Consider the following 244,222-nt stretch of genomic DNA (forward strand, 5'->3'; position numbering starts at 1 on the left):
GGATTTAAAGGGCGCTGGGCTCCCCGCGCTTGCCGGCAGCCCAGAGCACTCTGACTGGGGGCCGCGGCTGGGATTTAAAAGGCTCTGGGCTCCCTGCGCTTGCAGGCAGCCCAGAGCCCTCTGATTCCCGGCCGCGGCTGGGATTTAAAAGGGGCGAAACCTAGCTCCAACTATTGGTGGAGCAGAGCCCTTGACTGTAAATATTCCTGGGGCTAAAGCCCCAGGACCCCATAGAAGTCGGAGCCCATGGCCACAAGATTACAAGGGTCAATTAAAAGTGGAAAGTCAGAAGCAGCACTTGCCTACTTCAATATACAGTATTATATTTTGTTGCACCTGTTGTGATGAAGTGGGCATGTCGTTAATATTTTCTCTGAATACTGTATGGGTGCCTCAGTTTCCCCTGCAAGATGCCAACTGAAGGTGTTGGGGACAAAGATCAGGTGGCCTCCTTGTCCGGAAGAGAGACAGAGGCCAGAGGAGGGAGTGTCAGTTTGGAGCTGGCTGGGGAAATGGGGAGAGACCCTGAACTTGGTTCTGGGCGCCCCACCCCCCAAGATGGACCTGACAGAGGGGTTCTGTTTTCTGTACCTACAAGCTCTGTTTAAACTGTGCTCCCGTCATCTAATAAACCTTCTGTTTTACTGTCTGGCTGAGAGTCACATCTGACTGCGGAGTTGGGGTGCAGGGCCCTCTGGTTGCCCCAGGACCAGCCTGGGCAGACTCGCTGTGGAAAGTGCATGATGTGGAAGGGCATGCTGAATGCTCCGAGGTCAGACCCAGGAAGGTGTAAGCTTCTTGCCCTGGAGACAGTCTGCTCCGAGAGGAGGCTCCCCCAGAGTCCTGACTGGCTTTGTATGGAGTTGTTCCAAAGCATCACAGCATCCCCTTCCACACCGTGCACTTCCCAGAAGTCCGCACAGGCACTGACACTCCCTCCGCCGGCCTTTGTCTCTTTTCCAGGCATTAGGAGGCCACCCGATCTCTCTGTTCCCCAACACCTTCAGTTGGCACCTTGCAGGGGAAACTGATTTGGGAGAAATGAAGTAAAAGCTGCCCAAACCGAGCTTGAGCACTCTGAATTTCGAGGTGTTCAAATCTGGAAGGCAGGTGCTGGGGGTGGGAGAGGGCTGTGGGGTCCGTGGGGGAGCATGGCAGCAACTGTCTGGAGCTGCATGGAGCTAGATACGCTGGTCTGAGTGGCACAGTACGTGGTTTGGGGGGTGGGAGAAGGGGTAGGGGGGGATGGATGGGGCGGAGGTTCGGAGGGGCACTCAGGGGACAGGCAGCAATTGGATAGGCCCAGAGCCCTCTGACTCCCGGCGGCGGCTGGGATTTAAAAGGCTCTGGGCTCCCCGCGCTTGCAGGCAGCCCAGAGCCCTCTGATTGCCGGCTGCGGCTGGGATTTAAAAGGCTCTGGGCTCCCCACGCTTGCAGGCAGCCCAGAGCCCTCTGATTCCCTGCCGCGGCTGGGATTTAAAAGGCTCTGGGCTCCCCACGCTTGCAGGCAGCCCAGAGCCCTCTGACTCCCCAGCCGCGGCTGGGATATAAAAGGCTCTGGACTCCTGGCGTTTGCAGGCAGCCCAGGGCCCTCTGATTCCTGGCCGCGGCTGGGATTTAAAAGGCTCTGAGCTCCCCGCCGCGGCTGGGATTTAAACGGTGCTGGGCTCCCTGCGCTTGCAGACAGCCCAGAGCCCTCTGACTCCCGGCCGCGGCTGGGATTTAAAAGGCTCTGGGCTCCCGGGGCTTCAGGCAGCCCAGAGCCTCTGCCTCCCGTCCGCGGCTTGGATTAAAAAGGCTCTGGACTCCCCGCGCTTGCAGGCAGCCCAGAGCTCTGATTCCCGGCCGCAGCTGGGATTTAAAGGGCGCTGGACTCCCCGCGCTTGCTGGCAGCTCTGACCCTCTGACTCCCTGTCGCGTCTGGGATTTAAAGGACGCTGGGCTACCCGCGCTTGCAGGCAGGCCAGAGCCCTCTGACTCCCGGCCGCGGCTGGGAATTAAAAGGGTCTGGGCTCCCCGTGCTTGCAGGCACCCCAGAGCTCTCCGACTCCCGGCCGTGGCTGGGATTTGAATGGCTCTGGACTCCCCGCGCTTGCAGGCAGCCCAGAGCCCTCTGACTCCCGGCCGCGGCTGATGTATAAAGGGCGCTGGGCTCCCCGCGCTTGTAGACAGCCCGGAGCCCTCTGACTCCCGTCCGCGGCTGAGATTTAAAGGGCGCTGGGCTCCCCGAGCTTGCAGGCAGCGCAGAGCCTCTGACTCACGACCGCGGCTGGGATTTAAAGGGCGGTGGGCTCCCCGCGCTTGCTGGCAGCCCAGGGCCCTCTGACTTTCATACAGTAAAGAAACTTCCAACAATGCGCTGGTGAGTGAGAGAATAACTTTCACAAGGCCCTGCTGTTAGTTACAACTGATGTAAGGAAACTTAGTGGGTGTTTCAGACTTTTTTTTCAGCTCAGAGTCTCCTCTTAAGTCTAATGTCCCCTGTAGCATCTGTTCCTTGTTCCTCTCCTTCCCGTGCCTTTGCTCTTTCTGGGGGATGGAGGCAGGCTCAGATCTAAAGACCCCAAGCTGGTTGGAGGAGCACCGGTGTGCTCAGGCTGTGGTGTATGGATGCACTGGTGGATGTTTGTGCTGCACGATCCCAGCTGTCTCACCTACCTTTCCCTCTTGCTGCAGAGGATAGAGCTGGTGACTTTCTCCCAGGAGCTGCTCTAGATCTAGAATGGCAGGGGTATTTTAAACCCACCTCCATTCCCCTCCCCCTATAAAGATTGTCCCTGGGATCAGGAAGGAATGTACCCATTGGGCAGCGGTGACCAAAGGGGTAGGTTGGTGGTAGCCAGGATGACAGAGCTGATGAGCCAACACCCTGCTCTGCTCTAGCCTCTCCTTGGAGATCCACCCAGGCCTTTGTCCATTTGCTCCCATTATCTCGATGATCTGATAAATCCAATCCAGGAATTCGTATTATGCACCGTAGGGCTGCTCCTGCCCTGTGGGCCCTGTCAGCCTTGCCAGAGGCTGAAATGCAGAAGGGGCAGAGCTGAGCTGCCTGCTGCAGGTACATCCCCTTGGCATGCAGATTGCTAAACCCCAGCTGTTACATCGCTTTAGTGCTCATGATTTTCCCCTCCCTCAGTCAGAGGATCTCAAAGCACTTTCCTAGCCATTTTCAACCCACGCACCCCGGCGACACAGCACCAGCTCTTCAACGGCGTTTGAATAAATGGGAGTTAAGCAGCAAAATACCTTTGTGAATTCTGGGCCAAATGCCGTACAGGACCTTCCGCGGGGCTCTTCCTCCCTCCTGTTTGGGCAGCCGTGTTGCAGCAGGGGGAGAACTGAACCATGCTGGGTGGGGCCCCTTCTTCCCCGGGGGAGATGCTGCTAGAAGGTGCTCACGGAGCAGAAGCTGGGGCTTGCAGACAGCTCGCAGAAGGGTCCGGGGCCCCGGGGAGGGTTCTTCCTCTGCCCTGCTTCACTGAGGCCCCGGGGTGCAGTACCACAGCCCGGGAATCAACAGTAATGCAGCCAGAGCCCCTGGATCCCTCCTCGGGTCCCCTCCCCCGCCCCGTAGACCCGCCCCACCCCGGCCCCCGATCACCCCCGGGCCCAGATCCTCCTTCTCCAGCCGGCCCGAGTTCGCCAGCACCCCAGCCACCAGCGAGGGGGACCCAGCGCGCGGTCACAGACCCCCGGCCGCCTCCTCATCAGCGACCCGCCACCGCGCGGCACCACGGGAAAGCGAGTCCGCCCGCCCCTTGCTCCGGCACTCTAATTCCCACGAACGTGACTGAGGAGGCCCGGCCGGGACTACAACTCCCAGAATGCGCGACGGAGGGCGGGCCTACGAACCGCGACGTGGGACAAACCATTTAGAACGTTTTGCTCTTTCCCCGCCATTCTATTGGTCCGCAGCCGCCGAGACAGTGAACGAGCCCCGTCTGATTGGTCCGCTGCCGCGGGCGGGAATATAAACCGGGGCCCCGGGACTGCTGCCTCTCGGCCGGGGCAGTCGGGGCTGGCGCTGGGGCGGGCGCGCAGGCGGTAAGTGGGGCGGTGCCGGGGGAGCCGCGGGCCGCCTGTGGCTGGAGCGGCGCGGGGCTGGGGCCGGGCGGCAGAGGCGGCAGGTTTCTATAATTTTTGGTGGGGCCCAACATGGAGGTGCCCCCGCTCCGCCAGGGGCGGCTCTAGACATTCCGCCGCGCCGCTTGCGCCGCCCTTCCCCGCTCCCGCGGCTCCGGGGGAGCGTCCACAGTCATGGCTGCGGCAGGCCCGCTCCTCCCGGGGCTCCTGTGGGCCTCCCCAAGGCATGACTGCGGCAGCCGCCGGAGCCCAATGCCGCCCCACGCGCCTGCTTGGGCGCTGGGGTCTGGAGCCGGCCCTGGCTCCCGCCCTGTCAGCCGGTATAAAATGAAGCTACAAGGCGTCAGTGCCACAAGATTACAAGGGTCAATTAAAAGTGGAAAGTCAGAAGCAGCACTTGCCTACTTCAATATACAGTATTATATTTTGTTGCACCTGTTGTGATGAAGTGGGCATGTCGTTAATATTTTCTCTGAATACTGTATGGGTGCCTCAGTTTCCCCTGCAAGATGCCAACTGAAGGTGTTGGGGACAAAGATCAGGTGGCCTCCTTGTCCGGAAGAGACACAGAGGCCAGAGGAGGGAGTGTCAGTTTGGAGCTGGCTGGGGAAATGGGGAGAGACCCTGAACTTGGTTCTGGGCGCCCCACCCCCCAAGATGGACCTGACAGAGGGGTTCTGTTTTCTGTACCTACAAGCTCTGTTTAAACTGTGCTCCCGTCATCTAATAAACCTTCTGTTTTACTGTCTGGCTGAGAGTCACATCTGACTGCGGAGTTGGGGTGCAGGGCCCTCTGGTTGCCCCAGGACCAGCCTGGGCAGACTCGCTGTGGAAAGTGCATGATGTGGAAGGGCATGCTGAATGCTCCGAGGTCAGACCCAGGAAGGTGTAAGCTTCTTGCCCTGGAGACAGTCTGCTCCGAGAGAGGAGGCTCCCCCAGAGTCCTGACTGGCTTTGTATGGAGTTGTTCCAAAGCATCACAGCATCCCCTTCCACACCGTGCACTTCCCAGAAGTCCGCACAGGCACTGACACTCCCTCCGCCGGCCTTTGTCTCTTTTCCAGGCATTAGGAGGCCACCCGATCTCTCTGTTCCCCAACACCTTCAGTTGGCACCTTGCAGGGGAAACTGATTTGGGAGAAATGAAGTAAAAGCTGCCCAAACCGAGCTTGAGCACTCTGAATTTTGAGGTGTTCAAATCTGGAAGGCAGGTGCTGGGGGTGGGAGAGGGCTGTGGGGTCCATGGGGGAGCATGGCAGCAACTGTCTGGAGCTGCATGGAGCTAGATACGCTGGTCTGAGTGGCACAGTAAGTGGTTTGGGGGGTTGGAGAACGGGTAGGGGGGGATGGATGGGGCGGAGGTTCGGAGGGGCACTCAGGGGACAGGCAGCAATTGGATAGGCATGGATAGGCCCAGAGCCCTCTGACTCCCGGCGGCGGCTGGGATTTAAAAGGCTCTGGGCTCCCCGCGCTTGCAGGCAGCCCAGAGCCCTCTGATTGCCGGCTGCGGCTGGGATTTAAAAGGCTCTGGGCTCCCCACGCTTGCAGGCAGCCCAGAGCCCTCTGATTGCCGGCTGCGGCTGGGATTTAAAAGGCTCTGGGCTCCCCACGCTTGCAGGCAGCCCAGAGCCCTCTGATTCCCTGCCGCGGCTGGGATTTAAAAGGCTCTGGGCTCCCCACGCTTGCAGGCAGCCCAGAGCCCTCTGACTCCCCAGCCGCGGCTGGGATTTAAAAGGCTCTGGACTCCTGGCGTTTGCAGGCAGCCCAGGGCCCTCTGATTCCCGGCCGCGGCTGGGATTTAAAAGGCTCTGAGCTCCCCGCCGCGGCTGGGATTTAAACGGTGCTGGGCTCCCCGCGCTTGCAGGCAGCCCAGAGGCCTCTGATTCCCGGCCGCGGCTGGGATTTAAAAGGCTCTGAGCTCCCCGCCGCGGCTGGGATTTAAACGGTGCTGGGCTCCCCGCGCTTGCCGGCAGCCCAGAGCCCTCTGACTGGGGGCCGCGGCTGGGATTTAAAAGGCTCTGGGCTCCCCTCGCTTGCAGGCAGCCCAGAGCCCTCTGATTCCCAGCCGCGGCTGGGATTTAAAGGGCGCTGGGCTCCCCGCGCTTGCCGGCAGCCCAGAGCACTCTGACTGGGGGCCGCGGCTGGGATTTAAAAGGCTCTGGGCTCCCTGCGCTTGCAGGCAGCCCAGAGCCCTCTGATTCCCGGCCGCGGCTGGGATTTAAAAGGGGCGAAACCTAGCTCCAACTATTGGTGGAGCAGAGCCCTTGACTGTAAATATTCCTGGGGCTAAAGCCCCAGGACCCCATAGAAGTCGGAGCCCATGGCCACAAGATTACAAGGGTCAATTAAAAGTGGAAAGTCAGAAGCAGCACTTGCCTACTTCAATATACAGTATTATATTTTGTTGCACCTGTTGTGATGAAGTGGGCATGTCGTTAATATTTTCTCTGAATACTGTATGGGTGCCTCAGTTTCCCCTGCAAGATGCCAACTGAAGGTGTTGGGGACAAAGATCAGGTGGCCTCCTTGTCCGGAAGAGAGACAGAGGCCAGAGGAGGGAGTGTCAGTTTGGAGCTGGCTGGGGAAATGGGGAGAGACCCTGAACTTGGTTCTGGGCGCCCCACCCCCCAAGATGGACCTGACAGAGGGGTTCTGTTTTCTGTACCTACAAGCTCTGTTTAAACTGTGCTCCCGTCATCTAATAAACCTGTTTTACTGTCTGGCTGAGAGTCACATCTGACTGCGGAGTTGGGGTGCAGGGCCCTCTGGTTGCCCCAGGACCAGCCTGGGCAGACTCGCTGTGGAAAGTGCATGATGTGGAAGGGCATGCTGAATGCTCCGAGGTCAGACCCAGGAAGGTGTAAGCTTCTTGCCCTGGAGACAGTCTGCTCCGAGAGAGGAGGCTCCCCCAGAGTCCTGACTGGCTTTGTATGGAGTTGTTCCAAAGCATCACAGCATCCCCTTCCACACCGTGCACTTCCCAGAAGTCCGCACAGGCACTGACACTCCCTCCGCCGGCCTTTGTCTCTTTTCCAGGCATTAGGAGGCCACCCGATCTCTCTGTTCCCCAACACCTTCAGTTGGCACCTTGCAGGGGAAACTGATTTGGGAGAAATGAAGTAAAAGCTGCCCAAACCGAGCTTGAGCACTCTGAATTTTGAGGTGTTCAAATCTGGAAGGCAGGTGCTGGGGGTGGGAGAGGGCTGTGGGGTCCATGGGAGAGCATGGCAGCAACTGTCTGGAGCTGCATGGAGCTAGATACGCTGGTCTGAGTGGCACAGTAAGTGGTTTGGAGGTTGCAGAAGGGGTAGGGAGTGCTGGGGGGCAGTCAAGGGACAAGGAGCAGGGGGGGATGGATGGGGCAGAGGTTCGGAGGGGCACTCAGGGGACAAGCAGCAATTGGATAGGCCCAGAGCCCTCTGACTCCCAGCCGCGGCTGGGATTTAAAAGGCTCTGGGCTCCGCGCGGCTTCAGGCAGCCCAGAGCCTCTGACTCCCGGCCGCGGCTGGGATTTGAAAGGCTCTGGGCTCCCCTCGCTTGCAGGCAGCCCAGAGCCCTCTGACTCCGGGCTGCGGCTGGGATTGAAAAGGCTCTGGGCTACCCGCGCTTGCAGGCATCCCAGAGCCTCTGTCTCCCGTCCGCGGCTGAGATTTAAAGGGCGCTTGGCTCCCCGTGCTTGCAGGCAGCCCGTAGCCTCTGACTCCCGGCCGTGGCTGGGATTTAAAAGGCTCTGGGCTCCCCGCGCTTGCAGGCAGCTCAGAGCCCTCTGACTCCCGGCCGCAGCTGGGATTTAAAAGGCTCTGGGCTCCCCGTGCTTGCAGGCATCCCAGAGCCTCTGACTCCCGGCCGCGGCTGGGATTTAAAGGGCTCTGGACTCGCCGCGTTTGCAGGCAGCTCAGAGCCCTCTGACTCCCGGCCGCGGCTGGGATTTAAGTCTCTGGGCTCCCCGCGCTTGCTGGCAGCCCAGAGCCCTCCGACTCCGGGCTGCGGCTGGGATTTAAAAGTCTCTGGGCTACCCGGGCTTGCAGGCAGCCCAGAGCCTCTGACTCCCGGCCGTGGCTGGGATTTAAAAGGCTCTGGGCTTTGCGCGGCTTCAGGCAGCCCAGAGCCTCTGACTCCCGGCCACGGCTGAGATTTAAAGGGCGCTGGGCTCCCCGCGTTTGTAGGCAGCCCGTAGCCTCTGACTCCCGGCCGCGACTGGGATTTAAAAGACTCTGGACTCCCCGCATTTGTAGGCAGCCCGTAGCCTCTGACTCCTGGCCGCGGCAGGGATTTAAAGAGCGCTCGGCTCCCCGCGCTTGCAGGCATCCCAGAGCCTCTGACTCCCGGCCGCGGCAGGGATTTAAAAGGCTCTGGGCTTCGCGCGGCTTCAGGCAGCCCAGAGCCTCTGTCTCCCGGCCACGGCTGAGATTTAAAGGGCGCTGGGCTCCCCGCATTTGTAGGCAGCCCGTAGCCTCTGACTCCCGGCCGTGGCTGGGATTTAAAAAGCTCTGGGCTCCCCGCGTTTGTAGGCAGCCCGTAGCCTCTGACTCCCGGCCGCGGCTTGGATTTAAAAGACTCTGGACTCCCCGCGCTTGCAGGCAGCCCAGAGCCCTCTGACTCCTGGCCGCAGCTGGGATTTAAAAGGCTCTGGGCTCCCCGTGCTTGCAGGCATCCCACAGTCTCTGTCTCCCGTCCGCGGCTGGGATTTAAAAGGCTCTGGGCTCCCCGCGCTTGCAGGCAGCTCAGAGCCCTCTGACTTCCGGCCGCAGCTGGGATTTAAAAGGCTCTGGGCTTCCCGTGCTTGCAGGCAGCTCAGAGCCCTCTGACTCCCGGCCGCGGCTGGGATTTAAAAGTCTCTGGGCTCCCTGCGCTTGCAGGCAGCCCAGAGCCCTCAGACTCCGGGCTGCGGCTGGGATTTAAAAGTCTCTGGGCTACCCGCGCTTGCAGGCAGCCCAGAGCCTCTGTCTCCCGTCCGCGGCTGAGATTTAAAGGGCGCTGGGCTCCCCGCGCTTGCAGGCAGCCCGTAGCCTCTGACTCCCGGCCGTGGCTGGGATTTAAAAGGCTCTGGGCTTTGCGCGGCTTCAGGCAGCCCAGAGCCTCTGACTCCCGGCCACGGCTGAGATTTAAAGGGCGCTGGGCTCCCCGCGTTTGTAGGCAGCCCGTAGCCTCTGACTCCCGGCCGCGACTGGGATTTAAAAGACTCTGGACTCCCCGCATTTGTAGGCAGCCCGTAGCCTCTGACTCCTGGCCGCGGCAGGGATTTAAAGAGCGCTCGGCTCCCCGCGCTTGCAGGCAGCCTGTAGCCTCTGACTCCCAGCCGTGGCTGGGATTTAAAAGGCTCTGGGCTCCCCGCGCTTGCAGGCAGCCCAGAGCTCTCCGACTCCGGGCTGTGGCTGGGATTTGAATGGCTCTGGGCTCCCCGCGTTTGGAGGCAGCCCGTAGCCTCTGACTCCCGGCCGTGGCTGGGATTTAAAAGGCTCTGGGCTCCCCGCGCTTTCAGGCAGCCCAGAGCCTCTGACTCCCGGCCGCGGCTTGGATTTAAAAGGCTCTGGACTCCCCGCGCTTGCAGGCAGCCCGTAGCCTCTGACTCCGGGCCGCGGCTGGGATTTAAAAGGCTCTGGGCTTTGCGCGGCTTCAGGCAGCCCAGAGCCTCTGTCTCCCGGCCACGGCTGAGATTTAAAGGGCGCTGGGCTCCCCGCGTTTGTAGGCAGCCCGTAGCCTCTGACTCCCGGCCGCGACTGGGATTTAAAAGACTCTGGACTCCCCGCATTTGTAGGCAGCCCGTAGCCTCTGACTCCTGGCCGCGGCAGGGATTTAAAGAGCGCTCGGCTCCCCGCGCTTGCAGGCATCCCAGAGCCTCTGACTCCCGGCCGCGGCAGGGATTTAAAAGGCTCTGGGCTCCCCGCGCTTGCAGGCAGCCTGGAGTCTCTGACTCCCGGTAGCGGCTGGGATTTAAAAGGCTCTGGGCTTCGCGCGGCTTCAGGCAGCCCAGAGCCTCTGTCTCCCGGCCACGGCTGAGATTTAAAGGGCGCTGGGCTCCCCGCGTTTGTAGGCAGCCCGTAGCCTCTGACTCCCGGCCGTGGCTGGGATTTAAAAAGCTCTGGGCTCCCCGCGCTTGCAGGCAGCCCAGAGCCTCTGACTCCCGGCCGCGGCTTGGATTTAAAAGACTCTGGACTCCCCGCGCTTGCAGGCAGTCCAGAGCCCTCTGACTCCTGGCCGCGGCCGGGATTTAAAGAGCGCTGGGCTCCCCGCGCTTGCAGGCATCCCACAGTCTCTGTCTCCCATCCGCGGCTGGGATTTAAAAGGCTCTGGGCTCCCCGCGCTTGCAGGCAGCTCAGAGCCCTCTGACTCCCGGCCGCAGCTGGGATTTAAAAGGCTCTGGGCTCCCCGTGCTTGCAGGCATCCCAGAGCCTCTGACACCCGGCCGCGGCTGGGATTTAAAAGTCTCTGGGCTCCCCGCGCTTGCAGGCAGCCTAGAGCCCTCTGACTCCCGGCCGCGGCTGAGATTTAAAGGGCTCTGGACTCCCCGCATTTGTAGGCAGCCCGTAGCCTCTGACTCCCGGCTGCGACTGGGATTTAAAAGACTCTGGACTCCCCGCGCTTGCAGGCAGTCCAGAGCCCTCTGATTCCCAGCCGTGGCTGATATTTAAAGGGCGCTGGGCTCCCCGCGCTTGCAGGCAGCCTAGAGCCCTCTGACTCCTGGCCGCGGCTGGGATTTAAAGAGCGCTCGGCTCCCCGCGCTTGCAGGCATCCCAGAGCCTCTGTCTCCGAGCCGCGGCTGAGATTTAAAGGGCGCTGGGCTCCCCGCATTTGTAGGCAGCCCGTAGCCTCTGACTCCGGGCCGCGGCTGGGATTTAAAAGGCTCTGGGCTCCCCGCATTTGTAGGCAGCCCGTAGCCTCTGACTCCTGGCCGCGGCAGGGATTTAAAGAGCGCTCGGCTCCCCGCGCTTGCAGGCATCCCAGAGCCTCTGACTCCCGGCCGCGGCAGGGATTTAAAAGGCTCTGGGCTTCGCGCGGCTTCAGGCAGCCCAGAGCCTCTGTCTCCCGGCCACGGCTGAGATTTAAAGGGCGCTGGGCTCCCCGCGTTTGTAGGCAGCCCGTAGCCTCTGACTCCCGGCCGTGGCTGGGATTTAAAAAGCTCTGGGCTCCCCGCGCTTGCAGGCAGCCCAGAGCCTCTGACTCCCGGCCGCGGCTTGGATTTAAAAGACTCTGGACTCCCCGCGCTTGCAGGCAGCCCAGAGCCCTCTGACTCCTGGCCGCAGCTGGGATTTAAAAGGCTCTGGGCTCCCCGTGCTTGCAGGCATCCCACAGTCTCTGTCTCCCGTCCGCGGCTGGGATTTAAAAGGCTCTGGGCTCCCCGCGCTTGCAGGCAGCTCAGAGCCCTCTGACTCCCGGCCGCAGCTGGGATTTAAAAGGCTCTGGGCTCCCCGTGCTTGCAGGCATCCCAGAGCCTCTGACTCCCGGCCGCGGCTGGGATTTAAAAGTCTCTGGGCTACCCGCGCTTGCAGGCAGCCTAGAGCCCTCTGACTCCCGGCCGCGGCTGAGATTTAAAGGGCGCTGGGCTCCCCGCGCTTGCAGGCAGCCTAGAGCCCTCTGACTCCTGGCCGCGGCTGGGATTTAAAAGGCTCTGGGCTCCCCGCGCTTGCAGGCAGCCCAGAGCCCTCTGACTCCGGGCTGCCGCTGAGATTTAAAGGGCGCTGGGCTCCCCGCGTTTGTAGGCAGCCCGTAGCCTCTGACTCCCGGCCGTGGCTGGGATTTAAAAGGCTCTGGGCTCCCCGCGCTTTCAGGCAGCCCAGAGCCTCTGACTCCCGGCCGCGGCTTGGATTTAAAAGGCTCTGGACTCCCCGCGCTTGCAGGCAGCCCGTAGCCTCTGACTCCGGGCCGCGGCTGGGATTTAAAAGGCTCTGGGCTTTGCGCGGCTTCAGGCATCCCAGAGCCTCTGTCTCCCCGCCACGGCTGAGATTTAAAGGGCGCTGGGCTCCCCGCGTTTGTAGGCAGCCCGTAGCCTCTGACTCCCGGCCGCGACTGGGATTTAAAGAGCGCTCGGCTCCCCGCGCTTGCAGGCATCCCAGAGCCTCTGACTCCCGGCCGCGGCAGGGATTTAAAAGGCTCTGGGCTCCCCGCGCTTGCAGGCAGCCTGGAGTCTCTGACTCCCGGTAGCGGCTGGGATTTAAAAGGCTCTGGGCTTCGCGCGGCTTCAGGCAGCCCAGAGCCTCTGTCTCCCGGCCACGGCTGAGATTTAAAGGGCGCTGGGCTCCCCGCGTTTGTAGGCAGCCCGTAGCCTCTGACTCCCGGCCGTGGCTGGGATTTAAAAAGCTCTGGGCTCCCCGCGCTTGCAGGCAGCCCAGAGCCTCTGACTCCCGGCCGCGGCTTGGATTTAAAAGACTCTGGACTCCCCGCGCTTGCAGGCAGTCCAGAGCCCTCTGACTCCTGGCCGCGGCAGGGATTTAAAGAGCGCTGGGCTCCCCGCGCTTGCAGGCATCCCACAGTCTCTGTCTCCCGTCCGCGGCTGGGATTTAAAAGGCTCTGGGCTCCCCGCGCTTGCAGGCAGCTCAGAGCCCTCTGACTCCCGGCCGCAGCTGGGATTTAAAAGGCTCTGGGCTCCCCGTGCTTGCAGGCATCCCAGAGCCTCCGATTCCCGGCCGCGGCTGGGATTTAAAAGGCTCTGGGCTCCCCGCGCTTGCAGGCATCCCAGAGCCTCTGACTCCCGGCCGCGGCTGGGATTTAAAAGTCTCTGGGCTCCCCGCGCTTGCAGGCAGCCTAGAGCCCTCTGACTCCCGGCCGCGGCTGAGATTTAAAGGGCTCTGGACTCCCCGCATTTGTAGGCAGCCCGTAGCCTCTGACTCCCGGCCGCGACTGGGATTTAAAAGACTCTGGACTCCCCGCGCTTGCAGGCAGTCCAGAGCCCTCTGATTCCCAGCCGTGGCTGATATTTAAAGGGCGCTGGGCTCCCCGCGCTTGCAGGCATCCCAGAGCCTCTGTCTTCCAGCCGCGGCTGAGATTTAAAGGGCGCTGGGCTCCCCGCATTTGTAGGCAGCCTGTAGCCTCTGACTCCGGGCCGCGGCTGGGATTTAAAAGGCTCTGGGCTCCCCGCGCTTGCAGGCAGCCTGGAGTCTCTGACTCCCGGTAGCGGCTGGGATTTAAAAGGCTCTGGGCTTCGCGCGGCTTCAGGCAGCCCAGAGCCTCTGTCTCCCGGCCACGGCTGAGATTTAAAGGGCGCTGGGCTCCCCGCGTTTGTAGGCAGCCCGTAGCCTCTGACTCCCGGCCGCGACTGGGATTTAAAAGACTCTGGACTCCCCGCATTTGTAGGCAGCCCGTAGCCTCTGACTCCTGGCCGCGGCAGGGATTTAAAGAGCGCTCGGCTCCCCGCGCTTGCAGGCATCCCAGAGCCTCTGACTCCCGGCCGCAGCAGGGATTTAAAAGGCTCTGGGCTTCGCGCGGCTTCAGGCAGCCCAGAGCCTCTGTCTCCCGGCCACGGCTGAGATTTAAAGGGCGCTGGGCTCCCCGCGTTTGTAGGCAGCCCGTAGCCTCTGACTCCCGGCCGTGGCTGGGATTTAAAAAGCTCTGGGCTCCCCGCGCTTGCAGGCAGCCCAGAGCCTCTGACTCCCGGCCGCGGCTTGGATTTAAAAGACTCTGGACTCCCCGCGCTTGCAGGCAGCCCAGAGCCCTCTGACTCCTGGCCGCAGCTGGGATTTAAAAGGCTCTGGGCTCCCCGTGCTTGCAGGCATCCCACAGTCTGTCTCCCGTCCGCGGCTGGGATTTAAAAGGCTCTGGGCTCCCCGCGCTTGCAGGCAGCTCAGAGCCCTCTGACTCCCGGCCGCAGCTGGGATTTAAAAGGCTCTGGGCTCCCCGTGCTTGCAGGCAGCTCAGAGCCCTCTGACTCCCGGCCGCAGCTGGGATTTAAAAGGCTCTGGGCTCCCCGCGCTTGCAGGCAGCCTAGAGCCCTCTGACTCCTGGCCGCGGCTGAGATTTAAAGAGCGCTCGGCTCCCCGCGCTTGCAGGCATCCCAGAGCCTCTGTCTCCCAGCCGCGGCTGAGATTTAAAGGGCGCTGGGCTCCCCTCATTTGTAGGCAGCCTGTAGCCTCTGACTCCCAGCCGTGGCTGGGATTTAAAAGGCTCAGGGCTCCCCGCGCTTGCAGGCAGCCCAGAGCCCTCTGACTCCCGGCCGCAGCTGGGATTTAAAAGGCTCTGGGCTCCCCGCGCTTGCAGGCAGCCCAGAGCCCTCTGACTCCGGGCTGCGGCTGAGATTTAAAGGGCGCTGGGCTCCCCGCGTTTGTAGGCAGCCCGTAGCCTCTGACTCCCGGCCGTGGCTGGGATTTAAAAGGCTCTGGGCTCCCCGCGCTTTCAGGCAGCCCAGAGCCTCTGACTCCCGGCCGCGGCTTGGATTTAAAAGGCTCTGGACTCCCCGCGCTTGCAGGCAGCCCGTAGCCTCTGACTCCGGGCCGCGGCTGGGATTTAAAAGGCTCTGGGCTTTGCGCGGCTTCAGGCAGCCCAGAGCCTCTGTCTCCCCGCCACGGCTGAGATTTAAAGGGCGCTGGGCTCCCCGCGTTTGTAGGCAGCCCGTAGCCTCTGACTCCCGGCCGCGACTGGGATTTAAAAGACTCTGGACTCCCCGCATTTGTAGGCAGCCCGTAGCCTCTGACTCCTGGCCGCGGCAGGGATTTAAAGAGCGCTCGGCTCCCCGCGCTTGCAGGCATCCCAGAGCCTCTGACTCCCGGCCGCGGCAGGGATTTAAAAGGCTCTGGGCTTCGCGCGGCTTCAGGCAGCCCAGAGCCTCTGTCTCCCGGCCACGGCTGAGATTTAAAGGGCGCTGGGCTCCCCACGTTTGTAGGCAGCCCGTAGCCTCTGTCTCCCGTCCGGGGCTGGGATTTAAAAGGCTCTGGGCTCCCCGCGCTTGCAGGCAGCCTAGAGCCCTCTGACTCCCGGCCGCGGCTGAGATTTAAAGGGCGCTGGGCTCCCCGCATTTGTAGGCAGCCCAGAGCCTCTGTCTCCCAGCCGCGGCTGAGATTTAAAGGGCGCTGGGCTCCCCGCATTTGTAGGCAGCCCGTAGCCTCTGACTCCGGGCCGCGGCTGGGATTTAAAAGGCTCTGGGCTCCCCGCGCTTGCAGGCAGCCCAGAGCTCTCCGACTCCCGGCTGTGGCTGGGATTTGAATGGCTCTGGGCTCCCCGCGCTTGCAGGCAGCCCAGAGCCCTCTGACTCCCGGCCGCGGCTGATGTATAAAGGGCGCTGGGCTCCCCGCGCTTGTAGGCAGCCCGGAGCCCTCTGACTTCCGGCCGCGGCTGAGATTTAAAGGGCGCTAGGCAGCCCAGAGCCTCTGACTCATGACCGCGGCTGGGATTTAAAGGGCGCTGGGCTCCCCGCGTTTGCAGGCAGCCCAGAGGCCTCTGACTCCCGGCCGCGGCTGGGATTTAAAGGGCGCTGGGCTCCCCGCGTTTGCAGGCAGCCCAGAGGCCTCTGACTCCCGGCCGCGGCTGGGATTTAAAGGGCGCTGGGCTACCCGCGCTTGCAGGCAGCCCAGAGCTCTGTGACTCCCGGCCGCGGCTGGGATTTAAAAGTGGCGAAACCTAGCTCCAACAATTGGTGGAGCAGAGCCCCTGACTGTAAATATTCCTGGGGCTAATGCCCCTGGAGCGCATATAAGTCGGCGCCCATGCGGGGGGGGGTCTCTCTCTCTCTCTCTCCGGCGGGGCGTGGGGCTGGGGCCTCTCGGGTGGGGCGCAGGGTCTTTCGGGCAGAGGCGCGGGGCTTGTGCGGGGGGGTCTCTTGTGCAGGGGAGGTGGCAACTGCAAACAGGAAGGGCCTTTTGGAGGCTTCTGAAAAGCTGCCTGTTAAAGGGAAGCGCTTTGCACCTGCCCTTACCTGCTCCAGAGGCTGGGCCCAGCCAGGTCTGCTCCTGCTTTGCAGCTGATACACCCACACTCGTTCTCTTTGCAGTGACCTGAATGTTTGCTTCCTTTCCTCTCCCCTGGAGAGGATTAGCTCTCCTGGGGGAGCTGGTAGGGGAATGTATCTGAGTTACTGTGTGACCTTCCAGACCAACTCTACTTTCCTGTCAATTTCTCACTTTAGGTTGAAAAAGCAAAAACAAGGGAATAAATGGTTTTCAAGGGTCTTTGCTTTTCCAATAAAAGCTTCCACTTAATCACAAGTGTTGGATTTTTCTTTTTGGGAGAGGGGTGGGAGAGAATCTTGTAGCAAAACTTCCACCCGTGACAGTGTGGTGGTTCTCCCAACCCAAAACCTCATAAGCAATGTAGGTCTTAGACCTTGATTTAAAATCCCTCCCAGCTGATTGTCCAACCTCCCTGAGCACATGATCCCCCTGGTTCTCCAGCAAGGGTCAGGGAAGCCATGTTCTGAGACATCAAACTCTAGAGCAGATATACTCAGACTGCAGCTTGGAAGCTGCAAGTAGCTCTTTGCAGCACCTATTTAAAACACGGATTTAATTAGTCACTCAGGATGCTTTTCCTATATTAATTTGCACAAAGCCATTGATGTTGCCGTGAACATATAAAAACTAAATATTTCCCATGTCAAACTGTTTAAATATGAATATATATAGTAAATGAAACAATGAATAAGAACATAAGAAAGGCCGTACCGGGTCAGACCAAAGGTCCATCTAGCCCAGTATCTGTCTACCGAGAGTGGCCAATGCCAGGTGCCCCTGAGGGAGTGAATCTAACAGGCAATGTTAAAGAAAGCTATCAGGTTGGTTTTACAGGTGAGACTGCTTGAAATACCGGTACCTGTTTTAGCAAAGTTGGGCCTCTCACTGCTGTGGGTAGCACAGTCCTACAGCGAGCATTTTCTCTCATGTATGAAACTGCAAATGATAGGGATGTACTCACTGCAATGTGATGAAGCTAATTCCTACAGGCAGCAGTTTTGCTCACCTTCGGTATGTGAGACTATCTGTAGGAATCAGTTACAATGGCAACAGGTCTTAATCCCTTGCCAAAGATGAGTGGCCATTACACTGCAGTCTGCCCCAGTGAGCGGGTGCTTGATGACTGGCAGTAGTCACTGAGGCAAGGTGGGTTTAGAGGGTTGGGGGTTCCCCTGGGAGGGGAAACCCAGAGTAAGGGGTTACTGCGGGGGCAGCTCCCTCAAGGTAAAGGGCACGGGAGTCTGGCAGGGACACAGGTGCCAGGGGCAGGTGAGACACTGGCCAGTGGGAAGTGCTCTGTATACTTGAGAGCTAATTCCAGAGCCAACCAGCAGGAGGTGCTGCGCTGGTGACTCCACCTCACTACACTGCCATTGGATTAGAGGAGCTTTTGTGGTAAGAACCACCAGTAGAGCAAGGTATGTGTAATATAACTGTTAAAAACTCCCACTTTAACCTATTACTTCTCAACTCATGAGGACAAAAGAACTAACCCACTGGATACCAGTAATATTTTAACCTTTCTTTGTGGGTCAATTGGGCAAGTCTGTACAAACTAATGGAGAAAAATAACCAAATTATCCAACTGACTGAAAATACACAGGCCCGGGTTCAGACACGCAATTTGGCTATTTTACGTGGGGGATCTGAAATATAAAGAGTATCTGCACAAGCAGAACAAATTATAATGCATCATTGGTATGATATTCTTAAAGGATGGGCCTCAATTACTCTTTTCTTTATTCTGATAAGTTTAATGTTAATTGTAATGTGTGGTATGTTCTGTTGGATGCTGAAACTACCAGCTCAAATTGTTTCAAAAAACTTGTATAGCCTTGAGACAATTACATAAGTGTAACTCATTCAGTACCTCTGGATTGAAGGGTCATTTGTGGGTCAATATAGAGCAGAAGAATTAAATTTTCTTTTCTTAGTATTAATGACTTTATTTTGTATCAGATGAACACTCCAAACTTCACTGTTCTAACATTGTATCTCCTCTTTGCCTTCCAACATTTTAAATTGTTCTTTACACTTGTTTTAATAAGATCCCATATTGTAACTAAAACCCCATTTTAAAATGCTTACTCCATTTTGCAAAACCCTGCTGTAACCTCATTAACTTAGTTCAGTGGCTGGTAAACAATGCATTTTAAGAAGTTTCATCCCATGGCCCTAACCACCCGTCTGACCTGTTTGGTACCCAGCATACACTGCTAAACCAAAGCTTCCCAAAATACAGTGGGTGGACAGTGGGATTTCTATTCATGGTGCGCCTCATTCTGAATCTATACAAGTGCTTTGGGTGAGTACCCTGAGTGCTGAGGCAAGGAGTCCAGGAGGCATGCACACAAGTGACATAGTAACTGTAGTGGCTCTATTGTGACATAACTTGAGTTAACCCACACTTAAACTGTATGTATGGCCTTAGGTATATTAAATGTTTGGGAGCATGAGGGTAGACTAAGGTTCATTCAGGTGTTTAGGCTCAAGGCGTTGGAACTGGCCTTACTGCACCCTACAGGCTCAGGAACAGAGAGGCACACATAAAATATCATTTACTTATTAAAATTCCTTTACTCAAGGGTGTATAACTCATGATTTTAGAATTCTTGTGGTTGTAAAGGTATCTTAGGGTTGTAGATGTGTGTTCATTATATTTTGAGATGTATAGGAAGGGGTTGAACAAAGAACTAGATCAGTCCCTTAGGATCAGCAGATTGGCTATTAGCCAAGATAATCGGGGATGGAGGCCTATACTCTGCATGTCCCTATAATGTTCTTTGACTGCCGGATGCTGGGAGTGGACAATGGAATGGTTCAATGAGTTGTTGCCTGGTCTGATCATTCCCTTAGAAGCAGCTGGCATTGGCCACTGTCACAAGACAGGATACCAGATTAGGCAGACTGTTGGTCTGACCACCAATATTTATCCACTGGTGGATTGACTCAAAACAAAGTTTTGACCATAGACCAGAAATTCAGTCAGAGTGGAAGTCAGATGATCCAACAGAATAAACATCTCTAAAAATGAGAAGAAAAAGTTAGAATTAAGAATTCAGGGAATCCCAGCAGTGGATAAGACAACTTGGGAAACTGCTCGGAGAATCTATGCATTTAGATACAGTGATAAGGGATTTTTTTGTTTCTGAGGGGATATATGTAAAATGTTTCCCTGAATATTGTTGTGTTTAAAAAAAAAATTGAAAAAGTCCCATGAAAAAATAAAGCCATTTTTCACTGAACAAAAGTTGCAATTGAAATAGTTTGAGAAGCTCTGCTTATAATGAATACTTTATCATTAATATTTTCCCAAGCTGATACATTTGGAGGGGGGAGGAAGGACTGTGACAATACATCTGAAAGGCATCTTGTACCTGAAGTAGCATGTGCAAAAGACATATCTGGCTTTAAGACCTAAGCTTGATAAGTTTATGGAGGAGATGGTATGATGGGATAGCCTAATTTTGGCAATTAATTTGGCAATTGATCTTTGATTATCAGCAGGTAAGTATGCCCAGTGGCCTGTGATGGGATGTTAGATGGGGTGGGATCTGAGTTACTACAGAGAATTCTTTCCTGGGTGCTGGCTGGTGAGTCTTGCCCACATGCTCAGGGTTTAACTGATAGCCATATTTGGGGTTGGGAAGGAATTTTCCTCCAGGGCAGATTGGCAGAGTCCTTGGAGGTTTTTGGCCTTCCTCTGCAGCATGGGGCATGGGTCGCTTGCTGGAGGATTATCTGCAGCTTGAGGTCTTCAAATCACAATTTGAGGACTTTAATAACTCAGATATAGGTTAGGGGTTTGTTATAGAAGTGGATGGGTGAGGTTGTGTGGCCTGCATTGTGCAGGAGGTCACACTAGATGATCGTAAGGGTCCCTTCTGACCTTAAAGTCTAGGAGTCTATAAATCTCAGGGCTTGGCTACACTTACAAATTTGCAGCGCTGCAGCAGGGTGTGAAAACACACCCTCTGCAGCGCTGCAAATTGCGGCGCTACAAAGCGCCAGTGTAGTCAAAGCCCCAGCGCTGGGAGCCGCGCTCCCAGCGCTGTCCGTTATTCCCCACAGGGAAGTGGAGTACGGACAGCGCTGGGAGAGTTTTCTCCCAGCGCTGGCGCTTTGACTACACTTAGCGCTTCAAAGCGCTGCCGCGGCGGAGAATTTTCCTCCAGGGCAGATTGGCAGAGTCCTTGGAGGTTTTTGGCCTTCCTCTGCAGCATGGGGCACGGGTCACTTGCTGGAGGATTATCTGCAGCTTGAGGTCTTCAAATCACAATTTGAGGACTTTAATAACTCAGATATAGTTATAGGCAGCGCTTTGAAATGCAAGTGTAGCCAAAGCCTCAGGGATTGACAGGCAAATTAAAGCGCTCTAACTTGCTGAGTGGGGGTTGTGAAAAATATCATACCCACAGTGGGAGTGCAGCAAGTTTAAATGCTTTAAACTTCTAGTGTGGACAGGCTCGGCTCCCGCTGCTTGTAGCTAATTCCGTTGTCAAGTTGGATTACTAGGCGCATAGACACCTGGGCCAGTGCTTTGAACTTTGGAGTGTAGACATTGCCTCAGTAGGTTAGATCAGACAGAGGAGCTGCAGTGACTAGGCATTGGGATGCCCAGGCCTTTAGGAACCCAACCCTGGGAAGCCGATGCTGAGAGGTGCTGTCTGTTAGATGAGAACTAAAAAAGCCCCTCTGCCCCCCCCCCCACCATTTTTGCAAACACAGGTGTCGGGGTAACTGCTACCTCCTGTGCCCCTGCCTGGGCGGGGTTTTGCCCTCTGCCAGGGCGTCACCATGAGTTTGATTCCTGCTCTTCTCCCCCCTGTCCTGATGTTGCCCTTTCCCTCTCTCCTAATCCTGCCTCCAGCTGCTTGACCCCCCAGGCTAGTCAGTTTCCGGCCCTGGGCAGCCCCTGCTCCGCTTCGACTCCGGTGCCACTTTTTAACCCCTGTCCAAAGCAGTCGGCGGAATGGAACAGGTATAAGGGCAGAGGGAAGGGCAGGGGCTTCAGCAGATGAACTGAGCATGCTCAGTACGCCGTAAGCAGCACATGCCTAAGCAGAGCAGTATCCTACAGTACACCTGTCACAGACCCCCGGCCACCTCCTCATCAGCGGCCCGGCACCACGGGAAAGCGAGTCCGCCCGCCCCTTGTTCCGGGACTCCAACTCCCACGAACGTGACTGAGGAGGCCCGGGCGGGACTACAACTCCCACAGTGCACCACGCAGGGCGAGCCTACGAGCCGCGGCGTGGGACAAACCTATTTAGAACGTTTCGCTCTTTCCCCGCCATTCTATTGGTCCGCAGCCGCCGAGCGAGTGAACGAGCCCCCCGTCTGATTGGTCCGCTGCCGCGGGGCGGGGAATATAAACCGGGCCCCCGGAAGTGCTGCCTCTCGGCCGGGGGGAGCCGGGGGCTGGCGCCGGGCCGGGCCGCGCCGCGCCGGCGGTAAGTGGGGCGGACGGGGGAGAGGCGCGGGCCGGCTGTGGCGGGAGCGGCCCGGGGGCTCGGGCGGGGGAGCCGGGCCGGGTCCTGCCGGGGAGGTGGCAGCTGCCAAGGGGAAAGGGCCTTTGGAGGGTTCTGACAAGCTGCCTGTGAAGGGGGGGAAGCGCTTCGCACCTGCCCTCACCCGCTCCAGAGGCTGGGCCCAGCCAGGCCTGCTCCTGCTTTGCCTCCGGGACACCCACACTCCCCTCTGCTCTTTGCAGTGACCTGGATGTTCGCTGCCTTTCCTCTGGCCCGGGGGGGACTGGCTCTCCTGGGGGAGCTGGTGGGGAAATGGATCTGACTTACCGTGTGACCTTCCCGTAGGGTGACCACGTGTCCTGATTTGATAGGGACAGTCCCAATATTTGGGGCTTTTTCTTACATAGGCTCCTATTACCCCCCACCCACCCCCTGTCCTGATTTTTCACACTTGCTGGCTGGTCCCCCACCTTCCTGACAAACTTCACTTTCTGGTCAGTTTCTCACTTGTTTTTGCTTTTTCCAACAAAGGGGAATAAATGGTTTTCAAGGGTCTTTGGCTTTCCAATAAAAGCTTCCCCTTAATCACAAGTGTGTTGATTTTTTCTTTTTGGGAGCTATAGGGTGTGCGGGGGAGGGAGAGAAGCTTGTAGCAAAACTTCCAACCTGCTATAGTGGGGGGGTTCTCCCATTGCTTAGGAGGTTCTGAGTTGGAGGTTTTGGAGCTTGATTTAAAATCCCTCCCAGCTGCTTGGCCAGCCTCCCTGAGCACACTATGCCCCTGGTTCTCCAGCAAGGGTCAGGGAAGCCATGTTCTGAGACATCAAACTCTAGAGCAGATATACTCAGACTGCAGCTTGGAAGCTGCAAGTAGCTCTTTGCAGCACCTATTAAAACACTGATTTAAATAATCACTCGGGATGCTTTTCCTATATTTTGTACAAAGCCATTGATGCTGTGAACATAGAAAAACTAAAGATTTCCCATGTCCTACTGTTTAAAGATGAATCTATAGTAAATGAAACAATTGATTCACACCACTGGGGCATGGTTGGGGTAATTGCTAATTTGGCTCCTGAATCACTGAGGTCTGGGTATTGCTGCTCAAGAGCCAAGCCCTTGATGCTATTGGTGTTCCCTAATAGTGAAGGATGCAGGATTCTCTGCAGGTAACCTGTACATGCTGGTTGATCTCAGCCTCTCACAGGGAGAGCAGAGAACTGAGCTATGGGCTGATGGGACCCCAGAGAAGGGGTGGGGGAGACTTGCTAGAGCAGTGTAGCTTAAGGGACTTGTCAAGTAGTAATAGATTGAGCAAAGAGCATAGGCCTGCTACCCTGCAAGGCCATCAGGAAGGTGGCTGCTTGCTCTAGTAAAGAGACCTTCCCAAAGAGTCAGACTGGACTACACCTAATTAAGTATGATGCTGCAGGAGTGGGAAGCCTCAGGGTTGAACTAACTGTGTGTGGTAGTAGAAATCAGATCTACTGCAACTATCTAAACAGCTGCAGCGTTCTCTACCAAAGTGATCTCCTAGGATAACCACTAGCTGTTCTCCCTCTCCCACCAGCTCTGGTGTGCCTGGTGTAGCTAAATTAAGTACCTGCTCTTCAAAGCAGAAACATTGTGGTTTGTCCCCTACTGTTGTGGCAACAACCAGACACCCTGTTTTGGCTGCAGTATAAATGAATGTGCACCCACCTTCTGGATTTTTCGTGTAAGTGGCTACGCCTGTACTGTGCTCTCTCCTTTCTGCTTGCACAAAGTCACCACCATCTAAGGAAACTACACTGCTAGCCTCTAAACTCAAAGGGCTGTTGCCACGTGCTTAACACAGCTGTGGAGAAAGATGCCTGAGGGTGGCTTGACTAGGACTCAGGGGGGCCAGCTCCAAGAGGCCTGTACCTCAGTAATCCAAAACTATGACTGCTTAGAGCTAAGACCCATGTGAACTGCCAGCACTGGCCTGGTCCTCACTGCAGAAGATACTGAAAGGTGCACCCTTATGGTAAAGGTAGAAATATAGCTAACATTCCCCCTTCTTCTGCCTGACTTCTCTCGGGGAGGTGAAGCAGCATGGCTCTGGAAGAAAAGATTGCATTATAACCTGCTGCTGTCCTCCCCTGCTCACACACACAACAGGAGCTAATCTATTAACCAGTGTGCAATAATGTGAGGACCATTCCCAGTTAGTTTGTGCCGTTTGTCTTCTCCTTCCATAACTACAGTGGAGGTGCTTATAGTAATAATTAGCCCTTTTAAGCCTGGGATTCTATACCTGGATGCAGAAAAGGGCTGATAAACTGTCTTTAACATGAATTTTATCTGCTCCCCCACACTTCTATCAGTAAAGCAATAATACGCAGCTGGTGGGAGTGTATTTTTCAGGGGGAGTGGGAGCCGAATGGATGATTAGCTAAAGAGACACAGCTGACCACTGCCTAGACTCTGCACAGATTGTAGCTGTATCACAGACTGGCAATTCTTTTCCTGTACAATTCAGTACAATCAAACATTAGAAACAGCTCAAAGTAAACCTGGGATCAGTGAGTAGGAATATTTGAGCTAATCACAATAAGGAAGATATGACTGAGATAATTCCCCTAGCAATCTCTCACGTTATGAAATAGCAGCTTTATACATTTGGCCTGAATAGCCAGATTGTTGTTAAACAAGATGAAAAATATAACCTCCTTCCCACTGATAATGTACCGTAAGATCAAGGACCTGCTCAGGCTGGTGGCAGATGGAAGGAGCAATACAGGAAGGAGGGTGGAAATCCTGTTGCTATTAATAGATGGAGGCATCCCTGGGGTGACTGAAGGTGGGATTGTTAATTCTGGTGTCATGTGACCCACACTACACAGTGGGGCTCTGTCACTCTCTGCTACAGCCCTTGAGCTAGCAGAGCTGGTCATTTAGCACAGGCCGTAAGATCTAGAGGTCTCCAGTTGGATCCCTGCGGCTTATGACCTACCCCGGGGCAGCACCTTATACTCACAGGGAAAGTGACATTTCCTCCACATAACAGTCAATGGCTGATCAGCCTCCTGGCTGTGTGGCCCAAGCCCTTGTTCCACGTTTCCCTGGTCCCTTACCCCAGCCTGGAGTAGGGAGCTACAGGGGCCTCTAACCCCACTGCCTCCTCCATAGGAAGGCAGCATCAACTGCCTGTATTGGGGGGAGAGCACAATGGCTCCACCGCAGAGCTCACTGGGGAGGATGTCGATGCACGTTCAGGTTGGCCGGAGAGCAGCAGTGCACCTTTCCCCTTGCGTCTCCCCCCACTCGCACCAGGGACATGTCCGGATGCAAAGCAGCAGCACTCGTCCTTGGGGCAGACAAGTGACTGCACTGGGGTGTCTCCTGTCACTCTGTGTTGGGGAGGAGCTCAGACTCCGATCTGGTTCTGGAACTCGGCACTCGTTTCCTCCTCCGTGATGTTGGGGATGCCCAGCCTGGCCAGGGGTGCCTCACTGGGACCCTCATCCTGCAGGACATCATTCAGCTCGGCTGAGAAGCAGGGATGCACCAGGTGGTCCCAGTACAAGCTCAGGGTGGACTGGTCCAATCTCTGGGGCTGTGGCATCACAGAAGCAACTTGACAGCTGAGCCCAGTGGTTAAAGGGGAGCGAAGCAGGAGGTGGAGGAGCAGTGTGGGGGTGGAAGTGCTGTTTACCTAAGCCAGGGAGAGGAGGGGGAGCTCTGTCTCTGTTCTGAGCGGAGGAGCAGGGAGCTGGACTGCTCCTTACTGACCCCCTGATTCTGACCCCCCCTAAAGTGGGGGCTGAGCAGATTGTGAGCTGTGGTTCAAATTCAGCAGTGACGCCAAGGATGGTGTAAATGACTTTCCCGCACCTCCTGCTGTCTGGGGCTCAGCGTTAGCCTCCGCACCCATCTCCTGAGCTCGCCACAGATCACAGTGTGTCTGGGCCCCATGCGGCTGGGGGGTTCCCCTCTTGCAAGCACAGGCGAGGTGACAACAACCTCTTACGCGCCGGGTGTTCAGCGCAGGGGCACCAGTGCTCCAAACATGCCTCACTTCCTGTTCTCCACTGGTTCCCCCTTTTCCGACCCACACACCCACTGTGTTAATCCCACGGGAAGCCAGCCCTTGGGATGGGGCGTCTCACAAAGTCACCACTGTACAGCAATGGAGTTTGAATCAAGTCCCTGAGATACTAATTGCTTGTTGAATGCAGGAGACTGTGTGGTTCATTGGACAGGGTGTAGGACAGGCAGCAGGTTCCACGCTTGCCTGTACCACAATCGCTCTGTGACACCAAGCTGGGCCTGCCTCTGCAATGGGGATAGTGTTAAATGGTGCTATTTAAAGTGCTTAGGGATCTGTGACTGGGAAGTGCTATGTGAGCAGTAAGTGTCTCGGATTCAGCCTCTAACTCATTTTGCAGCTTTTCTTTCACTCAAACACGCCCTGCTCAGCTTCTGCCTTTAAACCCAGTCCCCAAAGTTCTTTGTTTTTGTGACACTGGAGTGATTCTGAAGCAAAGGGGAAGCTTGCTAGAGCCCTCTGCATAGCACTACCCAGAATGCTTTGCCAGTACCCAGCAGTGCCACCCCCTGAGCCCGGGGAACACATGGAAAGGTCCAGGAGTGGTTTGCAATAGCCCCAAAGGTTTTCTGGGGCACTCTGCAGAGCCAGATTTGGGGATGGGCTCATCCCTCCTTAGTCACTGGGACTTTACTGTGTTTAGCTTCGGCCTTTGCAAAGAGCTGGTCGCAAGGAAACTTGCAGGACGTTTTTAATAAAATGGTTTTAGTATCTTTCAGAATAAACACGGGAAACTTCTCGTTGGAAGTGCAGGTGGAAGGCAGGCCCGGCTGGCTCCTGGCATGTCACGAGCGGTGGAATCTCTCCCTGGGGACTCTGATCTGTAGGCAGCTGGGATACCTCCAGTAAGTGATGCTCCTCTCAGCATAGACCTAGTCGGCCAGTCTCAGGTACAGGTCTTTGATTTGCCATTTTGATGAAGATATTGCAGAAGTAATGTGATCAGAGCACAGGACTGGGAGCCAGGGACCGTAGAGTTACTGATATTTATTTGGGGCCTAGATTCAGCTGAGAATGGGGTCCCATTGTGCTAGTCCCATTTCTCACCCTTTTTCTATTTTGCCACTGGAAAAGGGAGGAAACCCCCAAATCAAACCATTTGGGGGTTGGAATTTTCACTGCAAATTTAAATTTTTCACCTGATATATTGTTTTAAATGAAAAATTGTCCTGTGGGGAAAAAAACAATCTGCATTTTTTGACTCACGCTAGATGTCCTGTAGCTTGGGTTTATTTCCCGAGACTTTCATAGGAGCTTCCCAAGCTCACAGAATCATGGACTGTGGGATTATCTTTCCATCGGCTTCCCTGAAAGTTGGGTTAAGCCCTTATATCATTCCTGTCTATAGAGTCACTCCCAGATATCATGTCACTGTTCTCCTCTCCACTGCTGTTCTGTGGCTGTGCATTTCCCCTGAACATCACCATAGAGATCAGGAGGATGGTTTTCTGGCATAAATGAGAAGCAGGACTCCTGGGTTCTAACTGTACCACCTCTACTCCCTTGTGACCTCTATTCTCTGTGCCTCATTTCCCCCACCTTTCAAACAAGGATCATAACAGTCACCTGTTTCCCAGGTGAGGATGAACTGATTCATGTTTGGAGCGTGTTTTGAGATCCTCACTTGGAAGGTGTCAGCGAAGGACACAGTATTGTTACTTTCTCCTGTTGTACTCACACGCCGTCGACATTGCAAGGCTAGCAAAGGGATGGTAGCATCTGAAAAGATACTTTAGTGATGCAAGCAAACCTATTTCCTGATTTTGGGGTTAGAGTGTAAAGTAAGGGCTGGGGGATGTTCATTTGCAGTATTATTATTTAGCCACTAGATGTCCCTGTGTGCTGTACAGTTCCAGACAGGGCATTGCCCCTGGTAAATGAGAGAGACAAAACTGGAACTCAAGTTGTGCGCGTGGAAGCCTGTTTTTGTGTGTCTGTACTTGGTCCTGGTTAAGCACTGTGATTCCATGAAACGTGGCAGGGTAAAGGTTTAGCCCTCCCAGTGGGTGATGGCTATTATATGTAACCCTTTCATCTCTTGTGAGCAGTGGCCAGAATTAGCATGTATAAACTAGAGTACAATAGTTCTATGCAGAAGGGAGAAAGGAAGTGACCATAAGAACGCTGTCATGTGGGTGAGCTCTCAGATCTCTCTCTCTGTGTTTAGGTGATGACATTTGCTGTTGCTTCTACAGACTCGCCCACCACAAAGGAGTGAACTGACAGATGTCAAGGTGAACGATACGCAAGAGTTGGTTCAGATTGTGCCCAACCAGAAGAGCAGCATTGAAGATGTGTGGCAGGTCAGGTGGGTGACGGAGCTGGGGAGAGCAGGACCGGCATTGGGGGGCTGAACAGAGGGTCCCTTCACTGTTATATTGTCTGAGAAAAAGTCTCCATGTTTCTGGAGGTGACTGCCAGGCTCTGCAGGGCTGGCATTGACTCTGATCAGCAAACATGGATGGAGGGAGAATATCTGAGCTGGCAACCAAATGATGCCAAATGGGAACACAAATAGCACAGCGACTGCATGGGCAGGAGCCACAACTGCTGGGAGGGTCACGCTAAAATAGGACCTAAGCCAGCTTGATGCTTACACAGTGGGGATGTCTGCACTGCACTCAGCACGTGTGGGCATATCCGAGCTAGCTTCGATCTAGTTAGTGCGAGTACCTATAGCAGCAAAGCTTTGGCGGCGCGGACTTCAGCACAGCCTAGCCACCAGAATAATGACCCTGGGTCCCAGACAGTCTGTGTTTCACGGCTAATGGTACCTGAGCTGGGCACTGGGGTATGTCTACACATGCTGCAATCACACCTCTGATTGCAGAGCAGAGATCCCCTCAGTGTCAACAGGGTAGCTGACTTCCCGACCTTCAGGCAGGCCCGCTAGCCCTCTTAGAACAACTCTGCTTTGCTGCCGCAGCAACACAACCAGGGTCATTGCACACGTGAGCTTTCTGCCCTGCACCAGCTCGTGTTTGCAAAGTGCTGGGAAGGAGAAAAGCCTTTGGTGGGTGTGATGATTATTCCTATCAGAATCCACTTTCTGGGCATCCTGGGTGCATCTGGCCAGTCGCCATTCCTAGGGGAGCTGCCATAGAACCCCGTGATGGGCCATTTCTGTGTTTCCTGGCTGCAGAGTTCTGGGAGAGCTTTATTTCAAACCCTGATTTTATTCTTGCGCAGGAGCAGCTGTGCTTCAGGGCGAATTGTGGCTCTGAAGTGCTCCGGTAAGTGCTTACCCCTGTCCTCATATTGCACTGGGGTCTCTTGCATTCTCTGTGCAATTACAGACCCTCTGTTCATTAGCACAAGCCCCAGGTCGGCTAGACGCCGAGCGCCCTGCGCTCAGCATGGTCCTGGTGTTCGTTTGCAAAGCCTGTGTCGTTCTTCACCCATCCAGCAGCCCCAGTGTTGGGTGGTCTGCGAGCACCAGCGTTACTCAGCGAGGCAGCACAGCCCTCTTGAGCGACCCTGCAGTAACAAGGCAGCACAAACCAGCTGGTCTGGGTGGGAGGAAGATTTAGTTTCCCAGCCGGCTGAGTGGCAAGAAAAAAAGGGTGGTTTTTCAAGTTGCCGGAGCAGCCCCTTTGTCCATGTGATTTTATAGCTGGGGTCTGCTTGCAGTGGCAGCAGTGACATGACCGTCAGCTCCCAAATCCCTCCTGTCCATATGGCACAGCTACTGTGTAATTAACAGCACGTGCAATCAGTGCCCCCGTCCCCCCGCAGTATCTACACCCTAACGGTCTCGGCAGCCCCTTCTTGTCCGGGAAGGCAGCTGTGGCCCAGAACTCTCCCCCTGAGCCAGGGCTATGGCCGGGCAAGCGGCAAGCCCAGAGAAGGCCCAGGTGGAGAGGTGGGACTCCTGCATCCCTCGCTTTTCTCTCTTGCTCTCTCTCCACTCTGGTTTAGTGGTGCTGGCTGGGGAAGGAGACTTCGTTTAGGTGACTGGATGGGCAGGCAGAGGTCCTGGAACTAGCTCGGAGCACACAGAGCGGGTTAGAGTGGGTTTCTCTCTCTTATTTCACATGGGGAACAGCACAGGTGGCAAAAGAAAGGGAGAAAGCTGGGGTCACCCTGAATCCCTGATGTCCTGTGGGGGGTGAGCCAGGGACTTGGGCAGAGCAGGGGCTCACAGCCCGGAGACAGAAGCACGCCTGGGGAATGACTCCTGTCAGCTGCTTCCCTCTCTGCTGCCTGCTTTCCCTTTCTTTCCTCCCATTTCCTGCCTGCTGTCTCCCCCAGGCTTGGTGCTCAAAGACCTTCCCTCTCTCCCTTCGTCCCCAAGGCAAAGCTCCGCTCAGCTCCTGGAGGGGACAGGTTTCTCAGACACCCTTTGCTGCCCATCCCTTCCCCACTCTCAGGTGGTGTTTGGGGGCACTACGTTGACATGTCTCTGCTCAGTTACAGGCGGCCTCAGGTCTCTAGCTGGCTGGTCTTTGCCCGGATTATCGCCCACATGTCAGTCCCACAGCAGGCCCGTGCGGTGGTGGAGAAAATCATCCACCACCCCCACTATGACGACAGGAGTCACGACTATGACATTGCACTGATGAAACTCAGAGCGCCCTTGAACTTCTCCGGTGAGAGAGAAACCCGTAGAGAGCAGCGTTTTGCGGGTGTGTCTAGGCACTGTGCATGTCAGTGTTTGCGTATGTCGGGGGTTCCTGCTCAGTCTACAGGGGGCTGAGAATGGGAAGCAGGGCTGTAGCTGCTGTGCAGGGTGCAGCATTCTAGGAATAACCAGAACCTGTTAGGCTCCAGCACGACAATCTGACACCTTTCACCAGCATTGCAAATGTGCTTGTGATCAACTCTGTGTGCGACCCCAATTCCCAACCTCCAAGACCCATTGGAAACATCTTCTAGCATTTCCCTCCATCTATTAATAGCAACAGGATTTCCCCCCTCCACTGAATTAAAAAGGAGCAAATTTATCTGTATTGCCCCTTCCATCTGCCACCAGCCTCTGCACGTCCTTGATCTTATCTTATCAGTGGGAAGGAGGTTATAGTTTTCATCTTGTTTAACAACAATCTGGTTGTTCAGGCCAAATGTATAAAGCCAACAGTGAAGGCCATCAGATGCCCAACTTTGTCTGCAAGAACCTCGCTATTTCTTTGCAGCTAGGCCTGTAGACTGTTCTTCAGCTGGGGGTGATCATGGTGCTAGAATACAGGGATGGGAGATGATCTCCTACAAGTTATTTCATGAAAGTTCAGGGGAGACAATAAAGATACCTGCTGATAAAATCTTACATGACCAAAGCAAGTGGGAAATTGGCTGACTGCAGCATTAAGACTGGTGCCTTACCCATCCAAGCAGTGTGGGAAGGCAAAGCAGCTGGGCTTGCCTGCTACTACTTGTACTGTCTGAGATACTTGGCATCTCTGCACACTCAGTCTGGTAAATGCAGCAAGGTCACAGGCAGCTGTTCAGATTAAGGCTATACCTCTCCTGCACCCATTGCAAAAGCAGAAATGCAGAGGAGGGAAACTGACAGCTGTTCTCATGAGAGTTCTCTGCAGTTGTATAACAGAGCATGGAAAGTGGGTTAATCTGTTTCCTTTGCTGCTATTTTATAAAATGAGAGATTGCCAAGAGTATTATCTCAATCATATGTTCCTTGTTGTGATTAGCTCAAATATTATTCCATCAGCCAAACAGTACCCCCATTACCACTCCCTGATCCTAGGTTTCCTTTGAGTTGTTTCTAGTATTTAATTGTACTGAAGTCTGCAGGAAAAAATTGCCAGTCTGTGATACAGCTACAATCTGTGCAGAGTCTAGGCAGTGGTCAGCTGTGTCTGTTTAGCTAATCCCCCATTCAGCTCCCACTCCACCTGAAAAATACACTCCCACCAGCTGCGTATTATTGCTTTACTGATAGAAGTGTGGGGGAAGCAGATAAAATGCAGGTTAAAGACTTGGTAGGTCTCACTACTTTTGAAAGTCAGTTTATCAGCCTTTTTCTGCATCCAGGTATAGAATCACAGGCTTAGAAAGGCTAAATATTACTACAAGCACCTCCACTGAAGTTATGGTAGAAGATGAAAGGAACAAATTATCTGGAAATGGTCATCACATTATTTCACACTGGTTAATGGATTAGCTCCTGTTGTTTGTGTGTGTGTGAGCAGAGGACTACAGCAGCAGGTTATAATGCAATCTTTTCCTCCACAGCTGTGTTGCTTCACCTCCCAGAGAGGTGTCAGTCTGAAGAAGGGGGAATGTTAGCTATATTTCTCTCTTTACCACAAAGGTGCAGGGCCTATTCTCCCTTTCAGTAAGTTCTGCAGAGAGGATCAGGCCAGTGCTGGCAGTTCACATGGGCCTTGGCTCTAAGATGTCATAGTTTTGGATTACTGAGGTACAGGCCTCTTGCAGCTGGCCCTCCTGAATCCTAGCTGAGCCAACTTCAGGCATGTTTCTCTGCAGCAGTGTTAATAAGCATGTGGCACAGTACAGGCTTTGCCACTTACACGAAAAATCCAGAAGGTGGGTACACATTCATTTATACTGCAGCCAAACATGGTGTTTGGTTGTTGCCACAATGGAAAGGGACACAGCACAGTGTTTCTGCTCTGAAGAGGAGGTACTTAATTTTAGCTACACCAGAGCTGGTGGGAGAGGGAGAACAGCTAGTGGTTATCCTAGGAGATCACTGTGGTAAAGGGCTCTGCAGCTGTTTAGATAGTTGCAGTAGAGCTGATTTCTACTAGCACACTGAGGTAGTTCAACCCTGAGGCTTCCAACTCCTGCAGCCTCATATGTAATTAGGTGTAGTCCAGTCTGAATCTTTGGGAAAGTCCATTTAGTGGAGCCAGCAGCCATTTATTACCGTGATGGCCTTGCAGGGCAGCAGGCCTATGCTCTGTGCTCAACCATCTATTACTACTTGACAAGTCTCTCAAGCTCCAGTGCTCTGGCAAGTCTCCCCCACCCCTTCTCTGGGGTCCTATTAGCCCATGGCTCAGTTCTCTGCCCTCCCTGTGAGAGGCTGAGGTCAACCAGCATGTACAGGTTACCTGCAAAGAATCCTCCATCCTTCACTTTTAGAATATACAAATAGCCTCAAAGGCCTAGTTGTACAGTAGCAATACTCAGGTCCCAGTGATTCAGGAGCCAAATTAGCAATCATTACCCCAAAAAAGCCCCAGTGGTGTGAATTTGTTGTTTCATTTACTATAGCTTCATATTTAAACAGTATGGGATGGGAAAATCTTTAGTTGTTCTATGTTTAGAGCACCATCAATGGCTTTGTGCAAATGAATATAGTAAGAGCATTGAGTGGTCAATTAAATCAGTGTTTTAAGTGGTGCTGCAAAGAGCTACAGGAGGCTAATTAAAGAGCTACTTGCAGCTTCCAAGTTGTGATCAAACTATACCTGCTCTACCAGGTGAGGTCTCAGCACCTGGTTTCCCTGAGCCTTGCTGGAGAACCAGGGGGATAGTGTTCTTAGGGAGGGTTGGCCAAGCAACTGTGAGGGATTTTAAATCCACTGCCAAAACCTCCAACTCAGAACCTCATAAGCAATGGGAGAACCCACCCTACAGCAGGTTCCAAGTTTTCTACAAGTTTCTCTCCCACCCCCCTCCCCAAAAGAAAAATCCAACACAATTGTGATTAAGTGGAAGCTTTTATTGGAAAACCAGAGACCCCAGAAAACCATTTATTCCCCTTGTTTTTGCTTTTTCTAACAAAGTGAGAAATTGACAGGAAAGTAAAGTTTGTCTAGAAGGTCACACAGTAACTCAGATGCATTTCCCAGCAAGATCCCCCAGAGATCTCATCTCCTCCAGGCAAGAGGAAAGGAAGCAAACATTCAGGTCACTGCCCCTTCCTGCAAAGAAGACAGGTGAGTGTGGGAGTCTGATACAAAGCAGTAGACCACCTAGCTGGGCCCAGCCTCTGGAGCAGGTAAGGGCAGGTGCAAAGGGCTTCCCCTTCACAGGCAGGTTTTCAAAAGGCCCTTTGCAGCTGCCAGCTCCCCAGCAAGTGCTAATGTAAGAGGATGTCCCCCGACCCCCCCCCCACCAGTACACCCCAATGCACCCTGGGCCCTGCCTCCAGCCCAGTATCCCCCACCGAGCCCCCGCCGCCAGCCTAGTGCTCCCCGAGCTCCCCCCCACAGCCCAGTGCACCCCTCCCCCGAGCCCCCTACCACCCCAATGCACCCTGGGCCCTGCCTCCAGCCCAGTATCCCCATCCGAGCCCCCACCAGCCTAGTGCTCCTGAGCTCCCCGCCAGCCCAGTATCCCCCGAGCCCCACCACCAGCCCCGAGCTCCCCCGCCAGCCTAGTGCACCCCGCCCCCGCCCCGCAGCCCCCGGGCCGCTCCAGCCGCAGCCGGCCCGCAGCTTCCCCGTCCGCCCCACTTACCACCTGCGCGACCCGGCCCAGCGCCAGCCCCCGGTTCCTCCTGGCCGAGAGGCAGCAATTCCGGGGGCCCGGTTTATATTCCCCGCCCCGCGGCAGCGGACCAATCAGACGGGGGGCTTGTTCCCTTGTTCAGCGGCTGCGGACCAATAGAATGGCAGGGAAAGAGCGAAACGTTCTAAATGGGTTTGTCCCACGTCGCGGCTCGTAGGCCCGCCCAGCGTGATGCACTCTGGGAGTTGTAGTCCCGCCCGGGCCGCCTCAGAAACGTTCCGGGGAATTGGAGTCCCGGAGCGAGGGGTCCCCCACGCTGCCGGCTGCGGTGCTGGCGCGCTTGTGCCGGCTCGAGGAGCTGAAGGTGGGTCCTTTATACTGCACCCAAAGGGGGTGTTTGTGTTGCCACAATGGTAGGGGACAAACCACCGAGTTTCTGCTCCGAGGCGCAGACAGTTTGCGCTACACCGGGCCCAGCAGAGCTGGGGGGAGAGGGAGACCAGCCAGGGGTGATCCTAGGAGATCCCTTGGGTAGAGGGCTCTGCCGCCCTTTAGAGAGCTGACTTCTACGACCAGACAGAGGTAGCTCAACGCTGAGGCTTCCCACTCCTGCAGCCTCATACTTAATTAGATGTGGTCCAGTCTGACTGCCAAGAGCTCCACTTACTGCTAGCAGGCCCAGGCTCCTTGCTCAACTCTTTGACAAGTCTCTCAAGCTCTGGGGTCGCTATAGCCCAGGTCTTTGCTATCACAAAGCTTTCCTGCATCCTTTACTGTTAGGGATACCTATAACCTCAAAAGTTTAGCTTTAGAGTAGTACGACTCAGACCTCCCTGGTTCAAGAGCCCAATTAGCAATCATAACCCCAAAGTGCCACAGGCATGTGACATAATTGTTTCATTTAGTACAGCTCCATATTTAAACTGATGTAGGAAATCTTTAGTTTTTAGGCTGTTCACATCAGCAGCTTTGCACAAATTAATATAGGAAAAGCATTCTGATTGCTTAAAGACCATTTTAATAGGTGCTGCAAAAGACAAATTTAAGAGCTACTTGCAGCTGCCGAGTTGCAGAGTATATCTGCTCTAGAGTTTGGTGGCTCAGAACATGGCTTCCCTGACACTTGCCAGAGAACCAAGGGGCTAGTGTTCTTAGGGAGGCTGGCCAAGCAGCTGGGAAGAATGTTTAATCAAGCTCCAAAACCTCCAGCTCAGAAGCTATGGGAGAAGCCCCACACTGGCACAGGGTGTAAGTTTTGCTACAAGCTTCTGTCCCACCCCCATTTCCCCAAAAGAAAAATCCAACACTTGTGATTAACTAGAAGCTTTTATTGGAAAACCAAAGACCCTTGAAAACCATTTATTCCCCTTGTTTTTGCTTTTTTGAACAAAGTGAGAAATTGACAGGAAAGTAAAGTTGGTCTGGAAGGTCACACGGTAACTCAGATCCATTTCCCCTCCAGGTCAGAGGAAAGGAAGAGAACATCCAGGTCACTGCAAAGAGCACAGGGGAGTGTGGGTGTCCCGGATGCAAAGCAGGAGCAGGCCTGGCTGGGCCCAGCCTCTGGAGCAGGTAAGGGCAGGTGCAAAGCGCTTCCCCCCTTCACAGGCAGCTTTTCAGAAGCCTCCAAAGGGGCCTTTCCCCTTGGCAGCTGCCACCTCCCCAGCAGGCCCCAGTGGAGGAGCAAGCCCCGACCCCCCCCATATGGCACCAGCCCAACACCCTGGTGCAGGAGCTCCCCCAGCACCAGCCCAGCGCCCCTGCCTGAGAGCTGCCCTTTCTCCCCCCCCGCCCCCAGTCCAGCGCCCCTGCCCGAGCGCTGCCCCTTCTCCCCCCCCCCTTCCCCCGCCCCCAGTCCAGCGCCCCTGCCCGAGCGCTGCCCCTTCTCCCCCCGCTCCCCCTCCCCGCAACCCCCGGGCCGCTCCAGCCACAGCCGGCCCGCGGCTCTCTCGGCCCGGGCCTCTCCCCCGTCCGCCCCACTTACCGCCTTCGCTTCGCGGCGCGGCCCAGCGCCAGCCCCCGACTCCCCCCGGCCGAGAGGCAGCAATCCCGGGGCCCCGGTTTATATTCCCCGCCCCGCGGCAGCGGACCAATCAGACGGGGGGCTCGTTCACTCGCTCGGTGGCTGCGGACCAATAGAATGGCGGGGAAAGAGCAAAACGTTCTAAATAGGTTTGTCCCACGTCGCGGCTCGTAGGCCCGCCCTGCGTGATGCACTCTGGGAATCGGAGTCCCGCAGTAGGGGGCGGGCGGACTCACTTTCCCGTGGTGCCGCGCGGTGTCGGCCCGCTGATGAGGAGGCGGCCGGGGGTGTGACCGGGCGCTGGGTCCGCGTGGCTGCCCCTGTAGCGAAGGACGCTGCTCCTCGTAGGACTGTGCTACCGGCAGCACGTTCCGGGGCTTGTCGAGAGTTCGAAGCTGCTATTGTATTAAACTGGGGCCTGATGTAGCAAATGCCTCCAGCGAGCAGTTTCTTGCACTAGAGCGTACGGGAAACGGCTGCGTGTAGAGATGTGCTCGCTGCAGCAGTCAGTGATACCTATAGAGTGTAAGAAACCGCTTCTGGGGAAAGATGCTACTTCCTTTGTACAACTCGAAAGCTGTTATCTGTCAGTCATTAAAGATGTTGAAAAGAAACATCCAGAACTGATCCCTGGAGAACCCCACTTGTTATGCCCATCTAGGTTTCATTTGCATCATTTGTTTATGAGAAGGTCATGGAAGACAGTATCAAAAGCCTTACTAAAGGCAAGATGTACCACATCTACTGCATGGAGGCTTTTTACCCTGTTAAAGAAAGCTATCAGGTTGGTTTTACAAGTGAGACTGCTTGAAATACCTTTTTTTTAAGCAAAGTTTGACCTTCCCCTGCTACAGGTGGCACAGTCCTACAGTGAGCATTTTCACAGACCTGTATGAAACTGCAAAGTATAGGGATGTACTACCTGTAGCACTGCCATATGAGGAAGCCAATTCCTACAGGCAGCAGTTTCTCACAGCACTGGCATGTAAGACTGCTATCTGTACGAATCAGCTATATCAGATGGGCTTTTTTTTTTTTTCTTTCAAGCAAAAGTTGGACCTCTTGCTGCTGTGGGTAGCACCCTCCTACAGCTAGCATTTTCACACACATAAAACTGCAAACTATAGGGATGTGCTGCTACTTGTAGCACTGCAATGAGATGAAGCTAATTCCTCTGTAGAAATCAGCTACATCCCATGGCCTTTTTTAAAGCAAAGTTGCACTTGTTGCTGCAGATAGTGAATTCTTACCATTAGCAGTTTCTGAGAGCTGCTAAGGGCCTTACCTGTGAGCCTTCTGAACAACAATTAGCTATTATTTTAACAGAAAGTGATATGGATTGGGTATGAGCTAAAGATGTGAGTCTTAACTCTGCTGACAAAACATGAAAATAACTTTTTCCTTTCATATGTTTCTGGATGCTACACAGCTGGAGTCAGCTCAGTTAGGGCCCAGTTGACCCTGATAAGGGGGCTGTGGGTCAGGAGCTGGAGAAGTACCTGAAGTTGAGCAGTGCTGGGGAAGGGCAAGGGGAACTCCAGCCTTTTAAACACATGGTGCTACACAGTGGTGGGCCACTGTTGAGAAAGTGGCTAGTGATCCAGTCCTGCGTCCCCACAGGTGCCCCCATCTCCCTCACTGTTGGCTGCAGTGCTGGCACACTTGGGCCAGCTGGAGGAGGACACCTGGATCTCCCAGCTTTCCCACTGGGTGGAGGAGCAAAAGGTGGGGCCAGGAGTGTGTGTTGGGATCATTTATTCTGCACCCAAACAGGGTGTTTGTGCTGCCACAACAGTAGGGAACAAACCACAATGTTTCTGCACTGAAGAGCAGACATTTAATTTCAGGAACACCAGAGCTGGCGGCAGACAGAACAGTTACTCGCTATCGTAGATCACTCTGGGAGAGGGCTCTGCCATCATTTAGATAGTTGCAGTAGATCTGATTTCTACAACCAAACAGACCTAGTTCAAGCCTGAGGCTTCCAACTCCTGCAGCCTTGTACTTAATTAGGTGTAGTCCAGTCTGACTCTTTAGAAAGGTCCATTTACTGGTAGGAGGCCTCCGCTCTTGGCTCAGCATGGCACTACTCCTTGACAAGTCCCTCAAGCTACACTGCTCTGGGGTCCCCTCAGCCCATGGCTCAGTTCATTGCCATCCCTTAGAGAGGCTGAGGTCAACAAGCAAGTAAAAGTTACCTGTGGAGAACTCTGCATTCTTCACTTTTAGGGCATACCAATAGCCTCAAAAGTTTAGCTCTAGAGCAGCAATACTCAGACCTCAGTGGTACAGAAGCCAAATCAGCAACCATTAACCCAAACATGCCTCAGTCATGTGAATTCATTGTTTCTTTTACTATAGTTTCATATTTAAACAGTAGGACATGGGAAATCTTTAGTTTCTATGTTTCCAGCAACATCCCTGAGTTTGTGCAAATGAATATAGGAAACGCATCAGTGTTTTAACAGGCGCTGCAAAGAGCTGCTTGCAAGCTGCAGTCTGAGTATCACTGCGCTAGAGTTTGATCTCAGAACATGGCTTCCCTGGCCCTTGCTGAAGATCCAGGGGGATCATGTGCTCAGGGAGGTTGGCCAAGCAGCTGGGAGAAATTTTAAATCAAGCTCCAAAACCTCAAACGCAGAACCTCATAAGCAACCAGAGAAGCCCTACACTATAGCAAGTTTGAAGTTTTGCTACAAGCTTCTGTCCCACCCCCATTTCCCCAAAAGAAAAATCCAACACTTGTGATTAAGTGGAAGCTTTTATTGGAAAACCAGAGACCCTTGAAAACCATTTATTCCCCTTGTTTTTGCTTTTTCTAAAAAAAAGTGAGAAATTGACAGGAAAGTAAAGTTGGTCTGGAAGGTCACACAGCAAGTCAGATCCATTTCCCAAGGCAGCGAACATCCAGGTCACTGCAAAGAGCACAGGGGAGTGTGGGTGTCCCGGATGCAAAGCAGGAGCAGGCCTGGCTGGGCCCAGCCTCTGGAGCGGGTGAGGGCAGGTGCAAAGCGCTTCCCCCCCTTCACAGGCAGCTTGTCAGAACCCTCCAAAGGGACCTTTCCCCTTGGCAGCTGCCACCTCCCCAGCCCGAGAGACTCCCCCCCGCCCAGCGGCCCTGCCCGAGAGACTCCCTCTCCTCCCCCCGCCCCGCGGCACCAGCCCCGCGCCCCGGACCGAGAGGCTCCCTCTCCCCCCCCCCGCCCCACCAGCCCCCACCAAGAGACTCCCCACCAAGAGACTCCTCTCCTCCCCGCGGCCCCAGCCCCCCCCCCCCCACCCACCCCACCAAGAGACTCCCTCTCCTCCCCCCGCCCCGCGGCCCCAGCCCCGCGCCCCGGACCGAGAGGCTCCCTCTCCCCGCCCCACCAGCCCCCACCAAGAGACTCCCCACCAAGAGACTCCTCTCCTCCCCGCCCCGCGGCCCCAGCCCCGCGCCCCGGACCGAGCCCCTCCAGATCCTTCTCCCGACCCCCCGGGCCAATCCACCCACAGCCGGCTCGCGGCTCCCCCGGACCGAACCCTTCCCCCGTCCGCCCCATTTACCGCCTTCGCGGCGCGTTCCAGTGCCAGCGCCAGCGCCAGCCCCCGGCTCCTCCCCGGCCGAGAGGCAACAGTTCCAGGGGCCCGGTTTATATTCCCCGCCCCGCGGCACCGGACCAATCAGACGGGGAGCTCGTTCACTCGCTCGGCGGCTGCGGACCAATAGAATGGCGGGGAAAGAGCAAAACGTTCTAAATGGGTTTTGTCCCACGCCGCGGCTCGTAGGCCCGCCCTGCGTGGTGCACTCTGGGAGTTGTAGTCCCGCCCGGGCCTCGCTCACGTTCGGGGGAGTGGGAGTCCCGGAGCGAGGCGCGGGCGGACTCGCTTTCCCAGCAGTGTGAGCTGCTCACCGGGGGCCGGATCCCACACGGTGTCTGACACGTGGCTCCCCATGTAAATGCAGGGGGGCGCTCGGCTCTTAGCGGAGCGGGCCCGTGCAGCACAAGGCGTGTGAAGGGCTTGGGGCAGAGCAGGGGCGCGGTGCGGGGGCGCGGTGCCCTGTGCAGAGCTAGTGAGAGGCGGTGGGTGTCGGGGCGGGGGCCTGGCGGGGATGGATCAGACCCTTCCTCAGCCGGGGAGGGGGTGTCAGAGGCGGGGCTGGGGGCACGGCAGGGGTCTGCTTGGAGCTAACGCACAGGCGCCTTCGTCCTGGGGAACAGCAGGCCACTGGAATGTAGAAGGGCAGCCACCCCCATGGGTTAGGTGAATGCTCCTTTCCACAGATATCAGAGGGGTAGCCGTGTTAGTCTGGTTCTGTAGAAGCAGCAAAGAATCCTGTGGCACCTTATAGACTAACAGATGTTTTGCAGCATGAGCTTTCGTGGGTGAATACCCACTTCTTCGGATGCCGAAGAAGTGGGTATTCACCCACGAAAGCTTTCCACAGAGAGGGCAGCCGCCCCGCGGCACCAGCGTACAAGCTGCAGCGAGCTGCTTTTTCTTTCACTCGAAAGTTATAAATCCCACCTCCTTAGCAGCTGCCCTTAGTGACGGACGATGCAGGGTCGCTCCACGCCCTCCATCCTCCACTTACAGTCCTTTGGCTCTAGGACAGATGGGCACAGCCTATCATCCTGTAGTCAGAAGCAAAGGTTGCTAAAGATGGGCTACTGCATTACTGTTGATTACAGGCATTTAGCCCCATCTTCTGCACTGCCACTAGTCCCAGCTGGAGACGGGCACTGAATGGAGCAGACTGTTGGGGTGAAGCTATACAGCAGCTCCTTGGGGGGAGCTAGGCGCAGAGTCACAAACGGAGCGAGGCGCCTAACTCCTGTGGGTTTGGATTGGAGCTGGGAATCTGACTCCATTTGTTCACCTGGCCCGTCGAGAGCAGCATCTTTGGTCCGGTAGTTAGGGATGTATCAGGCCCCATAGCACAAAGTTAGCCTCAGGCTGTTGGGTTTCATTCCTGGGCTGTGGTACTGCACCCCGGGGCATCAGTGAAGCAGTGCAGAGGAAGAACCCTCCACGGGGCCCAGGACCCTTCTGCGAGCTGTCTGCAAGCCCCAGCTTCTGCTCCTTGAGCACCTTCTAGCAGCATTGACCCCGGGGAAGAAGGGGCCCCACCCAGCATGGTTCAGTTCTCTTCCTGCTGCAACACGGCTGCCTAAACAGGAGGGAGGAAGAGCCCCGGGGAAAGTCCTGTACAGCATTTGGCCCAGAATTCACAAAGGTATTTTGCTGATTAACTCCCATTTATTCAAACGCCTTTGAAGAGCTGGTGCTGTGTCGCCGGGGTGCGTGGATTGAAAATGGCCAGGAAAGTGCTTTGAGATCCTCTGACTGAGGGAGAGGAAAATCATGAGCACTGAAGCGATGTAACAGAGCTGGGGTTTAGCAATCTGCATGCCAAGGGGACGTACCGGCAGCAGGCAGCTCAGCTCTGCCCCTTCCCGCATTTCAGCCTCTCGCAAGGCTGACAGGGCCCACAGGGCAGGAGCAGCCCTACGGTGCATAACCCACCTGCTAGCTTCACGGAAGCCCTGCCCCACCGTGACACTCGTCTGTCTTGCAGGGAGACAGCGGGGGGCCGCTGGTTTGCCAAGATGAACTCACCTGGCGCCTAGTGGGTATCGTGAGCTGGGGCACGGGGTGTGCTGAACCCAACTACCCTGGGGTTTACACCAAGGTGGCCGAATTCCTGGACTGGATTTATCAGATCATCAAGGTAATGGGAGCAAATGGACAAAAGCCTGGGTGGACCTCCAAGGAGAGGCTAGAGCAGAGCAGGGTGTTGGCTCATCAGCTCTGTCATCCTGGCTACCACCAACCTATATATTTATATTATATTATTTTAACCTGCCCCTTTGGTCACTGCTGGCCAATGGGTACATTCCTTCCTGATTCCCAGGACAATGTTTATAGGGGGATGGGAACGGAGGTGGGTTTAAAATACCCCTGCCATTCTAGATCTAGTACAGGTCCTGGGAGAAAGTTAACAGCTCTGTTCTCTGCAGCAAGAGCCTTCCAGAGGCAGGAAATCAGAAACGCAAGCCGTCTCCCTCTGCTTTGGACGGCGCAGAGCTGAGAGGCACAGAGGCAGGGCAATCAGCAGCACAACATGCACCTAAATACAGAGGGATGGAAAAATACTCCAAAAGGCCTAGAGGGCCCTGCTCCCTGTGGGAAAGGTAGGTGAGACAGCTGGGATCTTGCAGGCACAAACACTCACCCGTGCATCCATACACCACAGCCAGAGCACACCGGTGCTCCTCCAACCAGCTTGGGGTCTTCAGATCTCGGCCTGCCTCCGTCCCCCAGAAAGACAAAAGCACAGGAAGGAGAGGAACAAGGAACAGAAGCTACAGGGGACATTAGATTAAAGGGGAGACCCTGAGTTTACAAAAAATGCCTAAAACCCCCACTAAGTTTCCGTAGATCAGTTGTAACTAACAGCAGGGCCTTGTGAAAGTTATTCTCTCTCTCACCAGCTCATCGCTGGAAGTGTCTTTACTGTATGGGAGCAGAGGGAACACAAGTCAGTTTCTTTTTTCCATGGTCTGTTTCTAGTCAATATCAGGACTGTGCAGCAACACCCTGAAGTATTTGACTGTAAGACAATGCAGGGGGAGGTTTTTTGTTTTTAAAAGAAAATTGCCAGGAAAACAGCTCATTTCTCCGATTCGAAAGAAAATATTTCTATTGATCTCATACGCTTAGAGGCCCAAAGCGTGTGGAGAGCAAACAGAAAAATCAACTTCTCCCCTGTATCAAAGAGCTCTGTCACAGCCTGCACTGTGAGCTGCTTACAGCTGCTGTCGGAACAAGTGGAGATATTTCGGAATGCTCTGGTTCCACCCCAGGCCTTGCAGTCCCAAGACTTGGTCGGACCCAGTAAATACATGCAGAGTGGGCTGTAAGTTTATTTTGAGCTAGATGCAAAGCAGAGAGAGCCCTGTCTGTAGTGAAAACCCCCAAAAGCAGGTCCTGCTGTTCCATCGGTCGCTTTATCAATATGACTGTTTTAATAGCGGACAGGTGGTTAGCAGGTCAGTAATCAGATACATTTGAAGCTGTCGGAGCAGGCAGTGGCTCCTTGCCGTAGAATTAGCTGTAACAATACCCAAACTTCATATCACTGGAGCGAGAGGAAGTTATGCAGGCGAGAACTGTGCTTGTAAACTAAGCAGAGTTGAAATATTCAGGGGTGTAGGACTGGTTGGGGAGAGCAAGATCCAGAGAACTGCACCGGTTTCATTAAAGGGGTCAGAAGAGCGGTGGTAGAAATAGATATCGGTATTAACGTGTCGTTGTACAGCTCAGGCGAACGATTGCCTTTTCTTCTCTTCCAGGTGGGCGGACGGCAAAGGGCCCCTCGCAGCTGAATTCTCCCCCACTGAGGTAAAGAGTTTAATCCGAGCCTTGTTCCAGAACACAGAGAGGAGAGCAGCAGCCCTTGTGAAAATTAAATAGCCTTGTGTTTACTCCTGTGCAATAGACCTTTTCCTGGGAAAGCAACAGTAAATCAGGTTTCAAACTCTTATTTGGATTTAACCCTTTTTCCTAATGAGTTTAGCTTTATGAAAGCACTTCCTAAAGGCCTGGCCAATGGGAAAAAACTTCACCCAGCTCAGCATCTATACAATAAATGTAGCAATTTATTGCAGCTTGGCCTCCAAAAGCAAAGGAGAGTAACTCCTTGGCACTAGCCGGTGCTACTTCGTCCACTACTCAGAGAAGTGCCATGCTGTAAAACTCTGGCTCCTGACATGTAGTCTACCAGCCCGGACCCATTTCGGGCGATACGGGGTAACTTATCAGCTAGAAAAACTTCATCGCTACCGTGCTAAGCACATTTGTGGAGGTCATAACTGTGGTGTCGGTAGATTCTGGAAGCGGCGCATTTTTTCTATGTCATACAATGTTTAAATGGGACCGGGCACCAAATTTGAAAACATCTGAAAATCACAAGAAGGGCCGTAACTCAGACGCGTAGTTTAATTTTGACCAAAACCGTCAGTCTTCTAAACACAAATCGTACTGTTTTGGAAGGTTTGGGAAACATTTAGCCCCGGGCGATCAGCTTTATGCAAGTTCCTGTACTCTTTTACCTTTGGTTAAAGCAAGTCTGTAGTCACACGACAGTCAGAGCCTGTTTGTACCATGTATTGCATCAAAATATTTGTCATTATTTGTAGAATAGACTGATCTGAGAAGTTTTTTCTGTCTGCTATTTTTATTAAGTTATACAGATGACAAGATCCCCACCCTCTAATTATAAAACATATATTTACGATATCCTCTGCTCAGCCAGAGACATAAGCCTAAAGCACACACGGTACAAATATAATTTCAGTAATAATACATGCGAACTCCTTATAGAACAGTAATGACGCTTAGTGGAATGGCTGTAGAGCATGTTGTATGAAGGTGTCGTGTGAATACCAAAGGATAGCCACGTGCTGTCAATGTAACCCCTTCATCTAACGATGGGCTATTGAATGCCTAACGCAGCACCCCTTCGAACTATATTTACTCACAAACATCGTCGCTGTAATTTGCAGATAGTTGAAACATTTCTGCTCCCACCCAGAGTCTCCGCCCTGTTCGATAGTCTGCTGCTGCACTCATCCCTGTCACAGCTGCACGCACGGGAGCCCAACAAACCTTCCCTGCGGCGGCCGGGGCTCTCACAGCCACAGTGCACAAATGCTCTAAGTGCTGGGCTAGGAGGTATTGCAATGGGCTGGCTCTGTCAGTGTATCCTATTGAAGGGGGGGGGGGGCCATGTCATTAGGTAATTAAACAGTCACTGGGCAGCTCTTGCAGCCTGAGTCTCTCTGTGGTCCAGTGGTTTGGCTCCTTGCCTTTAGAAGGGGGCAGGTGGGGGTGCCAATCCCCTTTATGCTGGCTGAGCCGGGATTTGAAGGGTGATTGCCTACCTCTTAACCCAACGGCCTAAGTGCCTGGCTAGGAGGTAGTGGGCTGCGGGGTCTCCCTCAGTCCTTTCTGTTGAAGGTAGGCCACATTCAGTAAATATGACATGAGAACTGGCCCAGTTGTTCTATGTGATTCCTGCTGTAGTCCTGTGGTTTGGGCACTTACCCCAGCAATGATAAGGTGCCGGTTCAAATCCCTCCCCTGAAATAGGAGGGGAGTCTCAATCTCTTACCGCTCAAGCGTCCCACTTTAACTATAGATTAACCAGAGCCAAGTAAATTCTCAAGTCCCTCTGCGGTACGGGGGTTAGGGTGCATGCTTGTACTGGGGGCTGACTCCAGTTCAGATCACTTCAGAGTAGGTTGAGACGGGGCGGGCGTCTCAATCTCTTACTGCTCAAGCGTTCCACTTTAACTATATATTAACCGGAGCCAGGTAAGCTTTTGTGTTCCTCTGTGGTACGGGGGTTAGGGTGCTCGCTTGCACTGGGGGCTGACCCCGGTTCAGATCCCTTCAGAGTAGATTGGGGCGGGCGTCTCAATCTCTTACTGCTCAAGTGTTCCACTTTAACTATATATTAACCGGAGCCAGGTAAGCTCTTGTGTTCCTCTGTGGTACAGGGGCTAGGGTGCACGCTTGTGTAGGGGCTGACCCCGGTTCAGATCCCTTCAGAGTAGGTTGCGGTGGGTGTCTCAATCTCTTACTGCTCAAGTGTTCCACTTTAACTATATATTAATCGGAGCCAGTTAAGCTGTTGTGTCCCTCTATGGTATGGGGGTTAGGGTGCTCGCTTGGATTGTGAGTCACCTGGGTTCTAAACCTGGCTCAGGAGAGCATTTGATGAGTGAGAGGGAGACCTCTCCTAAGTGAGCAAGAAGCCAGTGGCAGAGCAGGAGGGCCTGGTAGAGAAAGAGGAAGATGAGCAGAGCAATAATAGGCCAGTAGGAGGGCCTGGAGTAAGAGAGAGGAAGATGAGCAGAGCAATAATGTGGCAGGGCAATATTAGGCCAGTAGGAGGGCCTGGAGTAAGAGAGAGGAAGATGAGCAGAGCAATAATAAGGCAGGAGGGCCTAGGGGGTGGGGCTAGAGAGAGGAAGCAGAGCAATAATAGGTAAGTGGCAGAGCAATAATAGGTAAGTGGCAGGGCAATAATAGGGCAGGAGGTGAGAGGCAGGGCAGGAGGGCCTGGGGGGAGTAAGAGGACGGGAGGGAGACCCCCCCAGGCAGAGAAAGAGGTGAGAGGCAGGGCAGCCTGGGGGGGGGGGAGAGCAGCATCCTCTCCCTATAGAGCTGCTCTTATCTCTATAGGGAGAGGATGCTTCTGCTGCAGTCTTCTCTCTCTCCCCCCCAGGCTGCCCTGCCTCTCACCTCTTTCTCTGCCTGGGGGGGTCTCCCTCCCTTCCTCTTACTCCCCCCAGGCCCTCCTGCCCTGCCTCTCACCTCCTGCCCTATTATTGCCCTGCCACTTACCTATTATTGCTCTGCTCATCTTCCTCTCTCTCCCCCCAGGCCCTCCTATGCTGCCACTGGCCTATTATTGCTCTGCTTCCTCTCTCTAGCCCCACCCCCTAGGCCCTCCTGCCTTATTATTGCTCTGCTCATCTTCCTCTCTCTTACTCCAGGCCCTCCTACTGGCCTAATATTGCCCTGCCCCTGACCTATTATTGCTCTGCTCGTCTTCCTCTCTCTCTACCAGGCCCTCCTACTCTGCCACTGGCCTCTTGCTCACTTAGGAGAGGTCTCCCTCTCACTCATCAAAGGCTCTCCTGAGCCGGGTTTAGAACCCAGGTGACTCACAATCCAAGCGAGCACCCTAACCCCCGTACCACAGAGGAACACAAGAGCTTACCTGGCTCCGGTTAATATATAGTTAAAGTGGAACGCTTGAGCAGTAAGAGATTGAGACACGTGCCCCAACCTACTTTGAAGGGATCTGAACCGGGGTCAGCCCCCAGTGCAAGCGAGCACCCTAACCCCTGTACCATAGAGAGACACAAGAGCTTACCTGGCTCCGGTTAATATATAGTTAAAGTGGAACGCTTGAGCAGTAAGAGATTGAGACACCTGCCCCAACCTACTTTGAAGGGATCTGAACCGGGCTCAGCCCCCAGTGCAAGCACGCACCGTAACCCCCGTACCATAGAGGGACTTGAGAGTTTACTTGGCTCCGGTTAATCTATAGGTAAAGTGGGATGCTTGAGCGGTAAGAGATTGAGACTCCCCTCCCATTTCAGAGGAGGGATTTGAACCGGCACCTTGTCACTTTTGGGATAAGTGCCCAAGCCACAGGACTACAGCAGGAATCACGCAGGGCAACTGGGCCAGTTCTCATGTCATATTTACTGAATGTGGCCTACCTTCAACAGAAAGGACTGAGGGAGACCCCGCAGCCCACTACCTCCTAGCCAGGCACTTAGGCCGTTGGGTTAAGAGGTAGGCAATCACCCTTCAAATCCCGGCTCAGCCAGCATAAAGGGGATTGGAACCCCCACCGGCCCCCTTCTAAAGGCAGGGAGCCAAACCACTGGACCACAGAGAGACTCATGCTGCAAGAGCTGCCCAGTGACTGTTTAATTACCTAATGACATGGGCCCCCCCTTCAATAGGATACACTGAGAGAGCCAGCCCATTGCAATACCTCCTAGCCCAGCACTTAGAGCATTGACCTGCCAGGTAAGAGACCAAGGTTTGAATCCCGTCTCGGGCAGCATAAAGGGGATTTGAACCCCAGCATCCCACAGGCCAGCCACAACCCCAACCGCTAGACCACACAGGGCTGCTTGTTTGTGCTTTGGCCCAATGAGTATGTAATGAAAGAGCAGCAGCTTCAACAGACAAGAGCAAGGGAGCCCCAGGGGCAGAATACTGCCTAGCCCAGCACTTAGGCCGTTCACTTGCCAGGTAAGAGACCAAGGTTCAAATCCCGTCTCAGGCAGCATAAAGGAGATTTGAACCCCAGTTTCCCACAGGACAGCCACAACCCCAAACCACTAGACCACACAAGCTTGCTTGCTAGAGTTGCGACCCAATGAATATGTAATGAAGAATAGAACAATTACGGCAGAAAAATTGGACACAGATGCCACCAGCAGGCCTCAATGAGAGCCTCTCTTAGCTCAGCAGCTGCATGTTCACTTTGGAGGCAGGAAACGGCTCTTCAAGTCCCTTCTCAGCCAGCTGAGAAAGGAGTTGAACCTGCATCATCCACATGCCGGGTAAAGCCCCAAGCCACTGGACTACGGAGAGGTTGATAGCAAACACCTTTCCCAGTTGCTCTGTAATGCAAGGGGCACAGCCTCCATCGCTCTAGCTGTAGAACCAGACACAGACCTGGGCTGCCGCAGCAGGTTTCTCTTCCCGCACACCCCTTTCGAGGGGTAGCAGAAAGGGTGATTTGAACCAGCAGCTCTCACAGCCCCCAGGAGAAGCCCAACCGCTGGATTAGAGAGGGAGCCTCGCGTTTCACCTCACCCCACCCCGGTGCTATTTAAATCAAGTAGAACAGCTTCAACAGGCACCGTTGAGCAGCCCGGGACCCAGGATTGGGGCACTCCCCAGGGCGGTAGGTGAGCCCTTTTCAAATCCCTTCCCGGCAGGCCAGGGGGGAATGACGCCCGTAAGAACGGCCAGACTGGGGCCGAGCCAATGAGCCTTCCGGCCCGGTTGCTGCTCTTCCCACGGGGGCGGATGCTTCAACGGCAATGACCAGAAGAGGGCAATGAGCCGGTGAGCTACGCCCACCCTCTGGCAGCCCTGTGGGCTCAAGACGCCCGGAGCACCGGGCTGCGTCCCTGACGCTCTTGGCTAATAGCTTTGGTGGAGCTATTCTCCACAGAGTCACTCATTCGTTTCCACCCTCCGCTTACAGTTTGGCCTTCACCCCGTCAACTGGCGACGAGCTCCACGGGCCGACCGTGCGTTGTGGGAAGCCGTGCGGCCTTTGGTTTGGTTTCATGTTTGGTAGTCGTGTCCTCGGGTCACCCGCCTTGTGTGCTACATGCAGGGGTAACTAACACGTCCTTAGTCACTTCACACCTTTTATAGAGCTCTGGCACCTCCTCGCTTCGGCATGGCTCGTCCACGCTGAAATGAGACCAGGGCCCCCTCCCACAATCACAGGGGAGGACCCTAACACCACTAGGCTGAAAGTTACATGACAGGCCTCAGCCTCCTTCCCCCTCTCTCCTCAGCTGTTTTGTGGGGTATTTGCAGGTACCGAACAAGCTCAAAAGAAACGGTTTAGTCACCTGCGGGGTTCCTGGCCGTGGCTGGCAAGAATCCTTTGGTACCGGGGAGGGGAAGACGCTGGTTCAATTTCCTTCTCCCTGCCCGATGAGGCGGGATTTCAGTAGGGCTCTGCATTGTCGCAAGTGTGAGCCCCAGGAAGGGATAGTAGGAGCTGGGTTGCTCTTTGTGGCAGCCTGAGGCTGGGCCACTTCCATTAAAGAGCAGTTGGGAAAGAGCTCTCCCCATGAATCCCTCGGTAGTCCAGTGGCTTGGGTCCTTACCCAGCATGTGGATGATGTGGGTTCAACTCCTGTCTCAGCTTGCTGAGAAGGGACCTGAACAGCTGTCTGCAAAGTGAACATGCAGCTGCTGGACTAAGAGGGGTTCTTATTGGGGCCTGGTGGTGGCATCTGCGTCCAATTTTTCTGCTGTAATTGTTCCATTTTCATTACATATTCATTGGGTCGCAACACTGGCAAGCAAGCTTGTGTGGTCTAATGGTTGGGGTTGTGGCTGGCCTGTGGGATGCTGGGGTTCAAATCCCCTTTATGCTGCCCGAGACGGGATTCAAACCTTGGTCTCTTACCTGGCAGGTCAATGCTCTAAGTGCTGGGCTAGGAGGTAGTCCAATGGGCTGGCTCCCTCAGTGTTTCCTATTGAAGGTGGGCCAATGTCAATAGGTAGTTAAACAGTCACTGGGCCACTGTTACACCGTGAGTTCCTCTGTGGTCTGGTGGTTTGGATGCCTTTGTTTAAGAAGCGGCAGGTACCAGTTCAAATCCCCTTTATGCTGGCTGAGACGGGATTTGAAGGGTGATTACCTACCTCTCAACCCAATGGTCTAAGTGCCTGGCTAGTGGGCTGTGGGGTCTCCCTCAGTCCTTTCTGTTGAAGGTAGGCCACATTCAGTAAATATGACATGAGAATTGGGCCAATGGCTCTGTGCGATTCCTTCTGTAGTCCTGTGGCTTGGGCACTTATCCCAGATGTGACAAGGTGTTAGTTGAAATCCCTCCCCTGAGATGGGAGGGGTGTCTCAATCTCTTACCGCTCAAGCGTCTCACTTTAACTATATATTAACCGGAGCAAGGGAAGCTCTCAAGTCCCTCTATGGTATGGGGGTTAGGGTGCTCGCTTGGATTGTGGGTGACCCTGGTTCAATGCCCTGCTGTGTGGGACAGGAGGGCCTCTGGTGGGTGAGAGGAGACCCCTCCTAGCTGAGCAAGAGGCCTGTCACAGGGCCTCTTTCTCTTTTAATTAAGGGGGCTTTTGCTGCTGAGCAGTAACCCCCCCCCCCCTCATCCACCGTGATCAGGATACACGCCCAGGTTGTGGCAGACCCCAGGGCACTCCCCTGCTCTTTTGAGGGGTGTGAACTGGGGGCTGCCACCTCCTGGGGGAGAGTCACTGGTGAGCAATCCCTGTCCAAATCCCCTCTCAGTCCCAAGAAGACAATGGCCTCTTGAGAAAGAGAGGGGGTTCAGACAAGGATGGCCCACCGCAAAGGACAGTCGCCTAGGAGGCAGGAAATCCCTGTGCAAATCCCTGCTGAAGAAGCAGCTGGGGGATTTGAACTAGGATTTCCCACAACCCATGCTAGTATCCTAACCACTGGACGAGAGAGAGAGAGAGAGAGAGAGTTGCCGGGAGCCTCGCCCAGAGCACATTTAACTAAAGTGGAAGAGCTTCAACAGGCAAGCACACCCAGCCCTATTCCTGAAAGCGGCTGGCACAGGGACCAGGGCAGATTTAAACCCCTGTCTCCCAAAGACTAAGCCCAGAGCCTACCCACTGGGCTACTGAGGAGACCTGAGGAAGGGGTTGACCTAAACAGCATTTAATTACAGTGGAAAAACTTCCACCAGCAAGAAAGATGAAGCCCCACAGGGGACGTGCAGCAAGATTACAGCTGACATCCATCCAACGTCCGTTTGAACACAGGCCGAGGGGAGTTTTGAACGCCCCTTACGCGCAGCCCAAGCATAGGGCTAATCATTGCACTAGAGCAGGAGGACTGTAGCAGCCTTTGCCCAAACACTAGTTGTTTAATATGGATCAGCTGCAACAGGCAAAAGCAGAGAGGCTGCCCCTCACACTACACCAAAGAACACACCAGGGCTGCTGGAGATGCCTTCTTACAGGCCTTGGCAACAGGCAGATTGGACGGCTCCCTGCATCTTTCCAGTTCATGCCGATCCACTGTAACTACATATTAACTGGGACAGAGCTTCAGAGTGGGGATACATTTGTCCTGGACTCTTCTTTACCTGGCACGTGCACCCTGGGGATGGCTCTGCTCCTTAAGCCTGACCCTTGCTTTGCTCCTAGTGGCTCTGTTTAAAGAACAGAGAAAACGCTGCATCGGTTCCATGCTCTGGGATGGGAGAGTCTCTCAAATCACAAGGGTGAATACTGTTGCTAATTTGGAAGCAAGACTAAAATCCTGTTACGTTGGGGCAGGGGGTTGGGTAAAGAATGTAAATGGAGGTCGATGGTCATCTCTGAAGCTCTGTGTAACATGAGATCAATAGAAATATTTTCATTCAAATCAGACTGTCGGAGAAAAACTTAGTTCTCGCTTTTTGTTTGGGTGCAGCAAAATCAAATACTTTATTATTTCTCCAGTAATTACAATTGAGGGAGAGAGTGCCATAGGACACAGGGTCACCCCAGTCCCGGACAGGTCTCTCAACTGGTAAACAATTACATCAAGCCTTTATACCTTTGTTACAGACAATTTCTAGCAATAATACAGACGGTAAAAAGCAACAAATACATTTTGTTTATACATAAGCTTTTCTGCTATCTTATTTGTCTCACTACTAGAAAAAAGCAAGACTGCATATTGCAAGGTCGTAATAACTTTCACACAGTTCACTCTGTCTTACATTATCTTGCTTCTTCAAATCTCACGTCATTAGGGTCACAGCTAGCCTAACTCATGCTAACTAACTAACATTCATTAAGATCTCTTCAAATCCTTGTTAATTATTAATTGGCTTCCACAAGACAAATGAGCTGTTTTCATCCTAGGAAGATTGTGGAATCTCTATCGGTGGAGTGTTTTTAAGAACAGCTTGGACAAACACCTTTCTGGGATGGTCTAGATAACACTGGGTCCTGCCTCAGTGCAGAGAACTGGATGAGATGACCTACTGAGGTGCCCTTCCAGTCCTACATTTCTATGATTCTATAATCACACACAACTAAGCTTCAACTCTAAGATTACAGAGCGCTTTTTGAAAAACATGACATGAATAGAGATAGAAGAGTCATGATCATTTATTCACGATGGAGACCCAGGAAGAAGTCAGTGGAAAAAAAATACAGAAACACTTAGTGATCTTAAGTCATTTTCCCAGCCTCCTTCCTCACCTCTTGCAGCTGTTTCGGCACACTCAGAACTAACGAGTCTCGCTCCAGCTGCTGCTTCAATTCAGTAAATTCAGCAATAGCCACATTCAGATCTTGCTGGACCTAGAACAGCAGCACAGACAGCAAGGCTACAGCAGTTCATTTACAGTAACCAAAGCCTATGAGAGCCATTTCTATTTCAAAAGTAACACCGACATGACAACACCAGCGTGCTGCCTGAAACGTACGTACCTTCCAAAGTTACAAACAATACCTACGGTTATTATAACTGAAATAAATTAAAAGGAAAAGAGGTTCTATTTCCCCAGTGTATTTACCCAATGCAGTAGACAGAAATTTATATATATTCACTTTCTCTGTATGGTCAGACTCTTTAACCTCACTAGAAAGACCCTGTTAAACAGCAGAGGAGAAGAAAAACTCGTTTAAAAAAAACAAACCATTATTGTACGGTAATTTTTGAAAAAAAGTAGAACAGGGCGATATCAAATTGCAGATCTTTAAAAAAAAATGATTCCAGTAAAAAAATTCCAGAGTCCTTTTAACAGTTTTCTAATTTTAAATTAGATAAATGTCAATTTGAAAAGTACAGTTTAACTATACATTTTAAAAGCTTCCATAGGCATGCAAGATCAAGAGATGCGTTTCTCCTTTTTTTAAAAAAAGATCCCCAAACTGTTAAATAAACAAACGAACAATCTCCTGCATTGTTTGTTCCTTAAATACTGCAGCACTAGGAACCCAAAGCTGAAATTGACTACAGACAAGTGTAACTGATGTCACTGATTGTTATTGTATACACCGAAAAACATGAATACACGGCAACAAATAAACAGAGACAAGTAAAATGGATATTTAAGATTCTTTCACTTTTAACATAGCATAACTGGTATCAGATGTAAAAGTTATTTTCACAGTGTACGATTTTTGAGTTGATCATCCTCCTCTGCGAAGAAAAAATCCAGATGTAATATCTCACCTGCATTAGAGCCTTTCTAACTTACATTTCAAAGCCAGAGTGGCAAGGCAGAGAACAGCTAAAAGAATTAGTCCAGGGGTATAGAAAGGACGATGGGCACAAAAAATATAAGCGGGCCACAGGAAGGACAGTCTTCCAATCAATATACAGAAAATCTGGGCTCGGTTCCCAGCTCTGCACAGAATCTCCGTGTGACCTTGGCCAAGGTCATTCCACTGCTTTGTGCCTCAGTTTCCTCATCAGCAAAATAAGAATGATTCCTCCCTATCTGAATGCAGAGAGGCTTAGAAGATAAATGCATTAATATACACGAGAGGCTCTGAAACTACTGTGATGAGCAGCACAGAAAACCATTCAGCTACAGCCCGCCCTTTATTTATATCCCAGGTCTGCTACATCATACATTGGTATGTTTCAGTCAAGGGCACTCTTTATAAGAGGCGGCTATTCGTCCTGGAATCCTTAGCCAAGATCCTCCTCCCCTGCCTTCCTGTGCAGCATGCTCATGGCTGCACGTCAGTGGGGTTGTACTGCTTTGGGATGATGCAGGATGAAAGCTGCTAGATACAGATAAAGTGAAACCGCTGCCGTGTCACCTCATTTTCGATCCTGGATTTCAGTAGGCCGATGTTGCCGGACAGACTGTCCACTTGTGACTCCAAGTCCTCAGCGCTCTGCATGCTTGGGAGGAACTGGTTATACTTCTTGTTAATCATGTTGCAGACTTTGACCTAGGCAGAAAAACAAACACCCATAAGGTTGCCAACTCTGACTGAAGCTATTCCAGGAAGTTTCTTTCCCCAACATCTCATAATGTCATTTTCTTAAAATATCCTATTAAAATCTCCCAGGTTGCTTTCAATAATCAACAGGAGATTGATGCCGATTCTGGGAGACTCCAGGCCAATCCCTGAGGGTTGGCAACCCTAAAGACCCACAGAGAGAAACCCCAAGGCTGTGGCTACAGGGCCAAAGCCTCCCACCCCCATCGGAGCCCTCTCTGCAACCCCACATCGTTGAGATGGGCAGGACAAAGAAAGTAGCTCAAAGGGAACGCCCCACAGGCTAGGGTGGGAGCAGCACAGCTCCTCATCCACAGATCCCCCATCACTGACAGCCCACCATCCAGACCTCATGCACCTCCCCTCAGATCCCCCATCACTGACAGCCAGCAAACGTTAGCAGGAATCACCGGTCCAAAGCACCCCACCATCCAGCTCCTCATGCACCGCCCCTCAGTGTTACCCAACCCCTAATGCCTGGTGCCCCGACACTCCAGTGTCACCCACCACCACGCTCACATCCTGTCCCTTCCCTGGACCCCACCAAGGGCCTTTCTAACCCTCCTTAATTTACTCCCCAACTGCCCCCTCCCATGATCCCACGATCATCCCCTGCCCCCAGCACTCCCTCTCCCCCAGAGTCCCCCTGTCCAGGGTCCCCATAGGCAGCCCCCGGCCGAGGTCCCCTTCTCTCCTCCCCCCTTCCCAGCACCCCTGCTCTGCCCCTGTCTACACACAAACATACACTGGGGTCCCCTCCATACTCCAGTCCCTGGATCCCCTCTGCCCCCGGGTTCCCCACACCCAGCCCCTGGATTTCCCTTGTCCCCAGATCCTCCCCACACCCAGCCCCGGAACCCCTCTGCCCCCAGGATCCTCCCCAACTCCTGCATCCCGCCCACTGCCCCCGGGCCCTCCCACACCCAGTCCCCGGGATCCCCTCTGCCCCGGATCCTCCCCGACCCCTGCATCCCGCCCACTGCCCCCGGGCCCCTCCCACACCCAGCCCCGGGAACCCCTCTGCCCCAGGATCCTCCCCAACTCCTGCATCCCGCCCACTGCCCCCGGGCCCTCCCACACCCAGTCCCCGGGATCCCCCCTGCCCCCCGGACCCTCCCCCCCCCTACCCCTGCATCCCGCCCACTGCCCCCCGGGCCCCTCCCACACCCAGCCCCGCCGGGCACCCCCCAGGCCCCACCCTCGCTGCCCCACGCGGCGGGAGAGCCGGGCGATCCGGGTGCCCAGATCCTCCTCCTCCAGCCGGCCCGAGTGCGCCAGCACCGCAGCCACCAGCGAGGGGGACCCAGCGCGCGGCACCACGGGAAAGCGAGTCCGCCCGCCCCTCGCTCCGGGACTCCAATTCCCACGAACGTGATTGAGGAGGCCCGGGCGGGACTACAACTCCCAGAGTGCATCACGCAAGGCGGGCATACGAGCCGCGGCGTGGGACAAACCTATTTAGAACGTTTTGCTCTATCCCCGCCATTCTATTGGTCCGCAGCCGCCGAGCGAGTGAACGAGCTCCCCTTCTGATTGGTCCGCTGCCGCGGGGCGGGGAATATAAACCGGGCCCCCGGGATTGCTGCCTTTCGGCCGGGGGGGAGCCGGGGGCTGGCGCTGGCGCTGGGCCGGGCCGCGGAAGCGGTAAGTGGGGCGGACGGGGGAGCCGCGGGGGAGAGGGGGCAGCTCTCGGGCTGGGGGGCTGGGCTGCTGCTGGGGAGAAGGGGCAGCTCTCGGGCAGGGGCGCTGGGCTGGGGCGGGGGCGGGGAGAAGGCAGCCTCGGGCAGGGGCGCGGGGCTGGTGCCGGGGGAAGGGGGGGGGAGAAGGGGCAGCTCTCGGGCAGGGGTGCTGGGCTGGTGCCGGGGGCGGGGGGGAGAAGGGGCAGCTCTCAGACAGGGGCACTGGGCTGGTGCTGGGGGAGCTCCTGCACCAGGGTGTTGGGCTGGTGCCATATGGGGGGGGTTCGGGGCTTGCTCCTGCACCGGGGCCTGCTGGGGAGGTGGCAGCTGCCAAGGGGAAAGGCCCCTTTGGAGGCTTCTGAAAAGCTGCCTGTGAAGGGGGGAAGCGCTTCGCACCTGCCCTTACCCGCTCCAGAGGCTGGGCCCAGCCAGGCCTGCTCCTGCTTTGCCTCCGGGACACCCACACTCCCCTGTGCTCTTTGCAGTGACCTGGATGTTCGCTGCCTTTCCTCTGGCCTGGAGGGGACTGGCTCTCCTGGGGGAGCTGGTGGGGAAATGGATCTGACTTACCATGTGACCTTCCAGACCAACTCTACTTTCCTGTCAATTTCTCACTTTGTTAGAAAAAGCAAAAACAAGGGGAATAAATGGTTTTCAAGGGTCTCTGGTTTTCCAATAAAAGCTTCCACTTAATCACAAGTGTTGGATTTTTCTTTTGGGGAAATGGGGGTGGGACAGAAGCTTGTAGCAAAACTTCAAACTTGCTATCGTGTGGGGCTTCTCTGGTTGCTTATGAGGTTCTGCATTTGAGGTTTTCCAGCTTGATTTAAAATCCCTCCCAGCTGCTTGGCCAACCTCCCTGAGCACATGATCCCCTGGTTCTCCAGCAAGGGCCAGGGAAGCCATGTTCTGAGATGAAACTCTAGCGCAGTGATACTCAGACTGCAGCTTGTAAGCAGCTCTTTGCAGCACCTGTTAAAACACTGATGCTTTTCCTATATTCATTTGCACAAACTCAGGGATGTTTCTGTTTCCAGCACCTAAAGAGTTCCCATGTCCTACTGTTTAAATATGAAGCTATAGTAAATGAAACAATGAATTCACACGACTGAAGCATGTTTGGGTTAATGGTTGCTGATTTGGCTTCTGAACCACTGAGGTCTGAGTATTGTTGCTCTAGAGCTAAACTTTTGAGGCTATTGGTATGCCCTAAAAGTGAAGAATGCAGAGTTCTCCACAAGCAACTTTTACTTGCTTGTTGACCTCAGCCTCTCTATGTGATGGCAATGAACTGAGCCATATAGGTGATGGGACCCCAGAGCAGTGTAGCTTGAGGGACTTGTCAAGGAGTAGTGCCATGCTGAGCTAAGAGCGGAGGCCTGCTACTAGTAAATGGACCTTTCTAAAGAGTCAGACTGGACTACACCTAATTAAGTACAAGGCTGCAGGAGTTGGAAGCCTCAGGCTTGAACTAGGTCTGTTAGTTGCAGTAGATCTGATTTCTACAACCAATCTAAATGATGGCAGAGCCCTCTCCCAAAGTGATCTCCTACGATAGCCAGTAACTGTTCTGTCTCCCACCAGCTCTGGTGTTCCTGAAATTAAATGTCTGCTCTTCAGTGCAGAAACATTGTGGTTTGTTCCCTACCATTGTGGTAGCACAAACACCCTGTTTGGGTGCAGAATAAATGATCCCAACACACACTCCTGGCCCCACCTTTTGCTCCTCCACCCAGTGGGAAAGCTAGGAGATCCAGGTGCCCTCGGTGTCCTCCTCCAGCTGGCCCAAGTGTGCCAGCACTGCAGCCAACAGTGAGGGAGATGGGGGCAGCTGTGGGGACCCAGGGCTGGATCACTGGCCACTTTCTCAACAGTGGCCCCCCACTGTGTGGCATGATGGGTTTAAAAGGCTGGAGCTCCCCTTGCCTTTCCCCAGCACTGCTCAAATTCAGGTACTTCTCCAGCTTCTGATCCACAGCCCCCTTATCAGGGCCAGGTGGGCCCTAACTGAGCTGACTCCAGCTGTGTACCATCCAGAAACATATGAAAGGAAAAGGTTATTTTCATGTTTTGTCAGCAGAGGAGTTAAGACTCACATCTTTAGCTCATACCCAATCCATGTAACTTTCTGTTAAAATAATAGCTAATTGTTGTTCAGAAGGCTAATAGGTAAAGGCCCTTAGCAGCTCTCAGAAACTGCTAATGGTAAGAATTCAGTATCTGCAGCAGCAACAAGTGCAACTTTGCTTAAAAAAAGGCCATGGGATGTAGCTGATTTCTACAGAGGAATTAGCTTCATCACATTGCAGTGCTACAAGTAGCAGCACATCCCTATAGTTTGCAGTTTTATGTGTGTGAAAATGCTAGCTGTAGGAGGGTGCTACCTCCAGCAGCAAGAGGTCCAACTTTTGCTTAAAAAAAAAATCTGACGTAGCTGATTCGTACAGATAGCAGTCTTACATGCCAGTGGTGTGAGAAACTGCTGCCTGTAGGAATTGGCTTCCTCATATGGCAGTGCTACAGGTAGTACATCCCTATGCTAACACGTGGGGTTCTCCAGGGATCAGTTCTGGATGTTTCTTTTCAACATCTTTAATGACTGACAGATAACAGCTTTCGAGTTGTACAAAGGAAGTAGCATCTTTCCCCAGAAGCGGTTTCTTACACTCTATAGGTATCACTGACTGCTGCAGCGAGCACATCTCTACACGCAGCCGTTTCCCGTACGCTCTAGTGCAAGAAACTGCTCGCTGGAGGCATTTGCTACATCAGGCCCCAGTTTAATACAATAGCAGCTTCGAACTCTCGACAAGCCCCGGAACGTGCTGCCGGTAGCACAGTCCTACGAGGAGCAGCGTCCTTCGCTACAGGGGCAGCCACGCGGACCCAGCGCCCGGTCACACCCCCGGCCGCCTCCTCATCAGCGGGCCGACACCGCGCGGCACCACGGGAAAGTGAGTCCGCCCGCCCCCTACTGCGGGACTCCAATTCCCCCGAACGAGACTGAGGAGGCCCGGGCGGGACTACAACTCCCAGGGTGCACCACGCAGGCGGGCCTACGAGCCGCGGCGTGGGACAAACCTATTTAAAACGTTTTGCTCTTTCCCTGCCATTCTATTGGCCCGCAGCCGCCGAGCAGTGAACGAGCCCCCCGTCTGATTGGTCCGCTGCCGCGGGGCGGGGAATATAAACCGGGCCCCCGGAAATGCTGCCTTTCGGCCGGGGAGGAGCCGGGGGCTGGTGCTGAAGCTGGGCCGCGCCGCGCAGGCGGTAAGTGGGGCGGACGGGCGGGGAGGGGCCCGGGAGCTGCGGGGAGAGGGCTTGGAGGAGGTGCACTGGGCTGGAGGCAGGGCCCAGGGTGCACTGGGGTGGTAGGGGGCTGGGGGAGCACTAGGCTGGCAAGGTGGGCTGGCGGGGGGCTCAGGATGCATTGGGGAGCACTAGGCTGGCAAGGTGGGCTGGCGGGGGCTCAGGGTGCACTGGGGTGGTAGGGGCTGGGGAGGGGTGCACTGGGCTGGCGGGGAGCTCAGGAGCACTGGGCTGGGGCTCGGATGGGGACACTGGGCTGGCGGGGGCTCAGGGTGCATTGGCGTGTTAGGAGGCTCGGGGAGGTGCACTGGGCTGGCGGGGGGGCCTGGGAGCACTAGGCTGGCGGCGGGGGCTCGGTGGGGGATACTGGGCTGGAGGCAGGGCTCAGGGTGCATTGGGGTGGTAGGGGTCTCGGGGGAGGGGTGTACTGGTGGGGGGGGTCGGGGGACATTCTCTTACTTTAGCACTTGCTGGGGAGCTGGCAGCTGCAAAGGGCCTTTTGAAAACCTGCCTGTGAAGGGGAATTGCTTTGCACCTGCCCTTACCTGCTCCAGAGGCTGGGCCTAGCCAGGTGGTCTACTGCTTTGTATCAGACTCCCACACTCACCTGTCTTCTTTGCAGGAAGGGGCAGTGACCTGAATGTTTGCTTACTTTCGTCTTGCTTGGAGGAGATGAGATCTCTGGGGGATCTTGCTGGGAAATGCATCTGAGTTACTATGTGACCTTCTAGACAAATTTTCCTGTCAATTTCTCACGGTTAGAAAAAGCAAACAAGGGGAATAAATGGTTTTCAAAGGTCTCAATTTTTTCCAATAAAAGCTTCCACTTAATCGCAAGTGTTGGATTTTTCTTTTGGGAAGGGGGGTGGGAGAGAAGCTTGTAGCAAAACTTGGAATTGTTAGGCCTAAATAGAAATGTAGCACAAAACCAGTTATGCCAACCTGACTGAAGTCAGGCTAACAAGGGCTTCTGGGTAATCACCAAGTAAAAAAATACCAAAAACAGCATGTCTCACAAAGCACTGAAAACATTAAAATAACTGAGGGGCTGCATTCCTGGCAGAGTACCAGCTGTGCTGTGTTAAAAACAGTGTTTAAAAACTAATAAAAAAACCCAGCTTCCCAGTGTTCTTACTCATTCCCTGATTTAGTTTTCAGTTTGTTTTTAACTCCCCTACATTCCTAACTTTTGGTGCTTGTTAAAATATTAATCTAATACTGTAAACATAGGAAACTAGGCATGTGTGTATATTAAAGGTGTCTAGTTTCTAGTTTAAAAAAAGGGAGTGGGTTGCTCAAATGAATATATTATGATGTAATAAAACTATATAAGCTGCTACTAAAATGTAAAGGGGGGGCTAGTTCTCTTTAAAGACAAGCTGCTCTCTGTTGATGCGTACACTTGTCAATAAAGAGCTTTTGATTGGACCTTGCTGGTGGTGCCTGTCTCTTTGCAGTCAAACAACAAACTTTGTTGTGGGGGCTAAAGTCCCTGACAGAACCTGCTGTAGGGTGGGTTCTCCCATTGCTTGTGAGGTTCTGAGTTGGAGGTTTTGGCAGTGGATTTAAAATCCCTTAGTTGCTTGGCCAACCCTCCCTAAGAACACTATCCCCCTGGTTCTCCAGCAAGGCTGAGGGAAACCAGGTGCTGAGACCTCACCTGGTAGAGCAGGTGTAGTTTGATCACAGCTTGGAAGCTGCAAGTAGCTCTTTGCAGCACCAATTAAAACACTGATTTAATTGACCACTCAATGCTCTTACTATATTCATTTGCACAAAGCCATTGATGGGGCTGTAAACATAGAAAAACTAAAGATTTTCCCATCCCATACTGTTTAAATATGAAGCTATAGTAAATGAAACAAGTTCACACCACTGGGGATTTTTTGGGGTAATGATTGCTAATTTGGCTCCTGAACCACTGGGACCTGAGTATTACTACTGTACAGCTAAGCCTTTGAGGCTCTTTCTATACTCTAAAACTGAAGGATGGAGGATTCTTTGCAGGTAACCTGTACATGCCGGTTGACCTCAGCCTCTCACAGGGAGAGCAGAGAACTGAGCCATGGGCCGATAGGACCCCAGAGAAGGGGTGGGGGAGACTTGTCAAGTAGTAATAGATTGAGCAAAGAGCATGGGCCTTCTACCCTGCAAGGCCATCAGGAAGATAGGTGGCTGTTGGCTCCAGTAAATGGACTTTCCCAAAGATTCAGACTGGACTACACCTAATTACATATGAGGCTGCAGGAGTTGGAAGCCTCAGGGTTGAACTACCTCTGTGTGGTAGTAGAAATCAGCTCTACTGCAACTATCTAAACAGCTGCAGAGCCCTTTACCAAAGTGATCTCCTAGGATAACCACTAGCTGTTCTCCCTCTCCCACCAGCTCTGGTGTAGCTAAAATTAAGTACCTGCTCTTCAGAGCAGAAACACTGTGGTGTGTCCCTTTCCATTGTGGCAACAACCAAACACCCTGTTTGGGTGCAGTATAAATGAATGTGCACCCACCTTCTGGATTTTTCGTGTAAGTGGCAAAGCCTGTACTGTGCTCTCTCCTTCCTGCTTCCACAAAGCAACCAGCATCTAAGGAAACTACACTGCTAGCCTCTAAACTCAAAGGGTTGCTGCCCCATGCTTATTAACACAGCTGCAGAGAAACATGCCTGAAGTTGGCTCAGCTAGGATTCAGGAGGGCCAGCTGCAAGAGGCCTGTACCTCAGTAATCCAAAACTATGACATCTTAGAGCCAAGGCCCATGTGAACTGCCAGCACTGGCCTGATCCTCTCTGCAGAACTTACTGAAAGGGAGAATAGGCCCTGCACCCTTATGGTAAAGGTAGAAATATAGCTAACATTCCCCCTTCTTCAGACTGACTTCTCTCTGGGAGATGAAGCAACACAGCTGTGGAGGAAAAGATTGCATTATAGCCTGCTGCTGTCCTCATCTGCTCACACACACACACAACAGGAGCTAATCCATCAACCAGTGTGAAATAATGTGATGACCATTCCCAGTTAATTTGTTCCTTTCATCTTCTACCATAACTTCAGTGGAGGTGCTTGTAGTAATAATTAGCCTTTCTAAGCCTGTGATTCTATACCTGGATGCAGAAAAGGGCTGATAAACTGACTTTCAAAAGTAGTGAGACCTAGCAAGTCTTTAACCTGCATTTTATCTGCTCCCCCACACTTCTATCAGTAAAGCAATAATACGCAGCTGGTGGGAGTGTATTTTTCAGGTGGAGTGGGAGCTGAATGGGGGATTAGCTAAAGAGACACAGCTGACCACTGCCTAGACTCTGCACAGATTGTAGCTGTATCACAGACTGGCAATTCTTTTCCTGCAGACTTCAGTACAATTAAATACTAGAAACAGCTCAAAGGAAACCTGGGATCAGGGAGTGGTAATCGGGGTTCTTTTTGGCTGATCGAATAATATTTGAGCTAATCACAACAAGGAACATATAACCGAGATAATACCCTTGGCATCTCTCATTTTATGAAATAGCAGCAAAGGAAACAGATTAACCCACTTTCTTGAGTACAATTAAATACTAGAAACAGCTCAAAGGAAACCTGGAATCAGGGAGTGGTAATGGGGGTACTGTTTGGCTGATGGAATAATATTTGAGCTAATTACAACAAGGAACATATGATTGAGATAATACTCTTGGCAATCTCTCATTTTATGAAATAGCAGCAAAGGAAACAGATTAACCCACTTTCTATGCTCTGTTATGCAACTGCAGAGAACTCTCATGAGAACAGCTGTCAGTTTTCCTCCTCTGCATTTCTGCTTTTGCAATGGATGCAGGAGAGGTATAGCCTTAATCTGAACAGCTGCCTGTGACCTTGCTGCATTTACCAGACTGAGTGTGCAGAGATGCCAAGTATCTCTGACAGTACAAGCAGTAGCCAGAAAGCCCAGCTGCTTTGCCTTCCCACACTGCTTGGATGGGTAAGGCACCAGTCTTAATGCTGCAGTCAGCCAATTTCTCACTTGCTTTGGTCATGTAAGATTTTATCAGCAGGTATCTTTATTGTCTCCCCTGAACTTTCATGAAATAACTGGTAGAAGATCATCTCCCATCCCTGTATTCTAGCACCATGATCACCCCCAGCTGAAGAACAGTCTACAGGCCTAGCTGCAAAGAAATAGTGGGGTTCTTGCAGACAAAGTTGGGCATCTGATGGCCTTCACTGTTGGCTTTATACATTTGGCCTGAACAACCAGATTGTTGTTAAACAAGATGAAAACTATAACCTCCTTCCCACTGATAAGATAAGATCAAGGACCTGCAGAGGCTGGTGGCAGATAGAAGGGGCAATACAGACTCACTTGTGCACGCAGTGAGCGGCCGTGACGATCCAGTCGTGCGCCACCACGGAGCCTCCGCACACGTGTCTGGAGTTGAGGTACAGGCTGACCTGCCATGGCCAGCGTCCCAATGGGGTGTCGCTTCCCCCCACGATCCGGGCTGCCCTGGAGCGCAGGCCGCACTCTGCAAAGGGGGAGTAACGTGAACCCGGTGCCCCCAAACACTACCTAAGAGTGGGGGAGGGATGGGTAGCAAAGGGTGTCTGAGAAACCTGTCCCCTCCAGGAGCTGAGCGGAGCTTTGCCTTGGGGACGAAGGGAGAGAGGGAAGGTCTTTGAGCACCAAGCCTGGAGGAGACAGCAGGCAGGAAATGGGAGGAAAGAAAGGGAAAGCAGGCAGCAGAGAGGGAAGCAGCTGACAGGAGTCATTCCCCAGGCGTGCTCCTGCCTCTGGGCTGTGAGCCCCTGCTCTGCCCAAGTCCCTGGCTCACCCCCCCACAGGACATCAGGGATTCAGGGTGGCCCCAGCTTTCTCCCTTTCTTTTGCCACCTGTGCTGTTCCCCATGTGAAATGCTAGAAGATGTTTCCAATGGGTCTTGGAGGTTGGGAATTGGGGTCGCACACAGAGTTGATCACAAGCACATTTGCAATGCTGGTGAAAGGTGTCAGATTGTCGTGCTGGAGCCTAACAGGTTCTGGTTATTCCTAGAATGCTGCACCCTGCACAGCAGCTACAGCCCTGCTTCCCATTCTCAGCCCCCTGTAGACTGAGCAGGAACCCCCGACATACGCAAACACTGACATGCACAGTGCCTAGACACACCCGCAAAACGCTGCTCTCTACGGGTTTCTCTCTCACCGGAGAAGTTCAAGGGCGCTCTGAGTTTCATCAGTGCAATGTCATAGTCGTGACTCCTGTCGTCATAGTGGGGGTGGTGGATGATTTTCTCCACCGCCGCCCCGGCCTGCTGTGGGACTGACACGTGGGCGATAATCCCGGCAAAGACCAGCCAGCTGGAGACCTGTGGCCGCCTGTAACTGAGCAGAGACATGAGGCCGCCTGTAACTGAGCAGAGACATGTCAACGTAGTGCCCCAAACACTACCTAAGAGTGGGGGAGGGATGGGTAGCAAAGGGTGTCCGAGAAACCTGTCCCCTCCAGGAGCTGAGCGGAGCTTTGCCTTGGGGACGAAGGGAGAGAGGGAAGGTCTTTGAGCACCAAGCCTGGAGGAGACAGCAGGCAGGAAATGGGAGGAAAGAAAGGGAAAGCAGGCAGCAGAGAGGGAAGCAGCTGACAGGAGTCATTCCCCAGGCGTGCTCCTGCCTCTGGGCTGTGAGCCCCTGCTCTGCCCAAGTCCCTGGCTCACCCCCCCACAGGACATCAGGGATTCAGGGTGGCCCCAGCTTTCTCCCTTTCTTTTGCCACCTGTGCTGTTCCCCATGTGAAATAAGAGAGAGAAACCCACTCTAACCCCTTCTGTGTGCTCCGAGCTAGTTCCAGGACCTCTGCCTGCCCACCCAGTCACCTAAACGAAGTCTCCTTCCCCAGCCAGCACCACTAAACCAGAGTGGAGAGGGAGCAAGAGAGAACAGCGAGGGATGCAGGAGTCCCACCTCTCCACCTGGGCCTTCTCTGGGCTTGCCGCTTGCCCGGCCATAGCCCTGGCTCAGGGGGAGAGTTCTGGGCCACAGCTGCCTTCCCTGACAAGAAGGGGCTGCTGAGACCATTAGGGTGTAGATACTGCGGGGGGACGGGGGCACTGATTGCACGTGCTGTTAATTACCCAGTAGCTGTGCCATATGGACAGGAGGGATTGGGGAGCTGACTGTCATGTCACTGCTGCCGCTGCAAGCAGACCCCAGCTATGAAATCACACGGACAAAGGGGCTGCTCCGGGGACTTGGAAACCACCCTTTTTTTCTTGCCACTCAGCCGGCTGGGAAACTAAATCTTCCTCCCACCCAGACCAGCTGGTTTGTGCTGCCTTGTTACTGCAGGGTCGCTCAAGAGGGCTGTGCTGCCTCGCTGAGTAACGCTGCTGCTCGCAGACCACCCAACACTGGGGCTGCTGGATGGGTGAAGAACGACACAGGCTTTGCAAACGAACACCAGGGCCATGCTGAGCGCAGGGCGCTCGGCGTCTAGCCGACCTGGGGCTTGTGCTAATGAACAGAGGGTCTGTAATTGCACAGAGAATGCAAGAGACCCCAGTGCAATATGAGGACAGGGGTAAGCACTTACCGGAGCACTTCAGAGCCACAATTCGCCCTGAAGCACAGCTGCTCCTGCGCAAGAATAAAATCAGGGTTTGAAATAAAGCTCTCCCAGAACTCTGCAGCCAGGAAACACAGAGGTGGCCCATCACGGGGTTCTATGGCAGCTCCCCTAGGAATGGCAACCGGCCAGATGCACCCAGGATGCCCAGAAAGTGGATTCTGATAGGAATAATCATCGCGCCCACCAAAGGCTTTTCTCCTTCCCAGCACTTTGCAAACACGAGCTGGTGCAGGGCAGAAAGCTCACGTGTGCAATGACCCTGGTTGTGTTGCTGCGGCAGCAAAGCAGAGTTGTTCTAAGAGGGCTAGCGGGCCTGCCTGAAGGTTGGGAAGTCAGCTACCCTGTTGGCACTGAGGGGATCTCTGCTCTGCAATCAGAGGTGTGATTGCAGCATGTGTAGACATACCCCAGTGCCCAGCTCAGGTACCATTAGCCGTGAAACACAGACTGTCTGGGACCCAGGGTCATTATTCTGGTGGCTAGGCTGTGCTGAAGTCCGCGCCGCCAAAGCTTTGCTGCTATAGGTACTCGCACTAGCTAGATCGAAGCTAGCTCGGATATGCCCACACATGCAGAGTGCAGTGCAGACATCCCCACTGTGTAAGCATCAAGCTGGCTTAGGTCCTATTTTAGCGTGACCCTCCCAGCAGTTGTGGCTCCTGCCCGTGCAGTCGCTGTGCTATTTGTGTTCCCATTTGGCATCATTTAGTTGCCAGCTCAGATATTCTCTCTCCCTCCATATTTGCTGATCAGAGTCAATGCCAGCCCTGCAGAGCCTGGCAGTCACCTCCAGAAACATGGAGACTTTTTCTCAGACAATATAACAGTGAAGGGACCCTCTGTTCAGTCCCCCCAATGCCGGTCCTGCTCTCCCCAGCTCCGTCACCCACCTGACCTGCCACACGTCTTCAATGCTGCTCTTCTGGTTGGGCACAATCTGAACAAACTCTTGCGTATCGTTCACCTTGACATCTGTCAGGTTCACTCCTTTGTGGTGTGCGAGTCTGCAGAAGCAACAGCAAATGTCATCACCTAAACACAGAGAGAGAGATCTGAGAGCTCACCCACATGACAGCGTTCTTATGGTCACTTCCTTCCTCTCTTCTGCATAGAACCATTGTACTCTAGTTTATACATGCTAATTCTGGCCACCGCTCACAAGAGATGAAAGGGTTAAATATAATAGCCATCACCCACTGGGAGGGCCAAACCTTTACCTTTACCTTGCCATGTTTAATGGAATCACAGTGCTTAACCAGGACCAAGTACAGACACACAAAAACAGGCTTCCACGCGCACAACTTGAGTTCCAGTTTTGTCTCTCTCATTTACCAGGGGCAATGCCCTGTCTGGAACTGTACAGCACACAGGGACATCTAGTGGCTAAATAATAATACTGCAAATGAACATCCCCCAGCCCTTACTTTACACTCTAACCCCAAAATCAGGAAATAGGTTTGCTTGCATCACCAAAGTATCTTTTCAGATGCTACCATCCCTTTGCTAGCCTTGCAATGTCGACGGCGTGTGAGTACAACAGGAGAAAGTAACAATACTGTGTCCTTTGCTTACACCTTCCAAGTGAGGATCTCAAAACACGCTCCAATCATGAACCAGTTCATCCTCACCTGGGAAACAGGTGACTATTATGATCCTTGTTTGAAAGGTGGGGGAAATGAGGCACAGAGAATAGAGGTCACAAGGGAGTAGAGGCGGTACAGTTAGAACCCAGGAGTCCTGCTTCTCATTTATGCCAGAAAACCATCCTCCTGATCTCTATGGTGATGTTCAGGGGAAATGCACAGCCACAGAACAGCAGTGGAGAGGAGAACAGTGACATGATATCTGGGAGTGACTCTATAGACAGGGATGATATAAGGGCTTAACCCAACTTCCAGGGAAGCCGATGGAAAGATAATCCCACAGTCCATGATTCTGTGAGCTTGGGAAGCTGCTATGAAAGTCTCGGGAAATAAACCCAAGCTACAGGACATCTAGCGTGAGTCAAAAAATGCAGATTGTTTTTTTCCCCACAGGACATTTTTTCATTTAAAACAATATATCAGGTGAAAAATTTAAATTTGCAGTGAAAATTCCAACCCCCAAATGGTTTGATTTGGGGGTTTCCTCCCTTTTCCAGTGGCAAAATAGAAAAAGGGTGAGAAATGGGACTAGCACAATGGGACCCCATTCTCAGCTGAATCTAGGCCCCAAATAAATATCAGTAACTCTACGGTCCCTGGCTCCCAGTCCTGTGCTCTGATCACATTACTTCTGCAATATCTTCATCAAAATGGCAAATCAAAGACCTGTACCTGAGACTGGCCGACTAGGTCTATGCTGAGAGGAGCATCACTTACTGGAGGTATCCCAGCTGCCTACAGATCAGAGTCCCCAGGGAGAGATTCCACCGCTCGTGACATGCCAGGAGCCAGCCGGGCCTGCCTTCCACCTGCACTTCCAACGAGAAGTTTCCCGTGTTTATTCTGAAAGATACTAAAACCATTTTATTAAAAACGTCCTGCAAGTTTCCTTGCGACCAGCTCTTTGCAAAGGCCGAAGCTAAACACAGTAAAGTCCCAGTGACTAAGGAGGGATGAGCCCACCCCCAAATCTGGCTCTGCAGAGTGCCCCAGAAAACCACTCCTGGACCTTTCCATGTGGTCCCCGGGCTCAGGGGGTGGCACTGCTGGGTACTGGCAAAGCATTCTGGGTAGTGCTATGCAGAGGGCTCTAGCAAGCTTCCCCTTTGCTTCAGAATCACTCCAGTGTCACAAAAACAAAGAACTTTGGGGACTGGGTTTAAAGGCAGAAGCTGAGCAGGGCGTGTTTGAGTGAAAGAAAAGCTGCAAAATGAGTTAGAGGCTGAATCCGAGACACTTACTGCTCACATAGCACTTCCCAGTCAGAGATCCCTAAGCACTTTAAATAGCACCATTAACACTATCCCCATTGCAGAGGCAGGCCCAGCTTGGTGTCACAGAGCGATTGTGGTACAGGCAAGCGTGGAACCTGCTGCCTGTCCTACACCCTGTCCAATGAACCACACAGTCTCCTGCATTCAACAAGCAATTAGTATCTCAGGGACTTGATTCAAACTCCATTGCTGTACAGTGGTGACTTTGTGAGACGCCCCATCCCAAGGGCTGGCTTCCCGTGGGATTAACACAGTGGGTGTGAGGGTCGGAAAAGGGGGAACCACTGGAGAACAGGAAGTGAGGCATGTTTGGAGCACTGGTGCACCTGCGCTGAACACCCGGCGCGTAAGAGGTTGTTGTCACCTCGCCTGTGCTTGCAAGAGGGGAACCCCCCAGCCGCATGGGGCCCAGACACACTGTGATCTGTGGCGAGCTCAGGAGATGGGTGCGGAGGCTAACGCTGAGCCCCAGACAGCAGGAGGTGCGGGAAAGTCATTTACACCATCCTTGGCGTCGCTGCTGAATTTGAACCACAGCTCACAATCTGCTCAGCCCCCACTTTAGGGGGGGTCAGAATCAGGGGGTCAGTAAGGAGCAGTCCAGCTCCCTGCTCCTCTGCTCAGAACAGAGACAGAGCTCCCCCTCCTCTCCCTGGCTTGGGTAAACAGCACTTCCCCCCACCCCGCCCCACCCCCACCCTGCTCCTCCGCCTCCTGCTTCGCTCCCCTTTAACCACTGGGCTCAGCTGTCAAGTTGCCACTGTGATGCCACAGCCCCAGAGATTGGACCAGTCCACCCTGAGCTTGTACTGGGACCACCTGGTGCATCCCTGCTTCTCAGCCGAGCTGAATGATGTCCTGCAGGATGAGGGTCCCAGTGAGGCACCCCTGGCCAGGCTGGGCATCCCCAACATCACGGAGGAGGAAACGAGTGCCGAGTTCCAGAACCAGATCAGAGTCTGAGCTCCTCCCCAACACAGTGACAGGAGACACCCCAGTGCAGTCACTTGTCTGCCCCAAGGACGAGTGCTGCTGCTTTGCATCCGGACATGTCCCTGGTGCGAGTGGGGGGAGACGCAAGGGGAAAGGTGCACTGCTGCTCTCCGGCCAACCTGAACGTGCATCGACATCCTCCCCAGTGAGCTCTGCGGTGGAGCCATTGTGCTCTCCCCCCAATACAGGCAGTTGATGCTGCCTTCCTATGGAGGAGGCAGTGGGGTTAGAGGCCCCTGTAGCTCCCTACTCCAGGCTGGGGTAAGGGACCAGGGAAACGTGGAACAAGGGCTTGGGCCACACAGCCAGGAGGCTGATCAGCCATTGACTGTTATGTGGAGGAAATGTCACTTTCCCTGTGAGTATAAGGTGCTGCCCCGGGGTAGGTCATAAGCCGCAGGGATCCAACTGGAGACCTCTAGATCTTACGGCCTGTGCTAAATGACCAGCTCTGCTAGCTCAAGGGCTGTAGCAGAGAGTGACAGAGCCCCACTGTGTAGTGTGGGTCACATGACACCAGAATTAACAATCCCACCTTCAGTCACCCCAGGGATGCCTCCATCTATTAATAGCAACAGGATTTCCACCCTCCTTCCTGTATTGCTCCTTCCATCTGCCACCAGCCTGAGCAGGTCCTTGATCTTACGGTACATTATCAGTGGGAAGGAGGTTATATTTTTCATCTTGTTTAACAACAATCTGGCTATTCAGGCCAAATGTATAAAGCTGCTATTTCATAACGTGAGAGATTGCTAGGGGAATTATCTCAGTCATATCTTCCTTGTTGTGATTAGCTCAAATATTCCTACTCACTGATCCCAGGTTTACTTTGAGCTGTTTCTAATGTTTGATTGTACTGAATTGTACAGGAAAAGAATTGCCAGTCTGTGATACAGCTACAATCTGTGCAGAGTCTAGGCAGTGGTCAGCTGTGTCTCTTTAGCTAATCATCCATTCGGCTCCCACTCCCCCTGAAAAATACACTCCCACCAGCTGCGTATTATTGCTTTACTGATAGAAGTGTGGGGGAGCAGATAAAATTCAGGTTAAAGACAGTTTATAAGCCCTTTTCTGCATCCAGGTATCGAATCCCAGGCTTAAAAGGGCTAATTATTACTATAAGCACCTCCACTGTAGTTATGGAAGGAGAAGACAAACGGCACAAACTAACTGGGAATGGTCCTCACATTATTGCACACTGGTTAATAGATTAGCTCCTGTTGTGTGGGTGAGCAGGGGAGGACAGCAGCAGGTTATAATGCAATCTTTTCTTCCAGAGCCATGCTGCTTCACCTCCCCAAGAGAAGTCAGGCAGAAGAAGGGGGCATGTTAGCTATATTTCTACCTTTACCATAAGGGTGCACCTTTCAGTATCTTCTGCAGTGAGGACCAGGCCAGTGCTGGCAGTTCACATGGGTCTTAGCTCTAAGCAGTCATAGTTTTGGATTACTGAGGTACAGGCCTCTTGGAGCTGGCCCCCCTGAGTCCTAGTCAAGCCACCCTCAGGCATCTTTCTCCACAGCTGTGTTAAGCACGTGGCAGCAGCCCTTTGAGTTTAGAGGCTAGCAGTGTAGTTTCCTTAGATGGTGGTGACTTTGTGCAAGCAGAAAGGAGAGAGCACAGTACAGGCTTAGCCACTTACACGAAAAATCCAGAAGGTGGGTGCACATTCATTTATACTGCAGCCAAAACAGGGTGTCTGGTTGTTGCCACAACAGTAGGGGACAAACCACAATGTTTCTGCTTTGAAGAGCAGGTACTTAATTTTAGCTACACCAGGCACACCAGAGCTGGTGGGAGAGGGAGAACAGCTAGTGGTTATCCTAGGAGATCACTTTGGTAAAGGGCTCTGCAGCTGTTTAGATAGTTGCAGTAGATCTGATTTCTACTACCACACACAGTTAGTTCAACCCTGAGGCTTCCCACTCCTGCAGCATCATACTTAATTAGGTGTAGTCCAGTCTGACTCTTTGGGAAGGTCTCTTTACTAGAGCAAGCAGCCACCTTCCTGATGGCCTTGCAGGGTAGCAGGCCTATGCTCTTTGCTCAATCTATTACTACTTGACAAGTCCCTTAAGCTACACTGCTCTAGCAAGTCTCCCCCACCCCTTCTCTGGGGTCCCATCAGCCCATAGCTCAGTTCTCTGCTCTCCCTGTGAGAGGCTGAGATCAACCAGCATCTACAGGTTACCTGCAGAGAATCCTGCATCCTTCACTATTAGGGAACACCCATAGCATCAAGGGCTTGGCTCTTGAGCAGCAATACCCAGACCTCAGTGATTCAGGAGCCAAATTAGCAATTACCCCAACCATGCCCCAGTGGTGTGAATCAATTGTTTCATTTACTATAGATTCATCTTTAAACAGTAGGACATGGGAAATCTTTAGTTTTTCTATGTTCACAGCATCAATGGCTTTGTGCAAAATATAGGAAAAGCATCCCGAGTGATTATTTAAATCAGTGTTTTAATAGGTGCTGCAAAGAGCTACTTGCAGCTTCCAAGCTGCAGTCTGAGTATATCTGCTCTAGAGTTTGATGTCTCAGAACATGGCTTCCCTGGCCCTTGCTGGAGAACCAGGGGCATAGTGTGCTCAGGGAGGCTGGCCAAGCAGCTGGGAGGGATTTTAAAATCAAGCTCCAAAACCTCCAACTCAGAACCTCCTAAGCAATGGGAGAACCCCCCCACTATAGCAGGTTGGAAGTTTTGCTACAAGCTTCTCTCCCTCCCCCGCACACCCTATAGCTCCCAAAAAGAAAAAGTCAACACACTTGTGATTAAGGGGAAGCTTTTATTGGAAAGCCAAAGACCCTTGAAAACCATTTATTCCCCTTTGTTGGAAAAAGCAAAAACAAGTGAGAAACTGACCAGAAAGTGAAGTTTGTCAGGAAGGTGGGGGACCAGCCAGCAAGTGTGAAAAATCAGGACAGGGGGTGGGTGGGGGGTAATAGGAGCCTATGTAAGAAAAAGCCCCAAATATTGGGACTGTCCCTATCAAATCAGGACACGTGGTCACCCTACGGGAAGGTCACACGGTAAGTCAGATCCATTTCCCCACCAGCTCCCCCAGGAGAGCCAACCCCCCCCTCCGGGCCAGAGGAAAGGCAGCGAACATCCAGGTCACTGCAAAGAGCAGAGGGGAGTGTGGGTGTCCCGGAGGCAAAGCAGGAGCAGGCCTGGCTGGGCCCAGCCTCTGGAGCGGGTGAGGGCAGGTGCAAAGCGCTTCCCCCTTCACAGGCAGCTTGTCAGAACCCTCCAAAGGGACCTTTCCCCTTGGCAGCTGCCACCTCCCCGGCAGGACCCGGCCCGGCTCCCCCGCCCGAGCCCCCGGGCCGCTCCAGCCGCAGCCGGCCCGCGCCTCTTCCCCGTCCGCCCCACTTACCGCCTGCGCGGCACGGCCCGGCGCCAGCTCCCGGCTCCCCCCGGCCGAGAGGCAGCACTTCCGGGGGCCCGGTTTATATTCCCCGCCCCGCGGCAGCGGACCAATCAGACGGGGGGCTCGTTCACTCACTCAGCGTCACTCACTCGGCGGCTGCGGACCAATAGAATGGCGGGGAAAGAGCAAAATGTTCTAAATAGGTTTGTCCCACGTCGCGTCTCGTAGGCCCGCCTGTGTGATGCACTCTGGGAGTTGTAGTCCCGCCCGGGCCTCCTCAGTCACGTTCGTGGGAATTGGAGTCCCGGAGCGAGGTGCGGGCGGACTCGCTTTCCCGTGGTGCCGCGCGCTGGGTCCCCCTCGCTGGTGGCTGCGGTGCTGGCGCACTCGGGCCGGCTGGAGAAGGAGGATCTGGGCCCGGGGGTGATCGGGGGGCCGGGGGTGGGGCGGGTCTACGGGGCGGGGAGGGGACCGAGGAGGGATCCAGGGGCTCTGGCTGCATTACTGTTGCTTCCCGGGCTGTGGTACTGCACCCCGGGGCCTCAGTGAAGCAGGGCAGAGGAGGAACCCTCCCCGGGGCCCCGGACCCTTCTGCGAGCTGCCTGCAAGCCCCAGCTTCTGCTCCGTGAGCACCTTCTAGCAGCATCTCCCCCGGGGAAGAAGGGGCCCCACCCAGCATGGTTCAGTTCTCCCCCTGCTGCAACACGGCTGCCCAAACAGGAGGGAGGAAGAGCCCCGCGGAAGGTCCTGTACGGCATTTGGCCCAGATTCACAAAGGTATTTTGCTGATTAACTCCCATTTATTCAAACGCCGTTGAAGAGCTGGTGCTGTGTCGCCGGGGTGCGTGGGTTGAAAATGGCCAGGAAAGTGCTTTGAGATCCTCTGACTGAGGGAGGGGAAAATCATGAGCACTGAAGCGATGCAACAGCTGGGGTTTAGCAATCTGCATGCCAAGGGGATGTATCTGCAGCAGGCAGCTCAGCTCTGCCCCTTCTGCATTTCAGCCTCTGGCAAGGCTGACAGGGCCCACAGGGCAGGAGCAGCCCTACGGTGCATAATACAAATTCCTGGATTGGATTTATCAGATCATCGAGATAATGGGAGCAAATGGACAAAGGCCTGGGTGGATCTCCAAGGAGAGGCTAGAGCAGAGCAGGGTGTTGGCTCATCAGCTCTGTCATCCTGGCTACCACCAACCTACCCCTTTGGTCACCGCTGCCCAATGGGTACATTCCTTCCTGATCCCAGGGACAATCTTTATAGGGGGATGGGAATGGAGGTGGGTTTAAAATACCCCTGCCATTCTAGATCTAGAGCAGCTCCTGGGAGAAAGTCACCAGCTCTATCCTCTGCAGCAAGAGGGAAAGGTAGGTGAGACAGCTGGGATCTTGCAGCACAAACACCCACCAGTGCATCCATACACCACAGCCTGAGCACACCGATGCTCCTCCAACCAGCTTGGGGTCTTTAGATCTCAGCCTGCCTCCATCCCCCAGAAAGAGCAAAGGCACGGGAAGGAGAGGAACAAGGAACAGAAGCTACAGGGGACATTAGATTTAAGAGGAGACACTGAGCTTAACAAAAAGTCTGAAACCCCCACTAAGTTTCCTTACATCAGTTGTAACTGACAGCAGGGCCTTGTGAAAGTTATTCTCTCACTCACCAGTGCATTGTTGGAAGTGTCTTTACTGTATGGGAGCAGAGGGAGCACAAGTCAGTTTCTTTTTTCCATGGTCTGTTTCTAGTCAATATCACGCCTGTGCAGGGACACCCTGAAGTGTTTGACTGTAAGACAGGGCAGAGGGAGGTTTTTTGTTTTTAAAAGAAAATTGCCATGAAACCAGCTTATTTCTCTGATTTGAAAGAAAATATTTTCTATTGATCTCATACGCTTAGAGGCCCAAAGCATGTGGAGAGCAAACAGAAAAATCAACTTCTCCCCTGTATCAAAGAGCTCTGTCACAGCCTGCACTGTGAGCTACTTACAGCTGCTGTGGGAACAAGTGGAGATATTTCGGAATGCTCTGGTTCCACCCCAGGAGATGCTGACTTGGTCAGACCCAGTAAATACATGCAGAGCAGGCTGTAAGTTTATTCTGAGCTAGATGCAAAGCAGTGAGAGCCCTGCTGTTCCATCGGTTGCTTTATAAATATGACTGTTTTAATATGACTAGAGAGTGAGAGTTATTGGGAGCCTCGCCCAGAGCACATTTAACTAAAGTGGAAGAGCTTCCACAGGCAAGAAGGAGGGCACCTCACTCTCACTAAACCTCCTCTTCCCTCCAGGCTACCTATCCAAAATTATTCTTAACAATGGCAGAGGGGGGATTTGGATCCATATTTTCATAGGCCAGACATGTAACCCAACCTGTGCACTACAGAGGGAATATTGCACTTAACTGAAGTGGAACAGCTTTAACAGGCAAGAGCGTTGCTTTGATGTCTGCATTTGATTTAATCAATTGTGGTTTGCAATCAATTGGAGCTACATCCCGCATGATGAAGCAGTCTTGGCCCAGAGAGTGGAACATATCCTGAAAATGTTTCACCATTCTCTATGCTGTATTAACATCAGTTGCCAGAGCAGGAATCATTGCACAGTAGCCAATACTCAAAAAACAGCAGACAGAAAACACACACACACACAGGTGACCCGAAGGTAAAAGGTTACATGTGCCCTTCCTGGATCTCATTTAATGGAAAGGTTACGGGAACCCCTGCTTTGTCATATGTAGATCTCTAGCGGGCCAGGGCATTTACAATCTCCTTTAAAGTATTTGTGGGAGAAATCAACAACTTCATTAGCGCTCTGACAAGGGTATCCCATGTTTTGCATTCGGCTCTGAGAAACAGAAAGGCTTTGTCAATCAAAGGCTTAATGGCTGTTCTGATCCTGCCCAGCTATGTCACAGTGACCTCCATGGCAGTCAATGAGAACAATCCATTACCGTACCCATCAGCCTGGCGAGAACTGCAGCTGCATTGCAAACCCCCTTTTCTAGCCACAGTCCACCGTGAAAGGCGCTGCCTGAGGTGCAACTTCAAAGGAAACAAAATTGGAGAAAAACTCAATTCATTTGATAAGGCCAACGGGTGCAGAATGCTCTCCCTTTGCATAGTGCTGGCATGAATTTGCAGCCAGTTACTCCCTAATGTGGCAGCTTTACTAGGAGCAAAATACACAAGGGAGCTCTGATAATGGGAGTTTTCTCTCTGCCAAAATTGAACAATGGAGGAGAAAATTCCCTTCTCCCCTGCTCCTTTGCAGCTGATGGAAGCCCAGCAGGAAAGCTGAGCAAAGGCAGCTCAGGCAGGGGCATAGCACACAGCTCTGTTCTCACTCTGTTTAAGATGTTACAGCTTAAAAGGAAGCAGTCTAGGTATTTTTCATGAATATGAATACAAGGTTTAGCATAGCTGATGGGCATAAAAGGGCCACCCCTCTCCCTCCACCAGTGTTAAACTGAGGTCAAGGTTAAATATTAGATAAGCCTAATTAAACCTTTCTAACTCATTTTGATTTATTATTCCTTTATGGTACACATATTTCTGTGTTTGACTATAAAACAAATTGCCCCGTCTCACCTTATTTTGAAACTGTACTTGTGAATTACCCGTAATCTCATCCTGGTATTATCTTCTGCTCACTCTTGCTGCCATTTAGGCTAATTTTCACGTGACCAAGGAAATGTCACATAGCGATGCACCTTAATACCCTTTAAAACTGCCTTCCTCAAACAAAGACATTCCACCAGAGAAGTAGATCGTCACAGAACAAGCCATCCAAATACCCCAAGGAAACCTGCTTCAATACAGAAATAAAACCCCCTCAGACCACACACCCCTCGTTGTCCCCTACCACTCCACACTGGAACTCCTACAGGGTATCGTTAAACAATTACAACCCATACTCGATGGGGACCACATCCTGAAAGAAATCTTTCCTGAACCCCCTCTCTGGCCTTCAAACAACCCCCAGCCTCTCCGAGCTCATCATCAGATTCAAGCCGTCAACAGACCAGGACCCGCCAAATCCGAGCGGCACCAGACCCTGCCATAACAATAGATGCAAAACTTGTATACATATCTCACCTGCTATGCTGATCGATATTCCCCACAACTCACCTTTCAACATCCGCAGGTCCTACACATGTCTGTCACAACATGTGGTGTATCTCATCCGGTGCACTAGATGCCCCAGTAACAACTATATGGTTGAAACCAGACAATCACCATGCTCTCAAATGAACTCACGAAGAAAAATGATAAAAGATAAAAACACCCTGTCACCCGCGGGCAAACAATTTTCCCAAAACAATCGCTCCATATCTGACCTCTCAGTCATCCTCCAAGGAAACCTGCACATTCCTGGGAGCTTAAATTTGCTAGACTTTAAATTAGCATATAATTTAAATATTGTATCCTTATAGACTGTGTTGGTTAGACCTACCACACTCTGGGCCTTCTGGGTCATAACCCATTGATGGGGCCAGCATGTTCCCTCTCTTGCCACAGGGGACGATCATGGAGCTGCTTGACCACAAGAAACTGGATCAGGATGTGGCTTATTTTGCTGACATTGTGAGGTGGGTAGTGGGGTCTCATGGTAAAACTGGATTTGGTGCCAGGACTGTCCCTGTATCATAAATGGGCACTATATATGTCATCTGTGACTGTTCAACACCCTCAGGTTGGAGGAACTGATTGCCTAACGGTGATCAAATACCTCCCCCTTGCCTTGCAGCTGGGATCCGGCTCTAACCTGCACGTACTGCTCCCTCTCTAACTTGGGCTCTGTTTTCCCTGCAGTACAACTGAGAATGTGGCAGCATACACCTGGGAAAACCTCCAGAAGCATCTGCCCGCGGGGGCTCTTAATAAGGTCAAGGTGTATGAATCCAAGCGGAACGTCATTGTGTACAATGGAGACGAGACGGCTCCACTGGCCTTGATGCGTGACCGGAGCGCACACGGCGTAATCAGGGACTAGCATTGTCTGCAGATGAAATGAAGCTTTGCAATCAAGATAAAATCTACTGCACTGCAGCTCGTGCCTGTTCCCGCTTCGCTAACTGTGTCCAGTCTTGATCTCTCGCTCCAGCCCACCCCCCGGCTGCTGCTGACATGTTGTGAGTGAACATTTTAAAGCTAGTTTCCACACAGAAATATAAACAACCAAGCTTCCTGCAGACACTAAACTGTCCCCTACTCCCCGCTGAGGGGTGGAGAGGCAAAGGACCAGGGTAACTGTGTACCAGCAGGACACTCACCTCTTGAGCGCCTCCTGCTGCTACTGTGCGGTACACCTTTTCTCACTCCTGGCGCCCCCTGTAGGTTGTTGATTTCACTTGGCAGATCTTCACTGGCTTGGCCCTCAAACTGGGTCACACCGTCAAAACGAGCCCCTGCTGGGGTAGCAAAGAGTCCAACAAAACTGTCTGTCTGCCCTCACCCAGGTCTTCACTCAGCCCCTGCTCTGGGCCCTTCAAATGCAGCCCTTTGCTTGGGCTTCCAAGCAAGCCTTGTCCCATTATCAGGGCTTACACCACTTTGCCAGTGGGGGAACCCAGGCCCACTCCCTGCTCCAGGTTCTGACCCAGGGACCCTGTGAACAGCGGCCACGTTCTGCTCACTTTGATTCATTGCTGCTACTTCCCTGGACCTTTTCTCACCTGGCCCCTGTATCTTCACTCCTTGCTTCAGTTCTCAGGGCCTGCCCCCCAGCTTAAGCCAGTGCAGCCAGAACCAAATTCTGTTCACCCCTCGAGCGCCTGTTACCAGAGAGCAGCTCCCAGACCCACCCCTCTGGTTCCCCCAGCCAGGGACTGATCTGCCTGGGCCCTGCAGCTCCTTTTATCTGGGCCAGTGGAGCTCTGATTGGCTGCCTGCAGGAGGCTTCTCTAGGCAGGCCCAAAGGACCTACCTTCTCTGCTGCTTTCCTGGGGCAGGGTGTAGTGGGACCCTGGGGCCTCCGTCAGGGGGCTAGGAATAGCCAGGTGCACCCTATCACCAGAAGGAATACTGATGACAATACTGTGTGAATAAACAGCCTTTGCAGACCACCCTCATGGTGTCTCCTTCAGCTGCTGGCTCTAAGGAACTGAGTACATATAGTGACCATCCCAGAGCAGGGCTGCAGCTGGTGAACTCCCTGGGGGAGAGGCGTCAGCAGAAGGAGTTCTTAGAGTAAGATGCGGTGTGTACAGAGCACAGTCAGGTGAAGCTGCAGTTCAGTGTGTTAGGGACTTTAACCCCAACAGCGAAATTCGTTGTCTGTTCAGCTAGAGAGACAGTCAACACCAGCAAGATCCCATCAAAAGCCTTTTATTGACAAGTGCACGCATCAACAAAAGGCCGCTCGTCTCCAGTGAGAACCAGGCCCTTTTTACAGCTTAGCATTAGCCTATATAGACAGTTTTATTACGTCATACATCACTCACTTGAGCAAAACCCACCCCCCTTTGTTTAACAACTTAAAACTAGACACTTTTAATATACACACATGCCTAGACTTTATGTCTACAACTTTAGATTATTAATTATATCTTAACAACACCCAAAAGTTAGAAATACAGGGGAGTTTTTAAACAAACCTATAACTCAACCAAAAAGTTAGAATCTGAACCGTGGGATGCTAGAGTTCCTTATCAGCTCTTCAAACACTGTCCTTAGCACAGCTAATGGCATGCCAGCAATGCAATCCCTGGTTTATCTCAGGCTTGTCTCACGTTTTCCAGGGCTCTGTTAAACAATACTGCTTTTCAATACTTTTCCACTCTGGGATTATCAAAACCTTTGCTAGCCTGATTTCAGTCAGGTTAGCATAACTGTTTTGTCTGCTATATATTCATTCAGGCCTAACAAGTGGCAGCGTGAACTTGCGCTACTGCTGGGGAGAGCAGGGCTCAGACACTATTAGCTGGAGGCAACAGCACTGAGCTTGCAACAGTTAGGAATCGGAGCCAGGCAGTGTAGTGCACCATCTACTGTCCAACCATCTGCAGTGCCTGAGAACTAGCTGAGAAATAATGTCTCCATGAAGGGAGCGGGCTAAGGACTTGCAGGGCTAGTAAACAAGATTGTGTAGGCTGATCTGGCCTGCAGCCCAGGCAGCCAACAAGACTAGCTGCTCAAAAGGTACAGAAATATGCCCCTCTGGCCGAAACCTTGAGAGCTAAGGGTTACCAGGTTCAGACACACACACACTGATCGTCAGAGCAAGTGCTGAGAGAATGCAGAATCAGTCAACACTACGCTACGGCTGATGGAACAATTCATGGTGTCGAACGCCATCAGGTGGTCGAGAGACATCTACACAGAACACATCACCGGACATCGGCAATACCAGGATGGATGAGCTGGAGTGCCAATGAGAAGCGCAGTCAGGAAAGTAACTGAAATACTTTCCTCATGGACTATATTTTCTAAATGGACAACCTACTTAATTCTCAATTACTGAGGGACAATCTCATTATATTTTGCTTTCCACAACCAAATCTCTGTACAACTCCTCATGAGTGATGTACCCGAGTATTTAGATTCTAATATCTAAACTGAATTGTTAAATCTATTCACCTAAATGTCAGTTATTGCTGATTATGTTCTATCAAATGACTTTACAAACAAACTTTGTATTTGTGGATAATGTAAGCACTATACCCAGATGTACAGACACTCGTTTCTCAACCTATGTATTATATAATTTTTTAACATTAGCTTTAATAAAATGTTTCAATCACCTGCCTTCTTCTCTAGGGGATAGGTTTTATCACTGTGAGAAGCTTGATTCTCACTGTATGTGGAACCAGACTTTGTTACAACTATGGTTCTGGATCCAATCCCTCTATATGACCTACCAGCCTATGTGCCTTTAACGTGTGCACCTGACACTTGAACAAAGGAGGATGAGAGATGAGAAAATTCCTAATATCTCATAGCGGCCCTTTGCTAGTGTTTTGTCCAGTCTCATGTCTCAGCCACTAGGGTTTTGCACCAGGAAAAGCTCCCAAGGGAAATGGTGACAGGACTCAGTTTTCCTTTGCTTTATTTCATCTATTGCTCCTAGTTATTCCCCCAGGTATCTCTGGTCTGATCTAATTCCTCACCCTCCCTCCCTGCTACCAGTAGTAGAAGGTTATGTCCCCCAGCAGTTAGTACTGAGCCCTGCTCTATTGATCGAGCTCTTTCCTTATAGTCAACTTCTCTGGCCCCTCAACCATTTTCATTGCTGTTCCTGTAGCTCTCTCCCACTTTACGGCTACCTTTCTGGTAATGGGATGGCCAGAACTGAACGGGCTATATATCAGGTGTGACAATAGCAGTGCCCTGTAAAGAGGGGCACTCTCCTCCCAACCCCCATTCAGAATCTCTCTGCCAGGGGAGACGTCTGCAAAAGAGACCAAACTAATGTCATTAGCTGCCTGCTTCGCAGGCTGCAAGCATCTTTCCCCCGCCCACATACAGACACATCTTGGGACTGCTTCAGTACCCTTGCGCCCAGATTTCTCCTTCCCATTAAGCACCTGCGGGTTGGGTTACTTGTCCACAAATGTGTTAGCCTAAGTTGAATCTTATTTTGTTTCCCGCCCCTAGAGCCTTTGGATTTCTCAGCCCTCCCTGGCGTCTGTGTCTCCTCACCATTTAGTGTTACCTGTTGGATTCATTGTTAGCCCTGGGCTAAGGGGCTGGATTGACATGGCCTGTCCCTGCTCCAAGGACCTCCGGCATAAGGACGTGGGCGATGTCAGCTTCCTCCAGGCACAGCTGCTTTCCCTTGTCCTGGAGACCCCTACACTTATTCCGTCCGTGGGGCCCATTCATTTGTGGGTGCTATTTGCAGTAGTTGAGATGGCTCTGAGGGCCCAAGCTAAGGCCTGGTTTAATTTGGAAAGGGCTGGATTAGAGTGTTTGCAGGGGAGGGGGCGTTGCCTATGGAATACTCTCCCCCGGCTTTGCCACAACCCTAGTTTCAAGCTCATTGCTCCTCCTTGGCTTTCTCTGGGGCATGGGGGGAGTTGAGTAGCAGGATCAGCCTCGGGACAGCGCTTATTATTTTGGGAGAATTGCTGTGCTAATTCGGTAATCTGTTTCTTTATTTGGCCTACATGCTGCTTTGGAGCTAGGTACACAGCAGAGCAGCCTAGCTTGTGTGTAGTGAACGCCAGCCGCCAAAGTCCAGGGGCAGACACTGGGCTCTTTATTCAGGGAAGGGGGGTAGTGTAGTATTTCTGAAGCAATACATGCCCAGGTACTGGATTTCTGCCCCTTGCACCTGCGTACGCATGAACAACTGCAGAAATGTCTGGGTGGGGCCCTCTATGTTATGGAGGAGCTCAGAAGAGAAGATCATAATGGTCCCTTCTGGCCTTTAAAATGTATGAGCCGAGAAGTCCCTGAGCAAGAAGTGGAGCCCGTTCCCCAGGTACCAATCACGGGGAGCAGTCTTTTATTAGTACGGCCAGACAGATAAGCTGCTGTATGTAGGGCCGCCCAGAGGATTCTGGGGGCCCGGGGTCTTCGGTGGCGGGGGGCCCTTCCGTTCCGGGACCCGCCGCCGAAGTGCCCCGAAGACCCGCGGCGGGGGCCCCCCCGCTGCCAAATTACCGCCGAAGCGCAGCCCGGTCTTCGGCGGTAATTCGGCGGAGGGGGGCCCCGCCGCGGGTCTTCGGGGCACTTCGGCGGCGGGTCCCGGAACGGAAGGGCCCCCCCACCGCCGAATTACCGCCCAAGACCGAGCTGAACTTCGGCGGCGGGTCCCGCTCCGTCTTTGGCGGTAATTCGCCGGCGGGGGGGTCGTTCCGCCCCGGAGCGGAAGGACCCCCCGCCGGCGAAGACCGGGAGCGAAGAAGCTCCTGCGCCCAGCCCCGCAAGAGTTTGCCGGGCACCCCGGAGCGAGTGAGGGACCCCGCTCCAGGGGCCCCAAAAAACTCTGGTGGGGGCCCCCGTGGGGCTCGGGGCCTAGGGCAAATTGCCCCTCTTGCCCCCCCCCCCCCGGGCGGCCCTGGCTGTATGTGGCCTCCACAACCAACCAACCAACCCGTTCCCTCTTCACCCATCCCACCACAACTAAAGCATCTGAGCATAAGAGACTTGCCCATCTATCTGAAAGATGAATGAATGACAGTTATATTTGACCGGAGGAAGGTCAATTGATGCAATGCCCTCTAAGTGTGCCTAAGCAGAAAAATAAAAATAGCTGTGTGTGTCACTTGCTGGTTTCACTGTGGATTGTCAGGGGCATAATGGGGGTGTGACGGATGTGTTTGACCCACGCTGATTTCACGACAGGATGTGGTGTGGGAGCATATTTGATTCTTGCTGGTTTCACTGGGGTGGGTGCATGGTAGGGGCATTTGACTCATGCTGGTTGCACTGGAGGGTGTAGCAGGGGTGTGTCAGAGGCATGTTTGATCCATGCTGGTTTCACTGGGGGACATACCGGGAAGGTGTCAGGGGCATAGAATCATAGAACTTAAGATCAGAAGGGACCATTATGATCATCTAGTCTGACCTCCCGCAAGATGCAGGCCACAAAAGCTGACCCACCCACTCCTGAAATAATTCTCTCCCTTGACTCAGCTGTTGAAGTCCCCGAATCCTCATTTAAAGACTTCAAGTAGCAGATACTCCTTCAGCAAGCGACCCGTGCCCCATGCTGCGGAGGAAGGCGAAAAACCTCCAGGGCCTCTGCCAATCTACCCTGGAGGAAAATTCCTTCCCGACCCCAAATATGGCGGTCAGCTGAACCCCGAGCATGCGGGCAAGACTCTCCAGCCAGACACTCAGGAAAAAGACTTTCAATATCCCAACATTGACCCTCGGTACTAATTACCAGTGGTGGCACGTTATTGACCTATTGACTAAATCACGTTATCCTATCAAACCATTCCCTCCATAAACTTATCAAGCTTAATCTTAAAGCCAGAGAGGTCCTTCGCCCCCACTGTTTCCCTCGGTAGGCTGTTCCAGAATTTCACTCCCCTGATGGTTAGAAACCTTCGTCTAATTTCAAGCCTAAACTTCCCGACTGCCAATTTATATCCATTTGTTCTCGTGTCCACATTAGTACTGAGCTGAAATAATTCCTCTCCCTCCCTGTTATTTATCCCTCTGATATATTTAAAGAGTGCAATCATATCTCCTCTCAACCTTCTTTTGGTTAAGGAAAACAAACCGAGCTCCTCAAGTCCCTTTCATACGACAGGCTTTCCATTCCTCGGATCATTCTAGTGGCCCTTCTTTGTACCCGTTCCAGCTTGAATTCATCCTTCTTAAACATGGGAGACCAAAACTGCACACAATACTCCAAATGAGGTCTCACCAACGCCTTGTATAACGGGACTAGCACCTCCTTATCTCTACTAGAAATACCTCGCCTAATGCATCCCAAGACCGCATTAGCTTTTTTAACGGCCACATCACATTGCCTACTCATAGTCATCCTGCGATCAACCAGGACTCCGAGGTCCTTCTCCTCTTCCGTTACTTCCAACTGGTGCATCCCCAGCTTATAACTAAAATTCCTGTTAGTCATTCCTAAATGCATAACCTTACACTTCTCACTATTGAATTTCATCTTATTATTTCATGTTTGACTAACACTAGTTTTGCTGTGGGCATATGTCAAGGTGTGTTTGCCCCATGCTGGTTTCACCAGGGGGCGTGGCAGGGACACAATAGAGGGGTGTTTGACCCACACTGGTTTCACTAGGGGTGCGTGGCAATGGCATGGTTTAACATATGCAGGGTTTCAATGACAGCATGGAGGAAGGTGTCATCCTTTTTCTTTGAGTTGTGATGTTTGCACAAACTGGAACTGACCTTTCCAGCTGCCAAGTGGGGCAGCACCCTCTCTGCTCTTCCTGGCTGAGTTGAGACAGTTTCCTGAAGAAGCAGTGGCACACTTGGGACTCGGAAGAGGCAATTTTCCCTCCTTCCCTTGATCCTGTCTCGCCTTTCGCTTTGTGCACTACAGCCAAAGCCACCACTCTGAGCAGAGCTGCTGACTGGCCTCTCCCGCTCAGAGCACATTGGTGCTGGGAAGAAGTGGGCTCTCTGGGCACCTGCTGCCTCCCTTGCCTGCCCAGCTCATGGCAGCATGGGGGTTACAGCAGACCGGCAGAGCAGGACAGTGGAGTGAGCCAAGGCAGTGGGCTCTTCTGGAGAAGGTGCTATCGCCTTGCGCAGTATTAGCTTCAGACCCATTCACTACGTATTAATAATACTGCAGCCGCACAGAGAACAGGCTTGGGGGCTACAGAGGCAGTTCCTTCACCAAAGGCACAATGCAAGAGCGAAAGGAAAGGAAAAGCAGAGATTCACACTGAGCTTCTAGTACGAGGTAGCAGGCTTCTCCATTAACGTGGGACAAAGATGCCATGTAATCCATAAGGCATTTGCACTGGGACTTCTGCGCGGCCCAGTTCGCTGAAGGTCTCTGCATCCAGGACAAGCAGGAAAGTGTTTTGGTTCTACAGAATGAAAGACAGCAAGAGGAATGGCAGTGCTGGGTTCCACTCTGCCTTCCCATCCCCAACACATCTCCTCCTCCACCAGGAAGAGTCTGTCTGCACAGCAAGACTGCTCAAACCAGCACCCAAGAAAGTGAGCTAGAACCAGTGCTGCCCAGACATACCCTCAAAGCAGCTTTGACCCTGGAAACTAGGCTGCTATTAGGAATCTGATGCTCTGATGCAATTGACAATTGCAGAGGATGTAGTGACTGCAAATAAACTCAGCAGTACAAGGATTGGAAAGCAGATGAGCACGGGGAATGAAGTGTTGGGACTGCCCTTTACAGAGTACCAAATCCAATTCTATGATTTAAAAACCACCATATAAACACAACAGTTTCTTGCTACTTGTGAAACGTGAGAATGAGTTACCTGCGAGGGTGTGACCACAACTGACAGAATGACTCCACTGTCTTCTGCAGTGGCTTTAGGCACTGGCACAAACACAGGCTCCGAAGGATAGAATCCATCCTCTTGCCAAATCTAGCAGGCAAAAAAAAAAAAAAAAAGACAGAAGAGATGCACTTTATTATGATTTAGGTACTACTGATATCCAGAGACCCGAGTCAGGATCAAGGCCCATTTGTATTCTCCAGAAATGCAGAGACACCTTGTGCCCTGAAGAACTTACAATCTAAGGCCCTGATCCTGCAACTAGCTCCATGCAGCTGGACCTACTGAAGTCAGCAAAGCTCCATTCAGGCAGATCCCTGTGCCTATGATGAACCCCACTGACTTACTGAAGCTGCCTGCACAGAGCTTCCTGCAGGATTGGCTCTCAATTAAGACAAGATGCATGAAGTGGGGATAGCAAACTAGTGGAGGGAATGCGGAAGGGAACAAAGCGGGTGTAGACCAGCTCTGGGCACAGTGAGATGCCTAATTCACAAATGGATTTTGCTTTGTTTTTAAATGACAGCCTAGCAATAAAGCAGCCTTGAGTGTCCCCTCTGACCATCATCCAAGGTGAACAAGAAGTCAAGCATTTCCCATTCTCCCCACACCTACTGGAGCTAGATAAATCAAGAGCAGGACTGAGACAGACATTTTCCCACCGGTAGATAAAGAGAAGATTAGCATTAAAGAGAGGACCACAACCGAGACATTCCCTCCAATCTTTCATATGCGCAGTGTCACTACTTACCCTAAACACAAAAGGGTCATTTACTGAACATTAAAGGATTGTGAGAGTTTTCAAAAACGTGAACATTATTATTCATTATTTCTGTTCCGGTAGCACCTCAAGTTCCCAGCTGAGATCGATGCCCCATCGTATGAGGCATTGTACAAACACAATGAGAAACGGGCCCTGCATCAAAGACAGGCTAAATAGACAAGCTGGGCACAGGGTGGAAACTATGTCCTGAACTGACTTGCCCAAGGTCACACACCAGGTCAATGGTAGAGCCAGCAATAGAACACAGGTCTTCTCTAGCCCAGTCCAATGGACTACCCGGCTGCTTCTAACAAACCACCCAGCCACTCCTAACATGGAAACTGTTATGATCTGCAGGAGGGTCTTCTGGATTCTAGTTTCTAATCTGATGTTTGCTTTTAAAATAGGAATTCTTTATAAATTCAGAAGCAAGCCCAAGCCTGCACCAGGTTTTTCTAGGTCCTGTAAAATTTGCTACAACCATGAAGACATTGCCAATCCATGCAGTACAGGGAGGGTAACTGAAATTAACTCATCTGTTTTGATTTCTCAGCAATAACATACAAGGGAGAAAATGTTGCGAAATAAAAAAAGCACCAATTAGTAGAGAAATCACCTTTCCTCTTCTGAAAGCTGTCAAAAACAGTAAGGAACGTACGAGATGTACTTGAGCGTACTAAAAAAATCACGAAGTCATTACAGCTGAAACGTTAGTTGTTAGTGCTCTGGTGGGTAGGGCACTGATCTGCCACAGATTTGCTCTATGACCTCAAACAATTCTCTTCACCTTTTGTTCATCCCCCCTCCCTTTTTCTGTCTTGTCTGTTCATAAGGGCTGGAACTCTCAGAGAGAGAGAGAGAGAGAGAGTGTGTGTACAGTGCTTAGCACAATAGGGTCCTGGTCTCAGTGGGGCCTCTGGAGACTACAGTAATACAAATCATTAGTTAATGAACCGTTGTTCCAAAGCCAGGTTGGACTGAGCCCAACACGGGTTTCTTCCTGCACAAAGAGCCTTTTCAAAACCCTGTGATATTTAGAGCTTCCAGAGGCTTTTCCCAGCCAGATTATGACAATTTGGAGAGGGAGCAAAATTTCAGGGAGAAGTCTTGACCATCCCTGTAGTGTTCAATAAAGACCTTGCTCGTGTTTTTAAAGGTTGGGGAAATCTTACATAAAAAGGGAGACACTGAAAAGGTGCGCTGGGATTTTCAGAGAGGCCTGGAGGAGGAATTAAGGTCCCAGCTGTTAGCGACTATCAATAGGAGTTGGACGCATAAGGCCTCAGTCTATATTCTAAAATGTGTATATATGTCAGTCAGAGATGGGAATAACCACAAGCAGCAGCCCAGCAATGCAGGCAAAAACCCCAGTGTAGACTCAGCTATGCTGAGAGAAGAATACTTCTGTCAACGCAGCTAATATCGTTTGGGGAGCTGGTGTTTTTACATCGGCAGAGCTCCTCCTCCTGTGAGCATACACTGCGTCTACACTAGCATAGGCTCTGTAGTGTAGACGTAGTCCTAGTCTATAGAAACTTGCAACAGAATAACTACTTTGGGTTTAATTCATATCTTTCATCATTTCAATGCCTCTGTGGGAGGACATTCTTATTTCACCATAAACACGCCCTTGTGATTTAGCAGAAGGTAATTCATTCCAATTAAAGCTAAATGAAAACAGGGTGAGTTTATTCTAAAATAAGAACCCACACACAAATTTGCATTGAATTAAATCCAATTGAGGATTTTTTTCAGACAAACCCCAACTCCCTCTGGCCCGTTAGCCTATTACTGTAAAAAGGAAATTCATGTCTGGGGTTTAAACCCACCAAAGCAGGGAAACCCTTGTAGCTGCCACAGACCCATTATGCCACTCAAGGTCCCACATCACAGGCCTAGAGATTAAAATCTGTCCCAGTGAGGGTCAGTATAAGCTCTGCCTAGTTACATACTGCACATTGGTAGGGCAGAACACCCCAGCTTTATGTTCATTGCCCTAGACCCCAAAAGCCAGAATTCCAGGTGCCCTGGAAGCATCACCTCCACATTATAGGTTTCGCTGTATTTTTAGAGTCATAGAGTTTAAGGCCAGAGAGACCCACCAGATCAGCTAGGCTGACCTCCTGTATACCACAGGCCACCAGCACCACTTAGCACCTGCACACAATCTTTTAGTGCACACGTTTCCCATGCTGTGTTCATGGTGATAATGTGGCACCACACCCTTTAAGATCATCTTGATCCTGTCTCCATACCCAAGCTCCCTTCCCCTGCCCTGGTCTGTCCAGAGACCCAAAGGGTGTCACATTCGTGCAGGGCAGACAATGGAAGTGTGGGCCCAATCCCAGCCCCCCTGTTAAAGAGATCCCAGTGCTGATGGGTGACAAAGCTGCCTGGGCTGCAGGATGACAGAAAACACACAACAGCCAGTTCACAGGCTGAGTCGTTGAATGGGGACAACTCCAGGGTCTTAAAGAAGAAGATCCTACTTTGTCTCACCTTCATTTTCTTGGTTTCTGTATCCATCTTGATCAGCGAATCCCCCACCAGGTGTCGAAAGCCGCAGCCGTAGAAGAAGCGGTACTTCCTGCCGTTGCACCGCGAGTAGTTAATCTGGGGGAACTCCATGCCCCCTACCTCCTCCAGGTCCTCGGAATGGAGATTTTCATGCATGCACCAGACCTAGGGCAAACAGCAGAGCACAGGGGTGTTACTGAGCCCTGACCTGGGACAGGCGCTTCAACCCCTAACTGGTCTCATCCACATGCTACCCAGCTATTACAGGGAAGAGGAAATGTTTGGCTTTGTTCCCTGGCCACCTCTAGCTGGCCCATCTCAGAACCATGCTGGGTCCCTTATCCACTCCACCCAAGGAAGAGACTGACAGCATTCGGGGGTTTCAAAAGGGCCCATAAGGCTGAGCTAAGGGGGAAAGCCTCCGTAACAGCATCAGCACTCCAGTGCATTGAACAGCACCTTTCAGCCTGCAGGATCCTAAAGCACTTAACAAGCTGATCCAGGGATTGCTCCTCCACCACTGAGATGACTCCACTTCTGGGGCTATGTCTACACTGCATAGTAAGCTCAGGTCTGCGAGACCTGGGCTTGCAGAATTGGTGTGTCCAAGTCTGTGCTTGAGCATCCACACTGCACTGCAAACCTGGGCCTCCCAACAGTGCTAATGTGTCCGCACAGCCCTGAATCAGCCCTTCTGCTTCTGGGTGGAACACGGGAACTGATTAACCACCCGCTGCCGCACTACACAACAGTTTAGAGAAGGAGGCAAAGAGCAATCTTGTATCCAACTGAAAATGCAGGGTGAATTTTGGGATCAAAAGACAGAATTTGGCCAGTTACACCAGCGCTAACACCCCAACTCATGCCAAAAGTGCAGTGCCACAGGGCCTTTAGTAACCATGTGTGGTCAGGATGTTGGCTTTACATCTCATCTAAAAGATGGCATCTCCAGCAACACAGTGCCAGGGCTTTGTACTGACTTCCATCCACGTACAGACCAAGCCTGACTCTGCTTAGGTGGCAAGAACTAAAAAGATCGCAGCACAAGACAATACGGGCGCACACAACCTTCAGTGTAGTTATTTATGCCTCTAAGACGTACCGTCCCATCCACCTCTTTCACAGCACTCGCTGACGTGTAGGACAAGGGGCTGAGGTTCTGCCCCACGGGCATGCTTGAATCCACATTCAGTGGTAGAACAAAGCGGCGGGGGAAAGTTCTGGCTATCGAGTTATAGATCTGTTAGGAAGACAGGAAGTTACAGGGAGAGAGAGATGAACGGGCTGGTGAGCTCAGTCCCCGGGGTGGGGCAAACACCTGTTGACCTTTCCTCCATTCCAAGGCTCCCTGCTCTCTGATGATTTGTACTAGCATAGCACCTAGAGACCCCACGCCGAGATCAGGGCCCCATTGTGCCAGGCACCGTACAGACATAGTGAGAAACAGTCCTGCCTGGGACAGCTCACAGTCCATGTAGATAAGACACACAAAGAACGGGAGGGGAAACCGGCACAGAGAGGGGTAGTGCCAAGTTCACTCAGCAGGTCAGTGGCCGAGCCAGGAATAGACGCTTGGTCTCCTGACTCCCTGTCGACTGTCCCATCCACTCTGCCTCTCCCTCCCGCCCAGCACTTCCTATTCCTTCCTCCTGGCCATTCCCCTGGCCCTTCTTTCCACACCCTTCCTTGGATTAATGTCATTGTTACTTAGAGACAAGTTTGCAGCGTCTAGAACAACGAAACATTCTCATTTTGCCCACAATAAGAGTCACCCACAAATCAATGAGGCCAACTAACTCCAAGGAGCGTAAAGCTCCCTCTGCATTTCCCAGCCTTCAGCTCAGCCAGCCTGGGATCAGCAGGTCCCGTACAACACACACAGAGGCAGGGGCTTTACCTGATCCAGACCCTCCCCAGCTTTGCGCAGGTTTTGGAGCTGGTAAGTTTGTAGGCTCCCTCCGTCATCCTGGCAGCAGAAGTCAAGGACCACACAGCCCTGATCTTCAAAGGCGTTGATATGATGGAAAGCAGCAAATGGCTTGCTGTAAAACTGCCCGGGAAGCAGCTGCAGTGAGACAAAAGACAGATTTGTGTCCCGCCTCCAGCAATCTCAGCCCCTCCCTGGGCCCTGGAGAGTCCCATTGTCCCTTTCCAGTTCTCCAATCACTCTTTTCACACCCGTTGTCTTAGACCCCAGCAGAACAACAGCTTCACAGCCAGTTATGGGCAGAAGCAGATTCAGGCAATCTGGAGCCCAAAGCACACCACGACAAGAGCCCCTCCGACCATGCACCACCGCCCACCTGGAGGGGCAGCGGACGGGAACCCTTCTCACCCCCAGAGACGGAGGGGCAGTGGCCACGACACTCACATGGAGCCGCCTGGATCACACTCACACTCCTCACCCTACACCTGGATCCCCATGTCACTTGGCAGGTACATCTCAGTCCTTCTACCTGCAACTCCAGGACTGCTTCCCAGGAGCCCCTACCTGCCTGTTGCTCTACGTTCTTTTAAGGGGCAGCAAAGAGTTTTCTTGCATTTGCCTCTGCTCCAGCACCTAATAACTTCTCATCCAGGAGGCCTAACTATTCCCTAGTTTTCAAGGCAATACTGCTGCAGTTCCTGGCCTGACCCATACAGCCCAGGTTGCTGCTGCCAAAAGCCAGGGGCATTTCCTGTGGGCTCTAAGATTGACTGAACAGGAGAAATCTAGGCCTGCATAACTGCTGGAATGGCAGAAAATTTACCTCTCCCGTGTGCTTATTCACCACGTGGAAGCGGGTTTTGTACTGCGGCTCCCAGTTTATCCCATCAGCAATGGGCTTCCCAAGGAACTTGGATGTGATGACCCGACACAGATTAATCTTGATGGGCTGCTCAGTGAAGACCACGTAGTTCTCACTCATTCCTGAATGGACAGAAGGGGGAATTCAAAACGTTTTGCTCCAAAAGGCAAACGAGGTGACGAGAACTGCTGGGAGCACGGGTCAGTGAACAACCTGCCTCTGGTACTAGAACCTGGTATGGCAAGTTGTCGCTTGTAGGCTATGCTGAGTCTGCATACAGAAGGCCTAGTAGAGGATGGGAGGCACCTCACCAAAGCTGTGATAGTAGGAGGGTTTCATCTTCTCAGCTGGAGCGATGGAGCACAAAACTTTTGCTCCCTGCAAAGTGTCATCGCGGTTTGACTTCTGCGGAGGAATCCGAATAATGTTATAGCTGGAACCTGGAAAGGAGAAAGCATATCCATCAGCCCAGAGACCCAGGATTGACACAGTCAGCACTTCAGGACAGGCACCAAACAGGTTTGTGCATTAGCCCTCTCCATGTTCAGAGTCTTAGTGGCTCAGTCTTCAGATACAAGACATGCCAGATGAGATTTTCAAAGCCAACTGGGGGATTTAACCACACAATTCCCACTAGAATAAATCCTCCAGCCAGCTTTAAATATTTCAGCCACCCACCCCTGAATCCCATCAGGTGCTGACACTAAATCCCAGCTAATGAGCTGTTAAATCTTTAGCTAGATTCATCCAGGACTACAAATCTCCACTTCCTGTGGGGCCCACACTCATGCCTTCTCCTTTCAAACAAGGTCTTCCTAAGTCTTTTATTTATTGAGCACAAGGCAAGGAAAGCTCCACCCTAGCCATATGCTCAAGTTCTCCCAAACCCATTCCTTCTGTCACAGTATACAGGCTAGCCAGAGCACTCCAGTTTGACATCAGCACAGTGTGGCAATTCTTTGATTGTCGCAGGATGACACCATGTTGACAAATACATTTTATGAACAGGAACTGCAGTGTTAATGCCTGACCATACCCTGACACATGCTGAAATTCTGAAGATACAGATTCAGCTCACAGCAGAACCCAAACCCACCCCCACTTCTCCTATGCACCTGCCAGGGGCGCCATTTCAGATTTTGGTGGGGGGGACGACGACTTTAACGGGGATTCCAGGGACTACTTAGGCACCTGAAAACTCTAGGGTTTTTTGACATTAGCTGATAGGCTCACTGTATCTAATTCCTATATAGAAAAGAGGATTCAATAAATATTAGACCCGTTCAGCTCTAATACGAACATGTTTTCACATCTTGTGTCAAGTCACTTAAGGGACACCCAGGGTAGGTTTAAAATTGTAATGTATATTCTTTGCTACTAACCCTTGAATACAACAATGGAAACAACTGTCGAAAAATCTAGATGACTTTCTATCCCTTTTTTGCTGTTCCTCAAGCTTGGAATTGATCATTTAACATTGGAAACATCTTACTAGGGCAAAGCCCCATGAGTTTATACTGCACCTGCCTGAGGCTCTAGGGGTGTTACCTCACTCCAAATAATGGACTAGAAACTAACCTTGAACAGGAGTGAAACTGACACTTTCCAGTTACTTTCACAGTACTGCCAATCCCAAATGTTCAAAAATCATGAATCAGGCTCACCAAAAATCATGAGATTGTCTTTAAAATCATTAGATTATGTAAAAATAGTAGATTTGGAGTTCTTTTGATTTGCCTTCTGCTTTTTGAGCCTCCAAGGTGCACTGGAGTCACATTTTGAATCTTTCTCCACAGCCACGAGGGCTAGAAACTTCATTTTTCTTTAAGAATGAAGGCTGAAATCTTCACATATCCACTTGACTCCAGGAGCTGGGGCTTTAAGGACAAATATTATCATGAGACTCATGACAAAATCATGAGAATTGGCAACACTGCTTTTACTTCTGTTTAAAATCTAGTTACTTTCCAGAAGGCTCTTAAACACAACACTCACAGGAGAATATTTAAAACCAAGAAAATTAAACCATTTAACACCAAGAAAATTCTATATTTTAAAGTTGAGGGAAAAAACAGACTTCTGAGGTACATCAGGGCCACTGCAGGGAGGAAAGGAAAATAAACAGGCACAGGAGCTCTGGGCAGCTCTTCCTCTAGAAGGAAAATTGGAGAGTCAAATCTTCTAGTCCTTAATCCAGTAAAACTTAAATTGCCATCAGTGCCTCCGCTCACAGATATTAACATGTGCTTAATAACTATACACTTCATACTTAAATATCTGAGCCATCTTATCCAGTGCTACACATTTTATACACCTTGGTTCAGGGAATACATTTTCTGGCATATTCTGAACAGTGCTGAGCACACAGATGGTGCCCAGTGAATAATACAAATCATGACAGTAATCATCGACTTTATGGGCTCTGTGGATGCAATTTCGGTTCTTTGTTCTGGAATTGGCCTGGATACAGCTGAAATCCTAAGAATTTGAGGCATAAATATATCTAATACTTATACGACACTTACTGATTCCTTCCTTTCTCAAACTCAGAACAAAAAAATGACAAAACAAAATGGTTTTCAGTTAAAATATAAAATTGCACAGCAGCCATTGCTCTATAATCCAGCATGAGGCAGAACCTGACACCCCTTAGGAGTTAAGTGATCTTGTCTCATCTGACTCTCATTCTCCAGCCTTCCTGACTTCTGTGCTGCTTTTCATGCTGTCAACCATGACATCCATCTTGGAACCGTTTGCTGGCATTTCAGAGACCTGGCTGTCTTGGGTTTGCTCCCATCTATCAGAGTCCTCTTTTTTTGCAGCACGCAGCAGAGAGGTTAATGTAGTCTGGTGTTCTGGATAGGGAGCTAGCCCGGAAAGGCCTGGGTTGTACTCCCCCATGGACGTTCTGCATGACCTCAGGCCTGTGCCTTAGGGACAGAGTTTCAAAGGTTTTTAGGCACCCAAAGATGCAGCTAGGTTTACGAAGGACCTAACCTTCTAGGCGCTTTTGAAAATCCCACTAGGTGCCTAAATACCTTTGAAAATCTGGCCTTTAGTCTCTCTGTGCCTCAGTGCCCCACCTGTACAATGGGGATAACAGCCCTGCTCTACCTCACCAAGGGGCTGTGAGGAGAAATGAGTAAGACCTTGTCAGGCGCTCAGATACTGTGGTAGTGGGGCCACATAAGTACCACAGGGTAGAATGGGAACTTCTCTATATCACTGCTAGCCCTGCCCCTGGTTTTGACCCCTTTTCACCTATGCCCCCAAATCTCACCCTTTTTTCATGTTCTCTGTGTATATATATCTTCCTACTGTATTTTCCACTGAATGCATCCAATGAAGTGGGTTTTTGCCCACGAAAGCTTATGCTCAGATAAATGTGTTAGTCTCTAAGGTGCCACAAGTACTTCTCGTTCCTTTTCTGAATGTAACCTTGGCTCAGAGGGCTTGACTGCACTGTTTCTGAGTCCCCTGCGTCCCCTCTAAAACAACTCCACCACCACACCCTTCCTGTTTTACATGCTAGACTTCCAGATCCTTAATTTAATCACCAGCCCTTTCTTGTCTCTTATCTGTTTGTAAACAAAATACTAACTCCCCTCCCCAGGGGCACCTCTCCTCTGCAGAACTTACATTTCGCACTAATTCTGTGCTGGAGTTAAGAGCTCCACCTGGGAGCTCCCACACCTCCTGTATGAAATTCAGGGAGGGGCTCCCTGCCCACCCCCCTTCCTATACCCACTAATTGGTGCCCCTGGCACCTGCCCCCATGCTGAAATCTACCCACTGCTTCCAGCCCCAGAAGAGGGGCCCCATCGGATTCCTTCATACCTTATATCAGCAATTTCTTCTGACTTGTTCCAAGCCTCACTAGTGGCCATTTCCACATAGCTATTGTCAGGCTCTGTTGTTTTCTCTGCCTCATTAAGAAAGTTGGAGCCACAGCTAAGCTCAGCAGATAACAAAGAGTCAGTTTCCTTACAACAGGGCCTCAGTCAGAGGAACTGGAATGAAACCTAAGCATCTGTACTAAGCTCATTGTCACAACATCTGAGCACCCACAGCAATGGAATGAGGACACAAACCAGCCTCGCAGCTCCTATGTCAAAAGGAGAAACTAGAATTCTGAGCCCAGCTGAAATGTAATGATGCCTGTCTACTGAATCTGATCCCTGCCCAAGGAGGATTGGTGGCTTAGGGATGTGCTGTGCATGACCCTGTGGGAGAATTTGAAGCTAAATGCTACTGAAGCATAAAGGAATTAGCACAGCAAGAATGAAAGAACAGCAAAGCCAGGGAATTGTTTGGTGAATTGGTGCAAGCCAGCAGTGCCAGCTCCAACAACACAGGGCATTAGCTGCTTTCTGAGGGAAGAGGCACACTGGGGAGGAATGTCTTTATGCAAAAAGAAATTGAAGTTGGTTTTGAGGAGCCACTCAAATAGGGTTATGGTTTTGCTATAATATCATCCTAGTATTGGGAAATCTGCTACAGAAACCGATCCCATCCTAACCCCTGGCTGCAGAGTACAAAGGCTGGGGAACAATCCTGGCACAAGGGAATATGGACTAATAGGTTTTCTCCCACCACACTCCCCCATCTTTAGGAACTGCCACATTGGATCAAACAAGTGGGCTGTCTAGTCCACTATTCAAGTGGCCAGTACTGGCTGCTTCAAAGGAAGATTCAAGAAACCCTGGAGTTTGGGGACAAACTGCCCCCAGGGGGACTTCTTTCTGTCCCCTAGTAGTTGGAGGTAGGCTCATGCTCTGAAATATTGGGGTTTATCTCCCACCCAGAGCTCTTGGTTATTTTAATCCTGGCTATTCTAAATCTTCTTGTTATCCGTAGAAATGTCCTGTCCTGTTCTGAACCCTGCTAAGCTTTTAGCCGCATAGACATCTTCTGGCAAGGAGTACCACAGGCTAAATGGACATTATTTTAAAAAGTATTAATCCAACTGTGCTAGAGTTTAGTCCTTTCAATAAACACCTTTATTTGTTTCTGACAGCTGTCTTACATCAGTTTCACACTGTTTCATAACTGGGAACTACAGAGAGAGTAGCTACAGAGCTGCAGATTTGGGGGGTGACATTAGAATGTGCAAAATTTGGCACAACTGAGAATAACTAGCAAGGAGTAGGGATTTCCCTATGGTGTCCAGGAAGGGTCAAAGCACTCACTCACTGCAGCTACTGCCCTGCATAATCATTTTTCTGGTCCCATAAGGAACGCTTTACGGCCCCAACCCAAGCCCATTTAAGTCAATGGAAAAACTCTCGTTGATTTCAAAAGGCCTTGGATTCAGCCTTGACACTTTATGTAACTTCCTTAAAAAGCATCTTCTCTCTACCAAACTGATCCACATGTGTGCATGATACATCTCATCCCTACCCAGGGCAGTGCCCTGCACTTCTTCCTACTGCTCACAGAAAGGTCTGTGCTCATTGGGATGAGGCAGCCTCCCAAAGCACATTAACTAAAGAGGCCAAACATTAAGAGAACAAATGTCATGGTGAGATTGATGGGAGCCACAATTTCAGACTGATCCTGCTTTGCTGTCATCGTGTCCCAGAGAAACAGCAGCTTCCTCACTTTGTTAGACTCCATCAAAACCCCCTCCTTACAGAAGCAGCACGTAGTCTGCCTAGCCTCGCTGCAGGACCGTCAGACCTCACCTCCCCCTGCTTCTCAGAGCAGTTACCCTGACTAGCCTCACCATGTTTCCCATACGAGTTGCCCATGTTGTATGCTGTCCCATCAGGCTCATAATGTGGATGGGCTGTTGCTCCATTCACCACAACGAATTTGCTCCAGTCCACCTGAAAATTCAAAGATTTTTAGAGTCAGAGCAGTAATCACTTCCGAACAGCAGCCATAAGCCAAGAGGCAGAAAGTCACATCCTCACATTCCTTCTAAATTATACCAAACCAATATAATAGCAAGCTGTTAAGGAGGTGCCCCTCCTAACAGTACAGATAAGCAAGGGAATCGCAGGGTGCTAACCCTGGCAAGCCGCGTGCCAAAGGTTGCTAACCCCTGCCTTAGCCTCTCAGTTCCCCATCTGTAAATTGAAGATAAAAGCACTCACAGGGGTGATGTGAGGATTAAACCTTAACAAATGTGGGGTGCGTCAATACCCAGTAATGGGGCCGTATAAGTGCCAAAGCTAGAGATGGCCCCATTGTGCTAGGCATGTCCAGGCATGCAATTAGCAGACAGTCTCTGTTCCAAATCTATCAGTTCTATTGCAGGCAGATAGAGACATTTGGTAACTGGTGTGTTTTCTTCAAACACCAATACAGGCTATACAAAGATACAACAGAGTTTAATATCATTATCTACAACTAGAGATTTTCTGGGTAGCAAATGTTGTACCAAAGTTGTACCATGCACAGCTTCGTTATAACCCTATCTTCATGTGCTCATAAGTGTTCAGAATTCTCCTTTGTGGCTACAACTTTCTATGCTTAGACTTAGTCAAAAGGTGAGTCTCTTAGGGAGAAAGTCTGATGGAAATCACTTCAGGCACTGAAATGTCCAAGTGTGAAAAATACACTTCTCAGCCAAGATTTTCAAAAGTGACTAGTGATTTTTGGCTTCCCAATTTGAGACACCTTAAAGGGACCAGATTTTCAGAAAGTGCTGAGTGCTCACCCTCTGAAAATCAGGCCCTTTAAGATGTCTTGAGTTAGGTACTCAAAAATTCAGGGCCTCAACTTAATAGCCACTTTTGAAAATATTAGTCCACCTCTCTAATGGCTGATGAGAATTCTTATGTCCAGGTGTCTCCACTTGGCTGAACTTTACCACTGAAACCACCCACATGGCATCTCTTAAATAGGTAATAGTCCCTGGCAAAGTTTGAAATAGGTATTATGCAACCCCCAAAACCAACTTTGTTGGACACATGCAGCACGAAACAGCTGCTAGGCTTAGAATTTCCATATGGCTTGCAACTATGGAAGACAGTGAATACACCAGAGCTCTAACAGTGTTGGGTAGGTGTGGCTTTGTGCTGCCGTTTCACCACAAAGCAAAGTTGCCTAGCTCCCAGCTTTGTGCAGATGTAAACTGTCCCAGTAAAAGCAGCATAAGTTTTTAATATATTTCTCCTGTTCTCTCCATTCCTTGTGTTTTCCCCCTCTTTTCTATTTTCTCAAAAACCCTATGAAATTAACATGCCAACTAAATCTTATATGAATGGAGCTTTAATGTTAGATGTGTAGGCCACGATTCTGCAAGCTGTTCCAGGCGGGCAGATCCCTGCATTCCTGCAGAGCCCCCTCGACTTAATGCAGCTGTGCATAGAGCAACTTGCAAGATCAGGGCTTTAACCTGATGTATATGCCACAAGACAGCAGACAGCTTAATCTGAAATGCAACAGCACATTCGGTGATAGGCAGTTGAACTGCATGTAGGCTAGTGCACAGGATGAACACAATGGGGAAGTGGGATTAGCCAAGAATTCAAGGAGGGTGCCGGGGTGGGGCTGGCTTGGAGTTGGGACTGGTTGAAGGAGATGAAGGGAGCAGATTGGGTGGGACCATGGGGTAGGGCAGAGCATAGGCAGGAGTGGAGTTCTGTAAGACTATTAACATCTATAACCTTGATGTTACATGGGTATATATTTTTGCATTTCCGTACACTGGAATCGCCAGACAAGTCCAGATCCCTGCACTTCATGGACAGTGACCAAGTTGCGAGGGACCCTGCTTTACCCTTGGTTGAAAACATAACTGACCTCAGGAGTCCTCAAGTCTAACCCTGCCTGCTGCCAATGGCTGTGACTGGACCTCAAGCATGGCAGCTGCTTTACTATTCACCTCGATCCTGCAATGCCCTCCAGCACATGTACCACAGAGGAACCTTTAAGGCCATGAGGTGACTGGCAGTGACTGCAGATTTCCTGGCAAGTCCAGTATCTGCCATAGAGAAGTCATTTTTGCCAGGAGAGAGAGGTACAGAGGATCTCAACACAGTGCAGGTTGGACACAAAGACCAAGAGGGTCTTTGGGAATTGTCCCCACTAGCTGCCAAGGCCATCCTGGGAAGAGTGTGACATGATTCCCCCACACCAGGTGCTAAACCCGTCATCCCACCCACTCTTTACCTTCTCCTTGGTTTCCAGAGTTTCTGGATCCACTTTGCGCATGAAGTTGGTCTCGGTGCTGACATAATAGTCTCCCTTGTACACCACATAGTTCACACTGGAGTTATCCGTTGGCCCTGAAGCAAAATCCCAGAGTAATGCAGATTCATTAAGCTCACGTCTCGCTACAGCAAGTTAGGCATATTTAAACAAATAAATCAATTTCCCTAACGACGCAAACCCCTCTCAGGACAGAGGGATTAAAAACATCTCAGTGATTGATAGCAGCACACAGGGCTCTCCCTATGCAGGTGAGTTCATGCCAAAGAACAAAGACTTGTTTTTAAACCAAACCGAAGAAGTCTGATCCCTTTTGGTTTAGGTACTACTAAGTCATTGTGCAGGCTCATTTCAGTTTCTTGCAACTAAAGGAACCCGATGATATTACAAACGGAATCATGCAGACCTGAGGGAAAGGCAACCCCTGGCAAGGGCAGAAATGTCCTTTATTATAAAGCCAGACAACCAGTTGCCAGTATTTATCAGAAAGTATGAGCAGAGAACCCAGACTGCACTGTGTACAGGAGGCCAGGTCGGCAATGTAAAAAGCAGAAGCAGGCCCCATTTGATGCAATTCAAAGGGAATGCAAGGGGCATTGGCCAATCACTTGGAACATTAATGGGACTGGACAAAATAACAGGAAATGTACAAAAGGGGATTATCTGGCACTGACGTCTATCAGGAGCTGGTGGGTGGGGGTGCAAGAGGAATTGATTGGAGGAGACCTGGGAGGCATTTTCTATCTCAACTTTACCAGGGCCTTGTCTACACTAGAGAAGAAATCAGTTTGTAACTGAAGTGGATGCACTGAAACAGTTTAAGACAAACATTTCAGCACCAACATGTGAAACGGATTGGTTTCACCCTGCACTCACACTAGCATTGTCCTAAGCCATTTCAGCTGCAATGGCCACTGGGTATCTGCCTACAATTCCTAGCCCAGCTCCTGGAAGCATTCTAGATTGCAGAAGGCTATCAAAATGAACCAGTGGCTCTTTGACTGGTTATTAAACCCACTGACGGATGGCCTGTCTAATTATTTATTAGACCAGTTAGGGCATTTCTAGGTGTAGACACAAGTGTTCTACAAATGTTCTAGAGGCTTTAACCAATTTAATCTCTCAAGTGTGGACCAGGCCAAAGGAGCAGTCAGTGGGTCCTGACTGATTTGCTGGGAAGGGATGGGTTGCAGGCAGGCTGGGCTGTGTTTGCTGGCTTCATATTGGAAACCCTGTGCTTCACTCAGGAGATGTTAACTAACCGTCCGTGGGGTCTGGAAAGCTCCATGGAATTCTCCGCCGGCGGTGGGGGCTGGGGATCCCCGGGGAATCCCCCGCCACACATGGGGGCTGGAGAGCTCTGGGGAATCCCTTGCCATCCACAGGGGCTGGAGAGCTCTGGGGAATCCCCCGGCACCCACGGGGGCTCGGGAGCGCCGGTGAATCCCCCGCCTCCAATGGGGGCCGGGAAGCTCCGGGGAATCCCCCGCCACCCTGCAGGACTGAGAGCTGGGGCACGGGGGGCAGCTGGTATGGTCTTCCACTGCTGTGGCGCCTGGGCTGCTGCGGGGCCCCATTATCACGGAGGTCACAGAATCTGTGACTTCCACAACCTCCGTGACGTACTCGTAGCCTTAACTATCATCAACAGCTAATGGTACTTCCACTTCTGTGTGCCATCCTCTCCTCACCCATATCACCCTCCCACCCCTTAGCACAGGAAGGAAAGGAATAGCCTACATACCCTAAAAGCTTAGCAGGGCACGGGGCTTTCAAGACAGGTTTGTATCCAAAAGAATGGAGGATTGTGTAATGCTCATTACATCGCCCTATAGGGTGTTCCTCATGAGAGGAGGTGCAGGATTTACACAACCCTTGGAAAGAGGTGAATCAAATTTTGTAACAAACCCCAAAATTAAATAAAGGGCATCAAAGGCAACAATGGCGAGAGGCGCTGAGCTACCCAGGGCACCCATCAACTTCACCTGTAGCTGTGTGTGCCCCCAGCACCTCTGGAGACCAGACCCAAGGTGCACAAACATTTTAGTGAGCTACATTTCTGATTTTGGGTGGAAACAACATTGGGGGGGGGGGAGGGGAGCCAAAATCCCAAGTTAAATGTGTCTATTTCAGATGAGTTTGGCTCGGAGTTGTTTCTTCAGAGGGGTGATCCCCACAGAAACATGACCACTCAAAGCAAAACCACTAAAACTTCCACACAGCTCCCTTCAAACCTAAAAGCTGTTCCTCCAGGCAAATATCACCCACTTGGGATGCATACCACCTCCAAGAACATTGCTTTCAGCTCAGGAACATACTTACGTGGCATCTCAAACCACGATATGAAGCGCCCAAAGATGCTCTTGCACGGGTCCGGCATAGCCAGGGTTCCAAACTCCGAGACCACGATCCGATTGTGCCGGCTGTTAGTCACATAGGAATCACTCTGCAGGAACTTGCTCCTGTAAGTCACGATGCCATTTTCCAGTTGGAACTGATGCAGCAGGGCCATGCCATCAAACCAATGGTTAAATCTTCCAGCAGAGCAGAGAAACAAAATCACAGAAAGAAGGCTCAGTGTGGTGCCACATCCTCCTATGCCTTCTCCTAAATCCCTGGTGTTTGTTATGATCTGTGCTATAATCTGAGAACCGGATCCTACAAACACTTTGTGTGTGTGTGGGTGGAAGAGAGCATGAACGCAATGGAAACCTCAGACATGCAGCTACTCATGTGCCTACATGTCTGAAGGCTCGGGGTCCAAGTTTAGAGACACGCTAAAATTCTCAAAAGCATCTCGGGGTTCGTCTACTCAGCAACTGACAGCAAGTCTTGGACCCCGGGTGCTAAAAATAGCTGTGTAGACATTTGGGCTCAGGCTGGAACGCAGGCTCTAAAACAGGGCTGGCCAATCTGTGGCTCCGGAGCCACATACGGCTCTTCAGAAGTTAATATGCGGCTCCTTGTACAGGCACCGACTCCGGGGCTGGAGCTACAGGCACCAACTTTCCAATGTGCCAGGGGGTGCTCACTGCTCAACCGCTGACTCTGCCACAGGCCCTGCCCCCACTCCACCCCTTTCCACCCCCTCCCCTGAGCCTGCAGTACCCTCACTCTTCCCCCTTCCCCCAAGCCTCCTGCACACCACAAAACAGCTGATCGGGAGGTGTGGGGAGGGAGTGGGAGGCGCTGCTGGGCAGGAGGCACTGGGAGCTGGGGAGGAGCTGATGTGGGGCTGCTGATGTATTACTGTGGCTCTTTGGCAACGTACATTGGTAAAGTCTGGCTCCTTCTCTGGCTCAGGTTGGCCGCCCCTGCTCTACAGCCTGGAGGGCGGGAGGGGCTTCAGAACCCAAGCCCAAACATCTTCGCAGCTGTTTTTAGTGATGTAAGTGAGACACAACAAGTAATTCTTCTGCTTTACTCCGCGCTGATTAGGCCTCAGCTGGAGTACTCTGTCCAGTTCTGGGCACCACATTTCAGGAAAGACTGGACAAATTGGAGAAGGTACAGAGAAGAGCAACAAAAACGATGAAAGGTCTAGAAAACATGACCTATGAGGGAAGATTTAAAAAATTGGGTTTGTTTAGTCTGGAGAAGAGACGACTGAGAGGGGACATGATAACAGTTTTCAAGTACATAAAAGACTGTTATAAGGAGGAGGGAGAAAAAATGTTCTTTTTAACTGCTGAGGACAGGACAAGAAGCAATGGGCTTAAATTGCAGGAAGGGCGGTTTAGGTTGGACATTAGGAAAACTTCCTAACTGTCAGGGTGGTTAAGCACTGCAACAAATTGCCTAGAGAGGCTGTGCAATCTCTGTCATTGGGGATTTTAAAAGCAGGTTGGACAAACACCTGTCAGGGACGGTCTAGATAATACTGTGTCCTGCCATGAGTGCAGGGGACTGGACTAGACGACTTCTCGAGGTCCCTTCCAGTCCTATGGTTCTATGAAGCACAACAAGCCCCATGAGTCTGGCTGTAGACCCAGGCTCTGAGACTTGCTGCCACAGGCTGCCGCTTGCAGTATAGATGTACCCTAAGGGTAAATCTACACTGGAATAAAAAACCTCCGGCATGGCCATGGCTCTCCCGGATCAGCTTACTAGGGCTCACAGGGGTTGGGCTGCAGGGCTAAAAATTGCTGCGTAGACCTTTGGTTCTGGGCTGGAACCTGGACTCTGTGGCCCTCCCCATATGTGGGGTCCTGGAGCTCAGTCTCCAGCGTAAGCCCAAATGTCTGTGCAGCAATTTTACAGCCCCACAGCCTAAGCACAATGAGCCCAAGTCAGTTGACCTGGGCCAGCCGCGGGTGTTTAATTGCTGTGTAGACATACCCTAAGCAGCTTAAGCGGCTAAGTCTCATTTCCAAAAGTGACTTTAGGCACCTAGAACAGGAGAACTTGTGGCACCTTAGAGACTAACAAATTTATTGTAGCATGAGCTTTCGTGAGCTACAGCTCACTTCTTCGGATGCATAGAATGGAACACACAGACAGGAGATATTTATACATACAGAGAACATGAAAAGGTGGAAGGATGCATACCAACAGGCAGAGTCTAATCAATTGAGATGAGCTATCGTCAGCAGGAGAGATAGCCTGAGTCCCATTCACTTTCAATGACTCAAGCTCCTAAGTGCCTTTTGAAAATGGGCCTTAGTGCTTTTAAAAACGTTACCCACAAACTTTCATGGACTGAAACTATGTTGTTCTACAAAGCCCCTGCATGCTTATGGTGCTGCAGAAATAGAACACATATTAGGGCTTGTCTTCACTAACACTTAGTGCATGGCAAGCTGGGGTGTAAATCTATCCCCAGGAGCCTGCTGTGCGCTGAATGTCTAACCATTCCCTAGTACGCTTTGATCTACTCCTGTTTGTTATTTAAAGCCCCTTGAGCAAGAAACAATCTGGGAGCAAAGGGCCAAACTACAGCACTTTGCAGAATTCCATCCCCTCCGCAGAGGAGAAGATGTCCTGCCACACCTTTTGAAGAAGACCAGTTTTGCAGAGGTAGAAGATCAGGTACGCTGATCTCCATCAGCCACTCTTGTTCCCATCCAGTCAATGTGAAGATGAGCCAGCTCTGTGGGTTTGCTTGAGTGACAGACTCTCAGTCAAACACTGGCTTGGGTTCTAACTTATATATATATAAGTATATAATATATATATAATATAGATCAACTTTTGTTTTGAAATGGAAGAACACCAACCAGTGTGAGGGCTGGGTTGGTTTTTAAAGCCACACAGACAGCTTAGTGTAATCAGGATGGCAAATGATGCCTGGGATTGCAGGGTGGGAGTGGGAAGTGGCTGTTACAGACAGAGCACTGGGAGTCAGGATGTCAGGGTTTCATCCCCAGCTTTGTTAGCTCATGATGTGGCCTTCAGCTGGTCACAGCCTCTGCATCCCCACCTTTAAACTGTGGAAAAACACCTTCCTACTTCCCAGGGAGGTCACGAGGATTAATGAACGGGGCTAGTAAAGGTTCTGAAAGCTTCTAGATGAGAGAAGAATTTGCATTAGAAGAATGGGATCTACAGGCATTTCCTCATGGTCACACATCTTCAGAGCTAAGGAAGGCCCCTAATGGCTGCGATGCATTTGTGAAGGTGCCTTCTAGGTTTGACCAACCCCCAGCCTGGGATCATTAGAAAGTACGATCAAATCTGGACTTACTTCTCCTCTCCAAACTCAAACTTCCCAGGCCCGTTCCTTAGCAGGCTGCCATTAAGCCACTTGGGAATGTGCCCTTTGACCTTTGTCAGGATGGGCTGAGGAGTCTCTTCCACACTTCTCATTAGTGGGGAGATGCATTGCAAACCCTTCCGGTTGCTGAAGGTGACCGGCTCCTGTTGTGGGCTCGGCAGAACGTCCTTTAGAACTACAAAGAACAAACAAGAAGTTAGAAGACAGCAAGCGACTAAGGCCCTTAGTGCTAAAAGCTAGAGACTGACAGCCACCAGCCTAGATACCTGCAACTTGGGCTTGGAGTTACATCCTGCAAATAACCAAAATGTAACAGATGTTCAAAATAAAGCTCTGCTTCAAAGTGTCTGTCAGCCATAGGGAGCTGAAAATTCAGTGCATTAAATCTTACCGCGATTAATCCAGCACAGACACCTGCAAGGTGCTTTTATATGTTGCAGAGAGGGAGGAAATGAACTTTTCAGGAAGACTAAGCTAAAATAATGTATTTGAACATGTAACAACAACAAGGAGGGATACAGACATTTGTTACGACCACCTAAGAGATAGAGACTACAACGTGCCCAGAAATAAATAGATTGCAACCTAAATAGAGAAAACACAAAGTGGTGCTTATAGATTCCCGAGCAAACCTCATGCTGAACTCCTCCAAAGGCTCCGCTCTTCCACCAACACCAGTGCAAGAGGATCTATTACAGATTCTATGCAAGCAGCTAGGTCTCCCCACTGAGTGATGGTTCATTGCACTACCAGGTGGGCTGGGCACAATGCAGGTAAGGAAAGCAATACAGAGGAGCCACCTTAGCACTCCTACAGACCAGACCCAGGCTCAGCCAGCCTGGGAGCAGCGTGCAGACTACATGCTCAGTCCTGGGGTTTTCCAAGGAGTGGTGGGAGATGATGCTTCGGTGCAGGGCAGTACCTCTCAGTCAAGCTGTTGAGGCTCCATTATAAAATGTGTTTCTCTGTTCACCTAGATACCTTGGTAATGGGTGGATTAGAAATGCAGAGGAGACTGGCCACAGGGGAACATTTATGTACAGCTTGTTCCTTAGTTAACTGGCTCCCATGGCCCCAGGGTGGCTCTGAACACACACTGTAAAGGCACAAAGAGCAGGAGAGCAAGATCACAATGTTCATGCCCTAGGGGATACATGCAGCTTCTCAGAGATGCAACAAGTCAGATGTCGCACATGACTCAGTGGGTGGGGAAAGGGCACATCTGAGTATCTGCTGGGGATGTGCCTAGTCACATCTAGGCAAAAAGCACTTTAGTTCCCTAACAGTCATGCCTGCTACTTGCTGTTGGAAACCAAGAAGGATTAGCTTTGTTTGTAAAAAATAAAACAAACTCTCTGTATTGGTGCTGACTAGGATATGGGATTGGTCACCTCCATAAAAGCCACCTTTAGAACAAACAGGCTTCTCTCAAACTGGGCATGCATTTGTCATGCAAGACCCCTTTTCAATCATGGCACCAGCAAATCACCTGCTAGGCAGAAAGTCCCCTGTGCTGCAACAACTGTAGAACAAAGGTCAACTGCATCTTAGTAGCTTTCTCCTCTATTTGACAGATTGCATTCTTTCCCCTTTTTGTGGCACTGTTCTCTATTAAGGCTCCTGTTTCTTACCTGCTCTGAGAGCCAGACTGCTTCCCCTCCACTGGGGGGATGCCAGTGTACAGGATTAGATGTACAAAGCTGTTTAACCTGAGTGGGTAACCAAAGGCAGAACTTGCCCCAGGGATATCACTGCTGTATGAGATATGACTGTTTTGACAATGCAATTAGTTTGTACTTTATCAACTCTTAATTTACAGCAAGGAGCCCTATAATCCTGTAAACTATTTCCTTGCCCTCCATTCTGCTCCGCTAGCTACTGAGACAATGTTATTGTAAACCTAACTCTAGCATAGTCTAGATTCTGTCCTTCTCACCTACACTCAGAGCTCACTCCCTTCCCCATTTCTCAATCTGCAGATCTGTGCATCTCTCTCCTCAGCTGAGCCACACCTGCCTCGAGGCAACATTCCCAGTTCCCAGTAAGTGCAATCTTTCCACCATTCAGCCACCGTGCAGACAATGCTGTGCTGCCTCTCAGCTGCTCTCCTTATCATCATGCAAAAGGTACTGTTAGTATCTAATATTTGTATGGCAGGAGCACCTATATCAGGCTCCACTGTGCGAGGCACTGTGCACACTTGTAACAAAAAGATGGACCCTGCTCCAAAAAGCGTATAAGCTTCTAAGTACGCTAGGCTTTTAAGAACCTAGGGATCCCAGCTCGCTTAGGAAGCAGAGCTGGTGGCATAGCACATAGTGTGACTCCATACACGCCAGTTCTGAAAAGGTGAATGGCCCTTACTGGAAGAATGCTCCCATTCACAGTATCTCCACTAACTTCTCTTGCTGCTCTATGGCCCTGTTTAAGGATGTATACAGTGGGGCCATCTTGGCCATTAAACAGATGAGAGGGACTTTTAGAAAGAAAAGAAAATCCCATTTTCAAGCATTCTCATTGTCCCTACGGGGCAAAAATCAGTCTGGTTCCATTGTCCATGCTGGTCTCATTCCCATGCCTTTGTTGTCAGTTGCATCCAGTCAGAAGCCTTCATGCAAATTAGAGTGACACCCTCTCAGCAGCAGCATCTGATTCCTCCATTGATTTGCACTGTGCTGTTGCTGAGATATCACGACGATAAGTACCCTAGAAATACATAACTAGAAAGGCAGACCCCCAAATGGGTGTAGAACAATGAGACCGTCAGCAACGATTAGTAGGGTCAAGTCGGGAGAAATCCTCTTCCCACGACAGCTCTATAAAGTCAATAACTTCCCAGGCAGGAAGGGCTTTGACTTCTCATTTACAAGCCCAGCATGCTGATTCCGTGCCTGGACTGGAGAGGGGAAGGATGGCCCAGTGGTTATGATGCTGGCCTGTGCTTGACTCTAGTTCAATTCCCTGCTCTGCCGCAGAATTCCTGTGAGACCTCAGACAAATCACACAGGGTGTATTTACGCTGCAGCTGGAAGCAGGTAGACAGACTCACACTAGCTCTATTCCAGCTCATGTGTTATACGTAGCAGTGTGGACCTTGTGACATGGGCGGCAGCTTGGGCTAACAACCTGAGTCCAATCCTGCCCAGTCCCTGGGGTCCAAGCTCAGGTGGCTAGCCTGTGTCCACACTGCTATATTTAGCACACTAGCTCAGGCCTCACTGGCATGAGTCTGTCTACCCAGACTGGGAGGTTCACTCCTAGTTGCAGTGTAGACATACTGTTAGTCTCTCTGGGACTCAGTTCCCCACCTGTATCTCCATGATCTGTGCAGAGGTAATAAAGCCAAAACACTTGGCATGGCAATCCTGCTGCCTGCCAGAAGAGCTTACTGGGGAGTTAGACCCAGATTGTCTAAGGTATTTAGGCCCTAACTCCTACTGAAATTAATGGGAGTTAGGTTCCTAAGTACCTTTGAGGATCTGGGCTTTAGTCTTTTTATCCAAAGACCAAACAGGCCTTCAGATGGGAGCATCAGAATCCTGGAACTGTTCTGTATCCCTAGCAGTGCAAAAGCTTGGCATGGGAGTGACCAACTCTCCAGAAGGGGCCTGGTTTGCACACATTAGCATACACCTTTCTGATCCCTGAGGTGGAATCAGCCAGCCCCATGCCTACGTATTACAGCATCAGAGCTGAACAGTGAATAAAACCTGCTGCAACAATTCTGTTTTCAAGGTATTTCCACTATACCTGTCACTGTCCTATCTGAGTCTTAGTTTTTATACCCATCCACGTAGGTGGTTTTGCCATAGACCCAAATTCTCTCTCCTCTCATCATTTCTGGTAAGTATAAAAGAGTCCCTGATTACAACATCTTATGCTGTAAAGACAACAGTTAGTGCCATGCACAGCAACAGAGAACAAGCTGAACACAGATGCCTGGAATGAGATGTCCTCCAGTTGAAGTCTTTAAATCAAGACCAGACATCTTTCTAAAAGATCCACTTCCCTTCAACCACAAGGTATTGTGCTGGATGCAGGAACGGCTGGGTACAATTCTTCAGCCTGCATTATGCAGGTCAGAATGGATGATCACAATGGTTTGCTCTGGCTAAGAACTATATACACAAAACGATGGGGTTTAAATTAGCTGTTACAACTCAAGAACAATATATTGGAGTCACTGGGGCTAGTTCTCTGAAAACATCCACTCACTGTGCAGCAGAGGCCAAGCAAAGCTAACAGGATGTTAGGAACCATTAGAAAAGGGATAGATAATAAAACAGAAAATATCATAATGCCACTATACAAATCCATATATGCCCACACCTTGAATACAGTGGGCAGTTCTTGTCATCCCATCTCAAAAAAGATATATTAGAATTGGAAAAAGTACAGAGAAGGGCAACAAAAATTATTAGGAGTATGGAATAGTTTCCATACTAGGAGAGGTTAAAAAGACTGGGACTGTTCATCTTAGAAAAGAGATGACTAAAGAGATATGATTGAGATCTATACGCATACATAAAAAAGCATGTATGGTATGGAGAAAGTGAATAGGGAAGTGTTATTTACCCCTTCATATAACACAAGAACTAGGGGTCATCCAATTAAATTAATAGGCAGCAGATTCAAAACAAACAAAAGGAAGTACTTCTTCACAAAATACAGTCAACCTGTGGAACTCATTGCCATGGGATGTAGTGAAGGTCAAAGGTATAACTGGGTTCAAAACAGAATTAGCTGAGTTCACAGAGGACAGATCCATCAATGGCTCCTAGCCAAGATGGTCAGGGACATAACCTCATGCTCCAGGTGTCCCTGAACCTCCAACTACCAGAAGCTGGGACTGGACCACAAGGGATGGATCACTCCAAATTCCCTGTTCTGTTTATTCACTCTGAAGCATTTGGCACTGGTCAGTCAGAACACTGGCTATTGGGCTAGATGGACCATTGGTCTGACCTAGTATGGCCATTCTTATGTTCTTGAAATCTGTGAGTCTGATCTGCACTCAAAAATTGCTCACTGCTAACAATGGATGTCAGTCACAAGTTCAGCAGCACAGTTTAACAACTAGCAGAGTCCAAGTCAAATTATGGACATCAGTGCTGTTATTTTCACAGCACACAGATAATTAGATAAGCACATAAATACCCTTGCTAAAAGGTTGCAACATAACACCATTTCATTTCTTAGAATTCAGAACAATAACACACAAGAACCGCAAAACAGAGAGAGAAAAAACAGACTACTCTCTACAGCAGTGAGACAAAGCTCACCCTATCTTGCTTTAAACAGGCTCTTTCCAAATGTATACCAATTGCACTGACTGCAAGCAGGACCAGAAACCTTGAGCCCCACCTTCAAGTGATAGTTTGCAGCTCCCACATTCCTCAGTCCAGCACAAGTTTTGTTTCAGACACCTGTGGTTAAAACTTAAACCAAGCAGAGGTTAGCCAAGGGTTTCCAGAATCGTGCTGAAAAGTTTAGACTGCTGTACCTTTGCTGTTAGACTGCACCTGAGCCCAGTGCTGGCACCCGTTGTCAGCAATGGGTAATTCTTCCTGATATAGACCGGGATAGAGTGGGCTGAGGTGGTTCATGGTATTATTATTTTTAGTCTATGGTAACCCCCACAGTGTCCTGGATGCTTTCCTGATATTCAGGAAGGGACAGTGCCTGTCCCCAGAGCTTACAGTTGCACACAGTAGAAAGAGGTCTGGGGAAAGGAACCCTTAAAGAGGAAAGGGACGTTGCTTAGTGCACATTGACTAGGAGGCTATTCTGTGTGAAGGAAGCCAGCGTGCTGGGGAAAGCAGGCAGACAAAGGGAGCAGCCGGAACAGGACCTTGGGCAGAGCATAAGGAGCTGGGCACGTAGGAAGAGATGAAGAAATGTGGTGATCTGAAGACATAAAATGACACGCAGAGCTTTTCTTGGGCTTTCGACACACAGCTGGGCCAAGCCCTGAAAGGGAGGAACAGCAAAGATATGCTGCAGGAGAACGGAAGTCAGGAGAGCAACAGAAGGGACGCGGGCAGGAGAGCCCAGGTGGGCGGCAGTAGGCTTGGAGGTTGGGCACACCTCTGGCTAACTGAGCCACCTACTTATCCTGTAAGGGGGTGTTGTGTCTTTTGCTCTTTACCTAACAAATGTAATATGAAGGAACTATATGAGCACAGTGGGGGGTGCTTACTATGTAGATTGAACATGCCAGGCCTAGCTCCATACACACAAGTGGCTTCTGAAACATAAGAAACAGTGAAGGCTACTAGAGAGTTCACCAATTATTTAAAGGGATACTACCCCAATTCTTCTACACTACAGGGGGAATCTTTGCCCTCAGGGGACTTTAGACCTCAGTCTCTGACCCTGTGCCTTGCAGAGAGAGAACTAAAACATGACCAATATAAACCAGCTGCTGAGATTGGACTGGGTTCCACGTGTGGAGCATGAATGGGCAGATTTTACCTAGGGAATATCATGTGCATCACAGACTGAGGAGAAGCATTTCAGAGGAATTCCCTGGTTCAAATGTTGGCCACACAACCCAGTTAACAGGTGCAGCAGCCTCACGGCAGGCACAGACTGAGGAGAACTCTCTTAAGCCAACATTTATTCAGTTTGTGGGCTCAGCAGCCCAGCTGGCAAGGCCTCATCAGCACAAAGAGACAGATGTAGTTCAGCATTTCGTTTAGATTAACCTGTGCTGACTAAGGTTTAGCTGTAAGCATAACAAGGACAAACAGTGGCCAGCAATGGTACAGCTAAGCCCCTTCCTGAAACAGAGCCATTTCCTAGTGCAAGCAAGGCCTGAGGTTGAAGGAATTCTAGACAATCTTAAATTTCCACCTAGTATGAGGTGGCATTTCCTATCAGGAAGCAATTCCTATTGACCAGATCCGTCACTTTCACCACCTCAACTGTATCTTCCAGTCTCCCTCCTTTAATCCTTGAGATTAAATTAAATTGCTGCACAAATGATAAGTAAATCTCCAAAGCCGGATGTCTACTTCTTTGGAGACAAATTCAGCAATCAGTACAAGAGAACAGAGGAAGAACAATTCAAAAGAAACTGGTTGACAAGCTGAAGCTGAACTTTTGTAAGCTACTAAGGATAGGTAAGACTGCATGTTGCCCTGAAGAGATGTGGCAATTTACCCTCCTACAATGTGGGTATCTGGCTCACCAATCCTCAAATCCCGATTAGAGCTCTAATAGGAGAGGGCAGCTAGATAAATAAGTCAGGCTGCAAGGCTAAAGTAATTATCCTGCAGCGTACAGCAGCCTCTCCCTCTTAAACCTCAATTAAATTATATTAAATTCCATATAAAGTATTTCATCAAATCCCAACATTAGTGCTGATAAAAACCCATTAGAAAGAAAGAGAGGGAGTCTTTTCATACAAGCTGAAATCTGAGGGCTATACCGACTGATAGAGGCATTTAGAAAGGAGTTGGTTTAGATAGTCTAGCTGTAAAACATTTTCATTTCAAAATTTTAAACAGAGAGGCAGCAGTTCCACTAAATAGATATTTCTGCAGCGTTGTTATGGTCTAGGATCCAGAAGGGGAACTGAGTAGACTGCCTGGGTTTCCTTGTTCAGTAGATTTTTCCCTATCTCCAAAATGTGAGTTCCCCAGCTCATCTCTCATCACCTAACCTCCCCAAAAACGCCCCCCCTCCCCCACCAACTCACACAAATCAGATTTCGGCAGAATTCAAGGACAAATCACATCATATTCTTTTAAGCAGTGTTTGGCTCAAAGAGGAGCTGGGTTTGTCCACAGAAGCTTAAGCTGAGAGCAGAGTTACATTTATAGCCTTAGAACAGTTAACAGTAAGGCAACCAGGTGGCAAAACTACCATAAAGTGATATAATTTTAAGATGGAGACCCAGATACCACTAGAAAAAGGCAACATACAAAAGGAAAACAAGTGGCCTTTGTACTCTGCTTCTTAACGAGATGAACAAAGCCTGATGTATTCTTTGTTAAACATTTGTTTTAATCAGAAATCCCTCAAAATCCTGCTTTTCATGGAAAACTCTATGGATAACTGGAGAGCCAGCAGGATTATGGCTGACTCCAGAGAAGTGATACCAGCTAGAGTGAGGAAGGGATTGTTATTCAGACTGTTTAGGGGTTTTGTCATTACCTGTTTCACTCAAATGCCTGAACAAACAGCAGGAAGAAAATATCTTGTTACAGATTCAGTATTCAGCTAAGAGTTGAGAAATCTCATTCTATCTCCTTGGGGTCTCCAACCAGACTACCAGCAAAAACAATACTGGTATTGCCAATTAGGTAAAAAGGGTATAGGGGGGTAGGAGGGGAACCTCAGGCCTTTTTTGCCCAACTCAAAGAATCAAAACAGGGCACAGTCCCATGTGCCTCCCTGTAGAGCTCACCTTTAAGGATGACTTACGTATAATGAAAGCAGGTAGTGGGAGATGCTGAGGGATGGACTAACCAAGAGATCCGCACTCTAAATTATAGAGTGATTCAAGAATCCACCTTCAAATGTATCCTGGCCTTTGTAAGTTAGAACTGTGGAAGTTTCATATACACGCGGCCTTGATAGCTTTGTTTGGAGAAATATAGCTCTTCTATCAAAATATAACACAAGAAGGCCATAGACACATGCAGTATTGGATCTTTCAATGGAAAACACTTTACTTTACCAGATCTGAAATGGTGGGGCCAGAGGTCGTTACATATAGCACTGAAGCCCGGAGCTAACATTCCTCAGACATTTTGTGTTGATAATTCAGTCTTTATATTTTCCATCTCCATTCTGATAAAGAACTGACTGATATTGGATTTCTTGTCATTCCTCACTAATTTAGCAACAGATTTGATTAAAGAGTTAGACTCTGGGGTTGCTCCTAAATATGTATCCTGAGAAACACACTGGATAACATCATCACAAGACAGGCTTGGAAAAATATCCAAACATTTTCTACCAAAGAAAATTCAGCGGGGAATCTGGTTAATTCCTTTCTTTTATGGCTCACCTCCAGATCTCAATGGGTTATGACAGATCTCTCTGTTAAGCAAGCAGAGCAGATTTCAAATTTTTTCACGGTAGCATATATTGCTGAGTCCCTTGGAGCTACTGCACAGAACTCTGTACGGCGGCTTCTTCCTGCCTCCTCTATGACAATAGACTCCCTGCAGAAACGCTGCTGTTTACCAATGGTTTCCCCAGCTCTAAACCTGCATTTTCCATTTATAATCTGATATAATCTGTGCAATGCATTTGCCCCTCCTGTTCATTGGCTTGCAAAATAACTAGGGATCTCCATGCTGTCTAGCAAACTCCTTGAATCATGTAATTCCTAATTTCTATTAGAAATAAAATTCCTCTACTGACCTGTCTCCAGCAGCAGTTCTAAGAGCAGGAGATCTGTCAGCCCCTTTGCAGGAGAGAGAGAAGGGGATTCTTACCTGGGATGGATTTTATCAAACAGCAGAGGAAATGTCCCACATTTGCAGGCAGGAGACTGATGGCAAACAGAAGGATTTGGGAAAACATCTGGAAGAGCCTCAGCTCTGAATAAAGCCGCAGATCCAAGGTACAAGTGCTCAAGTGGTACTGTGCAGCTAGCACTGATGGATGTGTTGAGTAGGACGGGCTGAGGCCATCCCTTCAGAATAAAAGCTTTGAGTGTCTGTCTGTACAATGGTAGGGATGAGCCTGCACAGTGCAGCAGCCAGCTAAACCCGCATCGTGGTGAAGTGCACGTGCAGTGCTCTAGCTGTTCATGAGGGGGCGACTTTATTCTAAGAACCAGTCTCCCTTAGAAATAAATCCTAAGGCAAAAGCGGCTGCTCTGGAGTTATCAGTTGCTCTAGGCAGCTCAGCGGTGCTTATGTCGTTATGCAGATTGGGCTAGGTGAGTATATGAATGATGTATAGTTAAGACTGCACGTTTCCCAGCTCCGACAGGCAGAACTTCACTGAAGAGCTTTGCATAAAGCATAATAGTTTCACCAGTAAGCAAACTATCTGTAGCTTTCAGAATCATTTTCTCTTAGCTACTGAAAGTCAGGGGCTCCCAGCAGAGACTGTTCTGTTCAGATCCTGATAAAGAATTATTAGCACTTAGTATTTTTTAAACTGTTCCTGCAAAATACTTTCCAAGCATGAGTCAAACCTCAAAACATTCACATATGGCACTATTCCTATTTTATATTAGCAAATTGAAGCATGGAGTTATCAGGTGCATAAGTTACGTCGCAGTAGGTACTGATGCCATGATACTTTATTGCGAGTGGTGCTGAGGGATGTGGGAGTGCACATAAGGAGGGAAGAAACAATATATGTGCCCAGGTACCCAGGGCTCCAAGCAACCTTGATAAAGGATGGTATCTTTTTCTTTCAAAAATCCTTTCCACTTAGTCTCAGCAGTCATTTCACGAGCTGGGTGACCTTTTTTACCTAGACTCTGAAGCATCTCAGAATTTTAGAACATACCATTTGCCATATCACATTAGACCAATAGTCAGTCAAATCAGATATCCTGCCACTGATAGTAACCTATATTCTATTTTAGAAGAAGGTGGGCCTTTCTCCACACACTATATTGTACTGGACAGCAGTGATCACTTTGCACCACAATATGATTGGTATATTTGTTTGAAAACCTGATATCAACCAATGATGTGTTATGTTCCAGTTTATTTTACAGAGAAAATCTGGAAAGATCAAAGTATAATTTTAACTGTTAACTGAAACCAATGGCTTGCCAGATAAAGAGCTCATTCCCCTCTTTAAAAGTGAAAAATATTTTTTAATGAATTAGAGACCATTCAGGTCTCATTCACCAGACATGTAAAGATCTGCATTCAACAATGAAGGAGATTGCAGTGTGCTTTAATGGAACATTCAAATTCTCTCTCAGCATTGACACTACTGAGCAGCTTTCAATGGACTCAACCACCACAACAGTAACTCTTGCCTTGGAGAGGAGACAAGATGTCCCCATTGTATTTTGTCTAAAGATCTTGGCCATTTAGAAAGCACTACTGTGGTCACAGCAGCAGTTCAGAGAACTAGAGCTAGCATAAGGGTTTAAATTGTTTTAAACAATAGGCAGACAGTGAACTATAATAAATTGTAAAGTCACTCTTGAAGTTGCTTCAGAAAAAGAAATGTGAAATGTCACAGTTGGGATACTCTGATAATAGTGCATTTGTCTGATTTATAATTAATTTTTCCTCTCCATAAATATTTCTATTATATGCAATATATTTTTAAAATGTAATGTAATGTAATAATAATTGGAGATATACCAATCTCCTAGAACTGGAAGGGACCTTAAAAGGTCATTGAGTCCAGCCCCCTGCCTTCACTAGCAGGACCAAGTATTGATTTTTGCCCCAGATCCCTAAGTGGCCCCCTCAAGGATCGAACTCACAACCCTGCGTTTAGCAGGTCAATGCTCAAACCACTGAGCTACCCCTCCCCTGTCAATTTAAAAAAAGTATGTATTAAAATAGGGGAAATCAATCTAGTAATGCTGAATTATTGAGATAAATACTTGTTGCATTCATATATGTGCCTACATAAAGGTACAGTTAAAATAAGCAACTTGTGATGATGTGCACTGAAAGTTCTTCTTGTGAAGTATGTGCCTATACAGAATATATGATGTTGAAGTATGAAAAACTTTTCTGAGCATATTTGGAATGAGATGCACAATTCACTTGTGGTTGCCGCTGTCATCCGAAATTCTTGTCACAGTAAAACTTCTGCACTGCATTATCATGTACTCTGTAAATATGATATACGGTAGATTAAGTGGTTTTAAAATTGTGCTGCATCTTCATTACACAATTGAGAATTATCCCATTATATACATTGCTAGTTCTGAATGTATGTACACTTGGATACTAACTTCTCCTAGTCTTTTTGAAGCTAAAGGTTGTGACACAGTTGAAAAAGTGAGTGAAAACTGTGGGGTTATGTATCTGCCTCACTATATTTGCATCTGTAATAGTCCCTTCCACCTTGATTCCCCTGCAGTTGTTTGTCTCGATAAGAATATAGCATCCTGGATGCCAGAAGCTGTGATTAGGCAACAGGAGATGGAACACTTGATGATTACCTGTTCTGTTTATTCCCCCTGAAGCACCTGGCATTGGCCACTGTCAGAAGACACGATACTGGGCTAGATGGACCTTTTGTCTGACGCAGGACGGCCATTCTTATGTTTTTATGTAATAAATGGCCAAAAAGTGTTTTGCCCCAGCCTAGAGAGTGAACATATATTGCCACAATCCACATATGCACATAAATTCAGATCTAAATATAGTTTCCATTTGTAATTATGCAAAACCCAACATGTAAGAATAGTAATGAATCTTTCAAAACATAAGGTGCAGTTCCCTGCACTACTTTAAGCGATTGTGTTATCACACCTTGTAAGTGCTGGCTTGTCCCCAACCCATGAAGGACCATTACCAGACTCAGAGTCTCTTTTCAAGCAGTTTTATTTTTCAAACCCCAGGGTATGTCTACAGTGTGTTTTAAAACCTGCAGCAGTGAGTCTCAGAACCTGGGTCTACTACAGTCTCAGTCAAGCTGATTCTAAAAACAGGTGTGTAGACTGTAATGGCATGCTAGACTTTATTATACTATTCAGCCACTACATGGTGCTGTATGAAACTTCCCTTATTTAGGCTATCCTCAGCCATACCTGGCAGTACATTAAAGGATCTTATACCCAACACATCCAGTATATCTCGCTGGGAAGGAAGCTCTGTAGCCAACCCAGATCTGGTACAGGAGTCTGACTTGCTAAGTGGCAGCCCTAAAACCTACTGTGTACAAAGTTTACATAACACGCATATTCAGGTTCAGGGGCCCACCCTGGGCTTCAAAGCCCATGCTCCACCAAAGCCCAAACATCTACATAGCTCAATTTTTAGTTCCACAGCACAAGCTCCATGAGCCTGAGTCTATGGACCCGGGTTCTGAAACTCATTGCCACAGATTTTAAAGTGCAACGTAGACATATCCCAAAACAACAAAACAGTTCCCCAGCCCACCCTGGGGCTACAGCTACCTGGGAATTTCCCCCTTTGCCTTTCTCGGGCCTTCCTGCTTCACATCCTATTGCACAAGAAAGGACTGAGAAAGGCAAAGGGGAAAATTCCCTGGCAGCTTGTAGCCCATGGTGGGCCGAATAACTCTTTTGTTGTTTTTGCTTATGTTTGGAAAATAAAACTGCCTGAAAAGAGATGCTGGGTGTGCCAGTGGATCTGTCGTGGGCTGAGACAAGCCAATACCTTACATGCCTATTGCTGGGAAAACAGGACCCTGAACACAAAATCAGGTAGTTAAAGGAAGGATTCTGGGAAAACATGCAAGATTGCAGTGAATACCACAGCTGTACAGCAAGTGAGAAATTATCACTACTTAGTAAGCATCATTACAGAAGATGGAAGATTGGATACTGAAGTCAGCACCAGAACAGCAAGAGCAAGACATTCTGGAAGAATAAACATCTAATCAGAAGGGACATAATTTGGAGACTAAATCCTAACTCTTAAAACTTACATTTGGCCCGTATTAAATTATGGCTGTGAAACATGGACATGCCAACGATCAGTAATAAAGAAACTATAGCCTTAGAATTATGATCTTATGGAGTAATTCAGAAAATATCATGGATAGACCACATAATCAATGAAAAAGTATTGCAGATCATTGGAACACAGCAAACATTATTTAAAGAACTTAAGAAAAGAAAGATTTGATTTACATTAATTTTTAAGAAGTTCAGCAGGTGATGCATGTTCACGGGCACTGGAAGGGAAAGTTAATAGCAGAAGAGTATGAAGCAGAAAAAGAGATTTGGATGGATGATGTGGTATCCTAGGTAGATCATCCACAAAAAAATTAGCAGAGGACTCTACAGAATGGGTTCCATGGTTGCCAACCTCCTGTAATGGAGATGCCTCTCCACACCACCAAAAAGAAAGTTTTAAAGAGCAGAGATAAAATCTGGGCCTCTATTGCAGTCAACTGCAAAACTCTCATTTACTTCAGCACGGCTAATATTTCACCCTAGGACTATTTGCTATTTTTAAAAGTAGATTTATATTCTGTTATTGATCTGAGATTTTACATTTTTTTTTAAACTTACTAAGGCAGTACAGTTTAAACAGTAGGGGAGAAGCTTAAAGGAAAAGTAATTGCCAGTTGAGCTTTGCTGATCAGATCTAGCAGCTTTAAAGCCAATTAATTTTCAGTTCAAACCTCCCTCAGTAAAACTGGAAAGCGGATTGTGATGGGAAAGGTGCCAGTTGGAGTCCATAGGTAATTCATTCCTCAATGACAATATGGAGCAGCTTCTAGATTCATTGTAGGTGATAAAGACAGTTTTGTTTGTTTATTTCCCCAGTAAATCTTGAGATATTTGAGAGAGGCGATTAGTAAAGAAATATCACCATCAGTGTGGACAAGATAATAAAAACAGCAAAATGATACTCTGGTATATCAGAGAAGGGAACTAAAATAATCAGCGAGGAAACTACTGTGCTATGAACACTATCTATCTATATAGAAGTTGTGCAGAACACTAACAGGCAGCCAACAGGCACACAGAAGGAGCACACTGATACTTTTAGCCAGTAAGATGGTCCCTGCAGATTCTTTTTTCAACTGGGAGAAACTGAAACATGAAGTCAGCCAGTCCGTCAGTTTCTACACTGATGAAAAGACTTCTATAAAATCAACAGGGAAGGAGAAACCTTTTTCTCTAAGGAAATGTTCTAAAGATTCTGGACATACTATTTTAAAGGATGTTCTGTACAGAAGCTAAAACTTTATATAATTAGTTGATTTTTTTTAAATAACCAAGTTGATAACATTCCTTTAGTAGTTGCCTAAATGCACATAGGGAAGAGATGGATGTTTTGTTCTTCTTTGGAGAAATTTAATCTATCTTTAATTCCATGTATTTGCTACCCAGATAATATGATGATAAGCACTTTAGAAATGCATATAAGTAACTATTTCAAAGTCAGACAAACTTCATGTCTGCCCATTAAAAAAACAAAACATGTCATAAGATTTTTTTTAAATTTTTGACAATTCATTTAACTATGCAGTGTATAGTTTACTGTCTAAGTTCAGGTACTATGGACACGACAGATGACTACTTTCAATGTGTCTTTGGACTATAAAGCATACTCACTAGAATGGAGTTCCAACATATGTAACATCTTCTGCAGATGCTTATACCTTGGCTGACATAAAAGTTATGAATATTTTACATGAAGCAATTCAGATGCAAAAAGAATAAGACATGACTACACAAAAACAAGGATGATTCTTCAGAGATGAACACCTTGCATTTAAGTGCACCTTAATGCCTGACTGTGCAATCATACTTAAAAGACGTGCACTTATATCTATAAATTATAGTCCTATTAAATAGATTTTAGAATTTTGCAAAGCGCTTTGGCCACAGTTCAATCGAGCTGATTCTTCGGCGGCAGATCAAAGAGGAAGAGAGGGAATGAGGGACCCACCGCCAAATTTCCACCAAAGACCCAGAGGTCCCGCCCCAATACCAGACGGTATCGCCCCTTTGAATTGGCCGCTCCAAGCACCTGCTTGCTAAGCTGGTGCCTGGAGCAGCCCTGGCACCAATGAAAGTCAGATTATGTTTACTTAGGTGCTTAAATAAGGATTTAGGTGTCTACATTCAGAAACAAGAGTGCTGACCTGTCCTTTTTATCATCATTATACTTTATAAAGTAAACATTTTGAAAGGAGTTTTGTAAAACTATAAATAACCACAATTTTTCAAGTTTTCTTTTTTTTTTTTAAAGTCAAATTCTTAGTCTAAGATAAACATTTTAGAGTAGTAAACAAAAATATTATATTAGTTGGTATTATTTCTAAATTAAGGTTGATAATTCCAGTGTCTTCACATTTTGATTTTGTCTAAGTTAAGGTGGAAGGTCTGGCAAGACAAACATACAATCCATAGTAGTGCACATTAAATATTAACATGTTAACAGTGATGCCATCTGTAAATTTAAGTTTATGAAGGTTATGACTGCAGCTACCGTGACATTCTACAAACTTTAGTTGTCTTATACATACCTCTCCCATTCTCCCAAGTTAACCTTTTACAGTACCCCTTAACAGCAATATCATCATTTATTTTAAAAGAGAATAGGCAAAATTGTTAAGCTAACGTAATATTCTTATAAAATGGATGCAAAGTAAGAAGGAGACTAAGATTCAGATTTTCAAAGATATTTAGGCATCATCCTACAGGACTTTCTAGTGGTTTTCTTTATTAATTAGTCTGGCAAACTGCACAAATGATATCCTGTACATTTTATGAATCATCGTTTGAACTCAGTCAATAGACAGTGAAGAAAAATTGTTCAAATACTACTTAAGTATTAAGTAAATTGTATATACGCCACACAATACTGACATAGTATGGGGTTAATTTTCAATATATTGCCTGGGAATTTGGCAATGTGACCCAAACTACTGTTAACGTTACCCTATGATTCGTTTAAAATCAACAGAAGAGCTAAAGTGTATTTTCAAATAAATCTTGCCAAAAGCTATTTTTACACTCTTCATGGAATAAGATCCTTGAGAGCTCCCTCATTCCAAAGCTTCCTTCCTCTCTCTATGTTCTGAGACCAAAAAAAAAATATTTATTCTAGTAAGAATTGTTTGTAGAATCAAATCCGCAGTATAAAAACAAACATTAACAGAAAATCAGTAAGTGGAAAAACAATTTAAAGGCTATTTTCATTTATACTGTTAGCCAAGTTTGATAAGGGATGTCATGTAAGTTCTGGGGGGAAAATTTAATCATGACAATGTTTGATAAAATCCCCCGCCTCTGTTCTCCTGTGATAGCTCCAAGCCCTAGGATCTCCAGGCTCCCTTTATTTTATTCTTCCCATCTCTTCAACATGCTCAAGGGAAGGGAACCCAGGGCTCAGAATAAGCAAGTCAGTAAAGATGACAAACTTATGACTTGATTTTAAAAACCACTTAAAGGCACAGGTTTTATCATGGAGATCAGTGTTTTGTATCACTAATTAACACTGCACTAATTACTGTCTGTTCTCTTTGTTTTGATTTTTTGCTATATTTCAATAAAGTATGCTGCTGCCAAAAGTGTTAAAAATTGCTTGAACTGTTAAAGATACATACAGAAAGCTAAATATGTATGAAACCCTGCACCTTCCCTTACAGCGTATGTTCTCGTATACAACACCATACATGACCAACACGCTGTGCCCTACATTTCAGCTTATTTGCCAGACAAAATCAATTTTAGCTTTGCAGGGTGTTTGCAATGACTGTGAATCTGTGTCTCAGACTCTCTCTTTTCTGCTTCAAGTGATTTTCTATGGTCCTCGCTTCGTTCAAGATTCCATCAAGCTCTTGTACATAAGAAGCATCCATTGCCGCTCTCTCACTTAATTGGAAAAAAACCTAATGTTAAACTAAATACTTAAAAATATTAACACTCTCAACTACTACTGATATTTGGAATTGCTTTAATGCTTTGCTTATAAATCAGTTGTCTATCAGTCAGTGGAATATATGACTAAATTAACTCTTCAGTTTCACAGACTAAGTAGAGGAGTTTGTTATTTCAGGATTTAGGGTTATTTTTTTCCTTCTTCAGTTTCTTGACACTGCAGACACTTCACCACACCATATCCCACCTTTATCTATCAATCATCTAGGTATTTATATTAGCACTCATCATTGTAGTATCCAAGTGCCTTCCATCAGTTGGAAAAAAAAAAAAAAAAACTAACAATATTTCTGTCTTCCTGTCCTGGCAGGCTTTTTATCTTGTTTTTTCAATAAAAAGAACTGCATGTATTTGTATTCCAGTGTCAGCATATAGGAAGGCTAGGGCAAAAAGATGGATTTTGTATTTTGTTCTGAGGTTAAAAATAAAGTTTTTTGATCAATCTGGCAATACTCTAACACTAGTCAGAACTATGAGCTTGCATCAAGGGGAGAATTACACCCCATGCAGTGAAAAGCATTAGCCCATCAAACCACATTGCATCCTATCCACATTTCAAGGTTGGCAAGTAGTTAGACTAAAAATATTTTAAGAAACAAGAATTATCCCATGTTATTTTAAGTATATAAAAATTGTATAAAAAGTTTAAAGCTGACTTGCCTTAAAATATGGGCATATTTTGACAACAAGTTATTAATTTCCTTGTTCATATCTGTTAATACAAATATTTATTTTATTTCAAAGGCTTGAATTGAGTGGTTCATGTCAACATTGATATGTCTGAGTAGATCTGAATATTTTTAATACATCACCATTTAAAACCTTTTCCAGTGCTTCAGGTTTGTAAAGTGACTGTGAGCTTTCAGAAAGAGCCAGGTCTGGTCTTTCCAGGGAGGACAACTGAGGACTTTCTGAAGCTTCATTCTAGTAACAAAACACATGGGAAAAATGCATGGTAGTATAGGTTCTTAGGAATTTGAAACTTTGCAGTTTGGACCTGCATTTTGGATTTTATTTTAAATTAAGGTTATAGTATTGCTGACTTCACATGCAGCTTGTGTTCTTAACCATGTGAGTGTACTATGCCTCCATCCTGAATCTGAACAGGTAATGTGATTAACAGGTTATAATATGGTTCTGCTGTATAGACAAGCCCTCTTAAACCAGCTAGTCAGTTTTGCCTCCCTGGTATCTTGCCAAAGGTCACTCTAAAGTGCACTTTACCATATGAAAAAAGCAACAATCTTCTGCTCTGAGCACCAACAGATGAGGCAGTATGAGATAGTTGTACAGATTTTCCCACAATGCCAACAGTTTTGACTTTTGACAGGCCCGGCATGTGGCTGTGCTGCAAAATGCTACATTAACACACAATGAAATGAAAAAACACAAAAGAGACTTAACTGTACAGACTGGTCCTGTCTTCCCTGAGTACTTGAGTGGTTACAAAAGCTAGCATTATCAGCTCAGAAAGATAATAAAGTTTACCATGTTCAAGACGGCACTTGAACTCCTGACACTATTATTCCAGTCAGAATAAGAGGTAACAATGAAATTTCAAATTCCCACCTGCTAGAAAGCAAGCTGATTCATGGGGATGGATGAAATTAAAATCTGTTTTCAATACTGAGTTGAGATATTTGAGTGGTTCAATAGACAACCTGATTCTATGCAACCTAAAGTTTTGTTTTCAATCAAGATAAGCCCTACAGAGAAGTGCAGCTGTAAGTAAGTCAAATTTTGTTTGTCGTGAAAAGCAAAAGCTTTATTCTGTGATCTTCTAATGCACTCAGGAAAACCATACAACTCTTCTGTAGTTTACATGGAGTGAGATGGTGGTCTGACCCCGGTTCGTATTGGACAGTTATCCATGGCAGTCTCAGTGAAGAGAGCACAAACTGAATGGGCATTTTAACTGAGCTCCCCTAAGCCCTAGAAGGGTTCCCTTGTCCATTCCTCTCCCCCATCAAAGTCAGAGAAAACCACTCACCTCCATCTCCTTTCTACGCTTACTTCTATTTTCATCAACTTTTACTGTGTTACTTGTCATTGTTACCTGACAAAAAATGTAATGTCACATTTGATGAGTAAAAATAAAAGACTATAACATGAATTTTCAGCATAATGTGATCTCCATAGAGTCCCACTTTATGAAAGGTGAAGCTAAAGCCCCAAGTAAAGGGTGGCAAGAGAAACACAACTGGATAAAGTAGGAACTGAAGAAACAATATGTCACAATGATTGTATGCCACAACCTGCCAGTCTACATACACTAATTCAGACAGCATGAGTACAATTCCATACTCAAGCTCAGATGTCATGAACCGCACTGAGATGGGCACCATACTGGCTATGGAGCTATTTGTACCAGAACCAGCAACTACCAGTGAAAAACATTACTATTTAAATCATGATCCTTTCGGCCAGCACTCAAAGCAGAACTCTCTGTGCTGCAGGGAAGGCAGCCTGGTCTTGTGGCGAGAGCCAGGGCCAAGAGTTAGGACTCCTGGGCTCTCTTCTTGGCTCTGGAAGAGTGGTCCGGTGGTTAGCGCTGGGGGAAACAGACAGACAGGACTCCTTGGGTCTATCTTCAGCTTCACCCACTGTGGGGCCCTTCCCTATATGTCGAATGGGAATGGCACTCACCCACCCGGCGCACAGGGACCTGTGAGACTGAACAAGTTAGTGCCAGCAAAGTTTTGTGAGCTCTTTGGACAAAGGCGCTGGGAAGGGGCAAATGATTGTTGTTATTCACTCCAAGCCCCTTCTAGCAAGCCTCTACCTTGACTGTGCGGCCTATGGGCAGCAACAGGTGTGAACTGGGTTTGTGATGGGTCCAAACGCCCCCCAATGCCCCATCTCGGAGGGGATTACCCCTCTTTAGGGAAAGCAGTGCCCACCCAGATCCTAATAACCCCCACAAACACCCGGCTGCACCCCCCTCACAGACATACCCTTTCTACCCCACCACACCCCTGCAGCTCCACTGCCTGGAGGTCTTGGCATGCAGCCCCTGGTGACCCCCCCGACCCCGCAAAGTGCACCCCCCCACATACACCCCTTTCCCCCCCACAGCTCTGCCTCCAGTGCAAGAACCACTGAAACCCTAGTGCCCCCCCCCATTAACACCTGTAACCTACCCCCGCAAGCTGCACGCGCCCCGCCCTGAGGACCGGGGGGTAGTGGGGGGAGAAGGCTCGCGCCGGAAGCGGCCGCTAACGGTTCCGCGCGCGGGCGTCGGGGCGGGGAGGGTCCGCACTCAGGCCCCCCCGCGGCGAGCCCTGCCTATCAGCGGTGCAGTTACCCGCTCCCGCCGCCAGGGGGCAGCTGGGCACTGACTGAGCCCTAGCGGCCGAGTGCGCTGGGCTGGGCGCTCGGGAAGGCGGGGTTCGCAATGACACACACAGAGCCCTACACCCCACAAACCTCACACACACACCACAACCCCCCCGAGACCTATACCCCACAACCCTCCAAACACACCTACACCCCACAAACCTCTCTCACACAGCCCTACACCCCCCAAACCTCACACACACACACCTACACCCCACAAACCTCACACACCGACACCCCACAAACCTCTCTCACACACCACAACCCCCCCCAGAGACCTATACCCCACAACCCTCCAAACACACCTACACCCCACAACCCTCTCTCACACACCACAACCCCAAGACCTATACCCCACAACCCTCCAAACACACCTACACCCCACAAACCTCTCTCACACAGCCCTACACCCCACAAACCTCACACACACACATCTACACCCCCCAAACCTCACACACCTACACCCCACAAACTTCACACACAGCCCTATACCCCACAAACCTCACACACACACACCTACACCCCACAAACCTCACACACACACCACAACCCCCGCCCACACACAGAGACCTATACCCCACAACCCCCCCCACACCTACAGCCCACAAACCTCACTCACACACATACATAGAGCCCTACACCCCACAAACCTCACACACCTACACCCCACAAACTTCACACACACAGCCCCATACCCCACAAACCTCTCACACACAGAGCCCTATACCCCACAAACCTCTGTCACACACACACACACACCCCTACACCCCACAAACCTCACACACGGGGGTTGTTTCAAATAATTGTACTTGTTGAAACGATGTGACAAGCTGTCCTGTCACACACTAGGTGCGGCCATGACTGAAAGGTGTGGGTGCAGACACACTGTCCTCAGCCCTGGCCTCAATCCCAATGCTTGGCAGAGTGGGTGTGAGCATGGACCATCTTACATTTGGTTCATGCAGGGCCACAAGCCCAAAGCATCTGGTATCGCTTGTGCAGCTGCTTCTTTTGTGCTGCAGGGATTCCTACTGGGTGATCGAAGGGCTGCTCCTCTCTGAAATGGCAGCCACGGCCAAGGGGATGATACAGAACTTCCTGTACCTGGTGGAAAGGTGAGACCCTGACCTAAAGCACTTAGAGAGAGGAGGCTGGCTGGAGGCTCGTTACCTTCCTCCCTCAACTCTGAAGCCACTCCTTCCCTGTCCAAGCATGAGGAGCTGAGCAAGTGACACAGCCATGGCTCTGGCAGTGCCCTCTGCTGAGAGGGTGTCACTTTGAGGATGCTTGTGCGGGGACCGTTGTCATGAGGGGCATACGTCATCTTGTCCTCCAACTTTTGCCATCTCCTCACAGTTGCAGGGCCCTGCTCCAAATGCAGTGTGGGAAGTGGGGAGGCTTCTGCAGGGCCCTTCATCTTCCTCCCCTGGGATTGTGTAACACATGGTCTCTCCCCTGATGGGCAGGTATGGGCACATCCCGAATGGAGGGCGAGTCTATTACCTACGCCGGAGCCAGCCACCTTTCCTCACTCTGATGATGGATGCCTACCTGGCCCATGCCAATGACACAGACTTTCTCAGGTGGGCATGAGGTTCTGCTAGGCATCACCAGTACCCTGTATGTCCTAGGGAGCAGGGGTGGATTCTCCTTACCTCTTCCCCCATCCCCCATGGCTGGGGCCAATCCCTTGAGCTCTCCCTCAGGATCAGGTCCAGATGGCTGCAGAGGACATGGGTTGGCACTCTGTGTGACGGGTTAGATCACAGAAACACCCTTGGGAGCTGCCAAATGATATGCCAAGACTACCTCTGCTCCTGTTTTCCCTGCCAGCTCAGGACTCCAGCACCCTGTCTTGCTGAGCCAGACAGTCCCATCTGCTCCAGCAAAGACCCAGGGTCTGAATTACTTGCCCCAAACTGCAGGTTTACCTGAAAGCAGCTCACAGAAGTGTGCTTGTCTTTAACACTCAGATGCCCAACTCCCAATGGGGTCTAAACCCAAATAAATCCGTTTTACCCTGTATAAAGCTTATACAGGGTAAACTCATAAATTGTTCGCCCCATACAACACTGATAGAGATGCACACGTGTTTGCTCCCCCAGGTATTAATAGATACTGAGTTAATTAATAAGTAAAAAGTGATTTTATTAAATACAGAAAGTAGGATTTAAGTGGTTCCAAGTAGTAACAAACAGAACAATGTAAGTCATCAAGCAAAATAAAATAGAATGCGCAAATCTATGTCTAATCAAACTGAACACAGATAATCTCACCCTCAGAGATGCTTCAATACGTTTTTTTCCTCAGACTGGACACCATTAATGGCCCACACTTTGCATAATTACAATAGGCCCTCAGAGTTATATTTCATATTTCTAGTTTCAGATACAAGAGTGTTACATTTATCCAAATAGGATGATCACGCTCAGTAGATTATAAGCTTTGTAACGATACCTTAAAAGAGACCTTTTGCATGAAGCATATTCCAGTTACATTATATTCACTCATTAGCATATTTTTATAAAATCATATAGGCTGTATCGTCACACCCTGTAACCTAAGGTGATAAAGCTCCCCCGTCTCCCATGGCACCAATGAGGATCTTGCATAGCAGTGAGGGTGGGCACTGTCTGCATGTGCAGACAGGATGGGACTTGGAGTGGCCATGATTCTGTCCATTGGGTGCTCCATACTCCAGGTGTCTGTGACTCTTACCCCACCCCCTTTTCACAATAGGCAGAGCCCCCTCCCTGGGTGCACACATGCCCCTGCATATGCCCTCTCCTCCTCTGAGATTTCCAAGCACACCCCAGGCCCCCATAAGCCTGGCTAGTCTGAGCAAGAGCCCATCGCTGTAATATTGGGTACAGCATTGCCACATGAGCCATCTACTGACTGGTCCCAGGGCCAGCGTGGTCTGCACTCTGCTTGGCCAGCATGTGTTGGAGGCAGCAGGAGCATTGCTCCAGGTCATGGTCTGTGCTGTGTATGCCCTTCAAAGCATACACCGAGCAACACCCACTGGGAAGTTCCCTGGAGTGGTTCATTCCCTACTGGGCTTCCTGTCCCCCCCCCAGTTCCTGGGCAGACCCATGACTGGGTGATTTGTTCCTCATGGAAAGAGACTGCTCCGTGAAGAGGCACTGACCATGCCTGTGGTCTGATTCCCAGGGAGAATATCCATCTGCTGGAGGTAGAGTACGAGTTCTGGCAGAGGAATCGCTCTGTGAGCATCACAGTTGGGGACAGGAATCACACTCTGAACTACTACAACGTCCAGATCGGGGAGCCCAGGTACCATCCGAACAAACGCCGTCTAATGGAGTTACACTAGAGGAGGAGTCAGGACTCCTGGGTTCTATTCCCAGCTCTGCCACTTACTGTGTGGCTTTGGGCAAGTGACTCACTGCCCCTTCCATGCCTCAGTTTCCCCAGCAACAGAGGGGGATAATCCTTCCTCCCACCCCCTCTTTTGGGGGCTATTGCACATGCAGGTCTCTAGCAAAGCTCTACAGTGGCACTGAGTATGTTCTACAGACCATTCCCCGTCCTCTGTGATGGAGACAGGTGCTGATGGACATGGCTGTGTTGTCTCTTCCCAATCCTGTCCTGTGATAGGACATTGACATCCCAGTGCAGAGTGGGCTGTCCTTCTCCAGCCCCTGCAGAAAACAAGCTGCTGCACAGAGCCGCGCCTGTCCCAGAGCATGCACAGGCAAGACCTGCAGTTGCGGGCAAAGGTCTGGCCTCCTGTTACCCTGAGGAATGTGTCCCTTGGAGACTTGGGGGTCCACTGGGCAGACAGCTCGAGGAGGCACTCTCAAGCCCAGCACATGGGTTGCTGGTTGAGATCTGGAACTGCTGAAGGTGAAGCGGTGCCTTATGGGATTCGTGCTGCCCTCAATGTCCGACAGGGTCATCACGCTGCAGTGCCTGGCAGCTGGTCCTCGTAGGACCACTGGTAGGATTTCACCCACAACCTCAGCTTCTGGCTTCCCCTGTGCGGAGCCACTGTGAGACCTGGCTCTGCATGCCAGGCATCTGAGCCTTTGCCTGCTTAGGGCAAGGAAATGACTAAGAACTGGACTGACCTGGTGATCTCTCTGTCTCCCAATCCCTGTCCACCCTCCCCTGCAGACCAGAGTCCTACAGCAAAGACTGGGAGTTGGCAAGTGATTTAAATGAAGGTAAAGAGAGATTTCTGTGATGACAGATGCTGTCCCTCTAATGCCCACTAGAACACAGCAGCCTGTGCTGCTCTTCACTGACTGCACCTAAATGTGGGCACCCATGTGCCAGGGGGAGATTTCTGAGAGCTGGGATGGGGCTTGGATATGGAATTCCCATCTGTGGGAGGTGAGGCCATGGCACAGATGTGGTGGCATTGGGGGTTAGGTTCCTTTTGGCCATGGCATCTTGTGATCACTTCTGGAGCTCTCTGGACAGAATCCTGGTGTCCTTCCTGGGAAGCTGGGTGGTGGGATCATGCCCACCAGATAGTTTCACTCTCCTTGGACTGCCTGGGTTCAGGCTTCTACATGATTCAGCCAGGGAAACATCATGTATCAATTCTCCAGGACAGGATTTGTTGGGGCTCCCCAGGCTTTGTGCTCTAACAGTTCCTTCTTTCTAAGGAGCCTTGGGATGGAGCTAAGGAAGTGTGATAGAAGCTGCTTAACCCCTGCTCCAGCTGAATCAGCATGGCCCTTATATCTGTGCTTGGGGCTCAGTGCTCTGGCCTAGGGTCCCTGCTCTAACAGAGGCTTCTATCCTCATTGCCCCAGTCTGGGAACCTGGTTCCAGCTGCACTGACATACATCCCATCAGAACCTGTGTTCAGGCCCCAGATCCCTTCTCTGCTGTTTCCTGCCAGTGGTCACCCTGGGCAGAGGTACTAAATCTTCTGCCACAGGGGACATTGAGTAGTATCTGTGCCAGTCTGTGTGTCTTGCAGATGCCAGGCAGGAGCTCTGGGCAGAGCTAAAATCAGCAGCAGAGTCAGGCTTGGACTTTTCCTCTCGCTGGTTCCTCTCCTGGCCTTCCTCACTCCCTGCGACACTGAAGGATACCAAAGCCAGGGCTGTAGTGCCAGTGGATCTGAATGCCTTTCTGTGCAAGACCGAGCACCTGCTGGCTTCATTCTACAGGATACTGGGTAAAGAGCCTGTTGGGAAGTGCCTCCCGTGGAGATACTGATGCCTGTTGAATCTCTTTCCCCCCGCCCCCCATGAGTCAGGGACACAAGATGCTGTTATTGGGGCAACAGCATCCTGTAGCATTGCTGCCCACAGAGCAGCTTGGGTAAACAGCAGTGTGGCCTAGTGGCAGCTTCCCACAAGTGGGAGCAGGAAGCAGTTTAACTCTTCTCTTGCCCCAGGTAAAGCCACTTTGCTGCTAACTTCATTTATTTCTGTGTTTGTTTAATTCTCAGGTGCTGGGAGCCTAGGGAGGGCATCAGGTGTGTAGGGGATGGGCATTGTAGGGATCAGTTTTGTCTAGGGCACCTGCCTTTCCCCGTCCTGTGGCTGTGTCATCAAATAGGAGCTGGAAGACTGTAGCTGACTCTGCATGAGCTGGAGTGGGTTTCAGCTTCCTCCCCCTCTAATACTGAGCAAAGGCCACAGGCCATGCTGTTCAGAGTGCCCTGGGACTAGAGTCTGCAGTGAGCGCTGCCAGAGGCCACAGCAAACATTGAGGCTGCCTTGTGCTGCAGTTAATCTGTGGATGCTCTGCAAACCCCTCACTAGTGTCATCAGCCATTTTCTCACTCTTTCTCTCTCGCAGGAAACACCACCAAGGCTGCCCAGTTCCAGGCTGCTCTGCGGCGCAGGCTCGAGGCTGTCCAAGCTGTCTTCTGGAATGAGGCTGCTGGAGTCTGGCTGGACTTCAACCTCCTGAAGAAGCAGCCAAACCCAGCCTTCTTCCCCTCCAACCTGGCACGCCTGTGGACTGACTGCTTCTCAGACCAGGCTGCAGCTGAGAGGGCAGTGCGGTACTTAGAGGTGAGCTGGGTTCATGTGAGTAAGAGTCCTCACCTCAACAGACCAGTGTCTCCATTAGCCCATCAGGTGGGGAGTGTTCCTTGCGGACAGTGGAGGGTACCACATACCTTCCTATTGAGCCTGGCACATGCTGTCTGCACAGAGCTGAGCAAGGTGGAGCTGGAGCCCCGTTCTCATGTGGCCCTGTCCCGTGTTTGCCAGGAGATTCCCAGGACTTGCTTCTCTAGCTCAACCCACTAGTGACCCCTAGAGCCCGCTTCCTACACTGGGCCATGCCTGTTTCCATCCCAGAACATAAGAACGGCCATACTGGGTCAGACCAAAGATCCATCAAGCCCAGTATCCTGTCCTCTGACAGTGGCAAATGGCAGGTGCCTCAAAGGGAGTGAACAGACAGGTTATCATCAAGCGATCCATGCCCTGTCACCTAATCCCAGCTTCTGGCAAACAGAGGCTAGGGACACCATTCCTGCCCAACCTGGCTAATAGCCATCGATGGACCTCAGGAGCTTGGCTGGGCTAGAAGTAGCTGACCAGATTAGCCAACAAAGTCCTGTCTCCCTAGATCCCTTCTGTGGCCTTCTGTCTCCTGGATGGTGACTCACTGGGGAGCCCAATGCCACCATTCAAGATGCTATCTACGTTTGCAGGGGAGCACAGTGCTGTCCTACAAGAACGGGCTCCCTACCTCACTTTCCAGGACTGGCCAGGACCTGCCCAATGCCTGGCCTCCACTGCAGCATATGGTGATTGCAGGTAAGGATGCTGCTGTGCTCATATCCATAGTTTGCAGGACAGGAAGCCCATTGGAAAATTTGCTGTTTGGTACCAGGCCTCCAAATTGTTTTAGGACCTGCCCCTTGTTTCCTTGTACCTTGTCCCAGCCGTGCTGCAGCTCTAGGTATTGCATTATGCCTCTCTCAATCCCTGCCCTCCACTCTGCTGCTGCTTTGTAGCCTTGTGGATTGATCCTGTTTCTGTGGGTTTGGTTCCTGACTGTGCAGCAGCTGCAGGTCAGGCTGGGAGCTCTGCTGTGAGCCCAGGTGTCACAGTGCCATCTTGGTTTGGGAGAGACTCTCCCACCTGGGCCTTTTCCAAACTGCTGCTACAGCGGGCCATCCAGCCACTGATACTGCTTAGAGGAAAAGCCACAGGGCACTGATAACCCTCCTCACCTCTGCTTGAGAGTCCATAAGCCCTAACGGCCTTGATCTGTGGCCTTCACTCGGGCAAAACCCATAGGGTTTGGGTCCAACCTGTCAAAGCCTGCTTTTGGAGGAGGGGGTGGAGGAATTGTACAAAGCCCCTGCCACTGCCTGGCTTGCTGGGGTGGGCTTGAGCTCCAGTGAGGGCTCTAGCGTCACCTCTTGCAGGAATGGACAGGCTAGTGTTTGCAGGACCAGGTCCCTGACCTTCTGGCATTTATCTGTGTTCATAGGTTTGGCCAAGTCCAGCTCCTCGAGAGCCAAAGAAATTGCCTTTGACCTGGCCCAGAACTGGGTCAGAACCAACTTTGCCTTATATAAGAAGTACCAGGCCATGTTCAAGAAGGTAAAGACATTGGTGGTCCCGGACAGCCAGGCAGCAGCCCCTGTGGGTAGGAGCTTGTCAAGTGGAATTCATGCACACACCCTCCCCTGTGACCCTGGGCAGCTGGTGATGGTTACCTCAGAGAGCCTAGTGCTTGCATGGAAAGAGTCTGGGCTGCTACCCTGAAGGACCCTTGTCTTGTTTTAACCTTTTCGTTGTCAGTTTGTATTCAGACCAGGGCCCCAGGTGTGGAGGCACCAGCTCTGATCTCAGACAGTTCAGTCTGAGTGGGCTTGAGTGTGGGCAGATGTCCGGTGTGGGTGTGGATGTGGCTGGTCAGCCACGGGTCTCCCCTATTCTGCTGGCTGGTCTTGTCATTCTGTCCCTTCCCTCCTCTTCCAGTGCTGCTTTCTGCCCCTGCCTGGTGTACAGCTTCCTCTGCCTTAAGCAACTGTGCTCGTGAACGCAGAGCTGGATTCTGTGCCTGCCCCTCTTTCCCTGGACTCTATGGGGTGGGAACATTCTAGCCCCCACTCTAATGGGGCTTTCTGAATAATGGTCTTTCTCCTCAGTACAACGTGGATGGAGATGGGAAGCCAGGGACAGGAGGAGAGTACCAAGTCCAGGTAAGAGCATGTACTGAAATGCTTCACTGCCTACAGGCTGGGGATGTGTGCTCACAGAATCGCTCACTAGGCATGGAGGATGTGCTCTCCTCATGGGGGGAGGCCCCCTGTTTTGCCTCCAAATTGCTGGGCTGGAAGCTGCAGCTGGGGTTCATCAGTCTCCCTGTTGCAGCCATGTGTAAGCTCCTGCCCTGGGTAACAGCATGTGCCTTGCTAATGCTGTATTCTTCCCTGCCAGGAGGGATTTGGCTGGACCAATGGTGTAGTCCTGCAGCTCTTGGATCTCTACGGTAACCGCCTGACTTCTGGCTCCCCCTCTACCCTCTTCAGGGCCTGGATTGTTGCTGCTTGCATCATCTTCCTCCTTGACCTGAAATGGTAGGGGAAGGGGTTTGGGCTCCCAGAAGCAGAGCCAGAGGAGACAAGCCCATTATGTACTGAACAGTACCCTGGTCTTGTAGCCAGTTAGGGAAAAGTGTGTGTGTGTGTGTGGGGGGGGTGTTCATCGGAGCAGCCACAGGTGAACAATAGCTGTGACTAAAGCCCTGTGCATGCAGCCCTACTGAGCCCCCTACCTGCAATTCTCTCCTGCTTTTGCTGTTTCATTCATGTTTATCAAACTGGTCTTTGCTGTCATGCCTGCCTTGGTGGTTACCGGGACAAATAGGGGCCTGATTCTTGTGGAGGTCTGTGCTGAGGCCCTACATCCCCTAGTCTCAGAACAGAGTCTAGCCGTAGGGGCTGGGCACAATGGTCCCTGATCCCCCTGGTGTTGATAGCCATTGCACAGGTGACATCCCTGAGAGTGTGCGGGGTGTTTATCCCCCTCCACGGAGGGTGAGTTGTTACAGCTTCAGCACCTTGGCTCTGAGGCTTAAGTTGTAGCAGCTCATGCTTTTATCTTTGGAGGACCTTAGATCAGGCTCCATTGTGGCTATTACACATGCATCTGCTACAAGCAAGGGAACCTGCTGCTGCTCCCTGGGTCCCTTTCCCTGTCAGTGTTCCCGCTGCAGCATGTAGCCCTCGTTAGCAAAAAGTGAGACCTAGTCCTCCTTGCCCTTGTTGTGTCTTTGACTCCCTACCACAGCTCGTAGGCTGTGAGGTGACCCCGGGGCCTGTAGTGTAGGCTCAGTTCAGTGTGGCTGTGCAGCACCTGGCACAGTGACGGGAACTCCCCTCTACATGAGGAAAACAGTAGTGCTGTATTGCATCTGTCAGCCACAAGCTGCTCTTGCACTGTCCGATGGGCTTTTGCACACTTACCGTACAGATTCTGCACCTCAATTCTCCTGGTCACAGTAGAACAGGAACAACATGGCCCTGGGCGCAGAGGGGAAATGTGACTAGTAGAATGGGTTGCTACTGGTAGCAAACTCTTAAGGGGCTATGGGACATAGTGGTTTCATTCAAAGTCATCCGCTGCAGGTGCAGCCCAAACATTGCATATGCCTTAATTCACTGGTCAGAAACTAGCATTTCCAGGTGGGAGGAAATTCAATAATTTTGAAAGGTGGGGTTATTTTTAGTCAAAATTGGAATGGAACGAAAGATAAACATGTTACAAAAAATACATTTAAAAAAATAAAAGTGTAATTAATAAGAGGGTCAGTCTACTGCTGCTAGGGGCCCAGCTCATTGCCTACCACGGATCCTTTTATCCCCTCACAACGTTCCCTTTGTGCCACCCGTCCATGTCCCCCTCATTCAGAGAGATGTATAAATAGTTAAACTTGTAGAGTTTGTCTGGACAGCCACTGAGGCTGTCACCCTTCTGAACTCCATAGGGGCAGGGCAGGCGTCTTCCCAGCACAGTGCTACTGAGAACCCTTTGGCTCAGCTGGCTGTGGTCCAGAGTGGGGAAGGTGGAAACAACCTCAAGTCTGTTACTCAAAAGGCTTTATTGTTTGCAGTCTGTCTACAACTACTGAAAAAAGAGGCTGGATTGGCTGCTACCTGCCCCCAGCCTAGGTGAGCAGAGGGAGGTACAAACTGGACAAAAGGAGAGCTAGGCCGAACAGCAGTGGCACTTGTAGGAATTCAGATACCTAGGGTTAAAAAAGATATTTGGAAAATAAGGATTTCAAGGTTATAACAGCAAGGTGGGATTTAAATAGTCTTGTTCTTTCAAGGGATTTTCAGCTGTGTGAAACTTAACTCTTCACTATGCCCTAGAGGAGAGCTGTGGAAATTCCTAGCTCTCAGCTGGGTTTTGCTAATGTGGGTAGGTATAGGTAGCCACTTTAAAGGGGCATAAGATATCAAGGGGCCCAATTTCTTAGCCACTCAAAGCACCAGTGCTGTCACTTCCACTTCTACAGGTGGAGCAGTTTCAGGACTGGATAGTATGGGCCCAATGCTGCAAGGGGCTGCGCACCCTCAGCTCTCTGGGACTTGGAGGGGGCTCTGCACCTCACACCATTTAGCCTTTAGCTATGAATTTAGGCTCTGACTCCCCATGAGGCATGTGCAGACAGTTAACTGTAGGCACCTAGATTTAAGAACCAGGCTCTGCATTCTTCTTGCCCTGCCCTCCTGGCATCTCCTTTGGGTGAGGCACTTTTTAAAGCTCACAGTGTCAGAAGAACAAGCCACTGGTTCCATTAGACTATACGTCAGTGCCTAGTGCATGAGAGAGATCACAAGCTTGGCAGATATAAATATTCCCCCTCATCCCACAGCATTTGCACACCTGGGACAGTTACTTCTAACTTTACACCACACCATAACCCATCAGAACCTTCCAAGCAGGCACCTGGCCTGTGTTGATGCCCAGACTCTGAGGTGGTCAAGGCACAGGAAAGCAGAGAGATGTCTGACATGGACAGACCCCTCACTGCAGTAAATCTGGCAGGACGGTGATGGTGCACGTCCTGGCACCTGCAGCAGCCTTGGCACTGTTGAGCATGGCACAAGAAAAGGAAACAAGTCAAGTAGACAGTGGAGCAAACTGGGGTCTGGTCACAGGTGCTGGTAGGATGTGCTAGATGTGTCTGTGATGCAGTTGTTATAATGATGCCCAACAATCTCCCATTTAAAAAAGTGGCAGCATTTAGATAGCTTAGTTCTTTAATCCAACAGCTTCAGGCCTAGTTTGCACTGGAACCGGTGGGATGGTCTTTGGCAGCTCTTCGGCTTTGTACCTTTCAGCCTATTGATATGTTTCCATTGAAGAATAAAAAAGTCTGTTCTGTACTGTTACATATATTAAAAAAAACCCTCTTGGCTAGGCCTCTGTGCCAGCATTTCTTAACACCTCTCTGTTCCGTCTGAGAGTGATTACACCATGCCTGGGCACTAGCTAGGCACATGCCTTCACTCGTATCACCCACACTGCATTTAAGAGAGAGCGCAGGGCATTTGGTGCAGGCAGAAGGGGAAACGCAACAGCGATTCCACAAGGAATGGCTACAATATGAAAAATAAGGATTTTATAACAAAAAAATCATGGCTTTACAGGGCTGATTTTTCCTATTTTTTTAACATCCCTCCTCCCTCCCACTGAAAAAAACCAACTCCCCCACATTTATTCAAACAGCCCAAAGCTCTCTTGGGAAAAAGGGCAAGATGGCAAGAGTGCTGGGCCTGGGGCCAGGCCCCTCTAGTCATCAGGGAGGTTTAACCAACCAGGGCCCAAAGGGCATGATACAGCCAACATCTGCAAGGGAGGCAGCTCCTCTGTATTCAAGATCTTCTTGCTGCAGGCTAAACACCCCAGGTGGCGGGGATGGAAATGGCTGCCTGCTGTATCCAGGTGGTGGTGGGGCTTCCAGCTCATCTTGGCACTGTCAATGGCAAATCCATGTGGGAGAAGAAGAGAAGGCAGGTCTGGAACAGCACCACCGTAAGCACTCCTGGTCCCCATCAATTCATGAACTGGGTGTAGCCCTCTGCTCCAGTCACAATGACATCCATCCAGATCCTCATGGCCTCAGCTGATGGTGCCACCATGTAATAGAGGCGGTCGTGGGTCTTGACGCAGAAGGTAAGAGCTGGGTTGGGACTCTGCAGAGGTGAAAGAAAAACATGGGGAGCTTGTTCCTGCAGTAACTAGGGAGCCAGCTCTTGCCCCCCCCACACCACCAGCAGCCTAAGGCCCGCTGAGGACTTTTCCAACTACAGCTAGTGCTCCAGCAGACGGGGAGGGGAAGCAGTGCTGAGATTCAGCCCCATGGTGAGCATTTGCAGCTCCTTTGGTAAATGGGCCCTAGGGAGGCAGTACATGTGCAAGAAGGCACATTGGTCCTTTATCTTTGTGCCAATGTCCTGTGAGGTGCAGGACCAGACAAAGCATCACCATCATGGAACAGTGCTGGGGACTTGCATAACAGCAGAGAGCAACAACCAAGCTGACTACTGCCTGAACAAGGCTAGGTCAGAGGCTCAAGCCTGTACACCTGCCTGTCATGTTGCCCAGCTCCACCAATCCTAGAGAGAGGAAGACGTCCGCTGGACAGAGGGTGGGGGCAACCTGCCTGAGGTTCCTCTGCCTATGATATGACACTGAGTGAGCTTCTACCTGTAAAGACAAATCCTAGTCACACTGACATCAATGAAAGCTTTGCCTGATGGAAGTAGGATTTGGCCTGAAGAATGAGGCAGCAGCTTGAATGAATGGAGAAGGGGAAGATGAAGTATAGGATGTCCTGAGATGATGGCACTCCAGACACTTGAGATCTGCAAACAGCCCTGGAGCAGGAATGGCTGCAAAGGGTAGAGATCTCCCAGCACATGGAGAGAAACCCAAAAGCTGAAGCTACTATCTTGACTCATCATTCCAATCCACCTGTATTGTCAGACCAGAACAGCACTGAGGACAACAGGGTTGTGGAGGATGCAGCTTACACAGGATTAAAGGCTCCACTACTGCATTAAACAACCAGCCAGTCAGAGAGCCACTGCGACCCACTGAACGGAGTCAGGAGCCTGGGGGGCTGTCCCCGGCTCTCCTGGTGCAAACATGGCCATAGCCAAGTCAGATCATCTCTGTGCCTTGACTTCCCAGTTGATAATACATTCTTCCTACAAATCCGGTAAGTAAGGCAGGGTTGTGCTCCTAGAATCAGACCAATCACACAGCACATTCCTGAGCAGCCAATCGGCATGCACAGACTAAGCCCCAGCCAGCACAGAGAATGGCAGTATAAAAGAGGCTCAGACCTTGACACATGACCCTTACCAAGGGCAGAAGGGAGCTGCAGGTCTGGCATCTGTCCACTGGCAGATCTGTGGCCAGCATTGGGTCACTGGCATAGGATACAAATGCCCAGGGCATTCTCTGAGTCATGCTGGAGAGGGGCAGAGTTTACAGGTGTTACTGACTGGAATTGGCAGCTGAATGGTAGAAACAGCTGTATTCATTGATCTCAGGCCTGCAGCTACCCCAACAATTTAATGAGGATGTTACATTCGCAGAGGCAGCTTAGAGTCAAGGAGAATACTTGTTTGGGGAGACCATAGGCTGTGCAGATTCTGATATCACAAACTCCTTGTTTGATGCACGCACGCCCCAGATACCCTGAGCTGCTTCCTCAGCACACTACTGCTGAAGGTAAATCCAATCCACCCAAGCTGCTGCCATTTTGGAAAGATACTTAAGAAGCTGAGTGGGTGCAGAGGTGGAGCCTTAGGGAACCATAGTCTTGAACCCTGCTGGGAGCCTCAGCTGGCCCTGGAGTCAGTAGGAGATAGATATGTGGCACTTTGCATTTCTGCAACCCAGAGTCCAGCCCCCTAAGATTCTCTCCCCATCTTGCTCAGCCCAGCCCTCTAAGTGCTTGTGGTTCCAACTAGCACTTGGATCTCCCCTGCATGAAACCCCAATGGCAAATGCAAGGGGTGCTCGTTAATCCTAGTCACAATTTTTTTTCACAGTACCTGATGCTACTCTTATCAAAGTTGAAGGGAAAACTTCCTCTACCTATCCTAGGAGCAGGCCCGAAAGCACTCAGCGTATGGTGTGCATGACCAATACAGTCCACCCCTAGTCAATCTTGTAAAGGTACCCCCCAACCCCACTGCAGAGAGAGGGTGAGGCTCAGAGGCAGAGGGAAGGAGCCTTAGGCTGCTGATCCAGAAGCACCAAGTGCAATATAGAAAGAGCCCATTGCAGAGTGTATTCCTAGTGAAACTGCCTCTTGTGCAGGGAGGTCAGAGACTGATGGGTTGACCAAGACTGTGCATTGCCAGTTAAAAACAAGTGAGCATGCAAACTGCTACAACTAGGCTGGGGACCCAACCAGTCAGGCAAGGTCACACCACCCCACAAAACAAGAGAAAAGAGTGAGAGGCAGAGAGATAAGTGCACTGAGACAAACCTCTCTGTGGAAGTGAATGGGGAGAATATCTGCTAGTTGCTAGAAGAAAATAAAGACAAATGCAATTAGAACAGTTCTGTAACCCTGCTCCCATTGGAGCATCTGTTGCAGTGACTGAAACCCTCTCCCCATGTTAATTATGCACCCTAGGAAGCATTCAGCAAATTAGTTGGCTCCATTAGGGCAGGGAAAGCACTCTGTTAGGCAAAAGTGTTAAGCCATTCACTTAAGAGGTAAAAGATTCAAATGCTAAGTGCAGGACTAGGTGGTATTCCAATGGAGGAGGGAGGGCCCTTACTCTTTCCTATTGAAGCTGGTCCATCTTCATTAAATAACTCAACAGTAGGGCTGTCAAGTGATTTAAAAAAATTAAACAATAGAATACCATTTATTATAAATATTTTTGGATGCTTACTATATTTTCAAGTATATTAATTTCAATTACAACACAAAGTGTACAGTGCTCACTTTATATTTATTTTTTATTACAAGTATTTGCACTGTAAAAAACAAAAAAAATTGTATTTTTCAATTCACCTAAGAACTGTAGTGCAATCTCTATCATGAAAATTGAACTTACAAATGTAGAATTATGTAAAGAAAAAAACTGCATTAAAAATAAAACAGTGTAAAACTTTAGAGCCTACAAGTCCACTCAGTCCTACTTCTTGGTCAGCCAATCACTCAAACAAGCTTGGTTACAATATCACCTGAAAGGGAGAACAGGCATTTGCATGGCACTATTGTAGCTGGTGTTGCAAGATATTTACGTGCCAGATGTGGCAAAGATTCATGTGTCTCTTCATGCTTCAACCACCATTCCAGAGGACATGCTTCCATGCTAATGATGGGTTCTGCTTGATAACAATCCAAAGCAGTGCGGACTGAGGCATGTTCATTTTCATCCTCTGAGTCAGGTACCACCAGCAGAAGGTTGATTTTCTTTTTTGGTGGTTTGGGTTCTGTAGTTTCTGCATCAGAGCATTGCTCTTTTCAGACTTCTAAAAGCATACTCCACACCTTGTCCCTTTCAGATTTTGGATGGCACTTCATCTTTGATTGAGTGCTGTAGCTGTTTTTAGAAATCTCACATCGGTACCTTTGTGTTTTATCAAATCTGCTGTGGAAGTGTTCTTAAAACGAACATGTGCTGGGTCATCATCCGAGACTGCTATAAAATATATGCAGAATGCAGGTAAAACAGAGCAGGAGAGATACAATTCTCCCCTCAAGGAGTACAGTCACAAATTTGATTAATACATTTTTTTTTTAACGAGCATCATCAGCATGGAAGCATGTCCTCTGGAATGGTGGCTGAAGCATGAACAGGCATACGAATGTTTAGCCCATCTGGTATGTAAATACCTTGCAACAACGGCTACAAAAGTGCCATTAGAATGAATGCCTGTTCTCACTTTCAGGTGACATTGTAAATAATAAGCAGGCAGCAGGATCTCCTGTCAATGTAAACAAACTTGTTTGTCTTAGCAATTGGATAAATAAGAAGTAGGACTGAGTAGACTTATAGGCTCTAAAGTTTTACACTGTTTTGTTTTTGAGTGCAGTTATGTAACCAAAAAAAATCTGCATTTGTAAATTACACTTTCACAATAAAGAGATTGCACTACAGTACTTGTATGAAGTGAATTGAAAAATAATTTAAAATAATTTTTACAGTACATTTTTGTAATAAAAAATAAATATAAAGTGAGCACTGTGCACTTTGTATTGTGTGTTGTAATTTAAATCAATACTGAAAATGCAGAAACATCCAAAAATATTTAATAAATTAAAATTATATTGTTTTAAGTGTAATTAATTGCAATTTTTTTAATCACAATTTTTTTGAGTTAATCACATGAGTTAACTACAGTTAATTGACAGCTCTACTCAATAGTAATTGGGCTAGAACCTACATTGAATCCTGCTGTACTCCAGTGTTTTGGGTACTTCCCCCAGCACGGGGGTGAGTTGCTGGTTCAAATCCCTTTTGTGCTGGTTGAGATGGGATTTGAAGCAGGCTCCCTTACCTCTCAAGTGAAGGGCCTAAGTGCCAGCCTGGGAGGTATTCTGACATAGGGTTCCCTCAGTCTTTTCTATTGACTGTGGTCCACTTTAACTACATAATAAATGGGCCAAAGTCTGCCTCCATGGCTCTTGATGCTAGGGGGGTTAGAGCACTTTTCTGGGATGTGAGTGACCCTGGCTCAAATTCCCCATCTGTCTCAGTGGAGGAGGTCTGGTGCCTGAGGTGCAGGCCCTTGTAAATTGACTGTGGCCGATACAGAGCAGCTCTTGCTGGTTTAATTAATGAGTAATGGTGGCCATACAAAAGACCCAGATCACTCTCTTGTCCCCAGAGATTAGCCACCCAGGCTGTGGCAGAGCCGAGGTCACTCCCCTTCTCTGCTGAGGGGTGTAAATTGGGATCTCCCACCTCTCAGGACAGTCAGAGGTGGGCAAGGCCTGTTTAAATCCCCTCCCTGTCCCAAGGTGACAGTGGCCTCCTGAGAAAGGGAGGGGGTTCAGACATGGATGTTCTACCCCAAAGGGCAATCACTGAGGAGGCAGGAAATCCCTGTGCAAACTCCTGCTGAATATTTGAACCAGGCTCTCCAACAACCCAAGCTAGTACCCTAACCACTGGACTAAAGAGTGACTCTGGCTTTTGTCCTGTCCTGAAGAATAGTTAAATCAAGTGGAACAACTTCAAGAATCAGGAAGCCCATGAGCACTACATACACCAACGACCAGAGTCCACATCTGGGCTAGGGGAGAGCTCTCTCCAAACTGCTTCTCCATAGGCCAGTGGGGAACTTGAACCAGCAGCTCCCACACACCAGGCACAGAGGTTAATCACCAGACTGTAGAGGGAGTCTTTCCCATAGGCTGGCCCAAAGAATAGTTAAGCCAAGTAGAACAGCTTCAAGAGGCAAGCATGAGGGAGGTCTCCCACATTCCTGTGGCCCATAGCTTGGAGTACTCACCTGGGCAGTCAAGATCCCCCTTCATATTCCTTCTCCTAACCAGGCAGAGGGGGATATTGAAGCAGGTGAGCACCGTAACCACTGGATAAAGGGGTCTCAGATCCATGCTAGGCCTCACCTTTGGAATGGACTCTAGGAGGAACCCCTTCAGTGTGTCAGACTCACTCTCCTGCTAGGGTAAGCCACACAGTTTCACCCCCCTCCTTAGGCTTAACCTGTGGGCCTGCAGCACTCTCGTCTCACCCCGTGAGCTCTGTTCAGTGAGTACACCCAAGGCAGAGCCCTGCCAGAGACTCGTCAGCTTCTCAGGGATGAAGGACCTCGCCAAGCATTTGCATTGACACTCCCATAGTGTCCAGACAGTTGGCTTGATTAGTCAGCTGGAACTCTGCATAGGCAGCCCTGAAGGCAGTACAGAGACCTGGAGCACAGCCCATTCTGGTAAGCCCAGAGCCTAGGCAGGCTGTAGTGAACTCCTGGGTTCAAACTCTGTCTCCCTCTGTTTGACTTCCTTCCTTGGGCTCCAGGTGAGCGCCCCACCTCCTTCCACCAGCCAGTTCTTATCGCCACCTCCCCAGTCTTGTCTTCTCCAGCTAGGGAAATGCTGTTCAGGCTTCCCAAGGAGAAGCAGGGACATCCATTTTCCTCTGGGTTGTTGCCATAGCAGTTCCTTGCCACCATGCTCTCCTCAGACATGGCTTTGCTGTCTTCTGTGCTCATCCCTGCTGACTTCCCTTGCTCTCTGCAATGAGGCAGAAACTGTAGGCGTGATGTTTGCAGATGGAGGTCCAGGCAGAATGGAATGGCCCTTGGGCTCCAAGATCTCATCCAAGGCACACCCCCATGGAGTGACCTGCATGGAACTCAATGCAGTGGCCTCAGAAGAATGAAGACCTGGAGCCAGCCCTGGGGGATTTCGGAGTCTAAGTGTTTCACAGCAATGCAAGGGCCAAGGGCCTGATGGTTTTCCCTCAGGCTTGGATTTGATTCTTCTGTGACCCCAGCCTTGAGTATCTGAACCCTGCTCCACTATACCAGGGGTCTGAAAAGTCACTCTCATTTCATTCAGAAAGCTGTCAAAGTCAGCCAGACACTCCCACCGCAGCCATAGGCAGCCCCAGGGAAGACAGTGCTGAAAAGAGTTCCCCACATGATGCCAGCCTGGAATTACAGCTCAGTGCAAAGTAAAGAGATGTTCCCCTGCTGCAGCATATGGGACGCTCCAGCTCTAGCAAAGGGCAACAAGACTTTTCAGGTGGCTCAGGGCCTAGTCACGCCTGCTCCTGCAGTCACACTGCCTTCCCTTCAACTCAACAGCAGTGGCAGCTTCTTCACATTCAAGGGGTCACTGGTGGTTCCACTCTCCTGTGCTGGCAGCAGGCTGCATTAGCTTCAGATACAATTATGCTGGCTGTTGCTACTGCCCCCTGTGACATGTGCTCCCAGATACTTCTAGATCCATTTTCCTCATTTCCCCATAGCAGATTCCAGCCGAAATTTCTCCTGTGGTGCCATATGAAGGCTGCTGGAATTCAGAGGTGTACACTGGTTGCTATTTTTCCACACTTGTTACTAATTTTAAAGCCGGCCAACAAAACTATAATGTGTGGGCTTAACAGAGAGCACAGTGCAGCCCTGCTTCACCGCCCTGCCACTAGCAGCTTTCACAGCCTTGGTTTTAAACTGAGAAATTTCTCCCCTTGTGTGAAAGTCACGTGTTAAAAACACACTGAGTTTGGCCCTTGCTCGTCCAGTGACTGGGGGCCCCAGAGCTCAGCTATGTTCTTGGGGTGGGGGGGGGAGATCAGCTGTTGTGCACCTCATGGGCTGGGGCCTTGCAACTTGTTCCGTGCTGATGGAGCATTGCTAGCTGCTGCAAGGTTCCAGGGATGGAAATGGCCTTCACCCCTGCGAAGTCTGCATCATCACTCACCAGGGACTCCAAGGGCACTTGCAGCCACTTTATTGCCTCAAGGCACCATCCCCCAGGAAGGGGGGTGGGGGCGGCAGCTGGTGTGGTTAGGTTCGAGAGACAGGCCGCTGAGCACACCAGCTTTCTGAAGGAACAAGACTGGTTCTGGCTGCACCTGAACCTCGGGGTTCCCTGGTCCCAGGACTAGCAGCCTGAGGGTTCTGCTGTTAGTACCAACACAGCATGGGTTAGAGCACTCCTGGCAGTAAAGGGTTAAAGGGAATCCATTGTGAAAGCAGGGTTAGTGCTTGGCACAGCAGAGCCCGGAGGGGAGGGCGGGATACATACATTTGCTAGGCTGAGGTTGAAAAGTCCTTTCTGGATAGGAAGGAGGAGGGGGGAAAAAAGAGAGAGAAATAGACAAAGAGCTCAGCCTGCCCTGGATTCAGATACTTTTACGCTTGCCCAGCTGTCTAGGCAGTAGGATTTGTGACGACAGGCCTGTGCGTGCAGAGGTCTCCAGTCCATCTTATTGCTCTGGGGAAAGCTGCAGGAAATGAGGTCCCAGAGGTAGTTTGGCTTGTCGCCCACTCATTCCTGGAGGGCTAAGACTCTGCAACATCCAGGGACATGCTAGCAGCCCACATGCTGGCATCATACTGTCTGTCAGACATGTAACTGCCCCCACCCCCCCACATGCTAGGTTGGTTCTCTCAGCAGACAGACAGGGGTGCTCGCTGGAGTTCCCCTGCAGATATGAGGGAGATGGCTCAGGCTAAACTAGAGGATTCAGCGCACGGTGCTGGGCAAGCTGCCCCAGCACAGGCCTCCACGTGCCAGGAGATAACACCCCTTCCCAACCATGTCCAGACCCCATGCCACTGAACCTCTGGCAGAGTCACCCACCTCTGGGTGGAGAGAGCAGCAGTGACCTGGACAGCAGGCAGCACAAAGTCCATTTCTGGCATCTGGGCCCTGGCCACAACCTGATTTGGACTCCAGGAAGCTTTGGCAGTAACTAATCCCTGGGGGTGGGGGAGAGGCTCGTAGCACAGGCTCTGCAACTGTCCTGTTGGCCCAGAGCGGCACATCTTCTGGTGCCAAGGGCCTGGGCCCTGCTGGCTACAATGGGGTGAGTCTGGGGTTTGTGGGACATCTGTGGCTCCCAGAGGCCCACGACACATCACACTCCTGTGACTTATCACTGGGGTGGGCACTGTGATGCAAATGGGCTTCATCATGGAGCCCTGCTGCCCCAGAATGTCGATTCTTGTGACCCAGTGCTGCAAGGCGGCACTTGCACCATTGCACTTTAGAGAACCCGCCCTGTCCTGGGACAGCATTGACCGGTCAGCCCATCCCCTTCCCCAGCCCACACCAAGGGCAGGGCCAGGCCTCACCTTAGCAGCACTGCGGAGATGGTCATAATAAACCTCCTCTATGGCTTGGAAATAGATCACTCCCTTGAGCTTCGTCTCATGTTTATCTGCATGAGAGAGAAACGCAAGGCACTGTAAGCACCAGGCTTCACAGAGAAGGAGGCAGCAAGACAAGAGGGTGGAGGCTGGCTCCCAGCTGGAACTGAGCCAGACACCACATGGGTTAGCTAGAGCCAGCCACAGCAGAGAGTCAGTCCTGAGACACCCTGTCAGTGACATGAATGTGATGAGACCTTCTGAGGGTGAAAGGGTCAAATACACCACTGGTGGCGGTTGGGTGGGGTGGGGTATTTCTATAGAGACTGGGGGCCAGTCGGGCAGCAGTGGGGTGCTCTTACCAACATAGTAGGAGACTGTGCGTTTCATACGGTCGAAGACAAACCAACGCTTCTTCCAGGATTTGATCTTGCCGCCCATCTTGACCAGATAGCCCTTGCACATCTTCTCGGTCAGGATGACATGATAGCAGGTGTCCACACTGTGGCCTGAGGACTCTATATGTGTCTTTAAGTCAAAATCCTCCTTGCGGATGGGGAGATATCTGGTCAGGGGCCGTGCCTGGAGAAGCAACGCAGCCTCGTCAGTGCCACCCCAATGGCAGTCGCCGCCCTTGAGAGTAAAGGAAGTGGGAGAGTTGAGCACTTAGCCAACACAGGCCCCATGGCACTCCTAGCATCCAAGATGCTGCCACCAGCTGTGTCACCTTCGTAAGTCTCAAAAGGGGACAAAGAGGCTCTGACCCAGTCCCTACCCCTCAGCCCCAGATGCTCCAACATCAGACCCAAGAGAATTGCATGACAAGTGGCACCTTCCATGCATGTGAATGCTAGTTCTATGGGTGAAACGGCACCATGCAGCCTCCTTAACACCAGAGACAGATGAGAAAAGGACTGCCCACTCATCCCCTGCTCCACAACCCTCCCCTCACCTGAGAGAAGTGCTTTTCTCGCATCTTGACCTCCTTTTCAATCAGCTTCTGCCGATGAGCCGTCTCATCCTGCAGCCTCCGCTCCAGCTGCTCCCGCCGCCTGCGCTCGTCCTCCAGGGCCTGTCGCCGCAGCTCCATCTCCCGCTCCTGCCAAGTAAAGGACATGGCAAGATCCCCTCTCTGCCCTGCCTATCTCATGCCCAGCACTAGCTGCCAGAGGCATTACTCATGATGCAGGACTTGTGGGTGTGACAGTGGATCGCTGGCAGCCCTGGAAACTGGATCCCCTCTCCCTGAAGGCTTCTGTGTCCCCATAAACAAGAGGGTGAGAATGCTCTGAGTGTAGCTCCCTAGCATTGGCATACAGACCCCACTCACCCGTGACTCCATCAGGCGAGATTTCTCTGCATGGGCCTCTTTCAGCATCTTCTCCATCTCCTCGATCTTCACTGCTTCCACCCCACTGGCACTGCAAGACAAAGCTGATACCATCACAGCCTGCAATCCCCGCTTGGGCCAGGACCCTGGCTGCTCCACACAGGTGGAGAGTGTCTCCTTACAGGAACGGATGGCAGTTAGGAATCCCATGCTCACTCACCCCTGGGCAGGGCCAAGCAAACTCCCAGAACTCAGAGCCAAGGCTAGTGAGCCAGACCTCGGTGAGGGGATGATTTTTCACAGAAAGGGCTCTCAGAGATTAACTGGCAGTGGCATCTACTCTGTGGAGGAGGTGTAGGTTTTTGTCCTGAGCTATGATGAGTCCCTCTGCACCCCCATCTCTGTCTCAGCCCCAGCAGGGGCCCACAAACACATTTTGGGAACACGTCCCCTCCTCAGGGAGACAGCCACCTGACATCCAGGGAAATCTGCATGAGTGTATTATGGTGGTGCCTGAAGGAAGACAACTCCTGCCCCAAAGGGCTTACACTAATCCAGAGGATATCTAGGCCCTGGAACAGCTAATGGAAATTCTCCTTTTGCTTGAGAGGGAGGGGCCTGGATCTGGGGTACAGAACACTGTGGGTCCAGGCCATGGTGCCAACCATGGGTTTTACTGGGGTCTGTTTGCAGTCAGGGATTCATTGTAGAGGGTGACTTGGGGAAATCAAACAGGGCCACATCGCCTGCTCTGCCCCAACCCAATGCCTCTCATACATCTAGAGCTGCCTCTAAACACTGCATCTGCCACAGGATCACCTCGCACCACCAATCATCACAGACACCGACAGAATTAACATGAACAAGCTCTATGGGCTTGTTTTTCTGCCAACACCCTGCTGCAGAGCAGCCACAGAGCCAGGATGGACCCCCAGACAGAATTCATGATTTTACTGATGCCTGAGCTCTGGATTCCTTCCCAAAGAGCATACGCAAGCCAGGAAATCCCCAGCTTGCATGGCTGCTGTGCACAGCCCAGCACAGCAGCTTCCCTGTGAGTCAGGCTCTCATGTTGGGCAGAGCAAGGGGAGCCAGCCTCATCCAGCCCCCCAACAATCAGCACGGGGAGGGGGGGCAGTTACTGCCCAAGGATTCTGAGACGAGTGCTGAGGAGTTTGGGGAGTCTCAGAGAGGGGAGCGGGGCTGGGGTGTGTGTGTGGGATGGATGATGGAAGGTGGCTGCAATGACGTTGTCAGAAATGCTCACAAATGGCTTATCTGTCAACCCAGTGAAACTCTGTAGGCCCCTGCACTTATTAACTCGCCCTCCCTCCCCCTGCCCTGACTGACCAGGCTCCTGCCCAGCACTTCGGGCATGTCTACACTTGAGCTGGATGTGTGTGTGTGTGTGGGGGGTGATTCTCAGCCCGAGTAGATGTGCCTGTACTAGCTCTCATCTAGCAATTTTGCTAAAAACAGTGTTTCCACAGAAGTGTGAGCTGTGGTAGGTGCTAGCCACCCAGAGTAAATGCCCATCAGAGACCTTAGGCACATAGGCACCTTAGGTTCATTGAGCCCCACCCAGTTCACCTCAGGTAGAGGCCACTGGACACGCTTTGCTCATTACCAACCTGGCGGCCCTGTGGTGAAAGGCTTTCAGCCCCAAGCCAGCTGGCTGCCCCCTGAGGCCAGGCCAGGCATCTGGAATGTGCTGATGTCTCTCCTGAATGGGGCGGATTCTCTTCACATCACTTGTTGTCAGGACAGGGACCAGCCCGTGTGCATCCCTCCCCTCCGCAGGCTGCCCAGAGTGCAGGTGCCCAGATTACCTGGACATGTTATCAGGCGAGCAGGCTGAGTTGCCACCAGTGGAGATACTGGTTTCCATGCTGTCTGAGCTCTCCAGGCTGAGTGTGTCATAGGCGTGGTCCATGTCCTCGGCCCGGTGCCCGATGCCATGGGGAGGATGATGATGGAGAATGGAGTGATGCATGAGCGGAGGGTAGGAAGTAGGGGGGTAGTGAGGCTGCCCGTGCAGGGCTTCCCACTGGGACTGCGCCTCAGCAGCCGCTTTCTGCTTCAGCTCCGCCAGGCGCCGCTTCTGCTCCTCAATCACCTGCTGCCCTGTACCCCAAGGGAAGAAGAACAGAGGGCAGATCACCAGGGGTAAGGAGGGGGCCTGACTGGCTACGGTAGCTATGGCCTGGGCACTGGCAGGCAGCCTTCACTCTGTGCCCAGCACCGTGACTGCCTGGGGCTCATGGCTCACACAGGACTTCTGCTACTGAGCCATCTCTGGCCAGGAAGGCACGAGTCTGAATTGCCCAGCGCATCCAGCTGTCATGGATTAAGTCCACATAGCACGTGATTGGAAATACAAGCATGTGGCCATCTGTCTAAGTGTCCATGTCTACGTCCACACCTATCCGAGCATTAATGACGATGAGCAAAGAATCTCCTATGACATCCGTCCAAGTGTGAGAATATGCACCCTGCTAAGCACTGTGCGTGCCCATCCGTTTCCCACCTCCTCCTGTCTGCCTGTTCAGCCGAAGGGGAAGCACCACACTAAGTCTTCAGAGAACTCCCTGACCCATGACTCAAACCCCTTTACAGCCCCCTTCCTGCAGCAGCCCCTATGCAGCACTGTGGGAATGCAGAGTAAGTGGGACAGAGATAAATGTGGCTTTGAACTGCAGCGGTGACAGAGTCTGAAGGCAAAGGGAATTCCCTCCTGTGCATGTGAGGAGCCAGGGATAAGCCTGGTCTCTGGGCAGGATGCACATTGCTACCATGCAGCAGCCAAGGAAAAGTTGCTCACCCTGAGGAGTTGGAGCCACTGCCACCACTGTGCAGCTGCAGCAGCCCTGCTGCATGGCGACTACCCAGCTCTATTTCCCATCTGGGAGCTGGCAGCGAGACAGGAATAAGGCAGGTCTGACCACGGGCCACTGACGGCACACCCCACTCCCATGCTGTGCTCTTGGATCACTTGGTGGATGCACTGGAAGCTCCCAGTGTGTCTCCTCAAGGGGCTCCTCACCTTTTCCAGACCCATTTAGATGTTACCCCACTCCTCCCTCCTGCCAAAAATGCACATAGCCAGATCCAACCTTCAAGGTTCCCAGCGTGCATGGACCATCCCAGCTGGGCCTCTACCTTCCCCTGGTCTCAGACACTCAGAGCAGAGGCAGCAAGGGGAGGGTGCATGCATCAGTCTGGCAGGGCTGGGCAAAGCATTCATAGACCAGGCAGCCTGATACCAGATTTGCCAAATCCACACAACCGCTTGCGTGCTCAGTGGGGCTTTGGGGGGTGCAGCAGGGAGAGAGAAGGACCAGGCAGCAGGTTCCTGAAGGAGCTCCAGCTTTTGGCGCTTTGCATGGCAGGCACAGGCACAGGCACTGAAAGGCGCAAACAGCTGCTGTCACTGGAGCTGCTGCTGTGGAGGAAGAGGAGGCAGACAGGGTCCTGCAGAGCTCATTTGACCAAAGTAGGAAAGGTGTTGGCTGACATGGCCTATGGGGGAGAAAACTGCTCAGGGCTTCCCTCCAGGCTGTGCTCTCTGATGCAGGGGAAACCTGGGTTAGTCAGGAACAAGCCACCTGCCTCAGTCAGCACCAACCCTTAATGCCAGGGGAAAACAAGCTGGTTCTCAAGTGCAAGCTGGAGATGTCCCCTTTGGGACACAGCTGGGGATGCTCTTGCGGGAAGATGTCCTGGAAGCATCTGGCCAGTTTGTCTGGCGCTGCAAACAGATGGACTCTCAGACACACTGACACCTTGGGGTTGGGTCTGTGCCTCCTCCCCACCATTAGCAGATGGCATCAGGTGTCTTCTTGGACCACACAGCCATGCTGCTGCCTAAGGGGCCAATTCAGGAGTCCTAGCCTTTCCAGGTCTCTGCTGGCTGCAAGGGCTCTCCTGGGAGTGCAACAGCTGGAGATGCACCGTATGGAGCCGGGGGTGAGGGGACAGAGGGGAAAAGCAAGAGACCATGAGAGAGCCACAGTATCCGTGTCAGAGCCAAACCAAATCTGGCAGGCTCCAGGCTTCTTCCTCACCTGCGCAATGGCTCTGGGCATTGTCTGTTCCCCGTGGCTGCTGCTGGGAAGGGTGCCTTTGCACAGGATTAGCTGAGGTTTTAGTCTCATCTACACTGTTTTATCAGCCATGCTGCAGGAAGTGGCAGCCCGGCACAGTTACTGTTGGCAGATGGGACCTGCCACATTTCATTGTGTTGCAGGACCATGCTATTGTCTTGCCAATTAACAGATCTCAAGGGTCAGAGGGATCACAACCAAGTCGCAAGATGAAATCTGTTGGGAGCACTGCTGGGCTAGCAGCAGGATGCCCAACATGGCTGGGTCTACCACTGGTGGGAGTTCTTCCTCCAAGAATCCTGTCAAACTGCTAAAGGCCTAGCTGGGCTCTCTGGCAAGACAGCCTTGTGCACATGGGTTACAGCAACTGCTAGCAACAGCCATGCTGGAGCATGACCAGGGCGCAGCATGGACACAGCCTGGGAATTGCCAGCTGAGCTGAGCGCTTAGGGCCAGACAGACCAATGCTGCTCATGTGCAGCAAAGCAGCATGTGACAACTCAGTGATGACATCCCTCCACCCATCTGTGAGAGTCCTGACCTCTCCCCTTCCCATGATCCTCATGGTCTACTCCAGCTGATTTGACCAGTCATATTAAAGTCATAAGATTGTCAGAAGGCCTGACATGGAGCCTTACTCCTTCATTTCCTCTCTCCCCCATCAGTAGAGACCATCTCATGCTGGGCATGTTTATGGCTGCAGGGGCCAAGCATCAGCTAAGACACCTTGACTCCTGGGAAATGGGTTCAAATCCCAGCTGGGAAACTCAGCCCATCACCTTTCTGAAGATGGACCCAGCTACTGCTCCAGACTCCAAAGCCAGTGGCATAGGCAGCAGCCTGACACACCCTTTGGAGTGAGAGGGGCTTATAGCAACCTAGATGATTCTGTTTCAACTGTGGCCCCCAGGTGTTCTCATCCCCCACCCTCCTGACAAACTGATCCCCCAGCACCTGGGAGGCAGGTGCAATACATGAGGAGAAACCATAGGCTCAGCTCAGCCTGAGTTGCAGAAGCTTGGGCATCTTTCCTCAGTGGATTTGGATTCCCCCGACCTGGGCTGGGTACTTGCTGGGAGCGAGAGATCCAGGACCATTCTCACAAAGAGACAATTTCTCTTAAGCCAACCCTCCCTCCACAGGGAGATCAGTGGGAACCCTCCCTCTCCCTCCTCCTCTTGATTGTGAGTGCCACCAGAGCCTCCTGGGTTTGTGACGCACAGCCAGACTGGATCATGGTCTGGGCCTGCATCGTTCGGGAGGGCAGAGTAGTAAAAGCTCCAGACAGAGAGGCTCTTCTGCCGCCAGCTCAGAAAGTGGGTGTTTCCCCTCCTACTACTGCATGAGAAAGGCCCTCGGAGTTCCCCAGGCGGGATGTCTACTGAACTACGGCCAGCAGTAACACATAATGAGAAGAGATATTGGTGCAGGACACAGGGCACAAGCAAGGGCAGTACTATCCTGGGAGGGGCAGAGCAACCCCAGCTCCCACAAACTACTCAGCGCAGTTTGGAGCATCCCGGTAGGAGCATCTCCTTTCTCATTCCCTGGGCAGGTTGAATCCCACCCCCTATGGCATGCCCTTGGAGCAGGTACTTACCCTTCTGCTGCAGGGCCAGCTGGCGTTTGGTCTCGATGTCCTGCAGTGTGGCTGCCAGGTTCCGTGGCAGGCTACCTGTGCCATTCTGTGGGTGCAGGGGACCCTAGGGACGTGAAAAGACAAGGATGAAGAAGCCCCCGTGGGTTGTGTCCCTGGCTCGGGCTCAATCTGCAGTAAAGGATCTTAGTTATAAACAGTCTGGCTGATGGAGATATTAACAGATCCACCTGCTGTACTGCTGTGAAAGGGCATCAAGTCAGGGTTCCAGGCTGTGTCTCCCAACTATCTTCCTGCAACCTAATAGCCCAGGACCCCCAAAGTCAGTGGATTGGAACAAGCCTCGCCTTTGGGGAATGAGTGACAATGCTGGTACTGCAGCCCCCTGAGCACATACCTTTGGGGAGGAGCTGCGTCCCAGCATGGCCACGCTGAGCTGCGAGGATGACGCAGACCCACTCTTTGTGCGTGGGAGGGTGCAGCCGGTGTCGCTGTCCATCTTAGCACGATAGACCTGGACACAAACACAGACGTGACTAAAAAGGGCAGATGAAAGGCACAGCACAGGACCCTGTGGACTGGCTGAGGCTTAGGGAGAATTGATGGCTACCAGAGCCATCAGTACCCGTAACAGAGATTCATGGCATTTGAACCACTTCAGCCCCGAAAGAGGGAAAGAGAGGGGAAAGGAGCCCAAGTAGCAACAGGAGGATAAAATGGGATTCTGCTCTGATGGCAGCCTGGATCTACCTGAAGGATCTGCATCTTTTCAACATATACGACACGTGTACAGACAGCAGCTGCCTGAGGGCTCAGCTTGCTAGCAGCAGTAGAGTTAACGCTAATCTCTGTTACGTCCCTCCTTCAGCCCCAGTCCCTCAGCACAGGCTCCTTCCCTACAGGATATTCCCCAGGGCTTTGCTCCATCTTGTCTGAATGTGCCCCATGCTGGCCAGCTGCTGCACAGGGTACAAAATACCCAGGGCCCAGGAACGTGCTGTCTCTGAGCAAACACCTGCCCTTCTGAAAACCAACTCCCACTGTTAAAGTAAGGAGAGACCCTGTTACAGTGAGATTGTGTTTCGTTTCAAGGTGCAGTGTCTCTGACTTACACCTGCTTTCAAAGGCTGAGACAGTCAAGTGAGAACAAACTGGCCTCTAGGTTGCCTTATACTCTATTTCAATAGCAGAGCCTTTACTCCTGGTAAGGAGACAGGTGTCCCAACCTGGAGCAAAAGCAACTTTTGGACTCAGCAGCTGAGCTCCTGTGAGCTGCACTCATTGAGAGTGAGCACAGAGCCCATACAGTTGTGTTCAGTCACCTCTCTACAACCCCGAGTACAACCGCCACAAAGGTGGAATGGCACAGGTACAGATCAAGACTTTCCCAGTGCTGCACCTCTGGTTCCTTTGCAGAGCCCCAGTCACTACAGAAGCTTGGGAGTGTTAGCTCTCCCTTCCTGGGGTTTGGTGCCTGGGACTTGTGCTATACTGAGGGGGCCTTTTACTGCTGGTACTTCTCTCCACACTCAATGTCATTCCACAGGTTATTGTTCCTCAGCTGAGATCAAGGGCTGGTCTGGAACCCAATTAACTAAAGGGGCTGTAACCTGAACCATCAGTTCCCCAAGGGAAAATCTGCCTGAGCAGCTATTGCGACAGGTCTGACACTGATAAATAATCCATTTAATTCATTGCCACTTGGCACTGGGGCTCACAGACTTGCAGTGGAGTAGCTAAAAGTGAACTACAGATCATTTCATTAGTTTGATTCTGTGTTCTGTGGAGATGAGCCCTAAATTACACAAGACAGGGCAGGGAGTGTCTCTTTAATGTGTCTGTTAAGCACCATGTGCCGGCATGACATGGCATAAATAATGATAAATACTTCCCTGAGCTGATAATTCTCCCCCAAAATCGCCAATTGCAACATTGTGAGAGTAACAGACCCAGCCAGGCAGTGGGAAATCAAAGCAACAACTTCTGGGTCAAATCCACTGGGGGTGCAAATTGGCTCCATTGATTCATGGGAGCTAAGTCAATTGACACTAGCTGGGAATCTGGGTCACACTACCTGTGTCTTCTCTCCATCCCAGCCGGCTTTGGAAGGGGACTCTGAACATCCCTAGCTCAGAAACTCCCTTATTAGGTGATCAGTCTCACTAATCTAGCTGGCTGAGTCCAGCTGCAGCTGGCCTTGCTGCCAACAGCCCCCTCCCCAGGCACCTCTGCGATCCCAACCCTGCAGCCTGTGAGCACCCAAAAGGTCGTGACTGTCCACCCCTGCAGGGCCTGGAGATGGGAAGCAGGTGGGGCAATTACCTGGAACAGCTTTCGAGAAGAGTGAGCTTTAGCAGGAAGAGGAGGAGGGGGGGAGTGAGGAGAGGCAGGGGGGGAAGCCTCGAAGCCAGCCATGTAATCCAGGGCAGAAAGCTGCACTGGGCCCACCTGAAGCTGCTTCTCCATCTAAAGAGAGAGGGTGTGAGAGACAGGAGGGGAGGGATGAAGGACAAAACAGTGAGAGAATGAGAAACAGAGAAACCCTGCACCATCCCTGCATGCTCACACCAAGGACCTAGATGTGAGGAGAGGGAAACAGAACCCAGTGCTCCCTACAGCCCACCAAGGACCCTAACTGGCTCCGTCCCCTTCTTCTGGGAATTAAAACATGGGACCCTTCATCTGCAGCCAAACCCCAGCACTGTGCTGACAACAGCTCCAGGATCTTCCACCCCCAACCCCATTATCAAGAAGCGAGAGCAGCAGGCACTAATGTGAGCACTGGAAAGCCACTCAACCCCAGTCTGCATGGCTTACAGCGAAACCAGCTAGATGTGGCAGGAAAGCCCTGTGGGAGCCTTGTGAGTCCTCACAGAGGGGCTGAGATGAATGAAAGGCAGCAGGGGACACAGGGAGGGAGGGGATGCACAGGCACCAACACTTGCAATGGGAGCTGTGCAGACAGCTACTCCTGCTTAACCCTGGAGCTGCAGCAAAGCAGGGCAACAGTGCAGCAGGGTCGAGGTTGGGCTGGCTGGGATGGAGACAATGTGTTCTCAAACCCCCCTTGAATCCAGAAGTGTTGGGACAGATTGTTCTGAGTAGATACCCACGGCTTGGGGCTCAAAAGGGTGTCATTCCTTCCCCCTCCACCCATGGTATGCTGCAGGGCTCTCAAGGGACCCTGCACACACATCCCTGGCATAAACACAGTCCTAGGCCATGAACTCTCACCACTTATCAGCCCTGCTGCTGGGTCTGCTCCCCTTTGCTGCCAGTCCTACCTCCTCCTCCAGCTGAGTGTTGTGATGAGGGCACTGGGCAGGGCAGGGGAGCAGCACACAATTCTGCTTTGCAGTGAGAGAAGGATCCTGGGGATCCCAGCCCGTCTCTCTCACCCTGCGGACTGACATGGCAGTGCGGGATGCTTGCTTGTGGGTCAGAGGCCCCGGAGCCCCACATCTGCCTTCCCTTCTGTGGCTGGACACCCCCCACCCTGCCCCAGGGGTGAGCCATGCTGCTCCCTCCTCACAGCCAAACGAGAGCTCAACATTAAATCAGTCCTGAGGCTTTAGAGCTGGCAAGAGGGGCTGGTGTGGTGGCACTGGGGAGGGACTATGCAGCTGGACCAGCTCTTCCTCTGACCCATGTGCATGTTCTGCACTGCGAGGGATCAGTCTCCATGGATGATTCAGCATTTGCCAAGGTTGCCCAGGCAAGCGAACATGCTGATGATGCTAGCAGTGTCTGTGCTGGGCATGCCTACCCGCTAGGATTCAGACTCCATCCCAGGCCAGAAGGGATCCCTATTGCCTGGCCGCCTCTCTCTGGGACCCATCCCAGGCACACAGTGCTGAAGCCCGAGGGGTGGCAAGAGGGAAATGCAATGGACACAAACCTCAGCAGAGATGAAGGAAGAGGAGAGAGGTAGCGCAGGAGAAGGAAGGCAGCCTGCAGACGAAGCAACTTGAGGGGCGAAGCCTGAAGTGTGATGGCCCAATGGGGAAGCAGGAGGGGCCCGCCCTAGGTCAGCTCTGACATTGCCCAGAATCCCTGAGAGCTGGTCAACAGTCACGTACTAGGGCAGAGAGAAGCAGCAGAGTGAAAAGCGGAAACAGGACTAGAGCAGTGAGAGCCAGACAGGCAGAGAGGTGAGCAGGTAAGGACCTCAGCAGCCACAAAGCCCATCCCAGGGGAGATCATTACAATAGGAGAGTTTAACTTCCTGACACGCTGCAGAGGCTTTTGGCTCAGCTCCACAGAGCAGCATCAGGAACAGCTGCTATTTGCATTGAGCCCAGCTGTCACCCGCTTGCCCGAAGGTCTCGCAGCACACCGGAAGTGGCACCTGCATAAGCTCTGCTGGGGGATTCACTTTACTTTTTAATTTTGGGAGGAACTATTATTGCTCCTGGGACTGATAAGCACCCACTTGAGCAAGAGAGACGCCAGGCTGGCAGTGTGTAAGGTTCCCCATGCTGCTCTGCCAAGTAACCTCCATCCTTAGTTACCTCAGTGTCGGGTTCCCCCCCCAGCACAGCTATGCCGATGCCCCTCAGCCTGATGCCGATGCCTGACCTGCAGCCCCAAAGCTACTCCAGCCATTCAGCTGAGACTGTCTATGCCAAGCTGAATGGCAGTTTTGTAACAAAGATCTAATTCAACCTAAAGCTGATCCCACATATCTCACTTGCAGACCCCAGCAGCCAAATTCTGCTTAGGGGAATTCCACTGAGAACAGGGAGGGACCTAGCCCCAGGTAGCCAACTTCAGAGGACTAAAGAATTAACTCATTCACCCCACCCCCCAGCAATGTTCCCTCTAATTTTTTACATCCATGTGCAGAATGAACTTTGATATGTGCACCAATATGGAGGTGATGTGTGGTGAGGGGCCGACGGGTTTGGGGTACGGGAGAGGGATCAGGCCTGGTGCAGGGGGTTGGGATGTGGAGGGGTGAGGGGCCTGGCTGGGGCTGAGGATGAGGGGTTTGGGGTGCAGGAAGGGGCTCAGGGCCAGAAGGTGGTTGTGTGTGTGGGGGGGTGCGGGCTCTGGCTGGGGGTGCAAGCTCTGGGGTGGGCTCGGGGATGAGAGGCTTGGGGTGCTGGAGGGGGGTCAGGGTTGGGGCAGAGGGCTTTGGGGTGCCAGCTGCCTCGGGGCTGCGGTGGGGAGAGAGGACTCCCCCCAGCCCTCTCTCGCCACAACAGTTTGGGGCCAGGGGAGAGGTGCCTCTCCCTGTCTGCATGTCCCTTGATACCTGCTATGCAGCCGTGCAGCTTAGAGGGAACTTAGCCCCCCAGTGCTGTCTGTGAGTCTAAAGCACTCTATTTTACAGCATAAGACAGAGAGACCCCTAGTCACTAGAAATGACCATTTCAGCCTCTCTCACTAGTCAGCATGAATTCACTGCCTGTTCAGCTGCAGGCCAGGGGGCTGCACCAAGCCAAAACCAATCTGCTCCAGTAAGGAGCACTGAGGGAACCGGTGATGGCAAGGTGGCTCCATCCCTTGCACCAGCCTGATCCATCTTGAGCAATAAGACAACCTTGCTCTCAGTGTCAGCTACTGGAGTACAAATTTTGCTACCCAGCCAGAAACAGTGTAAGCAAAACTCAACATGCTCAGGAGCAGGTACCTCATTGGCTGCAGGAGGTACAGCAAGCAAGAAAGAGAGTGGAGCAGCAGCAGTGGCAACAGCAGAAGCTTTAGTGTCCTGGCCAGAGCCGTACACATTGCAGTAGAATCTGAAAACGTCAGACAGCCTCATGTACTCCTAGAAATCCACGATGGAGAAGGAGGAGAATTAGATTCATGCACTGGTCCCCTGGCACTGAGCACAACACAGCAGTAAAGCTTCACACGTGCTGCCTAGGCACCGCAGTGCAGCTGGCTGGGCAATTTTACATTCTGACTTCCGCTGCCATAGAGAGGCGCTGCCTGTGGGGACTACAAGTCCTAGCGCTGCAGGGCAGGACTTGTCATCCCAGGAGTGTTGCTTGGCTGGGGGCAGAGCATGATGGGTCTTGTAGTCTCTGAAAGTTACACCGCTGTGTAATTGGCTTTATCTTAGGCTGTCTGGCTGTCCACAGAACCTTCCCCCCCATGGTGCACACAGCCATTCACCTTTAGGCTGTTGCCTTATTCCCACTGGCCTAGAGCTTCAGGATTCCCTAGTGCCGCCCGCTGGTCGCCAGCCCTCCTGTTCTCTCTCTCCTGGAACTTGGAGGACTGGGCCAACGGCACCTTAGCTGCCTTTAGTGCCACCTGGTTGCAATGGGCACACCTGAGACAGTTTGAGGCAGGGAATCTGGAACTCCTTCGGCATCTGAATTAGCATCTGATCCAGAGGGATCGATAGATGGAAATGGATTCAGCTGGTAGGTGGGTGGGAGGAGGGACCGCATGCTGCTGCAGTACTCGGCCTATAATGGAGCTTTACTGCACACACCACACAAAACATCCACGTGCAACCCCCCCATCAGAAGGGCCCAACATGCTCCACTCCAGCACCACGGGGAGACAGCAGCAATGGGGAACGCAGCTCTTGGGATACTGGCCCAAGGAAAGCAACTAAATTAAGAGCAATTGATGGGTAGGAATTGGCATGTGATATTGGAATACGCTCCTCCTTTACCAAGTAACACGGGAAGGGGATGGGTGGGTCAGTGCAGACCCCGAGACCCATCCACAGTGCCCCCTGCTGTTGCCAGCCGGACAACACAGGTGATGGGGTGAAGCATCTGGCGTCTGTTGCCAAGCATCATTAATAGAAATGTTTGCTAAAGCCCCAAACTGTTTAGACACTGGCAGCAATTTGCAATTAAGAATCCCAACCTCTCCTGCCAGTTGGTTTGGAACCGGTTCCCAGCTCTCTCACTATTTCTAAATCAAAGACTTTGATGCTGTTTAAAAAAAATAGAAAACAAACAAACAGGCAAATAGAAGAAATTAAAGGGATGTTGTTGGGGAGATTCAGGCTTGCAGCCTGCGGAATGGGAGGGAAAACCACCTACAAGGCGTTTTGTTGGGATTTAAGCCACACTGCAGTATGGTGCCAATGCAAGTGAACCAGGAAGCCAAACTGTCTAGAAACGAGAGCTGAATGCAGCTGAATGAAGTTTAAAGAGCATCAGCTGTGAGGAGTGTTAATCGCAGGTATTTTGAAGGTGCATGAGAAATACAGGAGTGTTAATCCGATGGTGCCCTGTTAGTGAGCCTCTCCCATGCCTATCTGAGGGGGCCTAAGTCACTGATTGCAATTTCAGAGATCCGCTGGCCTGCCTGCCGACTGAATTACTGACAAGCCCCTGATAGGATGGCTGCAAATAGCAGTCTGGCCCCACTCTGTGCAGGGGAGCGGAAGCAGTGAGCAAGCAAGCACATGCAGTTAGTCCCGTTACCTCTTGCATCTTGGGGTAAGAGTGGGCGGAGAAAGGACCTAAGGAAGCACTTGCCCCTAGCAGGGGATTCTGGGGCTTAGTTTCCTCTAACAGGTCATAAGGCTCTGAGATATGAAGTCTTTCCTGTTGGAGGGTAAAGGTCATCAGGGCAAAGCAGGCACAGAAACAGCGAGATCAAAACAGCACAGAGGAATCCCTTCCCAACAGAACAGCCTCAGGCAGAAAGCAGGGACATCGCCTAATGGAGCCTCCAGCCAGCCGATCCCTGCTGACAGAGCACTGCAGCTTCATGGCACAGCCTTAGGGAAGACTTCACCTTGCAGACCATCTCAGTAGCAGGACTGAAGGCACCAGGCATCACATATCCCATGGCTGGATTGTCATAGCTCTGCCCTTGGGAGTTCTAACCACAGGAGGGAGGAAAGGGGTCTGTGCCCTCCACAGCGTAGAGCCAACCCTCCCTGGAGACGCTCCTAGTCTCCACATCAACACACTCACACCTTATACCTACCTGGCTACCAATTCCAGTCATGCACATGATATGGCGGAGTCTGCGGAAGGGCCAGCCCTAGCTCACTTTGCCCCCCCCCCCCCAGAATAAAGGGACTTAATAAAGTTGGTGGGGGGGGGTAATGGGCTAATTCCCTCCTCCCATGCTGAACGCCTTGGTACGCATCATCAGTGAGAATCCTGGGCACCTGCACAGAGCCAGTGCCACACTCTTCCCCTGGCACATGGAACAAGGATTCGTGACATGGGACTCCAGCCCCAGCTGGTGTTTGCAGCCCCCGCTGAGCAATGGGATGTACTGAGAAACGCTCCTGCAGCCATGCACTCATGGGCTACAGGATGCTAGCCAGACCCTAACAGCACAGACTGGTCTGGGGGCTGTGGTGAGTTAGCCAAGGCCACCCCCCTTTCAGGTGTCCAAGGCAACACATATCCGGGGAATGATGCTCTGCTCCCAAGACTGGATCAGGTCCCTCTCCCTACCAGTGTTTGGGGCCAACCAGGTAAGAACCAGTCTCTAATCTCCATGGTGCATGGCATGACTAGGACACCCAGCTAACGGCAAACCCATGTGTGAAGGAACAGCTCCAAACGCGGAGGTTAAACTCTGGTTCCACGGTGCTGGTGGCTCCGCCCCCAGGAGGGTCTGTCAAAGGGAAACAGGACCCCACTGCAGTGAGAGAGAGAGAGCCCTCTCCAGCTGATGGGTGTTGTCACTGTCAGGGCACTGGGACTTTCAGGCATTTGTGCCAACAATCGCACAAATCTGAGCACTGTTTACACCTCTTGGAGGCCAGAGGCAGGGGCCCATCGAGGTAGCTGGAGCCCCAGGAAGGCATGGCACTGTGAAGGGAGGGCAGTTCCAGTGACTAATCATCCCTCTTCCCCCTAGTTACCTCTTTGAGCGCAGATGATGTTTTGGGGAAGCTCCTGCCGCCAGTAACAAGATGGTACCGTCTCTCCAGGGAGACAAGCTTCTCTTTCTCCTGAGTGCACAGCAACAAGGAGAAAAAGGGTGATAGCAAGAGAGTTAGTGGCTGTCCTGAAAAGCGTCCCAAAGTGAGGCCAACACCAGGGCAGCCACAGAAACCACTAGGGCCCTTCCTGACAGCACCCGCATTGACAGAGACCCATATCGTTGAGGTTCCTGCTAAGATCCATTCTTCTCCCAGCCACAAGCAGAGGCAGCTAGTGACAGTCACACGAGTGGCATTAGCCCAGCCTCAAGCAGAGGGGTTCTCAACCCTCTCCCTATCACTAGGTGAGCCTGGGGCAGGGTGTACAGCTGGGCTCCCAATGGGGGGCAGTGTTTGAATACAGGCCAGCTGAAAAGTCTGGGCTTAGTACCAGGTCCATCTCCATCAAAGTGGGAGGGATATGACAAGCTGTGCCAGCACAGTTGCCCTCTCCATTTCCAACAGGCAATGCGTAACGGTGACCCCTTTGCTGGAGAGCAGAGCCCATATGCTACATGGACTCATTTGGACTTGAAGGACACAGCAGTGCAGAGATGGGGTCCAGCCCCCCAAGGCAGTGCACTGTGTTAGTGAGTGTGCCTGGCCTGGCGCACACTACCCCAGCGAACCCCTTTCCCCCTCTCCATCCAGCATGGTTCCAGGATGTTACCTTCTGCAGCAGCTGCAGCATGGTATTCTTCTCCTTGGCAAGGCGCTCAGACTCCTGGGCAGCCTGGAGCCGGATGTGATTGGCCTGGCTTTCCAATGCAGCCACCCGCTCCTTAAGGAAAATAAGGCAAGGGTGAGCTGGCACCAGGCCCTGCAGGACAGCTTGGGAAGAAGTAGCTGGGAGGGAGGGAGAAGCCTTACCAGTCTGGGCAGGGATTTGGAGCCCCTCCATCCATTCCCAGAACAGGCACAGGGCTGGCTTGGGGCAGAGAGAAGTGTGGGAGGGGACAGTGCTCGGGAGCCCAAGGACTGTTGTGAGCACAGAGACAGCACAGGGCCTAGGGCATTAAAGGAAGGGGCTAGGAGAGGAGCTCAGACCAGAGCAAAGCTGGGCCGGGGAGTCCTAGGCTAAGGTGGGCTGGGAGGGGATTGCAGACAAGCCTGTTTCCCCCTCACTGCAGTGGACACTTCTGGGACAAGGGAGAACCCAGGCTCCATAGCCTTTGCTCAAGGGTCCAGGGCCCTCTCCCCACCTTCCTCTTGGCGATACTGCGGTGGCACTCAGCCTTGCTCTGCAGGAGCTGCTGGCTCACGGTCTCACGCTCCTCCTCCAAGCGACTCTCTTTTTCTAGCTGCTGGAACTCCAAGTCCTCAAACAGCTTGGTTTCCGTCTCCAGGGCCTCTGTCTCCTTCAAACACACAACCATGGATGTTCAGCTCCCTCTGAAACAGAGATACCTCCCTGGTAGCAGCACCTACCCCCCTTCCCCATGGCACACAGATGTACCAGGCAGGGACTGCTCTGACAGGAGAGCAGGTCACTGAGAAAGCAAGGGGCAAAGCTCCATTTGCTGCAGCAGAAGGGAAGCGCTACACCTCCTTGTTGCTTGTTGGGAGGCACAGGGGCAGTGCACAGCTGGTGGCTCTAACTAAGCACGTCATGGACCTCCTGGAATCGTGCCCAGCCCAGGGACCTACCCAGGCAAGTCCCCTGCTCCACACGCACAAACTCTAGACAAGAAGTCCACTCTCCCCACCAGTCTCGCTGGCCCAATCCATCCCCCCACAGTGCTGCCAACCTATGTGATGCTCACACACCAGCAGAGAGAGGTCCAGCCCAGAGAGTTCCCTGCCGACTACGGCAGCGAAAGAGACATGATAGCTTTGGGTAGGGGATAATGTGCAGGGCCCCTGCACCATGGGACAACGGGGACTTGTGATCTGCTGGAAAGAGGGTCATGGCAAACAGTCTTGGCGGGGACTCTGCAGCAGAGATTCAAACAGCAGATTTGTTCCCTTACCATTTTTTTTTTTTCTTAAAAGTTACTTCTGTGAAAGGTGCCAGCTGGGCACTCAGTGAGCATGGATTAGTGGGGCTGTCGAGCTGGGGTTACTGTTTCGCTAACAGTTAGTATGGCCAAGCCAACACGTAAGTGTGCTCCAGGGATGCGACCACGTAGCCCCGAGATGGGCGAGACTCCCAGGGTTTGAGCTAGATCACCTCCTGGACAGCGCAGGACTGAGCCTGGGGTAAGAACCATTTGTTTTATTTCGTTTTAGATGTGGATGGCATCTCCTGGGCAAGTGCAGATACAATTCAGGGTTTGTAAATCCTACACTAACAGCAAGAGCTTGAGTCATGTATTTTTATTTATGTTATTAACTAAACAAGGTTTTGTTTGGATGTAAACATCCCTCTGCAACTCTTGCAAATCCAACAGAAGCTGGGGCACAGGAACTCGAAAAAGAAACTGGCCAGGCTAGCTTTGCTGTGTAGGAAGCAAGAGACAAACACTGCCTTGGCGAAACAGTGCATCTGATGTTTAAAATCCTTTACATTCCAGTCACTCTGGCTGTTAGTAACAAGCTGCAGAAGTTAGGGTTAGGTTTTTGCTTGGTTAGGATTTTTGCATTTTATTTAAAATATCTATTTTTCAGCCTGACCGTGCCCCATTTCAGTGAAGAATTTTTCCATGGAAATCCTTTACCATCTATTTAGTGGAAACGGCCTGTTCAATGTCAATGGGGAGACATTGGTTTCCTGCTCTACCTATCTCTACATGTCACTCACTGCATTAGACATCGCCTGAGTTCCATTTTAAACTGGACATAGGTTTTCAGGCTGGGATTAGCTGTGACTCCTGCGGGGACCAGGAAAAATGCTTTCATTTATTGCACTAAAAGAGTTTGGCATAATAAACGGACGATATTCCATTCCTAGGCGCTCCTGGAAAATCCCAGCTAATGGGAAAAAATGCTGCAGCACTGTGATATTGACATTATCTGGCCTGGATGGCATACAGACATGTTCACAGGAAACAGCAGAAAACTGATACAGAGTTTAGTCCCCTGAGGCTTGCCAGCCTCTCCTTTCACAGAGGCTGGATTAAGGCTAAAGTGGTGTCCAGTATCAGTGCGGCACCCAGGGGCTGGCTGCACCGGCATTTGCAATAGGCCTCTTCCAGCTCCACCAATGCCAAGGATCCTTGCTGCACTGCAGTTCAAGGGGCAGAGCAAGAGGTTCCCTTGGCAGGTCCAGGCTAAGTAATCAGGCCTGGGGTCACTGAAATAGACATTCATCCCTTTGCACCCTTTTGCAGACTCCTCTGCAGAAACTGCCCGAACAGAAACCCCACCTTACATCTCTTCGCCTCCAGCCACATAGGAGTCGTCCCTGGCAGAGGCAGGTGCTCAGGAGCAGCACCTAGATGGAGAATTTAACTCAAGGAGACAAGTGCTGGGTGGTTGCCCATTTTCCATACTTGATAGGAGTCTCTAGTCAAAATCAGAGCTGGCCAAGCAGCCAAATCGCTGGTTTCTGTTGGCGGGTGGGGGAAGGATGGGACTGAATTCACATCTGGGGACAGGCGGATTTGCTCCAGTGCTCAGAATTCCCCCTCCAGGCACTAATATCAGGGGGGACGGCACTTGCAGCACTTGCCACATTAGCATCCCCCAGAGAACAGCAGCAGGGATCAGAGAAGCGGCCGGTGGAAAAGGAGGAGAGCACTGGGGAAATAAACCTGCCTCCTCCTCACCTGCTGGTGAGAGGAGAGGCTGCCGTGAGGTGTTATGGCATTCGGAGACAGGGACATGTGGAACAGTATCAACAGCAGGGGAGAGTCGCTCTGCAAGCTGCTGGATGCCAGCCTCCTCCAGCCCTGTGTGTACTGCATTCAGTTTGGCACATGGTACCAGTCGAGTGCTGGCTCAGGCTGGAGCTGTGGGCATGGAGGTGAGGGGGAGTGGGCAGTGATCCAGGAGGGCGGGGGGTTAAACACTGACCCTTCTCATCTGGTCCTGTAACTGCTCCCGCATTGACTCAGGGCAGTTATCAAGCTGGCTCTTCGACTCATTGTAAAGCGCCTGGAGTTTCTCTAGCTCCTTCCTTTCAGCATCAACCTTTGCCCTTTCCTGAATCAGGGAAAAAACAACAAAACAAAACAAAAAACAAAACAAAAAAAGAGAGAAAACACACTTCTCAAATCCGCGCCATGCAGAAGCTGGAGAATTAGACAGTGGCTCAAGCCAGAGAGAGAAGGGGGATGGGGAAGGGCATGTCAAAGAGGCATTTTCCAAAAGATTTAAAAAGCAAAAGCATTTGGCATCCAGGGCTGGATTGGATTAGAACAGTTATTGCTCAAGACTGGACCTCAGTCTCATGTCTCAAGGCAAAGGCTTTACAAAAAGCACATACCAGGCCCCTCTAGGCCTCGAGCAAATTACTGTTAACACGGCTTCATCATCAGAGATGATGTCAGCACAGCACTGGGAATGGCTTTGTCAATTAGGTGTCCTGCACAGCCTGTCATCGGGGCATTTTCGTAGGCCTTACATTTTGTTTTAAGTAAGTCTCAGGAACATCATTTTATAACAGATATTCTGAATCCAGGACACCATCAAATAATTATAAAGCAGGTCAAATGTAGAGACTACACTACCAGGCAAATGTCCTGTCCGTAGACAGGGATGTCCTGGCATTCTGGTTTCCTTATGGACAACATGAAAACCGAGAGACTAAGATCCAATCTCTTCTCAGTTAATACAGGTTAACACCCTGGGTCCTCAGGAACATTTCAGGTTTTATTTAAGTGAGTTAGTGACAGAGAGGATATAAAGAGGAGGACACTTGTCCCTGGCCTAAAGAGAGGAAGAAATAGGTTCACCACCCCACTCTCCCACCCAGTTTAAATATGTAGTTGGCTTCAGTCCTACATCAACATGCTGGATTTTCAGAGAAGCTGAGCCCCCTGCAGTTCCTAGGGTTCTTTTGGGGGTTCTGCCAGCATAAAAACTGATGATACAAATCCACTGTGCATGTGCCCAGGAACCCTGGATTAACAAAGCAATGCACTGTAACCAGTGAGACCAGCACTTTGGTCTCAAGACATCCAGGGGATTTTATACTTATTTTACAGGTGGGAAAACTGAGGCAGCCAGCCAGCAAGTGACTTGCTTGATGTCACACAGTGAGACAGTTGGAGAACCAGGAAACTCTTGACTCCCTTTCCCTAGCAATAGCCCCATGATGATCCTTCCTCCCATCCTGCCCATTTTACCTCCACCTACAGGAATAAGTAACAAATTGAATGGGAGAAACCCCAGACTGGATTACCCCTAGTTTGGGGTAAATCTGCATCAAAACCCTGTAACGTGAGACTCTCTCTCATACCAATGCAGAATGATGAGACCAGTTAGTGCAAAGTAGAAAGAGGAAATATGAATATTCCCTCCAATCCTTGCATTGTTTTCAAATCCATAGTTACATGAGACAACCCCTGGGACTGAATGAGATACCAACAGTGGCAGGAATTGCTTGGACAGGGCACAAGTGTCTATTTACAGGGTAGCTCCAGCAGGGCAGTACGGATTATCTTAGAAATGGTTTGAGCCATGAAGTTTGGCTCTAAACTGTTGAGAAGTTTGGGATAGTCAGATTATTGCAATATATTATATGAGTACTGGGCTCAAGACAGCAGTAACTGGATAACATGATCTGGCTTGTGTTATGTAGGAGATCAGACTAGATGATTTAATGGTCCTTTCTGGTCTTAAAAGCTATGAATGAAAGATCTGGGACTAGTTTGGGCTCAGCTCTAGAATTTATTATTTCTGGTTTTCGGCACCGAGTGCTGGCTACCCGGGCAATTGTTTTTTAAAAAAAGTATGAGCCTGTGACCACCAGCATTTACAACATCTACCTATGTATGGCCCAATGTTCTGTGGCTTCTAGGGAATCTCTTATCTGAAGAGTCAGAAACAGAAGCTGATTACCCCTACCAACACTTTTGAGAGGGGAAGTGTTATGAAACCCACTTTATGGGTAGGTAAGCTGAGGCACTAACAAGTGAAGTGACTTGTTTCAGAACATGAAGGAAGTCAGTGGTTGAGCCATGAATAGAACCCAGCAGTCCAGACTCCTTGATCCATTATCTAAACACTAGAAAGCAACCCCTCAGCGTATTTGCACCTTATAACTCTGAGTCCCACCCCTCCATGCAGTAACATGGGTACAAGCCTTGGAAGGCTGCGGGCTGGCTCCAAAACAAGAGATCCATGCTCTCCCCATCACACTCAGAAGCTGCTAAATGGTGAGTTTGGGCTCATCCAAACAAGCTCCTGCCATTTTCTAGGAAATCTTTAACCACTAATGTTATGCTTTTGGGGCCCAAATTTCCAGTGCCAAAGATTGGCAGATGTCCTGCACTAGACTGATATGAGTAAGATTCATGACCACCCAGCATTTCAGACAACACTGTAATGCCTATCTACACATGCGCATGCATGAGACCACACAATTCATTTCTATTCATAGAACAGAATTTGCCATACAAGCCCAGTTAGTTACATCCACTTAAGTCAGTTGCTTCTCAGTGACAATAGAATTCCTGGGCAGAGCTGTATCAAGTACCCTGCCACCTCCTCATCCCTGCAGTAGTCTGCTGCCTTTTAGCAATCTGCAAGCATGCCAGCATCCTCATGCCAGATGGCTTGTTTAACTTGACGAAGTGCTGTGGAGTGAGTCACGTCTCCAGACTGGGTAGGAAACCCACATGCACTCAAGGTGTCTACTGCACTTCAGTGTGAAAGCCAGGAGGCTCGCTTTAATCCGAGATGCCTCATTGCTCTGCACTGCAATCTGGGTCAGACTCACCCCACATTGCAAGCAGAGTCACCACATCAAAGCCACAGGCAAAATCCTCCTTAGAATTAAAGAGCTCCCAGGAAACGTTAAATCTGCAGCTCCCAGTATGAAGTGGGCATACCAGGTGTGGGGCACAGGGGCATCTCCACAGAACAGACAGACCATAATGAATGCTCCTGCAGTGGCCAGAGGGGAGGGAGGTGGTGACCTAGAGAGTTCCAGGCCTGATTCTCCACTCACTCACACCAGTTTTACATCACTGTCACTCCAAATTTACACCAGGGCTGGTGGAATGGAACTAGCCCTTCATCTCTATGATACCTTGTGGCTACCAACAAGCCACTTGGTGGCAAATCCATCCCTGCTCCCCAAGGTGCTCAGCCTGCAACTAGCTCTCCATGCTGAAGCTCACATCAGCCCAGTTAGCCCCATGAAAGAACCCAAGAATACCTGCAGAACCAGAATGTCACGCAGGATGTTTCCTTTACCTTGTGTGTGTGTGGGGGGGTGGTTAAACCATCAGAATCACGATGCAGAAAAATATACGAGTAACATCCTTCGAGGAACTACCCCAATCCCCCTTTCCCTCTGCCAACTCCTAGCAAGAGGCCACGAAACACTCCATTGTAACCAACGGAGACAGAGCATAAGACCCCCTATCAACACGAGAATCCACATCAGTGCCCCATAGCGTAGGCTACTAGCTACACCAGGAACCCATCTCCACTACAACCAGAAGTGGGTCAAAGCAGCTGGTTACGGCTAGGCTAGAATGGGCAACCATGTCCCCAGATTAACCTGGATCCGGGGATGCCATGCCACTAACAATTGGTAAGCAGTCACCTAGCTGTCACAGAGAGGGTCTAATTGGTCAGAGGAGCAGCCAGTGGGGCTGCTCGCTAGTGAAGAATGGATTTCCATGCTGCTCACTCAGACCAGGGTGAATAAAGATCATGTAGGAAAGCTGCAATTCTCAACCCAAGTCAAATATCAAAGTCTATTATTAGCTTTGATTTTTCATCATCTTTTGTGTAAAGCAAACCATATTCCCAGAGGCACATGTCCAGCTGCAGTTACTCTGACTGTCCCTAATGTGCCCCCTGCACCTTCTCCTCTGTCTGCACTATTTAAAAACCAGGAACATTACGAACAGTGATCCATGTCTCTCTCTCTCTCATGCTCCCACAGGGTTAATGGAAATCTGAATCTATACAAATAGGTGGATTTAGGTGCTAGTCCAGAAGCACCGATTCCTGGCCCAGGGCGGCTCAGAGGACATGTCACAAGGACACAGCATTGCTAAAGAACAGCTGCCCAAGTTAGGCCCAGGTGTTTGCTGTGTGCACAAGTGCTGGAGGTTATGTGGGGCCCCACAGCATGCAGAGGCATGAGGGATTAGAGACACATTTCAGAGTGGGCGCTGTTAGAGAGAAAATTTAGTGCAGACTGATTAGGTAAGCGAAGGTTAAGACAGCAGAGACTTTGGGAGTGTGGTTTCTTTTAGTCCCTCTCCTGACTCCATATGGAGCCGGTTGTTTCACTAGGAACGGTTTTTAAAAGGGCTGTAAAATTAAAAATAACAAACACCCCAACACATTGCATCTGTGTGGGAGGGGCTGCCTGGATCCTGCCACTCACAGGCTTCACCTCGTCCAGCCTCAGAAATAATCACCAATGAAATTAATCAGGACCTGGTGCATTTCCAGCCATGGTGCCAGCATGGCTACATCCCACTGGGTTGCCATGGAGAAGGCAAGGAGCGCACAAACATCCATTCACTGTGTGGGGCAGTGTGGAATCCCTGGAGGACAAGGGCAAAGGTACTCAAAGAGCTGGACAGAGAATGAAAGTTGATCTCACTGCTGGGAATGTGCTCAGCTCCCACTGATCCTTGCTCCACAGAGTGATGCATTCCAGCAAGCCTGGGACTGCGCTCCAGTGCAGTCAGTTACCTTCCTGCATGGGAATGGATCATCTCCAGCAAGACTCCTTGAGACAGGTCCCTGTGTGGATATGCAGTTCTGAGGGGGCACCAGCAGAGGGTTCTGTTGCTGTGAAGGGCAGAAATCATCAGCAGGAAGGGGGGTTTTGGTGCAGTTTCTGATGGGAATGGGAGTACAGTTTGTCCTGCAGAGGTTATTGCAAGGGACATTCAGGGGTGAGGGTTGGAAGGTTGCCACAGGTACCACAGAGGAAGCTGCATTCAGATCTCTTTCTGGAGTTGTGTGCATTTCTACATGGGTGTGGAGGTGTTGTTTCCACTGTTAAGAAGCATGGAGCAAGCAATACCCCAGATCTGGAAGGGAGGCTGAGATAATGGTCTTTGGAAGGTGCATTCTGGCTCTTGTCCCGCTCCGCTCCAGTGTTCTGGAAACCACGTCTCAGCCAACAAGCTGGGAAATTAATGACCCCATGAAGGCATCGTGGTCAAAGCTGAATGATGCTTTAAATGGAGTGACATGAGGGTCTCCAGCAAGCTAAGCACTGCAGCTTCATCACCACTTGCACATGAGCACCTGGAGCTGTCGATTGGTGGGGCATATAGAGAATTGACAAACTCACTGCAAAACCTCAGTTTCTTTAGTCCTACACCAAGGCTAGTGTAGGAAGCAAGGCGGCATGATGGGCCAGTAACCCATGTGCTGCCCAGGTGAAGGCTGAGGCCAACAGAGAAAGCTCCAGAGATTGGCACCTTGTGGAAAGGTTCAATGAGTGCAAAGGTGACTCCCAAAGTGCACCCCAAGCACCGAAAGGAGCTGCCCTCCCGCACCAGAGCCCCAAGAATGGACAGTTCCAACCCCCAACAGGCTGGCAAAGCTCCCGAGCCAGTGACCAGTCGGCCCCAGGATCCCAGACAACAGCAGAAAGAAGGGAAATGCTCTGAGTAGAGGAAGTGCTGTCTCAAGCTGGCTGCAAGAAATCCAGCACCTCCTATCTGGCTGCGAACGTGCCTGGGGCAGCCCCCTCCTCAGGGAAATGGCACTTCAGTGCCCACCCAGGAGGTAATGGGAAACCCTTTGAGAAGGGGGGCCCAACGGAAGATGACACAAGCTTTCTTGGGGACGGCTGGCCAGTGTGTGCAGTGCACAGAACCCGTGCCATTCTCCTCCAAGATCAGCGGGTGACCAGATGGGTCAGTCTCTTCAGCACTGGAGCCAGAAGTATGTGTGCAGGGACAACACTTTCCAGCAGAGAGGGGACCTGGGATTAAGCAGCCCCTTGGGGGGGCTTTGGGAGTGCACCCTGCACTCATTGCTCCAAGGCACAGACAGGGGAACTCTCAGCTCTGGGGTTTACCGTGTCCCGCTCCTTCTGGATGCTGGAGTCCAGCTCACACAGTTTCTCTTGCAGCTGCTGCACGATCTTCTGTTCCTGCTGCAGCTGTATCATTTCCGACTCCCGCTCCCCCTGCAGCAGTGCCCGCTCCATCTCCGCCTAGGCAAACACAGCCATGTTACAGCAGTGCTGTCCCTGCCAGCCTCATCTCCCAACCTCACGGCAGGGCCCCCCAGAGGCACAGCAACGCCTGGGTGGGACATGGCTCTGCTGGCAGAGATGAGCCAAGAAGGGCAACTGGACTTGGGCCAAGCCCAGATGGAGGTCAGGGCTGAGGCTAATGGCTCAGGTTCAATGGTTCTCAGACCTCACATGCGCTCCCCATTGGATCTATGCTCCATCAAACATGGGAATTAGAGCCAGGCCCCATGAAGCCTCAAGTCAGAGCCAGACCCAACCTGTCAGGGTTAGTTCTGACCCTCCATTCTTCCCCCCAAAAACAAACAACAACAAAACTTTAAGGGGTCAGATTTAAGGCTCTGGTCTGGGTCCTTCCCTGCCTTCCCTGTCTAAGGGGAGGGGAGCCCGGCCAAAGCTCTCTAAGGGCAGAGCCCCACAGAACTCCAGAGAAGTGGAGCTGGGGATGCCGGATGCACTTACCCCAGCGCTGTTCCACTCCGAACACGCAGCCAGGGCCCTTCACCCTGTCCAGTGCAGGGCTCCACCCTGGCCCCCAGTGGGTGTCCTGCACCCTTCCCCCACACCAGGAGCAGCAGAAAGGGTTTCCCCCACCTCATGAGACGACTCCTGCAGCTGCTGCTCCAGCTCCTTGACATGGCTCTTGAGCTCATCCACGTGGCCCAGCACCCGCACCCATTCCTCCTCCAGCAGGGCAGCCTCCTTGGTCTTGGAGCCCGTCGAGTCCTCGTGCTGCTTGGAAGAAACGGCGATGTCACGGGGGGACTGCTTATTTGCTATTTGCAGAGTAGGGAGCACGCACATCACTTCAGCAAAAAGAGGGCCCTGCCCCAGAGCTCACAGCCACTCCCTCCTCTGATACACCCAGAAACCCATCACTGCCCATGCCCAGCTCAGGTCATAAGCATGTCTGAGTCCAGCAGCAGCAGGGTCCCCTGCAGGACACCCCCTCCTCACCCCACCCCAAAAAACACTCCACCCCCTCACCTCAGGGCAGGTGCTCTCTTGTGCTCTGGGACCCGCAGACCCTGACCCCCCACCTCCTGGTGGGTGCTCTCCATGCACTGGGCAGGCCCTGACCCCCCCACCCCTCCTGGTGGGTGCTCTCCATGCACTGGGCAGGCCCTGACCCCCCCCCACCCCTCCTGGTGGGTGCTCTCCATGCACTGGGCAGACCCTGACCCCCCACCTCCTGGTGGGTGCTCTCCATGCACTGGGCAGACCCTGACCCCCCACCTCCTGGTGGGTGCTCTCCATGCACTGGGCAGGCCCTGACCCCCCCACCCCTCCTGGTGGGTGCTCTCCATGCACTGGGCCCTGCCTCCCCTCACCTCGTGGTGCGTGCGGGCAGACCCTGACCCCCCCACCCCTCCTGGTGGGTGCTCTCCATGCACTGGGCAGGCCCTGACCCCCCCACCCCTCCTGGTGGGTGCTCTCCATGCACTGGGCAGACCCTGACCCCCCACCTCCTGGTGGGTGCTCTCCATGCACTGGGCAGGCCCTGACCCCCCCACCCCTCCTGGTGGGTGCTCTCCATGCACTGGGCCCTGCCTCCCCTCACCTTGTGGTGCGTGCGGGCAGACCCTGACCCCCCCACCCCTCCTGGTGGGTGCTCTCCATGCACTGGGCCCTGCCTCCCCTCACCTCGTGGTGCGTGCTCTCCGTGCTGCTACATTCCTCCTTCAGATTCTCCTCGTCTGATTTCTCCAGGCTCTCCCTCTGCTGGGGCCCTGGGGCCTCTCCAGTCTCCTCTATGGCCTTGCCAAGGCCCAAGGCAGCCAGGCTGGCTGAGCCCTTGGAGTGCCTCCTGGCTGTCAGGATGTTGGTGGTGGCATCTCCGTCACTCGGGAAGTGCTGGTGTGAGCTGCCTGCGTCTGTGGTGCCATCAGTTCTGGTGTATTCCGCACACAGGCTCAGGATGGTCTCCAGACGCTGGCGCTCCTGGGCAGGGGTTACAGGGAGGAAGGCGTGAGTGGGCTGCCTGCTGGGGTGGGTCCTCACACAGATATGCGGGGGGAGGGGGGGGGGAAGCAAGCAGGAACTGGGAGGCATGTAAACCCAGGCCCCACTGACCTGGGCTTTCCCCTCTTGCACTCCACCCCTGCATCACCCTATGACATCAATCTCCCTGAAGTGATACTTGTGTTGGACTAAAACACTGAGCTCCCCACCCCTTGATCCCCCACGTATTGGCCCTGTTCTTCCCCCCACTGGATAAACACACAGCTCCCCATCACACCAGCTGGGGTAGCATGTTGCATGGGGCTAGGACCCCTGTGGGGAGGAGCAGGCAGGCTGAGTGACAGCCCTTTGCTCAGCCCTGCTCTGTTCAGCACTGGGAGCTGTGTGACTCAGGGGGATGTGACTCAGGTCTCATCTCCTAGCACAGGTCCCTGCCTGCAGGTGGTGGCAGCAGCAATCCCAGTTAACATGCAAGAAACTGAGGCAATGGCTCTGGTTGGTCACTCCCCCCCCCCCACACACACACTAATTCCCAGCCAGGACATGGGGCAGGGCCTTCACAACACACTTGGGCCTGACAGATGGGACTGAGTCCTGGCAGGGGATGCGGGACACAGACACCTGCTTGGACCAAGCCATAATACAGCACTCCCAGTAAAGTGCCCAGACATCACGAACATTCATCTCTCCCATCTCCTGCTGCCATGTCATTTCTAGCACCCATAACTGGGCCTGGATCACATGGCAGTGAGCCAGATAAGACAGGGAAGCTCATTCCAATGCGTGCCATGGCCTTTGACCCCAAAGCCACCCCATTTCTAGCCTGGCCATTGTGGGGAAAGTGTCTCCTCTTGCATTCTAAGGGATCCTCAACACAGAGGCATCCGGTTCCCCCGGGAGTCTGGGATCCTCCAGGATGCACGTGCAGTCCCACTGAATTGCAGCCGCCTTTGGGGCAGATGATATTAACCAGAAGGGAGTGCCCAGCTGCAGACAAATGCACAGGTTGCACCGAGACATCCTAACCCCCTGGGCTTAGGCTCAACTGCTGGCTTAAGGAGTCACTCTGACTCTCCCAGCACAAGGGAATGGCCTGGAACGAATCTCCCCAGGCCGCTGCAAGGGCATGGGGCAGAGTCTGGGTGTACGTGAGAGAGTGGCACTGGTTTAGCTTCAATTGTTTGTTAAGCCCATTTAGTTGAACTGGAGCAGGCCAGTGTGTGGATGCTCTGACTGCCATTTAGTTTAAACTGATACCTAAGCAACTAAAAGTTAAACTGAACTAAGTTTGGTTTAAAGCCAAAATAAGACTAACACACTTCTTCAATTGAACCAGGGACCTGAGACAATTGCCTATTGGTGCCAGGGGCTGTTTCCAAGACTCGGATTGGTATCAAGGCAGCGCTGGCCAGAAGGGCACCTGGAGATTTTGCACGAGCTGTGAAGCTCAATCTGAGCTTTATGCCTTGGCCACTGAGCGTGCTCAGCAGCACAGCTTGCCATAGCCCAGAGGGAGGCACCCAGAGTCCTCCTCTCCACTGGCTGGGTGTGGAGCCAGCCTGCCTAGCCCTGCAGTGGGGATCGAAGGAGAGCTAGGCACAGCCTATACTGCTTCCAGTGGAGCCCATCTAGCTGCTCCACGACATCTGGGGAGGGGAAAAAGAAAACAAGGGAACCCCAACAAATGTCTCATCCTCTTCGAATCCCCCCAGAAAATCAACCCAGACACAGCATCCCACCTGCTTCTGGGGCAGCTGCTCCTGCAACAACCAGAGGAAGGGTTTGCTTCTGCCAGTTCCCTCCATGGCTTTTGTTGTCTGCTTCCAGCCACAGAATCACTGATTCCACAGCACTCTCCCTCCCACGATCTGAGCCCCCCGAGTCTGGCAGCATTTGCTTCCCACCGGAGTAGGAAACCAAGCAGAAGCTGGTGCCATATTATTAAGGGGATGTTCTCAGGACAAAAGTCATACTCCCACAGCAGGGATTTATCTACATTGCTAGTCACCTCGGATGCAGAATGCATGGACCCAGCCCCTTCCCCACCTCTCTTTGCAGTGTCCAGGGTCACCTACGGCATCTCAAGCACTGGTACACTGCTGCAAATCACATCCCAGACAGGACCCCTGTTACAAAAAGTAAGCAATCTCCCCCCGCAAAGGACAGGCAGCACCGAGACAAAACAGACTTGCCAAGACTAGTCAATTCCTAATCATAGTGAAGGGTTCAATCCCCTGTAGATCATGAGGGGCAGGACCGTGCCTCTCCAAGGCCGCACGAATCCCCACCTGGCACCGAGGGACATGGTTCTCATTCATTAACACACTCCTGCCAGGTGAGAGGACACGGGTGTCTATCTAAAAGCCTGCAGAGCTCCCCAGATTTACCTGGGTGAACGAGCGCCCCCCTCGCTCATCAGTTACACAGTGTGCACACAATGCAACCCGTCCAAGCACATTCTTGCCCTCGCCTTGTGTCAGATGTTGCTCCCTGACACTCCTGGCTCTGGGCCAGAGTACAGTGCTATTACTCACTCCAATGTACAGGAAAGGGAGGGACGAGGAAGGGTTTGTTTGAATCATTTGTTTCATACAGGTTAACGTGGCCACATACCAGGTCCACGGAGGATCTGGGAGATGATCCCAGAACTCCAGGTTTTGAGTGCCCTGCTGTAACCACTAATCCATGTTCTCTCCCTAAGTGGTACCTGTTCAAACGGCCAGGAACCACCAGCCATACAGCACTTGTCTGCTATGCAGGGGACCAGGCTACCCCTTGAGGTGCTTTCCCAAGCAGCCCCATCCCTCCACCAGGTGCAACCCCTTGTTACTACTCCCCAAGGCCTGACAACCCCTGTCCCAGGAACGTATTCCAAAAGGGTTTTGGCCTCTACTCCTTCCCAACAGGTTGCTCCCATCATCTGCCTGGGCGCATGAGTGACCCCCTGCTTTGCAGATGCCAGTGCTGTCCTGTGAATCAGTGGCAGGAGACTGCTAAGGAAGCAAAAATAGCTGTGTGCGCACATACACCTATGCAGACACATACTCACAACCCTGACCAGCTCAGTCTCACAACCAATCTCAACTGGTCTGGGAAGCCAGTGGCCTGATGGACCCACAGAGATACGGGTCACATGCCACAAAGGGTGCTGCCAACAATTAAACAGCTCTGCACGTTGAGATGAAGTTTCTGACGAGCCCAGATAGCAGACACTGGGCCTTGCCAGGTTTTTCCTTCAGAAAGGGATGAAAATCAGGGACCGATTGTACAGCAGCAGGCACCACACATAGCATCAGAGGGACAATGAAGACCTCCCTCCCACAGCCCTGCCAGCGCCCTCAGTCAAACCTGCAGCCTCCAGCTATTCCAGTCCTGGGCCACTGTTGAACAATGACTGACAGGCCGCAGAGCACAGTGCGTTTAGTTTTGGCATAGCACAGCCGCACAAGCACCCATGCAGCTCCAGGTGCATTCCCAGCCCAGGTAGAGCGAGGGAGGAGAATGGGGCAAAGGTCAGGGCAGAGCAATGAAAGGGAGGGGAACAAAGGAAAACCAGGGGTGATGGTACACAAAAAGCCTCGCAGCAGCCTTTCCAACCTGCACTGACCCTGGCTAGAGACCGAGGGGGTGAACTGCAGCAGCCACAAAAGAAGTGCTCCTCATGGCTCAAAGGGCTTCAGCAACCCGCTCACAGCTGCTCCTGCTAGCCCCACCCCCACATAACCTCCTCCCCCCAGGTCCATATACTCACAGAGGGATCCAGCCCCACTTTCATGGTCCGTCGGATGTTCCTGCAGGGAAGCAATTCACCTTCACCCTCTCGCCCACCTGGATTCAGCACCACCCCATGCAGGGTGCCAACCCGCTGCCCCGCGGGAGACACGTGACCGGCTGGGAGTCAGAGATAGACTAATTACATAGACTATAGCCCCAGGCTGGAGAGCTGCATGGCTCGCCATGCACACTACACAGGGCTATTTCTGAACAGTGAATCAGGCAGTCTGAGTGCAAACTGCAGCTCCAACCTGAGTCAGTTCTGAGTAAACACGGCTCCCTCCCCCCACCCCATCCAGATGCAGCCTGGGAGAAAGGATCCCCCACCCTCCAATGAGTCTGGGTGAGGAGAATTATGGTCTTGTGGTTATAACACAGGACAGAGTCATGACACCCGGCTGTATCAGGACACCTGGGTTCTATTCCCAGCTGTGCCACTGACACGCTGCATGACGTCCGGCAAGACCTACACCCTCCGTGTGCCTCGGTCTCCCCCGGGTGCAATGGCGGTTGATGATCCTGACCTGACTGGGCTGGGAGAGGCTGTGACAGGCTGGGAGACCTGGGAAAGCACTGCAGAGGGCAAAGGACGTTCAAGAGAGGGATGGGTGTGGGCTCCACCTGTGGGCCAGGTCATCTCCCTGTTGGGGGAACAGAGGGGATGGCCTCAGACAGAAAGGCCCGGGATCAAAGAGGCTCTGGCACCTAGCTCAGCAGGCCCCAGGCTTGCTTAGTCCTTAGGCACCACTGTAGCAAAGATGATTAGTAATACTGGGGTGGATGTTCAGACCCAAGCACAGCCTGGCCTTGGGCTCAGGCTCTGGTAGAGCCCCAGCCATGCTGGACTGCCCCAGACATTTCTGCGCTCTGCTGCTGTGGATTCACAGGGCTGCAGGTGCTTTCATAACTACCTCCCTCCCATTCTGGGGACCAGACTGCCTGGGGCAAGGACACATCAGCAGCTTCCCACTGAGCCAAGAGACACAGAAGGGGCTGGGTTAGGAAGCCAGGCCCCATGTTTGGAGTGGGTTAAATCTGAATATTTTAAGAAAAGGGGGTGCTGCCCTCTGACCTGTTCCCACAGCAAAGCAAGATGGATTCCCCGCACCCACTGGCCCTCTTCCCCCTCGGCCCAGCCGTCTGTGGAATCCCAGGCTCCCAACCCAGCCTTGCTCAGAGGGGAAAGGGCCTCCCTACAGCTGGGGCGGACAAAGTGCCCAGAAGCTCTCGCTCTCCTGCTAAGAGGGAGGGGGATATTCAGGAGCAACCTTCCCATCCTGTCTGTGCTGTGCCCGTCTCACCCCTGTGTCTGTCTCACCCCTTATGCCTCCTCCCACGAACCTGATGCCCCCAGCCACTGCCTGAGGGTTTATGCACTCCCCAGCCCTACCGAGACCATCAACTCACAGGTCAGAGAGAATAGGCGTGAGAGTCAGGCACTCCCCAATGTAGACTCTGAAGAGAGAAGGGCAGCACATTAACAAGGGTGCTATAAACCTCCAGCTGGCACGGTGCCTCAGTGTTCGCTATCCCCAAAGCAGGAGCACCAATGGGCAGCTGAGGCGTGGCATCAGCCTCTCCTGAGCTGGCACAATGAGGTACTGGGGGATGGAAGGACCATTCTCAGGGATGAGTCCTTAGGGCTGGAATGGGCCCCTAGCACGGAAGGGAGGGGAAATCAGGGTCTCACTGCAGTGCACAGGATAGCGAGGGTGCTGCACCAACCCAGGAAGCTGACACCCACCCTATTCCTTCCATGTTGGGGGTGGAGAGTCTCTCTTACACCCCACGCCACAGCTCTGAGCCGGAGCACCTAGGAAAGAGACTGACTGCCACTTGCCAAAGCACAACAGCCTGAGCCAGACATTAAGGAGTAGAACCAGTCCCTGGGCATCCCCCAGCCTTGGGCGCAGCCAGACAGCAAGCCTGGGCCATGCACAGCATGCAGCCCAGTCAGAGCCATGCTAGTCAGGGATAGCTAACACTTAGACCTTAGACCCAGGCCCTCTGCCTCACCTACTAGTCCCAGTTCTGAAACCAGACCTGTCTGCAAACCCTACGGGCCCCTGGGAGCGGAGCACGAGCTGAAACGAGAGATTCGGCCTCTCTGGCCAGCTAGAGCCATAGACCTGCTTCTGAGAAGGAGCTCAGAACGCATTCAGGGCACCAGACGCAGAGTTTGGCGTCAACAGCAACACAGCAGCTCAGAACACATGTAGCCAAAGACCTCCCCAGCAAAAGCAGCCAGCTGCAGTGTAAAGAGATTCTGCAGAGGGCAGCAGCTGCCTATCTGCTGGAGTCCAGGAGAGCTATTCCTTCTTTTCAGCCCCTGATTGGCTAGGGACAACAGGTACCACCAGATCTAGTCCCTTGGGGGCTTGGGTCCAGAGAAGAGGAGCCTGAGTTTGTTCCCTCTAATCTGCTTCATCTCACAAGTGAACTACCAGTGGGGAAATGCTCAGCGCTCTTCCTACCCCCCTTGCCAGACAGCTGTCCACAGACTCACATCCCTGGCCACCCAAAGGGATCTATTTCCTCAAGGCTGGGCAGGACAAGGAGCTCCAAACGAGCACTTTCCTCTGTCACAGGGACAGCAGGGCACCATGGGTGCATTCAGAGCCCAGGCACTAGAAGCTATGGAGAGAGGTTTATTTCAATGGCATCTCCTCCCTGAGAGGCTCCAGGGTCAAACACACCAGATACAGCGATGTGCTATGGAGAACAGTCTTGCATTCCTGCAGCACCTGTCCCCCAGGTACTCCACACACACTGCAGATGGTACGGACAATGTGGGCAATGGCTAGGGCAGTTCCCACACCTGGGGAAGGCAGCAGCTGTTTACCATGCATACGGCAACGGCACACACCCCAGAACCCTGTTTCCAGTGTAATCTTGCAGGGGATTTAGGGAAGCGAGTGCCCTGGAGAATGAACATTCCTGGGCTCCTGGAGACCATGTCAGGGGAGTATTAAGTGCCAGGCTGAGTCAATCTTGCCGGGTCTCGTTATTTTGTACCTGATGCCACCCCCACCTGACAAGGCACCAGTCGTCACCTGCCAAGTGCCCCTGCAATCAGGGACACTGTCATATCCACCTTCTTCCCAGACAGCGTTACTCCCAGTTGATTCGAGGCATCGGTTCCTACATGGAACCCTTTACCTTAAAGAAAGGGATCTCAGGCACTGAACCTTGCCTTAGTCAAACCCTACCCTTGCAGTCTGAGGCCAAGGACAGGGAGGTGAGCTGTGCTGCCCTGTCCCCAGGCACATGGCTGGGTGCTGGACAGCCTCCTGGGAATACAGACCAGACACTCCATGAGCTCCCACAAAGGACAGCTCGGTAGCCAGCAGCCATCTTTGGTGGTTTTGGCCCTGGCTGCAGTAGTGACCCCCTAAGGTAAGCAGTGCAGTCAATAGGTGCCTCCCTGATCTCATTACCTGTGCAGAGACTTCTGCCCAGCAACTACCATCTGGCTTGCCCCAGCACACCATCCAGTAGCAAGGGGAGGGGTTTTGCTACACAATCTCTTTGAACCATCCTGGACTGGCCCCCTTCACTGGCTACGCATGGACAAAGGAAGAGACAGATGCACTGGGCAAACCCCACTCTTCTCCCGCGTCAGGCAACTGCCTAGTCTGTAAAAACTCAGTCCCACGGCCTAAATATGGGGCCTAAGTGCCCGCAAGACCTCCCGTCTGCCAGGAGCCTTGGAACATTATCTGCACAATACATGCAATGCAATTAAAAGGGCCCAGGCAGCTAACTACTTTGGCACGAAGCTGGAGTCCCAGCCTGGCATCCCCTAGAGAGCATACGGTCAAATCCTGAGGGCCTACATTTAGAGAAGAGGCCTCGAAGTCCTATACATACAGGCCAGACTGTGCCAGTCAATACCCTGTAGGCTCACACTGCACCCTGTACATGGAGACTCAATAATACAACCCATAGGCTTTGTAGATTTACAGTTCACCCCACATAAATGCAGACCACTTAGCTTTATAACCTGCCAGCACTGTCCTGACTTGAATCCATTAGGTTCCCTGTCCTGTTATGATGGTTAATTGCACATTGGCTTCTGCATAATCCAGCTATCTGCATTCAGAAGGGAGGCCCAAGTGCTGCTTCTTGTGGTAATCTCTCCAGATAAGCAAGGAGTCCAGAGACTCAGAGCCCTATGCACATTATTGGTATGCAGCTGTTAGTAACTGCAGCAAAATGCACAGCAGAAAGGGTCTGGGTTTGAAAACAGTACAAGTCCAAGGCCCTATGCAAAGAATACACCAGCCCTTATTGCAACTGCCTGGGCTCCCTGGTATCTGGGTGCAGGTCTGGGCTTGGAAAGAGTCAGACTCAAAACTTCACCGAGGGTACAAAAAATCCCTGGTCACTGTGACAGCAAGAACATATAGTGCCAGTGAGGTGAGTGGAGAGACTAGAGAGCCCTCCAATGATGTATACACCATCCAGTGGCATGTGGTCGGCGTACCAGTATGTGGCACAGCGGGGTCAGGCCCACAGTGGTGTGTGAAAGCACAGGCCAGAGCTCCAGAGCAAGGAGGATCCCAGACCCTATGCATCCTGGAGACTGCAAGGCCGAAGCAACCCGGTAGCCAATGCCACAAGCCCCTCGGCCATCAACAGAGCGCTCCGCTCTCTCCCCTCTCCTGTGGGGGGCACTGTGGTTGGCTTCCTGCCTCCCCTTCACAAATCCCTGTAAGGCATTTGAGGGGTACGGGGCCTGTAGGTGACATACACAAGGCAAGAGCTTTCCAGGCTCTGTAGCAAGCTACAAGCCCAGGGCTCACCAGTGAGTGCCTTACTCTGACCACTAATTATGCCCCCTGCCATGGATGTGAACTGGTGTTTCAGCAGGAACTGCAATGCGATTGCTCCTATAAAGCAGCATGTCAGCTGGAGCAGAGGGGGAGGGAACAGGGGTCACTGCAGCCAGTGCCTCACCCTCAGCAAACACCACTCTGACAGGGAGTGAGGGCCACAGCAGCCCCCAGGGCTCCAGTAAACTTGCCAGACATGATGTGAAACTGGAGGGGACCAGGATACAGTCAGCAGATAACAGCATCTGAGCTTGCAGCTGTGATGAATGACGGTCAGAGACGCAGCACACTAACTCCTCAACTGAGGATGCTGTGCTGAGGGGAGCCGGCAGGGTCACATGCAGAGTCTTACCCAGCTGCTCAGCAGACTAATGAGTGGGGCAGCTGCTACCACTGCTGCCCCAGCTGTGGGAGGACGCAGCCAGTCATATACAGCCTGTGAATCTGGTCGGCAGGGCAGAAAGGGCCCAGGAATCAAACCCCCCAGGGAATGGATTGACCAGCACAGCTCAGACCATGTACCCAGCTAGTTTGGTGTCCTGCCTCCCATGGTGCACAGAGGGGAGGCAAATCAGCCCAGCATGCAGCTGGCCAACAGTACCATGTGGGGTGGCAGCTCCTTCCTGACACTCTCAAGGACCAACTGATGCTCTGAGACTTGATCAGCCTTAGTCTAAGTCAAAGCAACCTAACCAGCATCACAGTAACCAGTTCCAGCAAGACCAAGAGCCTCTTCCCAGCTGCTGCAAGGGGCTTGGATAAACCAGATATTCCTAAACATCCAGTGTTTTACCCACCGTGGCACTACCTGTGCTCCTCAGAATGGGCAACAGTATCAACGAGCGTGGACTAAAGAAGACCTCACTTCTCCCTCCAACATTCAGTGCTCCCCCTTGCCCTAGAGCTCAGCGTCTATCCATAGTGCTTCCCCCACTATGCCCCATCTCCGACTCCTTACCAGGCCCCACTTCCGTGCCATGCCCTACTGCCCACCAGACCCCATCCCATCCTGTCCCTCTCACCAGGCGCTCCATCTCCTGCTCACGCAGCCGCTCCTCGCGCTGGCGGCGGTGATACTCCAGCAGGTCATCCTCATTGTCACTGATCTCAGTGATGCTGTTTTTGCGCTCCCTCGTACTCACAGGCAGACGCAGATCTCCTGACAGCTTCCTCTGTACCCGGGGGCTCTGACGGGGCGAGGGCACAACCAGCGATCCCAGGCTGTATGCAGGGCTGAGGGTGATGCCAAAGCTGGGCTTACGCTGGGAGGCAAGTTCTGCCTGGAAGATGGGTGAGGGGCTCCTGGTTCTCAAATTCTTCCCCGTCAAGGAGGACGAGGAGGAGAAGTCTTCATGCCTCTCCAGGGGCCTGGCTGCCTTGCGCCGGATGCGAGGGCTCTCAGGAACCTCCTTGGCCAGCTTGGTCTGCTGTGAGGGACTCTCTTGGGGGGTCCTTGCTTGGGGAGACAAGGCAGAGGGCAGGGGTGCTGCCCGGCGAGACAGGGAAGGGCTGAGGGGAGGCAAATCCCTCATGCTCTCCATGCTCCTTCTGCCCATTCTGGGACTCTCAGGGGGCTGCAGAGAGCGGCTGTCCTGATTGACATGGATGAAACCCACAGTCTCCAGGGGCTGGAAGACTCTTGTCAACACCTGCCGGGAGGGGCTGGAGGCCAGGTGTCTGTCAATGCCAGGGGGCTCCCTGCCCTCCCTGAAGGGGCTGGGTGGACGCTCTTGAAGAGCCACAATTTTCAACCTCTGAGAAGACGGTGACTGAAATTTGGGTACCAGCCGGGGGCTGCTGGGGATGTTGGTAGGCTGAGCCTGGGGGCTCCCTGCTACATAGTCACTTGAGCTTACAGACACCAGGGGCACATGCTGGTTAGGATGGCCCAGCTGTGTGCTCTCAGCAGCTCTGCGGGTGCTGGAGAAGGCTGACAGCCCAGGGCCTTCAGGGTGCAGGGCTCTCTGGCCAGGCTTGGGGCTCAGGGGGACGTCATGCACTGCCCTCCTTTGCATCTTGGGACTCTCTGCAAGCTGTGTCTCACTTGTGCCTATGGTGCTGTTCCTCAGGTCCAGGCTGGAGCCCCCACATGGAGGTGGAAGTGGCCGCTGCTGTGGGGACTGCATGGCATGGTTGTAGCTGGAAGATCTCACTGGCACCACGGGGGGGATGGGCGGCCCCTGCTCCTGGCTACTGGGAGAGGGACTAGTGTAGCTGCCACTGCTGGCTGGGGATGAAAGCGGGGAGAAGGGCGGGGATGCGTTGTCATAGCTGGAGCCCACAGACATGGCCCCAGGGCTCAAGGGTGGGGACAAGAAGTAGTGCCCACCACCGTTCACCACGGAGGACACAGGGGACTGGGCATTGGCAGAGAGCTTTCTCCTGGGAGAGCTCGAGTCCTCCATCACCAAAGAGTCCATGATGTCTTGCAGGTCCTTCTCGATAGAGCTGACCAGGGAGCTGTGGCTGGGCCGGGGCCTGCCTCCCTGCCCCTTATGGACATCATTCAGAGACAGCTGGTGGTTGCCGTTCACTAGACTCTCCGATTCTGCCAGAGGGAGAGACAGGAGCACACGTTAGCCGAGGAGACAGCACCATTAACCTCACAGCCCAACCCATGCCAAACCCCTCCACTCAACCAGGCCATGTAGGTAGAGACAGGCCAGAACCAGCCTGTGCTAGGGAGCAAACGTTCAGCTCCTGCTCCCGTTTCTAAGGCAGGATGGCCCAAGCACTGTCCCACAAAACCCCAGCTGCTAGTCAGTTCTGGAGACTCCAGAGGAACCACGACAGCCCAGGGCCTGCTCTCCAAGAGGCTGGCGGTGGAGGAACCAATGGCCACCAAAGCCTGGTGGATCGGTCTGGGCTCCATCTGTGGACCTGCCTACCTCTCCTCCATAGGGAACCGCTATTTACTGCTACCACAGCCATGACATGAGGCCACATGGGGAAGGGAAGGGATGGGAGTCAGTTTCAAATCACATTCCTCTTCCACAGGAAACATTCCAGCAGGAAGCTGCCAGTAGGAGGCGCCCACACAAGAGATTTCCACCTCCCAATCTTCCTTCTCTCCTCGCTTCCAACATTACAGAATACCCCACAGAAGTTCTAATTGCTCTGAACCAGCACTTTGCATTCTGGAGGAGGCCGAAGCCACACTGCTGGTGTGTGCTGCACATACATGCTGGCTGGAATGCAAAGCACAGTAGGAAGTGGTGCCAGCAATGCAAAGGGGAACACCCACAGCTCCATTAGACAGGGTAAGAGCTATTAACCCTTCAATTTCTAAGCATGGGGACTAGGTTTCAGAAGACATTTTCCTATAGTCAGGCTATTCCATACTTGGCCATTAGAGGGATACATGCACAGAAGCAGCTGGACTGGCCTCTTTGGGAGGGGAGGGGAGAGGAGAGGAAGCACTAGAAAGACACAGTCTGAGACAGCTTCGCAATGTCCATGCTCCTTTGAGTGCTCTTCTTCAAGCCAGTGCCACAGCACGGGGTTGCTGCAGGTGCCATCTTCTGGATGTGACCCAAGCAGAGGCCCTGACTACCTGGAGCCATTAGGAGTCCAGGGCACATCTCAGAAGAAAAGGAATATTAACAACTGACCTAGCTAAGTCCACCTCCTTAAATTCCTCCTGCAGCTTCAGTAAGATACCAGAGTCTTTTTCATCTCTTACCTGGAGCTACTTTGTACAGAACAGTGCTTTAGCAACAGGTCCTGGGACCTCTATTGGATCTTTTCTTTTATGAAACTCAAGCACACAGGGCTGTGCTGAACTGTCCCCCTAACCCTGCTCTACTCCCCCTGGGGTTCAGGGTAAGCCATGCCCTTATGAAGTACTGTTATCTCCCATGCTGATCATCTCCTTGGAGCTCAGGTGCCCGGGGATTATATTCCAGTAACTATCCGGGTGTCCCACTAGCCTTATTGCCCAGGCAACTGAAATCGGATAGCTCTTTCCAGCACACAGACGGCAAAGCCCTGTGATGCTAATGCATCCTCTGCCTGGCTCTGCCTGTGGTGTTGCTGGCACGCTGGGAGTTGGGCAGGGAACAGCTGCATATCCCTCACCTCATCCTACAGATGGGACTGGCTGTTGTGTCTTCCCTGTCCACATAATAATCAGTCCCTGGGGCTGCCTGACTTTTCCTCTGGGGTCTTGTAGACAAAACTGAACCAGCAGTGCAAGGAGGGCAGAGAGCCAACTCCAGACACATCATGTGCTTAAGCATCTGCCTCCCACTCAGAAGGGAGGAGGTGCAGCCTCTTCCAGAGCTCCCAGGAGGTGCAGCAGCCAGGGTGCAGAGCACTTCCAATTTCACCCTCCCAGCTAAAATGCCACTATCCCCTGCTTCTCTGAGGCCGAGTCAACACCCCCTTTCCTTCCCCAGCTGCCAGCAGGGACAGGGGAAGGAGGAACATGTAAGACCCGCAAAATCAGACATCCAGGCAGACTGGAGGGAGGGGCAGCTGCTCCCTGGGTGGGATTTGGGGATGGAGCCTCTGGGGGTTTGTCTTGGGGATTCAAAGAGTTTCAGGGACAAAAACGAGGGAAGAGGAAGAGAATTAAATGATTTGATTGAATGTCCCTTAGAAACAATTTAACTAACCAGCATGGAGCCAGCTGCTGCCATAACCTTTGCCCAGAGTCTAGAGTTTGAACTATACAACATGTCTCTAAACAGGGGCAAGCAGGCTGAGCTGGGGGCGAGGGGGGGAGCATGTGTCAGCCATAAACCAGACCAGGCCACACACTTGCCTCAGGACGTGGGGGATAAATGTAAAGCGGGTCTCCCCACAGTTCCTGCCACTTGGCTCTGAACTAAAACTCCTCCCCAAGCCCCTGAAGCTGAAGTTGTGTTGACCCTCAATGCCTCAGGACACGAGGGTTCTCAGAAGGTGGCAAATGGCCAATTCCTTTGCTAAACAAGTGTGGGGTTATTAGCTCCTTGGTCAATAAACTGCAAGGTGTATTGATGCTTCTGGCTCCCATTAAACTGGCCCCGTAGGACACGCGAGAACTATCCATGGCACAGTATCTCAAGGTCCCAAACGCTGGCCTCTCAGAACCCGAGCTCCCCACAGCCCCAGGCTTGGAGAAGCAATAGCACTCAACTAACCCTTTAAGCTCATTCCTAGGAGAGACCCTCATCGGCAGGTGAGTTCAGACGTCCTCCCTCTTTTGGGGCAAAAACTGCACATGTGAGCTGGCCAAAAGCTGCCTGGTGACTCTGCACCCCCGGAATACCAGCTCCCCCTTCCCATACAGCTTCCTGGGGCTGGGGTGAGCCACGTCTGGAGGCAGTTCCCTCCAAGGGCAGAGCCACCCCCAAAAGCAGCAGCAGCACCATCACTCTGTGCTGCTGCACCCTTCCTCGGAGCATCTCCAAACACTCTGCAAACACTAATTAATTAAGCCACAACCTCAGGGCACCTTTCCAGCTCTAATGCTCCCAGCAGCAACCTGCAAACACAGCAGAGGGGAAAAAAAACAGCCAAGTAGGTCACAAGCTTCTAGGGTGCCTCCCTCCCTTCTACCCACACAAGCCTTCGATTGCCTGCTGATACCCAAATCATCGACAGACCAACCTTCCTGTCTCCACTCGACTTCTACAGGGCCAATAATGGCCACTTCAGTCATTCTAGCTGTGAAGGCAACATGGTCAAGGAGTTAGATCAGGATGCCTCCTGACTCAAGAGTTCCTGGGTGCTATTCCTGGCTCTGCCACTCACCTACTGTGTGACCGCGAGCTAATCCCTTCCTCTTGTAGTGCCACAGCATCCCAGTCTCTACACGGCACTCACCTGGGAAGCACCAATTTCTGCTTGCAGAGCTAGCTGGGCCCCCTGGATGGCCAATGCCCAACTACTTGTCTGAGCTGGCAGAAGGCAGCTGGCTGGCTTGATGGAGAAAGTATGGCTCTTGTCTGAAGCCACATAAATGTCAAGCTGAAACCAGACTGCTCTGGCCTGCAGCATTTGTCAGACACGGTTATATTCCAGCCGGGATTGAGAGTGGCTGGGTTTTTTTCCCTTTAATAAATGAAAAGAATCATGAAGGGGAAGGATGAAGAAGCAGTAATAATACTGCCAGAGCGATAACCCAATCAGGGGCACTTACGGTCTGGCTTTCTGGAAAACTAGACAGACTCACGGCACGAGGGGCTCACAGTGAGTGCTGAATTAATGGGCAAAGCCATGGTCTCATGGCCAGTTACTGTAAGAGAGGGGATTGATTGGCAGGTTAATCTGCTCATCAGTTCCAGGCAGACCAAAGCTCAATTTATTTCCATTAAATCAGCTCTTCCGCAGATACAAGATTCCTGACCACATCTGCCTGCAGAATTATTTCATAGGAGTAAATTGGTTATTATAACAACAATGTGCACTTGGTCTGAAGATCCCAAAGCACTTCACAGACATCCTGCAGCCTCACAACCCTTGTATCATTAGCTCTATTCTATACCTGTGTGAGTGACTTGCCCAAGGTCACCATGCAAGGCAGTGACAGAGCTGGGAACAGAACCCATGAGTCTTGACCCCGAACTCTCATCGCCTGGAGGAGAGACATGCAAGCCGATTTCAGTCAGTCAAGTATTCCTGAATCGAGAGACAATGCAAATGACTGTACAAGAAAGGGAACAGAGACAGAGGTCACACAGGAAAGACAGCACTTCCCATTTGCAACAGGCAGGCCAAGAAAACCTGACACCAACTTTCCCTCGGTAATTCCCTCTGTGCCAGTCAGCTTGCCCCATTCAGGTGATCACCGGCAACAGCCTGACATGTCTCCAAGTTCTACTGCAGTGCACGCACAGGGATCTCCATACCTCAAACAAACACCACATTCTCTGTGCTTCTCATCTGGAAGCACCAGCCTTTTGTTTCAGCTTGTGTGATCGACCAATGCTTAAAACACCAACACACCTGTCACTGGGAAGAACAAATCAAGAACAGCAACAAGCTGGACTGTGCCAGATCCCTGCCCAGAAAAGTGAGACCAGATAATATTTTGCCATAGTGACATGGGTAAAACAAAGGCAGACTCCCACCAAATTGAGAACCAGGTGCAAACTGGGAGCCTCAAGGCATGGTCAGAACCCAGAAAGAAGCAACTGTACAGTTAGCAGGACAGAGGAGAGACTGAGACACAAATACGTTCCATCCCACATCCTAAATATGAGGGAGTGCGAGGAAGAGATTTCCTCAAATACCCAGAATCAGAAGAGATGTCTCATTGCAGAGGGACAAGGAAAATCTGCGCCTGACCACGGGAGACAGAACAATACAGCAGAGCCACCTGCCACCAGCTGAGGAATGACACACGCCTGGCCCTGGGGGATCAAGCCCCAGACACTGGGCGTGATCCCATCCTGAGGGGAGCAGAGCTGCCCAGCAAAGACCTGAGCAGCCTAGCTTTTTTGTACAGCCTGTCCTGCCAATAAAAGCTAATTGAATAAAATTGTGTCAATTCCTTCCTCCAACTGTACGTATGGCCTTGGCTCCACAGTTACTTAGCTATGGTGGCAGGGAAGGAAGGGCTGGGGCTGATGGGTCACAGAATTTCTGGGTCTGCAGCACACGCTCAGCCTGCAATAAGCAGCATCACAGGTTTGCCATATCAGGTCTATGCTATGCAGTCAGCAAAGCCCAACACCTCTGAATCAGAATCATTCCTGCTGGCAAAGTGGCTGGATTGTCCTAAAAGTGAAAGCCCGTAAGAGCCCTGCCCTCTACTGATCTCAAGACAGCAAATTCTCAGCATACCCCCTCTCTCCAAGGCACTGGATGTGGGAAGATGCTGACCAGGATATCTGGGTCAGAACAAGACATTCTCTGAAGAACAGGGGAGGCCCAAGAATCTCCCAGTTTCCCCTTAGAGGGGCCTGGCATTGATACCCAAAGGTTATGCAGGACATAAAAGACCCAGCAGGGTGGATTGATTTAAAACAAAGTGATTTAAATCACCAATTTTAATCATGCTTTAAATCAGCATGCAGGAAACCTGGACTTAAATAATTGATTTTAATCTTGCTTTGCATTTGTACTTTTTAGTTATTTTCATAAAGAGATGTTGATTCTCATTGTTGGTAAACATTAAAACATGTTGATTTGCAACTCAATACAGCCTGTACACTGAAATCTGTTGCTTCTTTTTTGCTAACCAGGGGGATATGCTATATCTATACACATTTATTTAAGCAATCGTATAGCTTAAACATTTATTCAGATTCTTACTTTTTACATTTTTATTAAGCAGATGATTAATTTTTTACTTGTGATTTGGTTCAGTTTGGATGGAAATTCAAATTCAGTTTGGATGGAAATTCAAATTCAGTTAAAAATGCACAAAAGCAGCTTTTTAATTTTGTTTTTATTAATTAAAAAACTACCTTAAATGTGCTGGATATAAAATAAAAAAAAAAGTTTATCAGAATATGTTTTGTATTTAAAATTAACTTATTAAACAAAAAGAGTAGTTAGGGAATTGAACCGATTTTTCTGGTCTTCAAGATTTTAGAATGAGTAGATATCAACCCTCTCATACCTAGTTTTTATTAATAGATTGAAAGAGGAAAACAAGTTTTCCTGCTTTTTCAACTCCAATTGGTTTTTGAACTTTAACTGAACTAGTTATTGAATTGAAATAGTTGAATAAACTGAAAAAAAACATTTTCTTTGCACCTGCAGAAAAGATACTGCTGTTGAAAGCTGGTTTAGCACTTCAATAAACTCTGGTTCCAGGTGCTTAGCCAGTGACTTCCTGTTCAGAGGCTGACTTTCTTCGAAACTTCACAGCAAATATGTACTGCTTAATATTTTTTATTCAATTTAAATGATTTTAATAAATTACAATAAGTTTAGGCCTTAATGTAGGTTCACATTTACATTTAAATAAGTTTATTTTTAAAAATAAAACCGTTTCTAATTTAAATACAAAAATCTGATTTTTTGGATAAAAAATAAAGCCACCAATTTCCAGGCCCTTCTCTTCATACAACCTGTTCTGTCCCTATGTCTCCCTAGTGCCCAGCACCATCCATAGTCATCAGGGATACAAACACATGCTAGCAAAGGACATTGCAGAGCCCTCTCTTCAAAATATCAGGGCAGGGTTGGCTACAGGACAGGTGAGGACCAGCCTTTAGCTTGGAGACCATTTTCAGAGGTGAATCAGACCAGCTGGACCAGCTCCCTTTGAAAAGCATCTCAGTGTGCTGAAACCACAGCAAGCCTGAATCCAGATGGCACCCTGGCTGACAGCAGTGTTGGGATCTGCGCCTCAGGACCAGCACTCACTGCAGAGGCAGTCAGAGGCAGTGAAGGGACAGAAATCAAATTACTTAAGAAAAGTGAATTCAGTTCTGCCTGGAGCCCTTGGTTGACATCAAACAGGGCTCTGCTGGATGTATCCAATGGGAACCCGTGACAATTCCCCACTCTCATTCTAGGCTGACTCCTGTGTATGCACGGAATGGATACTTCTATGCCATAGAGAAAAGTCTTGAGACTGCCCAAGTAAAGTGTAAGGCCCCTCCTCTTTAACTTCCACCCAGGCATGGTTCCTGGCCCTCCTGGGGTGTGTGCACTAGGGGCCATGTACATTAGACAGCCCAGATATGCGCTCAAGACCGGCATGCAGGAAATAATTGCCTAGAAAGTATGTGCACACCCCCGCCCCAGAAAAGCATGGGGTTCCAGAAGCCCTGACACACTAATTGGCTCCACATGGTCCCTTCCCTCGCATGCTAGCAGGTTAACAGCAGCACGTGGTCACACACACACACTCTCTCTCTCTCTCGTGGGTATCAAGCTACCCCAGGCAGATTACTGCCAGGCTTGTGACACAGGCTGTCTCCTCTCCTTGTGCATCACCCTAGCTAGTTTGACACAGCCAATGCGAGAGCCTGAGATGCTGCAGCTAGTTGCCCACTCCTCCATGCAAACAGCGAACGCCTTCTGTTCTACAGTCCCAGACAAACACTACCTTGATGCAACAGCGAAAGAGCTTATCTCCACTGGGGCTGCTAATAGTCTGCAAAGGGGAAGATGACATTCTGAATTAAGCTCTGGTCCCCTGACACCTGGGGTTTAGGGGCTGTGTGTGACTGCACAGCATGAGGAACCTGAGGTCCCTGCAGTGCTTCATTCTTAGGGAGTAGAACCCAAGCCTCTCCTGATGGGAGTGGGTCTCAGAGGACAGGTGGGGTGGGCAAAGAGGAAAGAGGCCCCTCTCTTGTGAGCTTTGGTAAAGAGTGTGGGCCAAATTCTGTCCTGGCTGTGCATGGACAGCAGGGGAGAAGGGCAGAGAAGGCTTTGCCCTACCTGTGTGCTTCCTCTTCCTGGGGGCTAGGTCTGAAGATTGCCTATAGCCCCAAAGGGCCATTTTGGCAGCCAGGAATAGCCAGAGCACAGCAACATCCTGGCCACAACACCATGCCAGGAGCTGCAGGGGTGGTATGGAATGGTAATGGAAGCTCTGCACAGCCTGAGAAGGTGCGTGGAGACAGCACATAGCCACTGGCCTGGATCAAAGCAAGGCCCATCTAGCCCAGTCTTCCATCAATAGTCAGTGGCAGCAGAGGAGGAGAACAGCCACAGAAGGTGGAGGAGACTTGCACTCCATGGAGAAAAGTAACAATGAACCCCTGGGCTGAAGAAACAGCCTTTGAATCTTGCATTTATTCGCCCTTACAGATAAGTGCTGCCTGCAGCTCTCTCACCCAGCTCCAGGAGGGTTCCCTCCTTTCGACACATCGGATGAGGCTCGTGACCTTGTGTTTCATGCTGTTCTGAGGGCTAGAAGGTCTCTGGAACCTGCCCTGTGACCAGGAGAGCTGGTGTGAAATGCCAGCCAGGTCTTGTGTTCAGCCAAGGGTTCAGCTCAGGAGCTGCTACAATTAAACTCTTTGGAGACACGTATTAATAATTAACAGACAGCAGTGCAGTTGCTGAGCTGAGTCAACAGTGGGTGCAGGAACGGAAAGGCCACAAACCAGGGTAAATGATGTTCATATACACGTAAATAGCAGGCATCTCTTAGCAAGTAGAGAGATCATTTTAGAAATATTTCAGTCCCTAACCCTGGGATTTTTTTCACCAGCTGGAAACACAAAGCTCCTAACAGCTCCTCTATCAGGGTCCAGTGCCCCAGTGGCCCCTGGCAGGAGTGGGGACACTGGTATGTCAAAACTGAGAGAGCCAGTTAATTCAGGGCTTTTCTCAAGATGGCCCTAGATCTGCTCTGGGTGACATCTGCATTCAGTGTAATGGAGTTTTTAACAGAATCTTCAATAACCATCATTTATGTAATGAGCAAATAGCAGCTTCGCCTGCCAAACTGCCTGTGTGTTTCATGTATTAAAGTGGAGTGAATGGGGGCAGATGGCACTCAGCCACATAAGCACTGCTCCCGCATGAGAAGTGGGGGTTAGCATCCCAGACAGTACTGCTTAAGGAGACACCGCATGGTCAGGTTCTGTGGTTACAATGTTGAGAAACAAAACACGGAGGAGGGAGGGAGAGCCAGCAGTGCTCAAGCACGGCCAGCATTCCTTACATAGGACATGCCCTCCTGCCCCAGACAGCTTCCCATGGGACTCTCACCAGGCTCCTGATTGCGTCCCAACACCAAGTCCTGGGGTGAAATCCTGGCCCCACTAACGTCAGCAAGGGCTCTGCTAGTAATCTCAGTGGGACCCCTGGGGTTTCTCAGTGCCTCCTTGATGTACTTTGCCCATGATGGGTGCTTGGGGGGAGGGATGCACTCTGCTATCAACTGCTGGTGCAGGATGCCAGCCTGACCTCCTCCTGACTGCCAAGCACTCAGCTCTTCGAAGTGCTTTCCAGACAGCAAGGAGTTTAGTCTCATAAGGAGTCGGGGTCATGGGCCTTGTCCCTGGGTGAGTGCCCTTTAATGGGGGCTGGTCCCAGCCTCAAAGATGGAGTAGCTGCTGAAGGGTCAGGTGACTAAACCAGAGAGCACCTAGTGCTCATAAAAAGCCAGGAGACGCTCAGTTAGGAGGAGAGGGGAATCCGGAAGGAGGCTCCCACAGAAACCCCTGGGTTAGAGGCTCCAGGAAGAGCTGCCTCAAGAATCAGGGCTCTATAAAACAGTGATGGAAACTGAGCAGAGCCCGGGGTGGCTAGGAGCTGAGCCCATGGGGGATAGAGGATTGTTTTGGGTTTGTGTTTGTTTGGAGTTTACTGCCCAGGAAGGGGTGGACTCTGATGTGACTCAGCCTAAGTCACTGCAGCAACTGGCTGTCCTGAAAGCTATGTAGGTTGGTGCAGTAGCATGCCATGCCACAAAGGGGTGTGCTCAGAGACGGCCCCAAGACAAGCCCCACTGTACAGACAGAGGAATGCAAGCAGGAAAGGACTAGCTGTCAACAGCCAGACTCCATTATTGGAAAGCCTCGGTGAACTCCCCCCTCTGCTCCCTCTCTGTCTCCCAGGCTGGTTCCCAATATTGCTGTGCTACCAGCACAGACTCTCGCTGGACCCTTCCCACTGTAGGCACCAAGTCAGCAAGTCTGTCTCAAGTGGCCATTAAGGAGGACAACATTTAGTCTGCATCATGCAGAGCGCCTCACTGCCCATCCCCCAAGAAGGGTCATGCAGGTATCCTGGTGCAGGTGCTCTGGTAACAGCACATGAAGGGTTAAACCAAACACTGCTACAGGGAGTAGAAAGCTCAGCAAATCCTAGGTTGTGCAGGCCACCCTATAGCTCAACCCGGCTGGGTCATATGGTGAACCACAATGCTTAGGAGCATGCTCTCCCGGGAATGGACTTACTGAGCTATCAGACCTCACCTGCTTCCCCCCCAGTCACTCGCTGCCAGCCCTAATGGCATCAGCTTTGGTTCAGCCTAAATCAAGGTCAGGCATGGCTGCAGCTGGAAGTAGGAGGCTGGGCTTGATGGACAAATCCTACAGACCAGCTCTGCCATCATACCAAGTAGAAAGGCTTAGGCCCAGCTCTGCAGCCCTTGCTCAGGGCAAAATCCCCACTGAAGGAAATAGGAGTGCTGCCTGAGTAAGGACTGCAGAACTGGGCCATGGCTTTTCCATTTGGTGTGATGGCAGAACTGGCTTCTAGGAGAAGACCTGTCAATCAAGCCCAATCTCCCACTTCCAGCAGCAACCTCCACCTGATCCTTCAGAAGCAAATGAGTCCCCTTCTCCCCTTCCTTCACTGGTGAGAGAGGGAGAAGTTCCTGCCTGACATCGCTGCCACTCTCCAGCTCTGCACAAGCACCAAACCCAGCACTGGTGACTCTCAGTGGCTCAGAGAGCACAGCAACAACCTGGCAGAGAGTAGGGGTAGCTGCAGACTAAAAGACCACAGCACTGGACAGAAATGCTGATCTGAGCCCTGGCAGAGCTCCCTCCCCAAACTCCTCTCTCCAAGGCCCAGGGTTTGACCTTTGCCCTACTGAATATCTGGGCTCTGTTGAGGTCATTACACTCTGAGGCTTTGTCTACAGTGGTACTTTGTGGGCAAAACTTTTGTCACTCAGAAGTGTTAATACAACACCTCCTGGGCCCCACCCACCCCCAATGACAGAAGTTTTACTGATGAAAAGCTCTGGTGTGAACAGCACTTTGTCAGCAGGAGTGCAGACAAAGCTGCTGCTGCTCGCGGGGGCATGGAAGCTTTCTCCTCCCAACAAACAGCAGCTACACTGTGTGGCTTTTAGCGGTACAGCTGCAGTGGCACAGCCATGTCTGCTAAAAGCTGCATGGTGTAGACAAAACCTCAGTCAGTTGCCATTAATACTCACAGGGGGTATCTTCCTCAGCGCAATCCCAGGCCCACAGGCACTGACAACTCCCACCTGGGAGGTGGGTTATTATCCCCACATTAGAGGTAGGGAAACAAGCACAGAGAGGGGAAACTGACTTGCCTGAGTCAGCAGCAGAGTCAAGAATAGAACACGGGTGTCCTCACCCTAGGCCCTGAGCATGGAGGATTCACCTACCTGCCGTGAGTCCATAGGGGGCCCCAGGACTCCTTTCTCCAGCTGGGATCATGCTTTTCATCCACTTGGCCTCAGCAGGGTGATTAAACCGGAGGAAGGTTGACTGCCCCAGGCAGATCATGCACCCTTGGGGAAAGAGAGTGAGATGGAGCAGGTTATAGCATACAGTGAACATGGCAGCCCCAGTCAGTGAGGGTCTCTCCTTCCACAATGCATCCTCAAGGGATTCATCACTGAACACAGCCCAGCAGTTGGCAAACTCTGGCCATGACCATGGGAACTGGCAGGATCTCTGTCCCAAATGTACCAGCTGGCTGTCTAGCTTCCCTGAGACAGCAGGCATGTTGATGGAATCATTCTTTGTATCACCAGGATCCCGAGTCATGGAGCAGGACCCCACTGAGCTAGGCACAGAATCATTGCCATTACACTTCCCTTCCTGAAGGACCACAAGGAGCTTTACGGAAGTCTCAGAAGGATTTACACAGAGCCGAGGTTAAACTCCACCCTGGAACACATGAAGTGATCCCGCTGCACACACTGCTCCTGATGAAAGAGCCAGGCCTGAGGAGCCTCTGGTGGCAGAGAGCTGGCCTGGCAGTGTAGCGTAAGCAGGGAGCACCCAAGTGCCAGGTACAGAGGGGTTGAGGATGGGACCTGGTGGGTTTTAGACACATTGGAGATTTGTTGTCAGGTCACAGGGCTGATGTGGAACTCACAGAAGCTAGCGTGTCACTTTGCTCAGCAGGCACTGCAGACAGTACATGCTGGGAGGATGCACTAGAACAAGAGCTTATGGTGCAGGACCACAGCCTGCCAGGAGGCATGAGGCTATGAATGAATAGCTCCTGCACAAGTCTATTGGGGGTGGTTGGGGGGAAGCCCCTCAAACCTACTTGCTAACTAGACATCTGACCCTCCCCACTGAGCCATTCGCTTCCCATCAGACATTCTGCTACTGGTTATTGCTGCGCTCATCTGTGCCTCCCAAGAATGGGCAGAGGGAGTCATGCAAGGAGGTGGCAGCTTGAAAAAGAAGAGCCTTGTTCATCTTAAAGAGAGGAGCGCAGCAGTGCCTGTGCAAGGAACGCTGTGCTCCGGACTCAGACAACTGCTCTCTGAAGCACCCCCTCCTCTCTCATGCCTGGGCTGAGATGGGAGTGTCCATCCACCCACCCACCCACGGAGCTTCAAGTCCAAGGGCAGTGAGGGAGATAAGAGCCAGTTTGCAGAGACATGATGCAAATACCATAAGACTGAGGGATCACTTGGAGGCTGTTGTGCTGGGACCGCCGATCATGGGTGCAGTCACTGACTCACCATAGCCAAGACTTCCTGCATCACCAGATCCTCCTTTCCTTTCCTAAGGCAGGTTGGGATACATGCAGCCCAGCTGTAGCGCTGCTCAGACCTGGCCTGTCAGCAAGGCTGCATCAGCCCTAGCCACCTACTGCCCAGCGTCAAAGCTCCCTTTCCTGAGCAAGCTCATCTAACTGAAGCCAGCAATCTAGACCTGGCAGAATCTGCATTCAGGACAGGACGCGGAACTGAAACTGCTTTGAGGCACTGATGAACATCCATTCTCATCCTCCTGGACCCCTCTGCAGCGTTTAGCATTGCTGAGCACAAGATACTACTGTCAGGAGTCCAGAGTAATGCATTAAAATGGTTTGGGTTCTTCCCGCAGTTTGCATCCAAGGATGAGAAACTGCACCTCTACCACTACCCCTTGCTTGTGGGGTCCCACAAGGATCAATTCTCTCTCTGATCTTTTTCAACATTTATATCCAACAAGAACGTGAACTGGTCAGATCACAGGCACTCAAGTGCCAGCAATATACAGATGACAGAGCTCTATCTATCCTTCACCACATTTGACCACGCCACTACCAACAAGATTGCCCAGTGCTTGGATCAGCTCATGGATGAAGAGCAGTTGGTTCAATCTGAACCCAAGCAAAACAGAGGTGATACTGGTGGGCAGAGGAAAGTATTTTGCAGAGTTTACAGCCACAGTACAGTGGTTGAAGGTTCACAGCCACAATTTGTCAATTCAGTCCAGTCTAGGAGTACTCTTGGATTCCTCACTGACTGAGCTCTCACATTGCAATGGCCATGAATAATGCTTTCTATCACCTCTGGTTGGCTAGGAGACTCCACCCCATCCTGACAGAAGCTGACCTGGCCTCAGTTCTTCATGCCTTTGTCACCTCTCAGCTGTACTTCAGTAACGTGGCATACCTGGGGCATGAAACTTCCAGCACTTCGGAAATTCCAACTAGTAGAAAACACTGCAGCACATTACCTCAGCAGCACTGGCTACCATGAATGCATCACACCTGTCTTCTACGCTCTGCACTGGCGTCTCATAAAATATCAAATCAAGTTCAAGGTCTCAGTCCTTGTCGTCAAAGCGCTCCATGGCCTGGGCCGAGGCTATCTAAAAGACCGTTTAATGCTCTAGGATAAAGATTGTTGTCAACTACCTTGCTCTTTTGGCACAATGGAATGCTCAACAATAGGAGTAAAGCTTGTTTGTGAGGGAGACAGAACCTCCTCGGAGGGCAGTCCAAGACTGTGTTATGAACTCCCCAAGAACTAAGGACCATCACAAATCTCACCACATTGCACTCCAAGAGCAAGGCACATTTCTTTGACCTTGTCTTCTCTAATATAAACATATAGCAACAGGTATATTTATTTAAACAAACAAAAAAACCCTACCAAAACAAGACGCTCCTTTACAAATGCTTCTCCCTCTGGGCAGAGGATGAGAGAACAAATATGTGATAGACACGTATTCACATTGTTTAATGCATTAGCGGAAGGTGCTCAGATGTTACAGTAATAAGCGTGATATAAAAACCTATCTAGAACAGAATACCCTCAGCCTCTGCTATTCCACACTGAGACCAGGCCTTTGCTCTTCACTTGTGTGTTATTTTCCACCTTCCACTCATGACAGAAAGCACAAGACACAGAGAGAAAGTGTTGGAAAGAGGCAGGATGGAGCCAGGAACAGCTGGGCTTCAAGGTAAGGCCCAGCCCTGAGGGCTCTTCCTAGGGACAGGTTGTTCTCCCATCTTCAGGGACGAAGGAGAGAGGCTGAAATCTATGGTATATCTCCTCCCCCCATTTCCTTCCCTCAAAGCATCATGGAAATGAGGGAGTACACAGCATCTTGCGCAAGAAGGGGTGGGGGGAACACAAGTATGGATAGGGTGCATGGTTCCAGGGGGAAGCAGGATTGTGTGCAGGATTCACCTTTTACTGGAAATCAGCAACATCGCAGGGATTCCACAGCTGGCAGTCTGCACTGCAGACAAGACAGCTCCTGTCTGCATGAGCAAATCATCTTTTTTTGGCCAAAACCAACTGACTTCTCTGGAGAAAGCTGGTGATGAGCCATGAGTGTGGAATGTGGCTTGAGGGATGTGCAGACAAGCGTATAAACAAAGGCCCTGCACATACACACAGCGCCAAATGCCAAACGCATGCCACCTGCCTCCCACCAGCACACATGACTGCTATCATTCCCTAGGAGAGGGGAAGGCACTTATGGCTGATGCACATGCATGGAGGCTGTAGGGTAAAAAGGCCATCACTGAAGACTAGGAGCCTGATATTCAAATGATCTGGGCGCACTGACCTCACTGGCAGCTGCAGGTCAGCTCCTCTGAAATCAGGGCCCAAGATGAGTTCTATAAATGGGGGAGGATCTAAGAGCGACTCTGCCCCTGGGCTGGATGGAATGCACTCCCGGTCTCTCAGAGTCAGCAATCCAGAGAAGACCAGGTCCCAGCACTGGGTTTCCACGTGGAAAGTGAATTACTACCTTATTAAAAAGGGAGTATGCCTTTCCTGGAGTCCCTTGGCTAGCCATGCAGCCAGCAAACCAGTAACACTAGCCCTGACCCAATACATCAGTGCAGGCACTGGGGCACTTTTTTGGGACAGGTAAGGTGTTACAGGTTTGGTAAGTAATATTTATATAGGAATGGCCCAGGATAGAAGACTATGGAGATCTGTTGTTGGCGGCCCATACCCCGGTTGGGGTGACGGGCATGAATGAATGAATGAATGAAGCAGCAACACCTCAGTATCAACAAACTGCTCCCTTCCAGTATCTGCTGAGAGCTCTCACTCCACTTCCCCAGGCAATCTCACACTTCCTGTTGTCGATCAAAGGAGAACCAGGGAGAGGAGAGAATTTTTCCCTACAAAGCAGTAGGGCTTCTAACATGTGATTGGTGGCTTTCTGTTCTTACACCGCTTTACTTTCGGTCTGAGGGCTTGGCTACACTTACAAATTTGCAGCGCTGCAGCAGGGTGTGAAAACACACCCTCTGCAGCGCTGCAAATTGCGGCGCTACAAAGCGCCAGTGTAGTCAAAGCCCCAGCGCTAGGAGCCGCGCTCCCAGCGCTGTCCGTTATTCCCCACAGGGAAGTGGAGTACGGACAGCGCTGGGAGAGTTTTCTCCCAGCGCTGGCGCTTTGACTACACTTAGTGCTTCAAAGCGCTGCCGCGGCAGCGCTTTGAAATGCAAGTGTAGCCAAAGCCTAAGGCTCTTCCCCAGTCTCCTCCCATCCCTTAACAGAGGGAGCACTGTAGAGCAGCAAGAGAAGGAGATGGATGTTTGCAGCTCCCAGGTTCTATTCCTGGCCTTGCCACAAATTCAGTGTGAGCTGGATAAGTCACTGCTTTGTGCTCAGCTTCCCCATGTACAGTTATAGGGACCTCATACAGCTAAATTAATGTTTATAGCAAATATATATTCAATGCCGAAAAACTATATTAACCCAGAGTTAAGGTTGCTTGGTGGCACAGCAGAACCTCAGAGTTATGAACTGATCGGTCAACCACACACCTCACTTGGAACTGGAAATATGGACTCAGGCAGCAGCAGAGAGGAAAAAAAGAGAAGCAAATACAGTCCTGTACTCTGTTAAACGTAAACTATTAAAAAAATAAAGGGAAGTTTAAAAAAAGATTTGACAATGTAAGGAAAGTGTTTCTATGCTTGTTTCATTTAAACTAAGATGATTAAAAACAACATTTTTCTTCTGCATAGTAAAGTTTCAAAACTGTATTAAGTCAATGTTCAGTTGCAAACTTTTGAAAGACCTACCATAACATTTTGTTGAGTTATGAACATTTCAGAGTTATGAACAACCTCCATTCCTGTATTGTTCATAACTACTGTATATATTCCCCTTTCAGACCACTGAGTTGAGTAAATCTCAAACTTATGAAAACCAGGAAATATACAGTTACGGTTGCCCATGCAACCTTAATTCTTTCCTCTTTCAGCAATGCCTCAATACACCCCATTAATACATAGCTTTCCTCTGCCAATCCCACAGTTGTTGAAATGTACAAGCTCTTTATCTCCTTTTACAATCCATTCCTTACAACGGTGCGACTGCTGTTGTAAGGTGCGTGGTGTAGACATAGTCCTAGTGAGTGCCAAACGTTACCTTAGGTAAAACTTTACAGTTTGAAACCAGGTTGACCTGCACAACTTCAATAGTTTGGTCTTTAGTGCTGGGCAAAAACAAAAACCACATACCTAAAAGGTTTTTTTTTAATATGGCTGGTTTGGGGGAGGGCAGGGAGGGAGGGGCTTATCTCTCTGGAACCCTTGGCTCAAATGACTCCAAATATGGGTCACTAATCCAACCCCACACCCTCCTGAGACAACCAAATTTCACAGAAATCTGATAAAGCATGTCAATTTTAGAGTACTTTGAAAGAAGAACCTTTAAATAGATGATGTGACAGAACTTTAATGACAGTGGTGCTGCTGCACAACTACAGTAAAGTTTAATTGACAGACAGGATTTTGAGCTGTGGCCAGGGCTGCTGGAAAGGGGATTGCAAATCACAATCTGCTCAAGTCCCAAGCAGTGTTTAGCAACTGTCCCTGACACTCATGAGGAGTGGAGACCGTTATCACCTTGAAGGCTGTGGGAACACTCTGGCTAGAACTAGAACTGCAGGTGACAAGGTGAGGGGAAGCTGGGGAGAGCATACTCCACCACAGAGCAAGTCGGCCCTGCCAGAATCCATCCCCTCTAATCTAGAGCCGCTGCTCTCCTTGCTCTGACATGAACAGGTCTCTGTGAGCAGCAGGGCTACAACAATGGTGTCACCGACCACTTTTTTCCAGTTACAATTCCTGTCTGGAAACTCAGAGATACATGCAGGTGGATACAGTGTATTTAAAGATCCCCTGGGGGCGGAGAGGTGGTACAGGGGGATACAGCCATGCCAAATGCCAGACCATCTCTGTACAATTTAATTTAATAATTCAATATACACACAAATCTCTCAACACATGACAATTACTGCAGTGGATAATATAGTAAAGGGAGAGAGGTTGGTTGGTATATTGCTCACTTCAGGCCTCCCTAGGTCTATAGGCTGGGTTGCACCAGCTCTGCTACAAATTCATTGTGTGACACAGGGCAAGTCACTTCAGATCTGTCTCAGTTTCTCCAGCAGTAAAATGGGGTCAATATCACCTTGGAAGTGGGCTGTGAAACTCAGTGTTAGAAAAGCCCATGGAGAGCCTAATCCGAAAGTAAACAGAGCATCTTTAAAACAAGGGGCCTAGAGTCCAGCACCTACATCCATATCAGGCACCTGAATAAGTGGTTGAATTTCAGAGGTGCTGAGCACCCACAGCTCACATCATGTGCAACAGCCATGCTCAGCCCCTCAGAGTCCAGCAACAGGTGCCTAATGCTAGGTTTGAAAGTGCTGGTTATAGAGAATAGGCAGATAATTCTGCTGGCTGTAGCTGTTCCTGTTAGCTCCCTCCTGACCAAGCCCCACGTAAGAGGTCATGGCTTTAAATATCTTTATGACAAGTTTTGAGTGGGCAGAGGAGAAGGTGAGGGTGGTGACTTAGTGAGTCACTTCCTATTCAGCAGGGTCCGGTTGGCCCTCTCTGATGGCATCCACATGCCTTCTTTCACAGAAGCTGCTACATTATGCACCATCAGCCAAGGACGGGCAAGGCACAGTCTCAGCAAAGCTGCAGAGACCTTATCGTCAAGAGCACGGATCATTCTTGTAAGGGGGCCTAAGGACAGCATGGTACTTGGATACTCAGCCCAGGGGTGTTTTAGACTGACACCAGGATAGCTGACACAATGACTGTCCAGGGAGGTGGCATGGGGCAGTGAATTAGATACAGGACTGGGGCTCAGGAGAATGGGGTTGTCACGGACTCAGTGTGGGCACACTGCCTCTCTCTGGTGGGTCGGGGCAGAGCTGACAGGGAGCAGGCTATTTACCCACCTGTGTAAAGTGTTTCAAGGGCAACAGATGAACAGGACACACACATGGCAATTATAATTAGCCACTGTTGCTATGCCCAGCCCAGCCTGTTACAGAAGCTAGTCCCTGTCCCTTCATTCTAAGCAGCCCTTTCAGACAGTGAGGAAGGAGAAGACATAAATTTGTACAAGCAAATCCATAACCATGCCAGATTGCAGCATCCAGCTCTTGCTATACACCTCTGGTCTGTGAAACGCTAGTACAAGAGCAGCACCTTCCTGTCCCACACCTCTTTCTTTCCTGACTGTTCCTGAGATGAGAAGATTCCCACATCTGTAAGCTGATCCCAGGGGACTCAGGATGTGCTGTACCAGATCAGACCATTTTCAGCAATTCCAGTTCCTAGCCTAAGATGGAGGCTTCAGCAGGCAGCAGAAGAGACCACAGATCACCTGCGACAATGCTGCACTTGGGTGGGAGGTTATTCTTCCTAACCCCCTACAGGAACCAGCACACGCTCTGAAGCATGACCCCCAACTACAGCCATAAAGGCCAATATCAGTCAGGGTCAGCAAGACCCAGCAGTATTTGACTCTGCCCCTGGGGTGGCACTCCACACGCTGCACAATGAAGGGTTTTTTTCACCTGCTGCTCATATCATCCAGCAACCCCCTTGCTTTCCCCACCTGGCACAGGAAGAGGAGGAAGGGACTGATCTCTCTCCTTGCCAGGCTGAGCAATGCTGGGGCCTGGAATCTCTCCTGGAGGGTGGCAAGGCTCAGAGACTGTGTGGAATTTCTTCTGGGCACTGGCCTGACCACAGGCAGGACCATTCCTGCTCCAATTGCCTGGCATAGTCTCCCCGGCTGACCCATGTGCTGTTTGTTCATGGCCTGTTGAGTGCAAAGGAGTGAGCAACCACGCTTGCCATCTAGCCCTGCTTCTGTTGCTATCAACATGCCTGACCAAGTCCCAGAGCAGTGCCAACAAGTCACACTTTAGAGCAAGGATCTCAGCCCAGAAAAGGCCAGAGCCGCTCCTAAGCAGAGTCCCACCGCTGACCCCAACTCAGTTACCAGAATAAAGACCTGCAGAAGGCAGAGCTAATGGAAAGTAGAAATAAGAAGCACAGACCCTTCCTGTCTGCAGTGGACAGGAGAGAGTCTATAGCACAGAAATCTCAAACTTGCAGCCTGGAGAAGAGTGTGTTGTTATATATCCAACCAGCAAGAAAGAAGAGGGTGAACTGCTTCCCCTGGCTGGGGAGGAACTGAACATTCAGAATTTGGAGGGAGAGTCAGACATTGCAAAGGGTTTGGTATGCTGACAAATGCTGATCTATATCCTGGCCTGATTCTCCTCCTATTGGGGAAGTTCCCCGACGTCTGTGTAATGGCACTAGAATAAGTGAGGGAAGAACCAGGTCATGTTCTAGCTTAGACAGATGGCGAATACAGAAAATCAGACTCATTTAACCCTTTGCCCTCCACTAGCTCCTACCATCAGATGATCTCAAAGCATTTTACAAACCTTCACAAACAAGCCCCCACCCCCAAACTTACGGAACCCTACTAGGCCCACAGGGCAGACGTTAAGCTCAGGAACAGAAAGAGGAAGGGCTCAACAGCAACAAGTGCTGGGGATCCACATCTGCAGGGTGTAGTGACTCAGGAGCAGAACTCAAGAGTCCTGCTGCCAATTCCTGTGCTCCACCCCCCACAAAATGCAGGAAAAAGTTAAGGTTGAAACTTAAAGCGAAACAGCAGGAAACCTGGTGACCAAGTCAGCTCTCTGCCCATAGGGCAGAGCTCTCAGAGATGTTGTTCCAGTGCTACAGACCCAGGCTAGCACTCAGCACCAGAAAGAATGCTGCCACATGGTATCCCAAAGTCAGAGGCCGGCAAGCGATGTGCCACCATGTGGGACCCCACCCCAAAGCACTGACTGGGGGCCGCATTCCTAGGCCCAGCTTCCCTCCCCTTTTCTGTGTTGAGCAAGGAACGCACTGCAGAACATGTCTGTGTGACCTGCAATGGGAGGGGAAGGAGCTGGAATGCTCCCCAGACACACCTAGCTTTGAAGCACTTCGCCAATCCCCTGGGGAACCTTGCTCTTCAGCTTCAGCCAGGGCTGAAAATACCTCCCTCCAGGGGATGGTTTTTCGTACATACAGGAGGGAAGGAACTTCTGTCTTAGGGGAGTGAGATGTGCAGGGAAAAACAATCATAGGAGAAGGAGGGGGACTGGGATGCTCCCCTTTTTCCCCCAGTGGGTGCTGTGGGCCTGAGCAGCAGAGCTAGGACAGACATCCAACACCACGAAGGGAAGGGGAGGAAGCTCGATGGAGCACCTAGCTGCTCATGTTTAGGCTATCATCACACACAGAATGTGCCAGTGGCAAGAATTTGCAGCCTGGGGCAAAGAGGAGCCCAAGCAGGAACCTCTACCTATCTGTGGCACTGGCATGGGGCCAGTACAGATGTTAACCAGCCCCTTATAAGACTTGGGGTTGGTCTGAAAGTCCAGATCAAAACACCCATGGGTCCTCCACCCCAAGCACAACAAATGAGAGAGGGCAAAATCAGCTTTTTGCCACCTGGACTGTAGAGGGAGCATCCCAGCATGCAACACTATACTGGACTGAGCAGCCCGGCAGGCAAAGCCAGCAGGTAGCAGTATGGCACTTGCCTCCACGGGGCACAGGCAAACAACTGGAACCTTTAATGTGTTAACAGAACATGAACATCCTGTGCCCGTTCAAACATCTGGAGGGACATCCCATCACTTGGTAGGGTGTGGACATGGAGACAGGCTGAGAAACAAATGCTTCTCCCCATGGGGAGTAGAGGGAGACGCTACACCACCACCACTTTGTAGCCAAGCCCCAGTTCCGCAGGGCAGATCTGCCAGGACAACTACGCCAGGTCTGTCCCCTGCCTCCCAAGGGAGACGACTGCCCGAGAGACCTCTTGCTCTATTGTGGCAGGAGGGACACCCCATGTGACACCCCAAAAGCAGCGCAACAGCTCAGCATCAGGAACCACCATAATAGGAGACTCAGGTGCCTGGCACAACACCTGCTCCTCTCCCAGGGAACACCCTCCAATGGTTCTCGATGACTGAGGGCCTGTGCAGGGAGCTGGGGGGCATTTCTGCTCCTGGGAGGTGCCTAGATCAACACCCCTGTTGATGACAGACAGACAGACAGAACTCTCTCAGCAGCGCGCACAAGGATTGATTGAGACTTGGTTGGCCACACTGCTATAGGAGGCCAAGGGCACTACACCCAAGTCAGGGGAGGCAGTGAATGCACTATGGGCACCAAACGGCTGAACCAAACAGCAATGACATCAGACAGACAGACAGACAGGCCTCTTAACGCTTCAGGAGATCCCAGATGTGCTTTGAGCCAACACCCTGATATCAGACACTAATGAGTAGGGTCTCTGAAGAGGGCTGGGGAGGGAGGGTGAGAAGGTGCTAAACTGGATGGAATAGCCTATAGAAATCAACTCCAGCATCCATCTGTCCAAAGTAATGAGCTCCCAGGAAGACAGAAAATGGGAGAGACGATACCCACAAGGGTGGAAGGGGGAACAGGTTCAATGGAGGATCCAGAGAGGAAACCAGTTTGTGGCCTTTGACCAGTGGGTCAAAATGGTTGTTTTGAGGATGTTGCCAACGGCAGTGTCACTGTGGAGGATGGCCCCTTTTCAGTGAATCTGGGCTTTTTCCTGTAGGGTTCAGCCAGTCTCATGAGCTGGTAGTGGACTAGATGAGACCACTGAGCTGTCTACAATCTACTATATTTTTTCTTTGTCACAGGTATATAAACGCCCAGTGATTGTAGTGTCACCTGGGCATCTTCAGGAGAATGAAGGGACCCACCCGTGGTGCTGCTGCACAACTTAGGTCCTTCGAAAATAAGGTCCTTGATGGCATTTTGTACCTTCTGGGGGAGGCCGGAGACTGCAGCCAAGACGCTCTGCGCACAACTACTGCCATAGCCATGGAACTTGCAGCTGTACTGGCAGCATCAAGAGGGGCCTGGAGAGAAGCCTTGATGATTTTATGAGGGCCTGAAATTGTTCCCTCTTGTTCTGTGGCAGATGTTCAATAAAAGATGAAAAATTTGTAATAATTCGTAAAATCATATTTTGCCCTCAGGGTTTGGCAACTGGCTGCTCTGAACTGCAATGAGGCCAAGGAGTAGCTTTTGCAGCCAAGGAAGTCTAGCCATTTCAGTTCCCTGTCAGACGGCGTTGAACAGCAACAATGGTGTCGGTTTCATTCATTAACCACCTCAGCAACCAGGGAGTTAGGCATCTGGTGAGGAGGAATATTTATGGGAAGAAGGTACTTATTCTTCCCCAGCTGGCTCTTGCTCCTCTGTAAGCAACTCCTGCAGAACAGGACCTGTGCTTGGTGCTCTTGGCATGACCTCTTATACAATGGAACCCCGTAGAAGAGCTTGCCATAAGGGGCCCCCTGGTTCCAAAAACCCCACTGTGGTGGGGCATACGGGAAGGGGGTTGGACCCCCAAGGTTATTCTTGCCAATACTGCTAGGTATACCACCTGCTGGGAGTTTCTTCCTCAAGGTGCACTTCAAGGAGGGGTGGCTGAAATGGAAAGGTAGGTGAGCCCTGTACAGACACCTCAGAAGTGAATGAGGTGTCCTCGCCCATGACCATCAGGGGAGGAGAGGAAAATGGTGCCGGTAACAGTGTTTGTGTTGGTAACATGATGAGTCATACAACTGCATCAGGGCTGAGGTGTTGATGACTGGTAAGGAAATTCCGGATAATATGTCAGTACCAACCGGAAGTCCCTCTCAGTACCCTCAAAAGGTTGGTGTGGAACCAGTGGCTGTATCAGCACCGGAGGATGAGTAGTTGATGCAGATGGAAGGGTCGACTCCACGAGATAAGTCAGTACCAGCTGGGAATGTCGTTCGGTACCCCTCAGCAATGGTAACTCACATGCCTTATGGAAGAGGACCCTGGGCAGTACTGGGTACTCTGGAATCAGTACATCAGGAAGTATCGAAGACGGTACCAAAGTGTAGTCCATGTGTTCTCTGTGGCTGGATAAAGACACTGTTACTGATGACTATTTCAGTTTGGATTTAGAAGAGTCCTTGTGTTTTAAAGGCACTGAGTCCAGTACTGATATTGGTACTGCTCCAGGCTGTTTACTGGATGTGATTTCTCAGTACATGGTGTCATCTTTTTATCCAGTGACAAGATCTCAGTACCAGAGGAGTTGGGCGCCTTAGCAGTACCCATGCCAGGACATGAGGTCTCCTGAGATGGTGACTTCCCCCTACTGTTCTGGAGAGGGGATTTCTTCTTTGTTGAAGGTCTAGATAGTTCTGAATGGCCCCCAAGATCTTTGCTTACCACTGCAATCACAATGATCACAGAGGTTCTCTGAGCACCTGGAGTTGAAGTACAGGAAGTGGGTGAGGGGATTCACACCCCAGGAGTCACAGAGAATGCTCCATCAGCAGCAAGTCCATCCTGTCCTCCCTAAGCTTTCAAGATCTGCTTTTAAAACTTGAACAGACCTTACATTTGGAGGGCACGAGTCACCCCAATGCAGGTCTGGCAGGGTTTGAAGCCTGGGATTTTTGGTATAACCTGTACCTGAGGTCATGGATTGAGGCTAGAGAAAACAAAGGCCCAGATCGGGCAAATAAAGAAGGGAAGGGGGGAAAGCCCCCAAAACACAAGATTATGCTAAAAAAACAGGAAAAATAAAAGTAACGGAAAAAGAAATATTAAGAAACAAAACGGGGGGGGGGGGGGCATGTAGCAAGCTGTGTGCTAGTAACCTAGAGCTGGGCCTGGGGATTCCTGCCTTCTCTCCAGTGCTCAGACAGTCATAGCTTTTACACTAGTGGCCAGTTATGGGGAAATAGTAGCTAGGACTACAGCAGCATTTACATGTTGTCTGGATTAACCACAGCATAGGAACCGAGCTCCCAGGTCTACAGTGCATACAGCACTACCGCCGCCCCCCCCCCGCCCCAATCGGGACAGGGGGTGGGGCGTAATAGGAGAAATATAAGAAAAAGCCCCAAATATCGGGACTGTCCCTATAAAACCGGGGCATCTGGTCACCCTAAATAATCCTATTACTCCAGGTCTACTCTACTTGGGAAATACGCACTCCTCATTTTTGCAACCATAATGAGGGAAACGTTTCTCACATCCATAATGCTTGGCAGAGGGTCCCAACATGCTTTATGGGCATAACCTGAGATGTGGTTACCACCAAGGGGACAGGAGTGAAGCAGTGCATGGCAGTGGGGGAGGGAAAATGTTGGACAAAAACTTTACTGTCCATGCAGGGCTGATCAGGCCTTGGTATTTAAGGTCTAGTGTGTTTCATACGCAGCACGCTGCATGGAACTTGATTTATGCAAATGAGGAAGACAGGCTGAGCTAGCCCTGCGGGGATTTGTGGTTTTAGGGAATCTGTTTATTCCAGACCTGATGATTAGACCCTAAAACCAATTCATGCCTTAGTTAAGCAAGAGCACAGATGGGTTCAGTGTAAAATGGCCCAAGGCCACACAGTCAATGGCAGAGCTGGAGTCTTAACTTCTAGTTCCCTTGCTAGACTCCAGTCACTCCCAGTAGCTAAGCATTTCTAACACAACTGTCAGCATGGTCTCTACAGCCCACGACCAGTTCGACTTGCTACTCTGCGGTTGTCTCTGGGAGGAAGTTTGGGGTTTTTCTAACTCCAAGGATGGAGCAGAAAGTCATGGTCACACCTTTGCAAATAGATGAAAAGCAGCCTCTGCCCTGTCACCAGGGAGCATCTCTGCTTCTGGGGCTTGACTGGGCCAGGCAGGATCCTCCCTCGTTAACACCCAACTCTCACACAGCCTGGGTGTGAGTTTTACACTTCCTCCAATGACATCTCTTGGGAACAAGTTACATACACAGACTAACCCTGCCTTCCCATCCACCCTCAGTAGACCCTGAAGCTCTCTCCCACCAACATTCGCACACAAGACTCTCTGCTACCGGTGACCAAGAAAGCATAATCTACTGCCCTTGGAGGGTTTAGTAAACTAACAAGCAACACCAGTCCATTTTATTAAAAGTTTTGTAAGGATCTTCCATCTGTTCCCACCATCCCGAGAGGCACAGAGAGAAAGACATCTGCTGCAGAACTCCAACTACAGACACTAATCAAAGTCCCATCCCTTCCACTGGAGTCACAAAATTCTCTGATCTCTAACAACAGGCTAGAAAAAGGGGGAAGTGTCAGGGGAAGAACCACAGGGGGTGAGCAAGGAGCTTTTTCTCCAACCTGCCTCGATCCAGCCACATTAGACACAGAAAAGCAGAAACGGGCAGAAAGTCAGGGACAGGGAGCTTTAAAGAAACAGGTGGTTCCTACAGCAGAGAGTGGAGTTTGGGGAAATCACTTCTGTAAAGAGACCCCAATAAGCTTCCAATGCTCCTTGGCTTTTTAACAACAAAAGAAAGTCTCATGTAGAAATCCTGGGATTGTATAATCCCTGACAGCTGGGTTTACAGATCATTTGGAGACTCAGAATTACATGCCTGGCTCTTTACTAAAAGCTCCCCAGTATGTAATCAGTGCTGTACTTGGGAGAGGGTTGGGCAAATCCCCCTCTTAAACCAATCTGTTCCCTGGTTCTAAACATTCAAGGACTAACTTGCATTCTCCAGCCTCCCTGTTCCCTGGGGTTTGGATTATTATTCATGGGGTCTCCCTCCATGCTCTAGCCCCAGCCCTTTGTGTGCCTTCCTCCACTCCAGGAAATTCAAAGATAAATCACCACCTCACAGAACCCTGATTTCTGGCTCCAATGCAATCCAGCACCAAGAAAGATAGAAGTGGTGGGGAGTGCAGACGGGTTAAAAAAACCACTTTAATTTCTAAGAACACTAGAAAAGGAGCAGACAACAACAATCCAGACCTCCCCCAAAACATTAATGGGACACATTCCCTTTACCCCACGGTCCTGCTCATGTGGACACAAGTGTTTTTTCCACAACCCAGAGGGACTAAGATTCCAGCTCTCACAGCCAGGAATACAATACAGATCTCACTTTCACTTTGTTTAGAGGGGTGTCATCAAATTGAAATCAAGTCAGTTTAAAAAGAAAAAAAAAGCCACCCAAGTTTTTTTCAGGTCCCATACCTGCTCCTGCTCTCACAGCCACAAAATAAACAGAACTGAAAGAGAAAAAAAAACAAACCTCACCCTATGATTCTATGATAAAAAAGTCAAGATTGCAAACAGCACTGTGTGGCAGTCACTTATGAACCCAGTTTAAAATGGCACTGTGATATACCATTGCTTCCCCCCAAACACACAACAATCACCCAAAATAAATACTGGAATTTCCACTATCTGAACCACAAAGCAAGGAAAATAAAGTCAATGGGGAGGTGTGTCGTTCAGGATTTCACTATTCCCAGGAGTGATGGATGCATGTAATCACATCAGTGCATTATTTTGGGGACAAAGACAGTTAAAGTGTACCACTTGTGTTTAGAGGACAATGTTTATGGGCCAGAGAAGTACAACTCTACTTCAATAATGTTTTAAGCCACTTAAACCAGAGCTGAATTTACTACTGTATCTTTAGCAGCTCTCTGTTGTGATATAAATACACTGATGGCTGGGAAGGCAACAAACTTTCTATTTTCATTCATTTGGGATGACCATATGCAACTCGCACATAAAAATAAGTGGAATTAATTCCCCTCAAGCACACATTCATCACATGTACATGTATATGTGATACACAGGGGACATATTTAGCTAGTATTTCATGCTATTTGCAGCTTTTTTTCAAGCCAGTTTCAGCTGCACAGCTGTCGAGGTCTCAAGGAAAAATGCCAACACATCAGAGGGAAATAAATTTCACCCCCCAGTGCAAACAAGACCAATTATTTTCAAACAAAGAATACTCGGTGGCCTAAGAAAACATCCTTTTAAAAAGCCACATGCAAATACATACATCACAGACATGTATGTACTGGTACACGCGTGACTGCACACACACAACTGCACGCAGAGATGCCACCAGGACACAACTCTGGCTAGTTTATAGCCAGGTGGGAGGAGACTTGTACCATCTGCCAGGCTCCAGCGCCCAAAGCTAATTCTGGTACCACATTCTAGCCTCCCGAAATAGCGAGGAGGAGGAGGAGTTATCATTAAAGTCTAGGACCAGCCCGCGACACAGAGGCGAGCCCTGGCCTCCCCGTTGGCTGGCACGGAGCGCCGGGCTCCTTTCTCGCCGGGCGCCTCACACACGCGAAATCCTCCCCGACCGCGGCCGCGAATCCAGCAAGTGGCTGCGGTGCGCGCCCGGCCCCAGCCGCGTCCCTCGCCGCGGTGCGCGCCCGGGGCGGACAAGGGCCGGGCCAGCCACCCCCAGCCCGTGCGCTCCCCGCGCCCCGCTTACACGGATCCCCTTCCAGTCCCGTCACCAGCGCCCCGAGCGGGGCTCCCCGCCTGCCCCGTACCGGCCCCGAGCTGGGCCGCAGACCCTGCGAGTGCCCGGCCGGGACACTAACCAGGAGCCCGGTACCGGCCTGGAAGGACGCGCCGCCGCCGGCCGTCCCGGTGCCAGCCCCGGAGTCGAAGGGTCTATTCAGGGGGCGGCTCCTCCCCGCAGACAGAGCGGCCGCGGCTCCAATGGAGGGGAGCGCACCGCCCCCGGGCGGGGAGGGGACAGCGAGGAGAGCGGGGGGGGGGGGGGGGGGGACAGTGGAGCGGATTTGGCCGGGCCAGGGGCCAAGGTAGAGAAGGGGGCTGCAGGAGGAAGCTTCGCTTAAGGCATTTTATAGCTTCTCTCTGTTTCTCAGGAGCAGGAGGGTGCAGCAGGCACTGCCCCCCTCCCCTAGCAGAGGGGGGAGATGCCTGACTGCTTCTATCTTCCCTTCCATCCCCTGTATCCCGCCTGCCACGCCCATGCCCACTGTCTGTCTCCCTTATCCCAGCCTGGATGTGTGCCCGGCGTAGGCCCTGTTGGCAGAGCTCCACTGTATGCCCACGCCCCATGCCCCACATGGACACAACTCTCAACCCCCTCTTTCATTGTCCCTTCTCCCTCTGGCTCTGCCACCTTCTTCCCTTTTCTGAAAGAGGGAGCCAAGGTTGCTGTAGCCTGAAAGTGTGCCCACCAGGCAAGTAGTGCAGAGCGCAACAAGCTAAGCCACTGCCACTCCTCGCAGGTCCCAGCATTGGGCCTCCACTCAGTCAGAACAGCCACAGGGTAGGCTCCTAGGGTGGCCCACACTTTCTAATTTAAAGGAAACACTCTGAAGATAAAAATAATACAGGTCCAGATCCTGCAATCCAGTCCACAGGGCCCTGCACACACCCTTCAGACTGCAGGTGCACCTGCTCTAACAAATGTCCAGTCATTCAGAGCAACACCAGGACAGAACCGACTGCTTCCCATTCCCAAAGCATGAACCCCTGCCACCCCAGCCAGAAAAAAAATACATTAGCCCTACAGGGCCTCGGGCATGCAGCAGAGCAGCTCTGATTTCAGCCAGTAGAGGGCAGAGGTGCCATTTACTACAACGTATATAGTTACTCCCGGAGGCATTTTGCACCAATAGAAGTCTGGTGGTGACAGTGGTGAAGATTTCCGAGTGACTCAGTAATGGAGAAAAATATCTACATTAATTTCCATCAAAATCCCTGTTAACACCCCAGGGAAGGCTTCCAGACTGTAAAAGAAAAATTAAAAATGTTTTTTTTTTAAAGAGTATGATCAGAAAAAGTGATTCAACAGGAAAACTAAAGCAGCTGTGGAAAATATGACACCATCTTTGCACAAAGATATTGACTGCGGTAGTGTGAAAAACGTTACTCAAGGACAGGGTAGGAAAATAAGCCCCTTTGTCTTTGTGAAACCTGGAAGTGTTCTGAGGTGTTTTTTTCTTGTTGTACAGCCTAGAAGATGTAAAATTTTCCAAAGTCTGTGCTCTGTTACAGCAGAAAAACTCCAGTGAAGTCAATGGAGTGACTCCAGATTGAGGAAGAGAGTACATGCACACACTCGTGTGTGTGTGTGTACATGCACACTGTATGGCGCTGCCAGGGATGAATATAATGAAACACTTTAACCATGTTTCTAAGATAAGCATAGAGCATGGGCTGGTTGGTGTTCAGTCCCTGTGTCTTGGCCTAATTAGTCTGCTTTCTGATAGGCCTAAGTGATGGGCCTCAGATGCTCCAGCTTTGGAGTTGCTTATAGTGTGTAATTTTCTATTCTAATGTGAGTTTTCACACATCTGGTTCAAAGTTTCCAGAGTAATGTGGAAAATATACATAATTATCAAAGGAAATGGCTGAATTCTGAACAGCTTAGCTTCCATGCTGATGACCCTGCTAGCATTACTGTTGCTACATCCAGAGAATTCATTGCTGCTAATCTAATTTCCATCACAAGAGCACAGGTATAGCAGGGAGCACCACCCCTAGCAGCACAACTTGGGCAATCTGACGAGGAGGAGAATGAAAAGAATATCTTAATTGCTGTACAAAATAAGACAACACAGAATGAGCCAGGACAGAAGGTCCTTGGCCAGCAACAGTGGTACACAGCACAGGGAATGCTTGTTAGAGCAGCACAGATAAAACAGTTTCTCCTGCCCTTGTAGACAAACTTGCTCCAAAGGAGACCCATTTCCCGGACACTGTGCAGGAAAACCTCACACAGAAACCCCATGGGCTCACGATGGGCCTGGGCTCGTTCCTGTTCAGCAGCCAGATTCTGATCTCTGTCACACCAAGATCAATTTAGAGCAGGTAATGATTCTGACTTCAGGGGAGTGTCTCCAGATTTACACTCATGGGAGGCAGTTGAATCAAGTCTTTGGGGGGTGAAGACATAGAAGGTTGCTGGGTCCAAATCTGCAATGTCCCAGAATAACAGAGTTCAGAATTTACTCCTCTGTCCCAATTACATTGAGTACTTACAAAGGGTTTTCCAGCCAATGGCTGTCAAAGCCATTTATCACCCCCATTTTACAGATAGGCAAACACTGAGGTTAAATGACTCGCCCAAGGTTGCACAGCAAATCCGTGACAGAATCAGGAATAGACTCCCAGTCTGACATCTTGTGCACTAAGTCACAGTGCCTCCCAGGGCTGGATAATTCAGGCAGAGAGGAGGAAAGAAGTAAAAACAGAAAAGAAGGGCACAATGCAGTCCCCAGCCTTCCCCAGTTCCCCTGGAAAAGGAGTTAAATACCTACCCGTTCTAATAGGGAACCCTCTTGTGACAGGGGCTGGAGGGAGGATCTGGCACCCAAGGAAGCTTGTTATTGCCAATCTCATCAAATAGAGCAGACTGCAAGTGGCAGCAGGGTTTGCTGGGATGGTGCCCACCTCCAGCACCCTGGGCTCTCCCATCCCGAGGACCCAGCCTGCCCTCATTTCTCTACTGGTTGCATCCATCCAGATAAGGAGCTGATGTCATAAGCAAAATGATGGGTGATATTACCTCTCACCAGGATCGATAGCTTCCAGGGCAACACACTCATGACAATGTTCTGAACAAGCCCGAATCCATCACCTGCCTCACCTGTCTCCATTCAAGAGCTTCTCCCTTCAGAAATCTCCCCAAGTGTGAAGGCTCTGGAAAGGGAAGGTATCAGAGGGCAATAGCCTACCTGCCAGCCTTGCACAGGAGCATCTGGGAGAGGCTGCCAGGCACCACCAGGAGTGGGGCAGAAGGAGTTGCAGGAAGCGACAGTGGGACTGGGGGGGGGGGGGGAGAAGGGTCAGGTCTGGAGAAATTCTCCTCCGCCACTCTTGAAGGTCTGTACCAGACTGTCTCTCTACTGCACTATCATTAACTGAATTGCTCCCTTCCCCTGGATACCATACAGCAAAATGATGACACCTTAATAACAGCCCACGGTGCCGCTGCACAGAGCATGTTTTGGGCTTCACTTACAGCAGCCAGCACATACTGGGATCACGTCACCACTCTGCTGTGAGATACAACCCAAAGAAATGCAACCAATGGGCATAGGTGGCAGTCAAACATGAGTGTGTCCACACGTGTCTGTCTGCATCTGTCTAGACTGCCTGTGGGCCAGTGCACAGTGGTATGCATGTATATTGTTCTATCTGCCCATGGGCAGAGAGTGTGAGGATGTGTTGGGTCTTGGGATCTCACTCTCTCACGCATGGACTTCCCAGACAAGCACAGAGAAGGAGCAGTGGGGTGTGAGAACAAGTCTGTTTATAGTGATTGTAGCTGGGAGGAATCCTCAATTTAGAGGGTATGTTAGACTCAGGGACAAATCTGATTTAGCCTATCCCTGGGGTTTTGTTAGCAAGGCAAAGAACTTTCACTGACCGTGCTCCCTGGGAGCACTCAGGCTGTGTTCAGATGCTCTGCAGAAGTCAGATTCCTGCAAATAGAGACTTCAGGAACCAGCATCGTGAGGAGTGGATCTGCACAGTGCTGCCAATCACTACTAGGACATGCAAGAGGGGAAACCCTGAGATAGGTTACACCAGTGGTTCTCAACGTTCTGTCCTGGTGACCCCTTTCACACAGCAAGCCTCTGAGTGCGACCCCCCCTTAAATATAAAAAATGTGTTTTTAATTTATAACACTATTATAAATGCTGGAGGTGAAGCATGGTTTGGGGGTGGAGGCTGACAGCTCACGACCCCCCACTGGGTCACGACCCCCAGTTTGAGAACCCCTGGGTTAGACCAAGACACAGTGCAGGATTCCGTCACCCAGCTCTGCTAATGTCCCTCAATCCCAACTCACAGCCCCATGCTACTCCTCTTCTGGGCTCTCGCCCTCATCACCTCTGACAGTGCCTCTCAATCCCAATCTACAGCCCCACTGCTATCCCAGATCTGGGATTCCCCAACTCCCAGCTCTGCCAATGCCCTTCTGTCCCAACCCACAGGTGCACCCTTTATCTCAGCCATGGGCTCCCCACCTCACACAGCTCTGCCGGTGCCCCTCAGTCCTGATCTATTACACACCCTACCATTCCTATCCTGAGATAGAATCATAGAACCATAAGACTGGAAGGGACCTCGAGAGACACTCATGGCAGGATTAAGTATTATCTAGACCATTTCTGACAGGTGTTTGTCTAACCTGCTTTTAAAAATCGCCAGTGATAGAGATTGCACAACCTCCCTAGGCAATTTATTCCAGTGCTTAACCACCCTGACAGTTAGGAAGTTTTTCCTAATGTCCAACCTAAACTTCCTTTGCTGCACTTTAAGCCCATTACTTCTTGTCCTATCCTAAGAGGTTAAGAAGCATAATTCTTCTCCCTCCTCCTTGTAATAACCTTTTATGTACTTAAACTGTTATGTCCCCTCTCAGTCTTCTCTTTTCCAGACTAAACAAACCCAGTTTTTTCAATATTCCCTCATAGGTCATGTTTTCTAGGCCTTTAATCATTTTTGTTGCTCTTCTCAGGACTTTCTCCAATTTGTGCACATCTCTCCTCAAATGTGGCACCCAGAAATGGACACAATACTCCAGTTGAGGCCTAATCAGCATGGAATAGAATGGAAGAATTACTTCTCACATCTTTCTTACAACACTCGTGTTAATACATCCCAGAATGATGTTTGCTTTTTTTTGCAGCAGTGTTACACGGCTGACTCATATTTAGCTTATGGTCCACTATGACCCCCAGATCCCTTTCTGCTGTGCTCCTTCCTAGGCAGTCACTTCCCATTTTTGTATTGTTTCTTCCTAAGTGGAGTACTTTGCATTTGTCTTTGTTGAATTTCATCCTATTTACTTCAGACCATTTCTCCAGTTTGTCCAGATCATTTTGAATTTTAATCCTATCATGGTTGATTGCAATGAACTGCACTTGTCCTGTGGCAGAAATGTCAATTAGGAACCAAACAGGTCACCAAATGCAAGTATCCTAAGAAACATTTAAGCAAATAACAAGGACAAATATTCCCCGTGTCACCCATCTCCCCTCCCCCCTGCAGCTCTATGCAGCTGCTTTATCACAAACAGCAACATTGTAACTGCTACAGCTGTAACTAGGCTGACTCCTATGGTAACACCAGGGCCAGTGCTGTAAAAGACGTCATTCAGCCATGAAGTATTAAGGCTGAATGTGTCATTTACAGCTAAATTGAGGGTTTATTTATGAGGCATAGCAAGCGCTAAATCCCCAGCAGGGCAGCCCGTACAGAAAGGCAGAGTCCCCTGCACATATTGTAGGGCCTATTATCGCCCATAGGCAATCTGAGCGTGTGAGGATTACCATTTCATCCCAGTTTGAGCTCAGCAATACCCAACCCTCAGCACTTTTAAAGCCTACTGCAGATATCAACTGGCTCAGCCTCCCCTCCCCTATGAAGCTGGGAGCTGGTATCTCCATTTCACAGACACAAATCAGGGCAGAGAGGTCAAGCCAAGAGCACCAATAGCAGAGCCAAGAACAAAAGAACCCAGGAGTCCTTACTCCCATTCCCCTGCCAAGTTCACCCTGAAGCCGATCTCAGCTCAATAAAGCTTCTGTAAAACTCAGTGAGGCTGGGCTAAGTTGCACTCGGCGCTCTCTCAAGCCCAGTTACCCTCACCTGCTCTCAGGAGAACTAGGATTCACCCAGCTCCAAGGCACAGATGTACCCTAGCTGCAGACCTGAAGCTGGCTCCAAACATATCCAAAGTCAGAGGAAGGCAGGATCCACCTTACAAAGCTGGGAAAGCCAGAACTTGACCCAAACATCACCCATCTTTGGGGTCTGAGGGGCCCAGGCCTGGAGCTAGTTGAGTGGTCAGGAGTGTCCTCTCATGCATTGCTCCCACCACAACCAGACTTGATGCCCAAGGGTAGGCACCTTACCTTGGGTCAGGCGAGTGGGCTGCTTAACCCGCAGGCCATCAACGGCACAGGCATTCCCGCAGGGGTGCAGGGTGAGGGTCCCACAAACGTTCTCGATGTAGCAGTGCTCAGAGGCCAACCCAGCCCCCTGCAGAACAATGTCCTTAGCGGCCGAGCCAATCATGGTCCTCCCTACAAGGAGAAACATCTGCTTAATGCTCCTTGGGTCATAACAAGGAGGTCATGTGCATGGGATGGGAGGCCAAAGCAGGTGAAGCACCCCCATTTACAGAGGCTGAGAGGGGACCACTCACCCTGTATTATTGGTGCCAAAACCCCACTTGGTGTGCACCCCACCCTGCGTGGGCACCATGTGATAGGAAGGGGAGGGCTGGGCAGGAAGCAGCCTCTGTGGTTTTTGCCCAGAGGAGCTCCTGAACTGGGAAGTGGGGGGGATGACATAACTCTGTGGAATAATGGGAGGGCAGCTCCTGTCCTGATGCTGCAGAGCAAGTGCAGGCCTGGGCGTTAAGCCACCAAGTTTTAGACACTGGTGGGTCCCCGAGAGAGGGACTGAAACAGCCTCTCCCAGCTCCTGTACCCATCGCTCCCTGCACACACACACAAACCAGCAACAGCCACTGATTCCCCCGCACACCACTTCAGGAAATGGGGGTACAAGCCCCTCACATAGGGGCACAACATGGGATCCAGAAGTCCTGTGCTCATTCCTCTAGGCCAGGCTGACTCTTAAAGCTCCAAAGGCAGGGCACTCTGCACCCACAGGGTGTGTGGCTGTGCTGATTTGTCCCTCCTGCCCCAGCGCTCTGCAGCGCTTGAAGGAATAAGGCTGCTTCGTACTTCAGAGGAGAGGGGAGTCCTTCCACAAGGTAAGATCTGGACACTGTTGCAGGGCCCAGCACAGTGCTGCTCTCTCCTTGGCTGCAGAGATTAGCACCGGGCTCCTGTTTGTGGCCCAGACTGCAAAGGCCAGGCCAGAGAGATGGGACCTTGCAGGGCCACAGGTCAGAGCCCACGCTCCTTGGGGCTTTTATCAGGGCTGCTATTGATCATGCTGTTCCCTGGGCAGCCCTGGCTCCCTGACAGAAACTCATCCTGCAGGTCTCAGCATATTAGCTGCTGGGAAGACATGGGGCCACCTGGGCACAGACAACAGACAGCTAAATGTAGGTGGTCAGACACCCCCAAAGAGCAACCCACACATCCAGTCTTGTCCCTTCTAGGAACATGAACCCAAGCAGAGATGCAGCAGAAGAGGCAAGAGGAGGCTAGTGATAAAGAATCCTGTTTCACACTAACCACTGTGCCTCCAGGTTCCTCCTCCTGCTCCTATCTCCTTCACTCTCTCTGATCAGACAGCCCAGTTCCCATGGCCACTCTACCTCTTCTTCCCCCCACCCCACTGCAATCCCAATCTCCAGCTGTCTCCTTGGGCAGGCAACTCCCACGCTCCTTTGATCCAGTTATCGCTAGCAGCTTCCTCTGTTGATTCTGTGCTGAACAGACCCCAAGCTCTTGGCTAGGGCCCCCCCACCCATTTCACACTCTCAGGCCCTTGCTGACTATATGTCCGAAAGCAAGGCTCACTAAGTACAAGTCCATGGCCCAAGCAGCAGCTCCGTTCTGCTTCCCTTCCCTCCCCGGTGGAGGGAGCACACTCCCTGTCTGAAGTGCAGGGGGCTCGGTAGGGTCTGTGCCTTGAGCTGGTGTGTGGGCATGTCACGTGTGCACAGGTGAATCCTTCCCAGTGAGATCTTGGACATCTCCACAGGGAGCAGACCTGGCAGCTCCCTGCCTCTCAGGCCAAGGAGGCAGACAGGTTGCTAACAGCAATGTCTCCAGGGAGAGTTTGGCTCTTGCTTCTCTCCGGTTTTTAATCTGATCTTTAATCTGAGACTGCACTGTGGCCTCAATAACAATTATTGGACACAGATGCATGCCTAAGGTTCGCTTCCCAACACCAACTGCTAGAGAAGGGCTGACATTTGGAGGGGCTGAGCCATGAAGGAGCTGGAGTCTCTGATTCTAAACTGAGAGGCAGGGGGCAAGTGGCTCAGGGATGGGGAGGCACAACTGGATTCTGATCATCATGTGCTTGTCCCTATAGCAGGGCCATTCACAGGGGGCTTCCAGGGAGGGGTGGCGGGATGTTATTGGGGATTGAAACTTTTCAGGAGCTTCCAGTGCCTCTGGGAGCCACAAAAATGAGCTAGCCACTCACTGTCAGGAGGGAAGGAACAACTGCCCTATGTGCCTCTCACTCCCTCCATTCTTGGGAGCCAAGGCTGGATCTGAATCCCATTGCCAGCCCAGCTCTCGCTGGGATGCTGGTTCCATCTGGCTCTGGGCTGCTGAGCTCACATAAACCAGGAACATCAATGTAGATGTTAACCCAAGTCCCTGCAAGATGAGAGGGTGTGGCAGCACCAGCTCCCATTGCTGGGACTAAAGATGGGTGGGACTTAGTGTGCCCACACCCCAGGGGCTCTGGGTATCCCAGCCAGATCCAGACTGTGCCTCCCCATCCTCATTTTCAGTGAGATTAACCCAGGTTCCAGATCCCACATTCAGCATCTAGATGTGTCTATTTTAGTGGGGCTCTCTCAGCACCCTGCAGAAAGTTACAGCCACACAAAAGTGGATCCCAGCCAAGCCCACACACCTGGAGGAGAAGGTTTCTCAGGTTTCTAAGATTCTCAGAAGTGGTCACTACTTTGGGGGGCCCAACTGAAGACCCCTAGGGGATGACTTCCAGGGGCGCTAAGCACCCACAACTCTAGCTGACATGACTGGAAGCTTGCGTGTGCTCAGCACCCCTGAAAGTCAGGCCCTAGGGTTTCCAGTTGGACCCCCCCAAATTAATGACTTCTTAGAATCAGGCCCAAGGTTCCTAAAATGGGGCATTCAAAATTAACAGCCAGTTTGAAAATTGGGGTGTAGGGGACTTGCCCAAGGCCTCTCAGCGAGTCTAGAACACAGCTGGGAATGGAATCCCTAGGCCTCCTGTTCTATCCATTACAAACACACCCTCTCCACAGTCTGGCTTTCCCATGGTGTGATGGTTGGTCTCCATCCAGTGCAAGTTACACAGTGAGTCTCAGCCACAGGAGAGCAGGAAAAGTGACACCCCTTCCCCCAGGTCAGCTCCTAACCCTTATCAGCCTCGGCCCATTGTCACAGACAGGCAAGGGGAACTTACCCTCTCCTAGGGGCAGGAGGGTGATGGCGGTGCTGAGCCGGCCACTGCCCAGGCTCACCAGATGTGGCTTGTCGGTCTGGACCTTCAGCCCCTTGCCCATGTCTATTAGGTCCAGAGGATTGTTCTGTAGGGAAGGATAAAGCAGAACCTCTGGTTAGAACATGCTCATCCCTGAACTCAGGGGAGAGGTCGCTGGGCCGAGCCCTTCCTAGATGGGGGCCAGAGAGGTTTTCCACCTGGCAGGAAATGCAATGAGTTTGGTGAGTCTCAGTCAATTCCTGGTGGACCAGCATCCACAGCACAAAAGCCACCCCATTTGGTCCCCTACGGGCAGTGCCAGCAAAAAGGTCAAGGGCTGAACAGGACATTGGGACTGTCCTCTCTTCTCATCCCTCCAGGGCAGACCATGTTATGGATGCTGACCTTGCCCCTGACCATTCTGGAGGTAAGCAGAGGGCTCCAGAGCTGTCAGTCCGGCACCAGGACATAAAAATCGTGAGGTAGATATGGCACCAGCTGCTGCAGAAGAGGTGGTTCTTGCACTGGCAGCACCACACATGTGGGAAAAGGAAGAGAGGGAGCAGGGATGGAAGGAGCCATGGGGACAAGGCTGGAAAATGTCTGGGGCACAGGTGGGAGTGTGCAAACAAGACCCCTGAAATGAGGAGCAAGACCAGCTTTAGCCCCTGAAACGTGCCAGTAAATGGATGGATGGACAAGGAGACAGATGGGGTCTGTGCTGAGGGTTGGCTCCTGCCCAGCAGCCTGTCCACAATCAGTGATTCAGATAGGTTCTCTCTCCGTTCCCACTTTGCACAGCAAAGATGGATCATAAATATTTATGGGCTCCATATCTTTCTGCTCTCTATGACAGGGCAGAGCAGAAGTGGAGGTCTCACAGAATGGCTGGCTGCAGCCAGCAGGGCAAGGCTCTCCTCAGTGCCCTGGGCCCCTGACCCTACTGCAGGTAAACCAGAATCCAACCAGGCTTCACTTAGACCCCATCAGCTACATGCACACACATGTACATGCATGCAGACAGACACGCATCCCCACATGCACGCAAGCACACACAAACACAAACCCACAAGCACAGCCTGCTGGGCCCCTGGCTCCACATTCTGAGGGTGTCTCCCTCAGCCCTTTTCCCAGAGCACAGAGAGTGCCCTGCGTGGGCTCCAGACAGCGGGTTAGCAAGCTGAGGAACGGACTCCTCAGATGTGGAGTCTGAGGGTTCTGGGCACTTCCCCATGTCTCCAGATCTCACGACAGGCCAGCTATGATCTTTGCTCTGTGCTGCAGCTTGGGGAAGAGGAGACTAGAAGGATGAAAAGTGACAATAGCCCAGCCCTAGGGCAAGGGGAATTCCATGGGCTCAGGTTCTTTTTAATAGGATCCAAGGTACTAGCCATTTAGCCCAACTGGATTTACAGCCAATCCCATAATAGGATTGGGAGGAAAGGCCCAATGGCACTCGGCAGAAGGCAGCGCCTGTCATCCACACCCTAGTCCTGGGGTTATTCAGAATACCAATAACCCTTCAGAGTTGAGCTCTGGGAGGGAGTGGAGGGTGGGAGATGTGGCACAGAGCCATGCCATTCTCCAGCTCTGGGGTGGGGGATCATGCCTCACTGACTCTAAATCATCAACAGCCTCTTACCGTGATGGGGCCACAATTCCTCTCTGGCAAACTGTTCCCATGTCCCCTCTCCACAAGATCCTCCAGGAGCCTTTAGGGTCAACTGGGCCAAAGTGCTTGTACATGGATGCTGAATTGCCCAATCTAGAACCAGTGCCCCCAACCCCCATCTGGAATTGGGGTCTGGCCCATAACAGAAGCAGGGCCATGTATGAAGCCTGACCCAGGCCTGGGAGAGGGAACAAACACTCCCTATGCTCTCATGGGATTGCCAGGCCCATCTCCCAGCACTTGGGGCTGCTCTCTCTTTGGTTTTCTGGATGCCCTGATTTCCTGCTGGCAGCATCACTATGGGGACCTAAGCAGCCTGTATCGCCAGTGCTCTCAGCATCACCCCTGAATCCCTCTCTAGGACCTTTGCTCATTTGTGACCCCTGTGCCAGTCTCTGGGGATGGAAGGACAGGGTATTAGCCCCCAAAGCGATCTCAGGCTGCCCTGGCAGCACAAGGCAGCAGTGCTGATGCACTGGCTGGTGGAGGTGACCCCAGCACACATTCACCTGGATGATTGCTTGGACTTTGCGGGTCGGGCTGGTAACATTCCTGTTTGAAGCTTCCATGGCAACTTCATCAATGTGCCTGGCACTCTCCTGGGAAGGAACCAGAAACACAGAGGGGGTGTTAGGACTTGAGAGAGCCCTCCAGTAACAGGAATACAACGACAGAACCAAACCAGCGGTGTGCATGGGGCTATGCTGCAGAGACGCACCTCTCCCTCCCCAGCAGGGGACGCAGAAGGTTGGACCAATGAGACACATGAGGTCACAGGCTGAGAGTAAAGTTCAAAACAGCCCAGCAAGCACAGGTGAGTGATCGAGAGGCCCCATTATCTAGGCCTAATCAATGAAAGGAGAGAGTGGTTTAGGGATTATAGCAGGGGATGGACAATCAGGATGTCCGAGTTCTATTCCAAGCTTGACCTTTGGCAAGTCATCGCACTGCTCCAGGCCTCAGTTTCCCCATCTGTACAGTGGGGATCACACCCACCTATCCGCACAGGCTGTCAGAGCTCATGACTGTTCGTAACCAGCTTGAAGTACTTGGATGAAGAGTTCCAAAGAAAAGCAACATGTCATCAGCCGTACACATTCTACATCATGCTGCTCCCCCACCCACCTACCCATAGACACAAGCAGCTTCCAGGCTTTTACCCAGCTTCTGCACTGGCATTATTTTCCTCTAGAAATGAGTAGGGTGTATGAATCCCAGTACTAAAGAGACACAGCATTAGGAGAAAGCAACAAAGAGTCCTGCAGCACCTTATAGACTAACGAATGTATTGGACCATAAGCGTTCATGGGTGAATACCCACTTCGTCAGATGCATGGCACACAAAAGCTTATGCTCCAATACATTTGTTAGTCTATAAGGTGCCACAGGACTCTCTGTTGCTTTTTACAGGTCCAGACTAACACGGCTACCCGTCTGATACTTGAGCATTAGGAGAGTTGATAGCTGCAGCTCTCAGAGCTGGACACCAGAGGGCATAATTTCTGGCCTCATAACCTTTTACCAGCTGGGCTTTGCATAACAGAGTCCCTGTGCCTCATTTCCTCTCTGCCTGCTCCTGCTCAAATCAATGGTGAAATGACTACAGGGGCATCTGGCTTGGACCCCAACTGAACTGGGTAATTCTGCAAACATACCTTGCCACAGGGTCTCTGCTGATGCGAAATGACAGAGAGTGGAACAAACACCCAAAAAGCACAGTAACTTAGAGCCCCTATGTATAGAATGCAACAGAACGTGTGCAGAGCATGGGATACATGGCCATGTTTCACCATTCACCCAAGGATCTCCCAGATCTTTACAAACATGAACTACGTTAGCATCATAAACCCTGCACAAGGCTAGTCAGGGGAGGTCTACGGGAACAGGACAGCCAGTTCTCCAGCACAGCAGCTTTTTAACAGCATTCAGACTGGCAGGAGAGGAAAAATAATCTTCTCTCCCAGTGAAACTTCAGGGAACTATAGGAGGGCAGCAGGCAACTTCCCAGGGTTAGAATGGGGCCAAGACGCCTGAGCTAAGAGCCCAACTCATACCATGTGCCCTAGGATGGCATGAGGAGCCGGGGAGAGTTCCATGTCTCAGTTCCAAGGATTACATTTAATGGCAAGAAGATACTTTTCTGCTAAATTCCTGGTTCCAGATGCTCAGAAATTGTCTCAAGATTACATTCTCTGTCCATCCATCCAGAGATATTCTCTTGTACACAGAGGGCATAACTACAGAACACAGAACAAAAGAGGGAGTCTTAACTGAACAACAGCTTTGCAGAGGTTCATTTTTAAAAATCTACATCACTAAACAATCACTGAGGGAAAAACCCAACATCTGGGATGCAGGGAAGGAAGGACTAACGAAGACAGACATACACATACTACATATGACAACGCATCCATGCTTGCCCAGCAGCCCGCCCCACTCGTCAGCAGGAATGTTGTGCACCAGCCAGTCTCTCTCCCAGGTGCTGCTTAGGGAACTAGCAACCCCACACATTCATATGTGCGCACACAGCTCCTCAGGCCCTCTGCATGTCTGCACATGCCCCACATTTACATGCATGTTCAAACACACACACACACACTAACTGAAACCCGATTTCAGCTCCTCCTACATTACCATCCTGGTCAGGGTTTCTGTCCCTGCAGGAATAAATAAAGCAGCTTGAAGAGGAAACTGACCCCACAAGCCAGTGATTTCCTGCACTCTGGTGCTCAGACCATTTGGGCCAGCTTAGCCCAAGTTTACCCCCTACTCCATGAATCCCACACTTCCATCTTGGGGTCACCCTACAGCAGGATGGCAGCCGTAACCCCCTCCTTGCTGCCTGGTCTGTAAGCACTTCCAGAGCAGATCTGAGGATGGACAGTTTGTGGGGCAGAGACCTCACCCCATTTGGCCTGTGGATCATTGGGTTCTGTTGGCTCCCCCACTACAGACCACATGGCTTGTGACATTACAACACAATTATAAGGACTGCTCCCAGCCTTGTGTTGTATGAGTGCAGGTCAGGGGGCAGATTGTATCACATGGGTTCCTAGCAGCTGCCCCAAAACCACTATTCTGAGACAGCGTGAAGCACTAACATTCTCCCTGTCAGCAATGAGGGTGGGGTGAAGCCTACGCTTTTAGCAAGAATCACTGTGCTTCAGAGTAAGGTTAAGAAGCTCTGGAGAAGGCTGGGATCTGCTGGACCCTTCAGACCCTGCTTCCCAGCAAGAGCCGCACTGCTCCCCTATCATATAGGCACTAGCTCTTTAGCCAGTCTGGTGTAAATACCCCAAGTGATGGAGCCACCACTCCTTCCCCAAGGAGCTGCAGACAAATCACTCGAGTAGAAGAGTATTGTGCTGGGATATTCAGAGCTGGAAATATGCACTGGACTACTGAATCCCCCAGCAATGCAGGGCTCAAACAGGACTACAGAGGGAGTGTCTGGGGAAGAGGCAGCCTGGCCCCTCCTTCCCCGACCAGGCCTCTGCTCTTTGTAAAATGTTATTTTGCTGGTATTAAGGCAGAACTAGGTCACATATGGCTCATTAAAAGCAGGCCAAACTGTGTGACACCAGTGCACCATCTACAGGCTAAGCCTGCATTGCAGGTGATAGCGTGGACTTAGCCTTCTCCTATCATTGCCAATGGAGAACAATGTTCACGAATGCAGCCACTGACACTCCCAAGAGCCCCAACATGCTTTCAGGAAGACACGCTGAACTCTCCTCTCAGTTACCCCCAGGAAGCTTCCCTGGCCCTGCTTCACCTGCCCCCCGGTCAGCATTGGCCCCAGCGGGATTAGAGAAAACAGGATGGGCTGGGGTAACTTGATCAAAACAACTCCAAAAGTCCCACCAGGGGTCAGTGGTGATTCCTGACCTCTCGACGATGCGGTGGCTCCCTGTTCTCTACCAGCTCACCTTTGCCAGCTGGGCATTTCTTGTGCCTTTCCTGCCAAGGGCTAGGGCCACTCCGAGTGCATGGAAAGATTGTTTAGTCTCTGCTCCCACACATCCAGCAGCCAACCCATTACAGACACAGCCAGAACAGGGTCGCGCTGCTCCTGGGTTGTACTGGGGCTCAGATCTCACAGATGCTTGTGTCTAACGCATTGCAAGGGCCTATAGCGCCCTGGGGATTAAAGTCTGTCTCACCACACCAGACTGCATATTCAGTCCCCAGGTCTTTTCTTTCTGTTGGCCAGCAGGGAGTATGGTGCTCCGAAGGCAGACCCTGAAGAGGGGGGAAAATTCCCATAGCACTTTTCGCCTAGAAGGATCCCACAGTGCTCTACAGAAACATCACTCCCCCAGGACTGACATACAACCATCTCTGGGGTGAAACATGGCAGCTGCCACACCCAGCACAGTGACAGGTTAGGGCAGACTGGGAATACCTGTATCCAACTGAAACTGTTGGGGCAGGATTGGTAGAGAGTAATTACCCAAGATGGGCTTTGGCCATGACACTAGAATCAATGCCCCGGCTTGTGGAAAGTGTCCTGGGAACTTTATTGCTCCCAAGTGACCAGGACTTCAGTCCACATCCCATCCAGAAGACAGGCCATTTGTGGGAGATGGGTTAGTAGTATGTGGGGGCCTAGACAAGCCCTAGTGTAGCCTGGGATCACTGCAGCTCATGGGATTCACGGAGACCCAGTGCTGCCTTCACCTATCAGAACACCTAGGCCAGTGGAAAATACCAGTGCTAGCCCAGCATGCAGTGCTCCTCTGGTTCCAGCTGAAGGCAGCTGTGATTTGCTCTTCTGTACAGCATACGTACAACCCATGGCTAGGCTCTGGGACAAATGCCAGCGCATCCCCCTCTGACGGGCAAAGTCTGGGCTTCTCCTACTCTCCCTAGAGACAGAGCTATCTACAGGCTGCCCTGACAATCCTAGCCCACCGATCCTCAGGCTTCAACCAGTGCAGCAAGGAGAGAGCCTTTCCCTACTTTCTCAAAGAAAGCATGGTCTGTGGTTAGCACAAACCATACCCAGAGCGAGAGCACACAGCCTGGCCAGGAAGAGTGGGAGCTAGTGCGTAGCTATTACACACTGCGGAAAAAATGAAAGGCTGGAAAAAGACTGTTTTGACTCCAGGGCTGGGAAAGAACAAAATAACCATCAGCTCACAGTAAAGGCCCTGGCTCCCTCGGGAATAGGCAGCTGAAAGAGGACAGCATCAGGAAGTAAGACCAGACAGAATTCAAACTGAAATGCCTAGATTGGCATTCAGGCCCAACATTCATAGCAGTCCCCACTGACACCCAGGGAAGCCAAACTTCCCCCAAGCTGGGCGCTGGGTATGGAGCGGAGGAGCTGAGTTGGAAATATTATTTGTAAAAGGAGCACGCTGGATGTGGCTGAGAGGCTCTGGGGGGGTTAGAGCCAGGGAGATGTGTGTGTGATCTGGGCTGTCAAGTGGGCTGCCTGCTGCCACTGCGTGCTGTCTGTCAAGCACAGATCACCCTCTCTCACTGTCTGGACAGTGATGCAGGGCCATTTCCCTTCACTCCCTGATTCTCATGCACAAGCCTACAGCTACTGAGGGGCAGGACTAGCCCCTGCTGCATAGAGGGCCGGTGTGTGTTTTTGTGAACAAGATGGAGAGGGGGCACTAGCTCATTACCACCAGGGCTTCTCTCCATTTGCTGCCACTTTCCCACAGCTGCAAAAAAGTTTAACTAACCTATGATGAGATGTGTGTGTGTGTGGCTGCTGTGTGGCTCCTGCCTTCGCGTGGCGGGCACTGCAGAGGGGGGGGTAGAGGAAAGAGAGATGTGGCACTGGGGGGTGGGGGGGCAGAGAGAACAATAACATGGGGGGGGCATGGGGCAGGAACAGCAGCACAGACAGCATATGGAGTGGTTTGGAGCTCTCCTCTGCCTGCTCCTGCTCAGACATCACTCGCTAGCATGCAGCTGAGCCTGCGCCAGCCACCTGTTGGGCCAGAACCGCCCCTGATGTTTAGAGGAGCCCCGGTTCGGCCTGGACTCCAGCTGCCCCAAGTCAGCGTCTGAGCCCGGATGTTGGCAGGACAAGGAGCCCATTGGACCCATGAGCACGGGGAAGGGCTAGAAGAGTTTATGTGATCCCCCTGCTCCAATACACACACGCCACACCCCGAGCCACAGTGTGGTTTTAAGGTCCACACCTTACCTGCCCTTGGATCCTCACCCTGGCACTGGGCCAAGCACCGACCACCAGCTCCAGTGGCAGAGCGTTCATGTCCCTGTGCTCTGTTCACACCATGGCCTTGAGGTGCGGCCTAGCTCAGCTGTGGGAGAAGTCGTAGAGAACAGTCTGTACTGCGAGCTCCCTGGGGAGGTGACAGGCGCATCAAGGCAGGAGACCCCAGCGGGGAGAGCCAGGCCAGCAGGGCCCACAGCCCTAACCTCTCCCCAACCCCTGCACCTTCCCCACAAAAGCAGCTGCAGCCAGCTGCTAGCTCTTGGCTGCTGCTGGGCCAGAGGAAAAGCAGGCAGGGGGCTGGACTCTTGAAAAGGAAGAGAGGGAGGCCAGGATGGAATCATGCTTGGAGTTTAACCCCTTCCCACCATAGCAGGCCACAGGATCCCAGCCAAACCCCCAGAGTCAGTGTGGGGCGAGGGGCAAGCATCACACTGGGCCATGCTCTGGCACCTTCCATCGATCTGGGCATGGCAGCACCAAACCCACCCAGGTCCCATGAGGCAGGTACCCCCTTCACAAATGGGGGAACTCCAGCACTGAGAGAAAAGTCACCACAGCAGTCTATAACAGAGCAGGGGATAGAAGCCAGGAATTCTGTCTCCCAGACTTGCCGCCCCAGCTCAAACCATTATGTATCTCTCCTATCCCAGAGCCAGGACTAGAACCCAGGAGTCCTGACTCTCAGACTCTCCATACACACCCTTCAGCTTTAATCACTAGACTCCTCTCCCCTCCTCAAGCCAGGAATAGAATCCAGGAGTTCTGATTTCTCTCCCACCCCACTCTTACTACAAGACAAGCCCAGGTTTCCTGCTCTCCACCTCCCCTGACCCATTACCATCGAGATGCTATAATCCTTATAAAGGATGTTACTGCTTTCCACAGGAGGGAGACACTGATCCCCCAGACCTCTCCACAAAGATTTTGTACCATCTCCCCCATCCCAGTGCCCCGGTTGGAATCCTTGTGGGAGCCAGTGGCCACTCCATGGACCTGGCTATCTCCAAGGCTCTCCAAAGAGAACTCCCCAGTGCAAGGAGATAAGGAATTGGGGAGCCCCCCTCAGGGCATATTTCATGCTTCCTCCATGCCCCCCATCCCAGCCTCTCACCTCACCTCCTGGGAAGCCCCAGCACGAAGGGTGATTGCTGCCCTTCACAAGCAGACTCTGTTCTAGGAATGCTAGCAAGGGAGCGAAGACCAGCCCAGCCGGGTGCCCCACCTCTGGCAGCAACAAGGCAGCCTTTCTTCTCTCACAGCAGCCTGCAAAACACTTCACTTGTTCCTGCCACGAAAAGAGGCGCAGGCTGCAAATGCCAAAGGGTCGGGCTCAGCTACCAGAAAAGCAGCCCCAGAGCCTTCACAAACAGCAGAGACCATGCTCACTCCTCACACTCCCCCATGAGGTCACTACCCCCTGCCTGCTCCCTCCTTGGCATCCACGGGGCTCATGTCTCCCAAAGAAATCCCTACATAAAATTATTTTAAAAGTTAAGAAAAAGACCTCTGTTCTTTCCAGAAAGGGAAGAGGTGAGCATGGGAGGGGAAGCGACGGGGAGGACTTTACCTCAACCTAAGGAGGATGGGAGCACAGAGGCCACCCACAAAAATGAACTTCCATCTTGCTCAGCTGGTGCCACTCAGTCCTGACTAACAGCACCCTTGCTATTCCAGCCCTGGGCTTCCCCCCCTGCACACCCCACAGCTCTGCCAAAGTCCCTCAATTTCAACTCATAGCCCCCCTACTGTTCCAGCACTGGGATCCTAAACCCAGCTCTGCCAAAGCCCCTCATTCAGACATGAAAATTACAAATATTTTACAATTCAGGCTGGAGCTTGCACTCAAATGTCAGCTGCTGCTGTTGGATTCTTGGTAAACTGAGCAGTCTCTGTGGCCTGGTCACAATACGGGGATGGGTCAGTGAGCTGAAGCATCAGGTGGAAGCAGTGGGGGCCAACTGGCCTTGTGGCTGAATCCCTCCTACCCCTTTCTCTTGGGCTGGGGCTATCAGTGGCAACACTTGGAAATGCAGTGGTAGGGCTGGGAGCCTAGTTTGGCTTCAGGAGGGTTGGGGAAGGAGGATTTTTTCTCCTGGGTGTCTCATCAAGTTTGTTTCTCTTTGAGATCCTGTTGGTCCATTCAACTAAGATGCTGCCTGCCAAAGTGCTCACCTTCCTTTCTTCTTGCACATCACTGCATGAGCCTCCAAGTGAAGTCCCTTTGAGATACCATAGTGACTGCAGCTTTGTATAACTGTAACATACCCCCAACCAAATGGACGGAGATGCACATCACACCTCCAGCAAGCCACACATGGCCAAATCATTTCCCCGCTCTGTGCAGGGGCAGCTCCAGGCACCAGCATGCCAAGCGCGTGCCTGGGGCGGCAAGCCATGGGGGGCGCTCTGCCGGTTGCCGCGAGGGCGGCAGGCAGGTTGCCTTCGGCGGCATGCCTGTGGAGGGTCCGCTGGTCCCGCGGCTTTGGCAGACCTCCCGCAGGCATGCCGCCAAATCCGCGGGACCAGGGACCTCTCGCAGGCAAGCCGCAGAAGGCAGCCTGCCTGCCATGCTTGGGGCGGCAAAATACCTACAGCCGCCCCTGCCTCTGTGCCTGAGTTTTCTCATGGGGATAATAACCCTGCCCTGCCTTCAAGAGCACTATGAGCCTGGGTTAATTTATGCTTATAAAGCACCTTGTAGATGGGACCTGCTGTTATCTTACTTAAAACCAACAAAACACAAGGGGAAGGAGCACCCATCTGTGCCCCACTTAGTTGTATCTGCAGCTACAGAGGGCAGGTCGGACTCAGCCTGCAAATACACCTAGAGTATGGAGGCCTAGGTGTGCCCAAGAACAGTATTTGGCCATGTGTACATCTACACACACCATATGGAAGCTGGACAATGTCTATCATCCTCTCTAATGGCTGAATGCAGGTGTGGCAGAGGGAACACATGAGAGGAGGGGTTTTAGGTAACCCACAAGGAATTGCAGCACCCTATGTTATATGCCCTGAAATATAGCATCCCTGGCCTCTTTCTTCCCTCCCACCCCCTATTCCCTTCGATGAGTCACTTGGAAGCAGTCAAAGCTGAGTTAACGGGTACACCACACAGCATCCAGGCCCTGCATTCAACTTGGCTGTACATTCACTCCACATCTGCTAATGTGTTTAAGGCACCAAAGCTGCCACCCCGTCCCAGTGAGCAATGGGCTGTTCTGCTTCCAGCCTGGGAATGTCGGAGGCGGGAGCATTGTCTTGGAGACAAACGTGGGTGGGAAGGGGACGTGCGCCAGGCAGCCCACAGTAACTAAATTGCAGCAAGGGCCCTGATTGGCAAGGGCTAATACGGGCTGGTGTCACAGTGTCTGAAACATCCCATCAGGGCCAGTTGCTGTGAATAGGCTAAGCTCAGCCTGCATCCATCTCTGCAACAAGCTCAAACAGTCCAATGCTCAGGAAAGCTTGGAGTTGACCCAGGCTCCCCACTCCACATTTCAGCCTGTTGAGAGGAGGGTGTTGGGAGGGCAGTTCGGCCCCAAAGCCTGGATTTGAAACCACTGTTTGGGTCTGATCTTATCTCAAAGGCCATGCTCCCCATGGCTGGGGCTCCAGATACAGTATTTGTTCTGATCCCTTCTTAGCATAGAGCTGACCATGTCATCACAGGTGCAAGCCCTGGTAGAGAGGCCAGCTTGCCTCAGAGGCTCCTTCCCCTCTTTCTTTTTTCAATGGCTCCTTCTAGGCGGAAACACCCCACACATCTCCATCCCAAAGACTACACACACGGGAGCCCTGGTCACATGTTGTCAAGGCAACACAACACGCCTGACAATAACAGTAACATAAATTAGCTCCAAGATAGTTACATTGGGAGACAAAGAATTCTCTGCCCCACCCACTGATCTCAGCTCCCAGGAGGAAATGAGCTCCCCTACTGGGGTCATTAAAGTGTGCACAGCTGCCAGCTCCAGCCCCAAGCGTTTCCTCAACTCCTCTTGCCATTCTCCATACACAGCAGTCAACCCCTCCCGCCACCCAGACATTCTGTTTTGCCTGCCACCACAAGGTATTGCCAGCCAGGGAGATTTGGGAGTCAAAATAAGGACCTGCTTTTTAACACTATGGAAACAAAGGACACAAAGGCAAAGGGAGGCATCCAGAGGGGCAGAAAGAAACCATAAAACAAGCGCTGCCTTCCCCATCACCCACTAGGGACAGGTCTGGAAGGGTTTATTTAAATGGACTGGGTTCAGATGTTCAATTAAATAGGTACCTAACACACAAAGAATCCTCAGGTAAAATAGCTAACACCTTACCACAACAGTATTTCCTGTTAATTAATGCTTAGGAACAAGACTGCAGTCTGCAAAGAATTAACTAGATATATCTCTATTCTGCCTTTTTGCACCATGCGAGGGTTTGAGTTTGGGCAACCCAATACATCTCAGTCCTAATTCACAGCCTGCTATCCCTGCCCTATAGTCCCCCATGCACATACAGCTCTGCTGCTACCCCCACATTCTGACCTGCAGCTCCCTGCTAGTATCCCAGTTTGGAGCCATGCCCTCACCCACAGCTCGGCAGATGACTTCAATCCCAACCCACAGTCCCCCAGGATTCCCCACACATGCATACAGTTCTGCTGATGCACCTCAAGCCTGACACATAGCTCCCTGCTATTCCAGCCCTGTCCTCCCAGCTCTGTCTATGCCCCTCAATCCAAACTGCAGCATCCCACCCCACTCCCCTTCCCAGATAAAAGAAAACAAGGCTGAGGTTCTTGACCTGTATTTTACAACAAATCTCAAGTGGCAGATATGACACACCAGGAGGCCCAAGGCAGCTCTGCCTGAACATGATTTATAAAGGCTGTTTGAATTCATTACATGGGAACAGGTCCCATAAGAGTTCTACTGCCACCCACAGACACTTTGAGGAATCCCACCAAGCCAGAGCACCAGCCGTGCACCAGCCAAAATACCAGGGCACGAGGGGGGACACTACATGAGAGTCCAATCAGAGATACTCCCAAGTGCCACTATTTTAAAGCTCAACAAACAGATGTTGAGACTATTTGCAGACCTGCCAAGCATTAGGCACCTGGTGACTCTCCTACTCTTGGCAGCATTATCACACATCTTAGGTAAAGTATCACAAAGCAGGAAGAAGACATTCCCCCAGGAAATGCTCTTAGGCCTCACAGAATGTGCACTGGGCTGGAGCCCGAGACCAGAGCTTCTGGTCCTGCCTCTTTTGGTGAGGGGTGTTAACGTTACTGGCAGTTCACACCCCTAACTACTGACAAAGAAGGTGTCCGAGTCCTGAAAAGAGAAGTGCTGGAAACGGAGCACAAGGTAGCTGAAAATCAAGGCTCATTCAGCCATCTCAGCATTTTTACATGGGGATGGATAAAAATGCAAGTGGCCCTTTAAGAAGAAAATCCTCACACTCAGCACAGAGCAGCTGGGCAGCTTCCTCTGGGGCTGACCAGCCATGGTGCTCTGGAACCCTCAAGCAGGAGGTGAACAGTGCAGAAAGAGCATGTCTGTCCATAGACAAAGCTTCCAGGCATGAGCATGGGAGATCAGGATTCCTACTGATTGGTGTGGGCTTACCCACCAACCATCATTCCCTGCCACAGAGGGGACAGCCAAGTTGAGACCTATCAGGACCAAACCAAAGGGAACCCCAGGATTGTGTATAGACAAGGATAAGGGGCAAAGTATATAATCCCCACGTCACAGGATCCCAGCCCTCATAGAATCATAGAATATCAGGGTTGGAAGGGACCTCAGGAGGTCATCTAATCCAACCCCCCGCTCAAAGCAGGACCAACCCCAACTAAATCATCCCAGCCAGGGCTTTGTCAAGCCGAGCCTTAAATCCTCTCAGGATGGAGTTTCCACCACCTTCCTAGGTAACTCATTCCAGTGCTTCACCACCCTCCTAGTGAAAAAGCATTTCCTAATATCCAACCTAGACCTCCCGCACTGCAACTTGAGACCACTGCTCCTTGTTCTGTTATCTGCCACCACTGAGAACAGCTGAGCTCCATCCTCTTTGGAACCCCGCTTCAGATAATTGAAAGCTGCCATCAAATCCCCCCTCACTCTTCTCTTCTGCAGACTAAACAAGCCCAGTTCTCTCAGCCTCTCCTTGTAAGTCACGTGCTCTAGCCCCCTAATCATTTTCATTGCCCTCCGCTGGACTTGCTCCAATTTGTCCACATCCCTTCTGTAGTGGGGGGACCCAAACTGCACACAATACACCAGATGTGGCCGCACCAGTGCCGAATAGAGGGGAATAATCACTTCCCTTGATCTGCTGGCAATGCTCCTACTAATGCAGCCCGTAGCAGGGTAGTCACCCAGCTCCAGCCCTGAAGGGGTTAAAGCAGCCCTGGAAAAGGCTGCAGCTGGAAAAAGCAGCCACAACTGTGGCCAGTTTAATCAGGGCCCAGCTTAGGGTGACCAGACAGTAAATGTGAAAAATTGGGACAGGGTGTGGGGGGTAACAAGAGCCTATATAAGAAAAAGACCCAAAAATCGGGACTGTCCCTATAAAATCGGGACATCTGGTCACCCTAGCCCAGCTGGCCCTGATAGGAGGGCTGTGGACTAGAAGCTAGCACACCCACTTTCTCTAGTTTTCAGAGAGAGGAGGACCTGGCTGCCTGGGAAGCTGAGGAGGGTACCTAGGGTGGAGCAGGGCTGGGGAAGGGCAGAGGGAGCTGGGGAGCTCCAGCCTAGCAAAGCCCCAGGCTGCAGGCCAAGTTAAGGGCCCAGCAAAAGGGTATTAGGGCTGCAGAGGGGCAGCCCAGAGACAGGCCGAGGCAGCTGGTCCAACCCCCCTTGCTGATGATGAGTGGCCATGACCGACTGCGTCTGCCCCAGTAAGCAGGGGCTAGATGATGACTGGCAGTAGCCACTGAGGCAAGGTGGGGAGACCCTGATAGGGGGTTACTGCTGGGGGCAGAACCCTGATATAGAAGGTGTCAAGTATCAGAGGGGTAGCCGTGTTAGTCTGGTTCTGTAGAACTAACAGACGTCTGTTAGTCTATAAGGTGCCACAGGATTCTTTGCTGCTGATATAGAAGGGCACTGGGGGCCAGCCGCAGCTGAGACACCAGCCTGCAGAGGGTGCTCTGGGCTGGAGAGCTAATTCCCAGGATGACCAGCAGGAGGCGCTGCACCAGTGAGTCATCACCTCACCACACAGCCCAATATGCCTTTAGCCTTCTTAGCAATGAGGGAACACTGCTAGCTCATATCCAGCTTCTCATCCACTGTAATCCCCAGGTCCTTTTCTGCAGAACTGCCACTTAGCCAGTTGGTTCCCAGCCTGTAGAGTGCATGGGATTCTTCTGTCCTAAGTGCAGGACTCTGCACTTGTCTTTGTTGAACCTCATCAGATTTCTTTTGGCCCAATCCTCCAATTTATCTAAGACACTCTGGACCCTATCCCTACCCTCCAGCGTATCTAGCTCTCCCCCCAGCTTAGTGTCAACTGTGAACTTGCTGAGGGTGCAATCCATCCCACCATCCAGATCATTAATAAAGATCTTGAACAAAACTGGCTCCAGGACCGACCTCTAGAGCACTCCACTTGATACCAGCTGCCAACTAGACATCAAGCTGTTGATCACTACCGGTTGTTGAGCCCGACAATCTAGCCAGCTTTCTAGCCACCTTATAGTCCGTTTATCCAATCTATACTTTTTTAACTTGCTGGCAAGAATACTGTGGGAGATGGTATCAAAAGCTTCGCTAAAGTCAAGGTATATCATATCCACAGAGCCAGTTATCTCATCATAGACAGCAATCAGGTTGGTCAGGCATGACTTGCCTTTGGTGAATCCATGCTGACTGTTCCTGATCACCCTCCTCTTCTCCAAGTGTGTTCTATGCTCAAGTCATTCCTTGGCTTGACTTGCCAATGGCTAAATAACCACAAGGACAGCAGCAGCCTTGGGCTGGCAACAATGGCCCACACAAGAGCCCTCCTGCCACACTCACACAGAAGTGACCGTTCCCAAAGCATAGACACTAAGCCACTGTATTTTCCACTGCATGCATCCGAAGATGTGGGTTTTAGCCCATGAGAGTTTATGCCCAGATAAATGTGTTAGTCTCTAAGGTGCCACAAGTACTCCTTGTTCTTTTTGCTGATACAGACTAACACAGTTACCACTCTTAAGCCTAGTTAGTTAGCATCATACTCTCCATTTCATGGGCCTAGAGAGAGGGGAAGCAAGTCAACACCAAAGCTGGGATTCCTGGCTCCTAACCCCTAGCGATCAGTCCATTCAGCCAAGACGCCTCCCCTTGTGTGTAGCTGGACTCAATAGCCATTTGCACTAAACTGCCCAGGGACTCTAATCCCATCTCTCAGCGAAGTGGGGAGGCTACAGGTCTGTAAGAATTCCCCTCACTTTGGCTTCACGACCCCGAGCTCCCTCCCCTTCCTGGAGAGAGGAGGCTGCATGCCAAAGACTTGCTGTTACAGATTATGGGAGAAAATGTCAGAAATGCAAAGAATTCTGCCAAAGCCATTTCCCTGGGACAGCCGGAGCCCTGACTCAGGTAGGGGACAGAGCTCTGTTTGTTTGCAGCAGCCCGTTCACACGCTCCCATCGAACCCAAACAGCGCTGCCTGGGGGCAGGGGCGCCTCATTAGTCCTGTCGCCCCAGCTCAGAGACGGACTCCAGGTTTAAAGGCGAGATTGAGCCCGTTTGCTCCGCTGGGCTCTCCTACGGGCCGTGCCCGGGCACCCCGCCCGGGCAGCAGCCTCACGCGCAGCCCGCTCCCAGGTGCACGCGGCGCACACGCCATCTGCCAACGCAGCAGCAGCTGCGCGGCCGCCCCTTCCCGCGCCCCAAAGCCTGGGCCACCCGCCTGGCGCCTGCCCGGCCCCGCGGGACCTGCCCGGCGCGGAGCCCGGCCCTGAGCGGGGCACCCACCGCCGGCCGCCCCCCCTTACCTGGCAGGTCCGCGCCGCTCGCGCTCCTCTCAGAGCCGCTCGCGCGTGGCGGCGGGGCTCGGTCACCGCCCACCGCGCGGGGGGGGTGGGGGGGCTGGAGCGCGTGAGGAAACTGACCCCCCTGCCGGTCGCGGGCGCGCGGAATTCTTGGCGGGCCGCGCGACGCCGAGGGAGGGGGCACGAGGCTGGGGCGGGCACGGGGTCGCCTTGCCCCGCCGACCCCGGCTCCAGGAGACAAAGGAGCCCGCCGTACCGGCGGCCTGGGGACTCACCCCCCGCCCCGCCAAGCTGCTCAACGTCCTCTGGAAAAATGAAGGAACTTCGCCTCAGAGCCGGCTGCCGCTGGGGAAATCGAGGCAGGGCGGCGGGCGTGGACTTGCCTCAGGTCAGACTCTAGCCTAGACCGCAGGGTTCCTGCCAGGACCACCCAACCCCCTTCCTCTCTCTGCCCCGGTTAAAAATACTAGTCCGCGGTCTGCACAACCCTGGAGCTGCGGGCTTCACCCAGCAATTGGGGCTGGCGCCGGTAGCGCGGGGGAGTCAGTCCTGGGGAGAGAACAGAGCTGGGCCTTTCTAGAGCACTGCCCGGCCCAGGGCCTCAGAAACAGTCACCATTTTTATTCAAGGTAATGTTAAAAAAGTATAGAATAGATAGGTTGAGAAAAGTGTCTGTACATTCGGGTATAGCGCTGGGATTAGCCACAAATACAGAGCGTGTTTTTAAAGTCACAAGATACATATAGCACGATCAGCAAGAACCCACATTTAGGGGAATAGATTTAACAAGACAGTTTAGATATTAGAATCCAAATACCCGGGAATACATCACTCATGAAACATTGCACAGAGATTTGGTTGTGGAAAGTAAAATATATCAATGAGGGGCAGTTGTCCCTCAGTAATTCAGCATTAGGTTGGTTGTCCATTTACTACACAGAGAGGGGAAGAGACTTACCATAAAGACCCAGGGAGTCGATTAAGGTTCCTATCTCATCCTCAGAAGTTACCAGTTCTGAGCACTTTCTGGAGCGCAGTAAGGAACATCTGTCACACAACTTGGGAGATGTTCTTTCATCTTCGGGGGACAATTGGGAGGAGTGTGTAGTGGTTTGATAGGGTGTACAGCTGTACGTACATGCATAGGCTGATATGTTTATAAAGGTGTTCATCCTCTTTGAAGAGAACCCAAGTCTGGCTCCTACTTCACCCCCTCATACTTCTCCAGCCCTTTCCTTTTAATGATAAAAAGGCAGATGGCAAAGAGTGTGAGGAGCTCTACTGCTGCTGCTGACCTAGCTCCAAGAACAGACCTTACTTTCCTGGCAGCAAACTCCGTAGCTGAGCACTGCCATGAGGACCCTCACTCACGCAGGGCAGAGGGGGCATGCAGCAGTAATTTGCCTGGCCCATGCACAGACCAATCCAGGACAGGTTTGTGACAGTGTCTCTGAAAAGCCAGGAAGGGCTGGGAAAGGGAAAAGAGAAAATCAAAGCATAGATTCCCACAATCAAGAGACAAACCCCCTTGAAAAGCTCCTGGCCCTGCTTTCTCCTCAGAGTCACTGATGGGGAGCTGGGCCTTTGAGCCCTCCCAAAGCTGTGCAGAAGAGAAACTTAGGCTGACTAGATACAGGGCACTAAATCACTGCAGCCCAACAGGTCTTTAAACTCAGCAGCTATTTCAGTATCTAAAGACTGGAAGCCATGGAGTGAGCAAGACACAGCACTGTGGAGAAACAGCTCAGGACAGGAGGAACTGCCAGATACCCTAGTCAGATCCACTCTGACAAATGACATGATGAAAGCACAATGCAATGCAGCCTGTAGCCTAAGCTTCCAGTTCCCACAGTCACTGAGTAAACTGGACAATACCAAAGGTCAACATCTGCAGTCTATCAAGCCCTGCATTTTTAGTTATGCAACAGACTGTACAGCTGAGACATCCAAGAGCTGGGGGTTGAGAACAGGAAGGAAGAAAATAGGCATGAGGGCAGATCTTTCAGCCACTCCAGAGTTTCCTGGAAGAGAGAGAAGTGGGCAGGGATACACCAGGACACACACTTGGCTTTGGAAACAGCATGAACCTGCAGTTCCAGCTAAATCAGTTCCAAACACATTTGGGCTGAACAGTATAAACTTGGCCAAACTAGTAGTTATTTTCAAAACCCACCAAGGGGACATACTATGTACTATTGGGTCTGGTGAGGTTTTAGCTTTTCACATCTATATCTAGACCTAGAGCCCTCAACCATGCCAGAGCTCCAGCATATTAGCACTAAACAAATGCATGGTAAATAACAATCCCTATTCCACATTGAGCTAACAATCTAGATATAATTGCTGGGTTAACAAACAAACAAACAAACAAACAAAGGCTGAGGATGTGGTAACAAACAGACTAGCTATGGTCACAGTTCATAGGAGAGTTAATCTAAATTACCCTGCTCCAGATAGCAGCAAAGCCAGCTGCTGTCAAAGAGGAGGGATAAACACAGTCAGGGACTCTCTCCAAACACTTTCCAAATTAAAACCAAATTCACTAAAAAAATAAATAAATCCATTTATAGTTTAAATTACATCAGCTCTTGGCCACCCAAACCCCTCTCCATTATAATGAAGCACCCTGACCCGGGAGCTCAGGAAA

General features: G+C 51.3%; 5 protein-coding genes and 2 long non-coding RNA genes across 23 annotated transcripts; 3 read left to right on the forward strand and 4 right to left on the reverse strand.

The window, feature by feature from the left end:
- Positions 1-26,364: 26,364 nt before the first annotated feature.
- Positions 26,365-44,585, forward strand: LOC120375724 (transmembrane protease serine 5-like). Its single transcript, XM_039496598.1, has 8 exons — positions 26,365-26,395; positions 27,701-27,808; positions 28,695-28,738; positions 29,916-30,094; positions 35,347-35,456; positions 41,468-41,620; positions 41,910-42,083; positions 43,245-44,585. The coding sequence occupies exons 4-7, from the start codon at positions 29,971-29,973 to the stop codon at positions 42,021-42,023; spliced, it is 501 nt and encodes a 166-aa protein (XP_039352532.1). The 5' UTR covers positions 26,365-26,395; positions 27,701-27,808; positions 28,695-28,738; positions 29,916-29,970; the 3' UTR covers positions 42,024-42,083; positions 43,245-44,585.
- On the reverse strand, positions 33,133-34,024 carry LOC120375726. The gene is made up of 2 exons (XR_005586704.1): positions 33,894-34,024; positions 33,133-33,355 (listed from the first exon to the last, which is right to left on the reverse strand). It is a non-coding gene; the product is annotated as an uncharacterized LOC120375726 (long non-coding RNA).
- A 28,955-nt stretch (positions 44,586-73,540) lies between the features above and the next one.
- Positions 73,541-78,342, forward strand: LOC120375723 (6-pyruvoyl tetrahydrobiopterin synthase-like). Of its 3 annotated transcripts, none has more exons than XM_039496595.1 (3): positions 73,541-73,840; positions 77,580-77,650; positions 77,874-78,342. In XM_039496595.1, the coding sequence occupies exons 2-3, from the start codon at positions 77,589-77,591 to the stop codon at positions 78,052-78,054; spliced, it is 243 nt and encodes an 80-aa protein (XP_039352529.1). In that variant the 5' UTR covers positions 73,541-73,840; positions 77,580-77,588; the 3' UTR covers positions 78,055-78,342. The 3 variants fall into 3 exon arrangements, 2 of the variants coding, with proteins under 2 accessions (XP_039352529.1, XP_039352530.1); XM_039496596.1 differs by lacking the exon at positions 73,541-73,840 and adding an exon at positions 74,222-74,431; XR_005586700.1 differs by lacking the exon at positions 77,580-77,650 and having other exon boundaries at positions 77,874-78,008.
- Positions 74,744-78,377, reverse strand: LOC120375729. The gene is made up of 3 exons (XR_005586707.1): positions 78,335-78,377; positions 77,515-77,594; positions 74,744-74,849 (listed from the first exon to the last, which is right to left on the reverse strand). It is a non-coding gene; the product is annotated as an uncharacterized LOC120375729 (long non-coding RNA).
- Positions 78,378-84,621: 6,244 nt separating this feature from the next.
- Positions 84,622-126,742, reverse strand: LOC120375719 (beta,beta-carotene 9',10'-oxygenase-like). 4 transcript variants are annotated; one of them, XM_039496579.1, is made up of 14 exons: positions 126,597-126,742; positions 125,447-125,512; positions 124,269-124,380; positions 105,882-106,086; positions 102,521-102,732; positions 100,160-100,275; positions 97,764-97,866; positions 92,350-92,478; positions 92,000-92,160; positions 91,147-91,314; positions 90,352-90,489; positions 89,232-89,414; positions 85,949-86,059; positions 84,622-85,534 (listed from the first exon to the last, which is right to left on the reverse strand). In XM_039496579.1, exons 2-14 carry the CDS (start codon positions 125,504-125,506, stop codon positions 85,421-85,423), a joined length of 1,812 nt encoding a protein of 603 aa, XP_039352513.1. In that variant the 5' UTR covers positions 125,507-125,512; positions 126,597-126,742; the 3' UTR covers positions 84,622-85,420. The 4 variants fall into 4 exon arrangements, with proteins under 4 accessions (XP_039352513.1, XP_039352515.1, XP_039352514.1 ...); XM_039496581.1 differs by lacking the exon at positions 126,597-126,742 and adding an exon at positions 126,239-126,404; XM_039496580.1 differs by lacking the exon at positions 126,597-126,742 and adding an exon at positions 125,857-126,232.
- Positions 126,743-126,797: 55 nt separating this feature from the next.
- On the forward strand, positions 126,798-135,434 carry LOC120375721 (trehalase-like). 7 transcript variants are annotated; one of them, XM_039496590.1, is made up of 11 exons: positions 126,798-126,843; positions 127,815-127,907; positions 128,259-128,375; positions 129,967-130,089; positions 130,933-130,982; positions 131,750-131,950; positions 132,580-132,797; positions 133,448-133,553; positions 134,236-134,348; positions 134,900-134,953; positions 135,192-135,434. In XM_039496590.1, exons 2-11 carry the CDS (start codon positions 127,855-127,857, stop codon positions 135,333-135,335), a joined length of 1,179 nt encoding a protein of 392 aa, XP_039352524.1. In that variant the 5' UTR covers positions 126,798-126,843; positions 127,815-127,854; the 3' UTR covers positions 135,336-135,434. The 7 variants fall into 7 exon arrangements, 6 of the variants coding, with proteins under 6 accessions (XP_039352524.1, XP_039352522.1, XP_039352521.1 ...); XM_039496588.1 differs by lacking the exon at positions 126,798-126,843 and adding an exon at positions 127,281-127,660 and having other exon boundaries at positions 134,236-134,394; XM_039496587.1 differs by lacking the exon at positions 126,798-126,843 and adding an exon at positions 127,281-127,660.
- Positions 135,435-136,694: 1,260 nt separating this feature from the next.
- Positions 136,695-233,863, reverse strand: LOC120375716 (pleckstrin homology-like domain family B member 1). Of its 6 annotated transcripts, XM_039496570.1 has the most exons (28): positions 233,709-233,863; positions 232,560-232,677; positions 226,900-226,989; positions 224,701-224,824; positions 221,502-221,672; positions 198,333-198,458; positions 185,362-186,887; positions 175,413-175,709; positions 174,363-174,500; positions 173,592-173,729; positions 167,435-167,563; positions 164,683-164,838; positions 164,151-164,261; positions 163,421-163,510; positions 162,015-162,137; positions 160,250-160,387; positions 158,513-158,692; positions 156,937-157,080; positions 155,012-155,128; positions 154,618-154,720; positions 150,744-151,038; positions 148,915-149,005; positions 148,537-148,683; positions 147,947-148,217; positions 147,570-147,655; positions 146,518-146,547; positions 141,271-141,309; positions 136,695-138,958 (listed from the first exon to the last, which is right to left on the reverse strand). In XM_039496570.1, exons 2-28 carry the CDS (start codon positions 232,626-232,628, stop codon positions 138,818-138,820), a joined length of 5,070 nt encoding a protein of 1,689 aa, XP_039352504.1. In that variant the 5' UTR covers positions 232,629-232,677; positions 233,709-233,863; the 3' UTR covers positions 136,695-138,817. The 6 variants fall into 6 exon arrangements, with proteins under 6 accessions (XP_039352504.1, XP_039352505.1, XP_039352506.1 ...); XM_039496571.1 differs by lacking the exons at positions 156,937-157,080; positions 158,513-158,692; positions 160,250-160,387; positions 162,015-162,137 and having other exon boundaries at positions 233,709-233,856; XM_039496572.1 differs by lacking the exons at positions 156,937-157,080; positions 158,513-158,692; positions 160,250-160,387; positions 162,015-162,137 and having other exon boundaries at positions 147,947-148,166; positions 233,709-233,855.
- Between the last annotated feature and the right edge of the window lie 10,359 nt (positions 233,864-244,222).

The sequence above is a fragment of the Mauremys reevesii genome, linkage group 12, assembly GCF_016161935.1.
Source record: "Mauremys reevesii isolate NIE-2019 linkage group 12, ASM1616193v1, whole genome shotgun sequence".
In the NCBI taxonomy this organism is placed as follows: Eukaryota; Metazoa; Chordata; order Testudines; family Geoemydidae; genus Mauremys; species Mauremys reevesii.

Coding starts and splice junctions, on each gene's coding strand:
- LOC120375724 (XM_039496598.1), top strand. CDS start 29,971: ATGTCAGTCCCACAGCAGGCCCGTGCGGTGGTGGAGAAAATCATCCAC. Junction 30,095..35,346: donor AGCGCCCTTGAACTTCTCCG/GTGAGAGAGAAA, acceptor TTTCCCCTCCAG/GTCAGAGGAAAGGAAGAGAA. Junction 35,457..41,467: donor GGGCCCAGCCTCTGGAGCAG/GTAAGGGCAGGT, acceptor TCTGTCTTGCAG/GGAGACAGCGGGGGGCCGCT.
- LOC120375723 (XM_039496595.1), top strand. CDS start 77,589: ATGGAGCTGCTTGACCACAAGAAACTGGATCAGGATGTGGCTTATTTT. Junction 77,651..77,873: donor TATTTTGCTGACATTGTGAG/GTGGGTAGTGGG, acceptor TTTTCCCTGCAG/TACAACTGAGAATGTGGCAG.
- LOC120375719 (XM_039496579.1), bottom strand. CDS start 125,506: ATGACAAGTAACACAGTAAAAGTTGATGAAAATAGAAGTAAGCGTAGA. Junction 92,479..97,763: donor CAACTCGTATGGGAAACATG/GTGAGGCTAGTC, acceptor TCTCCTTTCCAG/GTTCCAGCTATAACATTATT. Junction 86,060..89,231: donor CAGAAACCAAGAAAATGAAG/GTGAGACAAAGT, acceptor TTTGCCTGCTAG/ATTTGGCAAGAGGATGGATT.
- LOC120375721 (XM_039496587.1), top strand. Junction 127,908..128,258: donor TTCCTGTACCTGGTGGAAAG/GTGAGACCCTGA, acceptor CCTGATGGGCAG/GTATGGGCACATCCCGAATG. Junction 131,951..132,579: donor TTCATTCTACAGGATACTGG/GTAAAGAGCCTG, acceptor TCTCTCTCGCAG/GAAACACCACCAAGGCTGCC.
- LOC120375716 (XM_039496570.1), bottom strand. CDS start 232,628: ATGAACGCTCTGCCACTGGAGCTGGTGGTCGGTGCTTGGCCCAGTGCC. Junction 162,138..163,420: donor CATCATCTGCGCTCAAAGAG/GTAACTAGGGGG, acceptor ACCCTCCAACAG/GAAAGACTTCATATCTCAGA. Junction 138,959..141,270: donor CCATTCACTTCCACAGAGAG/GTTTGTCTCAGT, acceptor TCACCTCTGCAG/AGTCCCAACCCAGCTCTTAC.